At 42.7% G+C, this 241,291-nt stretch overlaps 2 protein-coding genes and 1 long non-coding RNA gene across 3 annotated transcripts; all 3 read right to left on the reverse strand.

Annotated features, from left to right (window-relative positions):
* Window positions 1-17,229: 17,229 nt before the first annotated feature.
* On the reverse strand, window positions 17,230-23,322 carry LOC123366020. Its single transcript, XR_006577894.1, has 3 exons — window positions 23,248-23,322; window positions 20,057-20,173; window positions 17,230-18,314 (listed from the first exon to the last, which is right to left on the reverse strand). It is a non-coding gene; the product is annotated as an uncharacterized LOC123366020 (long non-coding RNA).
* Window positions 23,323-28,450: 5,128 nt separating this feature from the next.
* On the reverse strand, window positions 28,451-87,934 carry RIC8B (RIC8 guanine nucleotide exchange factor B). The gene is made up of 10 exons (XM_044987318.1): window positions 87,723-87,934; window positions 82,509-82,556; window positions 59,963-60,571; window positions 54,406-54,500; window positions 49,354-49,507; window positions 47,895-47,990; window positions 45,071-45,215; window positions 41,221-41,365; window positions 38,710-38,829; window positions 28,451-28,812 (listed from the first exon to the last, which is right to left on the reverse strand). The coding sequence occupies exons 1-10, from the start codon at window positions 87,807-87,809 to the stop codon at window positions 28,701-28,703; spliced, it is 1,611 nt and encodes a 536-aa protein (XP_044843253.1). The 5' UTR covers window positions 87,810-87,934; the 3' UTR covers window positions 28,451-28,700.
* A 7,377-nt stretch (window positions 87,935-95,311) lies between these two features.
* Window positions 95,312-198,408, reverse strand: RFX4 (regulatory factor X4). The gene is made up of 18 exons (XM_044980652.1): window positions 198,358-198,408; window positions 197,780-197,866; window positions 181,015-181,075; window positions 175,113-175,236; window positions 162,132-162,193; window positions 156,190-156,403; window positions 155,209-155,286; window positions 152,815-152,978; window positions 150,011-150,111; window positions 148,520-148,578; window positions 147,472-147,616; window positions 142,954-143,048; window positions 141,116-141,233; window positions 132,189-132,308; window positions 130,849-131,010; window positions 121,426-121,588; window positions 110,819-110,957; window positions 95,312-96,540 (listed from the first exon to the last, which is right to left on the reverse strand). Exons 1-18 carry the CDS (start codon window positions 198,383-198,385, stop codon window positions 96,268-96,270), a joined length of 2,193 nt encoding a protein of 730 aa, XP_044836587.1. The 5' UTR covers window positions 198,386-198,408; the 3' UTR covers window positions 95,312-96,267.
* Between the last annotated feature and the right edge of the window lie 42,883 nt (window positions 198,409-241,291).

Raw genomic sequence — 241,291 nt, forward strand, 5'->3', positions numbered from 1 at the left:
TTCTTGCCTGACATTCAGGGTTAGATTTTCCAGAGAGTGCACGCTAGACATATATAAACATTTGGAGTTCTTTAGAGGACCTCTTGCTTAAGCTTCTACGTTTCTGCAGGGTGCAATATTGTGTTTCGAAGTTATTGCCAATGGGTGTACACTACACTAGATTGAAAGTGGGTTTTGTGCTTGCAACTCCATGCCGAAACCCAAACCCCGGCTCATTAACATACATGCCCCTTCTTATTTGTGCCCTTATTTGCACTCTGTAAACTGCTTCTAACAGCTCCTTTCCCCTCTTTGTTCAAACAATGGCCTTTGAAAATGTATTTTAATGCTGCTGAGACCAAATTGTTATTTAATTTAAAAAAATGAACAACTCTTCTCCAAATCCCCTTTAGCTGCTCACAGATATTACTTAATAGTTTATCTGTATGCCTGCCAAATTCTTGCTCCTCTCAAAGCATACAAGACTAAACCTTTGCTTGTATATCAGATTAGCGGTGGGCGGGGGGTGGTGCGGGCTAAGCCTTTTCTCTTTACTCTCATTTTTCCATATATACAATGAAAACATGTAACATAGGTTTTATATAGGTAAACTTGGCTGCTTTATCTGGACAGAGATATTATGATGTTTGGGACCATCTCTAGGAATAGGATTATCTGAACATTTGTGTTGTGGATCAGGCACTAGAAAGATATTTCTATTATAAACTGTTTGACATATAATTTCAATATTATTTCATATAATTTGACTTTTTAAATTATTCAGTTTCTTCTTTTGTTTTACGTCTTTAAGCAGTTAGTGTTGGTGAGATTCAGTGGTTAACTTTTTAAGGGCTGCAGGATTGGGGCCTTACACATATGAGTAGATTATGGAGTTCAAGTGAGTAAGGACCACAGCAGTGTCTCCCAAACTTGTGAAAGCTGAGCTCTCAACCTCAGGAAAATAAAACCAATTGTGCATCCCCTGCAGCCTGGCCATGTATTGTTAAAGGCCCTACCCAAAGTGAGCGGTGTGTAGATGTTTGTAATATGATCCTCCCTCTCGTTTCTCATGTTCGTTGAGCAGTGAAATAGTTAACAATGGCATTTATAGTATATTCATTGTCACCTGAGTTAGCGCCCATTGAAAAAAAATGAGGCAGTTCACACTCAGACCTATTGGTTCAGGCTGTCTGCAAACTCAGACAAACATCACTGCATACTTTACACAGGATCATATTTGCCAGATTTTCTTCACAGCCATAACAGCTAGAGACTTAGGGCACATCTTCACTGGCAATGTTCAAGTGCACAAGCTTTAACGTGGCTTGTGAATTCATGGCATAGCGCTGGGAGAGAGCTCTCCCAGCACTCTAAGAAAACCACCCCCATGAGGGGTGTAGCTCCCAGCGCTGGTGCACTGTCTACACTGGCACCTTACAGCGCTGGAACTTGCAGCACTCAGCAGGATGTTTTGTCACATCCCTAGGTGAGAAAGTTGCAGCGCTGTAAAGTGCCAGTGTAGACAAGCCCTTAGCTTTCATTTGAAAAAATAAATTACATTACATTTTTAAAAAAATAAAGTGAAGTGGTGATCTTCTGGGGTCTGATCTGATGCCAACTGAAGTCAGTGACTTCAGTGGGCTTTGGATTAGCCTCATACTGCATGGATTAAAGTAGGCAGTAGGGGATGGCAGCCCAAGATGGCTTCTGTGATGGTTCAGATGGACGACCTCTGCCTGCCTGGGGCAGAAAAGTGCTAAGGAAGTGGACTGGGTAGCAATACAGCTCAGGTTGGTGGCCCATGTTTTCAGATTTGGTAATATGCTCACACCAGGTGAGGCTTTAGTGAAGGGTTTAATTCTGACTAGGTCAGTAACACTGCAACTTGTCTTTGCTTTCCAAAGATCACCTCTGCGACTAAAGAGAGCAAATAACATCTGGGTCACTGTGTAAGTATTTCAGGCATCATTCAGGCTAATGTGAAAAGGAATATAAGAGGGGGATGGGTACAGTTAGAGCCATAAAACTGTCACTTCCTCTGGGTTCGCCAAGATGTGGAAAGCATTGCCCATGTTCAGATCCCTAATTACAGATTTCTTCTATAGTTTCTTTATGATTTGTCCTTTGTCTCAAGTCTTTCTTTAGGCTCAATGCCTTCTGAAGGCAACTGCCTCTTTTCCAAAATTCCTGGGCCTACTTAATTCTGCGAGCTAAAAATATTCGCTGTGGTTTCCAGTACTTTACTTGAGCTCAGTGGTTTTAAAAAGCTCCTTTAAAATAGATTTAGCTGTGCAAAAAAACCCAGATCTGAGTATGTACTATAGGACCTACCGTTTCAAAAATAAACTCAAAACAAGTAACTTAGAGAACATACACGTCCTCCTGTAAAAGGCAGAATTAAAGACATTCTGGTATTTAGGTAAAAATGTGAAGCCTAAGTAGTTAAAAGGCAATGTGTTCTAAAGGTTTCCTTAATCTATTTTCCCCCAATTCTTTCCACATCTAAGAAGCTTGTGGAGTTAGTTGCCGATTAACATTCAGGAAGATTGTACTCTGTCTCCAGTTCATTGCTCTTTTGTTGGCTTATTGTTATTCAGAGCCCATTTATTGTAGATGAGCCATTCATTTTCCTCTAATTGGATGGGATTGGATTTCACTTTCATTGTTGGCTGTATTGAAAACCCAGGGGGCGGGGATGGAGAGTAGGGGGGGAGGAATCAGACAAGGGTCGTGAAGGTTTAACTGAGCGCCAAGTTTAGATTTCTGCTCAAAGAAGCTGTCCCTTTTTTACATAAACCCCTTGCTTGGATTTGCAAGTCCTCTGTGAGGTCTTGAATATTTTATTGCGTTACTTGTATATATTTACTCATAATGCCTGGTCCTATCAGGGCTTCTAATAAAATGCCTAGGAACAGCAAAATCTAGCAGTGGCTTTATACCCATGTCCCTCTTTTTAATCTCCAACTGGCTTTCGGTCTCTGTTTTAGGGGTTCAAGTGAAATTATTTCACTGCTACCAGATACCACCTTGTACCATTATGCCCTGGGAAGTTGCTCCAATTTATTTGGGGGTTATGCAGGGCTCTGTGAATGGTGCATATTTCTGATGCTGACTTCTACTGAGCATTGATCGGACTGCTACCTATTCCATCTCTAACAAAGAACAAAAAGGTTCATAAAGATCCTGCCCTCTGTTCCACCTGTGCAGCTCCTTTGTAGGAACTTGAATAATGGTTTTATTATTGATGCATGAGCCTGAATAAAATTCCTCTCTATATTTTGTAACAGTAGTCTCACTACACACTCTGAATTGTTGTTAATGGTAAAAGAAATCTCAGAAAGTTGAACTGGAAATACAGATCTAATGGACAAAGATGTGTCATTTGTATATAGTCACATTTCAGAGCAAGACCCACACCATAACACCTAATACTAAACTGCAGAATAGTAAGAAACTTACAAAGTACAAAACAGAGAAAAAAAAAGTCAGAAGCCATTGTTCACGATGACAAGTTTATCCTTAGGTGCTTCTGCAGCTGAATCAACAATTTAATCTAAAGCAAGGGTTGGCAACCTTTGGCACGCGGCTTGCCAGGGTAAGCACCCTGGCATGCCGGGCAGTTTGTTTACCTACTGCGTCCACAGGTTCGGCCGATCACAGTTCCCACTGGCCACGGTGGGAAGCGGTGGCCAGCACATCCCTTGGCCTGCACCACTTCCCACCGCCCCCATTGGCCTGGAGCGGCAAACCGCGGCCCGTGGGAGCCGCGATTGGCTGAACCTGCAGATGCGGCAGGTAAACAAACCAGCCCGGCTCGCCTAGGGTGACCAGATGTCCCAATTTTATAGGGACAGTCCCAGTTTTTGGGGTCTTTTTCTTATATAGGCTCCTATTACCCCCACCCCGATTTTTCACATTTGCTATCTGGTCACCCTAGGCCTGCCAGGGTGCTTACCCTGGTGAGCTGCGTGCCAAAGGTTGCTGACCCTGATCTAAAGAGTTTGTGGACACCCAGTGATCCCTGGAGAGCTGGTTAGTCACATGGGGCCAGCACAAACCCAATGAATCACATAAGTCCCACGTAAGCCCTCAAAAATAGGGTTTAAGTGGGACTTATGCATTGGCCTTATATCCTGACCTTCTTCACTGAATTAAATTTTACCTGTAGATGCATACATTTTAAGTCCCGAAGGGACCATTATGATAATCTACTCTGACCTCCTGCATAACACAGGCCTTAGACCCTTCCCCAGTAATTCTTGCTATAGATGAAATGAAGTTACAAGCTTGATGCATGTCTTTTAGATGGTCTGTGATGCTGGGTCTGTTCATTTCCAGCTGAAAGAGAGAGAGAGAGAGAGAGAGAGAGAGAGAGAGAGAGAGAGATGGGAGAAGTAGATGAAAACAGCAAAAGTAGACCATGTGATTAACTTTTTCAAAAAAGGACAGAACACTTGTCAAATAAGGACAGCTGCGAAACAGATAATTCCTAATATTTTTTCATTTATGCAGTTGCTGTTGCTATAGAGATGTTGTATGATCATGAAAGAGAGGGGAGATGGTCCATGCACTCGTGAATGGGAGGTGGTCCAAAAAAAATCAGCCTCTACATTAAGATGTGATCCACGCTATGAAAAAGATTAAGAATCCCCGATAAAAAAAAATAGAGCAAATTAACAAGAAACTCTCTGTAATATTCCAGCTTCAAGCAGGAGTAAGCTTCACTGGTGCAAACTGTTTCTTTCCTGGGTCTCCTGTTGGAGTCTGCATGAGTCCAGCTACATCTGAGGTTGGCCACCAATGGCCGAAATCCCAATGCAGACAAGGCCAAGTCAGAGAAATTATTTGACAAATAGTTTTGAATAAATTTGAGAAATTGTGATTGTTCATGGGCAATTCTAATAAAAAGGTGCCAAATGTGTCAAGTTATTTGCTATGAATTATTTGCCCAGCTCTAGTTGAGACCCGGTATATTTTGAGCATTAAATGTTAAAAGCAGCACAACAGAAAACCAATGAACAGCGCAAAGCTGCAGCAAGTCTGACATAACAGAGGCCATAGAATTTCACGCAGTCAAACCAAAGAGCTTGTGGTTGAAGTACAGCAGATCTTTTAGAAAGACATCCCCTCTTGATATAAAGACTTCAAGTGACAGAAAATCCACAACATCTCTTGACAAGTTGCTCCAATGGTTAAATAGCCTCACTGTTAAAATGTGTTTTATTTCCAATTTGAACATTGCTGCTTCAAGCCACTCGATCTTGTGATACCTTTGCTGGCTAGATTAAAGATCCCTCTACTTTTGCATACATTCTCCCTGTGTAGATAGACCGTCGCCTTTTAACCTTCTCTTTTGTAAGCTAGATTCAGTGAAAGACATAAGGAACAGGGCCAGTTCCAGGCACCAGCACAGCAAGCAGGTTCTTGGGGCAACCAACACAAAGGGGTGGCACATCCGAGTCTTCGGCGGCAATTCGGCGGTGGGTCCCTCGCTCCCTCCTGGAGGGAAGGACCTGCCGCTGAATTGCCTCTGAAGAATGAAGCAGCGGCGGCAGAACTGCCGACAAAGTGCCGCCGATCGTGGGTTTGTGTTTTTTTCCGCCGCTTGGGGCGGCAAAAACGCTGGGGCCAGCTCGGATAAGGAACTCAGTCAAAGACATGTAAGGCAGCCCTCAAATCATTCTTATGGCACTTTGTGGAAGCTACTTCAATTTTTCAACCTTGTCTGAACTGGACACAGTATTCTAACAATGGCCTTACCAATACTATATGGAGATAAAACTACCTCCTTACTCCTATAAAATATTTCATTGTTCATACATCCAACCAATCCAAGGATTACATTATCCCTTTTAGCCACAGCATCGGACTGGGAGCTCATGTTTAGCTGTTTGCCCACCAAGACCCCTACATCATTTTCAGAGTCACAGATTTCAAAGACACAGCTCCCTATCTAGTAAGTTCGGCCTACACCCCTTTTTCCCTAGATGTATGATCCTGCATATTGATTGATTGCACCCAGCTTATTAAGAAATTCTGATTGTTCTGTAAAACTGACCTGTCCTTACCTTTATTTACACCTGACCAAATTATATGATCTGGAAACTTTATCAGCAATGACTTTATATTTTCTACCAGACCATTGATAAAGATATTGAATAGCATTGGGCCAAGAAAGAACTAATCCCTGCAGAACCCCCTGGAAACATACCCACTGGAGGATAATTCTTCATTAGCAATTACAATTTTGAAATCTATCAGTTAGCCAGTTTTTAGTTGATTTAATACATGCTGCATTGATTTTATATTGTATCAATTTTCTTTAGAACATTGTATTTTATAAATCAAATGTCTTACAGAAGTCTACATTTGTTACTTTTATCAACCCAAGCTTGTAGTCCCATCAAAAAATTGAGAAAGATTGTTTGACAACCTTTTTTCCATAAATCCATATTGATTGACATTATATTGTCGTTCTTAATTTTTTATGATGGTGATTAACAAGGGAAGAGCTGATTTTACATTTATAAAGAATAATGCTTGTAGTATAACTATTCACAAACTAATCCTCTTCTGATGTCCATGGCTGGGCCGAGGCAAAGGTGCTACTGCTGGAGGATTGGAGTAAGAGACTAGGAGGGAGTGTGTTGAGGCCAGTGCCTAGGAAAAGGTGGAGTTTCTAGGGGAGGCAAGAGGTGAAGAGACATGGAGCAGAGTGGGAAGCTCCAGTGGTGGGAGAGTGTAGAAGGAGGGAGGAAGGAAGGAAGGAAGATAGATGAGGCTTCAGGGGGCGGGGTCATGGAATGTGGGCAAGGGAGAAAAGACATTGTGGGTTTAAGGACTGCAGGATACCCAGGGAGATATAATGATTGGGGTGAGGAAGGGGAATGGGGTTGATCATTGTAATTCTGCTATGCTTCACATTCTCAACCTATATAGTGGACCTCATTTGTTTTTTCAACCATCAATTACAAAAGATTCATGTGATTTGCACACAGAGATGCATATAGACCCAGATCCTGAAAGGTATTTAAAGCCCCTTGTGACAGGGTTGGGACTCACCACCACAGCACCTCCTCCTGGTTGTTTCCAGAAATTAGCTCAGTCGAGGGGAGCGCCCTCTCCTGGTGGTGTCCTGCCTGCTGTCTCGCCTTTAGTTGGCGTCTGAATCCACATCACTCACCAGCTCGCGGTGTCCTCTTCTGGACCACTGCCCTACAGCACTGCCCCTTAGTCCATCCACACCCCTTCCGGTGTGTGTATGTGTGTGTGTGTGTGTGATCAGCAGTCTTTCTACACCCCAGCCACGCTCTCGAAGTCTAATCCCTCCCATCGGGGATCTAGCATAGTCTATGATGGCTACGCCCCACGGCCAATGGCTAGGTTTACTGCAAGGGGGGGGGAAGAGGGGGACCCAGGCCCACCCTTTACTCTGGGTCCCAGCCCAGGGACCCTCTGGCGGTAGCCTCGCTGTCCTCCTTCTCTCCCCTCATCTGTCCACTTCCCTGGGCCACTTCCCCTACAGCCCCTTGCACCTGCTAGGCCCTTCCCTTCAGGGCTTGCAGCCTGGCAAGCTACGGGCTAGAGCACCCTTCTGCTCCCTAAGCCTGGCCAGCACTGCGCTGTCCACAGTGCTAGTCTCCCAGCTCTAGGGACAGACCTTCCTCTGCCAAAGGTCTGGGACAGACGGCCTGCTTCCTTCCTGGGCAGCCTTTATATAGGGCCAAGCTGAGCCCTGATTGGCTGTCTCCAATCTTGGCTCTGATTGCCCCCCTGTAAGCCCTTTTCTTATTGGCTGTCGGTCTGCACAGACCCACTGGCCTGCCACAGCCCACACTCTCAGGAAGTGGGGCAGCCACCCCACTACACCCCTAATTCCCACAGATTTCAATGGAAGTCAGGAGCCTACATTCTTTTGGAGATCTGGACCATACTCACAAGCAAAGGAGTTATGTTCCATTAAAATCAAAATATAGCTACAGGATAGTGGCTGCTGTCACAGTGACTTACCTTTCTGTCAGGGCCGGCTCCAGCTTTTTTGCCACCCCAAGCGGCGCAAAAAAAAAAAAAGCTGCTATCGGCGGCTGCTCTACAGCGCCGCTTCATTCTTTGGCGCAATTCGGCGGCCACTCCTTCCCTCCAAGAGGGACTGAGGGACCCGCTGCCGAATTGCAGCTGAAGACCCGGACGTGCTGCCCCTTTCCAAAGGCCGCCCCAAGCACCAGCTTGCTGCACTGGTGGCTGAAGCTGGCCCTGCTTTCTGTCCTTGGGAGTAGCTGTTGTTTTACTTTCTCTCTTGCTGTGAGTAGTTCAGTTCACTGGCCAAACCAAACTCCGTCACTGCCGGTATAATAAAAGTCCAAAAAAGTAATTTCAACTCAAATCTGAAACCTTCACGTTGGGGCAAGGCTGAACCAAGGCTAACAAAATGAACAGTTTACTAGGGTTTGTTGAAATTCTTGTATTTTTATTTTTCACAACATCAAAAGCATATTTAAATGAAAATTTCCCCACCCCCCTTTATTTGAACATTAAAGAATTTCTTTGATTTTGATTAAAAAACTGCAGTTAAACTTGTTTGATTTCAGATATTTTCATTTTGGTTTTCCCCCATTCCCAGAAAAATGTGTGTGTGGAGAGGAAATAAAAACAAACAAACAAAACAAAACAAAAAAAACATTAGAGGATAACAAAGTTACATTTTGTTTAACTTTAAAAAAAACAAACAACTTTTTCACACATTTCCAGTGAGGGAAGTAGAAAAACAAAACAGGAAAAAAATATCTAAATGAAAATCTTCCTCCTAGCTAGAAGCCCTACCACAGGTTTCACTTAGTCACCCTCACTCTGAGAAAAGAGAGATTACTTGTAGTCCTGGCCCATCTCCCAGCATTCCTTGCTGTCAGGCCTACAATTCCAATGCTCACTGGGAACTACAGTCCCCAGAATGCCTCCATTCTGGGCTGAAATCAGCACAGAGGTGTGCTGGCCTCATAGCCTGCCTGAGAAGAGCCAGCATGTCGTATTGCCAGCTCTGGTGTCTTTTTTTAATGAGTGATAGGGTTGCTGAGGGCTCTGGAGCTCATCTTCTGAGGATGCTAGAAGCTTCAGCTCCCTTGTGCAATTCAGCCCTGCCAGAAGCCAGCGGACTCCCTTCCCCTTTGCTCACCATTCTCACAGGAGGGGTGGGGGAGGTGGGAACAGAACAAGCCCAGCTGCTTAGGTAGCTTTACCCCTCCTCTCCTGTGAGCAAGGGAGACAGGACAGCACCTCTGTTCCTTCCCCCCTGCAACATCTGGCCTGGAAAGGAGCAGGAGGGCAAAGAGCCCCTGGAGTAGCAGAGGTGAGGCTGGGGGGCTGAACTGGGGGAGAGGGGACTAATGATTTTTGATCTGCTGAGATTGGCAATACTGAGTGTGCCCTGTTACAGACACCATAAATGTAATGATACAATGGGTACTACTAAAGCACGCTTCCAAGAAACCTGAAAAGATGTTTACAAAAGTTTATTGGAACACAGTGGAAATAAATACTTTTGCTTCCATAGTACCACCAGAAATTACAATAAAAATGATATTAGTAATGACTACTGTCATTAGTCAGTTTTGATACTTAATAAATCTGTTAAAAATTAAGTTTACAATATTACGCTGATTATATTTAAATTCTGTCCTTTTAGTAACTGGCATTTCTCAAAAAACAAACACAAAAAATCCCTCCCCCCCCCGATAGGTGCGTGGTACCTGCTGGTGTTTGGTTACTGATAGTGTTATGTAAGTAGCGATTGTATATTGTGCATATGGATATATGCACATTAGCTCACTTTTATTTAAAGTCTAGATATGGATATAGGAGCCCAACTTTAAGCATCCCAAAATATGGGCCTACATTTCCAAAAACCTGGTCAGTTTTCTATACTGGGAAAACAAAACAAAAACAAAACAAAACACAGCATGGACTCCCGATTGGTTGGTGTAATCAGGAGTGGAGAGTAATTTATAATGGTAAGATTTCTGCCTGGGGAACGGTACCAAATGGGACACCACAGGGGTCAGTAGTGGACACAGTTCTACAACTGAATTAATGATATAGAGCAGTGACACTTGTTCCGCCTGTGTCTTAAAGCAGGACAAGCAAAAGATCAATTGTAGGAGCACTCCATGGCCTGTCTGACACAAGCATGCAGCATGAAGAGTATTGGGGTACCAAACAACTAAATATAAAGGCCCTAACATTGAGACACCTCTCAAAATGCATTCATAGGAACTTTTCTAATGCAGTTTTTATTAATGATTCCCAAAAAACAAAAACAGCCCCCCCAACTTTGAATGAAAAACCCATGCTTAAAAAAGATAAGAAAAATTAAAAAATCATCAAGTTTTCCAAAACTCCCCTACCCTTCCTAATAGATTAACGGTAGCCCAGAATAACGTATGACACTATATAACACTGAAATATAAACTGAAGACTTGTTAATGGTAAGATTAAGAGCTTTGATAGCCTATGTTATTAACAATATGTAATTATGTATAGTGAATGAAACACTAAGGCTATGGCTTTGCTGGCGTAAGTGTGGCTTTGCCAATTCTTCTTTTACACAGAATTGCTAATCTGCTTAAAATGTCATTGCTGACAGAACAAAGGTAACGTGTTGGAAGATGTAAGTAAGAGACACACAAACATGGAAGGTAAGTAAAAACTCCCCTTTTTCTGGGCAGGGTGACACAAAACAACATGACCCAAAATGAGTAGGAAAAATACAGAAGTGGGGTAAATGAAGCTTGCACATGCATAATGTATGGGTTACCTAAAATCCAAAGGGCTGATGTGCTAAAAGATGATTGGATAAAAATTACTTAATCTGAAATGCAGAAATGTATAAAAGACCTAAGTGAATGTGGGTCCAAACTTGAGAAACACTGGACCAGAAACTAAAGAATGGGACCAAAGGACTAGAGAAGGCAATGAGTATCATGGAAGATAAAAGAACTTCTTGGTAGCCCAGAATGTGACAACTTGGGCCCATTTACCAATTCTGTCTTGTCTGTTGTTGTTTGTCTGGCATAAATGTATGTCCTGACACCGTAAGTGATAATAATTCTGTCTGAAATTGTATAAATAAAGGGGAAAATTGATTAAGTCTAAATTGGGTGGACTTGTGACTTGTTTCCAACTTTTACCCCCCAACAAGGAGTGATGATGTATGTTTGCTCACTATCACCCCACTCAGGCAGAAAAGAAACAACAAAGAATTTCTGTTCCCACTCTCAGCAGTCAAGAGGGGAGTGAGGAGCTAATGTAGCAACTATAGTCAAGTGTGTGTGGCACAAAGTAAATATTGGGCAAATGTTCAGCGTTAGCACTCTCATCCATGCATTCTTGGGTGATGCAGATACGGTAGTACATTGTCAAGATGTTGCACTGTGAATATTTTGTGTCTCTCTAGGCTTCTACCCAAAGACCAACTTGATTTTAAGCTCCTGAGAACCATGTGCTGTGGATCGAGAAGATGACGTAAATGTAAGTATGAACAAATCTGTTGACAGCATCAAAACTGGAAAGATATAAAATACAGGGGGGCACAGAAGCAAACTGCAGCTGAGCCAGGAGAGATTGTAATGGAGGCTCACATCCAGTGAAGTGAGAATTGATAGAAATACATGTAAATACATACACCTGGGAAGAGGAAATAAAATACCGAATGAGGATAATTTATCTGGAAACGGGGCTAGATTCTCCAGTTTGCTAACGCCACTTTGTGGCACAAAACAGACTTAAAGCAGCCTGATATGCCCTCAGAAAATTCCCCTTTTGGGGGGAAACAGTCTGCTGGGGTAACCTCCTCCTGAGCCCAGTGCCACCTCAACCCACAGCATAAAGGGAAATTTAGGGGGCTCAGCAGTTCTAACCTGTGCAACTGTAACTCTCATTGGAACAGCTGCTTTCAGATCAGGCAACTCTAAGTAGCTCTTTGCCCATCCCCATTTCCACTCTGTCCAAGCAGAGCTCAGGTGCAATGGAAACACTGAGCCCGGTAAGTTTGAGAATGACCAAAAGGTGGTTCAGCACGTCTGCTAGATGGATTCATGGCTCATACACACTAGTCTCTGATTAACTGCATTTGCCATCTATTGGACCCCCCATCACCTAAACCTTTCAATTCCAGTTATGTTATTCCTCGTTAATTGTTCTGCATTTAATTTTAGTATTGCCCGTACATTTGTAAGCCTCATTACATAAGAATAGCTATACCGGGTGAGACCAACAGTCCATCTTGCCCAGTATCTTGTCTTCCAACAGTGGCCAATGGCAGGTGTTTCAGAGGGAAAATGAACAGAACAGGTAATCATCAAGTGCTCTCTCTCATTGTCCACTCCCAACTTCTGGCAAACAGAGGCTAGGTACACTTCAGAGCATGGTTTTGCATCCCTGCCCATCCTGGCTAATAGCCATTGATGGACCTATCCTCCATGAACTTATCTAGTTCTTTTTTGAACCCAGTTACATAGGGGTGAAAGTAAGGCGGTATGGGCCGGTACGGTGTACCAGTAAAAAGTGGCCGCTGGTACTGGCCCATACAGCTGACTTTAAAGCACTGCCACGGCAGCGCTTTAATGTCATTGCTCCTTTTGCGCCCCCTCCCCGGGCTGCTGACAGGGGCAAGGGGTGGTGGTGGGCAAAAGAGGCAGCTGCCCAGGGACCGGCAATTTAAAAGGGCCGGAGGACCAGGCAGCGCAGATAGGCTGGCTGGGGGACGCAGACCCCCCGGCCCCGACCCCACCCCTTCCCCCCCCCAAGCCAACCCCTGCACCAGTCAGAGATACATTTTACTTTCACCCCTGCTGCTGTTATAGTCTTGGCCTTCACAGCATCCTCTGGCAATAAGTTCCTCAGCTCGACTCTGCATTGTGTGAAGAAATACTTCCTTTTCTTTATTTTAAACCTGCTGTCTATTCATTTCATTTGGTGACCCCTAGTTCTTGCGTTATGAAGAGGAGTAAATAACACTTCCTTATTTACTTTCTCCACACCAGTCATGATTTTATAGTCCTCTGTCATATCCCCCCTTAGTTGGCTCTTTTCCAAGCTGAAACGTCCTAGTTTTATTAATCTCTCCTCATATGGGAGCTCATTTGAGCATCCTGTATCATGTGGCATGTGTGACTGCAGTGTCGCTCATGGATGCATTGCTGTTTTCCTCTTCCTTTCTGCTCTGGGAGCTCACTTGACTGTTGTGCACTGCAAGCCAGGCACAGGAAGAAGTGGTCTTCAACTTCAGGGAGTGAGCACAAGGTTGTTAGCAGCAAGTCAGGTCAATATGCCATATTGCAAAGCAACATTATGTCCTGACTTTGTTCACTTATGGTCAGGGCTGGATGAAGACCTTTAGAGGCCCTAAGCACGGAAAAGATTATGGTCCCTCCCCATATGTAATTCAAAATAAAAACAATATTATACCGTAAAATAAAATTTTATTTTTCGAAATGACACGTATGCTGAAATTAAAATAGAATCTTTCTAGATTCTCTGATTACAAAATTCTGGATAAGTTCATTGAAGCTGACTCGACGAAGCATGTCCGCTTCCATACACAATAGGGAAAGTGAATCAAGTCTGTCCTCACACATTGTTGTTCTGAGGGTTTTTTTATTCTTTTCAGCTGAGAAAAAGAGCGTTCTGCGGGGCAGTTAGCAATCAATGTTAGAAAAATACATAGTGCGAGCTCTACATTTGGAAATACACATTGTATTCCGTCTTTCAATATTGTGTCATGAAGATCAATGTGACTGAATTTCATTTTTCCTGTTCCATTAAACTTTGCGCGCATATAACAGTGGAACTGCCGTACTTCTCCACAGAGATTCATGTTCAAGTCAACAGGGTATGAGTCAACTAGCTTTTGGGAACCTTGTGAATATTGTTCGTCAGATAAGTCCATATAGTTTAGAAAAGAAAATCTACTCGATACTTTTGTACACTTCACCTCTCCTCTTCATATGAGCTTCAATTATAGTGTAGTAAGTAGAGACGCAAAATTTGTCTCTAGGATTCAATGCTGTTTCTGTCGCACTGTGTAGATGTGTGGACTCACCCCTGCGGTGCCTCCTGCTGGTCTCTCAGGGAATTAGCTCGTTCCAGCCTCCGGAGCGCCCTCTGCAGGCCAGTGATCCACTTGCCCTCTGGCCCCCGTGTCCCTCCCTGGACCAGGTGCCCTTTTACCTAGGGTGCTGCCCCACTATTCCCACCTCGCCTCAGTATATGGCTACTGCCAGTCATTGTCTAGCCCCACACTCTGGGGCAGACTGCAGTATCAGCCTACTCATCACTGGCAAGGTTGGGTTTGGACCTGCTGCCTTTGCCTACCCCTGGGCTACCCTCTGCAACCCCCAGTACCAAGTTGGCCCAATGCTAGGCCACAGCCTGGGGCTTTCCAGGCTGGAGCTCCCCAGCTCCTCTGCCTTTCCCCAGCCCTGCTTCACTCAGGTACCCTGTCTCTATCTCCCTGCAGCCAGGCCCTTCTCCCTCTACAGGCAGAGGGAGACTCATCCTTCTGGTTTCCCTGGCCTTTTATAGGGGCCAGCTGGGCCTGATTGGGGCATGGCCACAGCTGAGCCTACTTTCCCCAATCAGCCCAGGCTTCTTGCTCCAGTCACAGCCCTCTCTTGGGCTGTTTCAAGCCCTTCAGGGCAGGAGCAGGAGACTACCCTGCTACACACTGCTATCATTTGCTTGTTTTTTCCTGATTCGCTTGTGGGACTGGGCTTTTGTAGTTAGTATCAGGCAAGATATTTTTTGATACGTCTTCAGATCTTTTGAAATCATTCCTCAAAGTGTGTAAGTTGTCTGCTAATGATTGAGGTCTGCACATGTTTTCAAATCCAGTTCTTTTTCTTGGAGAGCTTGACTTGTGTGGTAAAAAAAAAAAAAAAAAAAAAAAAAAAGTTGTAAAACTTCATTCCACATGGTCAACATGAATACAAAACTCTAGTTCTTGCATCTTGTTTTCAATGTTTTCTGCCTCTCGTATAATTTCTCCCCTTTGTGACTGGTCTTCAGCGATACTTTCTAATGCAGCCACAGTCTTTGAGTAGGACTCCAGAATTGCACTTGTTACCACTGCATCTGCATGTGCCTTCCAGCAAGTATTAGAAAGATTTCAACACATGATCATGGCCCAAATATGTTTTAAGAACTGCCCATCGGTGTGTTGAGGCAGAGAAAAATGTATCAAGTAACTGGACTGTTGAGAAAAAACCTTACTGCCATCGGACAATAATCAACAGCACTGCGGCCAACAAGATTGAGAGAGAATGTGCAGCACATAGTATGAATATTGCATATTTGTTCTGTTATAAAAGCTTCTTCTGCATTCCTTGATAACCCCCTGACATGTTGGCTACATTGTCATAAGATTGACCTCTGCACTTTGAGAAATCTATTTTGCCAACTTGGCACAGATAATGCAGTACTTTATTTGCCATTTCTTCACCAGTCTGGCTTTTCAAATTGAGGAATGTTATAAATCGTTCAACTGGTTTTCCATCTGTGGGAGACACATATCTTAGTACAATACTCAATTGATCAATATGTGAAAGATCAGGGGTAGCGTCGACAGATAAACTGAAGTACCCAGTAGTAATTATTTCATCCACAATAGCTGAACGAACTTTGTCACTCAGACTAATGAGTTCATCACATATTGTCTTGGATAAGTATGATGGGTTACGTTTGCCAGCATTCCCATATTTTGAGATATGGCCTGCTAAAAATGGGTCAAACTGAGCCACAAGCTCCAACAATCCCAAGAAACTTCCATTCTGCAATGATCCAAATGTGTCATTTGATCCCCAGAAAGGCAGACAACGTTCAGCTAATGTTTGAATATCAGCTATAACACGCTGCAAGATGTGTTGCCAGTATTCATGCTCCCCTTTAATTTGTTCTTCCAATTTGTGTGTCAATCCAAAGCCCTGTCTTCAATTTAAATATGTCAACATTGAATCTCTGTGAGTAGTGCTATTTTCGTGTTGTTCAATTAAAACAGTATTCCGCCAGTCACTAAATCCATCTGCAGCAAACCGGGATGTTGAAGGTTTATATGCAAAAAGTTTGCAAAGAAAACAGTACACAGACCCTGTTGATGGTGAATACAGTAGCCATTCTCGAGTGTATTTCTCACCATTTGCTTTCATGCCGAAAAATATTTTTTGTGGACAATATCTTGTTTGTTTGCCATTGGTAAAAATCCGACGTGATTTCTCAAATGGCACAGTGTGGTGCTGACAGTCATTTGGTCCATGATCTATCCAGTAAGCTACATCATCGGTATTGAAGACAACACACATACCAGGATATTTTCTCCTATTATTTACAGCATGAGCAGGTTCAGTCTCTGACACATCCACATATTCTGGAATGGTGTTTGTTTCACCAATAGAAGAAGGGTCAGTCTCTGAAACACCTACATCTGTGCTAGAGAAGATGTTGCGTCTGATGGATTTTGGAAAATTTCACTAGTTTTTTGTTTCTTTTCTTCCGCCAGTTTACATTTCTGTGCTCCACTCAGTTGGTTACGTTTCATCCTGCCCCTTATCTCAGTTATCTGAACTTAAAAAAAAAAACAAAAAACACCAAATTACACAACACACTATTATATATATATATATGTATATATGAAAAAAACAAATCAAGTACGTATAACTCAGAAGAATATATCAATAATAAAACAAATTTATTTCAATACATGACAGGATCTGATTTCCTTGCATTATTTTGATCTACGTTAGTATGACGCCCCCCTGGTTTAGGTGGGGATAAGTAATAAAAAGAGAACAGAAAAATGGGGGGAAAGTATGTAGTGGAGTGTAAGGAATTCTAACAAATTTCTGATTTTTCCCATGATGACTACTTTGATGCTTTTTTTGAAATATCAAATATCAATTTTTTTTTAAAAAATCATGTTTTTGGTGCCCCCTGCTTTTCTGGTGCCCTAAGCACGTGTTTAGTCTGCCTATTGGGTAATCCAGCCGTGCATATGGTCACACCACCACTTGCAGTGAAATCACCCGCCTGTTTCCCAAGAGATGTTATAAAGTTTTACTGCATGTGGTTACATCACTTAAGGCCATTGGAGTCAGGGAAAAGATAGCGATTGACTTCAATGGATATTGGAATACACACAATATCTTAATTCACAGTCTTAATTCTATAGCTCATCTCCTTGAACCATATATTAAAAATGGTGCCGTATCTCCATTTTAATTGTTACACTATAATCACTCACATTTCTTAAACATAACAGCTGTTTCTTGCATTAACATTGTCAAACAAAGCCCCGGAGAGCAACGCACTCTCCCAAGCTCATTCACTGTGTCCCATTTAATTACAGGATGATGATGGTGGCTGAAAACAGGTGGCTTAGAAGATGAAGTTTTCTCCTGAAGCTGGTCATCAGGCTCACCAAAAAAGCCAATGTAAGGGGAGAAGTGCCTGCTTTTCAATGACAAGACAGATTCCCAGGAAAGAAAGAGGAGCAGATCCAAGCCTGAGGTGAATCAGCCAGCATAGCTACATTCTAATCAATGGAGCTGTGCTAATTTACATCAACCAGGGATCTGTTTCTTGCCTTTCAGATTGCTCTATTATAATGTTAATAGTATTAATACTAATTTTGACAAATTACAAACAGGTAAAAATGCCACCTTCATTAAGAACACATGTACCCAGGGGTCCTATTTAAAAGGAAGGGGAAAGGTTCTACATATGGACTCAACATTAAAAATAATTTTTTTTCTGAAGGTAGGTTTGAGCGAGAGGACAGGAGTGTGGCGGGGAAACAAGAGAGGCACAATAAGATTGCAAAGAGGATATCCCACGCCCTGTAGCCCACTGCAGCAAATACATGATCACCTGCTGACTTCAGACCCAAGGGTGAAAACCATAAGAGGTTGGTCGTGTGAGGGCAAAACACACAGCAAAACGGTGCTCAGAAAGTAAGCCTTGAATGCCGCCAGGCCCTGCTCACCATCAGTAGCTTTAATAGGCACCATGTGCATATTTTATTCCAAATGGCTAATTTTCATTTATTTGTTATAATTATAGTGCCTTCTGACACCCCCTATTCCCCATACACAAGCCTATCCCCAAACCGCAACAGTGTGTAAAAGTTTGCCATCGCATCTCCATTAAAAACTGTATTCTCTCCGCCTGCCGGTGATAATGCACTTCAGATCATTCATTGATGCAATATATTTTCCAGGATAGGCTTTTTGTTTTCTCTCTTGGCTGCTCACCCTCTTCTGTGGTCAGTTTTGCTCATTTCTCTTGTAGGCTGTCTAGAAGCAGAGAAAGGCTTTTAGTTTTAAGCAGTTCTCTTTTCAGCCTCCCCTTATTGAATTCCAACCTCCATTTTTTTTTTTTAAACATAGGAACATCATTTATCTTGGACTTTAAGTTGCAGAGGCCTTCAAGGGGCTCCTTTTTTTCTTTCCCAGCTGCATTTGTTGACACACAGTCAATCTGTTTTTTGCCTTCCTTCCCCTTTTCCCCCCCAGCAGGCCATAAAGTATCGACAGCTGTGCCCTTTATTAGCATAGCCATTCTAAACACAACAAGGGGGAAGAGACTAAATATATTACAGCCATTACCTCTGTCAAAAAGTGACAATTTTAAAACATTTCGGCTTTTCACTGAGAAAGCTAGCAACACAAAAGAAAGTGCTATAATTTTATTGTAAATGCTTTTTAAATATGGGTCACTTGGCCATAATCAGGAGAAAGGATGGAAAAGTTCAAAGCCTGAGAATAGTTCAGGCTGATATCAGAATTTTTTTTTTTTTTTTTTTTTTTAAAAAAGGCTTGTCTTTAAAATATGCAAATTGGAGAAAAATACAACAGTGAGAAGCATGCAAACTAAGATCTTTTTCCTGGAGGTTTTGTTTTCAGTACAACTCTGTTCATGTATTTCCATTTACTTATAAATGTGTTTTACAACATGGATGGGAATTTTTCCTCCCCAAACAGGGTGTTATGAATGTTTGGACTTTAAGAAATAAAGAGGGGAAAACAGCCAGTCTTCTGTTTTCAAAATAGTAAAGTATTCTTTTTCCCAAATGCCTGTGGAACGGAGATGTAATATGGCTCTGAGAATTTACCCGTCAAGATGAATTTTAAGAAATAAAATCAGTGTGAAGCGTTTCCTAGCATATTAGGTTCAAGGTAGGACTCTCAAATCTCTGCATATGCTATGAATTTTGTTTATATATTTTTAAGTTACTGCAATACAGTTTTTGTCAAAGAGTGCAGAATGGGGGAAGAGAGGGCAACCTTTTCAGTATTTCCAGTGACCCACTGTCTGTGGTTAGCATCTAATCTGCACTTTAAAGGTAAAAGGGGATTTATGGATGTGCTGAAGTATGTATAATCCAATCATTTTCATTTTAAACTGCAATCACTGTGCATCAAGCAGGAGGAAAAAAGCTTGTAATTAACAATGGATTCTGACATCAACTTGCTCATCATTTAGGAGAACATCAGAAGAAAGTTTGCACTTGTTTTTTCCCTCATGTTAGTTGTATCCTCCTATTCACAATTCTTTCCCTGAGGTTTGCTTTTGCTTTTTAAAATTTAAAAGTATGTGTCAACCTTAGCAATGTGATATGAACATTTGGTAGGCTCAGTTGTCCAAACAGCCTTCCAAAGGCAGAACTTCTTGAAAAGATCTAATTAAATAATGATAGATAAAATCCTGGAGAAAATAGTTAAACACAATTATTGTTGTTAGTATTGTGATAATACCTAGAGGCCATGACCCCATTGTGTTAGGCATTGTACAAACATATCATAGAGAGGGTGTCTTGCCCCAAATACCTTACAATCCTAGTGTAAATCTCATTAAGTTATAAATCCCTATTTGGTAACACCATATAGATTTATATACTACAGGAAGAATGGCTTTTTAACAGCAGCAGCAACTAAATGACCATTAGCACTGCTTTCCCAAGGCAAAGTGGGGTCATAACAGGATCATATTTTTTTGGCGCTTACTAGTGAAGTGCCATTGCATTTATTTCACTCACAGAAAATGTCTTGGGGCTGCTGCCAGTTACTCAGGTTAGAGCAGGGACAGCAAACCTTTCCATGATGAATTAAATCCGCAATTTCATCCTTTATCCTTTTCATCAGACCGTCTGGTGCTAAATATTGGTAGAAAATACCATATTCTGATATTAGCTTTCCTTTGTTTAAAAAAAAAAAGTTCTGCAGGTCAAAGGTAGCTCATACCGAGCCCGTCCACATTATATTAAAACACTACATTAAAGGATGGCAGGGTTGCAAAGTGTAGCACTCAGCTCAGGAAATGACATAGTGAAGGATGAAATCCCCACATCCCTGCCTCATTCACTGGGTAGTAAAGTGAATGGAATCCAGCCTCCTGCAATGTGATCTTCTGAAGTGTACACACACACACACACACACAACCTGCTCGGGTCTTGTAAAGGGCAAGGGAAAGGAGATGTGCCTGCATAGCTTCTGGGGGCTGTTGGCAATTGACAGGTACAACTGGCAGCCAGGTACAACTTAAAGCAGCCTTTAGGTTGCATTACATTATGCCAAGGTCCAGACTGGTCTCCAGCTGGCTTCAGGAAGCACAATGGGATTTAAAAGCATCTTCCTGTACCCCTCTGCCACCCCCATAAACTTTGCCTAACACAGAATGGCCTATCGATACATTACTTTTTAAATGGCACTCAGGTAGCTCAGTATCAGTGGACATTTAGCAGAAGTCAAAGGACCAAGCACTCAAGACAAATTGACAGGTCAGAGATTGCTGAGCTAAACATTGCATGGTCCCTGAAGCCAGAAGCTGCATTCTGTGGAGATATCTGACTTCAGGAGTAGCAAAGGCCGCACAAAACAACATAGGAAAGATTGATTTGTTTTGTCTTATTGTATATATGCTTTCAGTTAAACTAGCATAATGTTTGCTATCATTTTGTGATACCTTTCTAACAGCGCTGAACACACCAGGTAATTAAGATGTTAACACAGCCAATGATTTTTATTTGCGAGATTACACGGTGCTTATACTTGTTCCTCAGATCTGCTGTGCCTTTGTACTACTTTAATTAGCATTTTATACACATGGATCAGAAAAAAAAAAAACCTCTTTCCTGGCCAGCTAACTGTTTAACTTGTTGCTCATCAAAGATCTAAAAAGTCTGGTTTTCAATTATTTGAACAGTGGAACAGTCTTTTTACAGCCAACCTTATTAAAGTGCCGGATTTTATTAGCTGTTTTGTGTTAATAAGACTAAGGAGAATGTAGTGGAATGCTCCTTTGGAAGCTCTTGAATTCCTGTATACTTTGGAGTTTACTTTTCTCTTTCTGAATAGGATGCCTGGCAATGGACTAATATGTCAGCTTGCTGTATTGTAACATTCCCTACCTTGAAGCTCTCTCTGACAACTACTTCACCTAGATAAGCCAAAGCTTCTTTCAAAAGCATGATATCAAGGAAGAAAACCCAGATAATACTGCCCATTCACCACTTTTTTAGAATGTTCCGGGGAAAGGGACTCACATTTTAAGGAGATTTAATATTAAGTGCATTGACAGTCCAGAAGGAAGTCATTTCTTAATGCAAATAAGATCTGATTTTTTTAAAAAAAAAAGTCTATTCTTAAAAAAGTCAAGATATTCTAAACGAACCCTTTTCCATCTTTTTGAAGGTTTTTGTGAATTTTTTTTAGCAAGTCACCCCTCCTCCAAAAGCATCTTTTCAAAACTTTCCCTTGCCAAAAACCTGGTTTTCAGTTAATGTAAAAATGTTAACAGCCGTTTAAAAATATTTGTCAAAATGCTTTCAATTAAAATTTTTAAACCCTCCCAGCAGAATAAAGCATGAGATTTCCGTGCAAAAAACCAGAATATTTAGATAGTGTCAACAATTTCCCATGAAAATTTGTTTTAGAAATCTAAAGGTTATTTTTGAATGAAAAATAGCTTTTTGTTCATGCAACAGGTTACCGGCCCTTTAAGGCTAGAGGACTGTGTCCTGCACAACTGAGTGTGCTAGATGCATTTCCAAAAATGTATAATCAATAGACAAGAGGTAGACTTCAGAGCTCCCGAACAGCAAAGTTAGGTCGTAGGAGTCTCCCTAGCTGTCCTGCCCAGCTCTACTACTAGCAAGGAACGTCTCCTTCTTCCTACCTGCACGAAGGAGGTGCTTTCTGCAGGTCAGAGCCAGATGTTAGACAAATTGGGTAGAAAATATAAGGAAGAGGTAGCTGTCCATGTTCATTTGTCAAACTGAAAAGTGCTATATGGAGCCTCTGAGGGAAGCATGTCTGAAAGAATAGCTGACAAGCTAAGTAGTCAGGGAGCGAGTGTGTGTGTGTGTGTGTGTGTGTGTGTATATATATAAAATGTCAGTGAAACCCAAGACAGTGGCAGGGCCTGGGGAATCCATAGGACTTAATCCAAAATACCGTTCAGGTCTAATCAGCACCTGCTTTTGGGAGCTGTATCAAGAACTGATGCCACAATGCACAGGTACAGCAACAATTGGAGCAAAAGCTTTGTGCGTAAACTAACAGTATGATTCTCTGGTTTCATCAGCTTATCAGCCGAATAACCAGAAACCACACGATGTTCTTCATGTTAGCTGAGAAAAATCAGGGAAACAACTTCTCTTCTGTCCCAGAGGAATCATGGGGAAATTAGTAATACAGAGAGCAAGTTTTACATAGGGAATATGCAAAGTATCCTAGGTCACAGTGGAGAAGATACTTAGATCATGGCAAAATACCACTAAGAATCCAGTGTCACAGGATTGCCAATAGGGAAATCACCCCTTCTTGTCTATGTTCCATTCACTATAAATTGTGACAAATCTCTGTCCTTGTCTCTGTGGGTCCCCCGTTTCCTGGTGGATTTCACTAGCCTCAGAGGCTCACTGTGACCATCCATGTAGCCATTCTCTCTCTAGAGGCCAGGGTCACAGCCTACTGAGCCATTTTCATCATAAGCCAACGAGGGAGGTGAGGAGAAGCTATCCTCCCTTGCACAGTCTTCGTTGTCTTCCAGTCTCAGTGATTAATCAGGGGGGCAAAGAGCAGAGCCCGGGTCCACTCTCTACTCCGGGCTCCAGCCCAGGGACCCTAATAGTATCAGCTATGGTGGCTGACCTTGTAGGAACAGGACACGTACAATTCCCTGGGCTACTTCCCCACAGCAGCCCCTCAAGCTCCACTTCACCCTTACCTCAGGGGCTCATTCTTTGTGTCTGATATGGTGTGTACTGCTCAGTCTCTCGAACAGCACAACTTTCTCCCACAGCTCCTGACATGCGGGCCCACCTGACTAACTGGGAGGTTTTTTACTAGTTTCAGCCAGCCCCTGATTGGCTTCAGGTGTCCCAATCAACCTACCTGTCCCCCACTGCTTTCTGGAAGGATCTTAATTGCCCCCAGGTGTCTTGATTAAACTGGAGCAACTGCCATTTGGTTACCAGGGTAACAGGGATTTGTTTAGCCTGGGGCTAACATACCTGTTTCTCACTACTTTCCTATAGCCATCTGGTCTTGCCCTGTCACAAAGGACAATGGGTAACATTTTCAGAAGTGACTTAGGTTCCCAAGTCCCTTGATTTACAGTGAGATTTGAGCTCCTAAGTCACTTTTGAAAATGGTACTTAGGTGCTTTTGAAAGTTTTACCCAGTATCAGAAAGTGATAGATCCAGTAACTTCCATTGGATGCGAAGATTGACTGAGCCCATCATTATTATCCAATACAATTACATACAGTAGAACTAAAGCTTATTAAATGCAGAAGCAGGCTGATGGTTTGAATAATATCCAATGCCTGCCTCAAGACTTTTAGCAGAAGCAAAAATTAGGCCATGGGACAATAAAATATGCGAAAATAATCCTGTTCTACTAGCACATGCAATAGTCACCCTAACGTGTTTTACAGCTCTCCTCAGTCATGACTCTCCAGTAAAAGATATTACCTCACCCACCTTCTCTCTCTAGAAGGCTGGGACCAACACAACTACAATACTGCTTACATTCCCACGAGATTACCGATCGCTACTTGTGCATTCCTACACCCAGAGAGAGAGAACAACCAAGCAGCTGCACCAGTCCCCTGAATCAAGTGTATTTTCATCTTGATTCCTTAATATTGTCCTAATATTTTCTCATATATTCAACTGCTGTAGGCTGGGCTCAGCACAGGGGGCATGCAGGTGTTCATGAGAAGATCTGTCTTAAAAAGTGACTGAAGCTACTGCTAAATATCTGGTTTTCACTGAAACCAGATACATTTTTTCTTAAACTTAGAAAAGCCTCACTTCACTTGGACTATAAGCTCTTCCAGACAGGGATTGTGTTGTGGGTATGTGTGTACAGCACCTGGCACAATGGGGCCCTGATCCCCATTGGGGCCTGTAGGAGCTATTGTCATACAAATTAACTCAAAAAGGGAAGCACAGCCTCCAGGCTCATTTAGCAATATTCTGTGAATCACACCAGAATGCAGCATGCAGCAGCTGAGAGAGGTGCAGCACTGGGAAGCAACAGGAGGAATGTCAAACTTATTAGGGAGACATGGCTGAATTTAATTTTAATTAGAGCCCATGGGGCAGAGCTATGAAGTCATGAAGGGCCCTATATGCATTTGCAGCACACAGCAGACGTATCAATGGGAGTTTGGGATAACTGAAGTTAGACTATGACTGGCCACAATAACCAATATTATGCCCTGAAGTGCTGAGCAACTACAAATCCATAGGTCAAGGAGAACTGGGGGTGCTAGCTTCACTCAGGCCCTTAATAAATTAGCTATTGCCTCTTTAGGCAATAGCCACTGTAATGGCTATTTTATTCCTCACCTCCCCCATGTCTTTCCCCATCTCAGTGTTGGGTTCTACGTGGGCTAGTGCCTGTGGGCCTTTTTCCTTCTTTGTGAGCAGTTGGCTTGAGCAGTGCAGTTGCTTGAAATTTAAGGGGGCTTAAGCTTAGAACCCACCAGTTATTCACAACCATCCTTCTCTGACCTAGACTCCTATCTCCTTACCTCAGGTCTTCCTTAGGGAGAGTAAGGAGCAGATCTCTTCCTGCTGCAGTCTCTGTGGTGCTGTTCCTGCAGACTGAGGAAGACAGCACTGCATCCCAGCATGTGCATATTTTCTTTCAAACTTAAAAGGCTACATACCACCTTTCCCCCCACTCAAAGCTTAAATTCCACAGAACCTGAACCTGTCAGGGGAGCCAGATTAGGGTGACCAGATGTCCTGATTTTATAGGGACAGTCCCGATTTTGGGGTCTCTTTCTTATATAGGCTCCTATTACCCTCCACTGCTGGTCCCAATTTTTCCACATTTGCTGTCTGGTCACCCTAAGCCAGATTGATAGTGTGGGTTGCAGGTAGCCTGCAGACAGTGTTTTGTATCCATGCTGCTGCAGGATGAAATGGTGAGGAAGGACAAAGAGCCCTCTCAAAGAAAGGAGAGCATGTGGGGAGTGAGAAGAGCCTTGTTTTTGTTTTTTTTTCCCCAAGGAGGAGCTGCCAGGTCTGCAGTAACCTTCACCCCCACTCCCCATAATCTTGCTGTGTAAAGTTAACGGAATAATGGAGTGAGGTTTTGGGACATTGCCCTAGTAGAAAGTTACTCCATACACTTAACGAGACCATGTTGCAATCTACTAAGGAGGAGTGAATTTACATGAATTACCTCAGAGCTGGAACATCAGCCAGATTCAGGTACTGAGTCTTTCATTCCTGCCTGTCACTTTAAGCAGTGTCCAGTGGGTGTCTGAAGAATATATACTCTTATTTTGCAAAATAAAACTTTAAACAGGAAAACAAATGGTTGTGTTATTCAGACTGGCAGAAGCCCAGTGTTGTGCTGTCTGTACTGAGGTCCCTTGTCCCAATATAATTTATGTTCCTACCTCTGGCCTTCTGGGAAAGATCATTTTAGAGTTGGTAGAATACACTCAGGGAGCAAAGTGTGATCTTTCTGTTTAGTCAAAATTACCTTGTGTTGGTCCCTTCCACTTTGCAGGAGGTCTTGCAACAGCATTGATTGATGTCCAAAATCCTAATGTGTATGTTTTATGGGAATCCACTCCTGAGACAACAGCTCCTGCCCCTGTAGGAAAGAACACGCAGAGCGGATACCAAGAGACCGTCAAATCCTCATTAACAAAGCTCATTAGCTGTTGCTCCTGAGGGAGAGAATTTGTGAATTCTCCAGTTGTCATCTTCTACACCATTAACCTTATTGTCTACGGAGGGCTGATGACAATTTGTGTAGAGCAAGCACTGCCCACAGGTAGACTCTTCCACAGACTCCCATTATTGGAAAAAAAAACCACAAATCAGTCTAGAAGTAACTATCTGGAAGAAGGCAACTACCAAAAACCACCTCATTAGGGAAACTTGCGCAAGATGGAGGAGTGGGGTCCTGTAGTGGCAGAAATGGGGCCATTCTTTTGTACGTGGCACCTAGATATTATTGGTGCATTAGAAATGTGTTTGCTTTGGCCAGTTGCCTTCTTCCTCTAACTCAGGGCGGGAGCAGCGGCTGGCTTCACTTCTGCAAGGTGGCTTGAACTCCACTTGTTTTGATGCAGTATGAAGATGTAGTCATATTCATCAGGCAATCTAGAATTGCATGGATTAGCATAACACGTTTGTAGTGGTCTCAGCTTCAAAAATTCTTTAATATTAATTTTGATATCCCTGGTGCTCTTTAAAGTAAAAGGGCAGGCTCCTGACTAATCTCTCCCTGAAGTGAGTGAAACTCTCACCTTCTAAGATACCATCAGTGGGCTTTTCCTTTCCAGTCCTTTAGGAAGTATAAGGGATGCTAGGGAAACACCTCCGGGTAACACATCTCTATGAAATCAAGTTCCATTTCCCCTGCTACACAAAATCACTCAGCTTAGGGAGCCATGTGCACACTTCTGTCCACACTTTGCTTTTAGCAGAGCATATGGACATTATAGTCTGTCCCACAACTCCACCAAGTTCAATTAAAAAATCCGTCCCCCCCAATCCCTTCTCCTTTCTTGACTTCCCCTCAATTTACACGTGTTAATTTTCAACAAGTAGCACCTGATTCAGGAAAGCGCTTAAATATGCACTGAAGTCCATCCCTGGCAACAATTTAGAACACGCTTAAGCACTGTTGTGAATAGGGATATTTTCCTGCATCAAGGCCAGGGGCAGCAGCTTTGTATAATTTTTGATGGTGCCCAGAATAGGTCCAAGTCCCGTCCCCCCACCTGCCTAAGGCTCTGGGAGGGAGTTCGGGTGCGGGAGGGAGTTTGGATGTGGGCTCTGGGTTGGGGCAGGGGTGCGAGAGCAGCCTCCGGGAGGGAATTAGGGTGCAGGCTCCGAGCTGGTGCAGAGGGTTAGGGGAAAGGGGTGCATGGTGCAGGTTCTGGGAGTTGGGGAGTAGGCTGGGGCAGGGAGTTGGGGTATAGGGGACCAGATCAGAGGGCATTTGGGTGCAGGCTCTGGGCTGGGGTAGGGGTGCAGGAGAGGGTGAGGGGTGCAGCGCTTACCTCAGGTGGCTCCCAAAAGCGATCCACACCCCCCTCTGGCAGCAGCTCCTAGGTGGCAGGCAGGACACCATGCACCACTGCCCACAGGCACCATCCCCGCAGCTCCCATTGGCTGCAGTTGGCAGAGTTGGCATTCGGGGCTAGGGCAGCACGCAGAGACACCGCCCTCCCCACCAGGGGCTGTAGGGACGTGCCAGCAGCTTCCTGTTGCTTCCGGAAGTAGAGCGGGCGGGCAGGGTGCACCTTAACCCTGTTGCAATGCTGGTGGTGGCGGCAGGGGCCCCGGGCCCTTTTAAATTGCCCGGGGGCAGCAGGCAGGGGACAATCTGGGGGAGGCATATGGGGGCAGCAGGCAAGGCCAAGGGAGAGACCCGGCCCCAAACTTTGGTGGAGCCAGGCTCCTGTGCTCTCATACAACTCGACGCCCCTGATCAAAGCCATAAGTAGTATAGGCTTCCTGGGTTTACTTCCGTGGCCCTGATTCAGGGAACAATCAAATACAGCTTATTTAAAAAAGAAAATAAAAATAGATTTAGCAGTAATCAGCAGCTGACTGACACAGAGGTTAAATTTTGAAACAGACTGGTTAACCATGGTAATGAATGGTGAGATAAAATTTGATGGTTAACATGTTTTTTTTCCTAAAGCAGTTGTAGAATTATTGAGCAACTATGTAAGCAAACTTATGGCTTGATTAGGTCAGTCACATCACATTTAACATCCTTTATTCCTAGGGCAATTAAGTCATTCTGCTTCTTTAACTGAAATTGTACTTTAGGAAGGGGTTGGGGTAAGATACCATAAACAAAAGCAAAAAAGGGAAAAAACCTATTGAAATGGGAGAGAAGAATCTAGCAAGTTTTAATAAATATTTACTTTTTTTGCATTGCAATCTTTTATTTTCATCTCACTGAAATACAATTTGCTTTACAATTAATAAACTGATCATTTGTTCCTATATAAATGGATTAATAAAAATGCAGAGATTACACCACAAAATCCATCATTCAAATATCCCAATAAGAAGACTTAAAGTGATGCTGGCTAATGAGAGGGTACAATGTGTAGATAAAAGATGTTGCGGCTCTGAGGGAAGATGCTGATCAAAGGGGATATTGACAGCGAAGCAGGTGATGCTTTAGTCTGAATCTGAACTGTCTTGGTCATTGGTTTGGTACTGGCAGATTGTCTCTTCCAAAGGAGTCATCGTGCCATCCGGTCGAACTCCCATTGGTTTTATAACCTCATCCCTGTAAGATTTTTTAAAAGTCTTAGCATATGCACACATGCATCAATCCACAGTTTTATTATATAGAGAGATATACACACAAACTATGTTTTTATAGTCTTTACAATAATTTTTAATGAAGATCTCCATTTTGAACAAGAAAGGGGAACAAAACAAATCCAAACTGGGGGTGGGGAGGACAGATAAAGACTTCATTCATGTAGGCTAACCTATTAAGCCAATTAAAAGATACAGGAAAAGTCAATGCCCAACAGACTCAGGACAAGGAGCAGGTTCCCTGTTTTAAATACATACATTAGCTTTTCTTCTTTGAATTCTTTAAGAAGAAATGGTTGCCAAAGTTTCATCTGTCGTTCTCGGCAACACACACAATTAAAATAGATGATTTGATACATATTCATCTCATTCAATGAAATAAATCATTCAGAACATTCTGCCTACACAACCTCTAGTGGTGCTTAAGTACTTGTTGATCCATTTTGAAACAGTCAGCTTTTTTTTTTTTTTTTTTTAAAACACTATTGCTTTTGTTTGTAGCAGTTTAATTACAGGATTGACAGCCATTTTAATCTCTTCAAAGCTCCAAAAGCCTCTCCACAGCTAATCCAATTATATCTACTCCACAAGCCACAGCCTCATCTAAAGATGATTAATTATTGATTAAAGCCAATCAAAAAGTATTAGCAAAGATTTATTTAATCCTCACATTTTATCACCACATTTATTGTATATGGATTATGGCAAAGGCTGTAAGGTCAAATATAACATTTTGATTTTCTATTATAAAGCCCTTATTTTTAATTTTCATGATTTCATTTAAATGGTGTGGATGCCAGACCCTAATTTATCTCAGATTTGAAAGGGAATCCCTTGGAACTTGTTTGTTGTCTCCAAAGACAGCCATAATGTAAAGAGCAGAATTTAGTTACTCTCAGTGGGGAAATGCTTTATTTCCTCCCAACATTCTGCCTGTTCCTCACTCTCTCTTTAGGACAAAAGAGAAGGGCTTTGTACAGAGAGTCAACAATCCCAATAATGGCTGTTACAGAAGCAGCTAGAAAAGCAACACACAAGTTGCAGGGTATGAACAATAAGCCAGATATTATAAAGATGAGCAATGTTTAAACACGATACCAGAAACCCTAGTTTTGAAGAGTTTCGTTCCTCTCAATAGAGAAAGGGAAACTATTTGAATTGGTGAGGGACTCAAACCACAGTGATTATTTGCACCGGACACAAACTCAACAGATCATTTTTCTAAAATGCCAGAGGAGAAAGCACGTATTTGCTGCACTATGTGGCTTGAGACACCTTGAACTCAAGGAAACGAGTGTGGTTTTGCCACGCTGGGCTGGGCAGACTTCTAGGTATTTCTGCAAGAGGTCTGCAACCCTTGCATGCAGACAAGTAACAGTATGGCTTCTTTGCACACCTCAGTCTCCAGGGGGAGGGAATGTGCAATTTTGTACATCCACTGGCTATTCTCCTCATGGAGGGGAAATAACTAGCCATGGGTTCTAGGACTGATTCTTCCTTCTCTTCTCACGTTGGCAATATGGGTTCTAGGACTCTCCTGACCATCTGAGAATATCCTGAGAAAATTCTTCCAGCTTCTTAAGCTCTACCATGTATTCTGGGAGAGGGGAAGAGAGTATCAAAAATATTTTCAAAATCTGATTTCGTAGGCACAAACAATGGTGAGGAGCCACATATCTAGTACTGAAAGCACAGGGCCTGTGTTTTCCCTCCTGCCATTAGGCCCACCAACAAGTCAAGTAAAGTCCGGCTGGTGAAGTGCTTTGGAGTCTTTTCAAAAGGCATTTGGATGACTGGAAAGATGCAGCACAAGAGTCAGAAGCCTCTAGTAGGTAACAAGATCCTTTGAATCCCACAATTCAGCCTTATTACAGTTCAAGTCCCAGGTGAATTTAAGTCTTAGTAACTCATAGTCAAGCTTCAGTTAAGGACACATTTGCTTTTCTGTCATGCATACTAAAAGCTTCCCTCACCCATTGCTTGAAGTCTTTGTTGAGTAAGTTTTTAAATTCCTGATTCTTTATACTTGTTGGAAATTCCTAGGCTCTCTTCCAAAAAAACTTTTACATCACAACATCTGAAACAGATGTCAAAAGCCACAGAATCATGTCGCTTACTAACCATTTGGTCATAAGTCACCATGTATCTGGGCACATTAAAAATATTAAAGGGCCACACTGCCTAAAGGACCAAATAAATAAAAATGGTGGTAAAAGGGGAAAACAAAGCAGTCATGAGAGACCTGAATACACCAGACTAACAGTTACAGTAGGACTTCAGTGTGTCTGCTCAAGAAGTCCCATAGACACAGGGTAAAAATCTATGTTACCCTGAAGTGAATGGCAGTTTTGCCATTGACTTCAATGGATCCATGATTTCACCCCTCGTTGATGAAATAAGAAGGTCCTGATACCCCTGGTCTTACTCATATGAAACCACAGGAAAAAAAACAAGGGCAACCCGGCCAACCACAGGAGTTTTAAAGGGACCTAAGGCGAGTGATGGCTGCTCAAGTAGCTCATCTCTACTGTGGATTAAGGACTTTACATAGCCTAATAATAATTTGAACTGGATATGCTTTAGCAATAGCGGCCCTCCAGACAACTCATAATGGTGGCAGGAAAGGAAACTGAAGATATCTCAGAGTTCTTGGCAGCTAAGGTTGTATGAGCATGCGTCACCACCAATTTCCTCCTGGTTCAAGATCTCTTGGACAGATAGCATCATTAGATCCTGACAGGCTTCAAGAACTCTTGGATTTCTCTGGAGTTATCAATTTCTAACACAGATTGTAGGAAGGAAGGCTATTCTTCCTATCTACGAAGCCTAGGGAGCTTGTATCTTGGCAAATAGTCTAGCTTTTCCTCAAGAAGTAAGAACAGGGTCTGGAGAGTCCTCCAAATTTTCAGGCTCCTTAAGGTACAGTGGATCTGGGACATCTTTATTTGATCTGACTTGTCAATATCCATCTATAAAATAGAATTACAATTCTAATACTGTAGAATGAATCCAAAGGAAATGGATTAATGCATCAGTTACACATGAGGCTGTAACAGCTTTGATGCAGCTCCTCGGTGCCAGGGCTGAAAGGTAAGGGAAACTTAGACAGCAGGAATCTACCTTGATGCATGTAGTATATTGAAAACCCAGTATTTTTATTACAATTTCCTCAGAAGACTGTCAGTACCCATCTTCTACCATGCTTGCAGTGCAGGACATTTGCTTCCCAAGCTAATTTTCTGACTTTTAACCTTCCAAATAAAATGCAATTGGGGGTAAGTAATCTACATATTTTTCTAGCCCACTGAGGCAATATCTGGGTGTAAGTATAGAGTCACAAGAAAGTTTTATGCCATTTCAATTAAAGTATCAAAAATAAGATTTGTATTTCCTGTGTGATTTACCTTGTAGATCTGACTATTTCATTTCTACATACTGCACAGAAATATACATTCATAGTACCTGGGATGAACTTGCTCTCACTAAAAGGAATCATTTTCAAAACTTACTGTAAAATCTGTCAAGACACCATGCAAACAAGATGTGCATTCATATTAGCTTTTTTAAAAAAAAAAGTTTAAATATGCTCTCAGTGAACTATTTTGAGTGTAACTCAAACTAAGAGATTGACGCACCCCCTTAAACACTCCCCCCCATGCCCCTCCCAGGGCTTTGGAGCTGTGCTCCGGCTCCGCTCCAGCTCCAGGCAAAAATCTGCAGCTCCACTGCTCTGGAGCTGCCGTGCGCTCCAGCTCCGGGCTCTGCTCCAAAGCCTCCCGATTTTATTTTTTTTTAGTTTTATAATATATATGAATGAATGAGATTATGATGATCAAACTCATGTATTTTTCATATCATGGTATACCCCCTTCAAGCCACTATATTGGCTGTTTACCATACTGCACTGGTGGGTGTCATTCCAAGAATGCTCATCCCACAGGGCTTAATTGTGAATCCTGCTGAGTACCCTTTGTTCTCCTGCACAGGCTTCCTGTATTACCAGACATTACGAAGGAGGGGAAGAAACCACTATCAGGTTGCTACTCCCCTTCACATGGAGGTGGGTGGAGCTTTGGGGCCATACTCTCCCCTCAACATTACATGGGCCAGTCAGTGCAGCTAAGCTGGCATGGAGGAAGTAAGCTGTGCCAACAAGACAGCTGGCACAACTTATTACTTTTTGCTCCAAGGGGAAGATGGGACCAGTTTGCAACAGTCTCCAAGTCAATCTCGTTCTATCCCAGAATCAGGGCCAGCACAACTATGTGCTTCCTCTCAGCTGGGCTGGATTGCAAAGTTCCAAACCACCCCACGGTAACTTGTGTACTTCGAAAGGGTAAAATGAGAAGGGAAAGGAAAAAAAGAACTAAAAGTAAAGAGAATAATTAGCAAACAAAATATGTGATGTTTGGATGCCACAAAGCTAACTTTATGAGTCTGGAATAAGTGCATTACTCAAAACAACAAAACTCGTTGGGTAGGTTTGCAAGAGGAGTAACTCCACCAATTGAAATAAAACTGACTTTGACATTTGCATACAACAGTCCTCATGCAGATCCTCAGCTCATGTAAACTGTCCTAGGTCCATTAACAACAACGGGTCACCAATTTAGCACTGGTTGCTTAGAGACCTCAATGGAGCTATGACAATTTATGCCAGTTGAGGACCTGCACCCTTGTGTTTGAAGTAAGGTAAAAGTCATCTTGGGGTTCTCCTTACAAATGCACACACTTCAAAGAAAATAATTTCACATCTATGAAGTGTGATCACTTCACATTACAGGAAAGAGATGTTACTTCCCGCACGCAGTGGGTGGCAGTGTGAATTTTGCTGTATCCACTGAATATATATTATAAATGCAAATATATGAATGTACATATTAATAAAATTTGTTTAAATGGGTGTAAACATCCTTGTCACATCCCCTAACGAGATCAAAGACTCTTTGCTGTACTACACATGTTCCTAACACAAACAAAGCATTCTATTCAAGTATACAAATAGAAAACACACCCTAATTAAGCAGTTGGTAAAATGCATTCTTTTCTCCCACTTGCAGATCTCCCAAGTGTCCCTTCAAATTTACCTATACAAGTTTCAGCTTCCTGCTTGCCACTTAGCTTGATAACAATTCAAAAAAATCATTCCCTTATTTTCAAGGGTACTTCTTTCTTGTCTGTCTGTGTATGACTGGGCAGTATTGACACATGGAATTAATGACAGTGTCTGTATGAAACAACCGTCATGCAAACACCAGTCTGCTCCTTTGATAACATGGCATGTTTGGGACCTATTCACCTCCCTATAATTGAGTACTACATAATAGTTCCGATCCTTTCATGTAACATTATTTTGTTCTATGATTAGAAAAGGAGGGGGGGAATCTATATACCATTGCCTTCTTCATTCACCCCCTGATTAATGCTGTGTTTTTAATGAGTGTGGCTGCTATTTAGGCAGGTTCTGTTACATACTTGTTTTGTTGACTTCTGTTCAATGTACAACAAAACCCAAGCTGTGATAATTGGGGACCATTTCATCACCAAAAGAATTCCTGCTATTAATACAAGGTTGGCTTGGAAAAAGCACCCTGACATTTTAAATTAGTCAATTAATATATAATTCTCCCATCATTTATAATGGAGAAAGTGTCAGTATATTTATCAGACATTTTAATTAACATGGAATATTTCCAGTACTGTAGGATATAAACAGATGGAAAATTGCACAACAATGATTTAATCTGGCTAAATTTAGTCTTTTGCAACACCGAAAGGTTATGTTAAATCTTTTTGCACAGCTTGGAGGTGGTTTTGGAAGCTCAATCATATGACTTACTATGGAGAGTAAACTGATTTGCAACCAATAATTCTCATTGCTGTCATAAGATGACTTGTACTATTTACTTACAAATAGGTTTTATTTGAAACAAATTCTGGGCTAACTCCAGCCACCCAAAAGCCTATCCAACACCTTGCCCAAGTAGTGTTGAAAGTTCCCCAGTGCTGTAGAGATTTCAAGGCCTTCCCCTTGCATTTAAAAACATTAGAAATACATACATTACAATAACGACGCGTCCTTGTCAGGCCAAATTTGTACCAAAGTTTAGTTTTTGTGAACGGAACAGAGTTTTTATAAAACCAAGACCAACACGCTTTATTTAAAAATCAAAAGACGATTTATGTTTAGGATAGGTTGTTATGGTTATATATATTTTTTTAATACTTCATTCCTATATATTTTATGAGTGCTATCCTTGTATGTATTCCAACTTCTGATGAGTAATGAGCTCACATTCTGTATGCCACTTTCCCTTTTCATGGAAAACAAAACTCCAGATAACACTTCATTTGTAAAAACTGCAATTTAACCATAAAAACTCAAAAATACTTTAAAAAACCCTCAGTCTGTACAAAGCAGTTTTTCAGTTAGGTGCAAAAAACCATCTGAAACATTACAAATGTGTATATTCACTCTTCCCCTTCACACTACCTATATTTAGATGAAGTAAAACTGGATTAATTTTTTCCCCAAACTTGGCAATAATCATGCGTTCTCTCACAAAATCAACTTTGATCAGTGTTATCATGAAAAGATTCATTCAAGAACAACTGCCATAATGAAAAATTATAAGTAACTGAAAATAGAGGATATGCCATTGCAACCTTACCTCTAGTCTAATATCCATTGCATTTCTCTCCTCCACTAGAGAGTTAATAACTTTAAAGATGCCAATAAATCCTTATCACCTCCTTCCAGCTCCATCATGCTTGTCATCATTTAGCGTTACTAAATACCATAAAATGGGTTCAAATGTTTCCTTGTTGCATGCAATTATCTCCTACAACAGGCACTTTTCAATATTAATATGACACAAAATACTAAAGTAGTCAAAAAATGGACAGCTTCACAGCTCACTACATTTGTGTCCAAACACATGACTGCTTGTAAAAGTTTGCCCTTTTAAAAAAAAAATGGTGCCATGTTTTTATTTCCTACGAGTGCAATCAGATAACACATTTTAAAAACAATTTAAAAAAATCAGATCTAGAATGGTCTGTAATCAGATGGGATGATTTTGCCATTTTCATTCAGTCAGGGACTTATCAATCCTTTATTTATATATATTTATATATTTATATATTTTACTATGAGAATGCTAGTTCTTAAGGAGTTATATGCCCTTCCCCACATTTTCCTGTGGAATTTCTTTCCCTTTTTAAAACCTCTCGCCCTAAATGATGGAAAGCATGCTGGTGCTGGAAGGTGGTGATAATCATTTATTGGCATCTTTAAAGTGATTAACACTAGCAGAGAAGGGAAATACAATTGACATTATACTATAGTTAAGACTGCAATGGCATTTCTGCCACTTATGATTATTTATAACTTTTCAGTATGGCAATATTTCCACTGCCAGCTTCCTGATGTGTTACTTCCTATAATGACAATAGGATTTGCAGTCCATCTAGGAGGAAGTATACCTGCCATTAGTGATCTGCTTCAAGGCCATAAGCTTCAGAACCAAGAATCTAAGAGATTGGGGTCCTAGAAGTGTAATTCCAGCATAGAAGAAAATTAGACTTTATAAAACTTCTGGTTAATTTTCAAGAATTGTAGCAAAGCAGCTTTCAGTTTAATTTGCAAGTTACAAACAACCACAAAACATTACAGAGGGTCCCCGGTATACAAGAAGTTATGTTGTTGAAAAGGGCCACTGATACCAAAATGACACATACCGGGGACCCGCTGGTACAGTTGTGGCATAGGCAGGCGGGGACACTTGAGTGGGCAGTGACAGGGAGCAGACGGTTAAAAGTGATCTGACGGCCTCTCCCCCCTCCAGATGGCCTTGTGGTGGGGGGCGTGATAGACAATCTGGCCAAGGGCTCCCAGAAAAATGTGCACTCTCACTTCCTCCAGGTGCTCGGGGCTTGCCCTGCTCTGCCCATCTGGGGCTCAGTGGCTAGAGCACCAGGTGAGCTCCCAACCCCTGCTCCGTGGCTGGAGTGCCAGGTGGGGCAAGTGCTGGAATGGGAGCAGAGCTGGGACTGGGGTGGGCCAGGATATTAAGTGGGGCTACCCATATCTGTTGCATATCCGTCATTCATCAATAGGGGAATGTGTTCCGATTCACATCGGTGAGCATATCCGTCGTTTGCAACTTACAGTACAGTACTGCAAACAGTGGATATGCGGATCAGGACTGATGTGAATTGGAATACATTCCTCTATTGATGAGCGATGGATATATGAAACAACGGGTAAGGGAAAGACATATACCAGGGACCCCCTGTAGTATAACTGGTAGCATTAACTTTTTTCATAAAGTCTCTGTATTGAAAGGCTCAGACTGCAGGCACATGTGTGCAGTTCCAAAAAAAAGGAGAAAATCCAACTACTTTTAAAATTAGTTCCTCTCTTCTTGAATGCAAGACTGGCAGCTTCCTGTTTCCATTTAGTATCTCTACAAACTGACCAACTGCAGTAAGTTACATTTGGTTAAAAACACCACCACCACCACTCCAGTCTCCTGTAAACAAGCTTCATTTCCTTTAGTTCTCTCCCTGGTGGCATCTTTTTACATATTTTTTTTTCAATAAATAAAAAAAAGGGAAGAACAGCCTCAAGTGTGTGGTTTTTGTTTTTGTTTTAATTTGTAATTCAGTAGTGCCTAGGGGGTCAAATCATGACTCAGGGCCTCGTTGCAGTGGGCACCGTACACACATGTAACACTAAGACAGTTCCTGCCCTGAAGAGGTTACAACCTAAGGCCTTGTCTACACTACCGGGGTAAGTCGAGCTAAGTTACGCTACTCCAGCTATGTGAATAAAATAGCTGGCGTTGACATAGCTTAGGATGACTTACTGCGGTGTCTTCACTGTGCTGCGTCGACAGGAGATGCTTCACTAGATCAGCTAAATCGACACCTGCTGCATGAATTTTATCCAGCAACTTAGAAATAACAAATGTCATTGCCAGTCTGCCAAGCCATCTAGTGAAGTAGGGTGTCCTCCACTGCTGCGCCTCATCTTGATCCTTAGTTGCTGGTGAATTTTACTCCCCAAACACTGTATACGCCCCACCTTTTCTCCACGCCTATTCATTCCAGACTAACAGTCTCTTATGTTCTGTCCATACACTCCCTAACCCTCCCACTACTCCTTTCTCCACACAACCTTTGATTTCTTCTGTTCATCACACCCGTTTCCTCCTAATCTGTTCTGAACACAATCCCTGCCATTCTGTCCCTGACTCTTGCTCTCCCCTCCAGGGTCCGGAAGTGCAAACAGCACACTCACATTATATCAAGAAAGAGAGACTGTCTACAATCATCACTGTAGCTACTTAAAAGTAACAGCAGTGAGACAGACTGGAAAACAGTAAACCTGTCAAAAAGCAGGTAAGTTTTAGAGACTCTTGGTTTTTCAGGGTGTTTTATTATGTTGGTCAATATTTTAAACCAGATTTCTGAAGCAACTTGAAGTGCACCTGTCTCTCCATCCTGGCTCCTTTGCTTTATTGCAGGGAACCATCCGTTTCCAAAGGTCCTCTCCACATTAGAGTTTAAACAGAGTTAGATGGAACTGTGTTAAATACAAGTTCTTGCTATCTGTCAAAATGTAAGCATCATTTTGCTGTCCAGTGAAAGTGGCCAAAACAGGGGAAAAAAAAACCAAACAAAAAACCAAACACTCAAGTATGTGGATAACTAAAAAGCAAGCAAATTGTCCCACTGAAATTAATATGCACCTCTGACAGTGAAGAATCGGGGCCTAAACCTCTCTTAAGAAGAGCTATGATTAAAAACCATCTGCTTTTTTTGTTTGATTGTAGTATTTTGGATAGTGTTATATTACCTGGAAAGTTTATCAAACATGTTGACAAGTTTCATGGCTTCATATTCTTTTTGTTCTTCTGTCATTTCATCCATAGGGTTGGGCATTGGCTCCTCTACATGACCAGTGATAAGATTAATGCTGTGAGGGGGAGGGGGGAAAAAGATACTGTAGCATTTACATCTATAAATACATACAAACAAAATGTCTCTTTGGATTTTGACAGATAACGGTTTTAAGTTAATGCTCCCTGGTAGTATTGTAAAATTGTTTAACTCCTTCAGACAGAATTGCAAGTAGAATTCTGCAGTTCTTTTCATAGATGATCTTTCTCCATATAGTTTTAAATTTAGAAGCCAACAAAATGAATATATTATATTAGCTCCATGTTAAGTGCTCAAATACCCAAGTTTCACTAGTACTCATTATGCCTATGGGTCAAGATTCAAAAGAGGAATTCTATTCAAGGTAGGCATTTTGAGTTAATTTTCTGGAACTATTACTTTTGGCACATATGGCCCAGTTCTGATGGTGCACTTTATCCTCAAATTAAATATGTGGCGGGGGTACCTTAAAATGGCATCATCACTTCTTTTATTTCCTTCTCACACTCATCTTTACTGAACCAAGCTTTACTAAGATCAGAAGCTGAATTTACAGTACTGGCTGCTAGGAACCCCCTTCCCCCACTCATTTTTTACCTGAAAACAGAGTCAATTTAATATGGAAATCAAAGACACAAAATACAGGATACCACAAAGCATGTTTTTTTATATATTTTAAAGAGTGTGTCTTTTCAGAGCAGAATCACACTTCCAAAAATGAAATAATGAAAAATAATATTAAATAAAAGTAGTAGAGGAAGTTTCACATAAACAAAATGGCAAATCCCAGACTATATGCCCACAAATATATTTTAAATTCAAGATGCCCATAATTTATTATCTGGAGATGACAGGACTTCTTTTCAGGTCAGGTTCTTGAAAAAAGAGACCAAGAGGAAGTGGCTATAAAGATCTCCCCATATTTTGGGGACACTGAAGTCTTCCATCTCTTTTCTTCTCTTAATGGAATATGTTGATTTAGGGGGGAAAAAATGTGTTGCTGTAACCTACTGAACTCAAGGAGATTTTACAAGAGGAGGTCCAGAAGAGACCGGAATCTGCACATTTTTAAATGTGTGTTTGAGAGTCTGAAAATAAAATGAAATAACCCTACATATATTTATACATCTTTCTTCCATCAAGAAGATTTAGTGTCTTCAAGCAAGGCAGAGCAAAGCCATATAACGAGTAAATCCTACTCAAGCACTACAATGGGCATTTGAAATAACTCTAAGCCTACTGAAATGGTATCTTATCATTAGGGCCCTACTAATTTCACGGCTGTGAAAAAATGTCATGGACCGCGAAATAAGCCCTGCCCTGTGAAATCTCATCTCGCCAAAATCAGCTGGGCTCGGGAGGGACAGGACATCTCTCTCCCCATAACAGCTGTGTAGGGGAAGGACCAGACTCACTGCCACAGGCAGTGCAGAAGTGAGAGGAGTGCGCTGCAGCAACTTCAGAGCTGAGTTCTGGACTACCTCCCCCTGTGGCTTTTGCCAGGGCTCGGGGCTGCTGTCCCCGCAGTTCCTGCCTGGGCTCAGGGACCCTAATTCCAGGGCTTCTACCCTGCCCACGTATGGCTACTGATGGGGCTCAGGACGCCCAAGCTCCAGGGCTGTCACTCCCACCCCTCCCCATGGCTCCTGCAGGGCTGGGGCTCACCCTGGCTCCAACCGCGACTCAGGACTTCCACCTCCTGCAGCTCCTGCCCAGGCTCAGGGAAGCCACCCCCTTGGGGATCAGAGCTGTTGTCCCTGACTGCTCTTGCCAGGGCTCTGGGCCGCCTATGCTTAGGGCTCCCCTAAGCCTATGCTTAGGGCTCCTGCCAGGGCTGGGGCACCCATTTTTCAAATTGTGGGAGGCCTCTAGGGACAGGCCCCATGGGCCCAGGTGTTAATCCACCACTGGCCCTGACTAGCAGTTAGGAACCCCTTGCTGGGCCGCTCCTAGCAGCACTGGGGAGATGGGACCTACCTCCAGCTCCAGGAGCCTCCTCCAGCTGCAGGAAACTCTGCACCTGCTGCCTTCAGAGCCAAGTTCTGAAGGCAGCACAGAAGTGAGTATGGCAATCCTGCAACCCCCACCCCCCACACCACAGCTTTAGGATGCCCCTCCCCCTGCATGATCCACTTTTGGATCAGGACCCCCAGTTACACCCCCATGAAATTTCAGATGTAAATATCTGAAATTGACCAATTTTAAGACGCTGTGGCTGTGAAATTGACTAGAGGGAACCGTGAATTTGGTAGGGCCCTACCCATCATATATCTAAAACTGGTTAATACAGAAACATCCCAGCCTACAGCTAGTCAGTTCTCTATCACTTATCAAATTTGTTGCAATTGATGAAGTTATGGAGGCAGTATTCAAGGATGAACAACAGACAAAGTTACACTTGAACAGGAAGAAAAAAATAGTACTGTACTTTGGCTTTGCAGATTTATATTCTTCAGTGTCTGTATCTTCATCATCGGAGTACCAATGATCTCCCCTTCCTCCTGCTAACAGGCCCCTTGCTGCCAGCAGTCCTGCTGCATTACCATAGCCTGTATACTTCAACAAGTTGTCAACTGCAAAGAGAAAAAGATCAATTTATTCAACTAAAAGTTAATTTAATTACAGTACAAAGTGCAATATTAGTATCATCTTTAAAATGGGTTTTAAAATCTAATGTCTTTATATGGTGACCAGCGTGCTCTATGAAATAGCTGAAAAAGGCAGAAGTGAGGTACTACATTTTAAAATCGGTCCCGAGGTCAGTCGCTTTTGACTTTTTAATAAGCCATAAAGATGGCAAATTTAAGTTTTGTCTCACAAAATGATACAAAACAGGCAAATTTTCAGGAGGCTGAAAAGTGGTGATAAGTGAAAGTGTGTATTCTAACTCTTGACAGGAAGGTGGGGTCCAGTGGTATGAATCAGGATTGGGACCCAGGAACTCCCAAAATTCTAATCCTGGCGCTAAACTCTGCTCTTTTTGTGGTTCATGCAGTAATTACCATTTCATCTCAGTTGCCTCATCTGCACAACAAAGAGACTAATAAAACTACCTAACAGGAGGTCTGAAGAGAGTTAAACCAATGATTGTGAAGTGCTTTCACCTCCGACCCCCAAAAAAACCCAACACACCAAACCAACCAACAACAGTGCTTTAGTTGGTTTGAGAAATAATGTAGGCTGGGATTTTCAAAGGTGCTTAAGAGTGTTGGGTTCCCCAACTCCCACCGAAAATCATTGGGATTGGGTCACCTAACTTCTTTAGACTCCTCTGGAAATCTTGACTATAAGTGCTAAGTATTATTACTCCAGCCACTACTAGAACACCTTGTTTTATTTTCTATGAAAACCCAAATAGCTTTTTAACACCTACTGACCAAAGATAAAACTTACTGGCAACATTTTCCTAAATGGTCTAGAAAGTTCACTGAATCCTTTCATATTTGGTCAACTTTCTGTGGTTTTCCAACCCCCCACCTCCACAGACAGTGATCTTCATTTTTTGTATTTGTGCTACTGTTATTTATGGCAGCTAACTAGAAAATTCTTGGTTGGTACCATTGGCAAAAGTTTCATGTTTTTCAATTTTGTTTTCAATATTAGTACTTAAACTTTTACGTATTTCCATGTGATGTGGAAATAATTTCTTGAAAATGATTATCTTCCTTGAGAAATGTGATTTCTTTTTAATCTGAGGTTCACAGCTATGGGCAAAATTCTGCTCGATTGACATACGCTAATCCCAGTGACTTGAGTGTGAATAGTCAAGTGACTAATGACAGCAGGATTTGGCTCCAAAGCTTCTGTAACTTACCTATACTATCCACAGTGACAGTGAAAGCACAACATTTTATTGAAAAAAAAGTTCCTGGTACGCAGCACTATGCATATATTATTTATAGAGCGCATAGTCCAGCAATGGCAGAACGCATCACGCTTAATGTTCTGGAAACAAGGTCATCCTATTAGTTACAGCAGAAGAGTTTAGCCTCTCCTTCTGTAGTATTAAGGCTGGCAATTGTTAGAAGGGGGAAAAACCAGTATATGAGAAAAAACGACAGTCACTTTTCTCAGTACAGCCATCTGAAAGAAAGGGCACATGGCACAAAGCATTTTTCAAACATACAAGGATTTTTTATTTTATTTTTTTAGAAAAAAAGTGGTGTTTTAAACCTACAGCAGATTGTTACTTTTCTCCACAAATTCTGCGTGTGTGACATTAGTAGAATGAGAACTTGATGTGAGAGACAAAGTCCGTTTCTAAGCTTTATCAACACAGAATCATCACTTGAAATGTAGGGCACTTATAAGAAGCCAATTTCCAAATCCATTCTCCTGCATATCAGGCCAGTAGGGGCTTGGAGAACTGCAAATATAGTCTACTCATCCCTTACAGGGACTATGCTGCATTGCTATGTAGTGACCCCTTTGGCTAATATGCAATAGAACAGATCCTGATGTTCTCCTAATGGAGTCCATTCAGCCTTCTTTATTCAAAATAAGGTCACCAAAAAGTAGTGTTTTAAGGGAGAATGAGCATTAAAAAGAAAGAGCAAGAGAGATGCCACAGTATATTCCCAGGAGAAAAAGTAGGACACTTCTACAAGGGCAAAGGCCTAGACTTTGCATGGTTGTGCAAAAAAAATTCTTTTTTCAAACAGCAATTCTAAGAATCACCTTCTCTGAACGCAGAATTACAAAAGTGATTGTCCCTATACCTTACAAAGGTAATCCACAAGCATGCTTATGCACAAATCCGGTATTAAACAAGAATTTAAGCTATAAAAGCAATTGCTGGCATGCTCTAAGGAACAGAAATTCCAAGATGGTGGTTATATCTTGAAATAAGTATATCTCAATTTATACTCATCAAGGGTAAAATTTACACCAGTACAGGGGCCCTCTCCTCCCCTACTTAAGCCCTTTTCACAAAGTTTAAATTGCATGAAGGGCCTTGCACATGTCCTCTGCACTGGGGTGAAATCCAATCCAACTTGATAGTGATGAGAAGTAATTTACATATTAATATTTTGGGGCCTAGTGGCAAGAAAAAAGAATTAGTTTGCTCAGTCCAGTTCCTGGAACCTGGTTTTGCAGTTGCTCTGAACATGGAACTCCCATTGAAATGAAATAATATACTTTGCTTGAAGTCAATGAGAGTTTTGGGCACTGAACAGCTACAGCAAAAAGCTTACAGATAGAACTACTACAGCTGGTGCCATTGGCATTCTTAGATGAGGGGCCAAAGACAGAAAAAGGCACACAACCTAAACTTTTACACCTAGGTTCAAGCAGATTAGCAGGGCAGTGTAAAGAAGCTTGTTCTGCCACTATCAATTCCATGATAAACCAAAAATTCTAGTCACCGGTCTTGTAATTTTGGGGAAATGTATCAGATTAAGAGATTATAGATTTATAAATGATTTTTATATATGATGAGAAAAGCTCTTAAAGTAATTTTTTACTGTAGGTTGCTGTATTATAGACTAGCTGTGTAATTACAGTCATACTTTAACATTATTTACTGGATTGGTACTAGATTTTTCATTAGATGTCAAACTTTGAAAACACTTGTTTTACGGTTTGAAGAGTTCATAAAGCATATTGCCGAAAAGGAAAATAACCATTAAATATGTGTCAGGAAAGAGTTTGGATAATCAAGGTAGTTACTCTCAACTGAATTTATTTCCAGTAAATTATGTTACATCTTTGAGGCACTGACTGCTGTCTTCCTGTTTGTCTCAGAAGCACCCAGCACATTTTTGGTACTAAATAAATCTTGTCAACTAGGGCTCCCGTTCTTCTTAACTGAAGCCACAGATCTCTGGAAAGCAATTAAAATTTGATTTTCTGTCTTTTTTAAAAGATATTTGAAGGACACACTTCCACCAACACAGAATTAACTAGGCCATTAAAAGGTGTTAGTTTCATTTAAAAAGGAGAAATCCGGCAGATCAAAGCAAGTTCGCTATAACGCGGTTTCACCTATAATGCAGTAAGATTTTTTGGCTCCTGAGGAGAGTGTTATATCGGGGTAGAGATGTATTTGATTAACGATGAAAAACATTAGGCATGATTTTAGCAGTATCACAAGCAGTACTAAGGTGCCACAAGGACTCCTCTTTGTTTTTGCTGATACAGACTAACACGGCTACCACTCTGAAGTGCTTTTAAACTAAAGGACATATCTGGAATTGGGAGAGTTACAGAAATAAGAAGTTCTTCCTAAAGTCTTGCTGTAATTAGAATAAAATGAAAGAAACAAAATTGATTTATACCTCTCTCCTTACAAAGGACAAAAAGGAATTCTGCAGCAATTTGCTTTACTCCAAGGTCGACATGTGTCATAAGGCGCACAAGTTTGTTTCTCACTGTTGTGCCAACTTCAGGACGATTTGATACATCTCTTAATGGGGGCAATACCTAGTGTCATGAAAAGAAAAAAGTGAAAACAGCATACATTCCTGGCAGAAGTTAATACAGTACATGGAAAGGAAAAACATTGAAAATGTTGATTTATTGGGGGAAAAAAAAAATATATGGAACAAGCTTAAATCCAACCCAAGCAAAGCAGTGGCAAGTTTATAACTAGACTTTATATTGCAGATATCCTATCTTCCAAAAGGTGACTAGAGCCCAACTAGCTGCATGGGTTTCCTAGGACCTCCACAGACGACTGAACAAGACTCCTGCCTTAGAATACATTTGTTTCCCCCTCTTCTTCCATCTTTATTCTAAATAATGTCAGGGCTCTAGCCTATGTCTCCAGCAGTTCTCTTTCCAAAAAGAGCCAGAGAAGGGGAACAATGAGATTGAATGAGGAGATCAGGGAGGGAGACTAGAACTGGGAGCCAGTAAGGTGTGGGCGGGGGGAGGGAGGGAAGAAGAGAGAGAGACTGATTGGATGAGGAGCTGAAAAAGGAGACTGGGACAGGGGTGAGATGCCCGAGGACAGAAGACAGGGACTGGGAAGGCAAGGAAAATGGGACTAGGAGAAGATGTCAGGGAATGGGAAGACAGCACAGACAACAAAAGGTTGAAGGGGATGGGGCTGAGGGGGAAAATGGGCAGAAGAGCTTGTACCCACTAGAACAAGCAAACACTCTTCCAGACCTTGGAATGGAATCCAAGATTCCTGAGTCTCACCATCCTTCTGCTATCAGCAAATATCTGTGAAACTCAATGGCAAAGTGTGCGTCTCATCCCCCTCTAGTGCTAATCCACATGAAGGATGACAACTTACTATTCAGATCAGTTACTCTCTTAGCTCAAGTAGCAGAGATGTGCACAGTGGATCCAAAGGTTCCAACCCTGCCGATGAGTCACGTGGGTGTCAATGTGATTCCACATGATGGAATTTGTTTTTTTTTCCTGTTTGCTTCTTTTAAGAACCATGGGAATTACACACAAAAAACTGCATTAAAAGAGCATGACTAAGGATGCAAAGTCAAGCACTCAAAAGTTGAGAAATGCCATAATAAAGGTTGCCTGTGCACTCTTAATTTGGCCCTTTTGGGCTTATGCATTATCATCATGTAATTAGGCAATCTTAATCCTGACATTTCCTAACTTTTGAGTGCTTGACTTCACAACCTCAGTAGTGTACTTTTAATGTAATTTGTGTGTAATAATCAGAACATGTTCCTAGGGAAATGATTGTCAAACAAATGAACATGGGTTCAGGTGGGGAATATACAGCAAATGCCAATTTCTTGAAAGTAAAAGACCAGGCTTTCATTTAACGGCCCTTAAGAAAAAAAAAAGGAGGGAGGGGACGAGGGGAGAAGAAAAGATGCAGAGAAGATATGTGGTAGAATATAAAGACCTAGACTATGATTTCAGGCACAGCCCTGAGTAGGGTGTAATTTGGAAGCTGCATCATCCTAGGAGTAGCCACAGGAGATAGTGATGCAGCTAGGATTCAATTTCTATTCTGCTTCCTCCTTGCTTGGCAGGGGAGCATTTTGAAAGTTTTTCCATTGCACTTTAGCAGATAGTTAAAGTTAAAATTGCAGAAGTTACCAAAAAAATCTTGAATTTTTAAACATGGGATGAAATTCACCCCCATGCAGAGGACCAGCATGGGGCTCATGCTCCACTTAAGACCTATTTTAAGGGCTTAAATGGTGCACAAGCCTTGAGCGAGCCCTCTGCATAGGGATGAATTTCACCTTGGGAATACAATTTACATACAGCAGTTAAGTCTTAAAGCTCCAACACTATGGATTCATTTCTGCTGGATGTACTGTAATTTAGGACTAAAGCTCAGCTGAAGGGCACCAAAACACTGATGGATTGACTGGCTTCCATACAGTTGTAGTGCTATTTTATTAATTATGGGGCAATTTTTCAGAAGTGACTAATGGATTTAGGTGCACAAGTCCCATTAGGTTCTTTTGAAAAAAGTCCTCCTATCTCATACACTACAGCCTCAGACTCTGCCCTAATGTTGCTGAATTGAAGGCTCTGTGGCATAAAACCATGGAAGTTGGGCCCATGCAATCGAATTAAGCTACGGACCCAAGCATCATCTTGTAACTGAAACAATTTGTCCAGTCCCCCTCTGTATATTTTATCATTACAGAGGTGCCTTGAGGTTACATCCCAAGTCTTACATTTAGAATTTTTAATTTGAAGGAGAATTTAAAAAGTTCTTCAGTCTGGTCAAATATTTTATTGTTGGATTTTTATTTGCTGATACAATGATTTAAGTCGACAAAGAGCACCTTACAGACTAACAGACGTATTGGAGCTTAAGCTTTCATGGGTGAATATCCACTTAGTCAGATGAATGTAGCGATTTAATGATTTAAATCATTATCCTGCATTTATAAGGTGATATTAATGTTCATTCCCTTTATATTACTTTGAAATCAAATGATGACATTGCACAGAAAACACTTAAATGTAAAGTGTTTTTGTCATTGAGCTGACAGAAGGTAACAGACCTTGCAATTGCTTATGGATATAGACAACTTTAAGAGAAATGTTAAAATACAAGTTGCTTTATAAACAAGCATAAGTTTCTCTGTGCTCTAGAAGCCTGAAAGATCTTGCTGCATGTTTTATTTTCAGACTTCTAAATTTACATCTGAATCTTACCTGAGCTTTGATAAACTTCCTGATGTTCCGATGAGCACGGCAACATTCTGTTAGTAAACTGAGAACTGGAGTCAGACCTTCTCTGTAGCTGCTTCCCTAAAGTGGAATTATAAAAACAACCCAAACACTAGCTGAATTACAAGAGTCAGACAAGATTATATTTTATATATTATATGCATTCAGTATGAGTGTGCTTTGCTTGAAACTTTACAATAAATAATTAATGTGGCTAATTTAATATGCAGTCAAGTGGAAAAGAATAATTCTTATGTTTGCAATGACAAAAAGATTTTTCCTTCTCAGTATAATCAAAAATTCTTAAAAATGTCATCAACATATAAACTGTTGCTAGTCTCACCACTCACTGCAGAGACAGCATTTTCATTAAAATCTTTTCTTTCCAGGGTTTATAATAATCTTACATAAAGTTTCTCTCTAAATTAAATTTTTGCACAGAAAATCTCATCATGAAAATATACTACTACACACAATTTGAAAAAACAATTATGTAAACACACGACCGAAATTCTCCCCGAAATCCATAATTTCAGATGCTCCATTCAGTAATTCAAAAGGGACTGTTACATAAACTGCAAATGTTCAGACTAAAATTGGCTTTTAAGACAACCTAGTTCCTTTGGAGGTCATAAAAATATTTACAACTGCTTTGTATTTTGAACATTAGAGGTGCAATGCACAATTTAATGGTGGAGTTTCAGCCTTCAATTTTCTTTGTGTTTTGGATTCACTTTACTTCAACACATTTTGTTCAGCAAAGGATTTAGGCTTAATCCAAAACCCAGGGAGCATTGGATCAGAACTTTAAGCATACATTTAAATTATCTGCTGAACTCGGCCCAGGTCAAGTTTTGCTGACCTTGCTTTTCTATACATAGATGGTATTCTCTGCAGTGCTAACAGAAATAAAAAGTTGTGTCAACAAAATAAGACATCTCAACCTCAAGAGGCAAAATGTTCCCATCTATTGCCCACACACAGTCGTCACTTTTTATAACCACAACCATGTTTTAAACTTTACTGTGTTCAAGGGATCCAGAATCAACATCACATTAGAAACTGGGTTGGAAATCAGTATGGTTTTATCATCTGTAAATATATTCTATGATTGAGTCGGATATTCTCTGAGCTTTGATTTTCCTTGTTATTTTAATATTGGTGTAATGAGAGACGTGTTTTACTTTCATACATCACATGCCTCTTGACATTTTTCATAAATTTATGAAGAGTTCTACATTAATATAGTTATCACATGAACTTTCAAATTCCAGAATGAGTCTGATCTGCAAAATTACTGAACTTCACATCATTCCCACCCCTTGACGTTTTAAAGTTCTGGAGTAGGGGAGGAAGGTGTATGAATCTGGAGTTCTGATTCAAGCTCATTTCTACTCTTACTAATAGGCATTCCTTTTGTGAAGTCCTTCAGTGTCACACGTACCTTGTCTATTCTTTTCTCCATGAAATCCAGCAACACTTGAATGGCATCCATATTCATACCATTATATTTCAAAACTGTTTCTTCCTGGGTTGATGGACTAATGAGAACATCCAAACAAGAAACTGGAATATTGCTTAAAAGGTTGATTGCATTACTGAAAGAAATTTTTATTTAGTTAGTGCTTTAGTAACATATTAAATGCTGTACCCAAATCATATATAGATTATTTTAACACTGACTGAAAAGTATATGCCATTACCAACACTGTTTATGTGCTTAAAAAAATAGATAGTGTACAGAACTGAAAATGTAAAGCAGAATACTAACTATGCATAAACAGCTACAACTTAAGATACTTCTTAACATTAGTTCTTAATTCTCTATTCTTTGTAATTTCTTACAAGACTACCCATCTTGCATTTCTAAAGGAGGAGAGGCCAATATAGCTGCTTTTCATTACTTCTGGCTGCTTCAGAATCACTGATGTCAGCAGGTACTGTATATGCATAGCTAGAACAACTGTGTTTATTATATTAATTGATGCTTCACCCAGTAGGGGGAACCCACACATTGGTTTTCAGGAGGTCACATAAAATGTTTCTTGAAATTTACATGTTTTAGTTTTACAATACTTAAATGTTACAGTAACGACTGTATTAGAATATTTTAAAAACAGTTATTTAATCCTCCTTGAAAGGTGGGGGGAGTCTTAAATGCTGTTCATATATTAGCACCTTTACTTTACTTCTCACGGATGGGAGATATTTAAGGCTTTTTTAAAAAACAAACTGGAATTCATGTCATCAAGTGCTGGATTTTAAAAAGTGATAGTTTTAGAATCCCCAAAACAGTGAGGGTCAGACTACAATACCCTTACTCATGCTGAGTAGTAACTTACTTCACAAATAGCCCCATTGACTTCAAGCAGACTACTCATGGTGGAAGGTACTATTCAATACAAGTGAACTGGACCGTGTCTTGATCTTTAAACCATATTTAAGTCAGTTAATGGAGACTAATATTTATTTAATTCAAGATAAACTATATAGCAGGTTCCTTTTGTTATGGGAAACCATGTTAGAGTTTTACTTCATGAATTTCTGCTTTATGGTCTGGTTTATTTACCTTTTCAATCAGAGAGCCTTATTCTGCTCTCTCGATAGAACAAAAGTTAGATTGTATTTATAAACTTCCCTAATGCATTGCTATATAAGTAGGTGCTGAAAGAGAAGCACCCTCTCTATATTTACTGACTGATGACTAGCCAGCATTTAGCAAAGATAACAGATAAATCTGGAAAACAGTTAAGAAATACTGTAGAACACATTTCAGGTTGTACATATAGACTCTGAAGTGGCATCTTTGGGTAAGTCTACACTGCAAAAAACAACCATGGCAGTGAGCGTCAGAGTCTGGGTCTACAGACTTGAGCTCAAGGAGCTTGCTCTAAGGCGCTAAAGATAGTAGTGCAGATGTTCTTGCCGAGGCTCTGAAGCCTAGGGAAGAAGGAGAGTTTCAGAGCCCAAGCAGGAATGTCTACATGGTTATTTTTAGCGCTGTAGCACAAGCCCGAGTCTGTAGGACGCTGAGTCTCAGCCCAGGCAAGGATGTTTTTTTGCTGTGTAGTTGTACCCTTATAGCCTGGCTAATCACAAATATAGTGAATCACAAAAAGTAGTAAATAATCTTGGCCTCAAAGCTTTCAGAAGTCTCTCTGCTGAAGTTCAAAATAAACACAAAAATCTAGCTCGGTATTATTATTGCCCCCCATCCCTGTAGTATCTTACTACTTGATATCGTGGTTCTAGTGAAAAGTCTATTATGTAAGACTTTTCAAATAACACGATAATATTGTTGTGAATTTGTATTAGAAATTGTATTTTTGTTTCAAAAACAGTAGATGTGATGACCTTTCCTCCCCACAATATTAGCTCCCTCTCTAAAGAAAAGACAAATCAACAAATTTTGATAGTCTTTGTATTATTTTACTTTCCTTTAAAGCATCTCTCTCTTTTAAGCAATCTAAAAGTATCCAGTTTCTAGCCACTCATACCGCAGGAAATAAAACAGAACTCAATTCAACAAATATTTGGTGGCTTCAGCCTTTTCATAGAAAGTCCCCTTTTTACTGGTTTCTTATTAAACAACTGAGTTCCCAAACACCTACAAAATTAATTTTCTGGATCACTGTGCCTGAGCTATTCTTTTCAATAAATGAAGCCCAGCTTTCTGATCTTTGTCACTTCACTGACAGTTTTATTTGTGGTAGAGGAGTGTATGAAATTCTCCAGCTACCAGGAAGTCAGTGACTATGCACAGATCTGCACAATAGCGTTTGCATTCCTACTCCAGGGGGTAGAAATACTGCGTATATTACTCTCCCCTTTCTAGCTTCCTAGAGATCATTAATCACTGGGACATGACGTCCACCCACTCAGACTCCCAGCCCCCTCCTGATATGCAAATTCAAAAGCAAAGGACTATTTAGCATGGCTGAATGCCTTGATTAAAACCTTGTTAGTGAGCAAAAATGACACTCGCTCTAATATGTGGTGCTTTAAGCTTCTCATATTCAAGTGTTAAGCAACAATACTACAGAATTGCATTAATAGTAACAATATAGGTACCTTCTATAGGAAAACTTTCACTTATTGGTAAAAAATAAAAAAAAATCAAATTGTAGTTAGTGCTTATGATGCGGGAGCAAACCAAACCGTATTTCAGGGCATGCATCTAACATTTGATATTAGTATAAAATAAGTTTATTTTGAGCTCAAGGGCTCCTTAACAGACTGTCCAAGTCCTGCATTTGGACACTAAAAACCAGCATTTAGAGGTGTAAGATTCAAACTTACATGCTGACAGTAGGTACTGATCTAAGCATCCAAATGTGGGATTTACACAACCTTTTAAAAATAACCACTGTTGAAAAGGGGGACTCTCGGTTGAAAGTGTTGTTTATACTCTGAAGAGTGACTATAAAAATATGTTTGTGTCTCAAAGATGCCATAAAAATGTGCTCAGTTTTTAAGTAAAGAGATACTTTTTGTAACTGCTAGCCCTTCAGACTCCATCTGAAATCTGGATTCTAAAAGTCAAGCTCTATTCTGTCTTGTTTGTGCCTCATCTCCAGCAATAAAGATTCTACAATTAGAGTCTATTGTAGTTCAGAGTTCTGTTGCTGAAACATAAACCTGAAAATAATCCAGTTCATACTTTTTTTTTTATACATAAACTGGCTCAGCATTGCTATCAGAAGTTAAAGAGGAGTAAACAAACACACGGAAACTCTGATCTGGAAAGTAACATTTGTGTTTACTTCCAACTACGCCCATAGGGGACTAATGGAGTATTCAAACCCCCAGAGGTTTATAAGGGAAATCCCCCTGGGCTAAAGCCACCCCATTCAAAAATTGCCTTATTACACATGAAGACGTTATATTAGACAAACATTTGAAATGCCACATTCATGGTTGCTTATGAAGTTCTAACTTTGTCCCCTTGTGTGTCCAGTTTGTGCATTGAATGAGATGGGGGCCCTATTGGGTGTGGGGGTGGGTGGGGAGAAGCATGTAATCATATAATTAAAGACTGCATCATAATGCATAAGTACAAGAGGAAAGAACTGATATCCTGCAGGCAGTCTTAAGTGTGGTATTTCCAGACCTGCCCCTACCAATGCACTGGTCTAAATGCAAAGACCCATCTCTTTAATAATGCCTTCCTCCAGTAGTAGTAGCTCCCAACAACCCACTAATTCCCTCCTCTGCCACACACTTCAGGGGAGGATGAAAGCAAAACACAAAAACGAGGGAGAGGGAGAATACTGCTGTTTAGGGCACACACAGCACTATATTTCATTACATGGTACTTTGGCCATTTTGCAGATATGCCTTAAATAGTCTCAGACTAATCTGCACCAATTGAGCGCAGCTCTGATGCAAGGTGTAGATTCCCACCAAGTAACCCCACTAACCCTGTAGCTTTTGATAACTTTCAGTCAAATTTACTGACAGCATTAAGGGGGTGAAACCTATAGCATTCATCTGAGAACTGTTGGCTCAAAGCATCATCTCCAGAAGATTTTGTAGCTAAAACTATGGCCTTTCCAAGTTGAAATAGACAACACAAGTGGGGACAATTTAGGGGAAGTGTTTGTATCTACTAGGCTTATGTGTGTCTTTGGATGTCTGTTACATTGAGGAAGACAAAAATAAAAAATAAATATCCCAAATAAAAAAACTATAAATTCTAAATGCACAAGAGTGGGACTCTTATCAAAATAAATTTGATTTTTGTGTGTGCTTAACCTGCAGTCAAACAGTTCAAGAGAATTTGGTGAAAGAAAAGAAAAACAACACTTTATAGAACAAATTCCTTACGAGATCAAAAGCAACATTCAAGGAAGCTGCAGATTCCCCAAATAGCACAGGAAAATGACCTGATAACTAAGGCAGCTTAATGACATTTATACATAAATAATAGGTAGGACAGTGGGAAGGCAATTTAGAATTTTAACTATTCCAAACCCAGTCATATGCAGGAGCACAGATCCAACAGCATGAATTTATTGCAACTGATTCACCTTTTGGCAAATTAGAAATTATACATGTAAATTACACTTGCACCACTAGTATGCCAGTATAGAAATGCTGGGCTAATGGTGACTTAAAACACCAACTGAACAGTTCCAGACTAGTGCGTCGAAGTTGCAGAAATTATACACAATATTTTTAACTTATTTCTCTACTGATATTTATCCGAGACAATTACAGTTAAAGATAACTTCAAGGAGTGCTGCAGCTAGAATTCCTGTAAATAATTTTATTCCCAAAATTTGCAAAAGTACATTTTTACATTTCAATATATTCTCTCAACAGCCTTAATAAGGGTTATGCAGTTCAGGGATTACCTTTTATCTATTTTTTGGACAGTGGACATTATTTTTAGAGATTATTTTGATCTGCTAATATCTAAAGAGAAATATTATTTAGTGCTCTAACTAAAAAAGTTATCCTTCAAAAATATATTGTTTCTGTTAATTCTACCAACCTGTGCAATTCTTCAGTTTTGTCTTCAGTAGGGCCCATGGTTAATAAGCAGTGGCGAAGGATGGCAGCCATATAGCGAAATTGATGAGATTCATTCTATATAAATATAAATTATGAAGATATTTTTCATTTTGACGATTGCAAATGAGGGTTTCAGGTCACTAGAATAATAAAAATTAAAGACGGAAAACACCCATTAGATCATATAATCTATTTCCTACCAATACAGGACTGCTCTTTCAGAATTCATTTGAATGCTTGGTGCAGTCTAGTTTTAAGTTACTCTAGATCCATTATTTCCTCTGGGAGATTATTTGGGCTAGATTCACAAACTTTATGCACCTTTAAAAAAAAACAACAAAACACACACACACACACACACACACACACAGGGATTCACGAAGCCTGAGTTAGGCACCTAGCCTCCCTATACAATGAATGGGGACAGACAGATGCCTCACAATGGGATTCACAAAAGCCACTACACGGCTAACTTAAGTGGAAAGCCGCTCCAATGGGAAATACCAAGACAAGGGATTTCTCCTAAGCCCCTGCCGCTCTTAAAAGGTTTGGCTCTAAGTCCAGATTGCAGGGAGGTTCCTCCCTTTGCAGGGCTGGCAGTTACAAAAAAGTCTCTCTCCTCTTAGCATAGGAATGTAGAGTATGCCATTTTTGCAAGAAACTGTGGGGAGGAGGAGAATCTCCCTCAATGGTTAGAGTACTCACCTGGGATGTGGGAGACTGGTGACTGTACTCCCCCCTTCTCCTGAGGGGGAGATATTCTGAGGTGGGGTTCTCTCAGTCTCTGGTGTTGAAGCTGTTGTATTGTGGATAAATAACGAAAGCATCATTGGGCTGGAGAGAGAACAAGCACTAGAATGACTTTGTAGTATGGTGGTTCAAGAACTCACTTGGACAGTGGGAGATCCAGGATCCAATGACTAATTATTTATATACAGTGGAACAGTTTCAGCAGGAGAGAAAGAGAGAATGAGGGACCCCACATCAGACTATCCCATTGCCCAGTGGTTAGGGCACTCACCTGAAAAATGGCAGATCACCTGAGGAGGAAAAGGGATTTGAACAGGGGAGGGGGAACTTGAGCACAGGGTCTCCTACATTTAGGCCACTGGGCTAAAAGTAAGTTTGAAGGTCCTCCTCCTCCTCCACCTGTTTTGTCTAAACTCATCTAGAGGGGGCAATCTGAGAGGTGAGCTCTGAACACGCATAGTGGATCAGGCCCCACAGGCAAGTTAGACAGAGGAATGCTTGCAGGGTCCAAATTGCACTAGGGCTTAGATGTCTGGATGCCCGGCGTGGGGCTACACTCAGCATGCTACGATGTAAAAACATAGGCATAGGGACCATTTATAGCAAAAATTTAGGAGCAGAGGAAGTTTAGGTGCTTACATGTTTTGGCAGCAGTGGAGTGGGGGTTTTGTAAATCCCACTGGGGCTTGATTCTGTGATTTAGGTGCCTAAAGTGTTAGTTGGGCACGCAAGTCCTTTTGTGCATCTAGCCCTTCCAGTCCAATAGATTTCATAATTAGGAAATTTATCTTGATAGTCAGACTAAGTTATCCTTTGCTCAATTTCAACTCCAATTTATTCCTCAACTATCTGCTCCCTTTCCCTGCCATTTACAACCACCAAATTTTGGTATGTGTTATATTACCCTTAGCCAGCCTCATTCCGTGAAGTGTCACTTCTCTGTAGGCTATCCAGAATGTCACTGCCATTTTTTACACTCCTGTATCTCACTGCAGGTTGGGGGGGGGGGGAGGGGGGAAGAGAGGAAATCTCATTCTGGGGGCACTAGATCTATTCCACCTGAAAGCCTGCATAGCTGGAAGGGGAGGCAAAGCCAAAACTCCCAGAAGAGCCAGCCCTTGGTGCCAGAGACTTGTCCCTCGTAGTAACTGGGGACAGTGGCAGTAACATTCCTTCATGACTCCTGGGCATCAGAGATGTCATTGACTGCTTTTGAAAGTTTGGTCTACATACATTCCTCAGTCTAACTGGGACAAACAGCCAAACTCCTCCCACCCCTATTCCCCTTCCTTCGGTCTTTTTAAACATCTCAGTCTGCTGTCCTCCATATTCCTCCTTACTCTCTTCCTTTCCCCTTCAGCCCTTTTCCTCTCCCTTATTTAAATTTGTCTAATCTTTCCATTCCCACTCACCCTATCTTTATCCTATTTCTTTTAAATGACCTCCCCCTACTCATCCCTTCCCAAAAAGCCCTAAACAGCAGCAAGAAAATACATAATTAAAGTGTGCCAACAACCATCACAATCATTTAGTTGTGTGTGTTACCCCGTCCCCTTCTCTATGTCTATTTTCTTTTTGACTGTTAGTTCCTGTTGGCACTGAATGTCTCTTAAGTGTTTGTATAGCACCTAACACAATGGGATCCAATTCTGATTGGGCCCTAGGGTGCTACTGTAATATAAATGTTGGACCACCACCACCTCCAAGTTGATACTCAATATCAACTCTATTCTGGCATTGCTACTTTGAAATTATCTCCTGCCACTGAATACTGGTGTTTCAGATAGGGGTTCCAGGTTGAATCTCATTTTGTGCTCATAGGAATAAACTCTTTAGATCCCTTTATATTTTTCCATCCTACCTGATGTTTGCAACATCTCCTAATTCTGCAACTCCAGCACACTTAATTAACGTATTGTTTACCTCTTCTTCCAGATCATTAAAAAGGATGTTAAACAGCACTTTGCCTAACAAGGATCCTTTTGGGAATGTTAAAGTTTAGAACTAGAGAGAATAGTTTTTACTGAAGTGCTATTTGACTCTGGAAACCTTTAGCAAATAAGTTACTATAAAAGCTTTATCTCGAAAACACAAAATAAAATTTCTAAGCCTAGAAGAGACCCAACACTCATGTGATATAAAATAGAGTGATCCAATGCAACAGTACTTCCCTTTCCTCATTATGCTCCCTCAGCACAAGCTGTTTCTTCAGTTCAGACTGGCTTGTTGGGGGCAAAGTTCTGAGATGAAACCTCCACTTTTTAAAAAGATATTCCCCCAAATGAATCAGTAGGAAATGCCATTGAGACTGCCAGTTCCCACACGCACAAAACTACATCATTTTTGAGGTTTCAGTGCAAGAAAGCATTGGGAAAGATGCAGTCTCAACCTTCTTGACAAGTCCACAGTATCTGTACTCAGACTCTTCCTTTCAGGTGCCAGAAAATGAAGACAAAATAACCAAGAGTTAGCAAGACAGTTAACTGCTGATCCTTCCCTATAGTTCAGCCAGACCATGGTTTCACTTGATATTGCAACAGACTTCTGAAAGTCCTGTGGACTATTAATTGGGCTCATGTTGGAAAAATTCAAGCAAATGAACAGTTTCTAAGAGCTCAGTTCAGTGGACTAGATCAGAGCTAAAACTACTTTTCATGCGATAAGTCCCTAATTACAGACTGCCTAGCTAAAAAGATACAGGAGCAGATATTAGTGCACTGTGACTGCTAGGAGATACCATATTGAACTTCAATCTTTATGTTCTCAAGGAAGACGACAGTGAAGGGCTACTCTCCTTTCAAAAAACATGGGAAGCCCAACTTGCTGCCCAAGTCACTATTATTTTAGGCTACTTTGAAAACCAAGAAACATTGGACAGGGAAAAAGGCTTAAGGCTACAAATTAATCTTATCAGGGCAAGCAATAGTTCCAGTGAATTCTGCTCTACATTTTAACAGATGGGCAAGACCCAGGAGTATGTGGTCTATCCTGTCTTGAAAATATATTGAAAGATCTGGTGATCAAAATTATAATAGACACCCCCATTTTGTGATAGCTGCAGTTCCCTGCAAGTCAACCAATTCCAGTATGATCAGGTCTTAGATGACACCTCACATTAAGCCTGCATGTTTTAGATATTTTTAAGCAAGGAGCCCAGGGCCATGAGAGGTAGTTGCTTTACGTGCAGTAAGCAAAGGATGTTACATAGCCACATTTCCCTTTGCAGTCCCTTGGTCAGGAGACAGAACATTCATCTAATGCTACTGGAAATCCTTAGATGGAAAAGTAGAATTTAATCAGCATCAAGACTTAGGTTTCAGAAGAAGGAGTTGCTACCCATGAAGTAAAAACATAACATGGCTTGAGTCTACAGTTTAAAACCTTTGATTTTATGACCAGGTAATTCTGTGTGAGGGAAATAAAGTCATTTCTTTTCACCCAACTTTTTTCACACACTCAGGAGGTCATATTTTCCACCCCTGAGCACACACATTTAATGCTATTGTTTGTCTAAGCAAAGGTAAGGCATCTTCTCACGTCAAGATAGAGACCTTCTTTAAGGTATTGAGGTTGTAAGTCAAAAGCAAAAGCAAGACAGAAGTCCCTCGCTTTCTTTTGGACTATCCAGCCATATGAAGACTACACTATCTACTGTGACATTTAGACCTAAGCTTTTCTATTTTGGGACTTACACATTTCCCAAAATTATGAGGCCCTGAAGAAAAATGTAACTGAATTGTTAATTTCAAAACTCTTTTCAAGCCCCACATTCCCAGGTGAGTAATTCATATCCAAGCTCTCATGTTCTTAGGATCGTTAACCTCTCTGTAGGTTAGTCTAACACACTGACCTTACACAAAAGAATCTCTGCTTGATAAATAAGACATTTGTTTAGAGGTTTAACTATACTGGCAAAATTACTATAAAGAGAAGGTATTTACACTAGACTTAGCAGTTGTAATCATATTTACAGTGCTTGATTCCAAAGAACTTACAATATAATTTTAGGCTGTGACATGAGTGGGGTTAACAACAAAAAAAAAAAGAGGGGAGGACGAGGAAGGCTGATGTGTCATATTCCAGGTGCCGTAGGCTCTCTCTCGAGGCAACTGGTTTGATATTCATAAAAAGAAAAGGTAAATCCTATTTAAAAATTACACCAACAAGGTGCATGTATTGCTTCTCATCATTTAACATCCTTAGGGAAAAAAAACACCTCTTTCCCTCGAACAAACAGAATTACTTCTTCAAAAAAGGTGCTCTGTTTGTAATTGTGCCCAGAGAAAAACAAATCAAGTCATTGTTCCACAGCCCTAACAATTGCTGGCTGTAATCCAGAGAGATGGTCATCTGACAACACACATTTAAAGAAAAAGTTATCCTAACCAACAATATATATTTTAATGTGCTTAACTAGTGCTTATTTTCCTTTGGAAACCTCAAGCTCTCATCCAGCCTCATTCTCATTAGACATTCAACTGCATATTTGAATTTATATTTAAAAACTTTAAAAAAAAAAGTATTATACCAACCATCCAACCTCCACTGTATAGCTACTTTCCTCTGAGGACCTCAAAGCGTCTTCCTAACATTAAGGATTCATCACCTTTTTGAGGCCTTAGTTCAGACGGGCACTTAAGCATATGCTTAACTTTTAAGTACTGTCCTAAACAAGGGAATGACCTGCTCTGATGACTGGGCAACTGCTTCTCCAATGTACCTATGTGGTGGCTATGGTTCTTGCAGACAAAATAAGCCCGATTAAAGAATTTCAGCTCGGACCTTACCTCACTGTGGACATTCCAACTGTCGAGTGTCACATTAAAGAGAGCTTTGAGTGCCTCAATGGCACAATCTGTTTCTTGCAGTGATAAAGGAGATCCATCATGCTCTTCAGCAGCTTTGTACTTGTCTGTCCATCTTATGCTAAATGAACTTTCCAAGGCTTGAGTCAAAACCTGCAACCCTTGTAGCTCATGATGCAACTGTGATCTAATATCTGTGTGCAGAAGTGACAGGAGGAAGAGAAGGCGCAAATCAAAACATTTAATGTCATCAACAAACTGTTGGTCCTTGCATTTTTTCAGTAGATTGCAAAGCATAGCTGCAAGGTTCAGTTCCAAACTGAGCTTTTGTGCAATGGCACTATTAAAAACTATGTTACAGAGGCATTTTAAAGCTTCCACTATAACAGGGAAATTGGACACATCCTCCAAAGAGTCTTCTGTCATGTCTAGCTTTGCCAGCCTCATCAGGATCTGCATGTTTTCCTTTGTTGTCACAGGCACTAAAACCTTCTTATCTCTGGAGAGAATCCGAAGGGCTTCGAGACAGGCAACTTGACATGATGTTTTGGTGTCTTTTTCGAGGATGTTTAATATTCCTTCACACAGTTTCTGTGGACACATACAAAAACAACCCACAAAATTTTAATCATTGTAAATTTTGAATGCAAAAATCTTACTACTGCCATCAATCAAATCATAAAACTTCAGCCACTTTCTTCAAGGAACTTGCTTTTGGTCTTATTTTATTTAGGTTATTATTAGCTTTTCAAAATATGAACTACACCTCTACCCTGATATAACGCGGTCCTTGGGAGCCAAAAAAATCTTACCGCGTTATAGGTGAAACTGCGTTATATTGAACTTGCTTTGGCCTCAAGCATTTCCATTATTAATAGTCAGCAAATCATTTTTGTTAGAACTAACACAGTGTATGCAGTAAATAAATCTGTTCTACAATGGTTAAACTGTATCTCCTTCCTTTAATTACAACACTTATTTTATAAGTTTACTTAAAAGATACAGTATTAACAACACAGGTACTAAACTGCTAAATGCAACCACGTGGGCTAGGTTTGGTCTGCGTGTAATGATTAGGAAAATGCAAAATTCACATAAAATATCAGACAATGCTTTTAATTACACATCCTTACAAGTTGTTGTAAAAAAGGATTTTGGTATTTTAGCAAATAGGAGCATGGGCCACTTTATCACTTAGCCAACTACTGTATTTTATACCTAGATTGTTAAGTAATATGAACTGTTAACTATTAAATAGTTTGAAAACATTTTGGAGATGGGAGTTTTTACTTATAGAAAAGGTTAAAATGAAGCTAAAAAAGGTAAAGTAATCAAGTTTTAGAGACATTGATAACATGGTAAATACCTTTTTTGGGGGTACAAGATGCTCTCTTATTTAAGATGTACCCCGTAACATTTCTTTAATTTAAGAAAAAACTTGTTATACTTTGTTGCTTCATCCTACTGCAAGCCGCCTTCTTTGCCAGGTCAGTTATGGATTTTAACTGCAGTATTTGCAGTCTATCCACATCCTGGCTTTCTAGCCACTTAAAACCAATCTCTAACCCTACAACTGCATCAGCAGCTTTGGGCGGTAGCTCTGAGGGTTCTTCGTCACCATCCTCAGGGTTAGACACATTTTCTGAGGCACCAGGTGGTTGAGGGGCAACATTATGAATTATATCTACATCTGTAAGTCGTTCATAGGTTGGACACATAGCATCCACCTCCATCCACTCTTGATCAGCTATCCTACTTTGAGCCATAAGTTCCATGTAGACTCCTTCTGCCTCCTTCTTCCATAAAACCTTCAAAGTTGTTCTCATCTTCATCTTCTTCCTCATCTTGGCTGTCGTCGCTTTCAGTGACAAAAGCACTTTTGAGACCATGATGCCAACATTTCTCTATCATTGACGGAGTGATTCCTAGCCAGGCTATCTTGCCTAAGTTAAATATATCCAGCAAATTCAATTTCTTGATTACATCTATTATGCTACTGTTGTCCTCAACAATTTTCTTTACTAAGGCTTTATGATAGTTCATTTTAAATGTGGCTATAATGCCTTGATTGAGGGACTGTATTTTGGACGTCGTGTTCTTAGGAAGGTAGCTCACCTTTATCTTCCCATCTTTGCTGGTTAAGGTCTCAACTGGGGGGTGGGAGGGACAGTTGTCAAGTAGGAGAAATGCCTTTGGCTTCAGGTTTTGTCTGCGTAGGTGGCTCCGGACAGCTGATACAAAATGTTTCTTAAACCATTCCTCGAAAATATCCCATATCATCCAGGCATTTTTTGAAAGGCAATAAATGAATGAAAGCGAATCCATATTCTTATAGTGGAAAGCCCTAGGTGATCTGGATCTGCCTATGCACAGAGGTTTAAGTTTATGTGAACCAGTTTTATTCACGCAGAAAAGTATTGTCACTCTCTCTATCATCACCTTAAAACCTTAGGCCTTTTGGTCTTCAGTCCTAGAAGCAAGTGTTCTATCTGGCAGCATACGGTAACATAAGCCGGTTTCATCAGCGTTACAGATTTGCTCCAGAGCATAGCCACCCTCAATGATGATCTCTTGTAACTTTAGTGGGTATTTGTTGCAAGCTTTTATATCTGCGGAGCACATCTCTCCTGAAATTGCAACTTGGCAAATGCCATGACGTTTTTTAAAATGATTAGGCCATCCACTGCTAGCTTTAAATTTGTTACCTTGATGTCCAGAAACGTCCTCGCCCAAGAGTCTAAAATCGAAATCCTTCTTCAATTTCTCCACTTGTTTCCTTATAATGTCACCAGAAATTGGCGTGCTGTCAGCACATTCTTGGGTAAACCACGTAAATAGTGCTCTATCTAGTTGGTTACCCTGGTCAGTTTTTAGGCACTTCCTTTCCAGGCCTTCATTTTCATCCAGTTCAACTAGCATTGATCATAATTTTTCCTCATCTTTGATCCACCCTCTTAATGTTGATTCCCCCACTCCTAGTTCTTTTGAGACCTTCGCTTGGCTCATTCCTGATTTCTGTCTGTCCAAAGCTTCCAATTTTTCTTTGGCTGTCCATGCCTTTCATTTCCATGGCTGTGAACTATTTGCCATCACGTCAATGGTATTTTAACATTGTATTAATGCTAACATTTTTTTTTAATTGTTTAGAAAATGTCAGCGCAGAGTTACAATGTTTCCAAAATACAACTAGTGAGACAACTTAAGCTTAGTCTATACTGCACACAATTTAGAAACGAGATTAAAATAGGCGTGAGGGATGAGAACGTCTAATGCAGGGGTGGGCAAATTTTTTTTTTGCCTTTTTTTTGCCTTTTGGGAAGGCTGTGCCTCTCCAAGCAGCCTTGCCCCACCCCCATCTGACCTCCATCTACTTCCCACCCCGACTGACCCCTCAGAACCCCCAATCCATTCAACCCCCCCACTCCTTGTCCCGACTACCCCCTCCAGAGGCCCCCCCCATCCCTAATCACCCCCCAGGACTCCCACGCCCTATCCAATGCCCCTGTTCCCCAAACCATCCACCACCCCCATTCCCTGTCCCGACCATCCCCCGAGACCATCTGCCCCTTATCCCTGGCCTGGCACCCTTAACACGCTGCTCAGAGCACCATGTCAGAGCCAGACATGCTGACGCGCTGATCCACCGGAGCGTGCAGACCCACCCCCCAAAGTGCTGCTTTACTGCATTCTATCCGGTCCTGTTATATTGGGGTAGAGGTGTACTACAAAAACATTCAGAGAATATCATTAAAGGTTTTTCTTATACATACAACCAAAATAAATAGATACAGCTAGAGATGACAGCACATCTCCCAGTCACAAGCAAGGTGCAGTTTCACCAATACCTGGGTTCTACACATTAATCCTATTGTGTCACAGCAAGACTTTGGTTACTTTTACGGAAGCAGAGAGGTCCTTATAATAGACCATTATATTTTTAGTTTAAAAAAAGAAATCATACTGTTTTTGTAGTCTTAAACATTTGGAATATACTACATACCTCTCCCGCTAAGCTTGTAGCTAAATAGTTTTTTCATGTGCATACACCTCCCTTATTTGAGATTTAATGACCCAGACAGAGTCAAAGTTGAGGGAAACTCAAACTGGTATTTAATGGTCTGTATGCTAACAGACAAAAGAGGGCATATTAAAACTAGCAAGATGAGACAGTGAAATGTAGACTTTTAGTAACAAGGTAATGAATACGCAGTCATAGCTAGGAGAGTTTCAATAATACCTGCAAAACATAGTGATAGGCCATCCTGATCAAGACACTTAAAGATTGTCCAGTGATCAAAAGATAAGTATAGTATTCTATGTTACAGGCAGTTAATTTGCATTGTATTTTTCTAAACAGCAAGTGATTTAAGAATCAGAAGGTCAGAAAAACAACATTTCACTTACAGAAAGATTTAAACACACTATTCTGATTATTTTCTACAAACTCAGACAAATCAATCAAGAGAGAGGAAAGACAGAATAGAAGAGACTGCATGATGGAACAGGGCTCCATAAATTTTTTATTGCCACAAACTCAGGATGACAACCTTACTCACGGGTGGCAGAGTCACGAGTCTAGTTATGAAAGTCTTCCCACATAAGTGGCAATAAAAAACACTTTACTGGTACAGTATGAATCAGTTTATGACCAGAAATATATGCCATGTACACACACACTTCAGTTTCTTATGAATACTAATATATTGTAACAGTTTCCTACTTTAAGGAAATGTCACAGGAATTGGATTTTTCAGCACTAAAATTAATGCTCATCACCCAGACCGAGAGATAAAGATGATGCACTAGAGGGAGTTTCGTTACAGTAACGATTAAGGGAATGAAGAGTCATGCTGAAACAACGTATTATTCAACTAAATTAGGCAGGTCAAACTGTGGTACAATGCTGTGTGATACACCAAGTTGTTAAACAGGAAAGCATATGATATTATAATCAAAACGTGAGACAAATTAGTTATTGACTATCACACATAGCTACTTAGTACACTTGGAATGTTTTGGTTTAAAGACCTACCAGTTTGCGGCATTCTTTGCCTCTAAAAGAATATCTGGAAATCATTTTTGATCAGCACAGATGGGGTTATATTTACGTCATGTACACCAAAATAGACAGTCACTAAAACACAGAATTTTATTCTCTCTGAAATACTTAGTATTGTTAAACCATGCCTATGAAATATCGAGAAATCAGCAAGACATACAAAAAAGGAAGCTTAAGAGTGCGATTTTCAAAAGCACTCAACATCGGCCTAACTGCTTTCACTGAGGTTAGTGATAAAACTCTGACTTCAGTGGGAAAAGTTGGCCAATGCTGAAGACTTTGAAGATCTCACCCTTCAAGTTTTTAACAAAAACAAAAATGATCATAGTTCGGAAGTAATGGTCAAATCAACCTCTACAGCACAACTGACTTTTCACGAATATTTTAATGTAATTAAAAAGTTTTCTGTATAATTATCTTTGCTTATAAATCAGAAGGAGCAGTTACTGAATCTGCTATATTTTGATAAATAATCCAGACAAGCAAGAGTGGGCAGCACTGGGGACTACACAAACAGAAACTTGCTAGTAGCAGGAACAGAATAAATTGACCCTTTTTCTGCTAGAGTGATTCAATCAAGAAAGTTCTGTCTCTGCTGACACAGTACTGTAATCCACAGTGGCAGAAAGACTGCTTTATTGATCTAAACTGACACTGTGAAACATTGTTGTAGGAGAGGTGGTCTCTGAGATAACCAAGTGGGTAATTTTTTTTTCCTTTTTGTTCTTTAATAGTGGTAAATGGAATCCCGTGGATGAGAATAAATGGGTTGCAAAAAGAGGTGAACAGCAATTTCAGCAACTGTGGGACTGACAGAGCAAGTGTCTGGGTGTTAACAAGACATATTGGGGCATTGCTGAAAGATGGCAGAGTTACGGTTGCATGGGCAACCCAAACTGTGCATTTCCTGGCTTTCAGAAATTTGAGCTTTGCTCAACTCAATGTTCTGCAAGGAGAGACTACCAGCAACCTTACCTCTGCATTAACAGTTTGCCATTGAATTTCCTAGTTTTTCAAATAGGAAAAATATATGTAAGTAGTCATTTAGGCAGTTGTATATATTATGTCACACAATCTGAATACCCGCTAGCCCACTCCCCACACATCAGCTAGGCTCCACTAGCCCTGCTATAGCACATCTCCCAGCATGTTGCTGATCCATTCAATGCATTCCCTCTCCAACTTTCCCCTCACTACCGGCATTTTCTGATCTATGCAAACTCAGTTTGCTTTGTTGTAGCTAGTTTACAATCATGCTAAGAACAAAAAAAACGTAATGAGCCACATGGGGATCGGGCTTTTTTGTTGTTCCCCTTAGTGAATCACTCTTTCCATTTGGATAATATCAGGAACTTGAAAAATATACTTACCATTACTGCAATATAGAAACCAGTAGCTGAACATGACTAGCCTACCGAGTAGAACAGCGTGACTATGGATGGTTTACAGTTATAGGAACTAACTGAAATTTAAGGGTTAACAGTAAGAGTTTTGCTAAAAATAAGTATCTACTTCCAAAGTTTGCTAGGTTCTCTTATATTTGATCTACTTGCATTTTTGAGTTATGTCAAAGGGGCCTAAAGCATATAGAAGCACCCTTTTCAAATAAACACATCTATATATTATTCCTCTTTAATAAGAGATTAAAGAAAATAATTTGCCTCTACAACTATGTCGCTCTGAACTGCATGCGGATCCTATTTTCCTGTACCAGAGCAGAGACTGTCAAAAATGCAGGAAAATCCAGCAAAAAGTAGTAATTAAATATTACCCTAAAGTAGTGTGTTTTTAAACCATCTTCACTTATCTTGCCTCTGATAAGCAATGCAGTTGGGACTGACCCTGCATTCTTTTGCACATCCTAAATTCCACCAATTTCAATGGAAGTTCAGAGTGCCCAAGGAATGCAGTTCAGGGTCCTGGTAGGTTGTGTGAAAAACTCCCAAACTCATACTTAGCCATATGCCTTTGTTGAATTTTTAATCTAGATTATCAGTAACCTCAAGGGTCAGGTCTTCTGCTTTAAAGCTAAATCGATATTGGCTCAATTGTAAAGCTTCATGATTTTAATGCAGCATTGTGGAGGCAGAGGATTTGACTCGGGAGAGTGATGGAACATCCACCTCCTTTAAAAAAATATTCTTAACAATTCTACACAGTTATGGCTTTTTTTTTCTTTTTAAAAAAAAAAAAAAAAAGAAAATGTCCCATTTTAAAAAGGCCTCAAATAGTTAAATCATGGTCCACATTGGTTTTTGGAAAGGGGAGGGCGAGAGCAGTGATGGTGAGGAAATCAGTCACATCACAGGTTTGCTATGAAGTTTCATGTGCTTTATAGTATGAGAGCACTGGCAGCACCCGCATCTTTGGCCTCAGAGATTATGTGCCAGAGCACATGATGTTCCCAGTCACTTGAATAAATGGTAACTGGCATAAAGTCATTCTGCCTTCTCCTGGACTGGCTTAAGTCTCTGTAGTTCATTGTGTCTTCTAACCAAGGTTTTTCATAGTTTTAAATTCTCAGTTGATTTTAATTAAGCTCTCAGTAGGGGGTTCATGAGATGGGCAAGTTTTTAATTTATTTAATACAATCTACTTTAGCAGCTGCTCAGAGGGTAGAATGTTAATGAAGTCAATAGGAGCTCCCACACACAAAACAGATGCAAAACTAGGGCCCATAAAAAGTTATTTTAAAGGGGGTATGATGGGGGACAGGCTAGTGAATTAAAAATAAAGATGAACAGTGAAATAAGTACAGTAGCCCTCATTCTATATATGTCCCCCCGTTTTGCATTGACCATGCATAATGGATTATAGAATTTGTCAAAGAAAGAAGTTAGGAGTTTTTGGCAATCAACTAGGAGACAGCTAGGGATTTCAACACCAAACAAGGTTGTTTGGGATTGCTGTATAAGTGGAATAGCTGGCTATTTCTGCTAAAATGATCAGCATTTTATGGCATTAGGTTTTAGAGTGAAGCAACTATTGGGCTGAGTGAGAAAGTGAATGCTTTTTACACGTACTATTTCAAGCTCAGTGTATTCTCAAGATGTCAGTACTGCATTGGTTTCTTTTCAGTGCAAGTTATTTTCATAACACTGTCAAAAATGATACATGAAAGCTTAGATTCTGGAGCACAATTTTGTAACAGTGGCTAGCGTTCACAGCAAATTCTGTGGTTGCAGAGTCACAGAATACAGAGGCCCCAACTTCTTGTTGTTTTTAAAATGTTTAACAATAGTTTCAGTTTATTTCTGTAAATCCACTTACACGGAGCATTATGTCTTAAGTGTTGTGGCAGCAACTAATTCAGTCAGCATGAGTTCTTCATGTACACCTATTTTTTTTGTATTTTCTTGTATGTTTTCTCAATGGTGCCAGCTTCCATATAAGTAAGTCAATCATAGTGTATACCTAGAGCAGTGGCTCTCAATCTTTCCAGACATCTGTACCCCTTTGCAGGAGTCTGATTTATCTCGTGTATCCCAAGTTTCACCTCATTTAAAGACTACTCGCTTACAAAAATAAGACAAAAATACAAAAGTGTCATAGCCACTATTACTGAAAAATTGCTCACTCATTTTTACCATACAATTATAAAATAAATCAATTGGAATATAAATATTGTACTTACATTTCAGTGTTTAGTATATACAGCAGTATAAACGAGTCATTGTCTGTATGAAATTATAGTTTGTACTGACTTTGCTAGAGCTTTTTATGTAGCCTGTTGTAAAACTAGGCAAATTTATAGAGGAGTTGATGTACCCCCTGGAAGACCTCTGCATACCCCTGGGGTACACATACCCCTGGTTGAGAACTACTGCTATAGAGATACAGCATTGTAGATTTCTTGAGAGCTTCTGAGAATTAACTACACTCTGAATTAAAGTAAAACTCATGTTGGTTCTGAAATGGAAGATGCTGAACAGAATATAGAACTGCTGAGCTGTTGGCAAAGTTAGTAGATTCATGGGAGTGTGTGGTTAGAGTGGATTGTGTTAACAGGTAGTTGGCAGGTGCTAGTGGCACATTTATAGCCCCAAAGCACACTGAAATGACGGTTCTTCCCCACCCTGCTTGCAATGACCCACCCCTGCCCCCCAGACAGCAGAGAGGGCAAGACTCTGCAGTGACCTGGGGACCTGACAGGCCACGTGGGGCTGGCACACAAAGACGACAGAGGAAGGGGAGGTACTACTGTCTGGAGGCTGTGCAGGCAATAGTTCTAACAAAGTAGGGGGAGATAGGGAGCCTAGAGATGGAGAAGCAAGAAAAAAAAATTTAGAATTAAAATGCAGAGCGAGAGAGAGACAGGGTCATTTCTACCATGGAGTGAATGACAGCAAGGGTTAAGGACACACAGGGGTTATGGTTTAAAGAGGTGTGTGTGTGGGGGGGGGTTGTTTTGTTTTTACACAAATGTGATAATCATGTAGAAAAAATTAAATGCTACTAAACCATCACATACAAGAGTCAGCTGATAAGGCACAAAAAAAGTAAAGCAAAGGAAGAGAGAAATCCATGGTTAGAGAAACAATGCTACCAAAGTTTAAACAGCTGATCATAAAAGAATCAAGAGAAAAATAGAAATTACTCCCCTGCTGAAGTTTTGGGACCACAATAAACTAACTTATTGGAGCTCTTTTTGCATTTGGCTGCTGCTCCTTGATTATTTAAGCTCAATTTTTTCCCTTTTAATATAAACAGTTTTCCTTAGTATCTTGGACAAATTTACTTCCTTTGTTACAGCAAAAGTATTGTTAAGCTTATAAACTACTTCTGGCTGTGAAAAGTCACTGATAGAGAAATATCACAACATATTAGGAAACCACAGCTCTAGTAACAAAAATGCCGCCATTTCCCAAACTTTAAAAAATGTCACTGTCAACAACAACAACAAAAAAATTAGATTGCTACCTCATGAGAGGGTTCCAGGTCCACTACAAGTTAAGAACAACACTAGGTTATCAGGCTGGTTATTTGTTTTACTGAAATATTCAATAGAATGATTCTACAATTCCAGCCTGATTCAGTTCACTGCCCCACACAAGAAAAACATGGTTCAGGAAGAGACTGCAGGCCTAGGTTCTGCAGCCACTAGGAGACTGTAAAGTCATCCTCTGGCTGGAGGGTCCTATAATACTTAGGCACAACAGGTAAGACATGATCCCAGAAAAATAAAATTTTCATTTTAAGTTCGGTTATGCTAACATTGCTTTTTTTTTTTTTAAATTGAGGTGTGGCATTACCTCGGGGTCCGATCATCCTTTAAGCAGATATTGTAAGAGCCTTATAGATGTGCTTTATTTTTTTATTTCCATTCACAAGTATGTGTAATTCTGCAATATCAGTATGCACTGAGTACACTTCAAGAGATGAAGTCAAGTGCCTCTAACTCCCAAGTACTATAAGATAGCGATATACATCAGAGTGCAGTAATGATTAGATTTTAAAGAGTTAATAAAACCAAATTGACTCAGATGAGTCCCATGTTTCTATGCCATTCTTGTTTGATAGTCTATATATTTTATTGTTAAAAAAAATCGTGCGCGCTTGGGATGATTTCAAGAAAAAAGGCAAGAAAAACAGCTGAAAACTTTAAAAAAAGCAAGCTATCATGTTTCTATTATTTTTTTTAGACAGATGGACCCCACTGTGGAAAAATATGTACATATAGTATTTCCAAATCTCTCAACTGATTTTTATCCACTTGTCATGCAATGCACCTTCAACAGCTTAGCCAATGAAAATGCAGTGCCTATCCCCCCCAATCCGCCAGGTCACCTTTTAAACTCTGCATACAGAAGAAAGAAAATATATACAAATAAAGGGTCCAATCCTGCCGAGCCTTCCTCAAGGGTAATCACTTAGCATAAGGACTACTCACAAGACTTTGTAGGACAAAGTCCAAAGATCACAAAACATGAAGGCAAATTATGATTTTTTCAGTTTAAGTTAATGGCCACAACTGAAAGTAGTGAGTGCATGTTTTCCAGAAGCTTGATTTCCAAGGAAACTTTGCTCCTAGAAGCCCTAGTTCATAAGGTCTCCAATCATGTGCGCACACACACACACACACCCCGCCTAGACTGGAGGGAGAGGGAGAAAAGATTCATGGAGACAGCAAAAATACTTCAAATACATACTAAGGAATTTGCATATTAAATCAGTGAGCCCAATCATGCCTCACTGTGGTCATGTTTACAACATTAAGGGCTTGTCTATACTTCCTGATAAATCAGCACTGCTGTGATCAATGCAGCGGCGTTGATTTGATGGGTCTGGTGAGACAAGCTAAGTCGATGGCAGAACGTTCTCCCATAGAGGTGATCTCTACCTTCCCAAGAGGCAGAAGGTAAGTCAGTGGGAGAGCATCTCCTGTCGACATAGCACGGTGTAGACACCCTATAAGTTGACCTAAGTTAGGTCGACTTCAGTTATGTAATTTAGGTCGACTTACAGCATTAGTGTAGACCAGCCCTAAGTTTAAAGATTATGTTCCCTTCAAAAGCTTTCAAGACCTTGTCTGTTAAGAGGATTCAAAGATGGTTCTCTGACAGAAAATCTTAAATAATGGCCCTGAGTAAACACCATTTTGCTTAAAGCAGTGTAGTAGTAAGGAGAACGGACTGCAAAAAAAAAAGCTGTAAAGCAATCGGACAACCCTGCAGCATATAGCATGATGCCAACAAAGCACATTAAAAAACTTAAAGACATGATCCAGTTACACACACAAAGTTATATGAGCTGAACAGTTGGATAATCAATTCAAATAACTGCAAGTATGTTTGTATTTTGGTGCCAAGAACACTGATGCTTATATTTGAATATGCGATCACTTAATACACTTAACCCCTTCCACAGGACTACAGGTTACAGTGTCAAACCCATGCAGTGCTACCACAAGTAACAAAGAATATTGGAATCCTTACAATTTAGGAGTTTTTAGATGAACAGCTGGAAACAAGTTTTGCAGTTTATAGGAAGGGTGTTGAATAAGATGTCAAGAACGAAGGAAGGCGAGACACCACCAGAAAATTACTGTGAGCATGGAACAGAAGCCAAGTCAACAGGAAGGGAATTCGAGAACTAATATATAGAGGGACTTGTGCATTATTTAAAGTTCTTTATTTTTAGTTGGGTTTATATAGAGGCATAGAATGTCAGTGTACATAGTAGTAACATAATATATTTAAAACATTTTCAATAGAACTATTATTTATTCATAGCTATGTCAAGTCATCTTAGCCATTTTGTTTTTGTTAAGATTTTTATTTATATAATTTAGAACTATGATTAAGATGGCAATATATATTAACTACTTTGATAGTTAGAAACTAACATCTTCAGGTACCATATCTAGTTTTCACTGGAAGTATGTTGGATATTAAACCCACTGTACCCTCAAACATGCCCATATATTGATACTAAAAATACTTTTTTCTAGCTTTTGTGTATTGGGTAAATTCACATATTACCTTGGAATCCATTTCTGCGCTTGACTCATGAAGACAGATTGTTCCTGTATAAGTGGTCTAGCTCAGTGGTTCTCAAACTGTGGGTCGGGACCTTATTTTAATGGGTTTGCCAGGGCTGGCATTAGACTTGCTGGGTCCTAGGGCTGAAGCCCAAGCCCCACAGCCCGGTGGTGGGCCTCAAGTTATAGGCCCCCTGCCTGGGGCTGAAGCCCTTGGGCTTCTGCTTTGGCCCTCCATGCTGGGCAGTGAGGCTCAGGCTTCACCCCCCCGCCCTGGGGTCATGTAGTAATTTCTCTTGTCAGAAGGGGGTCACAATGCAATGAAGTTTGAGAACCCCTGGTCTAGATAATCCTAGGCCTTGTCTACACTACAAGACTATTTCGAATCAACTTAGTTCGAATTTGTGGATTCGACCTTATGAAGTCGAATTTGTGTATCCATACTAAATACACTAATTCGAATTTCTGAGTCCACATTCACGGGGCCAGCGTCGACTTTGGAAGCGGTGCACTGTGGGAAGCTATCCCACAGTTCCCGCACTCCCCGCTGCCCATTGGAATGCTGGGTAGAGCTCGCAATGCCTGCTGGGGGAAAAATGTGTCGAGGGTGGTTTTGGGTAACTGTCATCATTCAACCGTCACTCACAAACGCCCTCCCTCCCTGAAAGCGCCGGCGGGAAATCTGTTTGCGCACTTTTCTGGTCAGTGACAGCGCGGACGCCACAGCACTGCGAGCATGGAGCCCGCTGCGATCATCGCTGCACTTATGGCCGTTGTCAACTCCTCGCACCTTATCGTCCACCTCTGCAACAGTCAGCTGCTGAGAAATCGGGCGAGGAGGCTCCGGCAGCGCGGTGAGGAGAGTGGCGCAGACCTCTCAGAAAGCAGGGTACGCCGGGCAGTGGAGATCATGGTGGCAATGGGTCAAGTTCATGCTGTGGAACGGAGATTCTGGGCCCGGGAAACAAGCACGGACTGGTGGGACCGCATAGTGCTGCAGGTCTGGGATGACACAGAGTGGCTGCGAAACTTCAGGATGCGTAAGGGCACTTTCCTTGAACTGTGTGACTTGCTGTCCCCTGCCCTGAAGCGCCAGGACACCCGGATGCGAGCAGCCCTGAGTGTGCAGAAGCGAGTGGCCATAGCCCTCTGGAAACTTGCCACGCCAGACAGCTACCGGTCAGTAGCGAACCACTTTGGCGTGGGCAAATCTACCGTGGGGGTTGCTGTGATGCAAGTAGCCCACGCAATCGTTGAGCAACTGCTCTCAAAGGTGGTGACCCTGGGAAACATCCAGGACATCATAGATGGCTTCGTCGCGATGGGATTCCCAAACTGCGGTGGGGCTATAGATGGGACTCACATCCCTATCCTGGCACCGGCCCACCAGGCCAGCGATTACATTAACCGAAAGGGCTACTTTTCTATGGTGCTGCAAGGACTGGTGGACCATAGGGGACGTTTTACCAACATCAACGTCGGGTGGGCGGGCAAGGTTCATGACGCGCGTGTGTTCAGGAGCTCTGGTCTCTTTAGACTCCTCCAGGCAGGTACTTTCTTCCCGGACCACAAAATAACGGTTGGGGATGTGCAGATGCCTACAGTGATCCTCGGGGACCAGCCTACCCGCTAATGCCCTGGCTCATGAAGCCCTATACAGGCGCCCTGGACAGAGAGAAGGAACTCTTCAACTACCGGCTGAGCAAGTGCAGAATGGTGGTGGAGTGTGCTTTCGGACGTCTCAAGGGGAGATGGCGGAGCTTACTCACTCGCTCGGACATCAGCGAAAAGAATATCCCCGTAGTTATTGCTGCATGCTGTGTGCTGCACAATCTGTGTGAGAGCAAGGGCGAGGCCTTTTTGTCCGGATGGGAGGTTGAGGCAAATCGCCTGGCTGCAGTTTACGCTCAGCCAGACACCCGTGCCGAGAGAATATCCCAGCGGGAAGCGCTCTGTATCCGGGAGGCTTTGAAAGCAAGTTTCCTCGGAGAGCAGGGTAACCTATGACTCTCCACTTGCTTTCAAGAGAAACTGACCCTGGGCCTGTGTCAGTTTGTGTCGATTTGGATCTGCGGCTACATGCCGCGTTCTCCAAGTTTCCCCCACTTCCAAAGCACGTTTTTAAGCAAATTAATTGTTACACTCATTATTAATAAATCTTTCTTTTACTTTGCATTTCTGTTCTGGTGTTGAGACATGGACGCATACTGTGCTGGGCATGGTGTGCACTGACGTACAGACCGCTTCCTCCATAGAGGACTGACATCCTCCTGCTCCTACATAGGTCTCTGGGGTGGGGGACGGATGACAGTGGTTCTGCATGAAGGGGAGGGTTTGCAGGAAGGGGCGAGTGGTGCCTTCTTTGCATAGGGGTTTGGATGACGGCAGTGGGCTGCGGGTTTCTGCGTGGGAAGGGGTGATGGGTGTGGGAGAAGGGTGACTATCTGTCCGTGGATGAGGGCTCTTGTTGGGGCTCAGGGCAGCGGATAGGCTCGTGGATCCGTTGCAAGTGCATCGTAAGGGCAGCCTGCCTTCACAGTAATGGCGTGGCAGGCGCTAGGACCCTGGACAAGCATACACATTATGAAATGATCAGGGGCAGCATACACAACACAGAATGACCCTGGTGCCTACTGACTGCAGTGTGTGTGTGCCCCGCAGTTGATCCTTTCCCCAAGTCTGTACCCTGGTACTGTAGGCTATACCGTGCAAGTATGAAACCCCTGTCCACCCCATACACCGAAAAATCCTCTGACAGGAAAGACATGACGGAAACAGTGATTAACAGCAAACATCTTTTATTAATCTAATAAACAGTGGGGGGATGAACCTTGGATTTGGGACTGGCTGAGCCTATAAGGGAAGCACTTCTACAAATTTCTAACGTGAGAAGTGCGGGGTACACGGCCGCTCTGCTCTGGTTCAGTGACAGTTCTCACGGCCTCTACCACCCCTCCGTCTTGTACTTTTGGGTGAGGGGGGCCAGGACTTCTTGGCTGGGGAGGGCGATTGCAGAGACACTGCAGGGGGGCCCTGTCCTCCAGCCTGCGGTCCTGCAGGACATCAACAAGGCGACGAAGCGTGTCCGTTTGTTCCTTCATGAGACCAAGCAGCGTTTGGGTGGTCTGCTGGTCTTCCTGCCGCCACCTATCCTCACGTTCCATGAGTGTGCGATGCTGCTCACATAGGGTCTCCCTCCAGTGTTTCTGCTCTGCAGCCTCTGCTCGGGAGCAGGCCATCAGTTCAGCGAACATGTCGTCCCTAGTCTTCTTCTTTCGCCGTCTAATCATTGCCAGTCTCTGCGAGGGGGATGCCGGGGCAGTCCGGGAAGGAGCCGAAGCTGTGTGATGGGGAAAGTTAGTGATTTCCTTGTACAGATACATTTTGGCGAACAGTGAACACCATCTAGTCAATTTCTATGAAGAAGACCGTACCGGACAACAAGTGTCACGTGGTCTCCAGAGAAGCACAACATTTTGGCCTACGCTCTGATTGGCTGCGCCATTGCACAGGAGAGCGGAGAAGTCGGGAGAGATAGCAGAATCCCTCTAGCAGAGAGTCCTGGTAAGCCTTACAGTACATTATGCTTATCAGTTAACGGATAGCTGTGCCGTCGTGCTAAAGGCAATCTGGAAATCAGATACTATGACCCTTTTGCAGCCACTCCCGACACTGCAGGGGAAAGATCAATGTATGCTTTTCCTGTGTGGCCTACAGCACGTGGCTGCTAAGCGCGGGGCTTTGTTATGCAAAGTATAAGTAAACCATTAAGAACAGTAACTATTCGCTAATTGCCCTAATTAGATGCAGCACTTCAGTAACGAGATTACCCTGAGGCGTGTCTCTCGAGTGCAGAAAGAAAGGATGTTAAGGGAAGCACTTCACCGACCGGGACCCTACGCGGCCATGCTGGTAGAGGCGATGGTTCCCCTGTATCTGAGGATGTCGTGGCGTGGAAGAGTGAGCTTCACCGGAGGACCAAATAAGGCACCTCTTCCTCGAAACCTCCTGCGGAGGGTATTTGAGGAACTGTTTGAAGCATTTGTGGAATTGTCCATGGAGGACTATTGTTCCATCCCAATCTGTGTAGACCTACTGTTCGTTTAGTTTCCCTTTAAAAACTTTTAGATATAGTATTTATAGATAGAATTTATATTTTTGGTATACATGTTTTCGAGCAAATAAATATTTTCTTGTTTATACGACTTACCGCCTGATCCTTCCCCTGACTCTGAGTCCGGGTTCACGGCCGGTGAGGGTTGGTAGGGGATCTCTGTGAGGGTGATGAAGAGATCCTGGCTGTCAGGGAAAGGGGCATTGTGTTCGCTGTCGCCTGCGCCTTCCTCCACGGACCCTTCGTCGTCTTGCCCATCGGCGAACATCGAGTAGGAACTGTCCTGGCTCACTATGCCATCCACTGAGTCCACAGTCACTGGTGGGACAGTGGTGGCAGACCCACCGAGAATGGCATGCAGTGCCTCGTAGAAGCGGCATGTCTGGGGCTGTGCTCCGGAGCGTCCGTTTGCCGCTCTGACTTTTTGATAGCCTTGCCTCAGGTCCTTGACTTTCACGCGGCACTGCATCGCATCCCGGCTGTATCCTTTCTGTGTCATGGCTTGGGAGACCTTCTCGAAGGTCTTTGCATTACGCTTGTTGGAGCGCAGCTCCGACAGCACAGACTCCTCGCCCCACACAGCGATCAGATCCTGGACTTCCCGGTCTGTCCATGCTGGGGATCTCTTTCTATTCTTGCATTGGGCTGACTCCTCTGCTGGAGAGCTCTGCATCGTTGCAGGTGCCGCGGAGCTCGCCCCGATGTCAAAGCAAGAAATGAGATTCTAACTGTCCAGACAGGAAAAGGATTTCAAATTTTCCCGGGTCATTTCCTGTGTGGCTGCTCAGAACATCCAAGCTCGGACTGCTGTCCAGAGCGTCAACAGAGTGGTGCACTGTGGGATAGCTCCTGGAGCTACTAAGTTCGATTTGCATCCACACCTAGCCTAATTCGAGCTAGCAAGTGCGAATTTAGCGTTACTCCACCTGTCGGGGTGGAGTACCAAATTCGAACTAAGGAGCCCCCTAGTTCGAATTAAATGGCTTCCTGGTGTGGACGGTTGAGCGATTAGTTCGAATTAACGCTGCTAAATTCGATTTAAGATCCTAGTGTAGACCAGGCCCTAATTTTCTTGAATGTTCTTGTTCTTCAAATAACTTCACATGGCAACTGGTTCTTTGAATAACTGCACCCACTTATGGTGTCCACATCCCCCAGAATAGCAGTTCAGAATGTTTTCTCTAGCAATGCCCAATAGGGGTCATGCATGTGCTCCCTCCATCCCCCTCCCCCCCCCATCCCCAGGGAATAAAGGGTACAGCAACCTCGACCCCCATTCAGTTCCTTTGAACTGCTTTAGGTAATGAGTTGGAACAACAGTGTCCATCTGTATTATTCTTGTTACAGAGTATTTAGGCTGGAAGTTAACAGTTTGTTTATAGTTGGTTACTTATTACTGTTTCAGTTAGTGGCAGATCAGGGGGGAAAAAAAAGGAGAGTGCAGCAGGGGACACACCAAAGCCTGAGCCCTGCCACCCTGAGCCCAAAGCCAGAGTCTTGCTGCCCTGGGCAGAAGGGGCCGAAGCCCGAGGGCTTCAGCCCCGGGAGAGGGGGCTGTAACTTGAGTCCTGCTGCCCAGGGCATAAGCCGAAGCCTTGGCCCCACAGCCCAGGGGTGAAGCCCTCAGGCTTCGGCTTCAGCCTCGGACTCCAGCAAGTTTAACGCCAGCCCTGGCAACCTCACTGAGACAAGGCTGCAACCCACTTTGGGGTCCCGACCCACAGTTTGAGACCAGCTGAGCTTTTCAAAGAATGCATTATTACCTGTGCCGAGCATGAATGGGGTTTTCAAAAGGAACTGCTACTACCCATGGGAAAGGAGCGGGACTGGAATCCTCAGTACTACGCCACAGCAGAGAGTCAATGCAGATGTCTGCCTCCTCTACAAAAAGAGCTTAAGGGAAGAAGAGTTCTAAAGGTCATCTAAACTTACTCCTCTGTCACCAATTGCATCATCATCATCCTGCTTGGCATTGGAGTGCTCAAGACAATTCTCTGCAGTGCCTCCTCTGTTGGCACTGGCAACTTCAGTCAAGTCCTGCCTCTGCACCAAAGGTTTCAACTACTGAGGGATATTCAATGAGGGAAGAGACATCTGCAACATCCCCAGTGAAGATGTCTTTTACAAATAACTTTGCAGTTCCAAGTAATTCTGTGTGTCTTTTCACCAAACCTCAAGATCACTTCAGAATCTGAATCACCAGTCTTGGAGATTTCCCTGGTTCAAGTACCTTCCACATCTTCTCCACAAAAACAAACAAGGGTACCAGTTACGAAAACTTCTTTGAAACAACACTTCAATAAAATTAAGGATGCAAGTCCCACTTTTATTTTTCAGTCTACTGTCATGGTTCCTGCTTCAGAGTTTTCTTCAGCCAACGACACCAAATCCTCTGCAGCCTCTGATAGGAGTCTTCCATTAAAAAGAAATATCAACAGAGAAAATAATGAGAAGCAGCTTCCTATTACATCTAAGGATGCTCATTCTCACTATGCACCTTGGTTTCCTCTGAACTGGCCACATCTCTTTCACATATGGCCTCAATACTCATAATTTCAGGAGCAAGTTCTCCCACAATATACGGGATCTATTTGTGACTCACAGTTTACAGACTCTCAATTCTAATAATTTTCCTTGTCTAGTTCAAGACCCAAAGGAACAACAAATTTTAAAGTGATGATGAAATACCTGCTCATCGGAACAATCAATCTGATCCTATACCTGATTCTTCTTTCTTACCTGATGAAATCATTGCACAGGCTACTCCACTTTCAGCTGGAGATTTAAAAACTTTTCAGGAATTACTGAAGCATATAATTTCAGAGTAGCAGCCATGTTAGTCAGTATTGGCAAAAAGGACAGGTGCTCCGAGTACTTGAACCGCTCCATGTCAATGGGGAAGGTGGAGACTGTGGCGAAGGTGGAGAGGAAGCAGAGCATAGACCACAGGCCGATCCAAAAGGCGGTGAAGGCATGCTCATCTGGGCTGAAGTAGGGATTGTGGCAGGGCAGCGCACACTTGGCGATCTGCCCCGTCTTCACCTAGTTGTAGAGCGGGTGGCACTCGCTGGACAGACACACCATGGGCACCCGGCACTGGCAGCCTGGCTCACAAATTTGTTAGTCTCTAAGGTGCCACAAGTACTTCTGTTCTTGAAGCATATAGTGTACACACAGTTCATTTGGATATAGTTCAGGAAAAAGCATATAAATTATTTGATATTCTATAATCGGCAGCCCAAGTCAAAGTTGCAACACCTATAATGAAGAGATATTGGATTCACCAAAAGATATCTGGGCTACCCGTGCCTCCATTCAGCTACTTTCACCACTTCATGATGGTGAGAGATATCAGATGCCATTCAGAAAATTTGAGTATTTTTATACTTATTCTCTGCAGCAACAACCAGCGATGATGCTGCCAGATGAGAAAGCAACACACTGGAAAAATCTACTCCCAAGGAGAAAAAACCCCCTCAAACTACATTTTTTCAGAAAGAAAATGTATTCAACATCTTTACAAGCCAGGATAGCAAGTTATCAGGACATGATAACTGCAATGGGATAGACTCAGATTTTAAGGACAAATTATCCTCAGAGCGTAGAGATTAATTTAAAGCTATTTCTGAAGGACAGTTTATTGCTAAAATTTCTCTTCAAACGGCATTAGATGCTGCTGATTCTGGTGCTCGTTCAATGGTTACAGGTATTGTAATGCGACACTCGTCATGGTTATCTGCCTTAGTTTTACCAAAAGAAGTTCAACCAGCAATTGAAGACTTGCTATTGAAATGGTCAGAATCTGTTCAGTTCAGTTATAACATTGATGGAGCTGCAGGTTTTTGCCTGGAGCCGGAGCACAGCTCCAAAGCCTTGTTTTATAGAACTCCAAAACCAAGGAATTTTGTCCTCAGTCTTCCATCTCCAGATATAGGAAAGCTCAATATTCTTTTTTCATATTTTCAACAACAGAGGCCTTCTGAACAATTTAAAGAAAGATCTACATATTAAAAGAAGTCAGCTCAATTACCCTCTCCTGTACTACTCAGTTGGATCAGGCACAGAGACATCAGATTCGACGCAACTGTCAAGGATCTTGTACTAATCTACAAAGATCTATGCCCTTTTACGTCACACTAATTCCTGTCTATCTTTTTTCCTGCAGGCTTGGATGCCATTCACCACAGATCGATGGGTCCTTTAAGGAGGCAAGGATTGTTATGCCATTCAATCTCAAACCTTTTCTTCCTTCCTGCCCCACTTCCCAGTTCCTTTTCAGGGACTAGTCTCATGAGAATGCCACATGCCAGACGAAAGATGACCTCATCAAGTTAGGAGCATTAGAATTAGTACATTGGAAGGGCTTCTATTTTCTTTATTTCCTCATACCAAAAAAAAAAAAAAAAAGTGTCTGGCATTCAGTTTTAGATCTCAGGAACGTCAAATATATTCCACACACCAAGTTCTGCATGGTAACTCTCGCTTCAATTATCCCAGCACTAAATACCATGGATTAATTCATTACCCTCAACTTACAGGACATTTTTTTTGATGGTGCAAGTGTACTCACAAATGCCAAGCTTTATGGCTCTAGGGAGTTATCCATTCTGGCACTTCCTTTCAGAATGTCATTGACACTGTGGGTGTTTATGAAGCGCCTGCCAGGGCTAGCAGTTCATTTATGCATACAAGCATTGCACATTTACTTTTATCTGGACAACTGGCTTGTAAAGGGGAAGTCACAAATGCAAGTCATTGCAGTGGCAAGTAAAGTGATTAATTTATTTTCATCCCTGGGTTTGGGGATCAACATGAAGTAAAATCTGGATCTGTCCCGATCTACAGGAGAACTCTGATGAATTCTAGATTGAGTAGCAGTGAGAGCATTCTTTCTATTGAACATATTTCAAATAAAACAATTGTATCCTTCACATCTGTACTTACTCTCTGCCTAGAATAAGAAAGTTTCAAACTTTTGATTCATATACCTTTGTAAGCCTATTCGCCAGATTGTGTGTCGGACCATTTCAAGCATGGATCAAGCCAGCTTAGAAACCAACACTCCATGATTTGTCATTAAAAGTACTGATTCCAGATCAAATCCTGGAGCCTTGATAGAATGATAGATGATAAAGGGAAATATATGTGTGGGAATTCCATTTGCTTCTCCAGTCATGTCCGAAGCTCTGATAACTGATTTATCCAAAATAGGCTGGGTTGCACATATTACTTGTGTCCTCATGGCGTCTGGTCACATCTAGAATCTGTGATTCACATAAACATACTAGAATTGAGAGTAGTGAGATTAGCTTGCAAACCTTTCTGCTTGTCATCAAGGACTCTTCAATCCAAGTTCTCATGGACAATTTTACAGTCACATATTATACAGACAGAGGCTGAGATCAGACTATCTTATTCAAGAAGCCACAAAACTTTCAGAATGGTGTATTCAGAAGCACAGTCTGACAGCTCTTCACTTCCTGGGAGAGAAAAATGGTATTGTGTACTCACTAAGTAGGCAAATGTCTTGTTTGACGAATGGGAAATGGAAAATTGTCTACTAACCCAAATCTTCCAAGAATGGGGAATTCCATTTGCTTCTACCTGCTCAGTTGAGTTAGTGATCCCTTCGTTTTTTTTCCTAATCAGAACCGCCAACAAGATTACTTGGCTCTTTTGTTATTTTTCTTTATCAGGTCTTCTGGAACTCTAAGTTTCTTTTTCCGAAAGCACAGCAAGGCAAAACATGCATATCATAAGCGTGACAAACTACAGCCGGTTGTGTCACCTCAGTGGTAGCGGACTGTAAACACAGAGCAAAGGAAAGACTGCCTGAAAGGGGGCATGCACAAGTAGAAAGGTTTGTTTTGCTTACCTTTCTTTTCTCCTCATCTGCAGGATCAAATTTGAAAGTGGCCCTATTCTGGAGAAAGAAATAAGTTAAATGTAAAATAATTGCCATAATATGATTAGAACAAATTTCACAGTTTTAACATGAATCTCAATTGATAGGGTGCAAAGGGACTTTCTTGAATCATGTAATCTAACCCACTGCATCCAACTGTGAGACTACAGTAAGCTTGCAATAAGTGCCTCTAAATTGTTCCCCAATTACCTCTATAGTTGTTCTATAAGCCTGGATCCAGGCGCTAAGTAGTTCTAACCTTTACTCCCTTTGTGGTCATGGCCAAGTCACTTAGGGCCAAAGACTGACTCCATTGAAATCAGGAATATGTTTGTCACAATCTTCAATAGGCAGTGGAATCAGGCCAGTGAGATAACTGCAGTTTCCCTTGTGTGTAAGTAGGTATTATCTCCATCTTTTAACCTTATACAGGTGTTGAGGATTGTTACATGTGTAAAACAGCAAGGCTATCTAGTTACTCAGGGCTTTACAAACTAAGTGGTGTATCTCATTTGTAGGTTGGGAAATTTTGCTTTAGGTAGACTTTCCAAGTTTGGGGTATTTTTTAAATAATTCACCCAGAAAATGCTGATTCAAATAAAAGTGAGTACAGTACAAGATCTGTTGACATATTTCTTCAATTTCTAATTTTTACTGGTTGTCTAAATCCATTACCTAGTGTTCTTACGTTATAGGTACAACTAAGTGTGAGGAAGGTGTGATCTAACAGAATTTGAGCTAGTGATGGACATTAGTTCTATTTTAGGTTTCAGAGCAACAGCTGTGTTTGTCTGTATCCGCAAGAACAGAAGTACTTGTGGCAAGTACTCCAGTTCTATTTTAGAATATTATGAACTGTATTAATAATTAATCAGCACTCAAGTGGCAAAAAATATTGTTAGACATTTTTTTTTAACTTGAGAACACCGATTTGTTATTTTAACAATATTTGGTCTTTAAGAATGCTAAAGCAAGATGGAAAGCAATAGAGTGTAAGACTCTTGCTAAGCTATGTAATTTTATCTAATAACATGAATATTGAATCTTTACTATCTCTGTCCTTTAACACTATAAGAGGAAAAAATGACAAGCTGCTACCTTTCATACAAATGATCCAAAGGACAAGCATGATTGCTTTACATGGCTTGTCTACAGGCACTCTCCCTTGCATGGCACCAAGCATTCACCTATGTTGGCAAAAACTGGACATCTAACTCACTATCAAAAGTTATCAGCATCAGTCTCTTCAAGCAACAACATGCTCTCAAGGTCAAATTATGATTCTTTTTACTCCCCTCACATCAGACCTGCCCAACAATGCAAGAAGTGGTAGCTGTTTTTAACTACACTTAATGGTCATGAAGGTACCAGCAGAAGGTCTCTGGGTAGAAAGAAGCAGAGGACAGGCTTTGGATATGTGTCTTTAGGAAACAAAATCTGGCTCAGTATTAAGTGGGACTCCCCCAAGCACAACATCTATTAGAGCTAGATGGTAAGAGTTCAAACAAATACCACCGTCTCATCATAGATATCCGAGTGAAAGGAAGGGGCCCAGACCTTGGCAGCATCTTTTTATTGATATGACACCTTGAAAAGACTAGAGAAACCTTTAGTAGGGGTAAGGTATCTTTGAGCAAGAGAGAAAACACACATTTGGTGTACCCATTGCAGATGAGGCCAGGGAGTGGAAGGAGAAGGAATGAGCATCTAAATAAACACTCTTTTAAACAGCCATCTGCAACCACCAAGAAACAGCTCTTAAAAGTTAGAGAGACACAGAACTGGGTCCTTCTATTAAAGAAATAACTTATCTTCCTACAAAACAAAAGTTATCTGCTGCTTTTAGAATTTGCTGGGTTTTCTTTTCTTAAAAATTTGAAAAGTGTGCCTAGAGTAATAGCTAGATTTCTTAAGGCACATGAAAAAAAAACACGTATCAGTTTGTAATGGCACCCAGCAGATTTAGAGTTCAAAATAAGCCTTTAACTGCATCCAAAAGCATGCTAGAAGATACTTCAGACTTTGGAGAACAGCTGTAACAGTAGTCTGATGGAATAAGGATTTAGGCACCTACTTTCTATGTCAAATGATCTTCAAAGATAGACCACACCACCTAGGGTTGCCAACCCTCCCAGAGTGGCTAGGAGTTTCCTGGAATCGGCCTCAAGCTCCCGGTGGCTATTGAAAGCAATCTGGGAGATTTTAATAGGCCACTAAAAGTCCAGTCGGCGGCGCAGCGGGGCTAAGGAAGGCTCCCTATCTGCCCTGGCGCCATGCGGCTCCTGGAAGCGACCAGCACATCCTAGGCGCAGAGATGGCCAGGGGAGTTTCTGTGTGCTGCCTCCAAAACTCCCATTGGCCGAGCTTCCCAGCCAATGGGAGCTGCAGGGGCGGTACCTGCAGGCAGGGGCAGCGCACAGAGCTGCAGCCTGACCGAACGCTTCCGGGAGCCACCTGAGGTACGTGCTGCCCAGCTGGAGCCCGCACCCCAACCCCTTGCCCCAGCTCTGAGCCCCCTCCCACACCCAAACTCCCTCCCGAAGCCCACACCCCGCACACCCTCCTGCACCCTAACCCCCTGCTCCAGGCTCAGAGCAGAGCCCCCTCCCACACTGCAAACTCCTCAGCCCCACCCCCTGCACTCCCTCTTGAACCCCAATCCCCTGCCTCAGCCCAGTGAAAGATGGGATGGGAAGAGATGAAGTGAGCAGGGCCTCAGAGGAAGTGAGGGGCAAGGCTGTCTGGGTTTGTGCGATTAGACAGTTGGCATTCTTACACCACAACAACAATCTAGATGTCATGAAGTCCACATCAGACAAAAATAGAACCAATCATCTAACCCAGCAGTTCTCAAATTGTGGGTTGGGACCCCAAAGTGGGTCACTACTCCGTTTTAATGGGGTTGCCAGGGCTGGCATTAGACTTGCTGGGGCCTGGGGCCAAAGCTGAAGCCCCATCGCCCCAGGGCCAAATCCCAAGCCCCACCCCCTGGGGTCAAAGTTGAAGCCCGAGGGCTTCATCCCTGGATGGCAAGTCTCAGGTTACAGCCTCTCCCAAGGGCTGAAGCCTTTGGGCTTCAACTTTGCTCTCGGGCTTCAACGTTGTCCTCCTGCCCCCGCCGCCCCCCCCCCCCGAGGCAGAGGGACTTGGGCTTTGGCTTTGCCTGCCCCCCTCCGGCAGGGCTCAGGCTTCGGTCCCCACTCCTGGGGTTGTGGGGTAATTTTTGTTGCCAGAAGGGGGTCATGGTGCGATGAAGTTTGAGAACTCCTGATCTAGCCCAACAAGTGCAAAACTACACTTCTGGCTCTCATGCTACTAGGAAATCCAAAATTATCCCCAAACTCCTTGACTTCACATGGGCATACCCCTGTGGTAACGGAAGCAGAGATGCCCTTTGCCACCACTCGCTAGATGCTTCTTGCCAGCATCCTCTGCTCAGCCTTTTCTGAACTGAGCTTCAGCTGGCTTTCTTGCACACTTATACCCTTATCTTGGCCAGGTACACAAGCAAATTTAATAAACTATGCCTCCTGGATTTTATGAAAGAGACAGAGCTCCTTGTTATTCACATACTGACAGCAGTCACACAGACCACTTGGTCTCCACATCACCTAGTGGGGCCTCACATATACACCAAGCAGGATGAGTAACAAGATAACCCTATCCAAGAAGTTACCCAACATCATATTCCAGGAGAAAAGAATGGAATGACTCAAGCACAATCCCAACCACTCCCCCACCAACTCTGCAGTCATATTATCAAAACCTTGCAGTCACTGGTACTACTACAGGCTGATGGCAAAGCTAAAAAAAAATTAAGATTCTTATTTCTGAATGTGGCTGTTATTTAGTGAGGGGTAAATAATGAGGACATTACAGGGAAGGTTAATAGGCATACAGAATTCATACAGTGCATGGTGATTTATAGCCTAGGCAAGGTGATAAGACAGTCACGTCAGAGTATTTTACACTGTAATTATACATCAGGATAATGTCTAAAGGTCCCAATCAAGATCAGGGCCCTTCATGCTAGGCACTGAACAAACATGGCATACTCTAAACCTAAGGAATGACAAATGGGGGGGAGAGAAAGGAGAAGCTATAAATCACCACACATTTGTAAATATTAACCTGACCTGAAATAGCCTCATTACTGACCCCTCACAAAATAAAATCCCAATCACAAATAAGAATACCATGATTTTTTTCAACTCTGCCATCAGCCTGTGGTACCAGTAACTGCATGGTTTTGACTGGAGTGGAGAGAGAGGGTAATAAAGATCTTGTGGTTGATCTGATTTCTTGCATGGGTGTCATATAGATACACACATACATACACACACGTACTTGGAAAACGACAGAGTGTGTATGAGCATGTGTAAGTCATATAAGCATTGTGTAATTAAATATCTTCTCATGTGGAACTAAGTGATATTTGTGGTAGAGACAGTGGAAGGCACATGGACTGAGAAATGAGAGGAGTAGAGACCAGGTGAAGAAGCAAAGGGCAATATTTCAATGAGGTGTATTTGGGGATCACTTAAGAAAGATAACTGGTGTTTGTTAATTTGTGGAAATTTACAAGGTAAAAAAAGGGGGTGGTTAGAGGCAGTAACGAGGGGCTCCAGCAAAGAACAATGATTATGGGAGGAAACAGGAAAGAATGGGAATATACTAAAGGTATCTGAGGCAGGAACAGGGATGCACAAGGGAAGGGGCAATCAGGAAGCAGGGGTTAAAAGGGGAGCTGGAGTAAGGAGAGATAACAGGTGTCAGTGACCAATGGAGGGGCGTCACTTGGAGTCACGAAGCGGGCAGTTCAGGGAGTAACGGGGGGTTATGCGGTGCATGGAGAGCGGCGGTGTCACCCGGTGTCGGTGGGAGAGTTTAACGAGGGGGGGGGGGCTGGTGAGGGTTATGGCGGGGCTGGGGGGGGTAAGTGCGGTTATAACACGGGGCGGCGAGGGAGGGCAGCGAGCGGGCGGGCGGGTCAGGGCAGAGGAGGCTGCTGGCAGCGCTGTGCCCAGGGAGCGGGGGTGACAGCGACACTGGGGCGGGGGGGGGCGGCTCGAGGGTGTTACACGAGGGGGGGGTGAGTGACGGGGGGGGGTATACCGAGGGCCGCGGGCGGTGGGTTATTTCGAGGCCTGGGAGGGGGGCTCCCGGGGGAGGGGGGGCCGTTACCTTCTCGTTGTACCGGCCCAGGACCCGCTCGAGGCCCTCGGCCCCGCCGCGCCCCCTCACGGCCTCCAGCGCCGTCTCCAACTCCATGCCTGCGGGGCGCTCCCGAGCCGCGGGCACCGCAGCCGCAGCTCCTCCGCCAGCGGCAGCCAACACCCACCCAGCTGCGCCCCGACCTTCCACCCTTCACCGCCAGTGACGCCACGTTTGCCCTGGAAACCAACGGCCTGGCCCCGCCCCGCCCCAGCTGGGTAGGCGGGGCGAAGAGGCGAAGGGAGAGTTCGATCGCTATTGGCTAGAGCGGGCCAGGGGGAGGCGGGCTCTTGCCCATTTAGTCGTTCCTATTGGCGGCGCTCTATTTCCCTCCGCATTCGGGGCAGAAGCCCCGGACGCCCCCTCAGGCAAGGCCGAGGCTGAGAGAGACTACATTTCCCAGCGTACAGTGCGTCAGCAAAACGGCCATGCATGGCGGGACTCACCGCCTATTCGTGATGTGTTGCGTGCTGGGAATTGTAGTCCGTACGGGCTGTGCCTATGGAGGTGTTAGCGGCGGCGGGAAGGCGGAGAAGCTTTAATTATCACAGTCTCCACTGGAGCGTTGACGTGCTCTGTGTGTGCCTTGTCCCCCACTCGTTCATGCCTCAGTTTCCCCAGCCATCATGACATGTCCCTACTGTGGTGGCTAATACAACTACTAACAACATGCATTCGGCCCCGGCTGCAGGCTCTCGACCATTTATGTCATTTTGCAGGAGGCTGCAAATATGGGTCCCGCAAGAGGGTTTACCACTTGTGCAAGTATGCACACCACACCATTGGACAGAGTCTTTGGATTCTGTGGCACACTCTACACACTTCAACCTCGCCAGACTACTGTACCCCTTTCAGGTGTCTGATTTGTCTTGCACACCCTCAAGTTACACCTCACTTAAAAACTACCTGCTTCCAAAATCAGACATAAAAACACAAAAGTGTCACAGCACACACTACTACTGAAAAAATGCATACTTTCTCATTTTTTACCATAGAATTATAAAATAAATCAATTGGAATGTAAATATTGTACTTACATTTCAGTGTATAGTACACCTCTACCCCACTATAATGCGGTCGTGGGGAGTAAAAAAATCCCTACCGTCTTATAGCTGAAGCCCCATTATATTGGGGTAGGGGCGGCAGGGCCCTGGTGGTGATTTAAACAGCTCCAGGCTCCAGCTGCTGCGGGGAGCCCCGGGCCCTTTAAATTGCGGGTGGAGCCCCGCTGCCACAGCCCTGGGGTAGGGGCAGCAGGGCTCCAGCGGTGATTTAAAGGGCCCGGGGCTCCCCGCAGCAACCGGAGCCCTGGACCCTTTAAAGCACCGCCAGAGCCCCACTGCTACCGCGCTATACACGAACCCGTGTTATCAGGGGCGGCTCTAGGCACCAGCAAACCAAGCTGTTGCCTAGGGCGGCCAAATCTAGGGGGCGGCAGGCTGGGCCGGTGGACCTGCCGCAGTGATGCCTGCGGGAGGTCCACCGGAGCTAGAGCCGCCCCTGCGTGTTATATCGGGTTGCGTTATAGCGGGGTAGAGGTGTACATAAAGCAGTATACACAAGTCGTTGTCTGTATGAAATTTTAGTATGTACTGACTTCACAAGTGCTTTTTATGTAGCCTGTTGTAAAACTAGGCAAATATCTAGATGAGTTCATGTACCCTTTGGAAGGCCTCTGCGTACCCCCAGGGGTATACATACCCGTGGTTGAGAACCACAGCTCTACAGTAAGAAAGCAAAGCAGCGTCACTGTCAGTGAATGATAAGCCTGATACCTTTGTGGTGTTACCATCTCTTGTGACTATCAAGAGTTCAGTATAGTCAGTGCTTTTTCCTCAAGTCCCACCTCCTGGACTCATATTATTATGTGAGAATTTTAGCTTCCATTGAGAAACAAAAATTACGCTCTCCTTCTCAAGTGATAACACGGTTGGCTCTCCAAAATTGCCTATGCACAGTAAATCCTTTTGCAGATAGATTAATGATGTGATGAGCGTTTATAGTGGCCTGACTAGCATTAGTGTCCATGGAATGGTAGCATGTCACAACCAGCAGTTCCCTGCTCCACTCCCCTGCCCACTATGTCACGTGCTGCATTAAAAGAGCAAGAGGTCAGTCTGAGATCAACAGGAGTTATGGGTGGGCATAAAATGCAGGATGAGCTCTCAAAACACAAGGGTAGAGATCTTGTGTTTCTATATTTTTTTGTGAAGCATTCAGGGCCGGTGCAACCTATTAGGCGACCTAGGTGGTCACCTAGGGCACTAGGATTTGGGGGGGCGGCCTTTTCTTCGGCGGCGACCGCGGTGGCCAGATCTTCGGCTGCCCCGGTCGCCGCCAACATTTAGGCGGAGGGAGCTGGAGCAGGGGGGCGCGGAGAAAGCCGCCTGCAGCAAGTAAGGGGGGGGACGGCACACAGGGGAACTCCCCGCCCCAGCTCACCCCTGCTCCGCCTCCTCCCTGAGCACGCCGTCGCTGCTTCACTTCTCCCGCCTCCCAGGCTTGCGCAAGGTGGGAGAAGTGAAGCAGCGACGGCATGCTCGGGGAGGAGGTGGAGCAGGGGTGAGTTGGGATGGGGAGCTGCAGCACGGCTCCCTGGGCTGGGGGGAGCTGCCAGGGGGGGCACCTCAGGGCAGGGTGGGTGGGGAGCTGCCATGGGGGAGGTGCCTCAGGGCGGGGGGGGTGGGAAGCTGCTGCAGGGCTCGGAGAGGGGGTGGAGCAGAGGTGAGCTGGAGTGGGGAGCTGCCGCACGGCTCCCCGGGGTGGGGGGAGCTGCCACGGGGGGGGATGCCTCAGGGCAGAGAGCGGGGTGGGGAGCTGCTGTGGGGGGGGCGCTTCAGGGCAGGGGGGAGGGAAGGGAGCTGCCGCAGGGCTCCGGGACGGGGGAGGGTGCAAGGTGGAAGTTTCGCCTAGGGCGCGAAACATCCTTCCACCGGCCCTGGAAGCATTATACACATCTATAGATTTACAGCAATAAAAAACACTTAAAACTTGGTTTCAGAGTAGCAGCCGTGTTAGTCTGTATCCACAAAAAGAACAGGAGTACTTGTGGCACCTTAGAGACAGGGCTGGCTCCAGGCACCAGCCCAGCAAGCAGGTGCTTGGGGCGGCCAATGGAGAGGGGCGGCACGTCTGGCTCTTTGGCGGCGGGTCCCTCACTCCCTCTCGGAGCGAAGGACCAGCTGCCAAATTGACTGAAGACTGAAGCGCTGGCGGTAGTGCAGCAGATCGCGATCACAGCTTTTTTTCTTTTTTTTTTTCTTTTTGCTGCTTGGGGCAGCAAAAACCCTGGAGCCAGCCCTGCTTAGAGACTAACACATTTATTTGAGCATAAGCTTTCGTGGGCTACAGCCCACTTCATCGGATGCATGCACAAGTACTCCTGTTCTTTTTACTTAAAATTTGAACAGTATTTTATGTATTCAGAGCATTTCATAAAATGCACTGTCCAGATTGCAGAAAATTGCCTATTTTGAAATCAACAATAAAAAAATTGCTTCAGAGGCGTCTGCTACTTGTCTTCCTCAGGAGGAATTTACTTATTCAACACAGACCCCTTTCCTGACTCCCAGGAGTGCTCTCTCACTTAGAAAGCTTGAAGAATACTTATCTCTCGCTCTCAAATATTTGATTGCATAGCTAAATATATCCTGAGGCCAGGGCATTAGCAATTACTAATGGACCTCCAAATAGAAACACTCCTGAACATCTTGTGCATGTGTGTATGAATAATCCAGATCCAAATCTGGATCTGAATTTTCTGATTAGGGCCTCAATTCATAGTGGGCTGAACTGGAACCCAAAATCAGATCATCATCCAACCTTTGGGACATAGAGGAACAAAATCCAAGCCTAAACACTAATCTGATTTTTTTTTTTACTCAAACATATCAGTATAGTACCTTCTGAAAGAAATGAAGCAAAAATAATCCTATGGTATTTTTTTTTTAATCTACATACCATATAATAAAGTACAAGCCTGCCTAGACCTCTCTCTCTCTCTCTCTCTCTCCCCAAAATAATAAAACATTCAAATTATTGACATACCTTTTTATTAAAATCTAAAGGATAGACTCTAGATAACAATCACTGGCACTTTGAAGGCACATTGTCATTTATCATCTGTGCATTTGAGTTTACACCTTACGTAGCATATGAAAGATTAGGATTTCAATGAAAGGCAGACAGAATAAATTGCATCTTCCCCCAAAGAGCTGCCAGACCTTTTCAGAGGGCACATACCATGAGCTCTTCCCATGTTTGTCACTTTATCTAAACCTTCCAAAGCAGTGTCTGCCCCTGAATTTCATGGGTTTCAGGGTCAGTCACAACAGAATTGTGAGGCTGGGGAGGTCAGAGGCCATTTTTGTCAAAGGGTAGTGACCCTAGCAGCAAGAGATAGCCTGAACAAAAAATTGGATTCATTCTAGTGAAAGTAGTTCTCACTGCTCTTCCCCCGCTGAGTCTTTTTTCTACCTGGTAATGAAAATCCTGCAAAGTTGTAGTGGGGTTCCACTCCCGAATGACAAAAATCACCATTTTAAAAATGCATTTGTAGTGTTCTCAGGGGGAAAAAAAGGACAATGGACTTCCCCAGACATATTTGTATAGTTGCACTTTACTTAAAATTTGTGGCTACCAAATATCACAGTTTTAGTGCCATAGTCAAGGAGCTCAGGTGGGCAGGCAGGGGAGGTCACTGAGTCGTCTAAACATCTGCTCTGTAATAATTCCTAGAATTACAGGTTCAAATCCCTATAGAAACAATTCTGCATTTCATCCTTCTAAATTAGACGAAATGAGTGTGTGTGTTCTGGGGGAGACCTTCGAAACCAAGGTCCTATCTAATCTGTGTAGCCATTAAAGATCCTGGGGCTCTTTTCATAAGAGCAGATATTTGCTGTGGTGTCTTTCACCAAAGTCCCTCTCCCCAACACTTATGTGCTATATGCTGGCTGGCTGCAGTCCTCCATCCCAGAGATGGTTGCATTTCAGTGGTACTCTATATACTATATATGATTTCTGACTCTCCATCCACATAGGTTCTCATGTGGCTCCCATCATCATGGTATCTGAGCACATCCCCAAAATTCTAAAATGTGTGCGTACACATAAGGATATATTTCTGTTTCACTTCCTTCCAGTCAGCAGGGACTAGGCTTTGTTTGTTTATTTTAACCTGCTGTTTTTGTGGAAAGGCAAAGAAGTGGATTTGGTGCTTTGCTTAGAAGCTGAGGTTCAGGTCAAATCTCTTCTAAGAGTCCACTCCAGATTCTAGCACTAGCGGCAGAGAAAGCTCCATTCTGCCCACATGAGCCTCACTCTTGAGGCAGACTGTTTTGGTGGTATGCAGTTGTTGTTCCAGGTCAGAATCAGCAGTCCATTGGGTAACTTAGGCACTCCTCTGTAAGGGACATTGAAAAGACCAAAACCTTGAATTTAACAAAGTATTTCATTAAGGGTCAGTGAACAGAATGGATCACAGGTGGGCCCTGCTTGGCTAAGCAGATGGGCTGCTTGCTGTTCAATGATTTGAGAGCTTTTAGGAGAAAAGACACATTTTATTTCTCTGGCAGCATTTGCTTTCCCTATGAGTTGCAGTGCACTGATTGCAGTCTGGCTGTAGGTACATATTTGTATGCATTTTATATTTAACAATTTCAATGCCTTGATTAAACAAACACAGAAAGAACACTGAAACCAGGACCTTGATCCAAACCAAATACTTCAAAACTGTAGCTGCTAAAGCTTAGCTACTTATAAACTTCACCATACGTTTTAACTATGTGATATTTTTGTAGTTACCTTGAATTACAACAAAGGAAGATTTGATACATTAAGCCTGATTCTCAGTTCCCCTGAACCATTTGTAGTCATTTACACCAGTGCAAAATGACTGTAGATTGACTGTAAAACAGTACTATTTGATTTGGTAGAATTTTGCCTCCGCTTTTCTCTTGGTGTAACCACACAATGGAGAACCAGAGCCAGATTTTTAAAGATATTTCGGCACGCACCCAGCGGGATTTTCAAAAGTGCTGGTGTTTTTGAAAATTTCACTAGGTGCCTATCTGCAGCCTTAAGTGCCTAAATACCCTTAACAATCTAGCTGACAGGCTCATTATTTGTAATTAGCAAAAACTCATTTCATGCAAATTTTCAACTCAGTTCTACAGTCAATGTGTACCGCTGTCAAAAGGTTGGCCACCTCCCAAGTGCCCCCCTCGTGGCCTGAGATGGCTCTATGGAGGCCTGCCTCACTTTCCTCTTCATTCAGGGCCTTTTTAAAAGTCCACACTGTCCAGATATTCAAAACATTCCCCCTCTGGGGTCCCATTTATTAAGTCCTGCACAAAATCTTTCATAGCAGAACTCAAACCTACAAAGACTTCATCCCAGTTTCAGGTTGGCCCCGCCCTTGGTCCCTGAGGGTCTGACTTCTCTTTAAAGTTAATTTATTTTGCCCTTGTCCAAAGCTGGGCATAGCCCCTCCTGTCTGAGTGTCTATCTCCCTTTCAGAGTTCAAACACTCCATCGTTCCAGTTCCAAGCTGGGAACAGCCCCTCCTCCCTGAGGGTCTGTCTTCCTGCTTTCCCAGTATTGCTTGCCTGGAGTTTGGCCTTCTCCACAGGCCTTTCCCCTGCACACACAGAGCCCTACAGGAGCCATTTTATTCCCTGCAGTATTCATAGGCATATGCCAACAACCATCAACCACTGTCTCCCACTTTATAAGGCCCAGGTGCTTTCCCTTGTGCCCAGTTGATCCTGCTCCCTCAGAAAGGGGCCAGTCACCCTGTAATAATCTCATTGACCTAAACAGGACATTGGGTGTGCATGGATTGAACATTTGGCCCCTTTATTCACTGTTCTAAGAAAACAAAGGCTTTGTTTTTCCAGCACTATTTGGCATCGGCCTTGTTATAAAAGTAATATTTATATAGAGACAAATCTTGCTTCCCTCCAGTGCGATTACTTGCTTCCCTTCCATCAGTGTGATTACTTGAGTGAACAATGTCACCAATTTTGGCTTGTATATGGCTCCAATCCAGCAATGCATTAAGCACATTTGTAACTTTAAGCACCCAGCAATCTCATTTAAGACAATAAGACTATTTAGAAGCTTAAAGTTTCACAAATTCTTAAGTGCTTTGCTGGATAAGGGCATACTCCACCACATTTAAGATTTGTTTAAAGAGTTGTCAGCCGTGAAGGTCACTATGTACAAATAAATTAAAATAAAATATATTTAGTTTCAAAAACTTTTTTATCTGAGTGTGAAAATCCTTCATATATCTTGCACAACTATACAAATAATATTTATTTCCATTTTAGCCATAAACATGGTTATCATCACACTGGGTGTTATCAAAGATTTTATTTACATAATTACTAAAATGCCTGATGTCATATTTCCATTTATTTATTTCTTACCCATAGGGTAATAGGTCCACCATAATTGCTTGGTGCATTTTATAATACAGAAGAAAAACCTATGTTAATAAATTCTAACAAAAACTCACAAATACCTACAAATCTGACAGAAAATGTCTACTAAAAATTCTCCCAAAAATACAATACATTTTCCCACACATACACATTACAGAATAAGTTCAAAGGCACAGCTTTGAATTGTTATTTTTTTGTAGACGCATATTGAGTTATCTTGTGAAGGAATCAGAAGAGCGGTTTTCATACCCGTCGATAGGTAATGAAATGAATAATTTGTTTTGTATTGTCACTTTTACATAATTGCTTAGTATCATCGTATTTAACATATGTGGCTCTGAATCCAACACCTTACCAGTCTCAAAATCCCTTCTTAACCTTGATGTAACTGACCAGAGCTGTTGCATTTAACTAGATTGTGCAAACTTAATACAAATACATATATAATAAGAACCACAGTCAACGTAAGGCAGTGTATCATTCAATGCTACATGTCTTTCTTTTGTAAGGATAACACTTATTTGATCAACGGAAAGGTGCATCAATATACAAAATTATGTGTAAACTGAAGCCTATAACGACACATACCATTTAAGGAGCCTAAAAAAGGAATTTATGACAACAAGTAATGACTTGACAGAATGTCTCTAAAGAACCCAGTAGAGGTGCCAGAGCTTTGTTATGGTCAACTTTTTGTCTTTATCTCAAATTATAAATAGATTTATCTATAACATCTTTCCTTAAAGACTAATTAACATTTGTCAAGGGGTGGGGGGAATGGCTCAGTGAAACTGACATCATAACAGGGCCAGACCACAGGACAGAAGAAAAAAAAGGCACAGCTTGGCCAATATAATGCTCTATAGTAACAGTTTAAATCTTGTTACAGGAACACTCCGTCACACTGGTCTGCAGTATGTCCAGATTATGAACTAAAATTATCTGCCCAGGATCGATTCTATCTTCAAGTCCGTTGACGAATGTTCAGATAAAGTCCCATGTAATAGCCAGATATAAAGTTTTTCTGTCTTTATTAAATATAGGGGCTCATGCCATACCAGACATTTTCACTTAGCCCATCCTGTGGTGGCTTCTCCATTGATGTAGGCAAAGCCAGGAAAGTGTTGCATGTGCTCATATTCAGAATTCCTGCGTGTTGTCAAGGGCGTGTACATGTCACTAGAGTTTCCATATCTTGTGGAGTGCATGGATGGACTTGTGTAGCATGTGTTTGCTGATGGGACTTCAGGCCAGCGAGGAGTTACAGGGGCTGGATGCAGTCTTGGGGTACTGCTCATCAAACAGGGCTCCATCCTGGATGTCGGGCTGTTAAAAGGGTACTTAGAAATAAAAACACATTTTAAAAATGTTAAATACACACATTAAAAAAAAGTTAGAACAGGCAATAGCATACATGTTGCCTTTGTAGTAAGAACTATTCTTAAGGCACTATAAAGGTCATCAGTAAATTCATAATGGTAAATATTCTTAGCAATACATTTTCTTTTTTTTTTATATAACATTTATAGTGTGCCACATGAGATGTTCTACAGACAGTTAACTGAGAGCTAAAGAAAAACAAATGTTGAAACATCAGACTTTAAAGGGCCTAATTCTTCATTGCCCTACACTGTGTGTGGTCATTTACAGCAAGGCAAAGTGAGTGTTATACTCTACCCTTCTGATTTAACTACACTAGGTGCAGGGCATTGGAGATCAGGCTCGAAGACAGGAAGTGATTAGATGGAGGAGCTTAGATGGAAGAGAATGAGGAACAGATTGCCCAGCAATGCATGTTTTGATTATACCAAGGTTGAGGTGGAGCGGTTTGAAGAGTTCAGTAACTTTCATAATAGGAAATTATAAATAAAAGTCTGTCCCCAACCTGGTTCTGGTAGATGTATAACAACAGTTGACAGACTGGGCATGAAAGTGGAAGAGGAATACAAAATCGTGGTGAATCATGTGGTGGGGACTGAAAGGAACTCATGAGTGGAGGAGTGGAGCAAGTAGGTGGGCAGCAGGTGGATAGAAAGACAGAGAGGGATGATAGTACCACTTGTGGGAGGCCATTGTGAATTTTAAAGAGAATGAGGGAAATTGTAATTAATTAGTTTCAGAGATGAAGAGGAAGCCAGTTAAGGGGACAGAAAATGAGAGAAAATGGTACTACTTCCTGGAGGAAAGGGAGCATAAGTATTATTAATCCAAAATAGCCTATAGATTATGGAGAGTTGTGGGTTGTATGGTGATGAAAGATGGGGAAAACTATTTGGAAGATGAGTAGGTATTGCTGGAAAGAAGGAAAAATTTAAATGCAGGATTGGCACTGATAGCCAACTCCCCTCCATATTTAGAGGCAAGGAGTTTTTCTATTGTAAATGGGGAATAGACTCACTGAGTGGAGAGAAACTATAGTTTAATGATCAGGTCTAAGCCACTTGAAGGATCTCAAAGTCATCATCCAGGAGGTGGTAAAGATTGCATAGTAACAGATCTGATGTTCTGGAGAGAGTCACGTGGTGGTTTAGTGCCACATGCATTGTCTTGACAGAGATAGGGATAGTGCAGAGGAGGACTAGTAGAGGGGCAGACTCCTAAGGCAGCAGCATAGGTTGGTGAGGAAGATGAAGACCAAGCAGAAAGTGGATGAACTTGCTTTGTGATGGAGGTCAGCATTTGGGACTGGAGGCCTTGAAAGAAGGGAGATTTAGTTGTTTTAATGTAAAGCAATACTGGGGAAAATAAGGGAAGGAAGAGCAAGGGTATTATGGATAAGAACTGGTGCTAAATACAAAAGAATATGGGAATAGACATACCAGGGTAGGCAGCAGAAGAATGGACAGTGCTAATTGAAGTCTTGAGATAAAGAGAGAGGAAAAATAGTAGGAAGTTACACAGGGAGATGAGAGGTTTCTCAGCCTTAACCAGAGCATTTTCTTCTCATGAATGCTATGCCATTACTCAGAAGTGACAGACAAAACCATAACAACTCTCTATAAGAGACTCTTAGTGAACATTCAAAGTGTTCAAGTTTTATTCACGCATATGTTCAGGTAAAGTGCATTTTAAAGTTGCATGCACTAATATTCTCTGAAACTGAATTTAAAAGGTCTCGATCCTGCAAACTGATCCATATGAGTGGACCCTTATGCCCATATGGAGTCCCATTGAAGTCAATGGGGCTCTGCATATGGGCAGGGTCATCCCACAGGGATCAGATAGCAGGATTGGAGCGTAAATTTACACATGTGAATACTTGCACCAGAAATGCGTGTCTGTCTATTCAATCAGGGGAAAAACTAAACCATGTGACATTTAATCTATCACATCAACAGAGTTTATATTTCAAAGGTTGAGTATTAACTACTAATGTTTGCAATTAATCCACAGAATAAGAAATGGTTCGCAAATAGATCATTAAATTCAAACATCAAATACATTCAGGAAAACAATAACTGTTGTAAGATAGTCCACAAGCAGAAAAATAACCCAAATTTGTCACAATTCAAATCAAGAAACTTATTATCCAATAAACAGCAGGTCTTAAAATGTCATGCTTCCTGCTCGTTCTACTGCATTCCCAAGAGGAAAGATAAAAGGACCTTTAGAAAAAGGTGGTCTGTCCCCTTTGAATGTTTACAAGCCTGTCTCCCAGCCTCTGCAGAGAGGAGCCAAGGTCTGTCCACCTAGAAGGGAACTAACTGGTAAATCCAGAAATCCCTTTCTGTGAAAAATATCACATTTTTAAAAAAAAATCCCAATTTGAAAATTTTCCACAAATGGGAAATTCCATTTGGGGAGAACTGAAATGGAATTTTTCAACTTGCTGGCTGCCCACCTGGAAGACTCTTATCCATTTTACTTTCTGCAGGCAGGCAGCTGGAGAGTTCAATTTTCCCTGCCAGAAAAATAATTTTCTTTAGCAAAATGGAAGTTTTCCCACAAAACAATTTGATTTTGCAAAAAGGGCTTTTTCTGTGAGCAAATAATTCAAATGGAAAATTCCTGACTAGCTCTGCTAACTGGAGAGCTTCTACAAAGAGGTGGGATGGTGAGTTATGAAAAAGAATCTTTTTACACTCCGGCTATCTAAAGGGACAGCTGGAAACAGGAGAACAGAGGAGAATGATATCTGCCTCCTGCTAAGGGGAAGACAGGCTGAAGGCAGGACAGAAAGGAAGTTTGCCTTCTATAGCTGGGAGGCAGCAAACAAGTCATGGTCCATGTAGTGATATGTGTAATAATTTTGAGTAGTGGTACATTAGGAGGAAAAAAGGGAAGCTTTTCTGTTGTAGGATGCTTTTTATGGCAGAAGTTTGAAGCTAAATCCCGGGAAGATGGATTAGTTAGGAGAGGGCAGGTGAAGAGGTCAAAGATGCATGATGGATTCATTTAACACATGGCTTGTCACTTTATCACATGGCTCTCTCATCTCCATACATGTAGCATATTATATTTTCCTGTACAATGTTTGACAGGAAAACTCGGTGGTGCTTTGCCATTGACTTCAGTGGGGCCGTTATTTCACCCTAAAGGCCTTGATTTTCAGAAATGCTGAGTACCTAGAGCTTTCATTGAAGACAATGAGAACTGCAGGTGCTCAACACCAAGGAAAATCAAGTCTTGAAATTTTACATTAAGGGACGTAAGGCCACAGAGGGAGTCAGTCTCTGAATGAGGCTTAGAATTTAGGACTATGGCAGTCTACTTGAATTGGGTAGCTAATCTGGTTGGTGAAGGTTAGAGATTTTAGAGCAATCTGTCAAAGCAATTATAAATATTTAAGTAAAATCTAAGTAGTTCCAGGTAAAGTTTAACAACTTTTCATATCTTTAAAGTGTCAGGTGAATAGCTCAGTGGAAGAGCCTTCTCATTAATATGCTCAAGAACTAAGTCTTCTTGGACCACAAAGGCAATATTTGAAGTGGGAAGGTAAAATCCCTCTGAAATTCATTCAGTCAATCATATGGGGATGCTAGGAAATATAGACCACCTCTGCCATATATCCAGCTGTACAAATATGCTGCCATAGAGTACAGTCAGACAATACTTTGTAACTACGGCCCTTCATTTTCAGTTTCTATTTTGTTTAAAATTTCCCAGAAATGTCAGTGTTTATTACAAAAATTTAAAAAAATGGGGAAAAATCAGTGCAAAAGATTAACTTCACAGTTTTCTGGGTAAATATTGAGATTATTATTGGGGGATGGGAGGCTAGAAAAAAGCAACAAATAGAGAAAAGTCAGAGTATTGAAAGTAAAACAGCTTAATGCTGTTGTTTATTTGATGAACTGTACATTAACAGTATATACCCATATGCACGTGCATGCATATATGTGTGTGTCTTCCACTGCATTGCCTTACGTTAACAGACAGCCTCTCATTCACCCCAGACTAATCTATTATTAAAATAAACACATCTACCTAATGTAATATAACAATCAGTATTGTCGTGTACTTGTGTGGTCCAAAATTTGAGTGAAAATAGTAAAACCAAGAACAATAGCTTTTGTAAAGCCTGGGAATTTTTCAGTAAAAATCAGTAAAAATTTAAAACAAAGGGCCTTATCTGTAGCCTAGTGGCCAATTTAACCTGTTGGCTAGGGCTGTTCAGGGGAGGTCATTAAATCAATCGCAATGTCCCACTTTATAGCGGACAAAGCTCTGAGCTGTTCTCCTTCCTAGCCTCAGAAGCCCCTGAGGAGCAATGTTCACAAATTGTCCTATGTTACCAGGTGCAAGAGTAAGGATGAACCATTTGGAAAAAGGTAAAAGCTTCAGGGATAATTTAAATGAAAAATTTTTACTCTCCAGAGGCCCACAGAGTGAAGCTTGGTCTGAACTGGAGATAAACTGGGAAAATACTATATTGGCCTAATCAAGATCTTGTCTTATAAACATTAAGAACATAAGAACATAAGAAAGGCCATACCGGGTCAGACCAAAGGTCCATCTAGCCCAGTATCTGTCTACCGACAGTGGCCAATGCCAGGTGCCCCTGAGGGAGTGAACCTAACAGGCAATGATCAAGTGATCTCTCTCCTGCCATCCATCTCCATCCTCTGACGAACAGAGGCTAGGGACACCATTCTTACCCATTCTGGCTAATAGCCATTTACGGACTTAGCCACCATGAATTTATCCAGTCCCCTTTTAAACATTGTTATAGTCCTAGCCTTCACAACCTCCTCAGGTAAGGAGTTCCACAAGTTGACTGTGCGCTGCGTGAAGAAGAACTTCCTTTTATTTGTTTTAAACCTGCTGCCTATTAATTTCATTTGGTGACCCCTAGTTCTTGTATTATGGGAATAAGTAAATAACTTTTCCTTATCCACTTTCTCAACATCACTCATGATTTTATATACCTCTATCATGTCCCCCCTTAGTCTTCTCTTTTCCAAACTGAAGAGTCCTAGCCTCTTTAATCTTTCCTCATATGGGACACTCTCTAAACCCCTAATCATTTTAGTTGCTCTTTTCTGAACCTTTTCTAGTGCTAGAATATCTTTTTTGAGGTGAGGAGACCATTGTGATTGATTTATTTCTTAATTCACATTAGAATTTAATGTTAACTTGGAGTTTCATTACACTTGGAGCCAGTGTTCCAGCTTAAAAAAATCTTATCTTCCTGATGTTCTAAACAACTTTCCCTCTTGCTAATCAGACTAGAACATTCTGCTATCCTGACATGCTACAATTTCCTACTTGAAGCTGTGAGGCAAAGGCTGGGATTCAAAGCCAGGGCTTGACCTCCTTGCATGAACTGAGAATGAGGCCCTTATACACTCCAGGAGAAGCTCTCTCTGTGATGTACAGAAGGCTTCTAAAATTTCAACAAGGGAAACCGAATGGTCTCTAGGGAATCCTCACAGATTCTCCAGGTTATGCCATGTCATTATTATATGAGGGAGTCACACAATGCAGTTCACTTGGCAGGTAGAGTAGATGAACATATAAAAAAGATGCCATTTTTGCATTTAAGCTTTGGCCTATGGAGCAAACTCCATAATGCATTGAAAGGGAGAGCTAATCTGCCTTCCCACTTTCAGTTAATATGCCACAGTGAGGCTTTCCCGAGAGCAAGGGCTAATGACTGAGTATAAGGGGACAGGATACAGTGTGCTGCTTTTCTGTTTAGTCAAATACCTCAGATGCAGCTGTGTTTATGGATGTGTCACGAATATAAAAAGAATAATTGCCTGAAAATAATATGGACTCCAAATATCTACTATTTTACAATAAATTCTGTTATGACTGAATCCAACATGGAAAGTTTTGTAATGGTAGGTCAGCTAATTGCAAATGAGTCAGTGACTTCTTTTTCCCTACAGTGAAGAGACCATTGAAAGACAATATTTTTAAAGTACCCATTGGCCCCTGCCTGACTATTAACTCAACCAATGAAGCATCTATTCAGCCTTGTTGGAGTGTCCAAAGCATAGCCATCTGCGCGGATGCCTGCCCAGGCTGCCTGAATCACCTCTCACACTTTACATCCGGTTTAATGAAGAGTGCTTAAGCATGCTGAACTCAAAACACTGGGGCCTAGTGATCTTTGCCAGATATAAAGGCGACATTTGTTGGAGGGCTCTTGACAGGAAATTACTATTTTCTGGGTCAACTCACACTTGCTGCTACCACTGCTGTTTAAACTAGACAAGAAACACTAACCCCTTTAAGTTTGGATGACTTTAAGCTGATTATTGTTAAGGCCTTTCCCCAAAAATTTTAAATTAACTCAATTTCTTTTAGTATTATTTTAGAAAAATACCATGTTAAGTGTCTTCTCCCGCCAATGGAGTCTGAGTTCCTTCAGAGCAAGGCTAAAGAATAATCTCTTTATCCTTACCCTTTAGCAAGCCGGTTGATTATGCAAGGAGGTGAAAGGTGTCTCTGTCCAAATAACAAAATATTTTCCTTATGAATGCAGCTCTAACTTTATACTGCATTAGCTCACACTTTTGAACAGCACTGGAAGTCATTATTATATACATTATCTTTAGGATTCACAAGTACCTAGTCAAAAGTTATATCTGTATTAAAGAACTGGTTACAAATGAACGTTGTGGAAAGTTGTACAGTAAAAGCTCACAAATGTAATAATAAAAGCTATTTATGTATCGGTCGTTTCTTTCTAACCTTTAATTTGACTCTTTTCTGTACAAAGCTAGGTTTGGTGTGTCTTGGCCCATCACAGATGTAGGGTAAGTGATTTGGGCACTTTTGAAAATGGGACTTAGGGACTTTGAAAATGTTACCAATGCTTATTTTTTTAAATGTCATTTTCTGCTTTCCAATAGAAGTACGTGATTATTTCAATTGAGTACACAACAGTCTGATGGACAGTTATGAAATTTTATCTTCTAGAACAATAATTCAAGTTTCTTAAATGGGATTTGGACATATTGGTCCTTACTTATTCTTAATGTCATTACTAACTACAAGGAAACTGTCTGATTCTAATGAGTGTTACAGTTTCCAGGATTATAAAGTGGTTATTGGGGGATGAGGACACATGGAAAAGGGAAGGCTATTGTGTAAGGATATAGTACACATGGGGTGAGGTTCTCACCCCTTCTCCAGCCCCATTAAGGCAGGCAAAAAGGGCTAGGGTGGTGTAAAGGGGCTCTAAAAACACTAGTTCCCGGTGGAGGAGAACTCACCTGGTGCAAGCTCCGCAAATAGAGAGGAGTAAGACTGTCTTCAGTAGCCTCCCCCGCCCCCCAAACCTGGCCTAGGGACATGTCAGTGGTTGTGAGGGGAATGTCAGAGGCAGGGCTGCTCATGCATTGCTGCGGCCCATAGGGCAGCCCTGAAAAGCTACTGTAACTTAGACAAGACTTCAGGGCTAAGTTATGTTGGGGGCCTCTCGAATCCCCGGAACAGCCCAGTGTCAGCAAAGTGCAAACATGGCTTAAAGCAACCTTAGCCTCTGTCGTCAACCCCAGCGTTTGAGTTCTGTGCTGTCCTTAAAAGTGCAACCCCGAATTAAACACAGGGAGCATAGTAGTATTAGAGTTACCAGGGCTACGAGTATATCCCACACCACTGTGAGCATTAGCAGGAGCGAAGAGGTTACTTATGAGAAGGTACACAGGTAAACATGCACATGTGCTGTCTAGCAGAAGATGTGTCCAGTCACATATAACCACAGACATGTGGGTTATAATCCTGTTTCATTGGTAGACCTCCAGGCACTTTGCTGCCCACATTAAACTCATGCAATAAACTAAACTACTGCCATACTGGAGTTCCAAAGGAATTGTGGCCTTAAACAGATAACATCAATAAATACCACATTTGTAGAGCTCCAGTCATCACTGTGCACTGAACAAAACATGTACTGCCCCAAATTGCTGTCACTATAAACACAATGTGGAGATCAAAGCCTAGCATTACCACTTGTCCTGAAACTCATGGGACACATTTTTCATAGTCTGTCTCACATTCTGAGTGCTGGCATGGCAATGTTTGTGTAATACACTATTCAATGTGTGTTGTTTTCCCTCTCTGCCTAATCCATAAAGATCAATAGAACATATGACTTTGCTTCAGCTTCTAACTATGAGAAGTAGGCCCCAATTCTGGAACATATTGCTATTCAGTACAACACTTAAACACATGCTTAAGTGCTGTCCTAAATAGGAATGGTCTTAAGCAGTTGCATAAGTGCTTTTTATGCATCAGGGCCTCAGTCCTTTACCTCCATCTATAGAGGCTTATGCTCTTGGCTCTGGCGGTCCCAGGTTCAAGAGGATTGTCATTATATTTACATGACATTTTCTTTGGACAGTGAAACTAAAGAGGTGAGTTGTGCATTCTGTCTCCAGTCAGAGTCACTTCCTAGTTCTTGTACATTAATGCAATGCTATTGTGTTTGGGTTTCCACATCACATCGGAAAGTTTAAATCGATAAATAAATGTTTGACTTGGAGATGAACGTATTGTGTCTTATGTTCAGTTACTAGAAATTTTAAAATATTAAAAACAAATATGGTTTCATGTTCATGAAAACACAGCTCTTCATATTAAGGTAAGTATTGTGAAAGTACTTGGTGTTTTACAAAACAAAAAAATGTTGGGGCCTAAATTACTCAGTGTCCTGTGAAGTAGCAAACAGTTTCTGGAGTTTGAGAAGGGAGAAGATGAGTGTCTAGAAAGAAAGTGGAAGAATATTTTAACTGAATGATACACTCAGTCATAGTCTGCTCAGGGTAAAGTTATTCTATTTCTCATGCCAAAAGTTTTGATCAAAACTCAACTGACTTTGGTCAACACAGATTGGCTAGGCAGTGACATTATGAATAAAATATACATCTCATCACTGTGCCATGGATTGTTAGTGAAAATGCTCAGTTCTTTGACAAAATTGTTGCCAATGGCCTATTAAATATGAGGTAACACCAGCAGCATCTGGTTCAGCTAAAACTATGTAGGTGGGTAATTTACAAAGTATAACCTGCAATACACAGGTGTTTATGTATAAATATTACACACTTCACTAGTTGCAGGAGCCACATATGATCATATGCAGTTCTGCATTATTGCCTAGAAAATGAGATAGTAGTTAGAAAATTCACACAGTAGATCATTTCACATTGATGCACCATGCTCTTGCTGGTGAGCCAGACCTGGTGTGCTAAATCTGAGCAATTATAAATAGGAAGCAGCTGCTCTGAGAACTATCAGCAGATGCCACCAGAAGGCAAATGGAGTTAAAAAATATTCAGGCTAAGATTAAGATACATTTAGCGAGATTCTGCATAAAGGACCCAATCTAATTACAATTTAAGTCAATAAAAAGACCCCAATTGACTTAAGTGGGAATAGGAGCAAGTGAGAGACTGAAGCCAGCACAGCAGCTGCAGAAAGCAGTTCAACTAGGAGCCCACAGCTATTGATGATGTCATTAGTAGAACTGCGTGGGAAGTGGTTTTCCTATCCCATGAATATTTTCAAGATTTTGGAAATGTTTCCTATTCTGCATCGAGATGAAACCAAGACCTTCTAAAGTTATTTGATAAAAAAAAGAGAGAGGCGAGACACAGACATGACTTGCTCCAAATCAAGCAGATCAGGGACTTGAATTCATGTCTCCCAGGTGCAGGCCTGCTGACAGCAATTCCAGGCCATGGGTGGAAGTGATGAAGCTGTCACTTCTGGGACTGACCCATCACTTCCGGGACCGATAGCACTGGCCAATCGCGCCAGCCCCCCTAAAGCGCGGGGCCCGGAGTGGTTGAGTGCACCTAGGAGACCTGAGGCCTGCCCGGGTGATTTAAAAGTCCCATGGCTCCCGGCCGCCACTGCGGCAGTGGTGGCAGCCAGGGGTAGGGTGACCAGACAGGAAATGTGAAAAATCAGGACAGTCGGTGGGGAGTAATAGGAGCCTATAAAAGAAAAAGACCCCAAAATCGGGACTGTCCCTATAAAATCAGGACATCTGGTCACCCTAGCCAGGGGTCCCTGGGCCCTTTTAAATGACCCAGGCCCCTGTGCAATTGCCCCCTTTGCCCCTACCCCGTCGGCAGGCCTGCCCAGGTGAGTACCCAAACCACTTGGCTATTGGCTATCTTGGGTGGCTCTCCATCCCGTCCCCTCCCCGCCCGCCATCCTGGACCTGAGAAATCTTCCCGACAAGGTTTTGTCAAAACTGTCCCTTTCCTACAAACTATTTTGGTTTTGACAAATTGGCATTTTCCAACAAAAAAACATTTTGTCAAAAAAAGTCTCCACCAGCTCTAGTCATCAGATTGCTTTCTGCAGTTTTCCCTCTGAACATTCACTCCACTGTGTTGATTGGCTGTTTGCTTCAATCTCCACTCTTCCTTTGTCTTTCAGTCTAACCAATCCCCTCCTAACATACACCCATCAAAACGATTTACATAATAAAACAAAAGCAACAAAAATATCCTGGGACTAATGTGATGTTTGCAGCCATCACACTGTTCACTCTGCTTGCATGTTACCCTTTTCCCTGCTCCTTTGTTTGATTTGTTCACTTAGACCAGTGGTTCTCAACCTGCATCCGATGGGCCACTTGCGACCCAATCAGCACACAGCTGCGGCCCATGTGACATCCTCAGTGCCATACAGGTAGTATATATATATATATATATATTTTTGTGGCTGCGGCCCACATAACACATAGAGAGCTGCATATGCTGCCCACAATGGTAAATAGGTTGAGAACCACCGACTTAGACGGTAAGCTCTTTGGGGCAGGGGCTGTCTCTTGTGTTTGAACAGGGCCTAGTGCAATGAGACCCAGTTCTTGATGGGCTCCTAGGCACTACTGTAATAAACATGGTAAGCAGTACACTAAATAATGCTCAACTACGCTTTTCTACCTAAACCAAATGTGGACTATGGAAAAATATTTCCTTTGAAAAGAAAAACACTGGTTAATATATGCCACTTGACTGAGAAGCCCATGCAGACTGATGGAACCAACTTCACCCATGGCATAAATGGGTGCAGCTCCCCTGACTTCCGTGGAATTGTGTCTGCATAGTGCTCTGCAAATTTGGCCCATTTTGTTTTGATTTTGCAAAGTCATGAATTCTGCTTTATGATTCCTTGCAGCAGGTTCCCCTTACAAATGCTTCCGCTAGAAAAAAAATGTGGCTTCATAATATCTCTTTTAACTTTTCAGTGCAGAACACATAATTAAGTTGTTATGCATTAGAGTGATTAATAAAATGACAACACTTATCAGTGCAGAGATTTTACAGCATTCCATTAAACTTAGAAAAAACAAAAACAAAACCACCTTGATTTCAGCCAATGTCATATTAAAACTCTTGGAAGCATTCTTGCATCTTTGGGTGCAGTTTATAGCTCCTTTAAATGTAAAATTAACACATTAATAGGGTTTTGATGACTACATTCTGCATTAAAAAAATCTCAGTTTACAAGCAGCGTAAGAAAGAACATACTAAATTCAAGCTTAGGTAACTGCTCTGAAATATGACCAGTTAAGACACATCTGCTTGTTCTATTTTGTTCTAGAATGTTCAAGAGCTGAAGGAGGCAGAAAAACTATTTGAAACCTGGACTTGAAGAGACAGTCTACTACAGCAACAATGCTTGCAAAAGAAAACTCCCTCAAAATGGTTGCGTGATTTTAATTTTTTTATTTGTATATGTTGCCTTAACCATGAAATTAGTGTGACTCAATGTAGTTAGGGGGGAGGGATAGCTCAGTGGTTTGAGCATTGGCCTGTTAAACCTAGGGTGTGAGTTCAATCCTTGAGGGGGCCACTTAGGTAGGGATCTGGGGCAAAAATTGGTCCTGCTAGTGAAGGCAGGGGGCTGGACTCAATGACCTTTCAAGGTCCCTTCCAGTTCTAGGAGATTGGTATATCTCCAATTGTTACCTTTTTTTGTTATCTCTATTTATTGTTATTTGCATAACATGCTATCTATTTTTTACATTGCAGACTGTCACAAGAGGATAAGAAATTTGAGTAAGGGACAAAATTTCTAAACAAAAGCAACAGCCAAATACTCTATTATACACACAGACACATGTGCTTAGATAATTTCTAAGCCAGTGCCTTAGATCACATATTTAGATTGTTTTTCATGCAATTGTTATTATATATTTTTCTGCAATTAATAACAGTGAGATAGAAAACTGATTTCCAAAAGGTGAAAAGTCTTTGATTTCAAAGGTTTGTTACAGAATATAAGAATACATAGTGTAGTGAAAAACAGATACATACAAACTTGTCTTACACTACTAAACCTAAATATCCCTCATTCTTCTTACTGTAGATATAGCTGTTGCACTAAAGGTTAGAGTTTCTACCCAGCACCTGGCATAATTGTCTGGGCCAGGTGCTTGGAAAATGCATAGGAAATTGTGGGAGGAATGTCTTCACACAGGCCACTGAGTCATGGTCAAGCAGTTAGTAATACCTACCTCTTATGCAGCACTTTTCATTCATATATCTCAGAGTGCTTTACAGAGTATCATTATCCTCATTTTACAGAAGGGGAAACTGGGGCACTGAGAGGGGAAGTGATTTGCCCAAGTTGACCCAGCAGGCAAGTGGCAGAGCCAGGAATAGAATCCAGGTTTCCTGTGTCCCAGGCCAATGTTCTATTCACTAGAACATACTGCATCCTCCATGAGAGCTGCTCCAGCCTAATGACTGAGTAGGCTCTGTGGCCCCTGTGTGTCTCCCTAAATTCACTATAGATGAAAGATAGGAGGATCCATACAGATGGACACTCCCAATTTTGCCTCCTCCAGAATCCTGCCCCTACCTGCTTCCTGCATGCTTCCAGACACAGAGCCCCCGTGGAGCTGTGCTCCACACTGTGCATCTGTGTATCCCCCAGAACCTCACTGCTTTGTGGATCCATCCTAGTTTTGTTGCCAACGGCTGTGTCTGCACCTCTACATCCCATGCTGGTTCTGACAGCCAGTTTCATGAACTGAAATAACTAAATAGTGTAGTTAATGTACAGTATGAGACTTAGAATAGAAAGTGGACTAAGATTGTGCTTTTCATGCAATAGAATTCCAAAGTGCTTCACAATGCATGCAGAAACAAAATGCAAGTGGTACTCAATCAGTGAAACTAAACCTGAGTCAGAAGACACAGGGCTTGATTCACCACTGTACTACGTTAGTTTCATGCCAATGCAACTCCATTTAAATTAATTGAAAACTGGAGTAATGCAGTGGTGAGTGAGACCCATAGTTTTTATTTACAATTAAATGACTGACTCAGTCAGATACACACCCTACCTATGAAGTGCATAAAAGCCCAATACATATGTTTGAAACAGCCAACACAAAGGCTTTATATCATCTCAAGCCATTACTGGCCTCATACAGACAAACAGTTTTAATAAATGGACCTCATTTTAATACTACATGATTGATTAGATAGCTGGATAGATAGAATCCAAACTGTGCTGCAAGTTACAAAAGTTCTTAAAGCAACTTCATGATAAACATGGGATGAAATCCTGCCTCCATGAAGTCAATAGCAAAACTCCCATTCAGTGGGATCAGGATTTCACCCAGCATATTTAATTAGATGCCAATATAAGTTTCAGAACTGCAGTAAAATACTGTTTTAAGAGTTGAATTTCAAGCAGTATTTGTCACAAGTTCAGGCTCCCCCTACCCCCCCCCCCAATACTCAAAGGCAAAGGTTCCAAAAGAATGGACTACAATCCTAGCACCAGATGAATTATGTCCGCTATTTTAAAACACTTATTTCAAATAAGAAGTCTGTTTAACTTCAGAACAGCTAATGCAAATGTTCAGTCATTTAAACTGATTTTTTAGACTGGTGCTTGGCAAAGAAATGTTTTTTTTGTAATCCCATCAATTGCATTTAAGATCATAGTATTCAAAAACAACTTCACAGATTAAAGTGACTTTTGGCAAAAGAATCTGCAGCCAGGATGAAAATGTTTATGAGGAATTTTAGACCGCTATGGTCTGTAAAAGCTGAGAGTAAAAATCAGGGCATAGCATATAACATCACGTATTAAAGATTGTTTAAAATAGTTTGAATGCTGATTACAGATAGTTTAAAATCTTCATTTAATACATTAAATCATGCATTGGCAGTAAGACAACAGACTTACCTGTGAAGAGCTTCTGTGATAAGCTGAGTAATGAAGTGGTCCAGAAATAGTAGTGTCATGTGATAGAGATGGATATTGACTCTGCATTGGATAAGGGTGCTGGTTGCTATAGCTACCATAGTTGTAGCTTCCTGTGTACCTAAAATGCATGAAACCCCCCCACACACATTTAGTACTCATAATAACGGCATTCCTGCTACTAGTTCTGTTGTAGTTTTCTAATGCTATATGCCAGATATATTTGCATTTGTTTCCACAGGAGAGAGATGCTCTGAAGAACAATCTGTACGAAGATTTACCCCAACTCAGCTCAAAGATGCAGATGTCACTTAATGGAATTATGTGCTCTACATCGAGCAAATAGAGTGACTCTATGTGTCTGTGTGATTTGTAATCAGTCATTTGTAGTGCTTTCTAAGGGTCCAGTTTGGCCACCTTTACTAGTGTTCCATAGTCCCCTATTCTGAGTGGTGGTTCATGGGGCTACTCACACAATAAATATTATTCAGCATGAGCCAGAACGGTAGAACTGGGCCGTGAGAGCTAAACTGTTAAATGTAGCCACAGCCTTGCACTGGGGCAAGGGATGCTCCCCACTTATGATGGGGTTGGTGGAGTAATTTGCTACTTCCCCATACTCTTCCTGTGGAGCTGAGCAGAGGGGCAGAGTCATGTCTGTACCTACTCCCCTTCTCTCCATACCCCTTTTTTTGGGGACAGCTGTTCCAACACAGGTGGGGATGGGGGCAGGAGAAGCCCCTGCACTTTTCTGAATGTTTCAGGTTAATCCTTAGGTGGGTCACACAAGAGGAGAAGGGATGGAGACTCTTTACAGTCTCCCTGCCTTTGCATGGCCATGTAAATGCTAGATGCTAATCTAGCTCGAAAGCACCAGGCTTTAAAAATGCACATGAGCTAGAAGTGGTACTGATATAGGAATGGAGGGGGGAGGATGAGGCTCATTTACATTTTATTTTTATTGATTTTTAACATCTTTTAAACAGATTACTATAAGGTGCACAGGGTAGATCTAGAGTCTGGATACATTTAACCATCTCCCATTAGTCTTCAATATAGCACTCTAAAGATACTGTGCTATATTGTAAACCAGACAGACAAACAGGTATGTTTATAAATGACAGCAGGACAGTCTGAAAATGATTGCTTTCAAAACCCGGGGCCAGAGGCCCCTCTTCATTCAGAAGTGTGAGGTGGAGCAAAGCAAGCAGGGGAAGAGGATGGACCTCAGTGGGACTCAGGCATGAATAGGGAGGTTTTCCATAAGGGGGACTGGTTCATCTGGGCGGCTCGCTGGGTCCTCCACTCTCTCTTAATTGGAATGGAATAAATGGCCCAAAGAGTCAAAGATGTTAACATGACCCTGTCCCTATACAATATTAAACATGATTCCTGGTTTTGAGTACGGAGACCTTGCCCTGCTTAGCCCCATGGAATCAACCAGCATTAAAAAGCATTTTAAACTTTTATTAAAGCTACAGCAAAAGAAGGAAAAATAGTGAAAGCATTTGAAATGTAATGTATTAAAGGAAGCTTTTCTTCATTCCTTTTAGCTGTAGAGTTTTTAGCAAACCCCAGCCTGACAGTCTTTGAGATGGTATTAAAGGTGTAATAACTGTCTTTTTTGGGATGGGGGGGGGAAAGAAAAGTTGAAATGGGTTGAAGTTGCTGTTGTTGTTAAAGTCCAGTCCTGATCCCTTTCAAAACAAAACAAGAAAAACATGTACGAGGGGAGAGAAAAGCACAATGAAGATATAAAGTGCAGCTTCTGTCTCTGGTGCTAAGTCTTGCTTGTAATCTCACTCCTGAAGAAACCTGGAGCACACAGTCCTATCTACCACTCCCAGACCTGGCAAGCTGTCCCAGTGTTGGGCTGTTTAAGGCATTGCTTTTATCTGCCTCTCTGGTCGTGGGCTCACAGCAGTGTTGTGAAAGATACAATCTTAGTAGGCTAAGCCAGATTCGTTTTAGAAGGCTAAAAGAGAAGAAAAAAGAAATAGGGTGGGAAAAGGAAAATGATATTCAAGGGAGGGCATGACAGCTACAACCCAAGTCTCACATCCCAACAGGTGTTTGGGATTTAGCCTGGTAGAGGTGATGTCAACTGTGTCCCTCTCTTTGGCTCAGTGTGGTCAGGGCACCTGTCAGGGTCAGATCAATGAAGGCCCAGGGGTGTCAGGGTGGGTTCCAGGAGAAGATTGGGGTGGCAGCCATGATGGTAGAGCTCACTCCTTTCAGTCCACCTGTCCCCAGGCCTTGTGTTTTGATACCCTTCCCCCCTCCAAGTCTCTTTTTAATGACCCCAAAAGGGGATGAAAGCAAACACAATAATGAGGGGATGAGCTATTATTCCTATTTAGGCCTGCTTGCTGACACCCCAGATTTGGTCCATTGATTTTCAATTCCATTCTCTTGTTTAGTGGTCATGATTTCAACACCGTTCTTGGGTGGTTTCAGTAGATCTTTTGGTTTGGACTCATTTATTCTGTCTCCTTATTATACCTTTTTCCAAACAATTTTATAGAACAGTCTGAATTGGACTTTTACTACCCTGGACAACTTAGAGTGTAGGCCTCTGCACAACAACTCCTCCCGATGGCAGCATAACTCCTCCTGCCATGCCTGTGCTCTATCTCTGGGGCAGATAATGTCAGTCAGACCATCATTGCATTTCCGCTCAGCACTGCATTAAGCATGTTCCTAGGACAGCATGCTGTATATGGTAGCAGCTCTGTCCCTGCCTTCACTCCTCCAAACTCACATATTTTCAACCATGTGGTGTCCACATGACAAGGCTTTTTCAGCCTCCTTGTAAGGACAGGCAGGGGCATGCCATGGAGTTGTCACACATTTATTCTACTGCAACCCACCTTTGGGGGGTCTTTTTGCTTCTTGCTCCCCTTTGCAGGGCAGCATGAGGCTCAAAGTCAACAACAGATTTTCTGGTGGTCAGTGGTAAGCCTTGGCTTTCTTACATCATTCTATGGTGCAGTCTCTTTTTGTGGAAGGTTTACACCCACCACTGGTCAAGTCTGTCCACAGTTTAGGAATGCTCTTGGGATGTAGCATGGAAAAGAAATGTCACTCTCCCTGAGCAATCAGAGTCTCTTGTTCAGTGTGCAGCATTTAAAAAACCTAGAACACACCCAGAACCAACTCATTGTGAAAAAGTACTTGAGAAAATAGACTCTTGTCACCTTGTCACAGATGACCACTGTCCAAGATCTCTCCTTTTAAGACTACTGCCTTGTGATGTCTTACCAGTACCAAAATATGTTGATATTGTTCACACTTGGGTGATTCCATTTTGGACTGGTTCCTACCACAAGTGGGCAACAAAGAAAAGCACCTACCCAACAGTTGCCTATGCACCTATTGTGGATGCCAGATCAAGTGACATGGCCATAGTCTATACTACAATGCTAAAATGTACGGTTATATTTTAGTAGCTCTAGGGCAGCAGCATGCCATTCAGACCAAGGATCAGCAGCTGAATGCTGATGCTCAGCAAGTGAAATGAATTCTCCCAAATGAACTTGGTTCCAGTGTGATTCACCTGGGCGGTATTACACCCTGTGCTGTTTTATTGCATGTAGTGGGAAATTTTGGGGAGATGCAGGATTGCTAGACCTTCTCGTTGATTCAGATGTGCATCCAGCTTGTGCTGCAGATCAAATGCTTGCTGGTAAGCAATTCAGCTGTGCTGTACATGGCTTGATTCTCACATTTGAGGCCCTGAGTGCTCTGAAACTTTATTCATTTGTTAAATGGTACGAGCAGGGAGGAGGTACTCATGCAGTTCCAGCATCTGTCTGGCAAATGTTGGCTGACACTCAAAAGGTGTTTGAGTCTGAAGACACTGAGTCCTTACAACATGTCATTAAAGAGCTTGATGATGCTATAGCTTAGCATATGCTACTATTACTGGAGAATTTCTGACATGGGGATGGTACCCTGTCGCCTATGTTCAAGCTCTGGGATCATTTTCTTTAGGTTACACAGGTACTACTTCTAAACATCCATGCTGGAAGGGCATAACGAGTGGGGTCCCGCAGGGATCGGTTCTGGGTCCGGTTCTATTCAATATTTTCATCAATGATTTAGATAATGGCATTGAGAGTACACGTATAAAGTCTGCGGATGATACCAAGCTGGGAGAGGTTACAAGTGCTTTGGAAGATAGGATTAACATTCAAAATGATCTGGACAAACTGGAGAAATGGCCTGAAGTAAACAGGATGAAATTCAATAATGACAAATGCAAAGTACTCCACTTAGGAAGGAACAATCAGTTGCACACATACAAAATGGGAAATGACTGCCTAGGAAGGAGTACTGCGGAAAGGGATCTGAGGGTCAGAGTGGATCACAAACTAAATATGAGTCAACAGCGTAACACTGTTGCAAAAAAAGCAAACATCATTCTGGGATATATTAGCAGGAATATTGTAAGCAAGACACAAGAAATAATTCTTCCACTCTACTCCGTGCTGATTAGGCCTCAACTGGAGTATTGTGTCCAGTTCTGGGTGCCACATTTCAGGACAAATTGGAGAAAGTCCAGAGAAGAGCAACAAAAATTATTAAAGGTCTAGAACACATGACTATGAGGGAAGATTGAAAAAATTGGGTTTGTTTAGTCTGGAGAAGAGAAGACTGTACATTTTTCAAGTACATAAAAGGTTGTTACAAGGAGGAGGGAGAAAAATTGTTCTTCTTAACCTCTGAGGATAGGACAAGAAGCAATGGGCTTAAATTGCACCAAGGGCGGCTTAGGTTGGACATTAGGAAAAACTTCCTGGCAGAGTGGTTAAGCACTGGAATAAATTGCCTAGGGAGATGGTGGAATCACCATCACTGGGGATTTTTAAGAGCAGGTTGGACAAAACCAGTTAGGGATGCTCTAGATAATACTTAGTCCTGCCTTGAGTGCAGTGGACTGGACTAGATGACCTCTTGAGGTCCCTTCCAGTTCTATGATTCTATGAAGGCTGACAGGAGGATTGGAAGCTTCACCTACACACACAGCGTGCCAGGCTTCCATAGTTCTTTACTGCAAATAGGCCCAAACTATGCCAGTTAGATACCAATCTACATTCTTGTTATGGTAATTCTCCCTGAAGTAATACACAGTGCCTTTGAATCTGGGGAATTTGCTGTGTGTCAGACTCCTGGTTCTTCCAAAGGAATTTGGATTGACATGGGAACAGAGAAAACTGTCATCAAAGACTCAAAAGGCAGCAGTCGGATTGTAGGACTTAGAAGAAAGTAGCCAGCTCATCAGATGCCCCTCACAAAACATGTCCTGTTATAAGCAAAAGCTATAGGAGAAAGAAGTGAAGATAAAGTCCACAAAACAAGTCCTTGGCTCTGCACTGAAGAGGGATGAAGACTATGTTACAGCTTTACCAACTATGTCATCAACAATATGACAAACCCATTTGACCCTGAATCACATCCAGAGGTGCTTATCAACATATCTACTAGACTTCATGTAACATTAAATGTACAAGAGTCTCTACTGAAAATAGGAGATGCTAGTGAAAAACAAATGGAGAGATTTAGGAGAGGTACACTTGATTCTGATGGATACGTAGCTTCTTCAGCCCAGGCAAGAAAACTGGCATCAAAACATTTGCTAATATGGCCCAAAAGACCAAATTTAAATCTGGCAAAGGAGGGACACTTACAGCAGCTATAAGTGCAGAAATTGTTTTTCCCGGGGCCCTATCTTTAGCAAGATGCAGAGATGATGTTTCAATGGCAATTGTCTTAGTCATCCAATAGGACCTGTGCCTATGACCCTCTTCCATGCTGATGAAACAATGAGAACACACAACGCTGAATTAGTGCATCAGTTGGAAGCTCAAGCTGAAAGAATCCATGAGCTAAGAGCATGCAACAAAGAAATCACCATATACATCAGAGATGCCATGGCTGTCATACAATGATGGCTGGAGACAAATAAATTCCACACATTCAGTGAACTGGCTGCTGAGTTCTTGAGGCAGGTCCTAGGATTTCACAAAGCTAATTCTGTAATTGAAGTCTCTGAGAGATGTGACAACAGTAACACTATTAAAACTGCAGAAAGACAGCACTGGACAGGATCTAAGTTGGACGCAAGAAAAACCAGGTGATTGGTGAATGCCCTGTGCCTCCATGGAAAAAGTTTCTAAACGTGGCATCCAACAAGCAGTCACTTGTAAAATTCCTCTGTGAATACATGGTTCAAAATGCACCTGAGAATGTAGGAATATACCCAACACAAGAACAGCCATACTGGGTCATACCAAAGGTCCATCAAGCCCAGTATCCTGTCCTCTGACAGCGGCCAATGGCAGGTGCCCCAAAGGGAATGAACAGGCAGTATCATCACGTGATCCATGCCCCATCACCCAATCCCAGCTTCTGGCAAACAGAGGCTAGGGACACCATTTCTGCCCACAAACACTCCTTCTTGCTGGAGGCTTTTCCAATGGTCAGGTAGCAAAGTCCAACCCCAATAGAGATGTTGAAGAAGCCCAAGCCTTGTACAATACTCAAGAGGAAGTGGACACAAGAATGGTTCTGCATGCTATATGTGCCAATATGGCTTTTGAGTCTCTTAGGGAACATCTACACTATCTGCCGGATTGGCGGGTAGTGATCAATCTATCGGGGATCAATTTATCATGTCTAGTGTAGACGTGATAAAATCGATCCCTGAGCTCTCTCCTGTCGACTCCGGTACTCCACCACCATGAAAGGCACAAGCGGAGTCGACGGGGTAGCGTCAGCAGTCAACTCAGTGCTGTGCACACACTATAGTAAGTAGATGTAAATAAGTTGACTTCAGCTACACTATTCTCATAGGGAGAGGGATAGCTCAGTGGTTTGAGCATTGGCCTGCTAAACCCAGGGTTGTGAGTTCAATCCTTGAGGGGGCCACTTAGGGATCTGGGGCAAAAAATCAGTACTTGGTCCTGCTAGTGAAGGCAGGGGGCTGGACTCAATAACCTTCAAGGTCCCTTCCAGTTCTAGGAGATAGGTATATCTCCAATTATTATTATTTTTTATAACAAGATAATAATGATGTTGACTAGAAATGTAACCAGTGCTATTATAGTTCAATGATACCTGTACTAATTTATTATTAGATTTTGCTTTAGCCTTTAGATTGTTGTTGTGATGCTTTGAAATCCATTTTTATGTCTTGAAATAATAACAGAAACAAATGCAAATATTTCAAAGTGGCCATTTTAACATGTTGATGGTGTCATTGTTTACCCCCGTTTCTATGGTAATGGCACCACTTGACAGCTCCCCATCATATGTTATCTTAAGGTAGACATAATAAACTTTCAAATTATGTAAGATGTGCTTGTGTGTAGAGCGGGTACATTAAGTTGACCAAATTGGTGGTCACTGCTGCTCCCCCATAAAAGGGTATGTTTTTAAAGTGTTCAAACATATTGCACTCTAACTGCCCTCTATACACTCTATTGATGCATTCTAAAAGGTCCCTAGGTCACATTAACACAAACTAGGTACTTTTTGGAATGTGCCAGCAGGGTCTACACAGCACAGCTGGGCACTTTGCAGATCACACCCCTCTGGTGCGCTCTGCCACGCCATGTAGACAAGCCTCAGGAATCTTGGTTTCCATTTCAGATTCTGGAGGGGATGTGCTCTAGTAGCCACAGACTCTTCTGTCTGTTCCCCCAAAGTTGATCCTTTTTGTTCCATGTCCTCCAACCCAACCTTGTCCTAGTCCTGTGTCTTCCCCACCCCGGCTTCTCATTCCAATCCCATTCTTCTCAACTAGCCAGTCCCAGTCTCCACTCTTAAGGCATCTCATCTGAGTCCCAATCTTCTTGCCCAGCAAGTCCTAGGCCTGGTCTACTTTACAAAGTTATTTTGTCTTAACTATGTCAGTCAGGGGTGTGTAAAAAATCCACACCCCTAAGTAGTAGCAAAGCCAATGTAAGTCCCCATGAAGACAGCACTAGGGGAGGTGAATTCACTACATAAATGGGAGAATCCCGCCTCTCTGTTTAGGTAGTGTCTATACTGAAGCCCTGCAGAGGTGCAGTGGTGCCACTGCAACATTTTAAGAGTAGACGAAGCCTCAGTCTCACCCCTCTGGACTCCCTGGACCAGTTTCAGTCTTCGTGCTCATCTAATCCCAGTCTCTCCGCATTTCAGCTCCCAATTTCCCCTCCCACCCACACCATCAGCCTCCAGTCTCAGTCTCACCCATGTAGTCTCCTTGTCCTAATCTATTTCAGGTCCCCTCTGCATTTGAAACAGGCAGCTTCCTCCTTCATGCTGCCTGGGCCCAGCAAAGTGGGCACTGAGAGAACAGGAGAGACAGTCTTTGATGTCTGCACTTCATTACCAGGATTTCTCAGATCACCTAAAGCTATCTGGAGTTACTGGGTAATCGGGAGGTTGTGATTAATTACCTGTGCAGTAATAGGCCAACAGAGGGTAGTGTGAATGAGGGTGAATTTGCTGCTGCTCCTTTCCTCGTGCTCAGAAGGGATATAGGTCACCAGACAGGGAAGGTTCCAGGGCAGTTTGAAGGCATTAGGTCACACAGGCAAGCTTTCTCATGGCCCCTGGGCAGAACACAGTGATTGGAGGCAGCTAGCAGAGTCTAACTGGAACCTGCCAGTGCCTTCGGGCCTGGCACCTAAGGTGCCTATAGCACTTGTCTGGCAAGTGGCGCACAGACCACGCCACTACGGATGATTTCAGGACAAAGGTTGGTACTGCAGAGTTGCCAAGACCTCCCACGGGGCAGACAATTACAAGGATTTCCATGCTGCTGTTAGCGTGACTCTTGCAGCTCGTAGAAGAAAGAGAAGCAGTTTCTGTCTTGTTATCCTCCACACTCTCTCCTAGGAGGTGCCATTGATATACACAATATAATTTCTTCATTTGGTATTTTGCAACAATATTTTCTGACTGTGTTAAAGGATGTTTGCACACTGGTGCACATCGGTCTTATGTGCTCGAGGTTTCCAACTTTTCCACCTACTCTCCAGATTAAGTCTCACTAACCCCTTCCCATCTTGGACAGTGTAACTGGGCTTTAGGAGTAAAGAATTTTACATAGTGTCTCAAAAGAAAAGAAAAGACCACAACAAGAAGTTACACTCCTGCCACTTTCAATACTTCCATCAGTACAATTGGGCTAATTAAGAAATGTCTGATTAATCCCTTCATTTAAAACACAGCTGAATGTCACTATCTCAGCATCTTCCCAGGAAGATTTGGAGTCTTGTATTATCTATTATTGTCACCACTGCAAATTCAGAGGGAAGCAGTAATGATCCCACAATATTTATTTTCCAAGAAAGCCGCTTTTATCATGAAGCTTTCATTTTGTTTTGCATGACTGGCCCCAAGTACAAAAAGATACATTTACATTTTCTGAGCATGACTCAAAATGACTCTGAGCTTGACTCTTTGTCTTAAGCCCTGTTACGTGGTAAAATAAAAGTCAGTGTAAAAACTCTTGAGCCCTTTAAAGTGCCTTCCTCATCAATACTCTGCAAAGCTTTTGCATTCCAGAGGGTATCCATCTTCAGTGATGACTGGTAGCTCCAGCAGAAATTGTTCTAGAAAAGTCAGAAGAGGTTCTCTCCATTCAGATATATTGGCAGGCTAAGGATCTGCATTTTGTGTGAAATTCAGCCCGGGTCGAGGACCAGAGCCCTGTGCATCACTTAAGCCCTCAGTGGGGAATAGACATTGTGCTGGCTCTCCACAAAGCAATGAATCTCGAATCTTCCACCATGGGGTAGGCATGTCCACACATGGAAACTGTGGACAGAGCTTGAGGAATTCAGTAAGAAGTCTTCACCTTCTGTTGCATGCAAGCTATCAACAACATTTCCCACACTCCTAATCCTGGTACATGCACGGGCCTGCCCAATGGGTGATTTTGTTATGGTGTTTGGCTAGTTGTGGAAGGGACAGAGGAGCTCTCTGAGCTTGATACAGAGCCCTATAAGTTGGGAATATACAGAATGGCTATTGCTTTGGAACAGGAGTGTTGTGAGGCTGTGTTAAAGTTTGTAAAGTGCTCCAAGATCTTTAATAAATTGTGCTATGTCACTGTTTATTATTTTCATTGGTCAGCATTACTCTGAGGCTTTGACACATTTGTTATGTTCAATCCTCCTTCTAGTACAAAAATTGTCTGTCTTTCCAAACCCTGGAAATTGTTGTCCTGTGAGACTAGCAATTAGCTCGGTGAAGGAAGGTTAGCTTTCCTTGACATATCTAGGCCATTGACATAGAATAATAGGAATCAGAGATAGAAAGAAACCTAATTAGATCATCCATCCAGTCCTTCTCCCTTTAGAACTTATTTTCCAGGTTTCCTTGTATTTATGACTAGCATTATGATTTAAATGCATAAATGGAAATATGTGAGAGACCATATAACCATACAACACTATCACATCTGCAATGAAGATCTATTCCCTCAGGACACAGATTCTAGCAGTTGGATTCCAACTGCTTTTGAAAAAAAAATTATTGCAAATTTAGACTAGTCCTTAAAACTCAAATAAACAAACTGGAAAGTGACCTACCCGTGTTCCTCTCTGTGGGGGTAAACAGGTATCCTGTGTGTGACAGATGAAGAAGGCACATGAGGACTTCTCATGCAGGGCAGCTGTTGCGAGTTTTCAGCAGGTGACCCAGCAGCTGTTGTCACAGTGTATGTGAGTGACCATGTATAGGACTGCATAGCCCCTGCAGAACAAACAAAATTGACGTTCATAGTTAACATGAGCTGTACTCCTTTGAAAAGATCCATTTTGAAACAGCCAGTAAAGAGCAATCTAATAAGGTGATGCCAATGAAGAATATCAACCAAAGGAGGTGAATAATAATGGGTATAGTGCAGTGGTTCTCAAACTTTCATGTAGCAAGCCTCTGAATGTGACCACACTTATAAATTAAAAACACTTTTTTATATATCTAACACCATTATATATGCTGGAGGCAAAGCAGTATTTGGGGTGGAGGCCGACAGCTCACGACCACCCATGTAATAACCTCACAACCCCCTGAGGGGTCCTGACCCCCAGTTTGAGAACCCCTGGTATAGTGATAGCAGTAAAACACCCATTTTTGAAGAACACTTCAAAAGGTACAAATAGATGAGCTAGAATATTGGATACTGGGAGACAACCCAGACACAACTGGCATTTTTGAAACAGGATGTGAATAATCAATGCAATGCTGTAATTTGTGCTTATAAACTTTTGGGCAGGGACTGTCTTTTTGATCAGTTTGTACAGCACCTAGCACACTGGGGTCCTGGTCCATGACTAGGGCTCTTAGGCACTACAGTAATACAATATACAGGACAGGGCTTAGAGCTGGGAGAACAGGACTAGCACAAAACATTGCATAGACATTATGGGCCAAATCCTGAGCCCCTCTCTGCAACAGAGTGGAGCTCGTGCCGGCTGACTTGATCCTCAGGATGATCAGGGCTGGTGTAGTAGGAAGAACGGTCAGGGCCCTTTGAGGGCCTAGAAGAGGGTTGGACTAAGGCAAATGAATTCCCTGCAGCCTGACTTGGCTTTCATCTACCCACCAATCTAAGTTCTTATGTGGTCCCCATCACTGTGGTATCAGATTGGGTCCCAAAATAACAAGTGCACACTTGGAGACGTTCCTCTCTCTCTTCCCGCTAGTCAGCAGGGACTAGGCTTTGCTGACTTCATTAATGTGGTTCTATTCTAGGATGGTTAAGGAAAAGAAGTGGGTTTAGCATTTTGCTCTGAAAGTGCTGAAGTTTTTAGTCAGCCTGGTCTCTTCCAGGTGGGAACTCCAGATTTATGGGCCAGTTCCTGAGAAACCTTGTCCTCTCTATGTGACTCCCATCCTTGAGGTTGGTGGTCCCATATTTCTGGGGTAAAATAGCTGTTGTGGATGAGGGCCAAAATCTTGAATTTGACCCAGTATAGAACAGAGAAGCAATGAAGATAGCAGAATAGAGGTCACCAGGTGCTTTCAGCTCTCTTTTTCAAACTTAAAAAGGGAATGGACTAGAGTTTCAGGAGCTGATTTGGATTTTCCTTCAGCACCTCTAGGACTTCTGTTGTGTGATAGGACCTAATTCAGAGAGGCAAGTTATTGTGTTGTCAGCTCTGTGTTCATCGTATGGCTCTTGGTGAATGGAGAAGCAGTCTCAAATGTGGGTGATTTTCTTCAGAAAGTCAGGCAGATAGTTCTTTGTAGTGGGAAGTGCTCAATTCTGGGACTGAAGTGGGACACCCTGTGCTAAACAAGGTGATTCATAGACTGAAACACTCCAGCGGGTTGTGACTTTATGGCTGCTAAGGTGGAGAAGAGGTGGGAGTTCTTTGCATGTTTCATGCCTGAGGGTAGGTTCACAAGAATTGCTTGTGCTACCGCCTGTCTGCATTTGCTTCTGTTCTCCATCACTAACACTTGAATTTTCGTCCTTTCTACTTCTGTTACAGGTTTGCAGAGAACCACTGAGATCTATGGGAGCAATGATGAGGGTGCAGGCATCCCAGTGCTAGAACATCAATGGTTGTGTTTAATGAGTGGTCACAGTGACTCAACAGAGCTTCTATCCTATGGCATTTTGGTGGGGTGGAATTACCTGCAAGTATGTTTTGGACTTGACTGGGTCCCGGCCATTCCTTTTTGTCTGGAAACCAGCCTGAAGGAGGTGATGGTCAATCCAGCATAGGGGTCATTTCTTGTGTCCCCTATATCAGGTCAGGTTCCCCTTTTTAAGTGAGAAGAAATGATCTAATAGTCACGGCTGGGCTCAAAATCAATGAATCTATAGCGAAGTCCTGTTCAAAATTCAGGTCCAAAGCATGACCTGCTCTTTGTGTAGAGCCAGATGTTACCGATGAGAAACTAAAAATGGAAAATGTGGTGAAGAGGTTTTAGGCCATTGCATTGGAGGGGTTGTCAATATGGCTGCTGAAATCTCCCAGGACTATCGTCGGAATGTCTTCACCATGCCTGACAGTAGCACCTCAGGCTGCTGCTCTAGGAAAGGCTTGCTTTCTGGAAGGTCTGAAGACTAGCAGCTTGCATACAGTGGACTTGTCTCTGGATTTGCCGAGCAGCTGACTATTGAAAGATTTTGTGTCAAGGAGGCCTCTTTTGCATTTGAGGCTGGACTGGGAAAGGATGACTACTCACTCCTTCTCTCCCTTGTGGAGGGAATGCACTAGCTTTCACAGGGTGACCTGCACATGAAGAGAGAGGGGGAGGAGTGGCTCAGATTTGGAAGGCCTCAATTTCCTGTTGGAGGAAGAAGAATGCTGCAGGGTACATGTGTGTATGTATGTGTTAAGGGAGGGCATCAGTCAGACTCCTCCCATACATTGTGGTAGGGCAAAAGGTAGGAGGAGAGGCAATTGAAGAGATCGTAGTTGTTTCATTTTTTTAAAACACCAGCCACCAGAACCCCAATCCCAGAGCTCTTACACAATCAATCTCATTGACTTCAATGGGCCGCAAGCCTGGAATCCAGAAGACAGCCTTTTTTTAGCCGCTGTACCCACTGAACTGAACTGAACGTAAAACAATAGTGGTTGAGTGATTTGACAACACTTTGTTCTTCTTTGTGTTTTCAGCCTTCAGGATTTGAATAAACTTAGAAAGTTCTTTTATTTCATTTCACTTTATTTTTTACTTATTTGCTTTTTTAAGACTGACTACATTGTTGAGAACACGACAGCAAGAGGCCCTCTGTAGGAAGCACAATGTATAAATAGCTCTGCTAAAAGCCCAACAACAGCCCTGTTGTGCTATCACACAGCAAAGCCAAAAATGCAAAGGAATTTCATGCACGGAAGTGTGATTTGTACTACAAACCCTTACTGTATTTGTTGGTGTGTGTGTACTGCTGTGAATAGAACCATATAGCCAGGCTGATTAGCTACTGCCCTGCCTCTTGTGCAGTCATTTATACCAGTGCAAAGTCAATGCAAAGTGGCTGTAAAATGGTACCATTTCACAATGGGATCATTTTACAGCCACTTTGCACTGGATTGCAAAGGTGCATGGCAACACTGAAGCAAGCCCACAGATGTCAGTAGGAATCACAATAGTAAATATTATATTTGGTAGTAAACAATATTGTCAAGACCAAGTGTTCAGATTTCAGGAGTTAGGCTTGGTCTACACTACAGACTTATGTTGGTATAACTACGCCGCTCAGGGGTGTGGAAAATCCACACCCCTGAGCAATGCAATTTTGCCACCTAATCACCAGTGTAAATAGTGCTACATTGATGGGAGGGATTCATAGCTACTGCCTCTTGGGGAGGTGGATTAATTACCCCGAAAGGAGAAGCTCTCCTATCGGCGTAGGTAGTGTCTTCACTAAGTGCTATAGTGGTGCAGCTGAATTGGTGCAGCTGTGCCACTGCACCGCTGTATGTGTAGACAAGCCCTCGGTCTCTCCAAAATCAGGAGATTGGCTTACAAATCAGATTTTTAAAATCTGATCTGTGGTTCTTTTCATTTGCTTTCTGGTGATGGATCCTTTAGGGTTTGCATCGTCAAGCTTTTCTCTGCAACCATGAGGGCTAGAAACTTACCTTTATTTTTAAACAAAAAATAGCATTCTCATGAATCCAGGAGCTAGAGTTTAAGTAAAAGCACCAACTATCATGAGACTCTTGATAAAACATGAGAACTGGCAACACTCACAAAGAGTTTACAAGAGCAGCCCAAATGGAGAATTAATACCAAGTCAGCACCCTGTGGAATAGTGTACAGTACTATTGAAATGAACCTTTAATTCAAATATACATTCCCTTGTAACTGAGAGGAAGGCAGTAGAGGTGGAGAAATGATTAGTTATCTATTAGCAAACATTTACAATGCAGAATTTCTGTAAACCAGTTCAGGTTCTTCTAACAGCAACTGCATTAGCAAATGAGTAATCCCAGGCTTTAAGAGAGGACTGCAGAGTCAACCATATACCCATCACTTTTGTTACAATATTGTTGTAATTTGACCAATCATTAATCTGGCCTTTGTAATTTAGAAAGAATTAGGGCTAATTATCCTTTTAAACTTTCAGTAATTTAACAGAAAAATTTAAATAAAACGTTAACTGGGCATGCCAGATGTTTTACACCAGAGCAATCTATATAGGATTTACCTTATTTTAGTTAGGTGTCATCTAATCACAGTGATTTAATTTGCTGCTTTTGTGTTTAACCATTGAGTGCATGCAGAAAGTTTAAAAAGCAAGTTTAATAGTTAACTTTTATTGCCAGTGCCAGAAGCAGCAAAGACTTAATGACACCTTAAATTGGGGAACTGCAAGCTATTGGCAACCAACCAGATTAGTTTTCTAGTTGTACAACGCATTTCCACACTGCTACATTTACCTAAATTTAAAAAAAAATTAAAGAAAGGCAACACAGTAACTTTTAAATATATCTCAAGAGAATTGCTGGTTAGAGCCACATATCTGGAGCAAATATGCAGAATTAAAAAACCAACAAAAGAAAATACATTGAGAATTTTATACTTCATCCTGCAAATCCTCGCCTGGGATAAATATACATAACTCCACTGAGCTGGAGTACTCACATTTTCAAATATTTTGATTTTTACCTTACATGCTGTGTAAGCACTAAGGCCTGGTCTATACTTAAACATTTTATAAATACAACTATTTTGTGTAGGGGTGTGATTTTTTTTACTAACATAGTTGTACTAATACAAGCCCTAGTACAGATTCAGTTAGACTGGTATAAAGGTGAGACGGCACCTAAAACTTAGGTCAACATAGCTATGTCACTCAGGGCTGTGAAAAATGTTGTGCCCTGTACAATGTAGTTAGGTTGACCTAATCCCTACTGTAGATGCAGCCTCTTGAGGGGATGGATTTACTACAGCAGTGGAAAAATCCCTTCTGTTGCTGTAGCAAGTGTCTACACTTCAGTGGTGTAGCTGCTGTGCCATTGTAGTGCTTGTAGTGTAGACATGCCCACCAGTATATCTTATTCCCCTTCCTGAACTGAAATAAACTTTAGGCTTTATAGCTATAAATAAATATTTTTATACTGGAATAACTGCATCCACACTAGGGGCATTTTGCTACTTTATATTTATCTATGCTAGTGTAGTTAATGAGGAAAACCTTTCTAGTGTAGACCAGCCCTCAGAATCAAGAAAAACATGGATTTTTTTACATTGTTATTAAAAAAATCCCCTTTTTATTTTATCATCAACATACATGAACTTTCCACACAAATGCCTTTTACATTTTTCATATGTCTGAAATGTTATCTGCATCGACATCATCACCAGTTTGGGGTAATTTTTTTGATGTCCCCTCTAATGTTTTTTAAAACTTCCTATTATATTTTTCTACAAATTGCAGAATATACCCTATATTAATTGATACCCTAGAACTATGGCACATCGATGAGCCAAGATGGTTTATAATAGGTCCACAGCACACACAAAGTAAAATACAACCAATTCCTGCAGCTGCAATGTTTCTGGTTCTGTATTACTTTACTTATATGAACCCCTATTCATATAAGTTGCGTTCTAGACAAAAATTAAGATAATGGTGATTAAAATAAAGCTGAGCTCAATGGCCAGAGAGAAGCAGCCACTCTGCCAAACAAAAGACTATTGGGAGAAAATGGGGGAGGTGAGGAAATGAAGAGCTGGTGAAAAAGGAGGACTCTAATGATTAAAGATGAACTGTCTTGAGCAGAAAGGTCTTCCATGGGGGCTTAGCTAAGACAGGCTGTGGTAGAAATGCTCAGGTGGAGGGTTTCTTAACCATAGCCTGTGTCTATCCTGAGGCTTCACCCTAGCAGTCCTCAGCCTTGGAGGGCCATAGCAGGAGAGAGACAATCACTTAAACACCTTAATAAACATAATTAAAGTACAAATAAATTAACATAATGCCAGTGTGAGTCCCTTCCACGTTTCCCCTCTCTTACCGCCTCAGACCATTCTCATTTTGTGTGTCTTTCCTTTAAGGGGCAGCACACAGTTACCTGCTTTTCAATTTCTTGTTACTGGGGGAGGTTTTCTGGCCTGTGTTACATAGGCAGCCCGACTACATGATCACAATGGTCCCTTCTGGCCTTGAAATCTACGAATCAAATTATTCATAAAATCTACGTCTCAAGTCTCTACTGGGGAGAGCACATAGGTTGCGGGTTTATTCAAACAGTATTTTCTTTTGTGCTCACAGCATCGGGTGCCTGGAATGTCTTCTGACAATCATTCAAGTTCCTGACTCCTTTCCTACATCTGTAGACTCAAAATAGGAAAACAAAATATTTTTGACGCCAGACACTTGAAGGTCATGACTGGCCCTGGCCACCACCTCCAGAATGTATAATCTGTCTTTCATATCAGAGAGCCTATGAGAGAAATTTAACATGCAGAATGTAAAGGCCCACTTGTGTGCACCAAATTGCAAGCCAGTTGTGTGCCTGCTGGTTCATTTGCAGTTCTTGGAATCCCTAGCCACAAACTGAGTATCTTCATGCACAAATTACTAATTAGGACTTTTTCATGCCCATTTGATACACAATGTGTTCCTGAAACTGCTATAATTATATGTGCAATTATAGGTATGCAGTTGCATACAGGCCACATGCCTCCATTTCCTAAATTCTGTCCTTGTAAGATGTTGAAAGGTACGAACAAAACGTTAAAACGGAAAAACAAAACAAACCCTAGAGCAACTGAGCCAGATTTTTAAAGGATTTAGGCACCTGAAGATACAGACAGGCTCCATTACAATTGGGAATTGGGAGTTGAGGTGTTTTTTAAAATCCCACTAAAAGTCTATATAGCTTTATAAATTTGACCCATTCAAACTATGTCCATTTTTAGAGAAAATGTGTGTTAAGTCAGTGAGGGTTTTCCAAAGCACCGTTTCTCAAATGCGGCCACCAGGGGGTTTCCCTGCGGCCACAGCAGTTTCCTGGGCGGGTGAGGGAAGCATCAGCCCCTCCAAGTTCCCTGTAAGCTGCGCGGCTGCACAGCAGCCTATTTAGCACTGCACAGGTGCTCAGGGAACCCACCTGGGGACCAGCCCCATATCCCTGCCCTGCCCCAGAGCCCGCACCCAGAGGTGGAGCCCTCACACTCCTGCACCTCAACCCTCTGCCCCAGCCCGGGGCCCCCTGCCACTCTGAACCCCTCGGCCCCACCCCCATCACATGAATTTTGTTATGTGCACCAATATGAAGGTGGTGTGTGTAACAGGGCGGTACTCACCCCTGCGGCGCCTCCTACTGGTTACTCCGGGAATTAGCTCTTCTTCCAGTCCGGAGCGCCCTCTGCAGGCTGGTGATCCACCTGTTTTGCTCTCGGCCCCGTGTCCCTCCCTGGACCTGGTGCCCTTTTAACTATAACTGGGTCTCCTCCTCCCAGGGGAACCCCCACCCTACTATCCCCACTTTGCCTCAGTAGTGGCCACTGACAGTCATGGTCTAGCCCCACGCCCTGGGGGCAGACTGCAGCATCGGCCCACTCATCACAGGCAAAAGGGGTTTGGACCTGCTGCTTTACCTACTCCTGGGTTGTCCCATGCAACCCCCAGTACCTCTTGCCCTTTTCTAGGCCGCAGCCTGGGGCTTTCCAGGCTGGAGCTTCCCTAGCTCCTCAGCCCTTCCCCAGCCCTGCTTCACCATAGGTACCTTCTCAGCCTCTAAGCAGCCAGGCCCATCTCTCTCTGGAAACAGAGAGAGACTCCCTGCTCCTGGCTTCCCTGCCTTCTTATAAGCCCTGTTCAGTTTGGGGCGTGGCCTCCAGCTGCAGCCACTTCCCCAATCAGCCCAGCCAAAAAGCCCCTTCCCAGGGCTGTTTTAAAGCCCCCAAAGGGCAGGAGCGGGTAGCCACCCCGCTACAGTGTGTCACACATCACCTCCATATTGGTGCACATAACAAAATTCATTCCACACATGGGTGGGGAAAATTAGAGGGAACACTGCTCTTCCTCCCTTTTGCTGCATGCGCTGCCTCTCTGGAGACACAGGTGGGACACACAACACTTAAGGAGCAAGGTGAGAAGGGGAGGTGGGGTGAGCGGTGAGCCAACAGCAGAGTGAGGAGGCGGGCGGGTGAGGATGCCTTCCCCTCACCTCACCTCCTCAGACCCAAGCTGCCCAGACAGGTTTTTCATTATTATTTGGACTTCTATTACGTCAAAGTATTTTTAAATTTACTTCAGAATTGTTGTACAACCATTTTAACCAAAAAAGCAAAAGAAACAATAATAAAAAAAAAGACAAGAACATGCAAAGCACCTTATTTGTGTTTCTATTCTGTTAGGTCCAGTAAAGAATAAAGATAACTGTGCATTATTTTTATTATTGAATCCGCAATAAAAGCCCAAAACTGTACATAAATAAATTACAATGATTTTGATGTATATATGTGCATAATACTTTATTAATTTAGGAAAAATAAATAATTTTAGGAAAAAGTGTCCGTGCAGCCACCAGCAAGAGTTGGTGGCCGCACACTGAGGCCACCAAAAAATGTGTTGCGAGAAGCCCTGTAAAGTGCTATATTTAGAAAAGGCTCTTTAAAGGTATTTCTAGAAATATGCAATTTTAAACTGAGGTTTGAAAACATTTTGGAACAAAGTTGTGGCCCTGTTCTTCTAAGGGCCCCAGACATCTGCATAGAGTCCATAATGTATTGAGATATCCATCTGCTTTTACAAATTTATATCTTGATGCCCAGGAATCCATGCACACAGTGGATCCTTTTTCAATTGCACTGCACGTCATGTTTGGCAAGATATAAAGAAAATATCTATTTACAATGATAAATACTGAACATATGCTGAATCGTTTTGAGAGGGGTTCTTCAGAGATAAGGTCAGATCCTCAGTGGCTCTAAACTGACACATTGCTCACAATTTTTATTGCAGGCTTTTGGTTTTTTGACAACAGTTTTTTGGAAAAAAGAATGCAAGAACCAGCCATCCTTAGCCTACCTACCTGTTGTAGTTGCTACGCTAGCGTACTCTGGGGATTGACTGCTCACAGGTGAGGGTGCAGACGGCACTTCCACCAAGGTGGCAGATTTAGCTGGAGAGAATGGCACTGGGGAGGGAGTTGGAGGAGCAGGTTCTGTCAATATAATTTCTTCTCGTATTTCTGCTGAAGATTGGGAGACAGGTCATAAAAATGTTGTTAAATACGGCTCGTGGAACCCTATGAAATAGATCACTCAGAAAAGTAAACTTTAGATGTAAACTCTGGTGTGTGGAGGAATTACATAAAGCTGTCTTTATCTTAGGTATTTTCATGGCCTCATCTCTTGATCATTAACATGCTTATCCTCACAACATCAGTGTGAGATACTCTGTATGCCCATTTTACAGATGGGGAACTGAGGATAAATGATTTACCCAGGAAGTCTGTGGTGGAGCATAGATTTGAACCTGGATCTTCCAAATCACAGGCTAGCACCCTAACAACTGGATCATCCTTCCTCTCCTAAAGCTTAGGTGTCAAATTTAATCAATGCTAAAATGGATGGGTGAGCTTTTCAAAAACCAGCTAAGAGATTTAGCCATGCAACTCCCATTTAAATTAATTGTAGCTTCAGGGAGGGATGGAAGCTGGCTCCACTGACTCTATGCCTGCTGAGGACTCCTTCTCATCACATGCATCCTGAACTTGGAGGTTACAGATGGTCTCCACACTGCTGGGGCTGTACTGAAGTACCTGAGCACACAGCACTGAGTATCTGGTATCTGTATTTCTATTGATAATGTAGATTTTTTTTCTTTGGAAGTTGAACATCGGTATATCATAAATAATAGCTTTGGCTTTAATCTTAACCAATGAAAATCACTCACCCTGATTCTCTTCTGAGATACAGTGGTGTAAAATCAGGAGTAACTCGACCAAAGACAGTGGACATATTATTGTAAAGCCAGTGTAAGGGAGAGGGGAATCAAGACAAGTGTCACTTAAATGTGACTGTGGTTTTATAGGTTAGTTGATGTGAACATTCAGTACAAAATTCCCTTGCTGAAATCTCAAATACAGGTTTAGGAGTTGAAATTTTCAGACCTTCATAACTAAACTCAATAGTGACAACAATAAGCAGGCAGGCTAATTCAAAATCAATTTCAGGACACTCACTAACCAGAGAGGCTCATAATTGATTTGTCTGACATAATAACAGAGCTGAAAAATGACATATTTCTTTTGGAAAGGCTTCATTAGGATGAATGGGAATAGGGAAATGCCCTTGTACAGAAATGGGTGAATAACAGAGACTAAAATTATAGAAGGCATGTAAGATACTGCTAAGAAAACAAACTCACCTGTGCTTCCTTCTCCTTTCATTGCCCTCATTAACTCATTAGCTCTCTCCTGACAATGCAGTGATTCTAACAGGTATAATACGTAGTCATCAAACATCAAGTGAATAAGGTGAAAAGACCCTGGGAATGAAATAATGTGAACAAACATAAAAGCAATTAATGGTCTCAATATTACTTATCACATAAATGATTACAGTATTATCAAAAAACAAACAAACAAAAAAATCAAACCACTGAATACCACTGGCCCCTGTATAGTCCTGCTACTGAAGCATGTGCCTTACTGAAAAGTGAGTCATCTGTCAATGTTAAAGGCAAGTGAAGAGGGGAGGGTGTTTGTGTGTCTGGGTTCTGATTATCACAGTGTATTCATACCTGGATTTATACAGATGATGTGAATTCCGGGATCATTTCTCAGAAGTTAAATTTATGTCTCTGGGGTCCAGTTCCTGAGAAAAGTGTCCTGACAAATAATTATCATTTTGTAGTAATTATAAATCTTGAGCAAGAATTGCCTTTTGTACCAAGTTCTCTCTGCTATGTCCAAGCAAGTACTTATTAAGTCAGATGAGGTGGTCTGGGAAAGCAGGACATGAATCAAAATAATAAAAATCTATTCCCTGTCAAATGCACTAGCACTAAGTATTATGGAGCTAGCTGGACTGTGCATGGGGTCTTTAAACTAGAAAGATAAAGGGAGGGATATGGTGAAGGTCGGAAACTACAGGACCTGCACCCCAGCCTTCCTTCACCATCTTCCCAGCAAGAGTCTGATTATCTTTTTGTTAGCATTCTTCAGCTGACTGGGCATTCGTACCATTTATATAGGGCCTCTAAAGCCAGAACATTTTCTTCCCAAGTCTCTGGTAATGTCATTAGTGGTGCCAAGAATCAAAGCCCATTATTCATGTATGATAGGATGCCCAAACACCTTAAAATAAGTTGCTTTAACAGGAAACATTGTGTCAGTCAGGGTAGGCACAGTCTGGAGAATTTATAAATAAGGAACTTTCCCATTTTTCATAATTATATGACTGGAGGTAAGTTTTGTTTGTGGTTAGACTAACTAGGTTAAAAATTAAAAGTGTTAAGAATCATCACACTTTAGGATGTAAACTGATTACCTAGTTGAGAGCTGGGAATAAATATTTTGCTCTCACATCCTAGCATTGTACAGTTGGCCAAGAACAAGACAGCATACTTTTCTGCCTTTCTCTGAAGCATCAGATTACTGACAGATGTAGAATACTGAATGGGATAGACCAATGATATATTCTGGCATTACAATTCCAAGCTACCTAAGACATTAGAGAAGGTATATGTCAGAATGATATCAATGAGAGACTAAAAGACTTTAAGTAAAAAAGTCCATCCACCTTTTCACTCCCTATGGCACAGCTTGAGGGTTTTATCCAGTCTATTTTTGAATAACTTGACAGATGAGGTTTCCACTACTTCCCAAACATGCTAGCGGCAATTGTGGGATGTCCCACGTGGTAAGGCTGATGCCAGAGGTATCAACACTGCTTCAACCAATCAAAGTAGCATCAATATCTCTGGCATCAGTCCTTCCACATGAGGCATCTATCAAGTTATTAAGTACCACATTACTATAGCAGGAATAGGAAGTGTCCTGAATGTTTTGGCCTTGCCTGTGATCTCCCAACATGAGGGACAGGCATTACTATCTTTAACAGCTATCAGTCTTGGAAGTTGCAAGCACGTTTCTTGGTGGTTCCTGGCAAACCGCTTCCTAGGAGGCAATTTGAGACATGCTATGGCTACCGCTTCCTAGGAGGCAATTTGAGACATGTGGGTATGGCTACACTTACGGTTTGCAGCGCTGGTAGTTTGCAGCGCTGGTCATCCAGCTGTGTAGGAGCAGCGCTGGTGTGTGGCCACACTCACAGCTACCAGCGCTGGGGTGTGGCCACATTTGCAGCATTAGCAGCGCTGCTGGGAGTGATGCATTATGGGCAGCTATCCCAGCATTCAAGTGGCCGCAACGTGCTTTTCAAAAGAGGGGGGTGGAGTGGGGTCTAGTGTGACAGGGAGCGGGGGGAGAGAGAGAGGGGATTTTTGGAGCCAACACTGTGTGTTTAGCTTCCTGACTTGAAAAATCAGAACATGTTTCCAATCCCTTAGTCTTAACTCTTAATTGCAAACAGCCTGCAGCCAACACAACTCCCCGCTGTTTCATTCCCTCCCTGCCTGCAATCTCATTTGATTGTTTACAGCCAGGTACAGATGATCACAGCAAACAGGAGCTCTGTTTGTTTTTTAGATAAGCGGCAACGGCAACGGAGCTCCGATCGGAGCTCGTTCACAACAAAACAAAGAGAGGCTGCATAACAAAACAAAGAGAGTAATTTATAAAAGCATTCTGGGATACACCTTATACCCTGGAGGCCAATCACAGCGCTGGTGTGTGGCCACACTTGATGACCAGCGCTGCAGCACCAGCGCTGGAATCCTTATTCCCCATGCTGAGTGAGGTGTACGGCCAGCACTGCAGCCAGGGAGTTGCAGCGCTGGAAGTGCCCTGCAGGTGTGGCCACTTACTAATTGCAGCGCTGGTGGAGGCTTTCCAGCGCTGCAAATCGCCAGTGTAGCCATACCCACAGACATGGATCTGGACAGGGAAAAAAGAGTTTCCCATGTAGTTTCAGGTCTCAGTTCAGTTAGAGAAATGCCAAGAAGCAGAGAACAGACGTGAGGGAAGCAGTACTGGGGAAAAATTGACTTTTCCTTTAGCCTCCATAGACAGAGATTTAAAAATTTATACAAGGACTCAGTGTGAGAAGTAGACATGTCCATATGCTATCACTGGGCAGATTCAGCAGTGTATAGAAGATAGGAAGCATAGAAGAAAATCAAGACAGATGATATATATATCATGCATCTCTAGTAGATGCCAGTATGCTCTCCAGACAAAATCATCTGTCTTGATTTTCTTCTATGCTTCCTATATATATATAAACTAAATGCTTTTTCTTCCAAAACCAATCTTTTTGCAAAAATGAAAAAAACACAAAGACATGTTGACCTTCTTTTCTGTAATTTTAAAAATGTCCCAATACATTTTTTGTAAAAATTTAAATCACAATTTGTATTGATTTTTTAATCAAAATATCTTCAGAATTTTTCATTTACCAAAACCTGTTCTTTGATAAACAAAAAATGTGCATAAACATCTAGATAACACTTTAGACAAAAGTTGCAATAAACTGGTTTTGTACAAAACAGAAAAATGAGTCTGTATCAACCACTGCAAAACAGAAACTTTGATATTTGGGGTTAATATTTTTCAACCAGCTGTACTATCTATATTATACAACAGAGCTGGGTGAATACTTCACTTTTTTTTGTGCAAAGAGTCACTCAAGTGAGAAATTTAACTTGCTCTTTTTATATTGGCTGTCCACCAGTGATTAGTAAATTTTAGATATATTTATTTGGACTTGCATGGTACAGTTAAAATTATCTAGCAAAAGCTTTAGGTACCTTTGGCAGGAGTGAATAGTCAGACTGGAAAAAAGTAAACCCACCAGCCATCCCAACACCAGAGAAAATAGCCAGCTGCAAAGAAATCAGAAATCAACTCCACCCATAGACCCCAAATTCCCCAACCACAAATACAAGCCCTCAATATACTCATCACTCCTCAAAACCTGGGAAAGGAGATGGCTTTCTCATTGTGCTCTGAATATCAATTGATTTGTCTGTTTCAAACATGGGGATAATGGGATGGTGAATTCCAAAACTGAGGGCCCCTCACAAAAGAATGTCCTGCCAATGGGCCCCTTTCTTAAAAGCCAAGAGGTGTTAGCTCACTGCTTGCAAAGGTGGCAGCTGGGGACAGAGAGAAGCTCTCTCTCTCCCATAGTCAGGTCCTTGGTCACAGCCCAGGATCTGGCCCAAAACTTTCAAATTTCTTTACTGCTTTTTTACCAAACTTCTAAGACAAAATCCTTCCCTGGAATGAGATGCTACATACATAATTTAAGGATGATTGGTTTCTTTGAAGGAAGTTAGAGGAGGAGGTTGAAACTGAGCTTATATTGGGAAGCTTGTTTTTACCTTAACGAGTGTCTACAGCTGCTCCATAAATATGTGGTTCTTTGCTCATATATACTGTACAAGTGGAGTGTAGGAGAAGCATCCTGAAAGGCCCCATGTCATTATGCAATGCAATGCTATCTCATAATTAGGTTTTCAAACCAACTGTGCTCACACTCTTCTTCAGTTGCGACAGCTCTAGTCTTTGTGTCCCATTCTCTCAATGCACGCATGTGTAACTTCCATTGTCATTCATGGGAGTTATGCACACACATTGGGGGAGAACAGATGCTTTGTGTCCTTGGAGCAAGACCAAAATCAAAAACATCGGACATTTTTATAAATAGAACACATGCGTAGTGATGGGCAAACCTTCTTCCACTAGCGAATATGAAGGGCTTGATTCTCTACTTTTATGATCATTTACACCTGTGCAAATCAAAACGGTATACTTCACAGCCATCTTACAGAAATTAAAATGACTAATAAGGTGCAATGTAGTGGAGAGCCTTAGCCAAGCTATGTAGCTATTTAGTTTTATAAAGTTTTTGAACTGGAAGTCTTGTAAAAACTGCAAATGGAATAAGATAGCTATTTCAAAATGCCTCACATCAGTTACAATGTTAGTAGACTCCTACCCTGTTTAGAAGTGTATGAACACAATGGGCCTGACTGACCACTGTGTTAGTCCATTTTACACTGATGTAACTCCACTGGGGTTCACCAGCGTAAAGCTGGAGCATTATGCCCCAGAACAAGCCTGGTTCTCGTATCACGCAAGCTGTACATTGGTGTACCTCTGTTGACTTCAGTGGAGTCATTAGTGATCTGGACCAGAGGAAAATCAGGCCTAATATTCAGTGTTTCCAAGTCTCACAATTTTAATCACAAGTCTCAGGATATTTGATGTTCTTCCTTTAAGCCTCTGCTCCTCGAGACAGGTAATTATGTGACAATCTCATCTTTCATTAAAAAAATAAAAGAAAGTTTTGAGCCTTAAGATTGCAGAGAAAACCTTGAAAGCAGGCATGCTAAATGCTCACATGCTTGAAGACAAATACTAAGAACCCAAGATTTATTATTTTTTAAAATCTCATGATATTTTGAGGCCTAACTCTTGATTTGTGAACACTTGGGGTTGATAATACTGAGTATACCTTTTAAAAAACTATCTGGTTCCCTTGTGTCTCTCTGAATTTCTCTTTTCTTTTACCATTCGATATTTTTTAATTCGTAGAATGTTTGAGACAGAGTTTATAAGACACACTACAAAAAAGGGGTGTTGTAAAATTATTGCATTAATTTGATACATTTTAAATTAAGTTAAATGTAAGATCAAATGAACCCAGTTTCAGGATATGCATGTCAGTGACTTGCTGAGCAGCTATTCATGTACAACTGTTTATATTTTATGTTTTGCAAGCTACTGTATTTAGCAGGAACCTATGACTGGCTCTTCCAAATATAGCTCTAGGTACTGAAGAGGATTCATCTGTGTCTGATAAAATATATATTCATTTAGTTAGAGATAAAAAGTCCCCCTAGATAGTGTACCTACAATAATAAATTGCTTTTGACTCTCTTTTCAAAAAGACCAAATTGAATGCAACGAGGATATTATTACAGCTATTCTATCCAGCTAATACACAATAAACATCAGCAGCTATTCACAAAAGCCGGGAATTATGTACAAGTATCATAAAACAGAGATATATAGATCTGGGGAAGATTGGAAGGCTCCTTCTACTAATTAGTTGTTTTTATACACAGGATGCATTACCAAAACATTGCCACCAACTGTGCCTTTGATATACATAGACAGAAGAGGGGTAGAGGGAGAGAAAAAAGGAGAGAGCTGAGCTTTTGTCTGCCAGGAATCGTTTTGACTTGCCCATGCCATGCACCAGGCTTAAAAGCTTTGCCCAGACTCAGATCTGTATGTCACTTCAGGATAGATGCTACCAGCCCAGTGACACGTAGTGAAACATTCTGTAGTCAAATTTCTGGATCATGAAATGATGACAAAGCTAAAATATATTGTCCTGTATATAAGAATGAGCAGAGAATCAAACAAGTAATTTTTATCATGTTTTTGTTTCAAACACACTCTCAAATAATGTTTTTTTGTTTTTTTTTAAAACAAAAGTGTAAAGATCTGGCACTGTTTATTGCTTAGAATGATCAATAAAATCAGTGCCTGTTTATATAGTCACCAGTGTAGCCAAAATACACAAGTTTTCATCTAAGATAAGAACAAATGTATACAGAAGACACTATCTAAAATATATCTGTCATCTTTGCTTCTCTCTATTGTATAGTACTCATTAAAATGCATGATACTGTAAAAAGAGAGGAAGAACGGTGTTAAATTAAACCCACAAGTTCCTCAGGTATGATTCTGATACATTTACATTCAGAGGATAATTAGACTTTTGTATGGAATTATAGCTGAGCATGCTCCAAATGTGCCTTACAATGGCTTTGTAATTAGAATGTTACCGCATTCATTCTTGAGATTATCATTTGGTTGATGCTGGTAAATAATATGTCAGTCACTTTTCGAGAAGTGGGAGCAGCGATAGTCCAAGTTTTGTTATACTGGGGTCTGGATGTGGTTTCAATACTCATCCTCTTTGAGGATCTGAAGTCCTTGCTCACCCTAACTCCCACTGACTTCAATAGACCTGCACTTTTGAACCCAAAGTGGGAGAAATTCAAGGGTTCTGTTAAAAACAAATAAAAGCCCTTATTCACAGAGAGAGTGTGTTGGTAGAAAGAAAGAGCTTACATGGGCTTATTATAAGAAAACCTTAGGAAGTTTACAGTGCCATAATGAAGACATAAATGATAGTCCTGTTCAGTAGTGCTGCAAGCAGCATTATCAAACCCAAGTCATTAAAAAATTCTATACTATATTATTTATATCCTTTAAAAATGCATTATTTTCAGAAAACCAGTTTATACTTATTTGACATGTGCTATAATACTTTGAAAGCAGACACTTTTAACAGATGTAGCTGGTGACTACTAATGTAATTAAATTACCAATACCTTTAAGAGACAGCAATTTATTTTAAACATACTTTTAAGATGGTGTATGCACTTAAGACCTGTCTTACTAGAATTGTAAAGAGTAATTCTCCAAATGCCATGGAAAGCATATCACATGTGGCTGCTGATATCCTCTTTCCTAATACACCATTATATCTAAATAAATATATTTTGTGTAGGGAGGGGTATACGTGTGTGACTACACATCCTGTACATTTTATTTTATACATCTTACAAAAAACACTATTCTATTAGGCTACAAATTTAGCCTAAATAGGAATTTAAAGCTGCTTATGTACAACTTGATAGAGAGTGCGTAATTTTTGGAACCTTAACTTGCATTTTTGACATTTCATTATTTTAATGGTGTGACTTCAACATTCCATTTACACAGTGTAGCTGAGTGCTATAGAGAGCCAAAATGCTCAGAACTCGGTGTTTGCTCAATACCTGTTCCAAGAGGTTTCTGCATTGTGCAGAGAAGTATGCAATGCTCAGCAATGCGAGCAACCTCTATTTCCACAGTGAAAAGAGTTTTGGTGAATAAGGGGGAGAGCGAATATGAGAGGGGATAGATATCAAATGTGGTCAGGGCACTGGTACTTCAGCACAATCCAGTGAATACAAAAGCTGTGCATAGAGGCCTTTTAAGGATTTTCACTGTCCCACTGCCTGCTAGGAGTGGCGTTTCACTCTTGTGCTTGCTTAAAAGCTGTGCTTAGAAGAAACTGACAACGGGAAAGCCATGAAGACCAACCACAGAACAAAATGCTCCTGAAGGTTCTCAGAAGACAGTGAGGTCAGCTCTTGAGATTTTATCAAGAGTCGTGTGGTATTTGGTGTTTTTCTTAAAGCCCCAGCTCCTGGCGGCTTGTGAATATGTGAGACTCTCAGCTTGCATTAAAAACAAGTAAGTTTCTAGCCTTTATGATCATGGAGTAAAACTTAAAAATGTGACCCACATGCACCCTAGAGATTAAAAAACCAGAAGATAAATAAAAGCACCCAAAATGCATTTAAAAAAAAATACATTTTTTAAGCCAGTCCCATGATTTTGGGTGGCCTGACACACAATTTTTGATTGCTTGGGGTTAGTAATACTGAGTCCTCATGGCCAGCTTCCCAGTGCCCCATGTGGGATTTCATAGTGTTCTGCCAGCCTCCAATATCTGCTCCCCTCAGCTTACTGGTACATGAACAAAGCTCGGAAGCTTTCTATCTATAGGTCTACATTCTTCTGGGGGTGCCCAGCACCCCTGTATCTAAGCATCACCTAAGAGACTAAAACACAAGAAAGCACTGCTGGAAGAAAACATGCTAGTGGCTCAGTGCTGCTCTCTCACAATCCTCATTATTATTAGTCTGCTAATAACATACATTGACAAGTGTGCACTTATGAAAACACAAAAGCACAATAGCCCATTTTCAATCATTCCTATTGTTGACTAATTCAATTTGTACATACACATAGTCCTCAGTAGGGACTGTTTACACACCAGGTTTCAAAGCACAGTTGTTTTTGAATTCTGTGTGAAAAGAAACAGGACAATCTTTTTTTTTTTTTTAAATGGGATAAGTTTATATTCTTCTACTCTTACGGACGTCAAAAACAACTGAAGGGAATTTGTTCAAAAGCATCAGAAAAAATGACATGGTGGGAGAAAATGTGTTGAAAATTTCAACCCCCCAAAGAGATTTTTTTTAAAGGTTATGAACGTGTGAAAAAAAGAGGGGATCGTCACTCAGAAGAGAGTGACAGCTCTTGATCTAGCATTTTGTACTCTGCTAACCGATCAGTACAATTAAAATCAAAGTACCAAAGCTGGGTGCACTGTGCAAAGTCATGTCCCGAATCACTCGTGTGCCAAAGCAGGACCACATCAAGAGGAACTGTTGAGCCACTTTCTTCAAAGAGCCTTGTCTCTTGGCAGCTACCTACGAGAAAATATATTATATATTTCACACAGATAATAAACATTCATTTTCATTTCCATTGTCTGGCCCAACCCAACACTGAACGTGTCCATTCATTTTCTTCACTAAAATTACATCCTATTGTAAGAAAATTAGGATAAAAATTAAAACAGATACACATGAAGCCACCCAGTAGTGATAATTATATACACATGAGATTGCAGGAAGAAGCCTACAATAAAATTATAACCCCTAAAACATAAAATGCTCATGCTTGTGGAGGGTAACATTTGGATTATAAATAATGAAGAGATTTATCAGACTGCCTAGCAACATCCAGGTCTTCATCTTAATTTGATTCCCTTTGTTAGAGATTCTCTAGTTCAGGAAGAAAATTTATAATAAATGCTGCTGGGAATATATTGCAAAAACAATGTATTAATCTGAATTTTTAAACTAATTGGCTCTTGGTGTGTTCACATTCTCTTTGCATTTTCTTTCTGTGAACACTCAGATGATCATATTTTACTCACAATTATACTTCTCAGAAAGTATATTGTAAGTTTACACTCTCAAAAGCTCATTTTCTATAAGTGTTACTGTAGCCGTGTTGGTCCCAGGATATTAGAGAGACAAGGTAGGTGAGGTCATATCTTCTGTTGGTGAAACAGACAAATTTTTGATCTTACACAGAGCTCTTCTTCGGGTCTGGAAAACTTAGAATGTCACAGCTAAATACAAGTTGGAACAGACTGTTTAGCATAAGTAGTTAACACATATTTCAAGGGACCATTCAAGGTGAAATTGCCTGTTAATTTTCATCTAGTCAGCAAATAGAAAAAATACCAGGTCCAATATGATCCATCATAACCACTCATAGTGATTTCACATAGCAATCTATAGACTAGAGACATTTTTTAAAAAATTAAATAATTTCAAACAATTGATACATTTGGGAAATTTGGGGTGGGTGGGAGTTGTGGACATTCTGCAAACAGAAAAGGAGGTAATATTGTTTAATGAAGTGTTCTTAAGTTATTTACTCAGGTCTAATAGTGAACTCTGGAAATAGAGTTGCAATTTTCCAACAGAACATGCTAATACAAAATGTATTATCATTCACAGACAGAAGCTAAAAGTATATGGTAAATTGTATAGTTACACATACTGCATACAATTGTATTGATGTCTGACTGGCTGAGAGTGCTCATGTGTTCAATCAGTAAGTGTCCACTCAAATAATACTAAAATTTAGGTCAGAATTCAGTTACTGGCATTTCAGGGCAACTCCTAAAAATCAAACAGCTTAATCCCTAGCTGAACTATAACCAGTTGTTAACCTTTATTTACTAAAATGAATCAGCTGGACTAAATATTATCTTCATTAAATGCTCTAAAGGGCATATTAATTTATGATCTCCACCTGCAATGCTACATTGTTCACTATACACTAGAGAGGAGTCTGAACCAACACCTCAGATCCATACACCCTTGAACGTTGGGGGTGTTGAAAATCTGAACTCTGATCCCGCTCCGAATTTTGCAAATGGCTCCTATTTTTAGAATGGAATGAGTGAAAGCCTTGAATCTGAACACTCTTCGACTTTTGAGTCTGGAATTTGGTTCCAGATTTTGCACCTTGAGTCTGTGTCTACTAAATACCTACTGCTTTGCGAAAACAAATATTGCATTGGTTATACTGCACATAAAGTGACTCGGGTCCTAACTCCTATTTACCAACCTTCACAACGCATCTGTCCACCATGGAATCCAGCCACTCAATGTAGGACTCAATGGGTGACTGCTCCTCCAAAAGATGATCAAATTCCTGATACACTAACAAACAAAGAAAAATACTCCAAATCAGGACTTTAATTCCATTTTAAAACTATAGAGAAAACAACTGTCACAAAACAGTCAATAATACGTCGCCAATTTGCTCAGCTAATTACAACAGGTCACTTAACTATAAATGTATCTATGTACACCTTAAGACATCAAAGAGGTTGAAATCATTACTGTGCTTGGTCTCTATCCTGTGCCTATTGAAATCAGTGGGAGTTTTTAAAGGATTTCAGTGGGAGCAGGATCTTGGCCCATCACTTGAAATTCATCTTTTGATTTAAGCTTCAGATGTCTATGCCCGGAAGTAAAACACATTTATGGTGTTCACAGTGCAGAGCAGTAAGCTAGGCTTTGACCCTCATGAGGAAAAAAGGCCATGCATGAAATTGATTTAGAAATGCATAGAGAATCTTTTAAACACCCAATGGATGAGTATTGTTGATAGGCCTCTCACCAGCAAATCTCCAGTGCATAATGCTTTAGTTGTGAAAACGGGCTTCAATGGCAACTGTCATTTATTTGTAACATCAAACAAGCAAAAAAAAGTATTTCCTATAAAACTTGTACTTTTATAAAGTGAATTACTACCAACACACAAATGCCATGCTGACTATACCTAAAGGAGTCTCTACAGACAGGTGATCCTCTTCCAAATATATTTTTCAAAAACAGAGAGAGTAAACTCAGATGGCCCATTCAAATGTGTCAATTAAATAGGAGAATCTCCAATTTATTTAGGAGAAGAAGCTATTGGAAGACAAGGACTCATGTGTCTGAGCCTCTCAAGGAATTGCTCTGTAATTTAGCTACAAAAAATAGTCCCCTAAATCAAAAGAAAAGATGCTTTTATACCTGCTGTGTCACAGGGTGATTTAAATGCGCTGTGCACGTCCATTTATACTTCATTATAAACAGCAGGAGAGAGGAATTTCCCACCACTGGAGTGGATGCTAGGGGCAGGGAGAGGCAGCAAAGCGCAAAGTTGGCAGCTAGGGAAGAGTGCAGGAGACATGGAGAAAAAATGCAAAATACAAGGATGCTCTCCACTTGAGCAGCATGGCCATTCTTTGTAATGGCACCCTGGATTGGGCTCTGCAGATTGGGAAGTATTGTTGTGAGCTGAAGCCACAGATCCAGTAGGAACGCATTTAAGAGTTTCCTTGTCTTACAAACGACTGTGCATTGATTCCATTTAGACTTAATTACAAAGGGATAGATTGTCACAGATGCTATTCAGCCACCCAGACTCCCCTTCCTTTCCCACTCAAACCTGCTCATATTAGGACTCTGGATGCAGAGGGGACAACTCTATTTGTCCAATACTTCCCACTGCAAGCAAGCCAGTGGGGAGAGGGTGGAGGGAGCAGGCCATAGGATGAACCCTTGCTCTGCCTCCTTAATCCAGTACCTGGCTGGGCATAGAGTGGGGAGTAAGCTGCTTCAGCTACATCCTCTGCGGAGAGAGGAGGGGAGCACAAGTGGAACTGTGATCTTCCGAGTCCCAGTTTGTTGTCTGGTTAGCTGCTGGGAAAGTGCCGCTATGAACCATCCTTTACTCAGGGCTGATTACAAAGTTACCATCTGGCCCAAAGCAGCTGTTGCAGTCACATCTGCAGGGGCCTGAAGGAATGGCGCACCGGGGAAAAATCATGATAGAAGTAGCCCTATTGTTAAAAACGAGAAAAGCCACTTCCTAATAACAAACGACTGTCATGTTCGGTGGAAATCTGCCAATCTGGAAGATATTTTTCCAGTTATTATAGTTGGAAATTGTAACCTCTGGAGACTGAGTGTTGGGATTTCCCAGCACCAGCAGGATGTAAAGGAGCATTGGAAACCTACATTCGACATGTGTATTAAGAAATCCCAATGCCATAATCATAAAGTGAGGGCTCAATTTCATCATGTGAGGAGGAACCCAGAAAAAATGTGACACTTTCATGCATGTGTGTGTGGGAAATAAGTAAAGTGGACTGGGTGAAATAAGAACCAGCCTGAATCTTCATCCAATGCTTGAAGCCAACCTACGCCAGCCCCTTTTAGAGGTACAGAAAAGTTTGTCTTTGTCTCTTCCCCTTACCTATGTTTTCAACCAGGATTTGAAATGAGACTGAGCACTGACGGAGAGGCAAGCCTCAGGGGGCCGGGAACACCTTTTCAATCTGTGTGCGCATAGTGCTTAATACAATGGTCTCTGATTCAGACTATGGCTGCTATATACTACTGCAATACTCATAAGATGGCGGGACATGGGAGAGTTATCCTAGAGTTCTTGGTGATTCAGAGGAAAAATCTATCAACAGCAGTAAGAGTGCATGGAAGGAAGAGAGGAGGCGATACTACTGGAGGATTCAAAGGAATTAAGCTGAATTTCCAGCCTGCTGTAAACCTTCCAGTAGAAGGGGAAATACTGACTTGCAACAACAGTACTGAATTTGCTGTGAGTGAGCTGAAAATACCACCCCAGAAAGAAGGTTCACCTTTTGGAATTAGCTCCTTGTAGACATATCCTTGGTTGCACATCTTTAAATGATCTTCATCTAGGTAGAAACTATATCCAAAGTTGGAAAAAAGCTCTTGAGGTCAGTGTCACATATATACCCTTGTCCAAATGTAATCCTCAACATGTACACTGGGTTGGGTTACTGTTTCTGGTCTTTCTTCTCTGTCTCCTTCTTTCACACCTTTCTCCTCTCCCTTTCTGTTGCAAACTGCTACCTGCTAAGACTGGCCCCTTCTGGAAAGCACTTATGTGCTGAATTCCATCCACTCTTCAGGAAAGTTCTTAAGCACTTGCTTAACTTTCATGGGATTTAAATATGCACTGAAAGTTTAGCACTTGCATAAGGATCCTTCCTAAATGGGGATGCTCTCCTGAATCTGGGCCAGAAACATTACTGATATTAAGTATTAACCCTTTGGGAACTAGATAATTTCTAGGGGTGTTGGGTGTATGCTGAGGATGGTTAAAGAAGAAGAGAGATTTTTCTGGCTGCTGGGAGCCAGGATGAGTCTGGATTCTAGGCTTCAGTATGTCCTGAACTAATTATTTTTCACCTCCTTCCTGCCCTGAATTCTCACTACTCTCAACCTCTCATTGCTGCCTACTCCTGGCTCACTCCCCTCAATCCTCAGTGGGGAGGAGGGTCATATCAAGAGGTAAACTCAGGAGCTGGGAGGAACTGGCAAGAATCCCAGAACAATTTTCTACTGGGAAATGGAGCCAGCAGAAGGTGGTCAGGGGATGTGAGGCCTTCTTCCTGCTTGGGGATGAGTCTTTCAGAGGTCAGTGAGGGTTGTGAAGTAGATGGGAGCATTTTTGTCATCTTCAGGAAAGAAAGGAGGAGGACTCCAGCTGGAGGTAGAGGTTGAGACTGCTACTAAAGACAAGAATACTCATCTTTAATACCTCAGTGTAGCACACCCAGGGATGCACACACATTTGTTGTCAGAGTTCTAAGGGATAGAAATGGCTATCACATGCACATTCTGTGCGCAACTTGTGTCACTACTTTGCACATGGAATAGATGAGCTTTCCCCCTAAAATAGGGTGACCAGACAAAGTGTGAAAAATCAGGATGGGGTGTGGTGGGGTAATAGGAGCCTATATAAGAAAAAGACCCAAAAATCGGGACTGTCCCTATAAAATCGGGACATCTGGTCACCCTACCCTAAAACCAACTTGCCCCTTTAAGAAAGCACAACTTTTTCAGGGTTTCTACAAGTCATTCTTTGACCTATGCCTTTCAATAAACCAAGCAGTGTCTATGTCAGCCAATCAGATTTCTGGATGTGGGATACATATTTACTTCTAAAAGTTCATAAATAAAACTTCAGCCAATCAGAGACTAACTTGCTGATCAAAGTGCTTTGTGAAACCACGTCTTTAAAAAAAAAAAAAAAGCCCCTGGAAGTGACAAACAAAAATGGTCCTGCTGTCAAAGCCATTCAAAAGGCAGTTATCTCACAATAGTATAACTGGGTAAAGAACCATCATTCTACTCTATCAGATAAAATGATTAGAGGCTTGATCCATAGCCCTTTAGAGGGAATGGGCAGACGTCCATTGACTTCAATAAGCTTTGGATCGGGGCCTAGATCAGCATTAGTCACTAGGAAGACGAGAAATAATTTCTTAAACAGAATATTGTCCATATCCATGTCTCAAAGTGGGACATCTTGGTTTGGGCTCACCTTTCTTTTTGATACACGTTTCAGTATTTATCTGAGCAGCAAGCGAGCAGTAGCCAGTAATGATGTGCTCCCACATTGCTACAATATCTCAGTTATTAAACTGATTGACTATAAAGCAATTATTATAAAACTGAACCTTATTATTATTGTGGTGTTTTGTATTCAACAGGAAATACAGTTCGGGGTTCCCCGTTCCACATTTGAGGGTTTTAGTCTTACATTGTATGATGAGCTTTCTGTGCTCCTCACGTGAATCCTCCATGGTATAGAGAGTTTGTTTGGTAATGCTGTTCAAATCCACATTCCTCCAGTCCTCCAGCATTTGAAAGGTAATGTCTGCACTGTGGATCACCGTTCTTGATGCCTATAATCCAATCAGATCTACTCATTAGTTCATGGTTTATTAGGTTAAAAATAGACTTCATCCCCTTTTACGCTCCCTTAGCGAGCCCCACTAAGTTGATTCTCAAACCCTACACACCTCTTGATCCTTTCTGGAAGTTACCAGCCATGGTAGCTGGACAGAACTCTGAAGCCATTTTTACCAACTCTACTCAGCATGTATTTGGTTTCCACAAAGTACAAATCTCGCCAGGTGTTTCTAATCAAACTGCTCTCTCCCTAGACCATTAATTCTACAAGGTTTGGGCTGCAATGTTTGGTCCATGTCAGTCCAAGAACAAAAACACATTGGCTCAGATCCTCCCCATCGATCTATGTAGGGAGGAAGCACTCTGAGTATGCATCTTCCCCCCGACACATGAAAAGGAGGCTCACCTGCCCCCACACCACCACCTGCCCATCCTCTGGACCATGAAGAGGCCTCCCTGCACAAAGGGAAGGAGTAGGCTGAGGGAAACATGGGTGATGCTGGATCGGGGTCACACATCAGTCCTGTGTAAATTAATCAGTGACGACAACCCAGACTTGGGCTGTATTATCTGTATCATCTGACATGCCACTGCTTCTGGGAGCCGCACGGAGCAGGGCAAGCCCCCAACCCCACTCCCCGGCTGGAGTGCCGGTGTGAGGCAAGCCCCAGACCCTGCTCCCCGGTGGGAACTCAAGGGCTGGATTAAAACATCTGATGGGCTGGATGCAGCCCGTGAGCTGTAGTTTGCCCACCCCTGTACTAAAGCCTCATGTTCTATTGTTACCTCCAAGAAAGTTTCTCTTTATGCAATATCCAACCTGCAAATGTTACAACTGTCAGCAAAAGCAGCATAGAATAAACTTATCAAGAATGGATAACCACTGAAATACCTACCTGGCAGAGATGATTTAATGAGGTCTGCCGCCGGAGAATTTGTGAAAACCTTCTGGACACTGCAGGAAAGGAGAATTACACCTTTAGGTAATATGCCAAATAAAGAACCTTGATTTTAAAAGTACCTTGTTAAAACTAGCATCAATTTCCTTTCTGTTAAGACACACATTTGTGACTTATTTATTGTTCATATTAATTGCCCAGTTTTCAAAGATGGACTTTTGAATAGGACATCCAAATCTCACATTTGGATGCTCAAATCAGTAGTTACAAGTATGTATAAGGATTATTTATATCTGTAAATGATGGTTTGAGTGTCCCAAAAAGGGATTTGGGCATCTTATTAAGGTATCCATACTTGTAACGTAGGCTGTCAATATTTATTCTGCATACAGCATCTAAAATGTATGATCCCAATCCTGCAAACACTCACAGCCGTACAGCTTTCTGTCACCAATGCTTCCATTGGCTTCAATGGGACTGCACAAACAAGAGTAAATATTATGCCCAGCAGTAAGTAATCATTTGCAGCATAGCCAGGCATCAAGTACAAGTAAATGTTAGTGTGTTCTCAAGTTTATTCTCATGTTATAATCACTAAAGATCTGCAGATCAAAGCAAATAATCTATAGAGATATTTGAAGTCAGATTTGTTGGTCTTACATATTCCTTCTATGTTGCCCCTGGAGGTAGTTAAAATATATATATTCATTGTCCCAATATTTATATGAGCAGAACAGATTTCACTGTTGTGGATTCTCAATAGTTTTGAATTGACAAAGAACTGACAAAAATATTCTCAGGAAAACATTTTCCATAATTTTTGAATAACTAAGTAAATGACCAAAAATATCCAGTGGATTATTCTAATTTATGTCCTGAGTACTTTCTGCAAAACATACTCCTAATTTTCCATGCTGATCAGTAGTTAATCCTTCTCCTAAATTAGTTTTTTTTTTTTAAACTTCTGATGTGGAATGTACTGCTCCTGAAAAGCAAAGAATGGAGAGCTGTGAAATAAAGCAGGCTTTATCAATAGGTGATGCGCACTGCAGGCATCTACAAAGCATGTCTGAAAAGGCATAGTGCCCTTTCCTGTGGTGACAGGGTAATTTGATCCCCTTCATATTTAACTCTGGCACTTCTTTAGAGTGAGGGCCTCAAGCTGTATTCAAATTGTGCAAGTCTATAGGTTTGTTTAATAATTTGCTTTGCCTAATATCATGCTTAATGCTTGCTTACTGTCAACAAATTAATTTCTTATCAGAGTCCACAAAAAGGGAAAGACAACTGGTCTTAGAGCCGTGACTTATTACATTTAAAGGAAATTGGTTCTCATGAGTGAGTGGAGATTATTGGTTAATGAAAGATCTGTAATGCTGATCTTTTTTCATGACTAATGGAACATTTTTCTAGCTTCCAATTAATTTGTAACTGATAAATAACACATTCTTCTCACATTAAAAAAAAAAGAGATTGCTCAATACATACACTCAAATTTGATATTTCGGAGGTTTTCTGGCAGGTCATAGAGAGCTACTTTTAACCACTCATCCAGCTGTTTTGCAAACTTTCGGATCACCTGCGTCAAGCTGAAAAGAGAAATCACTACTTCAGAAAATGTACACTCTGTGGTCTATACGGCAGTGCCTGGAAGCATGTAAAGCCAGGGTTCTACCACCCAGCATACCATTTTTAGTTACAATTTATAAACAAAAGTACCTAGGACACAATTTTCAGATGTGGGCATCTTAATAGTACATTTAGATCCCCCATTTGGGATATGAAATTGACATTAAAGTTCATAATACAGGAATTCATGCACTTAATTGCCAATTTGAACAGCCACATCTGGATTCTGGAAGTCTCACTGGCTGTTTACGTTTAACAATTGTTCCATAACATAAAAGGGAAATTTTGACATAGCTTCAGGAGGGTAGAGTGGCTATTGGGCCAGATTCAATTCTCAGTTACACCAGTGTCTACATGGAGAAATTCCATTAGTCAGTGGTGTTAATCCACATTCACACTAGTATAATTCTTCTGAGCATAATTCACCCTACTACAGGCTATGGGGCCCACTGGCAGCCCAGTAACAGGGCTTTTTAGTGAATAGTTTAAACAGGACTAAACATAGGAAGCTGCATAAAAATATCAGACCTTTAGAAGTTTGGAAAGGGGAAGAAATAGCCCCATTACTGCATTTTGAGAACTGTATTCTCAAACCGGGTCAGATCTGAACCCTGATCATGCAAGTAACTGTCTGGGCAGCTCCTACACCTGTAGGCAGCCCCACTGTGAACATAGAGTCACCTGCAGGATCAAGGACTTGGATAGTATAGAAAACATCTGAAAATATCTGAAGCAAAAGGAAAAATACCCAAAATACGTTGAGCTCAGGAATAGTTTCAGATTCATCTTCCTCATTCAAATCAACTTTAAAGATGGCCTCCATACTTCACTAAGCTTGTGTTTGGTGGTTTCAGCTGGGGGCGGGGAGGGGAATCAGCCTCAACCTATTCAACTGTCATAAAAAAAAAACCATGGCCCTACTCTCAGTCATCACTTTAAGGAACAGTAGACTCAAGATTAGAGTTTTGAGCTCTATTGTGCCTAGCCCTGCCTGGGTACACAAAGGTGGAAGGGGAAGGACACACAGAAGTTTTCCCACTCCTTATGGAGCCCCTGTGTGGGGACTGGGCTCAACTCACTGGATGTAGTGCACAGCCAGTTTCCTCTGGATACTAGCTACTCACACTGGGGCAGGAAGAGGTTTGTTGCAGAGTTCATGGCCATGGTCCTGCCTTCCTCCACATGGGCAATCTTAGAGTGCTGGGCGTGGATGGGATTGCTTGATGCCCCCACTGAAAGGTTGGCTTTGTTGGCACTGCAACATTTGTTCCCAGGGAATTCCGGCTGAGTCAGCAAGATTTCCTCCAAGGGCTTCCATTGCTGTGTCTCCATTGCTGTGAGACCCTTCTGCACTCCCTCCAGTGTGGGCCATGGCTTAACAGCCACAATCTGGCCCTTTATATGCATTACAAAAGTCCATATTCACACTCAAGTCTCTCCTTATTTGCTCTGAAAGAACTAAGCAGCTTGAAAAAAGGGCTGCTATGCAATTTAATCCTTCCGATGAAATAGATTGGGGAGGTAGGGGGGAGGAGCTGAAGTCTGCAAAAACTTGCAAGATTTACCAAAGAAATCCACGCTTGTACCCTGTTCCTGGTTGCAGACAGATACTTTGCATCTACTTAAGAAACCATACAATCTGAACACTGCACTCTAGTTTAAGTAGAACAAAAGCCAGAAAACGTTTGCTGTAATTAGAGCTACAATAAAATGTAGGTGACCAAACGTGCGGTGCAAAGAGTGAACACTCAAAGCAATAGTCTCAACAAATTGTTAGCAAATCTTCTGCTGAATTTTGTCAAATAATTTTGACTATTGAACAAATTCATAAAAATCTAAGTCTGTTTTCAGATAATTCACAAAGAGAAAAAGAAGCTACATACACTGGTTGAATAAAACTGCAGTTAATTGATGACCCTAACCCTGCTTTCTCTATGTAAGCAAAACTCCATGGACACAAATGAATTACATGTAGGAAGAGAACAGACAAGATCTGACATGCAGATCAGAAAGGAGAATTTAGCTCTCAAACTACTGTGGAATTCTATGTATCTTTCCTGTAGAGACAGGCTGTGTGGGCCCTGGTTCTGGACCATGTGAAGAAAGTGACCCCCAAATGGACACAATTCTATCATGCCCACTATAGTATTTAAACGCATCCATGTTCTCTCAGAGCTCAGCCTTACACCCGGCCCCCACACGCATTCTATTCCTAGTAAGTGGAAGAACAATGTGGGTCAGAGCCTGTGACAGAGACCAATGCTTTGGATTTCTGCAGTTGTGTATGCATTTGTGCATATGCAGGTTGACCGTACTAACTACTCTTGGAGCCATAACTTGGAATATTGAGCTCTCAGTCCTGGAGAAGTGACTGAGCAGCCTCTCTGAAAGTTTTCAAAGGAAGCATAACGAAGCATTCCACTACCTATAGATTTCTGGTCGGCACTCGTTCACATGCCAGCTGCAGTCTCACCATTTATATGCTATGAGACATTTCTATCTATCTTTAAACTCATTTAAATTGATTCTGACCTGGATTCAAGAAATAAGAAATATGTAGGGAAATTATGCTTTTTAAGAACTGCACCAATAGTGAAAACAAATCCATACAATTAAGAAAAACAATTCAAACAAAAACTGTCAATACTGCAGAACATACTAACCTGTCAGGTAATGCTTGCAGTACTGTTGGCATCAAAACTCCAGAAATAGCTTTGTACAATATTGAATCACAAACCCCAACTATATTTACTACAGTGGAAGAACCCAATACAGGAAGCATGTGAGGCGGCATCCCTTGCCAAAAGTGCAGAAGAAAACTTTGAACCTAGAATTACACACACACAAATTATACATGGCAAATATGATTTTTTTCTTAAATGATCTAATTCCATATTACTGATATGTCACCATAGTTGTACATAGTGCTGCACAAAACTCACATGACAGAGTCCCTACCTGGACAGGCTTATGCTGTAACTTAGATAAACATGGTACATCATAAAATAAATGCACAGGAGGATAAATGGGCATTACCAGTGGGGAGATCAGTTTAAGGAAAGCTTTTGCTTTTGCAGACTGCAAGGGTTCCATGCATGCCACGCAATTTTTATTCTCCACCAGCAGGCACAATGAGTGCAGCACCTTGACTTCCACATATACAGCCTGATTTTCCACAGCTTGCACCTTGCATAGCCATTTATACATGTGCAAAGTGAATGCTGGAAGGAGGCTAGAGCTGGTCAAAATATGGGAAGTATTTTCCATGGACATTTTTGGAAGGAACAAAACATGTTTGGCTTTTTGAAAGACATTTTCTGGGTTTTTTGAAAAAATTGAAACTGAAAATGTTTCCACTAGAGAGGGAAAGGGGTGGGGAAGGAGAGAAATAGGGAAGGAGGGGAAATCTATTTTCAGATTAATAAATAAAAAGGTAGGTGGGAATTTCAGCCAAAACAGAAATTTTCTGTGAAAATTTTCATTTAGGAAAAAAAGCCATTTTCCATGGAAAAATATTTGATGAGTTTTAGAGCAATCAAAACATTAGTATTCCAATCTGATAGCATTTTAGACCCAATTTGAACTGATGTAAATGACTACACAAAGTGCAAAGCAGTTGAGAATCAGGCCTGTAAAATGTATAGCCATCAGAGGTGCTGAAAAACTATCCAATTTCCCAACAAGATATTTGACTAAGGAACTATTGTGGAGCTGAACCTGCAAATTCTCCTATATATATGCTTATTCAGTGCCACTGAAGTCAATGGGACTAGAACAGGGAGTATTTGCCTTATATAAGCTGTGTGTCGGTTTTACTCTCATTAAGAAACCGCCTTGATCCCTATTTGAAGATGGGCGATTGTTAACAGGGAAGCTACCAATGGAAAATATTAAAATGGGAGAGCATTCCTATTTTGCTTGACTAAATTAAAACATCTAGGCTGGATGTAATCATTTAAAGAGCCTCAGCTTGAAACTGGGAATGTGTGGGGAATAATGTAGCATGAAAGACAGGTTTAGGGAATTCTGCCCACACTCTGGCTGGGATGTTCAAAGGGGCCGACCCGAATAGTTGCCCAGCTCCCATTGACTTTCAACAGGAGTTGGGTGTCTTGACTCCCTTTAGGTTCCTTCGCAAATCCCAGTCTCTCTGTAGTCAGACTTATTTTCCTTAACTAAATACTTTCTCCATATGCAATTGCAAATTACTTTACACATCAGCAATTTTGGGAGTTTGAACTTCTTGAACTATAACAAAGGCTATGTAAGTGCATGACCAGAAAGTTCTCGGACTAAGAAAAATAGGTTGCAAATTTGTGGGGGTAGTTTATATACTGAAGCCAGGCAAACCTATGTGATGCCTCAAACTGGCTGCAATGAATCAGTCTGACTCTTGTATCCAGAATATGTGCCCATTCCTAACAGATATCCAAGCAATCGATGGTAAGTGTTACTAGCAGCACAAGGCTGGAACTGGGTAATGGTAAATTTATACTGACCATCGAGAAAAATTCCCGAAGATTGATATGTTACTGTATAAAGATCTCCCTAGGAAAGTGATGGAAGACTCATTTCTTGAATCACACAAAATTGGACTGGCCAGCACTTAAAGAGTATACTGTAGGGGCCAAACCTGCATTGGAGGAGGGGTAGACTAGATAATTTAGTAGATTTTTTTCTCTAATTTATGTGATGGTATAAATAAGAGTTATCATAGAATATCAGTGTTGGAAAGGACCTCAGAAGGTCATCTAGTCCAACCCCCCCTGCTCAAAGCAGGACCAACCTCCAGACAGATTTTTACCCTAGTTCCCTAAATGGTCCCCTCAAGGGATTGAACTCACAATCCTGGGTTTAGCAGGCCAATGCTCAAACCACTGAGCTATCCCTTCCCCCAGGCATAAATCACCATATATACACTAATGTAAATATCCTCCATTATTTACAAACATGTACCAGATAATCTATAATTTGAAATATCACATTCAAAATATGCTCCAGAAGTCCTGGATACATTAAATGTTATTAAACTACAGCTCTTTTCTTTCTCACCATACCTCATCAAAGTTGGCTCTTATTACAGTGTCTAGTATCCTCTGACAGTGAGTTCTGTACATCATAATAAAGGTAGAAACCTGAGAAAGAAAAGGAAAGACACATGAAAGATCATTTTACTTAAAAAAAATCAAATCAAATTTAAAAAAGTCTGCTTTAAAAATGACTATCAAAATACACAGTACAAAAGGAACATGGAGGTTTCCCTCCATATATAATTTCAAAAAATACTAAAATCAGCTGAAGTGATGAGTTCAATTAGATAACTATTAGGAACAATGCAAGTCTTAAAGCTAAATTCTCCTTGTTGAGACCTACAGAGGATTCCTTGATGGAGATTCTGCAAGTATAAAATGAGCAAAAAAACCTTGATGAGCTCAACAGGAAGAACATAGCCCTTAATTAGGATATATAGAACCCTATTAATTTTGTTCCGTTTACATATTTACTAAACACATTAATAGTGTCTGCAAAGTAGATCAATCAAGGGTCAAGACATTTTGCCATATGCACATATAAGATTTCTTTCACTTTCCAGCCTGCAGGAAGGAGAAATGTAGTAAATACACTATTTCCTCAGGAAAGTGTTATAATAGATTTCTTTCAGCTTGCAAACAAGGGAGTTCAGACTTTGTAGATAGTATAGTCAATTACAGAAACAGAGGCCTAGAATATTACAATTGGTGACATAAACGGATACCCGTTGCTAACCCTTTCTTACTGTATACACTGCGTCTACAGAATGAGTTTACATTGAACTCAGAAATGTTGAAGGGGAAAAAAAAGCTACAGTAGATTTTTTGTCAGACATTTAAGTGAGAGAAAAATACGTGCCCCTAGCACATGGAGCAATTAAGTCCCTCGTAAATAAAGCCAAGGCATTATTAAACTCACTGTTTTTTAAGATCCTTGTAGTTTAGATCAACCTTTCATCAACAGGAAAAAAGCAAGGCAAGCCAAAGAAATATTTCAAAAGCCATTACCTTCTCCTCTGGCAGACTGGCTGGCAGATTTAGATCTTTGACATTTGGAAACTCTGGCAGTAACGTTCCAAGTTTGGATCGTGGTGAATACGCCACTGTCTGTTTGGTTACTTCTTTTTTTCCTGTTTCATTGACCCAGGCTGCTCCTTTCTTAGAATACATCACGTCATAATACTGAGAGCTCTCTTTCACTGCAATGCCATAGTAATGGTACCTGATACATGAAGATACACATTTTATAATCAACCTATTCATACAGCATACAAAAAAAAGGGTGGGAGGAGAGGAAATATGCAATTGCTGGTGGTTTCTCTTGCAAAACAGATGTGTGCCTGGGTACATTTGGTGCACAAGCACCGATTTAATGGCAGAATGACATTGTAATGTATCAAATTTCCAAATATCAAGCCTGCTGGTAAAAATAGGTCTAATCAGGAAGCGTAAAGCTGGTTTTGTGGTAGGGCAGGGAACTAAGGGATTGCAACTTTTTGTTTGTGCTTTCTTAAAACCCTCAGCTGTAGCTTAAAGGTACTTGTTGTCTAAGCACTTGCGCTAGAGTTCTGCAGCTGATCACTTTACTTAGCTATGAGCAGAGACAGAGCGCCAGACCAACAGGACTAGTCCCTCTGCTATATTTCCAGCTCCCTGATTCTCAGGCCGCTGAGTGCTGGTTGGATCCTGGGGAGCAAAAGTCTTTATCACAAACAGAGCTGATTGGAAAACTTCAGAAGAAACAAAATTTCACAGAGAAACAAACAAAAACAAAAAAAAGCATGGCACAAATTGGCAAATCCCAGGAATGTAAATTCCTGGATAAAGTTGATGGCAACTTGGATGGCTATCCTCATTAGGCTGAGACCAATGAGGGCTGTTACATGACAGGATAACACCACCTGTGCTACAATACACAGGGAAAACAGAGCAGGCTTAACACTGTTCTTACATCACTGCCAAACTGAATCAGCCCTATCACTGTAAATTTGTGCTACAGCTTGGCATTATCATAGATGATAATGGGACCACTCATTATTCAGTCCAACCCCTGCATCAAAGCAGGATGGACAATATGATTCTTTCCATCAACTTGCCTAACCTTGACCACAGCAACCCAGCCATCAGTACCTCATTGTGATGATTATGAAAATAGACAATGTCACAAAAATATCCTTCTCTTGAAACATTCATTCACTTCTTTGTTTTTGCTAGAGAGAGTTGTCTGGCATCTTCATGTCCTCTCATAGGCCTACTGTCACAGACACCTTCTGGGGTGTGGCTCCTCTGGGAGCCCATCAGTGATGCTCCACTGGTCAACCAAAAGAGACTCACTTGAAAACATTAGACTCAGTGGGATTTTCAAAAGCCCCAAAGTGACTTCTGAGCACAAGTCCAATTGGCTTGCAATGGCATTTATGCTTCTACACCACTTCAGCACTTTTGAAAACCCCACTCTCCATTCCCTAGTTCCCTTTAAGGGCTTAGGACAAACCCCAGATTCCACTCAGGACAGCAGACTACCAGACTAGTCCTAACTACAGCTGGCTGAAATTCAGGATTTCTGGTTCAAGGGAAATTTGACAGTTAGAAATCTGACTTCATTCTGATGCAGACTGAAACCAAATTGTTCAAAGTTTCCTGTGTGAACTGAAAATTCTGGGGGGGGAGGGAAATGGTTTTGGAAACACCATGTGTGGCTTCTATAAGCAGCAGGTAAACTGACAAGAATCACGTCAACTTCATTCAGCAGCGCCCAGGCCTCCCAGGGTCTGTGCTCCTGGGGCGGCTCCACCCACAGGAAGTCCTGGGAGTCAGCTGGGATCCCCCAGAGCAATCCACACAGTGAGGCTGCCCCAGAGCCAAACCCTGGAAACACATGTTCGCCAGCAGCCTGCCAGGAAACCAGGCAAGGATCCACCAGAACTCTGCTTGGGACTTAACCAAAGGTCGTCGAACCGGAGACATTTCTGAACCATAGTTTGGGTCTGACAAATCAGCATTTTCTGATTAAACTTGCACGAGAAATTTCCCAACCAGCTCTAGTCCTAACCCTGTTCCCCATTTAAGATGTCAGTCTTGCATTCCTGCTCAGCTGCCATCTGCTGTACACACTGATGTGCTCCATTTGTTTGATCATAAGTCAGATCCTCTCAATGGCTCTTATGCTGCATAAAAGGGCTGTAGAGCAACCTAAAAGGGCTCTAAAAGCACCTTCATAAAGCTGCCTTCTGAGAGCCTCCTGGCAGTCCCTGATGAGGGGGGCATGCCAGAGGTGGGACTGAAGACAGGAGGGACAGGAGGGGCACTGCAGGCTGCCATAACCTAGGCAGGGCCCCAGGATCAGGAGAGCACAAAAATGGATTAAAGCCACCTTTGACTCCACACCCCCTGTGTTCTATCACTAAATTGTTCCTTTAGGGCTAGATTCTGATTCTTTTACTCACGCTGGGTAGCGCTTTACTCCAAAGCTAACCTCATTGACTCCATTAGGACTATTTGCGGGGTACATACAATTCACCATGAGTAAGGGATCACCATCTAGCACAGTCAGTTTAATTGGTGAGTTCCTGGGAAATTGTAGGTTGCATCATATGAGAGGCCTTTCCCTCTAAGAAATTCAGCAACTCACAGAAGCTCAATTTGATCTCAGCTATACCCGTTTCAAAATCAAAACCTGAACAAAAGTATGGAGAATTTGATAGTATTTTATTCTGTATTATTTCAGTCCTCGCATATTTCACTTAGCAGTACATTACAAAACAGGGTTTGTTTCCCCAATAGCCTCAAAATCAAAGAAATGGCAATATTCAAAATTAGCTTATTAGGATTATTGCTCCAAAGGACAAAAACTCCTAAGTGTCCTCTGCAAACATTCTTTTCTAACTTTTCCTATCAGTTACCATGGAAAAGAGTTAAGCCAATGGCCAGCATATGAAAGTTTGAGCTTTAAGAGAATAAAAGGCCAACCATACACAAACATTTTTAGAGCAGAGTGGAATGACTTTTCCTTTCATGGGCTGAGTACCTGCAGTACTCCTTCAGTGAAAGAAATAAAATTCCCTGCACACCATGTAGTTTCCATTGGGAAAAGTAACCCCATGTTCTTACAATTGAAGAGTTTCAAGCTATGGTACCATGCAGAAAGAAATCAGCTTTTATGTATAGCTGCCTTCTCATGGCTCACCTGTTGTGAAAATGTTTTTAAGCTCAGCGAGATAGAACACAGCTGCGTTCTTAGAGGCAATAAACCCTGTTGCAAAGAAGAAAGCTGTTCAGCTGATGACCAGAAGCATAGTGACATTGTAGCTCTGAACTTCCTAATGTTACTTTTTTCTATAAAAAGACTGAAGACAGAACAGTGTGAAGCTAGATAATCTTAACCACTGGTACATCTGGAGTTCCCTTTGGCAATAGGTGGGTAGTGGAGTGAAATGATATTGGCAGCAATTTGTCTGCCCAGTTGTTGAGAGGGAGACAGATGTTATCTTTTAGTTCTTAGTAATTTCTCTATATAACATTTAATTTGAATGTGATTGGATATTTTTGAAAATAAAAATAGAACTCAGAGCAGTACTGCATATGGCAAAGAGTGTGTTTATTGTGATGGACTGTATTGTGTGCATACATATCTTTACCTTTAATTGGATAAGATCAGAACTACTCATCTGGGTGCTGTGAGCCTTACACTGCTAACAGCTAAAAGAGATGTAGACCTGAAAGAGTTGAATTCCACCCCTCCTGTGCTGTGAAATTTTGAGGGGGCCAAGACATCCAGCACAGTGGCAATCATGAACTCCCTACGTGGCCCTGCATTTGTTTCTCTGCTGACTGCCTAAAACCTTGTAGATTGCTCGGATTATTTTGTTGTTTGTTTTGCCTGCCTTTCCTTGTTTAGAAAGATGGTTAAGGTCAGATGTTAGCAATAACCCAGGCCAAGTCTGAACAGCCTGGGAATCTTACTGGACAATCCAGTGAGGTGACACATGGCCACGGGATATCGTACTGACACTCCCACATCACCAAGAATGGATCCGGTAAATATTAAAATAACCACGTCTACCTGGAAATGCACCCACATAACTATGTAATGAGTTGGCCTGTTCAACTGGATGCTGTTCCTGAAGGTGTTCCCTCTGAAAGGCAGTATTGTGGCCAAATGCTGCCCACAAAGTTCTACAGCAGGACCGTGGCTACGACCAATTTTAAATGTGAAAATATGCCCATACCTGTGCATTAAACAGGAGTGTGATTGTGTAATTGCTATATATTTCTGTTTACGCAAATTAAGCATGGAACTGGGGCTCCTGGTAAACTGCCAGGAAGCCATATTCCTCAAATGGGTCAGGTTTGGGTGTCCCCATTATAGCACAAGTGAATTGCTAGTTCCAGCACTCAAATGACAGAAGTACCATCCTCTAGAGGCAATTAATATTATTGACGAACATGGTAGCACTCAACCTTTCCTTTCAGCTGAAAAGCAATTAACCAAATGACGATGCAGTTGACATCAGTGTGAGATAGCGTACAGTTGCATGGTATGCTACCCAAAACCAAACTGTCACATCTTCATACATACTGCCTTTGCTGAACCAGTGCCGAAATCATGTCCATTTCTAAACCTGGCTATCTCGAGCCCTCCTGGCCTACAATTTTTTGCTAATGTGCAGCTGGACTAGCCCATCAATTTCATGTCAATAATATTTTGGGTTATTAACCATTATGGTAGCTGGGCAGAAACACATTGGTCTTTGGGATGAGAGCTCAATTTTGAAACTGTCTGGGGGTTATCACTCTGGAAAAAGAGTTCGGTTACAAAACACAGGAAATTCTCATAAAAGTTGCCTCAGGGAGACAGTGGTGGGTTGTTGTACAGTTAGTTTTGATCTCAGCGAAGAGAACCTGCTAGAGACACATCACCATGGAACGATTTATTAGAAGGAAGTGAAATCAGATTTTAAAATGGTATTTGATTGAATATCTTTCATGTTGGTTTCTATCCTTAATATATGTGAATATATAGGTTTAATTATCATTTTATGTGTTTTTCTTATTGATTAGTAACATTGTGCTTGTAGGCTTTCTGTGGGAATGAAAAGTTTTACGAACAAATGTTTGCAGCCATACTAGTTAGGGCTCTCATTTTATATTTTACAAATTAAGGGTCAGATCTGGCCAATATGTGGACCTCCAAGGAAAACCTAGGTGTTGCAGGGAGTGATGTTGCATTCACTCTTCTTCCTGAATCAGTATAGACCCAATTCCTGTGATGTTAGGATGCACTTTACTCTGGAAATTTCATCTTTTGTATGAGACAGAAAACTCAAAACCTGACCACTTATGGTTATTAAAGATCTCATCTTCTCACAAGAGCAGAGGGTATTAACTCCAGGTTCCTGGCCAATTTCCAGTTTGGGCAATTGGATTCTTTCTACCTAAATTCCCTCTAGAATCTCTTTCTGATATAGTGTTCTGCCATTTATGCCCTAAACTGTATGCTATTGAATAACTGCCACATTGCACCCCAGAAATGGTTGCATTTCAGTGGTGGGTGTGAAGATCTCAAATAGTGTATGAAGTGCTCTGGAACCTTTTGGCAAGAAAGGTGCTGTATAAAATGTATATGAAACATAAATGATATTATAACTCTACAAAGTTTCAGAGAGTTAGCACAGAATGGTGAAATAAGTAAAAGATGCTCTTTAAGACTATTTATAAAGGACTGTAGTTACTACACCACTAAGAGAAAATATTACTTGGTAATGGCTTCCAAGGCAACAGAAATAGAAGTCAATGGGAATGCCACAGTAGAATCTTCAGGCAAAATTTGGTTCTAAAATGCTACAGGGAGAAATTCATCCCTGGTGTCATGCCCCTATCTTCACTGACAGGAAACCATGGCAAAATTTGGCCCTGGGTGAGAATGTGAGATAATACTATACGATGCTCACTTTGACTGGCCTCTGGTTCCGAGTCTTCTCGTTGTTAACTGTGGAAATTGTTGTCTTATTATCTGCAAATAAATACAGTGACATGTTAACAAATCCAAAAAAATCACATATGCCAATACTGTATTTTTAATATAGCCTGTTTTGGGTAGCATGAGGAAAAGGAAGAGAAATTGGATTGAACGTACACAGGGGAACCACGAGAAATTTGTCACCTAGTGTGCACAATCGCACTCACTCTGCAACGGCATGTAGGCCCAGTTCCCCATTCCAGTTTGTTGCAACTTGGTGCCCAGGATCACAGCACCACTCAGGTTTGGCCTGGTGCCAGGTCGCAACACCACTCACTGAAATGGGGCCCTGCGACCCTCCAGCATGATAAGTTTGGACCCACGGCCTCTCTGAGTGGCAGTGCAACCCTGCATGCTGGGTCACACTACCATGTGTGGGCGCCGGGCAAACTGCCTATTTTCCCTTCTCTCTGGGCAGCCGTACCCCACTCCCCACATTGGCACTCCTGCCAATGGTATGCACCATGTGTAGCAAACCGAGCTGTGGGCACCACTGCACGTACATGTAAAGTGTGACAGGAGAAATCTGACCAAATTAGCTTTTTCTAAAAAACGATGTATTAATTTAATCCCTTTACTGAATGAGGCAAAATAACAAATGAAATTCAGAACAACTCCATTCACTTAAATGAAATTGCTCTGAATTTATACCAGAGTGAAACGTGATTCATAAACTTTAAGGGCACAGTTCTTCCCTTAAGCTTAATGAGAGTTTCACCCAAAATTGGGTGTACTATTAAAGTTGCTCATATATGTGTTTGCAGGATCAGGAGCTTCGTGTTACCAGAATAAGACATTAATTATTAGAAAATTTGCTCCGTGTCTGGTCAAATAAGCCTGAGACTTTACAATTTAGGTAACTTGGTTATGAAATATTAATATGTGGGCAGTATCTCATCTTGATGGCTCTGGAAGCAGAATCTTTCTTAGAATGCAGTAATTCTTTCGGGGCCCTCACACTCCTGTTATTAAAATACTTGCACTGCTATCAGAGGATTCCTTGGAAAGATGTTGCTGTTTGACAGAGGCCACAATTCTGCTAGATGGGGTTCACAGTTGTGTTTACAGGGGTAGGGCAGAGTTAATGCAGGCTTAATCTACACTCTGGATGGAGAATAACAGTGCACTTCACAAACAGGATAAAGCAAAGAATTTGAACACTGATTTATGCTCAATCGACAATGAAGAAGACTGGTAAACCAACACCACATCTTCAGTGCTAGCAACATTTAGGACTCAGACCATTATTAATTCAAACAGTAGATCGTGCCTTCAATAACTACTGACTCCTTCATGCAGTCTAGTCCCTGCACCAGCGCAGAGCCCCTTTGTATGGGTCTGCCCAACTCCTACTGAGGTCCAAGCGAGTGGAACCCCCCACAGGAATGAGCCCAGTCTGCAGTAGCACATGAGGCATGATGAAAACTCTTTCAGCAGAACTGCCAAAACAAGAAAGAAAGCAGTAGGCCTTGCAGATTGGTATGGAGGAGGACTTTCTTCCTTTATTTTATTCCTAGGCGTTCTATTTTCCACCCTAGATTATTGCTGAATTTTTCTCATACTCGATGAAAGCCATGTAAAATTAACTGAAGACAAAGATAAAAGGAGCTGTTCATACAGAAGAAAATGTCAATTAAAGATGAATTAAATAATATGGACTTTTTCATAAAGTTGTATTTTACCACAATTGGTATCAGCAATCACTGTCTAACCCTGACTGATGATCAAAAGCTCTGGAAAGGGCATTTGGATCAAAGGTGTTTTATAAAGATTATTACAGTATCACATATTTAGCTTATTCTTCACACATTTCTTGCCAAATCTACAAATGGTTTTCCTTGTGCAATAGATAATCAATTTGTGTTTGTTTCTCAGAACCTTGCACACACTTTGGCTTATGTCAAAAATGCTACGTATGTTCACACTCACTAGGCTGTTCAGCTTTAATTTCTAGAGCAAAACTTCAGCAAACAGTAAAACACTTTTGTGGAGCTGTGAAAGTTCAGCCTAGCTGTTTGATAAATGAGCAGACGGGCAAGCAGCCCCTCTTTCTTTTTTTGTATGGATTCAATGAAGCCTGCCTAAAGAACACCACATGCTGTTCCAGCTACTGATCTAACATTCCGCAACATCTCAACCTTCCAAATTCCCTTTAATTACACATTAATCCCACCCCTCTCTCTTTCAGTTTCTGCAGACAAGGTTGGGGGCTCCACAGGGCTGTGGGAAAAAAGGCAATGTTGAAGAACCACTTTCTGGGGATTTTTTTCCTTTTTTTTCTTTTGGTGGTTGCTGTCACTCAGAACGTACCATTCCACTCCCAAAGTTGAATATTACAGCAGTAGATTCAAAAGCAAACTTATTCTATTTTACTTTTACTTTTAAACAATGGAGTAACTTTCAAAGTCTGTCAAGTGCTGATTAAATGTTATAGTGAACACTGTAAATGTGACCCTATGAACCATATGCTGTGGGAGTTCTTAAAATTTAGAAATTAGATATGTCTACATACCAGGGCAGAAATGATCAGGAAAAGAGAAGAACAAATAAAAGCAGAAAATCAGCTGATTTGCCTTCCCCCTTCCCCCCCAAATCCAGTATGTTAAGCAGTAAAATATACTTTCTGGAGCACTGCTGAAGTGTGTGTTGCTTATAACAATATTCTGTATAAATTATTTTATTAAAAGTCCAGCAAAACTTTAAAGGAAAATTCCAGGATTTTTCCAGAAAACACTATGGGTGGGTGGGGTGTAAGTTCAAGCACAACAGATGTTATTTAAAAAATAATTTATTTTCAATGTTCATATTTATATGGTTATAGATGACTTTCTTCTAACTCCATGGATGGAGCTAGTTCCCTGCCAAGAGGCAGGAAGTGAGGCTGAGTAGGTTGGGGAGAATTGTGCATTGAAATCAATGGGAAAAGCAGACATGTGTGACTGTTGGTTTTAAAGAGTGTTTCCACTCTGAAAAGTGACTAAAAACAGCAATATGTGGTTTCATGTTTATTGACTTTCAGTGACTGACAGAGAAAATTTGCTCTTTTTATAAGTAAAGAGATGCTTTTTTTCTAGCTGTCAGAACTGAAAATTCAACTTAGGATCTGAAAATTAAGCTAGGCTCTTTCCTTCCCATCACCAGTAAAGAAGATTCTGTGGGGTGGCTGCAAAGATACCAATGAGGGCAAGATCTGACTCTACAATTTGAACTTGCTTAATAATTCTGTTGGTGATGTGTGAACAAGAATGGAATCCAGCTGCCTTCCTCGTGGCGATGTTGGCTCTGCAGTAGCAACAGAGGTAAAAGATATCATGTGAAATCGTCCCTATACTGGAGTGAGTGGGAATTTGCCATTGATTTCAGCGAGGTCAGAATTTCACCCCATATGTCCCTAAAGTGAGCAAATATAAATCTGAAAAAACAGAGAGAGCTTTGCTGAATAAGGAGGTGTCATTTTTACATTGTCAATTATTAATACTAAAACCACATTTTTACACTAAACTTTGTTTTACATGAAGTTTCATTTGGGATTTTTTAGTAAGATGGGGCCCAGGAATTTCACGTGAAGATAATCTGTGCTCTCAATACCACCTCAGGAGCCAGTGCTCGACTGATTTCCTTCCCTGCTTAATAACTTCAGCTCTGTCCCTTTCATATGTGCCTTGGCTGAGTCCTGGTCTTTCCTTCTTATGAGAGGGAATCTTGTTTATTTTCCTGTGAGCTATTTAAAAATCTCCCTTATCATTTTGTAAAGCAATCACACAATTAAATAGTCATACCTGATGCTCCTATTAGCGAGTGCCTGGGATTTAGATAAGGTAGGATTCATTATTTCCTAAAATCAGAGCTGTATATTTTTCTTCTCTTTTGAACTATTACCAAACACATCTGCATTTGTTTAACCCTTTTGACGTTAATCCTGAAATGTGGTTTGATGAAAGTGGACAGAATGTCTGTGTTGTGTTTTAATGTTATTAGCGAGAAGTACATGAGGGACCCTTTTTTGTGTGTGTGTGGTGGGGACAGGTGACCTTTCCTCTCTGAGGCTATAGGGGACACCAGAGATAATGGGAGGAGGGCTCCCCTCAAATCATTCTTATACATTTGAGGTTAAACAGTTGCAATGTAACATGCAATATCTATTATATAGCCACAAAAACAACAAGGAGTCTGGTGGCACCTTAAAGACTAACAGATTTATTTGAGCATAAGCTTTCGAAAGCTTATGCTCAAATAAATCTGTTAGTTTTTAAGGATACAGATTAACACCGCTACCCCTCTGAGGCTATATAGCTATTACATTAAGAAGCATTTAATCCAGCTGTACTTTTGAAACCTAGAATAGTTGCCTGAGTAAATCTAATTTAAATATCAAGTTAAATGTACTTTTGGTAACTCTTAAGATGTTGAAATAAACAGTAAACAAGTCATATCAGTGAAAGTTACCAAATGTTTTATAAACAATTATATAGAAAAATATACAAAAAGTGCAGATATCTATATTGTACTCTGCATGTGCCATGTAAGCATCAGGCAGGGATAGCTGCAAAAGATATAACTATGCTGCCGAGGTGCACTCTGCCCTTCCGATTTATGCCATCTGTAATTTCTATTATTGCATCACACATGCCTCAGCAGTATGAGACTCAAACACAATCAGGGTCCTCTCTATCTTTAAAATGAGACGTGTATTGTCTATTCTACCTTTAACCCCTGCACCAGGGGCCATCATCCCTTATCCCATTCACCAGTGAGCTGTGAACTTTCTACTTCCCAATTATTCCACCTAAATTCTTCCCTGGTATGAGGCTCAAAAACAGCTTAGGCCTCAGTCTTCATACTGACAGCTAAGGATGGGAGAGACCAGCCATCTTTGTGTTCTTGTGAAGACTCTAGAACTTTTTGGTGTATCAGTTAAAATGTTGTATTTTGCAAAACCTTTTCAAAAAAAGATTCCACTTCATTTAAACTGTTATTTTTTGAAGGTAAATTTAATTTTTACAAGTGTATTTGAGCTAAATGGAAGCCTGTGCTATGCTTTGCAATTCTTTCTACTTCTTATTTGAAAATTATTCTTGCCATGCTCCTAACATTATCAAGGGCAATTAAAGAAATTTAGAATAAAACAAAAACTATATATTAACAGCCCAGAACTTGAAATCTGCCGGAACAAAACAGAATTCCCACCACTAAGATTCAGAGTTCCAGTCTAGAACTCATGATTACCAAGTAAGTTCTAAACAAGGCGAGAGAAATTCTCTTACCCCTGCTAATAATTTCTGCCATTCAGGTCTGTCTCCAGTTTCCCCAGCAGGGCCCGTCATTCACTGAACATTGACTGATGAGCTGTGCACTCCCTGGGGCTTCCAATACTGCACCCAGAGCACATTCTTTGCGTGTGTGAAATGAGATACAAAACGCAGTGTGTGCTATTCCCCAGTTTTAGGGTAATTATTTTTATTGCTCTGGTCTAAGACAACTCTGCCAGGGTGGTCATTCTCCTCTTGTTTGTTGCAGGGGTGAGCTCACTCTCTCAGAGCTGGGCTATCTGTATTTCCCATTAGTGTTAAAACACGAATCACAAATACTGCTGGTACCTTCAATCTTATACAGGAAAGGTGAGGTTCTCACAAGTGCGCCGCTTTGACCTAACTCTGCTCCCATTTAAGTTTTACCAACTACTCCAATGCCAAGTGCTTTTGAAACCCCACCTGAGCACTCCCCCGCATACATATTCTAGGATCAGTCCCCTAATTATAGGGCATCGTGTAGATGCGCTGCCCCAGGAAGAACAGAAGGAATGCATTGTGCTGCAGAGGCACACCACTGAGATGCAATTCCTCCAGAGCACCCCTTTTCCACTGGTAGGAAGAAGCATGACAAATCAGCCCATTGTAAAATAATACTCCCCTCCCCCTGCATCCTTCTAGCTCTGCTGGCCCGTGCATTGTGGGGGAGGAGGCATGACCTGTGCCTACTGCTCACTCCCACCATGCCCACTTATTTGCGAGGGATGTGGGAGGGTGGGAGCATTGGGAGGGTACTTTACCCCTGCTCCCAAAACTGTGTGATTCCAATGGAGGAATGAGGTCATAATCCAACCCTAAATCTAGATTGTGACATTGAGGATTCCTATGTCCCAGCTGATACTATCAAGCAAGATAAGGCAGGCTCTTTGCACCCACTTTAATCACTGGTCCCTGTTCTGACAACTACCTGTTGAGCAGGATCTTACCCTGCAAACAGTCCTACCGGCTCAGGCCCTTTAGGGAAGTTTGTGAAGCCCTTGCTTGAATCCAGCTATGTACAAAATCTTCCACTGCAAGAGTTCATCCAGCTCGATGGAATTCAGCCTAATTCACATGTGACACTGCACCCCATATTCTTCCCAGTGATATGATGATGATAGGATTATGGCATAATTATGATACATTTTGTACAAGATAAGTCATGTGAGGTGCCATTGAAAAGGTTATGATTTGCTGAATATGCTTATCCCATTTGTATATTGGCATCATTTTTGTATCTGAAGTTTTGAACATTGACTATGTATCTGTACTTCAAATGTAGTTACACCTGGGTAACGCCCACTAGACAAGGTGCTTTTGGTCTAAATAATAGGTGGGGAAGGGCCTGTTCAGGGCAACGGGCCATTAGAAAGAACAATAGGTCTTAGGAGAGGCTTATCTCCCACCTCGTGAGCCTTCCTGAGAATGCTACAGACAGCCTCTGAGTGATGGCTGCTATGACTCTACAAATGTGTGACCAGGCCACAAGATGCTGGACTCCATCTAGGGCTGTCAGTATTTTTCCACAAACTGCTCTGGGAACCAAGTTTTGAAAAAAAGAGTTCCTTCCCTATGCTAAAAGCAGGGAGTGACATCATTAGAGGCTCTTCATTCCACACACAATAAGACTCCTGGAAACACCTGAAGAACAGAGACTGAACTGGGGGAAAGTGCTGGACCCAGGCTAAAGGGATTTCTAGCCTGTGTATGAAACACCTGGGGAGTCCAAGCTGTAAAGCAAATGCAGCTTGTCCCTTAAGAATCTACAGCCTGCTTGTATCATTTCTCAGGGTGAGAATCGACTAATTCATATACAATCTATTGAGTATATTAAGCTTAGTTTGCATTTTTGTTTATTTACTAGATAATCTGCTTTGATCTATTTGCTATCCCTTATAATCTATCTTTTTTTAGTTGTTAAACTTGTTTTTGCTTTAATCTAAACCAGTGAGCTCTGACTGGAGTGCTTGGGGAAAATCTCTGCTTGGTTACCACAAGCGTGCATTGTTCTCTTCACATTCAGGGATAGGCGGTCGGGTATTAAACCCATATACTGGCAAGATTTGACCAGGGCAGGACGGAACTGCACTGGGGTCCCAGGCTGGGAAGCTGGTGGTTAGACAGCCTGCATGTAACTTCAGCTGGGTGTGAATGCTTGTGAAAGTGCAGGCTGGAGGGCTTTGCAGCTTGTCAGACAGTACAGTGTGAGAGGGAGCCCAGGCTGGTGGGTTGGGGGCTGAGTGGTACCCCAGTTCCAGATGGCACGCCCGAGGAACCTGTCACAGCACAATCAAATAGATTGTTGTTTTTTCAAGATTAAAGAACCATTGAACACTTTAGCCCAGACTCTCAGTTGAGTTGTAGCTGCCTGTAATGGCCAGGGTGTAGGCAACTGGACCAGTAATGTCTGTTGGGGCAGGATTGAATACAGGACTCAGAAGTAGTCACCAAGCAGAGTCAGGAGACGGGTATCAAGGTCAAGCCAGCCTAGGGTCAAAGGCAGGAGTCAGGATCAAGGCAGAGTGAAAAACAAGGTTTGAGCCATAGCAAGCCAGAATCTGCATTGTTGCTCAGACAGCTCCCTGGGCCAACTTCCTGGATTAAACAGTTGGTGTGGACCAATCAGGCGGCTGCAGGGTTCTGTTGCTCTGGCCTCTTCAGGAAGTACTTCCTGGCTGTCTTTGCCTTTGTACTTTAAAACTGCTGAAATGTGAACATCTGAAAACGGTCGCACATGAGGACAAGCTTGTCAGGAGGGGATTTACAATGCACACTCCTGATTAGTATGCAGGGCCTAGCCTGTACAGTAACCATTTAACAAGGGCAAACTCATCTTCAGTTCTCTCCTCTGATCGATTAAACTAATTCATTTGCTTTAACGAGGGAATCGCATTTCCCTCATCTTTGAGTCCTAAGCCAATTGGTTCTCAGGACCCTAAGGAAACATGACTGGTGAGAAGGCACAGATGTATTTTTACATTTTGCTAAACACGTATGTACTGTGTTTGACTGCCCTCGTTAGTATTGGGCCTGAAGTCTATGGCACGGACAATTGTCACATAAGATACATTTTTATTAGATATTGTTTCCAGCCAATACTGGAAAGAAAAAAAAAAGAATGGGGGGGAGGAATGTTAAATTTAAGGATCAGTGTGGTCCACTAGACAAGGGGCTAGCATAGGAGTCATGAAACTAGTGCTTAATTTGTGCCGGGACGTGCCAGGACTGAGCCCCAGCACCTCTAGGCTTGCTGTGTCACTTATGAAAGTAAAAAAAAAATTGCTTGAGCCCCAGCACCTAATTGCTTGAGCCCCAGCACCTCCTTCATTACCAATTAAGCACTGCAGTAGATGTTCTGTCCCTGGCTCTGCTGCTGAACAGTTGTGTGAGCTTAGGTACGTTTCTGTGCCTTAGTTTCCCCATCTGTAAAACTCAGATAATAGTTACTGGCAGCCTGTATTATAGAAGAGGTCACATTAGATGACCTAGTGGTTCCTTCTGGCTTTGAACTCTGACTACACTGTGGAATGATCATCTAGCAAAGTTTGATTTTGAAACTTTTCTAGTTATAAGAATGAAAAAAATCTTAACGATGGAAGGCCTGTTTCTTGTTTACACTAAAGCCTTGTCTACATTAGAAGGAGTTTGCTGGTAAAGCTATATTGGCAAACCCTCCTAGTGTAAATGCAGCTTACACCAATAAAAGTGCTTTGCTAGTATAGTTTATACAGTTCTCCAAATGAAATAAACTATATCAGCACAAGGACTGCATCTACTTAGAGGCTTGTGCCAGTATAGAATGGCATAAGAATCAGTGACATTACTCTACTCCCCCTTTACATTTAAAAACATGGGGCTTAATTCTCATTTGCGTCCAGGCCACATTACACCACTTTGGCAGCGTACCCTTTACACTGCCAAGGGTGGTGTACGGTGGCCTTAGTATGAATGAGAATCAGCCTGTAATTTTTTGCATTCTTCTGGATGCCTAGTTCTTTCTTTTTCCCTTTTAAAATATTTATTTGCTGCAGCTGGCCAAAGACGCAGCAGCATCACATCAAAATAAGGAAACAATGGAAGGAGGTATAGAACCTCCAGGCTGCACAATGGAGTTGCATGAAGAACACTGGGAGGGAGCATAAACCCATCACGAGACACTGCAGAGTTCCCCTTTGGAGACATTCAGGATCTCTGAGACAAGTGTTAAAACAGAAAGTTGGGAGGGTGGGGGGGAGAGATTACATCTTCAGGAGGAGGGATTAAGAGAGTGAGGAGCATATGGGGTCATGAAAGAAACAGAGGAAGGAAGAGGCTATGTGAGAGGACACTGGGGAAAAAAAGGGGAATGAAAGAGGACAAGGCTTTAGTGATTGGTAACTTTACAGCAATGGTTCTAAACCTCCAGTATGAATCAATGTTCACCTGAGATTACTGACAGATTTGGGAATGGATGGAACAGTTGGGAAGATTTTTTAAATTAAATGTTTGATTCACTGAGTCCTTTGACTTTTTTTTTTAAATGACCCAAATAATGGGGTTTCCTGTATTTCTGCCTGAGGAGTATTTCACAAGCTGAATATTCTCACAGTCAGAAAAAAACTTTTCCTCATATGCAGCCCAAATTCCTTTTTCTTACTTGTACCCCATTGGTCCTAGTTAAATGCTTCCCTGTCCCCTCCCACTGGCTGCAAGTACCAATCTAACTAATACTGCTCCCTCCTTAGGGTGAAAGCCTGGTTCCATTGATGTCATTGGGAATTTTGCCATTGACTTCCCTAATTTCAGCCTCAGTCAAGGTCTGGTCTTCTTTAATTATTACTTAGATAAGTTATACAGATAAAAATGCCAAGCGTGCCCAAGGCCTTGTCTGCGCTAGGAATAAAAAAGGGGGTTACTTGTTACTACTTGTTAGCAAACCCTTTCTCCTAGTGTGGATACCCCTTAAGTGCCAGTGAGGATTCTGTTAATCATCCCTTTTATGCTAATTCTGTTTCTCCATCTCTTTTCACTTCTCTTGCTCTTTTTTGAACTCCCTTTATTTTTGTTTCCATTGTACGTGTATGCCATTTAAAGGAGATTTTAAAGGCACTCCTGAGCTGAAACCTTGAACCCCAAGTCTTGGTCTAGACCAAACATTCATAGCCAAGTCAGAGATCTCCCAAAATGGCATTTATAAGTGAAACCTTATGTGTACCGGTGGTATCAGTGCTGGTATATTAATCGAGAAGAAACAGCTGACTCAGAGGTAGTGTGCTAGGGTTTTACTCATTGCATATGGGTAATTTTTAGCTCAGGACAGAGAGCTCTGTGCTGTAAAACAATCTATTGAAAAATAAAATCAATCAAAAAGCAGGAGCCCTTATGTTTAACATTACCCACAAAGTTCAAAGTTCAAAGATGAATCATAAATTCAGTGAGATCCACTCAAAGGCGAACTGTCCATAACTTCACTAACAGATTTCACAGAACAACTAGCCTCTTTCTCTGGAGTAGAGGACAGCTGCAGTGCACTGATGAGTTGCAATAAGGGCAAATGTTTCTGGGTTTCTGTTCAGCCAGCTAAATATGGAAACCCTCAATTGGCACCTACTCATTTGTGCCTGGAAGGACAGCCCCACTTCCAAGGCACACTCACTTTAAAAGTTACTGCGTTTCCAATTTGTTAGAGCTCCAGGGGTGTATCTACACTAAGGGAGAAATTGACGGCAGAGTCATTGATTGCGTGGAGTAACTGTTGGCTTCACTGGTCCTTGTAATGGTTTAGTATCTCCGCACAGCAACAGTGGGTTTGACAGAGCCATTTTGCTACATTCAGATTCCTACAGATAGCCTACTGCCTCACCACCACAGCTGTACCAGTGCACTCAGATTCCTGATGTACATATCCCTGCTGCTGGGAACATGGAGTTGGGGGTAATTTGCACATAGGATGCAGTGAGAAGGCTCATTTGTGTGGGCTCCTGTCTACAATGGAGAAAGACCGTTGTGTCAGCTAGAGCTGAGCTAAATCCCACTCTAGGTCAGGTGTTGCAACCAGCTGGTAAAAATCTGTATTTGTACAAGATGCTCCAACTAATGCTTTGGGGAAGGGAAAGGGTCTAAATGCCGCTTCACCTAATGTAGACATGACGGGAAAGACCAGTGCACTTTGAGAGGTCACGAGTGTGGCCTGACATTTCAGACAGGCAAAGCATGTTTGTTTCCTGGCGAAACAATTTAAAATTTTACAGCTGATGCATCATTTACGGACGTTTTTGTAAAGGTAACAAAGGTATAATAAACATTTTACCTGTCTAACAAATTTCCTACAGATTGACAAATTTGGCACTAATTTCCATTGTTTCTAAATTAGTCATTGGAACAATATTAACCACTTAGTAGCAGTGATAGAGCAAATAGGCTGAACAGAAGTTAGAATAAAAATATTGTTTCCATTTACTGCATCTAAACAGAACTTTAACACAAAGTCAACCTAACCAATTAGGGCTTGATAGCAATTAATTCACCGAAATGGTGCCACACAATGCATTTTACTTGCCTCACTAAACTACTGAAATAAACATGAAATACAAACATCCCATTAAATGTTTTCTCTTCTTTTGGCCTCTGTTTTAGGAAATAATACGAGCAACATTTTTGATTCTGTAAATACATAGCACTACTGTACAATTAAATGAGATTAGCTTCCATTGAAATTAGCTTCAGAGTGATGCTTGCAAACTTTTCAAAGATGCTTGGCAAATTTCAGCATGTTGTATCACAAAATACAAGATTAAAAGGTCCAGGGTGTTCTCTTGAATAACTTAGAGGTAGTGTAATATTTACTGGCAGACTGTGTTATAGAGGAGGTCACATTAGATGATCTAGTGGTTCACTTACTTTTAAGTAAAAATTGACATAATCCCATTTTGCACTTAAGACACCCACCTATCTGCAAATTCAAAAGTAAGAACATCTGGTAATGTTCCAGGCTACTGAGAGCTCCTAAAAAGACACTGAAACTCAGTACTGAAATACACAGCTAAGTTTTATTGATCACATCTGTACTGACTGAAATTCACCACTCACAGAAGGCCAACACAAGACATATAATGGGCCTGGTTCTCCTCTCACTCGTGTTAGTGTAAATCAGGAGTATCTTTACTGAAGTCAATGGGCATTCCAATATTTCTGCAGAATTAATGAGCAGTCCTGTCCATACTAAGTTTTTATGACCTGAATTGTTGCTGTTTAACACTTATAAATATTGTTATTACTGTTAAAGCAATATTAAGGAATAACAGAATTATTTACATTCTCTTGAATTTGGCTTCCATGTTGCCAATGCCATAAATGTCATTTTGAAGCAAAATGGCTGCCATGAACAGGCAGATCATAAAAATCATCAATTTTTTAAAATGCATTTTCACTTTAACCATGATGAAAAGCGATCCCGACCTTCTGAGTGTTTAAAATGCTTCACATTTTTCTTGGAGTTTTAATACGGACCGTATTCCTTTGATGCATCGCCATCTCTGACTTGAAGTGACAGTTTTCCTGAGGCTAGAGCCTTTATCATTTTAAATATCAAAATCTCACCAGAGCAAGGTTAGAGAGCAAGGCTTGTCATTGCAGTTTAGACTCACCTTCCCAAAGCTGGCAGCGTTAACAGGCTGCGTGTCGTTTTTCTCACAGAAGTCCAAATAGTGCATATAGAGAGCACTTCGAGGAATGCAAACGCCTTCTGCAATCTCATAGTTCTCCTCCAGCCTTAAAAAGCAAATACCAAACAAAGAAAACTGCAAATATGTTGGCTGCCCTGAATTATAAATAGTGTGCAAACCTGCACGTTTAAGTGACTTTCATGTCTCAGCTAACCTCTGTTTTATTGTTACCTCATCTTTCCAATTCACCTCCACCCCATTTGGCCGTATCATCTACCTGTTGCATTCTATCTGCTATGTAGATTGTGAGCTCTCAGGGGCTTCTTTGTTACTTGTCTGTACAGTACCTAGCACACTGGGGCCCTGATCCTTGATTGAAATTCCTAGGTGCTATTTTCATAACAAATACTATTATATCATAACTTTAAATCATATGGGTTAAACGAATGAATGCACAATGACAGAATAAAGAAATCACTAAGTGGCAACATTCTGATGCACCCTAGATGATGAGTCCAAGCGAGAGTCACCATCAACATCTTGAAATATTTTAAATACTTTCACTTCTAGCTGATTTACATAAAGTAAACAGGAGTAGCTAAAATAAAATATTTGCATCAATGGAAGGCTCTCCACAGATAATGTTTTGTACAATGGTTTCTTACAGATGCTGATGTACAACACAGGATAAGAAGAATCTACCAAGTGCTGAATGCAACATTAAGATATTGTCCTATTCTACCTCATAGAAAATAATAATTCCCCATAATAGATTTAATTTTACACACAAGCGCTTTGCCATTAAAACATGAGATTCTCCATATAATTCAATAATTATAAAGCTGTTGATGTGAGACCATGTTGCTTTGAAAGTTATTTTCTGGAGGCTGATCTTTCCCAAATAATAGAGGCCCCAGTTCAGGCAGGTACTTAAGCACATGCCTAATTTGAAACCCATGAGTACTCCCACTGACTTCAATGCTCCTACTCACATAGTATAGTATCTTGCTGAAGGAAGGTCAGAAAGAGTACGCTCCTTTTTTTGTTAATTATATTGCTGGAATCAATATTTGCTCAGGAAACCTGGATTTTAAAGCAAACATGGTCCTTGAAGTAGTTACCTGTAAAAGTTCAGATCTCCAAATAACCTGAGTTTCTCTGTTTCGCTGCCTTTGGCAGACCTTCCCTCCATGTCAGTTATTGTGACCATTTGTGACTGCAAACTATTTTAATAAGATATCTGGCTGGATGAATGGAATTGGTTTGTAAGGGCAACATCTATTCTTCCTTGGTTTCTACAGGAATATCATCACGGCATCGTTCCCCAAATTCATAGACCTTTAACAAGACCTCTTTTCAAAACCCAGTGAGTTCATTTCTATACTATAGCTGCTAATTGGCATGTCAGCTTCCCTGACCAAGACAGGACAGAAAGAAAAGCAGTTAATTATTTCTGTTCATATCTGATGAATTTTTCTCTTTTTCTCTTCTCTTTCACAGGGAGTCATTAGTCTGACACTGAAGAATGCTCCATTATACCTGAACTTTTTTTTTAAATGATCAAAAACCCCATTTTGCTCCACTTCTTTTATTTTCCTGCCTTTTATTTAACAACTTTATCATATTTTGAATTCAGCTTCATCCTACAGTATTGTGGAAAGATAATGAACTCAATCTTCTGCCTAACAAATCATTATCAGAAATATATGTGTGTCCTAATAAAGCAATCCAGTAGTTCAGTAAGAAAGCTTTTGTACCACTCATGGTATTGCAATAAAAACCCTAATGTTTCTATAGGAAAGACAATTTTATCTGCCCTTATTACTGTTCCCCTTTGTACTTATACACTGCTAGATTAAAAGGGATTATTCTGCATCTGAGTAATGTTTGTAAGTGCTGATCATACGGACTTTTATTCTGAAATGAGAAGCAACATAATATGCCAAGCTGTTGCAATGTAACTACAATTAATTCAACAAAGAATCCTGTGGCACCTTATAGACTAACAGACGTTTTGCAGCATGAGCTTTCGTGGATTTACTATGCCAAGGAAGGCCTATTTCTCACAATCCTCTCTTTCCCCCTTTCTTAGTCCTGTTTACATTATTTTGTCACTTATGCCAAATGAGTAATTTATATCACCATTTATATCACTGCTGAATTTGGCCCAGACTTTCATGGCAGTTGCACATGCTTATACACTAGGCTGTCTCCAACTGAATTTGGCCTTCTCTCTTTTACAATCATGCAAAGGCAGAGTCCAAGGCAATTGCAGGCAGAGCTGTCAAACAAATACATGAAACTAAACTACTAGGTATGTCTTGTCCTGTGTTTGTACAACACCTAGTACAATGGGGTCCTAGTTCATGACTAGGGCTCCTAGGTGCTACTGCAAAATGATGGTTAATCTGATGCTAACAAGTTAGGCTTTTTAGAACAGTGCAAAATGACATCTTCACCCCATGAAAGCTTAGCACTTTACAGCAGACTGGCCAAGATATTTGAGTGTCTGCTTGTATACAGTATAATCTATCCAGTAGCACAGCTTCTCCAGGTGAGACCAGCAACATTCAAAGAGATAATACTAAGATAAACAAACGGAAGAAACACCAAACTACTGTTGTGTGGCACAGCTGCTAAACTGTGAAGCTCTGAGGCATTAATCATTAAGATAATTGAATTGTTTAATTTGACACCAGAAAAAATTATATTTTAAAAACACAGAAGAAAGTTGCTGTGTCTATTTCAGTGTCCTCGCATATTTTTTTTGAGTGGAATATTCAATAGAGGGAATTAAATGCTCTGCAAAAAGTCAAAAGGGAAAATGCCTGCACTAGATAAACATGGGAGAACATAACGTAACGTGTAGGTAGCAGGAAGCAGATAGACTGCATGATGCAACAAGCCTTTTACATTTCTAAATTCTAGGATTCTCTGGCAAATGTTTCTGAATGGGCATTATTGTGCAGACTGCATTCCAGCAGAGTTCAATATCCCAGGGGTTTAGGGATTTACTAACCTTTATGAATGAGGAAGCTTGAAAGTGTTTGGCTGAATATTGTTTATAGTATTTGCATGTTTTCTTTTGAGAGCAGTATCACTGGCATGTGTTCCAATTCAGTCTCACTTCTTGGCTACTATGTTATTTGCTCCTTTGGGGGAGATGAGGAGGGGGAGAGTTCTAACTGGCACTACCACAAAATAAACAATGTCCTGATTTATGGCTGCTAAGCGCTGTTGGCTATTTTATTTTAGCTAGAGTGTCCTACATTGTTTTGTTTACCTTGTACTGAGGTAAAGTAGACTGGGTGAATAATGCATAGTAACAGTACGCATATGAATATTCACTCTTCACTTTTTAATGAATTCTGTTTGGCCATACTCACTCACCCTTTTCATTCACTGACCACAAACATCTGAGAGACTGAATTTCTTTGGCATAGATACTTGCAGAAAGTGATTTTCAGAGTCAAATTATACATCAATTTAAATGTGCAAGTCTGAGTATTTGCATCAGAATTGTTTATGGGTTCCTCCAGTCAGAACACTGAATACCCACAATAAGTTGCTCTAGATCGATCTATAGTCAAATAACATGAAAAATGTCATTGAATAAACTTTAAACAACAAATGTGAGGAAACAGCAATCTGCTCATGAATATTCCAAATGCAGGAAAAGAGGCAAATTCATTGGATAGATTATTCTTTGCAATGTATTCGTTCAGGTCTACAGTGAAGCATGTTGGAGGTAGACCACCAACCGCATTTTCATACTGTGATGGATAAATTAGAAACCTAAAATGGGTATTTGAGTGTTTGAGTGGACAGTCTAAGGGTCCAAGTGCAAAATTGGGTACTCATGTTTGAAAAATGGCTCCTTTGCTTGATGTCCCTTTAAAGACATGGGTCTCAAGAGGCTGGCACAGCAAGGTAAGTATTCCAACATTTTGCTAAGTGAGGTACCGTAGGGCAGTAATCCATTTGTCACCCGACATACTGAAAAGTACTGATAGCTGAAGTACAGTGGAGCTAACAATAGCCCCAAAGTCCAATGAGTGTTTCAACTGACTTCAGATCACAATTCTAGAGCCCAATCCTACCAGATGCAGAGCACTTCCTGCAAGGTACTTTGTGCCCTCAATTCTCTCTGAAATAAACAAACTAACAAAAATAAAAAGACAACTGAAGTAGAAGACACAAGCTACGGAAATAGAGCTCAAAAGATTGTGTCATCATAACACAAATGAAAATGCTGCAGTAAATAAGTGTGAAAAGGTGGAACATCCCTCACTTATTCATAGTACGAGACACAATAATGCTCTAAAGCATTCTCATCTACTTTCAACCTTGCCCCTCCTTACCTCCCCACCCCCGCTCCACCACCTAATTTCTCCTCTCATTCCTTCCTGTCTTCCTTCCCCCTGATGGGATTATGACATGTGAGGTGAATCACACAGTCAAACTCCTGCTGTTCTTTTTCCTCCTGTATCTTAAAGCATTTGGACCTCATCTAACTAGTGCTGCCAGCTTTCTAATTGCACAAAACCCAACACCGTTGCCCCACCCCCTGCCCTGAGGCACTGCCCCTTCTCCAAGGCTCCACCCCCATTCACTCCATCCTCCCATCCCTCTGTCACTCACTCTCCCTCACCCTCACTCACTTGCTCATTTTCACTGGGCTGGAGCAAGGGGTTGAGGTGTGGGAGGGGGTGAGGGTGTTGGCTGGGGATGCAGGCTCTGGCGTGAGGCTGGGGCTGAGGGGTTCAGGGTGCAGGAGGAGGCTCCAGGCTGGGGCCGAGGGGTTCGGGGTGTGGCAGGGGGTATGGACTCTGGGCTAGGGGTCCAGGCTCTGGGGTGGGGCCAGAAATAAGGGGTTCAGGGTGCAGGAGGGGGATCTGGGCTGGGGCACAGGGTGCAGGCTCTGAGGTGGGGCTGGGGATGAGAGGTTTGGGGTACAGGAGGGGTTTCCAGGCTGGGGCCATGGATTCAGAATGTGGGAGGGGGTTCCGAGCTGAGGCAGGGGGTTTGGGCACAGGAGGAAGTTTGAGTGTGGGAGGGAGCTCAGGACTGGCGCAGGGCATTGGGGTGTGGGAGGGGTCTCGGGGTGTGGGTTCCGAGCAGTGCTCACCTTGGGCGCTCCCTGCAAGTGGCGACATGTTCTTCGGCTCCTAGGCAGAGCATTGGCAGGCGGCTTTGCGCACTGCCTCCACCCACAGGTGCTGCCCCCAGCAGCTCCCATTAGCTGTGGTTCCCAGCCAATGGGAGCAGTGGAGCCAGTGCTCAGGGCGGGGCAGGGGCAGCACATGGAGTCCCCGTGGCCATCTCTCCGCCTAGGAGCTGAGGGACATGTCACTGCTTCTGGAGAGCTGTGCGGAGCCACATAGGGAGCCTGCCAGCCTTGCACCAACCAGACTTTTAATGGCCCGGTTAGTGGTGCTAACCGGAGCCACCAGGGTCTGTTTTCAACCGGGCGTTCCCTACCGGACACCTGGCAACCCTACATCTAACAGGGATGGACATAAGCACCTGGTTGAGTGCTTTGCTGAATCGGGGTCCTGAAGACTGAAAAACTCTTGGCATTTATTTTTCTTTATCGTTTTAAAAATTAAACAAACCAAACCAAAACCCTCATTGCTTAGGTGTCAAATACATCTGCCCAAAAGACCCATGCAAACTGGATCTTGCTCCATGTACAAAAAACATAATTAGGACAACCAGCAAGGCACATCATCATATAGAGTGTAACCGCATAGAATGCCCACATGCAGTGAAAACACTGTTGCTTTGTGAGGTTTCTCAGGCCTACAATCTTTTTAGTTGGGGACAGAGCATGAAAATGATAAGGAATTATCAAAGGGTTTTTTTTTTTAAAAAGGAGTCTTACCATTGCAGAGTAGCTGGAGTAGAGTGTGGTTTGGATGCTCTGTTATTTTCTTTTTCCTCATCTATTGAGAAATAAAAAATGGTATGTCATTTCAGTGGGAATTGCTCAGGCATTTGTGAGCTGATAAGGAACCGTCTATTCAAAGAAATCTGTCAGACTTCACAGCCTTCCAAAAATAGAGACTAAACTCTGGAAATATGTAAAATGGTCCCCCTAGACTAGTTCACTGCTAAAGCTATGTATATTTTGGCTTGCAGCAGGCCCTGACAATGAGAGAGGAGTTGCGTATAGGGGTTATTGTTATGTCATATGTAACAACCCCCCCACCCCAACATGGTCATTAGAAGAGTCAGAATCTGGGACCTTTAACACTACAACACACAACCACTCTACCACTTGAGCCTCGATTCCCAATTAATTCTTATAACAGTTAAAAAAATACATTTTAAATAATTCCTGGGCAAATGTGACTTGCAAGGGAGTACATACTCAGAGGTGTTAGATGGTATCAGAATCCCTCTCAAGAGGGATGTTTAAGTAATGTACAGTACATCTCTGCTGTCACCAGAACCCCCAGATGTATTGATATCCAGGTTCATCATTTCCTAGTTTGTAATAGCACATGGACCATCGATCAGACAGCACATCTCCTCCACATGCAGGATTAACTACAGAATATTCACAATTTAACCTAGCCCTTGAGTCATGTTTGAAAGCCATCACATGCAGTAATGGTCAATTTCTCCACGCTGTTTCTGTAATATATTTTGGTTTTTACAGGACAGGGTTATTAGCCCTGTGCCTAACCCCCAACCTGGAGGACCACGGTGTCTGTTTTGTCTGGCCCCTCCTTCACAGACCAATCCAGCATCGTTGAACCTGCCAGGAGCAAAAAGCTGCCCTCCCCTGGCACAGACTCTGAGGATTGTTAAATATAGTCTCTGGAAATCATCAAAATACAACACCAAAACCAAACTCAAGATTTATCAGAACTGCATACTTTCAACATTACTTTATAGTGCAGAATGAGGGGGAATGACAAAGTATGACATGTCCAAACGGTCTTCACTCCATACAACCTGCCTCAGAAAAATCCTCCGCATCTTTTGGCCCAGAACAATCTCAAACCAAGACCTGTTCATACAGTGCAGCCAAGCAAATCTGAACACCATCATTACCACGAGGTGTTGGAGATGGATTGGCCGTGTGCTTCGGATGAAAACTGATTCCTTCACCAGAGTAGCAATAAGATGGACATTTGAAGGCAGGCAAAAATGAGGCTGCCTGAAAACGACGTGGCAAAGAGCTGTGGAAGCCGAGCTGAAACACCTGGGGCACAGCTGAAAAGCTGGGGAACCATTGAAAGACTTGCCAGAAACAGACAGGAGTGGAGGAGCTTTGTCGCTGCCCTAAATGCCAGAGGCATAATGGGTACTAACTAACTATTGAGTCATGCCAGAATGCTCCGGAATGCCCTTCCAGCACTTTCTGGGGGAGCCAGAATGGCACCTAGTGGTACTTCCTGATCTTGTTGGGTACTTCTTGAAGGCTGCATTCACCCCCTGAGTTAGCCAGCCTATTTGAAAGAACTTTGGCCCCCACCACTTTGCCATGTGTTGCTATACAGCTTAATTGTATACATGTTCCACTCTTCTTCTGGCTAGTCCTCCCAGGTCCCCTACACTCATTTTGGGAAATGTTGGTGTAGATCTTCTTAATATAATACTTCCTCAGTACTGCCGACTCCTAATGTTCAAAACCCATGAGTCAGGGGCCAAAACCAAACAAAACCAACAACAAACCAATAAATATTTGTCTCCTGGTTTCTGAATCATGAAGTGCCACATTTTCCAGGTTCTCTCTGCACCACAAGGGCTAGAAATTTGGATTTTTTTTAAAAAGTGAAAGTGGAGAGCCTCCCATAATCACAGGACTCCAGAAGCTGGGAATTAAAGAAAAACACCAGATACCACGATACTTGAGATAAAATTCAGTCATCACAAAAACTGGCAATATTGCTTCCTCTCCTTTCTTACATGCTTTGATGAGCAGTGAAATACTTAACAATGATGCCATTTAAAGTATCATCATCCCAGTGAGCACCCACTTAAATGAGTGGCTCAGATCACATTTTAGAGCTATTGTTTTTGACTCCCTGCAAACTCCTACATTCCTTCAGTTACACTCACTTCACCTTTTGAAGGTTTTCTTTGCAATCATAATAGTTGGAGACCAACATTTTTTTAAACGAAAGCAGAAACTGTAGAATCTCTCCGTGCCCTTCCTCCTACTCAGCTAAGCCAGGCGGGTTCAGGACACACGTTGAGAAACAGTCCTCTGCTTAATGCTGCCCAGCACTTGAGTGCTGACTTCCTTAAAGGGGACTGATTTAGGTTATATTAAAGGAAGGGTCTCACTTGAAAGTTAGGAAATGTCAGATTTATGGTCATCTGTACAACCTTAATTCTGTCCCCTTGTGCATAGGCATATTATACAGTCTTTAATTACATTACCACATTCTGCTTTCTTCTACAGGACACATGCCTCATTCAGTGCACCGGATAGCTGCACAAATTTAAATACAGTTTTTAAAAAGGTAATTTCACAGGGCTTATTTAAAAAGGAAAAAGGTGAAAACAAAACCTGTTATGTGCAACTGTAACAACTTTCTCACTGGGGGAGCCTGTCCTGACTGACTCTCTCTGTCCTGGAAGTTGAGGAGGTCCAGTCCCTTGAGGTGTCCCTGGGGGATGGGGAGGAAACATGCTGCTGGGTCTCATGGGGCACCCGGCTGGTTTCTGCCACATATGGTACTCCCAGAGGGGCTACAGGCCATGTCCAGGGCGGGAAGGGGAGCCCAACCTGATTCCCCCCCACATACACACTACAACTGCTCTGGAATCTCCCAGACATTCCCAGAACACTGTCTGCTGCAGCTTTGATGCGGGCAGCATGAGGTCAACCTCAGGGCTGGTCTACACTACAAAGTTAAGTTAGCTTAACCTACATCAAAGGTTCTCAAACTGTGGTCCATGGACCACCAGTGGTCCGCAAGCTCCACTCAGGTGGTCTGCACAGTGTATACTCTGTTCATAAGAACATATGAATGGCTGTACCGGGTCAGACCAAAGGTCCATCCAGTCCAGTATCTGTCTACCGAGAGTGGCCAATGCCAGGTGCCCCAGAGGAAGTGAACCTAACTGGCAATGATCAAGTGATCTCTCTCCTGCCATCCATCTCCATCCTCTGACAAACAGAGGCAGGGACATCATTCCTTACCCATCCTGGCTAATAGCCATTTATGGACTTAACCACCATGAATTTATCCAGTTCTCTTTTAAACGCTGTTATAGTCCTAGCCTTCACAACCTCCTCAGGTAAGGAATTCCACAAGTTGACTGTGCGGATAGTTGTCTGCGGATAGTTCCCTCTAAGGTGCGCGCCTGGATGGCGGCACATGAAAGAATGAAGTGCCACCCACCTAATCATTGGAGCCGCGCAGGCATGGCTCCACTAATTAGGTGCCTGGACCCTGGAGAAGACGCACATGTAAGGTGAGGTGGGCCTTGGGGAGAATAAGGTGGGAGAGGGCAGTGGGATGAGAAGAGGGGATGGGGGAGAATTTGGGACGTGCAGGGCTGCGGCGGCCAGAGAAAGAGGTGACTTTCCCCAGCTCCAGGGCTGCGGCTGCCGGGGAGAGACCCCCCCCCTCCTTCCCAGCCCCAGCTTGGAGGCTGCCATGGCGGGGGAGAGGGCACATCCATTGCATTAGAAAGGTAAAACTACAGATATGAAAATATGAGTTGTGTGCTTTTATTTGTAGAACAAAAAAACATTAATTATTATTGAGGTTTTCTTATATAGTGCTTTTATCCAAAGCGCTTTACGATAGTTAGCTAACAGTACAAACAACATTTGGAATGATCCCATTAAGTGGTCCACCGAGACCTCAGCAATTTTCAAGTGGTCCACAAAAAGAAAAGTTTGAGAACCACTGACCTACATTATTCAGAGCTGCAAGAAATTTCACATTCCATTCGACGTCATTAAGTCAACCTAGACCCAGTGTAGACACCACTAGGTCAATGGAAGAATTCTTCTGTCAAGCTAGCTACTGCCCCTCAGGAAGATGGACTTACTATAGCGACTGAAGAACCCTTCCATCGCTGTAATAAATGTCTACACCACAGTGGCACATAGCAGCACTACAGCTGTAGCATTTCAATGTAGACATACCCTTAGAATTGTGTGTGTGCGCGTGTGTTATTATTTCAGCAGGCTGCCAAAACTTTCCTGAGGGAAAATGAATGAGAGAAGGGAAATGGTCATTTTTAGCAGTTTATATCTCAGCAAAACCTAAACAGAATTTTGTGAGACAAAGAAGAGGCACTTCTGTAGCCAGAGGAGGGCATCCCTCCTGTTGAACATTAAAAGTGCTCTGCAAAAAACAATGGAGGTGTGAGAGTTTGCAGAGAACAGATTACAAGCATCTTTCATAAAGGAAAGTGTTTGGCAACCCAAGTACAGATGTCACTACCAGTCCTCCTACAATATGGCACTATCTAGCTTTTTTGCACACCAATGTCATTTCCAATGTTGCTAATTTTTAAGACAAAATCTATAAACAGATGCATAAAGGTGGCCTCAATTATTATTTCAGGAGTCATGCACAAGAGGCCAGAATTTGTCCCTAAGCCTCCTCTTCCTGTTATGTTTAGGGTTATTCTCCCCAGACATAAGGTCATACATTAACTTAGTACTTTCTATTTTATTGTCTAATTTATTAACAAAAATGGTAAACAAAATGGGAACAAGTATCAGACCCTGTGAAACCCAGTGGACGCTGTTCCCTCTACAGACTACAATTTCTAAACTTATTCTGTCTGTTCTGTTCAATGAGCTAGCTTTGAGATGTTTATCATCTTTTCATCTATGCCAGCTTGATTTAATTTTCCCTTAGGATATTATGTGACACTATATGAAATATCTTACCAGTATCTAAATTATACAGCAGTATAGTCACTACCTCCATCCATTTAGTTGCTGGGTTTTCATGTAAAGAACTATGAGCAGGTGCTTTAACCAATCTGATAGCAAGCACAAGCTATACACTATGAATAGTCCAAACTCATTCCTCCATGGCACTTAATGTTATTAACACCAAAATTAATTATAAGATCACAAACCCCAGGCAAAACCATCTCCTAAGGTTTGTCTGCTCCTGGGTTCCTTCTTTCAGACTTTGCAGCCCACACACTAAATCCTCCTTTATATCTCAGTGAGGGAATGAGCTTAATGGTGCTCAAAATTTTTCCAACAATAGTTTTTTTTTTAATTGAAAATTGGATTCTCAATAAATCTAAAATATTCATGAAAATGCTTCCTCAAAAAAAATCCACATTTTTTGTCACAAAACTGAAATTTTTCAGTTTGTCTGGTTTTGTCTGGTTTTGGGCAAATATTTTTCATTGATTAAAAACAAAAACAAAAACAAAACAAACACACCACCACATTTTCCAAAGGATCATTTTTTTGTCATCAGCTCTAGAGCTACCCGTTTCACTGTTATTTTCATCTAATGGTACGTCTACACTACAAGACTATTTCGAATCTACTTAACTCGAATTTGTGGAATCGACCTTATGAAGTCGAATTTGTGTATCCACACTAAGTACACTAATTCGACTGTCTGAGTCCACAGTAACGGGGCCAGCGTCGACTTTGGAAGCGGTGCACTGTGGGAAGCTATCCCACAGTTCCCGCAGTCCCCGCTGCCCATTGGAATGCTGGGTAGAGCCCCCAATGCCTGCTGGGGGAAAAAATGTGTCGAGGGTGGTTTTGGGTAACTGTCATCATTGAACCGTCAATCACGCCCTCCCTCCCTGAAAGCGCCGGCGGGAAATCTGTTCGTGCCCTTCTCTGGTCGGTTACAGCGCGGATGCCACAGCACTGCGAGCATGGAGCCCGCTGCGATCATCGCTGCACTTATGGCCGTTGTCAACTCCTCGCACCTTATCGTCCACCTCTTCCACAGTCAGCTGCTGAGAAATCGGGCGAGGAGGCTCCGTCAGCGCAGTGAGGACAGGAAGTCACAGAGTGGCGCAGACCTCTCACAAAGCAGGGTACGCCACGCAGTGGAGATCATGGTGGCAATGGGTCAAGTTCATGGTGTGGAACGGCGATTCTGGGCCCGGGAAACAAGCACGGACTGGTGGGACCGCATAGTGCTGCAGGTCTGGGATGAATCACAGTGGCTGCGAAACTTCAGGATGCGTAAGGGCACTTTCCTTGAACTCTGTGACTTGCTGTCCCCTGCCCTGAAGCGCCAGGACACCCGGATGCGAGCAGCCCTGAGTGTGCAGAAGCGAGTGGCCATAGCCCTCTGGAAACTTGCAACGACAGACAGCTACCGGTCAGTAGCGAATCACTTTGGCGTGGGCAAATCTACCGTGGGGGTTGCTGTGATTCAAGTAGCCCACGCAATCGTTGAGCAACTGCTCTCAAAGGTAGTGACTCTAGGAAACGTCCAGGTCGTCATAGATGGCTTCGCCGCGATGGGATTCCCAAACTGCGGTGGGGCTATAGATGGCACTCACATCCCTATCCTGGGACCAGCCCACCAGGCCAGCCAGTACATTAACCGAAAGGGCTACTTTTCTATGGTGCTGCAAGCACTGGTGGACCATAGGGGACGTTTTACCAACATCTACGTCGGGTGGCCAGGCAAGGTTCATGACGCGCGTGTGTTCAGGAACTCTGGTCTGTTTAAACGCCTCCAGGCAGGTAGTTTCTTCCCGGACCACAAAATAACAGTTGGGGATGTGCAGATGCCTACAGTGATCCTCGGGGACCCAGCCTACCTGCTAATGCCCTGGCTCATGAAGCCCTATACAGGCGCCTTGGACAGTGAGAAGGAACTCTTCAACTATCGGATGAGCAAGTGCAGAATGGTGGTGGAGTGTGCTTTCGGACGTCTCAAGGGGAGATGGCAGAGCTTACTGACTCGCTCGGACCTCAGCGAAAAAAATATCCCCATTGTTATTGCTGCTTGCTGTGTGCTCCACAATCTCCGTGAGAGCAAGGGGGAGACCTTTATGGCGGGATGGGATGTTGAGGCAAATCGCCTGGCTGCTGATTACACTCAGCCAGACAGCCGTGCCGATAGAAGATCCCAGCGGGAAGCGCTGTGCATCCGGGAGGCTTTGAAAGCTAGGTTCCTTGGAGAGCAGGGTAACCTATGACTCTCCAGTTGATTTACAGAGAAGCTGAACCTGAGCCTGTTTCAGTGACTGTTGACTTCGATCTGCGGTTACATACCCCGTTCTCCAGGTTTCCCCTCTTCCAACACACGTTTTAAAATAAATTTAATGGAACACTGATTATTAACAAAGTTTTCTTTAATTATGAATTCCTGTTCAAGGGTTGAAACATGGACGCAGACTGTGGTGGGTACGGTGTGTACTGATGTACAGACCACTTCTACACTAGAGGAATGACAGGCTCCTGCTCCTACAGCGGTCTCGTGGGGGAGGACGGTTGCAGGTGGGTGTGCAGGAAGGGGTGGGTTTGCAGGAAGGGGTGAGGGGTGCCGTCTTTGGGACGGAGTTTGGATGCAGGCTCTGGGCTGGGTGTTGGGGCGTAGGAAGGGATGAGGGGTGTGTGGGAAGGGTGAGTATGTGTCCATGGATGAGGGCTCTTGCTGGGGCTCAGGGCATCGGAGAGGCTCGTGGCTAGGGTGGAAGGGCATGGTAAGGGCAGCCTGCCTTGCCATTTGTGGATGGCAGGCGCTAGGACCCTGGGGCAGCATACACCTCACAGACTGACCCGGGGCAGCATACACCTCCCAGACTGACCCTGGTGCCTAGTGACTGCAGTCTGTGTGTGTCCTGCTGTTGATCCTGCCCCCAAGTCTGTACCCTGGTAATGGAGGCTGTCCTATGCAATTAAAATACCCCCCCCCCTTCACACAAAGTCTTCTGACAAGGAAAACGTGACGGAAACAGTGAATAACAACAAACTACTCTTAATACTCAACTACACAGTGGGGGGATGAAACTTGGATTTGGGACTCGGTGATCCAGGAAGGGAAGCACTTCTCAAAATTTATGGCATGAGAGCTGTTTGGTACATGAGCGCTCTGCTGGGGTGGAGTGACAGTTTTCACGGCCCCTAGCGCCCCTCCTTCTTGTGATTTTGGGTGAGGGGGGGACAGGACTTTGTGGCGGGGGAGGGCGGTTGCAGATACAGTTCAGGGGGGCTCTCTGCTCCTGCCTGCGGTCCTGCAGAACATCTACAAGGCGCCGGAGCGTGTCCGTTTGCTCCCTCATTAGCCCAAGCAGCGTTTGCGTCGCCTGCTGGTCTTCCTGCCGCCACCTGTCCTCCCGTTCGCTGTGTGAGCGCTGGTGCTGACATAGGGTCTCCCTCCACTGTCTCTGCTCGGCCGCCTCGGCTCTGGAGCAGGCCATCAGTTCCGAGAACATGTCGTCCCTAGTCTTTTTCTTTCGCCGCCTAATCTGCACCAGCCTCTGTGAGGGGGATGCCGGGGCAGTTCGTGAAAGAGCCGCAGCTGTGTGATGGGAAAAAGGAAGTGATTTCCTTGAAAAGATACATGTTTGCGAACACTGAACACAGTCTACTCAGTTTCTGTGAACAAGACCATACAGGGCACCTAGTCTCACGAGCTCTCAGGACAAGTTCGAGATTTCGGAATACGCTTTCATTGGCTGCGGTCTTGCACAGGAGATCGGACAAGAGGGGTGGTACAGCTGAATCCGTGTAGCAGCCAGGCCTGGTAAGCACTACACTATAGGCTGCTTAACAGTTAATGGATAGCTGTGCCCTCCCGCTGAAAGCAATCTGGAAAGCATAAAGTCTGACCCTGTTCCAGCCCCTCGCGGCTGTGCCCGGGAAAGATCACTGTATGCTTTTCCTCTGCGGCCTCCAACACGTGGCTGTTAAACGAAGGTCATTGCTATGCAAAGTAAAAGTCAAGCATTCACAATAGTAACAGTACACTAATTGCCCTAATTAGATGCAGCAGTTGCCGAACGAGATTACCCTGAGGCGGGTCACTCGGAGAGAGAGAGAGAGGATGCTGTGAGAATCCCTGCACAGACCAGGACCGTACGCTGCAATGCTGGTGGAGGCAATGATTCCGCTGTACGTTAGGATGGCCTGGCGCGGAAGAGTGTGCTTCCACGGAGCACCAAATAAGGCACCTCTCCCCAGGAACCTCCTGCGGAGACTTTTCGAGCTCCTCTACGAGAGCTTCGTGGAAGTGTCCCAGGAGGATTTCTGTTCCATCCCTATATGTGTGGACCTTCTTTTTATATAGTTTTATAGGGAAAAGTTTTTATATAGTTTTTATATATTTTTTATTCCTGTTTTTAAAAAAATTAATGTTTCCATGTTTATAGCACTTACCGACTGATCCTTCCCCTGATTCTGAGTCCGGGTTAACGGCCGCGGAGGGTTGGTAGGGGATCTCTGTGAGGGTGATGAAGAGATCCTGGCTGTTGGGGAAAGCGGTATTGTAAGCGCTGTCGCCTGCGTCGTCCTCCACAAACCCTTCCTCATCTTCCCCATCGGCGAACATCGCCGAGGAACTGCCCATCGACACTATCCCATCCTCAGAGTCCACGGTCACTGGTGGGGCAGTGGTGGCAGACCCACCTAGAATGGCATGCAGTGCCTCGTAGAAGCGGCATGTCTGGGGCTGGGCTCCGGAGCGTCTGTTTGCCGCTCTGACTTTTTGGTAGCCTTGTCTCAGGTCCTTGATTTTCACGCGGCACTGCGTTGTATCCCGGCTGTATCCTCTGAGTGCCATGGCTTTGGAGACCTTCTCGTAGGTCTTTGCATTCCGTTTGCTGGAGCGCAGCTCCGAAAGCACAGACTCATAGCCCCACACAGCGATCAGATCCAGGACTTCCCGGTCTGTCCATGCTGGGGACCTCTTTCTATTCTGGGATTGCATGGACTCCTCTGCTGGAGAGCTCTGCATCGATGCAGGTGCTGCTGAGCTCGCCCCGATGTCCAACCAGGACATCAGATTCAAAGTGCCCAGACAGGAAAAGGAATTCAAATTTTCCCGGGTCGTTTCCTGTGTGGCTGGTCAGATAATCCAAGCTTGGACTGCTGTCCAGAGCGTCAACAGAGTGGTGCACTGTGGGATAGCTCCTGGAGCTACTAAGTTCGATTTGCATCCACACATAGCCTAATTCGAGATAGCCATGTCGAATTTAGCGCTACTCCCCTCGTCGGGGTGGAGTACCGAATTCGAACTAAAGAGCCCTCTAGGTCGAATTAAACGGCTTCCTGGTGTGGACGGTTGAGCGGTTAATTCGAATTAACGCTGCTAAATTCGATTTAAAGTCCTAGTGTAGACCAGGCCTAAGTGAAATTATCATGAATGTGGGAAGAGTACCATTAAGAACTCCAGTTGTGTCTAAAATGGTGAAAAATTAGATGATATTTTTGTAAAGCAAAAGGTGATCATTCATAATTGTAACATCACGGCCACAAATAAGTGCTTGTTTAAAACACTGCCAATTAATTATAATGATAATCCATGTGTTCTAGAGACGTAAAATAAACAAGTGGGATTTGCAAGGTTAAAAAGGTATTGTGTGGTTTTGGTTACATCATAGTAAAACCAAGAAACTGAGACCTGAAGGGGCTGTTGCTGGTTCCAGAACACTAATATATATGAATCCTGCAATCCTTTTTCATTCCTTTCTAACACTTGGAAGCAGTGCTTAATTTATAATGAAAGAGGTGCTGGGGCTCAAGCAATTTTTTTACTTTCCTAACTGATGCAGCAAGCCCCAGAGGTGCCAGGGCTATGAATTGCCAAGCCTAGAGGTTCCAGGGCTCAGCCCTGACACAAATTAAGCACTGCTTCAAAGTGGAGGTGAGGAGAAGGCAGTCTCATGGAAGGAGAGGTTGAGGGGTAGCTTGGTTTTCGTTTGTGTTTTCAAGGGGTGTTTTTTTGGTGAGGTGGGGAGGGATAATTGCACCTGAATGAGGAGTCATGGGGGAGATGAGTTTTAGGTATGAAATTAAACATATGCCCGTATGCCTTTTTGTGTACAGGCTTGCTTACTTCTCCTTTATACAATATACTCCTGTGATCTCATTAGCTAATTGAATAGCAGAGCCATGCATTATATTTAGCCTTCTTTTCATAAAAAAATACAGCCAATATTTTTTTTCCTGTTTTGCAAAATTGACATGAAATTGAAGACGGAACGTTCTGTTTCAATCTTGCCTCGGGTCAGGTTCTGCAACCATTCATACAGCAAGGGGATAATAATGGGTGTCATTTTCCTTTACTTTTGTGTTTATTCTTTTATTGCTTCCCTGCAGAACAGTGCCCTACATTAAAACAAACTACTGTTATTTAAATGAATGCTAAGTATTCTGTAAAAGAAATATAGAAATGGGAACAAATCCTGGCTCAAGGTACCTCCAACACCAGAGTTCTCAGTACCTCTATGGCTGCAATTGCAGAAAAGCACTTGAAGACTTGAGGGCTAGCCCATGTCTGCATGTACACACTTGCGCGCGCACACGGCAGCTGCACAGCACTTTAAATAGCACCTCATCCCCAGGAGCTGAGGTGAGGGCTCTGGCTGAGGGTGCAGGGAAGATGGCCGTGCTCCCCCGCTGAAACCAAGTGAAGGACTCAATGACTGGGGTTGCCAACTTTCTACTCACATAAAACCGAACACCCTGGCTTGCCCCACCCCTCCTCCAAGGCCCCACCCATGCCCCGCCTCTTATCTGAGGCCCCACCCCCACTCACTCCATTCCCCCTTTCCTCTGTGGCTTGCTCTCCCCACCCTCACTCACACATTTTCACCAGGCTGGGTGAGGGCTCTGGCTGAGGGTGCAGGCTCCGGGGTGGGGCCAGGGATAAGGGGTTTGGGGTGCAGGAGGAGGCTCCAGGCTTGGCAATGTAGCTGAGGGGTTCTGAGTATGGGAAGGGGCTCTGGGCTGAGGCAGGGGGTTGGGGTGTGGGAGAGGGTACAGGGTCTGGGAGGGGCCAGAAATGAGGGGTTCAGGGTGCAGGAGGGGGCTCTGGGCTGGGGTGCAGGGGGTGAAGGCTCCAGCTGGGGGTATGGGCTCTGGTGTGGGGGATGAGGTATTTGGGGTGCAGGAGGGTGCTCTGCGGCTGAGAGGTTTGTAGTACAGGAGGAGGCTCCAGGCTGGGGCAATGGGTTGGGGGGATGAGGGCTCTGGCTGGGGGTGCAGGCTCTGGGTTGGGTCTAGGAATGAGGAGTTTGGGGTGCAGGAAGGTGCTCCGGGCTGGGATTGAGGGGTTCAGAGGGTGGGAGGGGGATCAAGGCGGGGCAGGGGGTTGCGGTGCAGGGGGGATGAGGGCTCCAGCTGGGAGTGCAGGCTCTGGGGTGGGCACAGGGATGAGGGGTTTGGGATGCAGGACAGAGCTCAGCTCAGGTTTGAGGAGGGCTCAGGGTTGGGGCACTGGCGTGGTTCCCAGCCAATGGGAGTGCAGAGCCGGTGCTCGAGGCAGCGTGCAGAGCCTTGTGGCCCTCCTACCTATGAGCCAGACCTGCTGGCCCCTTCTGGGGCACAGCACGGTGCCAGGACATGTAGGGACTAGTCTGCCTTAGACCAGCAGCACCGCCGACCGGACGTTTAACGGCCCAGTCTGTGGTGCTGACCGGAGCCGCCAGGGTCCCTTTTTGACTGGGCATTCCAGTAAAAATCCAGACACCTGGCAACTCTACAATAGCCACAGCCAGAAAGGCCCAGTCAGCCAAGAGGAGACTGGGACAATTAGCTCCCAAAAACACCCTAGCCCCTACACTCACCAAATGGCAACAGGGATGAGGAGAGAAACATCTCACATCAATTATTTTTCTTCTGTACAGGAGGTATAAGACCCTGGCCCTCTCTTTCACCCTACAGCAAAGACAGTCTCCCCCCACCCCCAGTGCTGCAATTCCCAAGATGCCAGAGAAGGGGTAAGGAGAAGACAAAATGTAAAAAATGGGGTCCACTTACTATGTATAACCAAAAACCTTCAACCCTGGGAGTTTCTTTGGCCAGTGGCTCTGCCTTCCTCCTGACTGGAAGCTTTGCTTCAAGGCTATCGGTATGCAGCTCTGTTTGTGGTTTGCACACGCTACCAAGGCCAAGTTTTCATAAGAGTCTACGGTTTTGGCTGCCCCGCTTGAGAGATTCCTTAATTTTCAGAGTCAGACTTCCAACCAAAGTCAATGGAAGTGGGGGTGCTCAGCAGCTTTGAAACACAGACCCCTACACATGTTAAGTTGTATATGCACAAATTGAGGGATGTAAAATTAGTGGACACTTGAAAATTTTGATTTTAGTCTCTAGGTCTGTCAAGCAGCTGGGAAGAATCTCTCCTTATACCTGCTGGGACATCTGGGAGGTACTGACCCCTCACGTCATCCCCATGCAGTCCAACGGGTGCGATAGGACCCCTGAGACGCTATGGAAGCAGAGGTCAGATTTGGATGAACTCCCTGCATTAAGCCGAGCAGCTCCACAGTTTTCAGATGAACAGCCCCTCCCCTGTCAAATTTCCAAACTAGGTCTGACTCCTGGCTGAGAGCCACTGAGCTAGATGAAGGTAAGTAGTTACCATATCTCTCACTGTTATGTGTAGCCATGGGTGAGAATCCGGCCCCGAGGGCAGATCCTGTGTTCCTTGAACAGGCTGGGAGTTTCCAAAGCACCTACATGACTTAGGAGCACAAGTCTAATTGACTAGAGATGGTTGGAAAATGGACAGTTTTCCTCCCCCAGGAAATATTTGTATCTGATATGAGACACTGTTGAAGACATGATACTGAATTAGATGGGGACCTCAGCTCACATTAGCTATGGCAATTCCTTTCCACATATATTTCAGAAAAATATATCTGCTAATTTAGGTGCATTGAGTCAATGTCACTTTTATGACTGGGGGTCTTGCAGGCATGGCTTCTGTGGGGTCTGCAGGCATGGCATCACAGAAAGTCCTGAGATTCAGAAATCAGTCCCAAGGGTCTCAATAAGTACCCCTAAAATTGCTGAGGCAAAAAGCCTGTGATTAGGTATGGATGCTGAGCCAATGACTTCACATGCCTTGACATCAGCCCAACAAGCTACCAGAGATGAGAGACTGACACATGGTCATATAAACTCCTTTCACAGATGCATTGGGAAGCGGAATCAGCACAGAGACACTTGAAATATGGCACTTCTTTCCCTGATCCTGATTCTCAGAAGACCCATTACAATACACTGATAAACCACAGATAGAATTTCCTTGGCCCACCAATGAAGTGGCCATCTTAGATGCTCAGGGGACACTTGGGAGTTAGAGGAGGTTTAATACTTGCCATAAAGCAAAAGAACATTACCCAAAGTGACCTCGACACCAGTTAACTCCACCTGCAGCGGAATGACTAGCCAATCAAACAAGCCCAAACCTGCACAGAACCAACATACTCTTTGCAGATCCAGAACAGAAAGCTCTGGAGTAAGAGCTACCCATACTATAAGACATTAATCAGATAGAGCCTGATCCGAAGCTCAAAGTTAAAAGAAAGACTCCCACTGGCTTGGACTATGGGCCTGATCTAAAGCTCAGAGTCAACGGGAGTCTTTCCGTTGACTTTGATGGACTTTGGATTGGGTCTGCAGACATCGTGAGCATTCTGAAAAGTATGATTGCTCAGCGTTGAACTCTTCGGCTATTAGGAGTTAAGTCAGGTCAGGCATCACTTGAAAGATGGCTTTATTCAGGTTTAGCACACAGTTTGAAATTGATGTTATAAGATATTAATGATCTCAGTGTATACAAAACCTGGGCAAACAAATGATTGTTGTGAATCTGCCAGAATCATTTGCAGAGAAACTCCTTAATTTCTAAAATAAAACCTGGCAAATGAGTGGTTCTCAACTATACTCATCAGTTTGCTTCAGTGAATTACAGCATGTGTTCTCAATTTGAGGGTCACAAACAAGTGTCAGGAGGTTCCAATCATTCTTCTCTTCCCATACTTCTAAAGTAGAGGGTTGTCCCACCTAGATCCCTGAGCAGAGGGGAGCAGAGTCCCTGTATAAAAAGGGCCACTGAATTATTGTACTGTCATATCATCAACACCATAGCAACTGGACATCCTCGGAGTAATTCTCCCTTAATGCAAAAAAAAAAAAGAAAAAAAAAGGGAGGAGGGACAGTCGGGTAGATTGGATGCAAAATATGGGGTGGGAGGATTGTTTGTCTTTGTTTTGTAAAAGCATAGTAAACAAATGGCTTTTTAAAACATTTCAGTTAAAAGTGTTTATGTTTAGACCTAAGCAATCTCCTGCAGAGTAAGAAATGCAAACATATATTGTAGCATGGGCTAACACATAAAATGCAGAGATGGAAAATGACTTAGGTTGTTTATTTTCTCTATCCAAATTGAGTAAAATGAAAAGAAAAAACCCAAATGGGGGGAAGTAAATGGTGAATAAAAAAAAAAGGAAGAAGAATTTTAAAGGGAAACTCATCTTAAAAATCATTTCTGCCTGATTTTTAAACCTGTTACAAGCAACAACTAAAATTGCTATAACTGAAGATAATTAAAATATTTTTTCCTCTGACTAGATTTAAAATTGCCACTGTCCCTTTAATAACCTAAGGTAGTAGTAGCATAGGTAAGGGCATATTTAACATGTGATTGTAATCTGAGAGTCTAATTTTTAAACACGTGATATACATTAGGATGGATTTATTAAGCCACTGTTTATTGTTTTAGTCTGCGTTCCAAGTGTCTAGTGGTCACCTGTTAAAAACAAAACAGATGATTTTACTCTTGATCTAATCCTGACAGTTGCATTTTACAGGTCATAACTTTTTATACAGCGAGCCCTGAATTCTGCAACCTATTCTATTCAAGCAGACCCCTGTGCCCACACAGAGCCCTACCAAAGCCCTGGCTCCGAGTATCCTGATCTAACCAACAGACAACACTACTTCCTCTTCGATACATTTTTAATGGGAGGCTAGCAAATGTTCCAGTGAAAACATGTATAAAATTATCAGCTATCACAGTAACCTGGCTCTTTGGACTACGCAACTGAAAGGCTCTTTCATTCCAACAATGACTGGATTTGGAAACCTGAATACACGCTATTTTACATTACTTAGATTGCTTGTACAGCACCTAGCTCAGTGGGATCCTGGTCCATGACTGGTGTCCATAGTTGCTACCACAACACAAATAATAACTAACAGTTTTAAATCCCGTGTATAGCGTAACTGCCTTTTTGTGTTGTACAACACGGTTCACTTCATTTACCAAATCATTGCCTTGAAAAACAGCACAGTGCAACTAAGTCTACGCCTATGCTGCGATCCAATGTGCGCTTGCAGTACTGCTAAAAATAGCAGTACAGAGGCAGTAGCCCAGGCTTTAGCAAGGGCTGTACAAACATGCCAGAATCCAGGGTATGTACTTGCATTGCTAGCCCTGTTGAAGCCAGTCACCCCATATCTGCATTACTATTTTTAACTCTGTTAGTGGGGCATTCCGACCTGAGCTGAAATCACCCCTTGGATTGCAGTGTAGAACTACCCTCATTGTAAGGCATATACTTTTTTCTTTATATATTCAATATCATGATGAAAGAAAGATAGTTTTTGAATATAAGCATCAATGTTACGATGGCATGTTTTAACAAGTTAACTTCTGCACATGGGCATACCCATAACCTCACTTAAACTGAATGAAAAATTACTTACTTTCATCATTAGAAACATTCCCCAGAGAGGTGTGACTGGAATACCGTTTGTTTTCACTTTCATTGAGACATCTTTCAATCCAGCTCTCTGCAAAATAACAAAATTGCTTTTTTGTCTTTTGAGTAAATACAAATCTTTTGAACAATCTGAAATCTACAGTACAATTAGGGTTGCCAACTTGCTAACTGCAGAAAACTGAACACCCTTATCCCACCCGCTGCTCCTGCCCTGCCCCCCTCACTTCATCCCCCCTTCCTCTGTTGCCCGGAGGGGGTGCGGGCTCTGCAGGGGGTGGGGATGACGGATTTGGGGTACAGGAGAGGGCACCAGGCTAGAGTGTGGAGCCGAGGGGTTCGGAGTGTGGGAGGGGGTTCCGGGCTGGGGCAGGCGCTTGCGGGGAGTACGGACTCTGGCTAGGGCTGTAGGCTGTGGTGTGGGGCTGGGGATGTGAGGTTTGGGGTGCAGGAGGGGGCTCAGGACTGGGGCCAAGGGGTTCAAAGTGCAGGAGGGAGCTCAGGGCTGGGGCAGGGGTGGAGGAGGGAGTTGTGGGTGCTGGGCAGGCTCTGGGCAGCGCTTACCTGAGGTGGCTCCCAGAAGCAGCAACATGTCCTCTGGCTCCTAGGCACAGGGTCAGCCAGGGAGACTCCACGCAAGGCCCTCACCCACAGGTACTGCCACCGCAACTCCCATCGGCCGCAGTTCCCAGCCAATGGGAGCTGCGGAGCTGGTTTTCAGGGTGGGGGGCAGCACGTATGGCCTCCCTGGCCACCCCTGCACCTAGGGGTGCAGGGACCTGTCATTGCTTCCGCGAGCCATGCAGAGCCTGCCTTAGCCTCTCTGCGCCGCCAACCAGACTTTTAGCAGCCTGGTCAGCAATGCTGACCGGAGCCGCCAGGGTCCCTTTTCAACCCGGCATTCTGGTCGAAAACCGAACACCTGGCAACCCTAAATACAATCCTCTCTTCTTCTTCAACACTTAGCCAGACAGTCAGTTGGTCGTAGCGCTAGTTCGTCATTTGGTTTGTTCCTGCACAACTGTGAAAGCTTAATGGCCTGAGAGTCCAACATCGGAACAGACTTGATGAACTCTTGTAATAGGGGGTCTCCCTCACAAGTCTGACCTGAACCTCATTGTGGTGGAGGAGGTGTAACAACTGAAGTAGGGGATTGCTCATTGGAGCTATGCCATCAGCGATGAAGGCTTGTCCAAAATATCACCTTGGGCATTATGCCAAGTGGACAGATCCAATGTGAACCCTGAAAATGATGGCTAACACAGGCGGCGAAGATGCAGGGTAGAAGCTGCACCTAGCTACCCGAGATAAAGGAAATCACTTAGAAAGACTCAACAGCTCAGGTTGCACAGCATGAAGCCTGGTAGACCAGGAACAGGGTCGCGTTACTGTGCCTCCATCTCATCCCAGTGGGACGAGATATTTCCCAGGATAATCATTTGCTCTTCTAAATACAATACAGCACCACAATTTTTGCTAGAAGCCTTTCTGCTGGATTTCACTCAAAACTTGCCCAGACCCATGTACAAGAAGAATCCTCTTCCTGCCTTCAACTATCAGATTTCTGTTTTAAAAAACTACACAGGCTGAATGAGATGTGTCCATGCACATTAGAAGTCTTTTTCGCGGAGACCAATAATTTATCTGACACATAATTTAATGTGACAAGACAACTCGAGGGCCCCGTTCTCCTGAAATGTTTTCAAAATTATGCAGGGAATTGAAACAAGTGCACGATGCATATATTCCTAGGCCTCAATCTTGCAAAGCCTTATGCATGATTTCAACGAGACTCTTCACCTGTATAAAGTTAACCAAGTGTTCAAGTTTTGGCAGGGTTAGAATCCCTACACTGACACCCAATCCTGGAATCAGATCCACTCAGGTGGACACTTATCCCCTCATGAATTCCTCCTCCCAACAGATAAAAGGTCTGGCCACAGAGATCTGATTACAGGAGTGTGGCCTGAGATGCCAGGTCTTCAGGACAAGGATAGTATCTTCTCACGTGTTTGCTTGTACTGCTCCTAGAACAATGGAGCCTTGAGTCTGGCTGGGACCTTTGAACACTACTGCAATCAGGGTAATTCTTCCTCTCACAAAACTAGTATTAATGGTCATGTGTACAGGCAGGAAGAGGTAAAGATTGGTGGAACTGACCATGGCCATAGGTGGGGTAGGAAGAGGTGGAATCCAAGGCTGCAAAAGTGGCACCCTACTTGCAGCAGGTAGCAACCCAGCTGAGAAAAGACTAACAGGAAGTGAAGTTAGTCAGACCCTGGTATATAGCAGATAGCCAGGGCCAAGAGTATTGAAAGGGATCTGGTTGACCACACACTCACTTTACACCACACAGCCTACATGAGAGACCTAAAACATTAGTTTCAGGGTGCAGTGATGGGCTGGCTGAGGTCCAGGGGATGGTTGTCTGGGAGATTTATCATCCTGGTGGGTAAACATGAGCACACTGTTTACGGGCAGTGCGGGCAGTGCTGTGCGGGCAGCTCGCTGCATTGCTAAAGTGTATCTGGTGGTTTTAGTGTGTTAATTTGAGGGTATACTTAAAAGTTATAAAAATAGGACATGTACAGCTTTGGTTAAGAATTGAATTTGAATAAAGAAAGACCTAAGTAATCATGGCCAGTCAACACCCATGAGAGCAGCCTCATGCATCTAGGTGCACACGCACACACGCAACAGGGGTCCATATAGAAGTACTCAAGAAAGGCAACATGAAGCAGCAAATCACGTGTTTGCCAGAACCCTACCAGAAGTCCTCAGTTATAGTTGTGCACATACTGTTCGAGCTGGTTAGCCCCTGGACCACAGGTTGCAGCCGCTTCATGTTGCACCCTCCCTTCTCTCTCTATTCCGTATGCATTCCTGGAAGGAATAATGTTGTGGTGCAGCCTTCATTCCCTTACTTATGGCTACATTTGCATGCACCACCCAAGGCTGGCTCTAGGCACCAGCGCTCCAAGCATGTGCTTGGGGCAGCACTTTCCAAGGGGCGGCAGTCCTGCTCTTTTTTTTTTTTGCTTGGGGTGCAAAAAGCCGGGAGCCAGCCCTGAGCGGAGGTGAGCTGTGGCGGTGGGGGGCGCAAGAAGGGCCGCAGGAAGTAAGCCGGGGGGGGGGGGGCGCAGAGGAACCGCTTCCCCCCCCAAGCTCACCTCTGCTCCACTGCCGCCTGGTCCCCCGAGCGCACCGCCACTCCGCTTCTGCCCCCTCCCTCCCAGGCTTGCTGTGCAAATCAGCTGTTTTGCAGCAAGCCTGGGAGGGAGGAGGGAGAAGCGGAGCGGCGGCGGCGCACTCAGGGGAGCGGGCAGAGTGGAGGTGAGCTGCGGCGGTGGGGGGCACGGGGAGGGCCGCAGGAAGTAACCTGGTGGGGCAGAGGAACTGCTCCCCCCAGCTCACCTCCGCCTTCTCCCCCAAGCACACCAGTGCTCCGCTTCTCCCCCCTCCCTCCCAGGCAAGTCTGGGAGGGAGGGGTAGGAGGGGAAATGCGGCACGCCTGGGGCAGGAGGTGGGGACGGGGATTTGGAGAAGGGGGTGGAATGGGGCGGAGAAGGGGTGGAGTTGGGGCGGGGCCAGGGGGGCACGGGAAAATGTTTTTGCTTGGGGCAGCAAAAAACTTGAAGCCGCCCCTGGCACCACCTCCCCTTTCTCAACTGTTTGCAGGTTCCGTGCACAGAAGCAACACAGTCACCATTGTACTGCAAAGCACCCAAGAAGTATCAGACCAGTAACGCTCTCCTTCCTAGAATTTACTCCCTTTGCAGATGAGGATCAAGGATTTTTCATACTTTTTCAGGAAGGCCACTAAAGCAAACAAACACTGCAGCAACATATAGCTATTGTTTCTGGTATATTTATACCCTCTCAGGAAAGCTGTTCCTCTTTCTATCACATCCAGCACAGCCATACATAAAACGACCCTGAACCCAGTGGTTTAAAACCTTACAATAGAACCTTGATAACTAATCTGTACTTTACCCAATCACAAACCACTAGTCTGCGTAGATATCTGATTTCCTGGCTTTCACAGAAGAAAAGAGCCTTTTGAAGTTTTGCTGCAGGCCAATCCAGTACACTATCTAAGGGCCATATACCACATTATCTCTGGCCCATGTCTGGTGTTCCTGCCACATGCTGAAATTGAGCCAGTGGTGCTGCCAATCCCAGTGCCGTGGGGCAGAGGGATGGGCTCTCAGCAGCGAAGAGGAACCAGGCTCTCTGGATTACAGCAGAGTGAGGGCTGAGAGGCCTATGAGAAAGGCAACCCCACCTCTTTGATGCAAGCTCTTTGGAGAGCAGCCTTTGTTGCTTATATGCACCTGATGGCATTGAGCTCAGCTGCTGGGAGTAAAAGCAAACATAGCTGCCACCACCTCTGAGCAGAGAGCCTGATCCCCTGCTCTTCATCCTTCTAACAAGAACTGTGTGAGTCATCCTAGCAACGGGGAGCTGGGAGTAGCCATCTGTATTTATCTTCAGAGCCTGGGCCTGGGGCTGGACCGGGGGGCAAAGCTTTTTCAAGGTTTTATTTGGTGGTATTTTTCTTGTCAATATCGTTACACATACCAAACCCACTGTCTTCGATTAATAGCACAACTTATATAGAACCCTTCATTTAGAAGGCTGACAAAGTATGTTACAAACTATAGTATGCACAATCCCCCCACCTCTTAATGCAGTCACCTATGGGATGAGACACAGCTGCTGTTTAACAATATACTGCAACACTAAACAATTTAGCGGCGAATCCCACACAACACTGTCTGCAGCACCCTGGGTTTTCCCCTGTGGTCTCACATTCAAGTATCTATCAAACCTCTTCCAGGATGAAAAATTATTTGACCTGCCAAGCAGCAAAGAATAGAGGAAACTAACCCTGAGTCTCAATGTTCAGGGGATTACTGGCAAATTTACCGAATTACAGAGCACACTACAGAACCTGGCAGAAAAAGGTCTGCCTCTTTAAATGATGTGACTGGCATGATGAGCTGAGTGATGGAAATCTGGCTATCACAGCCAATGCTAATTGGTGCAGTCAGACATTCAGCCAGGCATTTGCTGTGCACCTGGATCAAGATTTCCAAAATTGGGTCCCTAAAATTAGGCTCCTAAAACCATATTTAGCACCTTTAATAAATGAGCTTTGCAAAAGTGCTGAGCACTCACCAGTTCTCACTGAAGTTGCAACAGTGATTTGCTGTATTTTTGCTTGAAATCAGCAGGACTCTGTCCATGTGGATCTAATTGTGGCATCAGGGCAGAGATTTGCAAATGAGGGCAGAATATGGATTACATTGTTTTGTAGAGCCCACCTGCCAGGTAGTTTTGGCCCCAAATTAACTGTAGAGGAAACTATTTTTAACTCTTATTTTTTAAAAAAGTTTTTACAAAACCTAACAGCCAACACTAATAAGAATATTTTCGTGCATTTCTTAAAAGCACAAACATGTCTTTGCAGAGATTTAAATATTGCCATCAGGGACTTGCAGATCCCAAATATGGCAGCAGTGCACTAATGAAAATTTAAAAAAAGAAGAGAGAGAAACTGACTAGAAACAAAAGTGAAGCTGACTGGTCTAGTTTAGTTTCTCACCTGAGCAAAAAAATACAATAAAAAAAAACAACTAAAAAGTAAGTTTGAGTTTTAAATTCTTTCAGATCTTAATAATAGAGGCCATGACCCTACAAAAACAACCATATGGGCAGGCCCCTGAACATGCACAGACCCCTGCAGACTGCAGCAGGGCTCTAGGCAGGCCCTGGGTCTCACTGTATGGTTATCTTTGCAGGACTGAGGCCCAGGTATTGTTCTGTGGCCTTGGGGTCTACTTAGTGGTTGGTTAGCATAGCCAGGCATAGTCCCCACAATAACAATGCAAGCCTGAGCTCAGTGAAACAACAGAAGCACATCTGTTTATTGCAGGAATGGAGTCCAAAGGCAGCTCCCCTCCTGCAGCTAGGGAGTTTCACTTTCACCCTCCCGCAGGCAGCACACACACCCATCCGCCCCTCAACTTCCTCTAAGAATTACTTCCCAATGCAGAAGTCCTTCCCGCATGGGAGAAGTCAGACCTTTTATGGGCTGTCTGTGGGTGTGCTAGTAATATTTAATGCAATCACCCCATGGGGACTCTGTATAGTAACGCAATACGGTAACTTTGTTACACTATTAGTATAGGACACAGGTAAGCATTTTTTTTAATATAGTTTTTGAGATGACAGTGCCTCTTTAAATAATACATAAATATATCAGGGACTAAAAGTGGACTGTCAATCAACCTGTCATTTTACATGCTGCATTTTGCAAGCTTTTGTATATTTTTTGATATGGAAGTGAAGACAAGCACATTATAAATATACCATTTCTCTATGACCAAAAGAAGCAGACTCTTGAAACCAAGGTAATTTTTCATTCTTGATTTTCTTGCTAAATAACTTGAGAACAGGACAATTAACTTCAAAGTACTTTCATAAAGAGGATTTGAAGGTGTTTCCTCAAAGTAATGAGCATTTCCTGGACTAAATGAAATTTGCCAAAGTATTTATCATAAAGAATGAGGCTGAAAACCAATGTGTTTATTAGCCCAAAATATTTTTATTATTGTGTCTAATGAAAGCACACACACATTATTTCTAAGTGGACATTTTTAATGCTCTAAGTTAAACTCAAATGGAAGGAAAGGACCTACAAAAAAATAAAATGGGTTCCCATGCTGTGAAAGGTCAGTTTTTAAAACAATTTTTAAAAGGTGTTATATATAAATTTACTTCCCACTTTTTGCCCAAGTCCTGCAAAGACTTGGAATCTGCTTAACTTGGGCATAGAATCATAGGGTTGGAAGGGACCTCAGGGATCATCTAGTCCAACATCCTGCTCAAAGCAGGACCAATCCCCAGGCAGTTTTTTACCCCAGTTCCCTAAATGGCCCCCCTCAAGAATTGAACTCACAACCCCAGGTTTAGCAGGCCAATACTTAAACCACTGAGCTATCCCTCCCCCCCTGCATGTAGTCTTATTAAATTCAGTGGGACTCCTCATATATTTAACAATGGGAGTAGCCATGTGTTTAAAGTTAAACGTGCCCAAGTCTTTTCAGGGCCGGGGCCTTTATCTGCCTTCTTAGCTCTTATTCCCACCCATTTCCTTACCTAAAAGTCAGTAAGGCTCTTTCTCTCTAAAACAACTAGTATGTCTTTGTTTACATTGCGTTTCAAAACTGAACTGGGAAAGAGGGGCTGGGATTCCCCAAAGGAAATACAAATATATGTAGGCTTGGAAAGATTAGATTTTTATTGGTAAATGTTGGTAACCGTCAATTTCACCGTACATACACAAACCAATTAAAAAGTATTTCCATCGATGATAATCAAAACTTACAAATAGGCAAGGTAAGAAAAATGCTGCTTGAGAACTTATTGTGGTCTCATTTACTTTGTATCTTTTGACGTGCTGCCGACGATCTGTGTTTTCATGGTTATAAAGATTCAACCTTTTGAATCTCAACATTTACTGTCATTAAATAAAAATTGACTGACACCTTCCACCCCCGTTGTCTGACAACCCCCATAATTTAAATTTTCACCATTGCAGGAAATCTATAACAATTTAAAAAATGCTTAAAACTCATAATTTTGTGTAACTGTGAAAATTTAAATAGTAAAAATTGGAGGGAAAGGGGCAAGGAAAGCCTAAAAACAAACACTGATATCCGCTGAAATTCTAAAAATATAAAAATCCAATTCTGCCAAGCCTAAATATATGACAGTTGTTCTGAGGACAAGAGCCTTGATGATCTGTAGGGAAAGAGGAAAGTTAGTCAAAAGCTTTTATTTTTTATAAATTCTCTCTCACAGAAGATTGACAGCATAATTTCTTTCCTTGTTTTTTCTCTTCTCTGTCATGTAAATGTTGGTGTTTTTCTGCTTCAGGTGAAGGAATTGAGATGCTGAAGTAACAGGGGATGTTGTGAAGGCCAAAACTATAATAGGGTTCAAAAAAGAACCAGATAAGCTCATGGAGGATAGGTCCATCAATGGCTATTAGCCAAAACGGTTAGGGATGCAACCCCATAGTCTGGGCATCCCTAAACCTTGGACTGCCAGATGCTGAGAGAGGACACCAGGGGATAGATCACTTGATGATTATCTGTTCTATTTATTCTGTCTGAAGCACCAGGCATTTAGCACTGTCGGAAAACAGCATACTGGGCTAGCTGGACCATTGGTCTGACCCAGTATGGCTGTTCTTATGTTCTTACATGTATTGCTGGCAAACAGCTTGAAGAAATTCTCATTACAGGAGCTAATTGGAGCTGAGAGATTATAGTAACCAATAAGACTTTGTAAACTTGCATATTCAAAGACTAGCTATTGAGATTGAGATATACTGTGTTTATGTAAATTCCTACATTTTGACTGTCTAATAACAACTGTTAGCCAGAGTAGATTGTAGTTGATGTTATATATGTGAATAATTGTACTGAAGGGGGAATTCATAGAGTCATAGATTTAAGGCCAAGAGAGACCATTATGAGCATCTAATCTGCCCTTTATTTTGTCTCATCACAGTGCAGGGATTTTCCACCAGTTATGCAATATTCTGCAATCTGGTTGTATGATTGTCATAATCATTGTATGGTTATTTCTCAGTATCCGTAACTCCAATGTGCAAATCTCTCCACTCTGTAAACCTTCTGGTGTGATTGCCTGCTGAACTCAGAATTTTCAAGTGATTTAACAACAATAAATAGGACCATTTACTTCAGCTTTGCACAGGGATCAGGATTCATCCTATATGGATTGCTTCGATTTGCCGATTGCTGAGTCACCTCTGAAGTGGGATATGGCTGCCATTAGAACTAGAAATGGGCCAAAGGAAAACATTTTGATTCAACCACCCATAACTGAACCTGAATGAGATCCACTCCTATCACTTTCATTATAGCCTTCCAACAATACTACAAAGCAGATTTAAAACTGGGTGCTAAGCAACTGAAGTAGAGGGGAAGTTATGTCTACAGATTGTGAATAGTGAAAGCAAAAACTGGCCTGCACACTACACTTGCAAAGAGTGCCAGGAGATATTTAATATCCAGATGTAGTCAAGGAGACTTCATTTTACCTGAGAGAGGGCAGTTCCTGCAACACACTTGAACCTTACTACCACGCTGTGGTATTGGTTCAACATTTTCAGAGGGAAGAGTTGCATCTACTACATCAGTCACTGCCACCTCGTTCTGCAGCCAATCCCAGTGCTGACCCAGCCAGCCACAATTAGCTATTCTTGTGACATCTCAAGACAAGGGGGTGTGGCTTGGGACAAAAATTATGGCAGGTATAAGGAGGGACTGGATAGCTCAGGGGACTGCCCCTAGGACATGGAATCTTCCATCTGTAGTTCTCCAGATCAAATGCAGCCCTCCATCTTACTACCCAAATATCATTACTAGAGAAAGACTGTCCAATGCCCTACATGAACTAACTTGTGATCTTACACCTATTCCTAGTGGATATGTGTTCACATCAGGAAAAACATGGCTCTAATAGGCACCCATGGTGGCAATCACTGGAGAAAGGCTGCTGACTGAGTGGTTTATGGAGACTGAACTCTTTTCTCGTCTCTAGAGGTGGTCTCTCTAGCCTGAAGCACATTGATATGAAAGACCCTTACATTCCTGCTGCCCATGTGGGTGGATAGAGAACTTCAGCCTCCACAACTATTAATCAGGCAATGTTCGTGAGCACTAAATTTGCATTGACCGTCACATATTCTGTGCTTGTACAGTGATCATCACAATGGGGTGACAATCCTGGTTTGGGGTCTTTGCATGCTATTGCAATGCAAATAAGCAATAATGATAGTAAAAGGAAAAACAATAGTACATCTTATTCTAATATTTCTTCTGGGGAAAACGAAGTCCACACATTACAACATTGTCATGACCTAAATCAATCAACCATATTAACACAGAGGACAAGTCAGGACTTTTAAACTCCCAAGCCGTATTCTCCTTAACAGAACAAAACACTTTTGGCCATTGGTCTCTGCAGGACAGCCACACCAGAGTATACCCAGCAAATCGTGAAGGGCCTAATCCAGCACTCACTGAAGTCAAAGGATAAACTCTCATTTATTTCAGTGGGCACAGGAGCAGGGCCTAACAGCTATCAACCGAAACAAAAAGTTCATATGATAGGATGTAATTGTTGAACATAACATTACTGCAATAGGGACCTGCGTATAGCCCACTGAAGCAAGTAGGGTCTTTCTATTCCTTTCAACAGGCTTTGGATCAGACACTAAATACATAAAGCACTACCTGTATATAAATAAAACTTTCCTGGTGGCTTCATTTTCTGCAGGAGCTGTGCCTTCAGTGTCTTTCTTATTTATTTATTTATTTGTGAATACTACTGGTGGTGAAGAAAACCCTCTAGCAGGGACCAGAATGTAACCAGTCTATAGTTATTTCCTGAAACAATGGGTACGTCCAGACTACCCGCCGGATCAGCGGGTAGCGATCGATCTATCGGGGATCGATATATCGCGTCCCGTCTAGACACGATATATTGATCCCCGAATGCGATCCCGTCGACTCCGGAACTCCACCAGGGCGAGCGGCGGAAGCGGAGTCGACGGGGGAGCCATGGCCATCAATCCCACGGCGTGAGGATGGGAGGTAAGTCGAAATAAGATACGTCTACTTTAGCTACGCTATCTCCGTAGCTGAAGTTGTGTATCTTACATCAACCTTCCCCCCCCAGTGTAGACCAGGCCAATGAAACAATGGAGCAAATTCATCCCTGGCGTCTCTCCCCTGACTTTAACAGAGTTACCTCTGGATTGAATTTGACCCAATAGCTATAAGACACTTGTCTAGTTTATCACAAGGGGTGTCAACTGGGTAGCCTAATGACAACAGTTTTAAACTGACAACATTTAACTATTTCAGTGCTAATCATTTAAGCATTAACATCTAACTGTGTTTATCCACTGTGGTTGAGTAGCATGGAAATTAGCCTGGAAAAGATCTGGCAGGTCACTTTAACGACGTTCTGGGGCCCTGCTAGGGTTGTTCCCTACTGTGTATTCTAGTCTAGGGCTTTGTCTAGTCTAGTTTTAAATGTTCCATCCCTTCCCTGGAGATGTTATTATTCACTCTAATAGACTCTTCCCTACTAGGAAGTGTATCTTCAGCCTAATGTTTCTTTTTCTTAAATTCATCCCGTTACTCCTAGTTATTATACCAAGGCTTGGAGTGCGCACTCCAGAAAGCAAGCTGCCCTGGGACGGGGGCGAGAGAAAAGGGAAGAGGGACAGCATCTATGAGAGGAAAGGTGAAGGAAGTAGCAGCCCACAGGAGAAGGTGGTGGGGGAGTGTTGAGGGGAGAGCAAACTAGGGTGAAAGCTTGGCAATGAGGCCATGAGTCAAGCACCACCAGAATATTCTCCCCCCAGTTCAACCCTTGCTGCCATTAAAACTAGTCTAGCAGAGTTGGGACTAGCTCCCTAATAGTGTGCACTGCAGGTGATTATAAAGCAGCCAGTCATGAACAGGCTTATAGTCATAGCTAGCTGTATGTCACTTGCTCTGACTAGAAACCCACTCATGTCTTGCTCCTTCCTTATCTCCTGTAACACACGCTGTTTAGTTGCTAGTTGCATACACCAAGTGCCTCCATCGCCTGAGAAGCACACTGTACTATGCACTGTTGGAAGTGTCCTAGGATAGACTACAGCAGAGCACTGGAAGCTTTTGAAAGAATCCCTCTCTTTTAAAGGGGGGAAAAATCACGATCACTCTGAAAACTTCACCAAAACACTGAGATTTATTTCCTAGCCCCAGCCACCTGAAGTGGGACTGGGTTACAAACAATTATACTCCTGGTACATGGCAGGGGTCAGTCGCCATCGATTCTAGTGGCTGATGTTACATCTTTTTTTAAAACAGTCAAACAAACAAATGCAACTAATATACTATCAACCCAAACCACCAACAAAAATTAATATGGACAATGAATAAAACACTGAGAGACATTTAGGCTGTAGGTTAGAGTAGATGATATCAACCCTCAGGGCAAATGAAAGGATTCTTCTGCCTTCTCTGGACCATTAGTCAATAACAATTACCTGTCAAGCTCAGTGGCTTTCTGATCACATGGCCACCTGTTCTCAGAACAGTCCTTGAGGTGGATCTGCTACCTTGTGCCTGGATGTGCTGTTTTTTTGTAATTTCATTGTCGTTGACTGGATGTGTATTGTGTGTCAGCCCGTCCAGGAGTACTACTGGTAGTATCTTGGTTGGCCTTAAGAAACTAAGTCAAAGTCCTTCTTGGTTTTGTGTAGTTGTTTTCTATTCCTCCTGTAGGACTGATCCTCAGGGATGCTTATGTCACATAACCTTGGTGCAGCTGGTATAGCCCATTACCTTGGCAAGTTCCCAGACACGGCCTCTTTGAAATCAAACATACTTTCCCACTCGCAACAGGGGTAAGTGTGTAGCATTTTGTTGTAGTAGTTTCTTTAGGTTCTAGTTTCTTGGCCTATCGTTCTGTTGGAACTACTTCAGGGTTAATTGTCTTTGGTCCAAGAAACATGTTAAAGGTCTTTGTCCTTCCACCCATAAATTTGAACTGGTGGTACTAAGGAAGCATTGTGAGGGGTGTTGTGATATTCCAACAATGCCAAGTATGGACCCTGTAAATCCAGTGGGGCCCTTTTGTTCTGTTTATCCAGTTTTTTGCTCTTTGTATTGACTTGTCTGCTAACCCATTGCCCTGGTGTGCTTGAACTGATACAGCTAAGAGAGTTGTGAATTATAGCCCATTATTTGTTATTAACGCATCTGGAGTCCCACGGTGAGCAAACTGTGTTTACACTGTGCTATTACCTTATGACTCCATGAGTTGTGCAACAGCTCCATTTTAAAAATTTGGAGTAGTATTCCACCCAAGAGGGCATATTTCAATTTTAAAAGACTGGCCCAAACCTTGGACCAAGGACATTCAGGAATCTTAGATGGTTGCAATGGTTCATTCGCATTTTGATTCCTGTATTTCACTACAAATGTTGTTTTCCATAGCACCATTCATAGCTGGCAAGACACGAAAATCTCAAACTCTGTCCTTACCCTCCTCAGGAACCACAGGGTGATTTATGTTTGGTATTTCTGACCTCATGCTGTGTGTGGAATTATGACGACACAGCCATTCTCCAGAATCTCGTCATCTGCAGCAATTCCATCCCTATATCCTCAGTAAGTTTTTGTGCTCTGGGTGCATTTTCAATCAAGTGTGTGCATTTTAATTAGGTGCATTTCGGTTTTTCCTTTGCTTGCTAGCACATATTTTGGGCAATAGTTTTCATCAGCACTATAAGCATGCACTGTTCTTTGCAATGTCAAGTCCATTTCTCACAGTAGCCTTGCTTTGACCTAGTGATCTTATATCAGAAATAAACTGGTATCTAACTGATCCATCTGTTAACTATTCAAATTCACCTGACTTAGAGTCATTACATAGCTCTGCAACATGATGGTCAATCATCTGCCCCAGCACCTGGTTTCTTTTAAAGAATATATGCCTTTTCCAAGGGGTAATTTCACATGCCTCAAAGTATTCTTGAATTTTTTGGATGACTTTATCTGTCAGTTTGCAGCCACTTTCATGCTTTCATTTTTAATGTATTATGTCGATCTCCAGTGATTCTGGGTCTGCCACACATAGCAGTATGGAAAATTTTACCTTCTCTGATTTCTATGCAACAACATTTCCTTGCAGGAAGATTTGAAAGTTCACAAACACCTCCTCCTTTTCTGTGCCAGGTTCATTCCCAGGCTGAAGGGCGGCTCCCTCTCGGCACTTTTGCCAAAAATTCCATTTACTTTGAACACCATGTAATTAATGTGTGACACACACAAATGTTCACAAGAAATTGGTCTTTGTTTCTCAGTCCCAGTCACATGGCAGGGGTTAGTATCCACTCACTAGTAGCTTTTTGGGGGAAATCATCATGATAGCCCTGGAGCCTCAACCCACTAGTGCATGTGAAGAGGCATGAAAGCCCCAAACCATTGATTCAGTCCCCCAGGGGTACAAAGCTAAAGTGAGTTGGCTGGATAGAATATCTGCGAGAAGCAGGTCTACACCAAGTGCCCATGTAATGCTTCCTTCTCTGCAACAGGTGCTGCTGAATCTAACAGCAAGCCAGGTTGACCCAGCACAGTGGTCAGTGCTTAAAGTGGCCTGAAAAAAATGTGTGGGGTCTATAATAATCTGGGAGACACAACTTTGGTAAAACTGTGCTTATTGTGTGCCCCTCAGCGACCTGCTTCGATTCTTAATTTTTTTTTTTGCCAGGTCTGTGACTCCTTGTGATCTCTCCCCCTACACACACTTTAAGCACTATGTGGTGCATCAGTAAGACAGGCAGGCAAAGAGGACAAAGCAACAAAACAAGGGGGAAGAGACAAGAAAACAATGGCAATGAGGATAAGGGATGAGGGAGACAATTGAGAAGGAAAAGGAAAGGGGGAGGAAGAGGAAATATGGTAAAAGGAGGTAGCCAAGGAGAAAGGAGGATGGAGAGAGAGAAGATTAAGATGGAGAAGATACCAAACAGAGAAAAGGGAGACCAGGAGAAAAGAGAAAAACTATACAAGAGCCAGAGAAATCTGTCCCATCAAAACGAACACCTCTTGCCAGACACATACAGAAATCTCGACTCTCCAAAAAGTCCAGATGGGCCATCTGAATTGGCAACAGCACTATGGAAGGGCCAAAATCATCTGATTTGAGGATATGAAAAAAAAACCCCAGCAAAACAAAGCAATAGAAATGAAGATATAAAGGGTAAAAAAGAGAACAGTATTTCTTTTAGCATTTAAAAATGCATCTAGAGAACATTTGTTTTCCAAAATTAGAAGGGGTAGCAATCAATAATAAATAAAATAATATTAATTAATTAATAATGTGCTCTAGGCCATCCTAGAGATCCCAGCAAAGATCAGTGTCCCACAGTACTATGGACTGTACATATACACACTAAGAGTTCTTGTCAGAAGCTGGGAATGGGTGACAGGGGATGGATCACTTGATGATTACCTGTTCTGTTCATTCCCTCTGGGGCACCTGGCATTGGCCACTGTCGGAAGACAAGATACTGGGCTAGATGGACCTTTGGTCTGATCCAGTATGGCCGTTATGGTCTTATGTTCTTATTCCACAACGCTTACCAGCAGAGCCGGCTCCAGACCCCAGCGCGCCAAGCATGCGCTTGGGGTGGCGTCCCGCGGGAGGGCGGCAGGCGGCTCTGGTGGACCTCCCGCAGACGTGCCTGCGGAGGGTCTGCTGGTCCCGCGGCTCTGATGGAGCATCCACAGGCATGCCTGCGGGAGGTCCACCAGAGCCGCGGGACCAGCGGACCCTCCGCAGGCACGTCTGCAGGAGGTCCACCGGAGCTGCAGGACCGGCGACCACCAGAGCGCCCCCCGCAGCGTGCCACCCCGCTTGGGGCGGCGCAAATCCTAGAGCCGCCCCTGCTTACCAGCTAAATATATTTCTGAGAGGTTTCTCAGCAACTCTCCACTCAGCCCCCAATACACACAAATTAGAGATTCAAAAACCTAGAGCAAATTCAATTCCTTCCGCTCCTTCTCCCCTCAGAAAATAGCACAGGTTTCTCAAACTGCGAGGCTGACCTCCCAGAGAAGGCTCCACTCCCCACCATGCACAAGCAAGCCCAGGGAACACAAAAAAGAAACGGGAGCCCCTTCCTGTTTCGCTTACGACACAACAAGACAAGAATCTACTCCTGAGTATTCAGCACTGACTGCTAGTTGCTCAATATACAGGCTGTTTGTGGGAGCTCCAAGTGGAAATGATCCAGCAAGCTGGAGAAGTAAACAGGCTGCTCCATCCATGGGATTAAAATGCTCTCTAACTGCAGCATCCCAGTCCATGAGCCCGCCTCCCCTCCCCCAGGAATGCCCTTTGCTGCCCCTACCCACACCAATTAAAATGTTTATATTAGGGCTGTCAATTAATCGCAGTTAACTAACGTGATTCACTCCAAAAAATTAATCGCGATTAAAATAATTAATCACAATTAATCATGGTTTTAATCATACTGTTAAACAATAGAATACCAATAGAAATTTATAAAATATTTTGGATGTTTTTCTACATTTTCATATTATTGTATTCTGTGTTGTAATTGAAATCAAAGTGCATATATTAGTTTTGATTATAAATATTTGCACTGTAAAAATGATAAGCAAAAGAAATAGTATTTTTCAATTCATCTCATACAAGTACTGTAGTGCAATCTCTTTACAGTGAAAGTGAAACTTACAAATGTAGATTTTTTTGTTACATAACTGCATACAAAAACAAAAACAATGTAAAACTTCAGAGCTTACAAGTCCACTCAGTCTTACTTCTTGTTCAGCCAATCGCTAAGACAAACAAGTTTGTTTACATTTACAGGAGGTAATGCTGCCCTCTTCTTGTTTACAATGTCACCTGAAAGTGAGAACAGTTCTCATGGCACTGTTGTAGACGGTGTTGCAAGATATTTACATGCCAGATGCGCTAAAGCAGGGGTTCTCAAACTGGGGGTCGGGACCCCTCAGAGGGTCACGAGGTTATTACCTGGGGGGTCGCGAGCTGTCAGCCTCCATCCCAAACCCCACTTGTTTTATTTTTGAATGTAGTTTTTTTGGTACATAATTCTACCTTTGTAAGTTCAACTTTCATGATAAAGAGATTGCACTACAGTACCTATATTAGGTGAATTGAAAAATACGATTTATTTTGGTTTTTTACAGTGCAAATACTTGTAATCAAACATAAGCACTGTACACTTTGTATTCTGTGTTGTAATTGAAATCAATAGTTGAAAATGTAGAAAACATCCCAAAATATTTAAATAAATGGTATTCTATTATTAACAGTGTGGTTAATCGATATTAATTTTTTTAATCGCGCAATTAATCACAATTAATTTTTTTTACTCACTTGACAGCCCTAGTTTATATTGAGGTGAGGGGGCAAGTATTGTCTCTGTCACCCTGTGTTTAGGAGAGGAATGTTGGCACCGAGTTTGGGAAACCCAGGGCTACAGAGCAGGGCCGACGAGGTGGCGGGGGAGGGAAGCCGGTACAAGTTACCAGGGCCCGGCGGTCCAGAAGGGGGCCCAGGGCCCGGCTTCGTTGGCCCTGTTTAGCTGGTCCACCCTTGCTGGGGGGCCCGAAAAAAATTTTCACCGGGGCCGGAACCCGCTCTCAGCGGCCCTGCTACAGAGTTGACCACAAGTTTGGGCTCCGTTATCATTGCCGTTGGTGAGAAAGGCAAAACAGAGGACCAGATCTTCAGAAGAGTTCAGCTCTCAGCAGCTCTCATTGTTTTCAGAGGAGGCAGCGGGGTGGGTGGAGTAAATCTTAGGTACAAGCATGAGCCTTACTTTGCAATATAGTTTGAAGGTCTGTTTTTAAACTCCACTATTCCCATGTGTGATGGAGTTCAGGGCCATGAACCTGCAAGGAGCTCTGCTGGGGCAATGAGGCTGTGTGCAGGTGAAGAGGCCCACTCAAGCAGAACCCCTTTCAGGCCCCAGGGCTTCCTTCGTGGCACAAAAATATGTCCAGTGGTAGATTTTAGAAGCCCAGGAGAACAGGCTTCACCAGAAGCTGGACGTATGTTGTGCTGATTTAGGCCTTCCCCCCACCCGACAACATTACCTCTGGCAACTGGTTTTCATCACCAATAGCACGTGCGCTCTGTCTCCGTGTAGCTTTAGCACTCAGCAGATATTGTGCAGAAATGAATACAATACAGGAAAAGTATGTTTTAACCCACTATATCATTCCATCCAGCGGATCGCTAGTCACCCTACATCTCTTTTATCTGCTGTAATCAAGATGATTTCTTATGGTAATTTTCTTTGCCATTTTATTGCAGTATAAATGTACCACAGGCTAAGGGTGGAATCCAGTGTCTCTTGGCTTCAATGGAGAGACTCCCAGCGAACGACTCCATTAGGCTCTGGTTCAGGCCCTGTAAATCTGTGTAACAACCTAAAGTTCACAGCATCTGTATTTCAGTGTTTTGCTTACTCAGGGCCTGATTCTATAAATGCCTACTCCAGTGAGTAGCTGTTACTCCTGCAGGTAGCCCCATCCAATGTAATGGGAATGCTCACATGAGTCCAGGTTTGCGGTGTCAGGCCCCGGCTAGCTGCATCACCTGAAATAACTGTGCTGGAGAAAGCTGGCTACAGGAGGCCCATTAGTATTACTCTGATCAGAGCAGGTTTTACAAAAACTTTAAAAGTGAGTACTGATTAGAGGGAAGAAAAAAAAAGCAGTGACTCAAATACTAATATGTCTGAGGACATTTCTCCTTAATCCACTACAATTTCTAATCATCTGCTCTTGAAGTCCTGACTTCAGGCAAAACTCCAATTTCTTTCAAGACTGGCTATCAACTTTGTAACTGAATTAACCCGCCCCCTTGAAGAACAGGGTTTACAATGGATGTGCTGACATAACATAAGAGCCTAACCCTGTAGTACTGATTTGCCCAAAGTTCCTATTGTCTTCAATGGCAGTTTTGTTCATGTAATGATTGCAGGATCAGGCCAGGAATAGCATAGAGAAATCATGAAATCAAAATGCATATCAAGAGCTGAATGCTTTAGAATAACTCTCTCTTTCTTAATGCTGTGGGTTTTAGTTGGGACTGTTTCTCTGAAAGACACCTGTCTATCCCGCTATCCTGGTTCTTCTGTTGTTGCTCATCATCATAATAGAAGAGCTCTTATTTAGAAAACCTGGTGAGAATTTGTTAATTGTGAACTCCGGTGCGCTAGCTGCTGAGAACTGGCTATTTCACTCACATAACAAAGACCATTTTAGAGAAATAATTTCACTTTCCAAACCCCCTCCCCCCACACACACACTTAACTGCAGTCACAGGGAAAGAAACAACACATTCCTGAGCCCAGCATTTTGTCCTGTCTTGGACAGGTGGGGGCATTTTAAACTGCATGGGAGCCTTTTCTCAGTTATTGAAGCCAGTGGGCCCCATCCTCCTGCTGACCCCCTCTTTCTTTCTCGATGACAGATTTATCATGAAGGAGAAAACTTGCCAAAAACATTTAACATGATCAATTACTTATGCTCAGAGGGTGAAATCTTGGCCCTGTTTGAAGTCAATGCAGCTGATGTCTTATACTTAATGAACAGATCTTCATGCAAATCTCTAAGAAGAGAATAAACAGGAAGGGGGCAAACCCACAACTGCCAGTTACACATGTGACATGGATGCAAAATAAAATTACATATTCACAAGCATTATAAAAACTCATTATAGGTCAAGCCCTCTGTATGAGGAACTCCCATTTCCTTCAACAGGAATTTTCCATGGAAGGGATGGGGGGTGGAAATGGCAGGATGGGGCCCTCTATCAAGTAGAAAATTATACTATATACACACACTTACATATGAATGCAAATGAAACATGCACACACAGACACACATGTGCATACACAAATTATACCACCCATCATCCTAACTAGAATGTCAGCAGTCCATTTACTCAGCTGCTATGAGTTTCAGGCTCCAGCAGGATCAAGTCTTAGAGCATATTTGTTTTCAGTTACAATGGCATAAATATAAAATTCAGCACAGATCCATGGAACTAGACATGAGGGGAGAAATCAGGAAATTCACCTACTTCAGTATTCATACAATAGCGAGTTGATTATTTTATTGTCCTATAATGTCAAATACCACTCAAAGTGCAGACTTTATACCTGCGTTAGGTACATGACAGCCCACCACTGCTCCAAAGGCTTTGTTACAGTTCTGACTGTACTCGAGCCCACCTCTTTGAGTCTTGACCTGAAGGGGGATGTGTGTTCAGACACCACCCACAGTTTAGCAATCCCAGCATTGCACCTTCATGTCAGGATTTTGCTGGGGGAGGCTCCAAAGCATGGAACCTATTCCCCTTGACGTTCACCCCAATTCCTCTATTCCTTCTTTATAAACAAACGAGAAAGCCTGGTGTTTTACAGTCAGATGCTACTGCCCCACCCAGCCTTTCCCCCTCTCCTCCATACTGCCCTTATTTTTATTGAAACCCTCCTCCCCGCGGACTGATTATTCTTTGCAGAGGAGGGTTAAAATAATAAGGGTGTCTTCAAATTATGCTTCATTATATTTTAATAATATGGGCATGTAGCACAGAACCCTAGTGTCTCAGCATGAAGGTGTTAAAAATAAAATAGTCCTCACTGTATGAACAGATTAAATATTCTATGTGAAACTTTAACTCAGTAGACAAGAACAACTGCAGTAAATCAGTTATTGGACTGTTCTGTATTTCAGATGAGAGTAGGGGGGGTCACCAGTGCACAATGTCCACTGGAAGCATCATTGCAGTCTCACACACATGTCCAGAGGGCCCAGTTCTGGAGCCCTTTCGTCAACGGGAGTTTTGCCCAAGTAAAATGTTGAGGACGGTAACTTAAAAAATATATATTTTCGCACTCTACTTTTGCAAAATGAGGCACTGTTGTGCCCCTCTCCAGGCTATTCATGTGCGTATTTTTGTTTTTGTTTTAAAACAACCATTTATAAACAGCAGGCAAATAATGCACCTTCACTCATTTTACACACACAGCTGAGAAAACTACCATGTTTTTCCCTCAATTTTTTTGGAATTAATTCAATAGCAATTGAAGAAAATATAGATGATTTTTCCCCCCCGACTAGAACTTTGAACGTCAATGTCTAACCTCAGTCCAAAAATCTCTGAAAAGCAGGATTTAATATAAATGCATTGATACAATGTAAGGGCTTGATCCTAGTGCCTATCCCGTTCTCACTAAGAGTTCCTCCAGCATAACACCCAAAATAATGCCAGCATCACCACGATAGTACACAGTGACAGGAGAAAACATTTCTACCTCTTTCACTGGTGCATTTCTATGAAGTCAGATAATGCGGTTAACAGGATTTAGACCATATAGGACTCAACGCAGTATTCTTTGTGTATTCACACCTCATCAACTTTAAGGTGTAAAAGGAATACAGGCTCAGCCCAATTAACATAATGCACTATGTATATGGGAGTATAAAATCTAATAAGCATATTTCTACCACAACATAAGCGATCAATAAAGAAATATAACATACTCTTCAGCCGTAATGAACAGTTTGTCTCCTAGATAACAATGCAAATTGTTTTGGAAACATCTTATGAAAAGATAGGTAGTTTTCCAGCAACAAAGTAAACCACTAATTTGCATTTCAAAAATCTTGAGATCTAAAGTTAAATACTGCATTATTATTCAAATGTTTTAAAGTTTTATAATCAATCTCTTTGCCAACTAGGACACTAATATTTGTTAAGATTTAAAGTGGTTACATCTTTATATCAATTTGCATTAACAAAATCAGTGTATGAAAGCCTTTATTGCTATTCTGAGTGAACGTTTACATTCTAGATTTTTTTGAAAAAACGCAAATGAATCAAACAGAATGTTTGTTACTAAAACATGAGTTTATTTTAAAGCTATGTAGCTATAATGTCAGTTTCATTCACAGGGAATCATAATAATCCTCATGCAGTGATGAGAATATATCCCAAAATTAGACTAATGCTAAAATGCTTTCATTATTTCACGTGATTTAAGCATTTCAGGGTTCACACCAAAAGTGCTTTAAGGGCTCTCTGAAATCAATGTAAGCCTTTTGATTGGGTTTAATGGGCTTTGGATCAGGCCCGAAGTGTCAGCTTTAGGTCCTACCACTCCAAAAGGACCTGATCCCTCTCCCACTGAAGTAAGTGGAAGTTTTGCCATTGATTTCATTTGGAGCAACACGGGGCCCAAAAATCTGTAGCAACAAGTGTCTCCATATTTTACACATACATCCAGCAGAAATGTTCTACTGCAAAACTATCTCCTTTCCATTATCCCCCAGCCCTGACATCCGGTGGTACAGAGCAGTCTCAGAGGGTTTTATAATGCCTGGCAAGCTGGCAACACTTGCATGGTCTCTAGTTCCCTTCCTAGGAAAGAGATGCTGTTCTTCTAGACCCAAAAGGATGGGAAGTGATGGAGGTTTTGACCTCTGGGACATGGCTGAAGGTATGTGGAGGTAAAGCTACCCACCAAGGAAAAAGGACAGCACACACACAACTGCCCTAAAAATAACTAAAACATCACCACCACCAAATCAAAGCTACTGTTTTGCTGAAAGGATTACATTCTGACACATCATCTGGGGGAGGGAGGAGAATCATTCATTGCAGAACCCTGTTTCTTGTGGTATCTCTGGATGTGAGGCCTGTTTGGTGTCTGTGTGACTCAGTGTATCATGCAATACTAAGATGACATGAGAGAATTCCTTTATTCTTTTGGGGAAACTAGCTCTTTGCCCTGTCCTGAAAATATAAGAGCTATACTGCTAGCCTGCTTATTCAACAGGTAGTAGACAGAGGCATTTCAAATCTTAGCTCAACATATCACTATTCTCCTTTGCCTCTACACCTCTGCTTCTCTCTCTCTCTCTCTCTCTGACCGTTTGCTAGGTAGCTCTGTGGAGCACCTAAGAAGATTATGTCAACCAAAGGTGCTATGCAAAATCCAGCTGCATTGTGTGAGCTGATGCAAGGAAGTGGGTAGTACTAATCATTAGGCTGCAAGGAAGATTGCTCTCCGAGGTGGCCAAAGAACTGATGGTTCTAGATGCCCGTCCCTCCCAAGTTTGTTTGGACAGGATTGTTAATGAGTGATTAAGAATGATTTGTTGGAGCTGTTCAGCAGGGTTTCGCCTCTTCTCTTCTGCGTGGTTTTATTTCACAGCAAGCTGCAGGGGCTCCTGCATTGTATGAGGGGGGCACGCATGCTCCATTGGATCCTTGCTCCTTCCACTCACTCACTCCCCCTTTGTTGTGGGCTCGCTGCTGCTTTCTCGGTGCCCCCTGCTCCCAATCTCCTTTTAAAGCACCAAAACAAACAAACAAACAAACAAAAACCCAGCAAGCTTATAATATTTTGCTACCCCCTTCCGGGAGCTGCACCCCACCAGCTCCCTGCAGTCACCATGGTGATGTCAGTAGGGGGGGCTGTGGCTATGGAAATCTGTTGTTAGTACTTACACTGCCTTGCAAACTTTTTCTTTCTGTGTGCGGGAAGGCGCAGAGCGGTCCTGTGCGTTCCAGCGGCTGGGCACCGCTCAGGGCGCGCAAGGTACCATCAGCGCGCACAAAGCACCGCTCTGCGCGCCCAAGGCTCCCTGAAGCCAACCCGAATTCTACGTGCGGTAACTCTCAGCCCTTTCCCTGCAGCAGCCCCTACTGGCCAGGACTCCCATTGATTTCAATGGGATTGGCCCACCCCGGGGAGCATTCCGCCCTGTGAAAGGCCCTAGAGGTGGCTGTTCAAAGCAGCAGGGGCAGATGGTGATGATTTAAGGGCCAAATTCTGTTCTTACTCACACCTTGCCTACTTCAGTGGGGTTGCATCGCCGGGGGGGCGGGGTGCTACACTTGGGCCCTTAAGTTGTGAGGAGGCACAAGTCTGGAGATAACTTCCCTACCACAGAAGTCACTCTGCCCAGCTCTATGGAGAGGCTTCTGTCTGCCTAGGTGCTTACCTGCGGAAGAGCGCTGAGCAGCTGGAAAGCTTGTCTCGCTCACCAATAGAGGTTGGACTAATAAAAGATAGTACCCCACCCACCTTGTCTCTCTGGGTGCTTACAGTGCAGCCATCAGCATGGTGCCCGAGCACCTAGCCCTGTCCCTGTGATTGCAGAATTGTGTGCAGAAACGAAGCCCTCCCCTCCAGTCCTTACCCTTGCAAGGCACGGTGGGCGATGGGGTGGGGCGGTTAAAGACGGCAGGATCCGACCCTTCTTGGCTTGGTTCATAATGTGTGTGTGTGTGTGGCAGGTGTAGGCGTGTAGCCCTCTTGCATGCAACGCGACTGGCCAGACGGCGGCTACTCTCTCCACAGAGTCACTTCCTCCCTGGCCAGCCGCCCTAGGGAACGGCTCCCCCTCCAGCCCCCAGAGAAAGATCCCAGCTGGATGGCAAAGGGGGCTGCATGGAGCGCAGGAAGGAAGGGGACCCAGGAGGAGCTGGGGAGGGGAGAGGAGGGGGGAACTGGCAGGGATCTGGGGGAAATCCAAGATAGTGCACTGGGTGTTGGACTCCCCCTTTGACAGGGGAGGTAAAGGGCATGTGGGGGTGGGGCCGAGGTAGGAGTAGGCAGGGGCTTGGTTGCGGGGTGGGATGGGCCTGGCCATGAATCTCTCTCCTTCACCCCAGGCAAACAGGTACTAGTACTAGGCTGGTTGTTTGGGGTCCGTTTTAATGAGCCTGGAGTAGCCCTTGGAGGAAAAGCTCTCTCCGATTATGGCCATAAAACCCAACCCCTCGGTGAAGATCCCCCACTACTCCTCCTTGCTCTTCCTTTGTACGTCTAAAACAAAGGGCAGGACGAGCTGCCAGCTAGCAGTGCGTCTGCAGGGCCTGGGTTTTTACACTTTTCTTCTGCAAGGCGCTGCAAGTTAAACAAAATCAATCTTTGCCCAACGCTGGACCCTAAGTGCCTTTAAACAGCATCGCCAGCAAGAGTAGGGGTCCCCTTGCAAAAAATAACAACGGCCTATCTTCATCGGCTATTAAGGGAGGGGAAGGGCAGACACACTAATAACCGTCTATCCCGCGCGAAGAAATCTGGGGGCTTTTCCCTTCCTGAACACGGGTTGGGTTCTCTCCGTACAGCAATCGCCTGTACTGCCTTGTTTGAACAATCGGGAAATGCCTCAGCTATCAGGGGCCAGGACCACCACTTCTGTTGCTGCTTCCTCTTGTCTATTTCAATTAGTTTCCAGACCGGAGCTCCTGGATCCCTGCTGCTAATAAGAAGTGATTCTCTTCTTCTTCTTCATCATCTCTCTGCCCTCCTGTCCCACACCTCAGCTAAAGGATATTTCTTTAGCAGGACAAAAAATGAGAAAGAAACTGAATCTCTCCCTGGGTGTGTGGATGCACCCTTCACTTTCACTCCAGCAAAATTTTGCCTTTGATTCTGAGCACTTGTTGCATATTAAGTGGGGGGGAGGTCTTTGAAGATTGCTGTTTAAAACAAAAATCCTACTAAAAATTCACAAGACGATGCTGAAGATCTCATTAAAAGGAGAGGGGATTTTGTAATACTTCCAGATTTGTAGCAATCGATTTCTTCTTTGAATTGGTTTAAAAATAACTAATTTCCATGCACGCTGTATGTTAATTGACTATTAACTAGGCTGGATTTAAGCAGATGACCTTTTATTTTACAAGGCAAAGATTATTAAGTGATTTCCGTGCCTTGCAATTAAAAGTTAGAGGGTGGTTGGGTTCTCCCCTAACAAAAAAAACCGATAAAAAGATAAATTAAAACATGGCTGGGTTTTTTTTTCCAATGAAGCTATATTTCTCTACAAACGCCATAGGATCTTTACATAACAACTGAAACTCAGAAGAAAAGCTAATTGGATTAAGTCCTCTGAAAGGGAGGCTAAGGTGTCTGAATGAGACAACTGCAAAGCTCCACTTTTCTTGCCATCTGTTTAGCAAGGCTAAAATGTTTTCTGATTAATATTATCTTCATCAATCGTTGCCATTTATCATAACCACACCGCACTTGAAGAACGGCAGCACGAAGAGGCGGCCGCAGGGGCACAGTTTTGACTGTTGGGATTGAAAGTATCTGTGATCCCAGTCGCCTGTTACACCGATAAGTAACAAGCAGTGCCCATAAATAAGTCTGGTTTGCGTCCCTGCTAAGAGGGGCAACTTTCTCCTACTGTTTAACGACTCTTCACTGAAAAGTAGGCGCAGTGTGGGCTGCCTTAGAGCGCGTCTTGCAAATCAGCCAGGACAACGCTTCATTCATTTCAAAACATTTTCATCCTGAGAAAACAAACTCTTTTTTTTTTTTGGTGAAAGGGTCACATCTTTTTGTAAATTCGCCCCAGTCAGACTTTTTTTTACCCCCTGAAAGGTTTTGAGTTCCAGCTGTTGCGTTTAGTTCTCAGTGCATGCACATAATTAGAGCTTCAGCAGCAAAAAGCCAGTACAATGATCTCACACTCTGCATTAAAAAAAATCTATTAAAGATGTAAATATCGGGCGTTTGCTTATGTGGGTGCATGCAGGAAAGAAGCTCACATTTAGGTGGGGAAGCGTCTTGCTCTTTAAACTTGCATGCGATCCGGTAGTAGACTTTAGGCTTTCTTTATATCTGTGGCCCCTTTCAAAAGCCAGCATCGACTCCTACCCGAACCGGTGATAATTGGTAGGGAGCGGACAGGCTTTCAGGGGGTCTGAAATGTTACAATATTTTCACACACACGTACCCACAACTTACTTCTGGAGAGTCCTTCTAATGCTAGCGGTAAGTCTCCCCTGGGTTCCTTCCCTCAGAACTGCCTAAAGACACTGACCTGGAGGAGAGAGATTCTTTGCATCCGAGTGAAAGACACACACAGGAGAATTCCCAGTGGAAAATACAGCTCGGCCAGGGAGAAGGAGCCAAATAACAGAGAAGTTTTAGTTCGAGTAGGGTGGATCCTGTCCGTCTTACTCGGATAAAACTCTCATGGAGTCGCTGGGAGTTCTGAGCGCGTAAGGACTCGAGAATCTGGCCCATAATTACTCTTTGATCAACATTACAGGCACGATCCTGCACCCATTGAAGTCAATGGCAAAACTCCTACTGACTTCGTTGGGAGAAGGGTCGGGTCCCCAGTATTTGTTCAGCCCGGCAATATATAATTAATTATAAATTACTAAAACTCGATAGAAACCCGCATAAGGGAAATATAAGCAGCAAATCAGGGCAAACGTCCACTTACGATTTCTCAAGTGAAAAATGGAAATGATTCCATGTTGGGCTTATTTTGAAACAGGACTTTGCCGAGAGAGAGAGAGAGAGAGAGACCTGTTTGGAAAGTTTTTTCTTCTTAGAAAAGCGCAAAGGTTACTGGTGAATTCAGGGATCTGCTTCTGAGTGGGAACTGGTTTCCTATGTCAGGACAGGCTGGTGTGGCCCAATGTAAAATCCGTCTGGACATAGAATAAATCTAGAAATGTCAATTCTGTGTGTGCACGATTTGTAAATCGATTTCATAATGGGAAAAGGGGGACGCCAGGTGACCGGTCCAAAAAGAGAGGTGGGTTCGTTTCGGGAGGTAGCTAACTGACAGCTGGCATTGGGAAGAAATGGAAGGCCTTACATGACTGGAGCTAATAAAGCATGTGTTTCAGTGAATACTCCGAACCTATCCACAACATTACAAGCCACCAAAGCTGCAATCCACTGCCACCTGATTTCCAAAGCACGAGCCTTGCCAACGCTGCAGTGCCAGGGGCTGGCAGGAACCGGACAAATACACTTTAGGATACTCCTCTGACTTAGCTCCGCATCCATCCCCTCTAGTCTAAGGAAGCCCGGGGCTCTCTTTGCTTGCCGCGGTTACGAAGAGGTTAGCCACGATACCCGTTTCATTCCAACCAAGGTCTTTACACCTAACCCTGGCTTGAATTACAAAAAATCCGAAAAACTTCCTACTCAGTCAGTCCGCCCCAGCGATGGACTCCTTTCCAAACCGTCTTCAATTCTAGCTATTCCCACAAGACGCCATTTGGATGAGGTCATTAAAAAAAACAACCCTTCCTTATTAATACCGTAATGTATTGCCCTGGAAAGGCTCCGCTCAGATCTAGTCACTGCCTAAAACTGAAGGCAGAGAGGAAATTAGTTTGCCGATATCCCGAGGAAAAATCCAGCCTGCACCGCAGCTACAAGTGTAAACTCAGGGCTCCAACCAACCCTGTACATTTTAACACAACTTCCCCCCCCCCACGCGCCCCTTGGGCTCTTTCTGGTGAACTGAACACACACACACACACACACACACACACAATGCACGTTTGATTGGAAACCGGGTAACTTATCACCCTATTAGAGTCTAGTATATTTCCTCCGTGCTCACTGTCAAGTTGAATAGCCTCCACTTGGCTGCAATGGGAGACTGCTGTCTCGAGTCTTGGACTAACCTGTGGAATCCATGTCAGGTTCCTCCAGTAACCCACAATGCATGCTCTTCCCATGGGCATGGGACAGAAGCCCCAAAGTCCCGGGGTCTGGAGATCCCCGAGCTCAGAGATGCACACCAAGAACAGAGGGGGGGGGGAGAGAGAAGGGTGGGGGGAGGTTAGAGAGAGGGAGAGAGAGGGACACTCAGTAATCCAGCAGGGCAAAGCCAGACCCGTCAAAATGTTTGCGGATGTTTCATGGGAAAAAGCATCATTTTATAGGAGCCCTGATGGGAGAAATGTCATTGATAGGCCAGCCAGCCTGATGAATGGCTGCTAGTCAGATGGGGATGTGGCAAGGCTCAATGTGAAGCCCATTGTGATGCTGTTTTGAATAAGAAAAGCTTTCCTCCAAAAAGGGGGGCCTTAGATCTGCGCAATCCCAACACTTCGACTTCCCTCCTCGGTTAGAGCATTAGAAACGTTTTTCTGATTTAAAGTTCCAGCGGCCTTTCCTCCTCCACTCCTCCCCACCCCCCACACGTATTTGGTTCATTACAGCCTGAGCTCAAATTTGGCTCAGCTCTTCAAACAAGCAGGAGATGTGGGTGCTGCTGTGTGTAAAGACTATCGATGGACCCCCCCCGCCCCGCAGTTTAAGTTGGGCTCTGCGCTGCCTTCCCCACAGGCCTTGCAAGCTCAGTTTGGCTGGGGAGGGGTAACGGAGAAAGTTGCCCCTGATCAGAGCTGACGGTCCAGTTTGTGTCCCTGGCACACACACACACACCCCACCCCCCCAGGCATTTTTGCTTGGCTCGCCGGGGACTGCACGTAAACTGCATGTGTTGTACAGGGCGGTGGCACGTTGTATAAGTTGTATGCACTTGACGTGCCAGTCTGTAAGAGAAGGGAAGGTTGTGTGTGCTCCCCGGGATACGAGGAAAGAACAAAATGTTACCTGCGATGTTTAGGACAACGTTGTAGGGGTGGAAGGGAGCAGGGCTGCAAAGAAAGTTGCCTATTCTGCAGGCGGTTCTAGGTGCTGGAAGTGGAAGTAAAAGTGCAAAGCTCGGGCTCTGCTAAAGTGGCTGGTTTAGGGAAGGAAAAGCTGTGATTAGAATATGAATAGAGCTCCAGGAGAGGAAGAGAAAGGGGGATTACAGCTGAATTACTTTGACCATGGACAGAGCCAACGTTTTCTACTCTCTCCCCTACACCCAGACTTCCCCCTCCTTCCCTTCCCCTGGAAAAAAAAACCCAGCAAAACAAGCAGCGCTTCTGCTAAACAGGAAGCCGAACATTTCATAGTACCTTCAAATCCATATTAAGAGATGAAAGGAGACAAAAGCGCTCCTGCTAGTCGGCTGCCGCTGGCCCCTATTCGGATTCTGAGCACTCATGCAAAAAGTCTCTGGGCCGAGAAGGGAGATGCTGACACACTTGTCAGATTTGCCGAAAAGACAGTAACACAAAGATTGTCGTTCTGGGCAAAGGAGTGAGGAGCAAAACCTGGAAAACTCGAGGGGGGGGGGTTGGGTGGGAAGCGAAGTATGGCTGAATAAGAGGTTGAAAAAGGAGTAAGACTGAGACAAAATAGCGCCTGAAGCAACGGGTGATAGATTGAAAAACCCTTCAGGGAAAGGTAAAGAAATTGGCCTGTTAAATTTCACAAATGCTTCCTGCTGCAAAAACATTCCCCCAAAAGACCTAGGAGCAGGGGCAGAGCAGGCTTCAGCAGCTGCTCCAGAGCAGCTCTGGAAAGGTTGGCTATTGCAGGCTGGGATCAGGCACACAACAAACTGACCCATTTGATCCTGGGTGTTTATTGAATCCCAGGGATGAGATGATAATGAGGTGATGGGACATAGTATCAACAGGAGCATATTGTATAGGGCCGTTTGGGGGAGAATTTGGAGAGTCCTAAAGAGAAATCACGATGTTGTTGGCTTAGCAATTCCTGGAACATTGGTATAGTGTAAAACCAGACTGTAGCCCCCATAGTGGTGTCAATAAGAACTATAAGCTTGGCTGTGTCCAGCTTGTTTGTGTCTATTGAAAGGAGGGAACAAGGGTGGAATTGCAATAGCAACATTTAGCAAAGAGAAAGCAAACCTTTCCTCTGCTGGGCGCTCTTTGGGGATTGTCTCTTTAGGTTGCTCCAGAGTGGCAAATCCCCTATTCCTCCCTGAAAGAAGAACTGAACTCACACGTGTTTGGGGAAGTCGAATCTGACAATTTAGAGACAGCTGCTTTTTGTTGCCCTTCTTTGAAAGAATGCCATTTTCCTTCCCTTCTGGTTGAATTATGATTTAGACACTGACCATTTCTTTTGATCGGGGCTAACGGGGGGGCCAGAGAGACCCAAAGGTTTGCAGCAGCTGTATTTGGAAGGCTGCCTTTTGTCCTTGCCGGAGTGTGCTAGGAAACACGTGATGGGTTAAAGTGGGATCATGCTGCAATAAGCAGCTGGGGGCATTCAGAGCATTCGCCCCGTCTCCTGTGGGAGTCTGTTTGGGAATGAGGGCACTGAGCTCCAAGGCCATCAGCACAGAAACTGTCCTACAGGCAGTGGAAAGGGGTGGAGGGATGAGGAAATCGGGGCCAAGATTTCTCCTTTTTAAGAGGGTCAAAATTTCACATCCATGGGCCAGCTCTGCTGCAGCCTGTGCGCGATGGTGGGGCATGTGAGGGGCAGCTGCCAGCATCTGGACAGCAGGGAGCTGCAGCTTGGGCAGGTGACGGGCTTGCTCTCCTTCCCCTTTCCTGCAGGGCTCGCTGCTCCTTAGGCCTCACAGGTGAACGCAGCAGAGAATGAGCCCCCAGCCACAGTCCCAGCTCCCAATCATAGTTCCCCAGGAGACTCCTCTCCAGTGCAAAGTGCACTGTGAAACTGGCTCTCCTCTACCGCCAGACCTGCCCTCTGGCCATCCAGAACCTGACTTACCTTAGTGGCAAAGGAACTCTGCCCTGGCTCTGGATTCTAGGGCCAGCACAACTGGGAGGGAGGGAGCTGGGGGTGGGGTCTATTCCTTCTTGTGCAGCCACAGCATCATTAACTCTGGCCTGGTCTACACCACATGGGTAGGTCAACGTACTCTGCCTTGCGTCAACCTAGCTGCAGAAGCGTCTTCACTTAAATCTGGCTCCCATCATCATAAGTGCATCTCTACACCGATTTAGTAATACCATCTCCCTGAGCAGTGCAGAGTTATGCTTGACATAGGTGGACGTAGCATCAGTGTAGACACTGTGTTACTTACCTCAACTGTTACTGGCTTTCAGGAGCCATCTCACAATGCCTCGCGCTGACAGTACAATCGACACAAGTGCACCTGGGAGGACGCGCACCGCCGACCCATGGAGCCTTGTGTACACACTCACAAGCGATGTAATAACCGCAGTGGCTGTTGGTCAACAAAAGTTAGGTCAACATAATGTTGTAGTGTAGACATGGTCTCAGTTCCAAGCATGGGGCCAATCACTTTTCCACCGCCACAAACCTGGGTGTACGAGAGCAGAGGTTAGCCCAGGGCTTTTACTTGGGGGGTTCCCTGCTCAGCTGCAAGGTGGAATCAGGGCTCCATAGTTGGCTGCTCCCTTTCTCTCAACTTGAGTTTATTTTTCCTCATGTTATGACTAGAACACTGTAAAATAGAAATAGTTTATTAGGTTTAAGGAAACAAGGTTCCCCCCACCCTGAATTCCTGGCCCTGCTGAAGCCCTGCATGCCCCAGTATGAGCACTCTTTGGAGCCTGCCCGTGTTTGCTGCTGTGCAAACCTTGTTTATGGTGTGGGGATGTGCACGCGGGTGTATGAATAAATATTTGGGGCAGGGGTAGCTGGAAGCCTGTGGTGCTTCTGGGGGAGTGGGGTGGAGGGGGTTAGTCAGCTTTGACCTAAAAATAGGAAAAGCTATATGTAATGGAGCTTCCGGAGTTGGGTGTGTACATGGAGGAGTTACCTGGTGACAGAAACTGCTCCCTCAGAAGTTACTCAGAGGCACAGGCAGCAAGAAGGCCAGGTGTGCTATCAAAGCATCAGGCAGTGGGGCTGAGTGAGGGCCAGTGAGCCTGTCTGGCCAGAGGCAGGCCTCCTAGTGTGGGGCCAGGCATCCACAGGGGAGAAACAACTCCCGCTTATATCAAACAACAGGCAGAGGAGCAATGTACAATGTTGGCCTGATTTTCAGAAGTGCTGAGCATCCAGAATGCCAGCTGAAGTCAGTGGGACCTACCTGTGCATAGCACAGGGTGACCAGATGTCCCAATTTTATAGGGACAGTCCCGATTTTGGGGTCTTTTTCTTATATAGGCTCCTATTACCCCCCACCCCCGTCCTGATTTTTCACACTTCCTGTCTGGTCACCCTAGCATAGCACCTCTGCAAATCAGGTCCAAGTGTTCTAACGCTTCACAAAACCATCCCTGATGTCCCAGAGTTAAATAATTTGTTAGCGAGCACTACAGCAATTACTATGAACACGTTTCTTCTGTGCTGGTGAGATGGGTGCAGTTCACAAGTGATTACGTGCAGGATGGGATGGCCAAGACACAGCCCTCAGAGAGCTGAATGCAGCCCAGGGCGGCCCTCTTCTTTAATTTAAACCAGAGGTTTGCCTCTGCAGAGATGACAAGTCCCAGCAAGTGATGCTCCATGTGAGCACTGTATACTTCCTCCTGCAGGCAGAACTTCCAGCTCAAAGATGAAGGTGGTTGCTAAAAGGGAGTTGAACAGGTATTTGTTTTGGTTCAGTTCAGAGTCGCGTTCAGTTGCATTCAGTGTCTTTGGGTTCAGTTCCAGATCAAGCCACCAATAAACCCCACAAAAACAGTTCAGTTACCAGTGTGAAGTGGTTCAAATCAAATTTCAGTCTTAGTGGAAGTAAATTTGAAAGAGAGAGTTGAAAAAATGAAACTATTTTGATTTTTGACCATTTATTTTTTAATTTTACATGAGTTTTCCTAATATTTTAGTGTTATCAAACAAATTTTTTATGAACAATTTGTTTGAGTGAACATCTAATATTTGGTCTGTCATATTGGACCTCTGTGATGAAAGGGCACATTTGAAGCCTGAAAGTGTTCTTTCAAAAATTAACTTGTCTTGCTGCAACTGCTAGGGGCGGCTCCAGGCCCCAGCATGCCAAGCGCGTGCTTGGGGCGGCAAGCCACGGGGGGTGCTCTGCTGGCACCGCGGGGGCAGCAGGCAGACTGCCTCCGGTGGTTTGCCTGCGGAGGGTCCGCTGGTCCCGTGGCTTCGGTGGACCTCCCGCACGTGCGGGAGGTCCACCGAAGCCACGGGACCAGCGGACCCTCCGCAGGCAAACCACCGGAGGCAGCCTGCCTGCCGTGCTTGGGGCGGCAAAATCCCTAGAGCCGCCCCTGGCAACTGCCAATACAATTTTTGCCAGTTGATACATCTCGGGCATGACATTTTTATGATGGATCCCTGTAGTTTAGTATGTTTTCTTTCTTACTGAGACCTGGCTCATCTTCAAATTATTCAAGAATTGGCCTAATCCTTTTTGGGCTTTCCTTCACCTAGATCTCACCTTCTTTTTGGAGATTTCATGAATTTTAACAAGTTCCAATTCATCATCTCATCTTTCAGTTTCAGACATTGATTCTATGACATCATTATTTTAGACTTTTGCCTGAAGCATTTCCATTTTCATTCACGTTCAAGGGCGGAAGGGAGGGGGGAAGTCTTGAAGACCGTCCATCAATCTCGGGGGCTCCTGGCTACCTCATATGGTGTACAGAGACAAGGTGGGTGAGGTAATCTCTTTTATGGGATCAACTTCTGTTGGTGAGAGAGACACGCTTTCGAGCCACACAGAGCTCTTCTTCAGGTCTGGGGAAGGTACTAAGAGTGTCACAGCTGAATACAGGATGGAACAGATAGTTTAGCGTAAGTAGTTAATATATATTCAAAGGGACCATTCAAGATGTCCAGTTAGCTGCTTAGCTTCCCCTCTCCCTCTCTTCTATTCTCTTCTCATTCTACTGGGGTGGGGCTTTCTGGCAGCAATCACATGCCCAGTTGTTAGTTTGTTGTCTTGGTTTAACATGAAAATAAGATCCCACGGTTTTTTGAAAATATTGAGCTTAAAAATGCAGAACCTTTATTTTAATCCTTTCTGTGGTAACTGTGAACGTTCTTGTTATCTATATCTATGGATGCTCCTCTTTTGAATCCTGCTGACCTCTTGCCTTCAGTAACAGCTGGTGGCAATGAGTTCCACAGAATAATTGTGTGTTATGCAAAAAATGTTTGTTTTTAAACTTTTAAAAACATGCTGCCTTTCCATTTCATTGAGCCGCACTATGCTTTTTCATCTTGAGACAGGGTATAAAGAATTGCCTAATCTGCCTTCCCTATATCATTCATTATTTTGGACACCTTTATCACATTCATCTTGTTCATCCGCTCTCTACCCGTCCCAGTCTTTTCAGTCTCTTCCTGTCACCACTCTTCCATCCCTCTACTCATTGATGTTCCTATCAAAGGACCTCCCTCAATTTTGCTATATCCTTTTTGAGATAAGATAAGCAGACTTGAACACGTGGTTTGGTATCATTAGAAAGACTGTAGTCCAGGCCACCTGGTGCAACAAGCGTTGAAGATAAATAAAAAGGAACCCAGGCTGTTTTATGTCTGAGCAACTACATTTCAGTAAAAACAATACAATTACCATTAGAATAAAAAGTTTACATTTAAAATAGTACCAAAGCAGCTATTTGTACCTGCAGCATCCATCACAACAGAGCTGGAGAATGTCAGATGAAGTTATTTATTAAGAGGTTTAGCAAGACCATATGTCAGTTACTGGAATGAATCAAGTTGTTCAGCAATGGGGTGGATAGCCTTCAGTCAGTGAGCTTTTCTCCTCCTCCTCCTAACAAGGGAAATGGAGACAAACCTAAAAGACCTTATAAAAAACAAAAACAGAAAATATACGTGGTCCCGGGTGTGACTCAGGTGCAGAACAACAACAACTGGTTGCGAAGATCTTTCTCCCTTTTACCTTCCAACGAGTCATCATTAGTTTCCCTCGTATTCTCCTGAGTGCTTGGAGTCCACAAATTATCTTCATTACTTGCCAGTGGCTGCCTGGGTCAGATCTGAGCAGGGAGTTAAATTCCCAGCTTATGGGAAATCAGATAAAGCCTTAACACTGTCACCAAGAGGTATTTGTACTGGAAATATAGAATCTGCCTTTACCGGGTAAAACAAGACTAGATTTTGAAATCTTGTTTAAAAAAAACCTTATTTTGTGTTTCACTGGGTTTCCTGGACAATAAATCGTACATTCCCTTTGGAATGCTGAAACACATGGAGTGTCAACTCCTTCCCAAGAACTCACCCCACTGAAAGAGCAGGGGAGCAGCATTGTAAACAGCAGAAAGATAATTCTCAACCACTTGGAACATACAATCCAGTCCTGGATCCTGATTTGGAAAAAAAAAAGTTATAGGCAGAAATGAAACTATTACCTAAAAATACATGGCAAACATCTTTGCTACCACCAGAAGGGAAGGTACCTGCTTGAATAAACGTATGCAAATAAAAAAGGGTAGCAGCATTTAGGAAAGAGCAGTAGCGTATTCTTTATAGGTAGAATGATAGCAGGAGTAACAGCTTGTCCAGATAGCTGAAAGCAACTTTGGGTAGCGTTTTTAAAAGCACTTAGAACTGGCCTAACGCTTTTCGAAATCCCAACAGTGATGATTTGTCAGGGGCAGCTCAGAGGGTTGGTAGAGATGCAAATTCAACATATTAACTAGGGAAAGTATTGGTAGTCCAGGTATGTTTGGCTTCTGGGGCAATGTAAGGCATCGTTTTAGAGCAAATACGAGTCTGGTGCCCAGGGATTGCCGAGTTCTGATCCCAGCTGTAGAACTGACTCCTTTTGTGGTCATTGTCAAGTAATATTCATGGGGGTCAGGAAGAAGTAAAGAAGCTGGAATGGAATGAAAACTTTATGGCCCAGTTTCCTCACCACAGTACCCTGTAGGAAAGCCCTAGGATCATCAAGTATTGTTAGAAAATTACATCTCCTTCAGCGATTAGACAACAAGTCATTACACAGCTGTTTTGAGGAAGCCCGGTCATAGCACTGGAGTCATCAGCTGACATTAGAATTGTGTGCACGGGGAGAAATTCATCCGTCTATGTCCTCTTTGCACTAGTTACAGGGCTGTAAAGCAGCCCTGAACGCCCGTTAGAGAATGACTGATGTAGGAGGCCTCTCTGGAAGGTGTAAAGCCAGCTCTGTCCCCCCCCCGATTTTATTCTGTGGTGGAGCCAGGGTGTGCCTACACTCTAGCTATTCTGTATTAGTACACTGGCTCCTATGGGGCATTGCATTAGGGATATAAGTCAGCACCAGCCTCAGGGATGCTCTATCTAACCTGTGAGGAAGGCCAAGCCAGCCCTCACCAGCCACAACCTAGGGGGAGCATTCTCCTCGGGGGGGTCTCTGCACCAGTACAACAGCGATTTGGGCCTTGCTGATTTAGTTTCCCAGATGTAAAATCGGGATCATACTTACAAAACTGACTTACCAGGTGTGGTAGGAGAGTGACTTGTGAAGCACTTTGAAGGTGCAAAGCACTACTTATTAGTTTTAATTTCTTCCCATCACTAACAAATGAAACAATGGTTACTAACCTTCCATAAGTGTTGTTCTTCTTGATGTGTTGCTCATGTCCATTCCATGCCAGGTGTGTGCATGCTGCATGCACAGTTGCTGGAGATTTTTCCCTCAGTGGTATCCATTGGGCCAGCTCTAGCACACTCTTTCTGGTCATATGCACCAGTGTAAAGGGCCCCACTAGCCCACACCCTCTCAGTTCCTTCTTGCCAGTAACTCCAACAGAGGGGTAGGCGGATGAGTCATGGAATGGACATGAGCAACACATCTCTAAGAACTGTTACGGAAGGTTAATAACTGTTGTTTTTTCTTCCTCGAGTGCTTGCTCACGTCCATTCCATGCTAAGGTAATGCTTGGAGATATACCAATCTCCTAGAACTGGAAGAGACCTTGAAAGGTCATCGAGTCCAGCCCCCTGCCTTCACTAGTAGGACCAATTTTTGCCCCAGATCCCTAAGTAGCCTCCTCAAGGATTGAACTCACAACCCTGGGTTTAGCAGGCCAATGCTCAAACCACTGAGCTATTCCTCCCCCTCCCACCTAATACATGCTAGGTGACTCATAAGCAGTACCTTTGGAGGTGGGCTCAGAGTTCATGGACATGCTGATTGTAATACTGCTCTTCTGAAACCAGCATTGTCTCAAGCCTGTTGGCTGATGGCATAGTGGGACGTGAAGATATGCACTGATGACCAGGTTGTGGCCCTGCAGATGTCCTGGATCTGTAGCTGCACAAGTAACACTGCTGACGAACCCTGGGCTCTTGTGGAATGAGCAGTCATGATGGCAGGAGGTGAAACCTTCGCTGGCTTGTAGCAAGTTTGGATACAGGCAGTTATCCAGGATGAGATTCTTTGGGATGACAAAAGGTAGCCCTCTCATCCTTTCCGCTACTGCTACAAAGAGCTGTGTGGACTTCTGGAAGGACTTAGTTCTCTCAATATAAAAGGGAAGGGCCTATCTAACATCCAATGTATGAAACAGATGTTTCTTAGCAGTCTTGCGAGGTTTTGGGAAGAAGGCAGGTAGAAAAATGTCCTGGTTGTTGTGGAATTGTGACACCACCTTTCGCAGGAAGGCCAGGTGGGGGCGCAACTGGACCTTATCCTTGAAGAACACCGTGTTAGGGGGTTCCAACATCAGGGCTTTGACCTCAGAGTCTTCTGGTCAAGGCGATTGCCACGAGCAAGGTGACCTTTCAAGAGGGAAGCAGCAGGGAGCATGATACCAACAGCTCAAAGGGGGGGTGTCCCATGAGCCTCACCAGGACCAGGTTTAAGTTCCATGGGGAGATTGGATCATGAACCTGAGGATAGAGTCTTTCCAGCCTCTTCAGTAACTTGACCATCATCTCACAGGAGAACACTGATCTGCCATGCAGTGGAGGGTGGAAGGGGAGATGCTGCCAAGCGAACCTTAATAGATGAGAGCGCCAGACCCTGACTCTTTAGGTGGAGCAGATAGTCCAAGATAGACTGAAGAGAAGATCATGTGGATTAGTCTGTCTGCTGACCCCTTAAGATCCTCAACCTCCAGGCTCAAGTTCACAGCAACCCTTTTCAGGAGCTCCTGGGAGCAGGTTACTAGGGCCTGCAACTGCTGTGTCCAGGGGTGAGGAGGAGGAGGCCTGTGACAGAGGTGGGGCTCCCTCCTCCTCCCTCCACCATGTCCATTGGGGCCCACTTCCTGAACATTGGCACTGGGGTCGGTACCAGAGTCAGGGAGCTCACCTTTCTGACACCACCGAGTATGAGAGGTGGGGTGGGAAGGAGCGACCAGTACTGGGGGAAAACCCCCAAGGATTCCAGTACTGCCACTGCATTGGCCAGTGGCCCGGTGGCCAGGCACTGGCAAGAGGGCTGGTACCGAAGTCTGGTGTGTAGGCTGGGTACTGGTAAGTTTCGGGTGGAGCAAAGAATTCCCCTTCAGACTCTGAAGTGGATTCTTCTCCTGGAGACCATGGTGGTGCAGTACCAGCTTCTGCCGCTGGGCAGTGCCAGGGAACTGCTGCCTCGGGACCATGGAGGGCTTGCCTCTGGACAGTGCTGCGGTGGTCAATGCCATGGTGACGCTCGCTGTGCCTTGCTCCTTTCTATCCCCAGTCACCTTAGCTGACAAGCGGCCTTTAGGGGTCGGCAGAATGAGGAGGGACAGCAGGTCCATTGCGCCTTGGAGAGCCTCCCAGATCGAAGGGGCCAGCAGATGCCTGACCCCGTGGCTGCTCCTGGGAGATGGTTGCAGGTCCCCTACTGGACTCAGCACCTAGGCAGAGTCAATGGTGTCATCAGAGGCTCTAGTGAGGATGAGCAGCCTGATGCAGGTCTCACTGTGCTACTCAGTCCCCTCTTGTTCCTCCTCTGCCTGGGAGAACGTCCTCTCTTGGTGTGTTGTTTCTTATGCCTCTTCCTCAGCACCAGGGATGGGGAGCAGTGCCGGGAAGAGCACGGTGCCAGAGGAGTGCTCTGCACGGATGTCAAGGTGCTCGGCACCAATTCAGAGGGGCTCAGCTCCGAGGCCGATCCGAGGGCCGCTGCCATAAGAATGGCCTTCAGCCAAATGTCACTATCCTTTCTCGTGCGGGGTTTGAAGTCCCTGCAAGTCTGGCACTTCTCTTTACTGTGAGACTCCCCCAGACACTTTAGACAGCTAGTGCGCAGGTCACTCACTGACATCAGCTTGCTGCACGAGGCACACAGCTTGAAGGCCAGGGAGTAGGGCATACCCAGCCCTTGGGCAAAGAGTCTTTCGACGACAGGGACAACTACTAACTACTATATACACTAACTGAGAACTATATACACTGACTGCAATAACTATCAGTGGTTTGAGCATTGGCCTGCTAAATCCAGGGTTGTGAGTTCAATCCTTGAGAGGGTCATTTAGGGATCTGGGGCAAAAAATTTGTCAGGGATGGTACTTGGTCCTGCTGTGAAGGCAGGGGACTGGACTCTATGACCTTTCGAGGTCCCTTCCAGTTCTATGAGATGGGCATATCTCCATATTAAATATGAACAGAGAAAGTCCAAACTACTGGGAAAGAAGCCTTGGTACAGCAAAAAGGGTCATTCTAGCAACCATCATGTGCGGTAAGAAGAAACAGAGGGCATGGGGCCAGCGGCACCCTTTCTACTGGTGCATTTCCCAAAGTAGTAAAAAAAAAAAAACAAACAAAAAAAAACCACCTCTAGCCTTTTCATTAGTCCTTAAAATAAGCATTACACTTTTCAACAGCTTTTTTTTCTGTGAAAAGTGTCAGATTTTATCATTTCATTTTAAAATCCAGAAATGCAAGTAATTATTGAGGGCAGTTTTCAGTTTCTCATCAGGACAAGAATGTGTGTGTGTTTGCATGGTTCTCCTGGGCTTATAAGCAGCAAAAAGTAACACCTATTCTGTGGGCATTGCTGCTATCCACTTATATATCCCAAATATATGTTTAAAGGGGACTCTGCCATTGCCAAGGGTCTGTAGTGAATTCTCCATCACTGGACATTTTAAAGTCAAGATTAGAGGTTTTTCTAATATATATTCTCTAGTTCAAAGAGGAATTAATTCAGGAAGTTCTATGGCCTATGTTATGCTGGAGGTCAGACTATATGATCACAATGGTTCCTTCTGGCCTTATAATCTCTGAAGACAAATACATTAAAACCAAACATATTTAACCTATTATTACATTTAGATTATTTCAAAAAAATGTTGAAAAAAATCTTTTCACTATGTATTTGCACTTTTTGCACAACATCCTTCATGAATAATGAAACAAGACTAGCCAATTTAACTTTTGTTTATAGTTAATTTCACTTTCTGGTTACAAGGCACAAGCACAATGCTGGAGCATTTGGGAACATTTACATAAAAACTTCATTAAAAGCACCTTTATAAAAAATGTCACTGATCTAAATGGCCCTATAATGAGGCTGTTTTTTTAAAGCCTAAACAAGTGATTAGCTAAACCCAGCTTCAATTACAGCTACAAGTTCCGGTTTTATGAATGAACTGCACCTAAACATCTTTTAGCACCCTTCTTATTTAATTGTATTCCTCATAATTACACAGCATGGCTAGACATTTATGGTATTTTAAGGGATGGTTTTCAATTCATTCATGTGGACCCAGACTTCATTTTGCAGTGGAATAATAGACTTGATTACAGAAGTCTGGGCTGGAAACTAAGTTTAACAATTCTACATTTTTAATACTGTCAAATTCTTGTATCAGAATAAATGGGATGATTTAAAATGATTTATAGGGTAGGTCTCCCAGCTAGTAGCAAAATACACATTTGCTTGTGCTGGAAAGTGGATTGTGTTCAGCATTTCAGCTGGGAGTAATACTAGTGACCTTCATGTTGAATAGTACTTCTGGTAAAAAGCTTCTCCTGGACACCAAGTAGGAAGAAATAAAGAAGCTGGAATAGAATGAAAACTTGATGGCGCAGTTTCCTAACCACAGTACCCTGTAGGAAAGCCCTAAGATCAAGTATGTTTAGAACGTTACATCTCCTTCAGTGATTAGACAAAAAGTCATTACACGGCTGTTTTGAGGAAGCCCAGTCATAGCACAGGAGTCATCAGCTGACATTAGAACTGTGTGTGATGGCATTTCACTTTACAAAGGAAAGATCAATTGCAGAATGCGGACAGATACATCATCTCAAATTCCTTTTTGAATACTGCATGCTAGTTCCACAGAGCTGCAAGAATGAGATTCTGAGCTGAAAGTAGAATAGCAACTTGAGGAGCTTATTTCAAAGCATAGTTTTTCTGAGGCCAGTAGACTGGGATCTTCTACTCCAGCACCTCTACCCTGAGAAACATATCCTAGGACCTAGTCTATAAACAGTTCTCACACTGTTTCTTAGATTTACTCTGCAGTGCTGATATCATATATAACACCATGTATTATTCAGAAGTGTCTTACTAGGTCAGTAAATGTAGGTGATCATTCTTAAAACACGCGGTGTAAACATAGGTAGTAAAATATTGAATTCAGCTGAATTCTACAGTCTTATTACTCTCCCACTGTATGAGAGGCAGATCTGGATGAAAGAAACCTGGATCTGACTTTACCTGGACAAGACAGTGGTAGGTGCTTATTGTTGGGGAACAGTTTTAGTGGAATTGCTGGAGGCAGCAATCTATTGAGATACACCTGCCTATTGCCACAACTGTTTGTAGTCTCTGCATTCTACTGGATGTATCAATGCTAGATATTTCTGATAGCTATTGGGGCCTATACTGCCTTTTCTCCCTCATCTTTGGCTACCCATCTTTCCTACCTCTCTAGCACAGGCCTCACAATCATTATCCCATGACTTTGCATCTCTAAGCTCAACTGCTGCACCATACTCTTAAGGCTACCCTTTAAGGTCACCAGAAGCCTGCTTTCTGAATGGGGTAGGTTGTTATGAACACATTCCTTTGCTCCTTCTGACCTCTGCTCTGGCTACCTGTTGATTTGCTGATACAATTTTAGATGTTGCTTACAATCTTCAGAGCCCTGAATGGCCTGTAATTCACCTCATACCATCACAGCAATTAAGACAGGACTAGGCAGCATGAACACCTGAGTCAGACTATATTTTCCAGGACCCAGGCCAGAGCTCTCTCAGGGGAAGGCCTTAGCATTTGAAGCTCACTCCCTCTGGTGGTCCACCAGAGCCTCAATTTGGCAGTCTCTGGGAACAATGTAGGTGCACTTATTTGGCTAGGGCTTTTTGTTAATTTCCCACCCCCTTCTCACAGCCTGGCAGCACAAAGGTAATTTGGGTAGAGCAGTAGCTCATAAGTTACCTTTTTTGGGGGGGGGGGGCACGTACAATTCTGTACATGCCTTAACTTTTTGTTAATAGCATCTTGTTGTTCAGGTCACAGTGTAGGTGACTAAAAAACCCACCCAAACCCTTCCAGGTCCAGTTATTACTCTGAATGCAAAGAAAAGGAGAGATCCACCCCCTCATTTGTGAGTCTCATTACTCAGACTTGGTTCATTAACCCAGACACAAAGCTACTGATCTAAATGTTTGGGAAGCAGCTAAAAATAGTGAGCCAGTCCAGTAGCACGTCATCAGAAAAGGTATGCAAGAAAATACGGAAGACAAGTTTATTGAAATTTCTTGGCCATTCAGGAGGGTGTGTCGTCTCTCAAGATCTCCACTATGCAGCTAATATTTTACTTTCTTGCTTGTGATCCAGACTGTTCAGCTATTTCTCTCTGATGCACCTTGAAACCCTGATCCAATAATGTGCATGCTTAATTTTGACTTCAGTGGGACTATTCATGTGCTTAAAATTAAGATGTACTTATATCCTTTGCTGAATCAGGGCCCAAGTGACTTCAGAGTGTTAATTCCACCCACTGCTTTAGCTCTAGCCGTGTATCCCATTAACAGAAGCACAGTTTTTTTTTCCTTCTCTAAATCTTCTTTGGTCACTCATGTCTGTCTCTCTGCCAGCACATGATTGTCCTTTACAGTATATTTAATAAAGCCTTGTCAAGTTTAATTTTAAAATCCCAATTTTTCTTTTAAACACATTCTGGGAGACTCTCCATTATTAGCTATAGCACTTATATCTTGCTTTTTCAGGCCTTCAACCCTTGGAAGGCAAGTTATTATGTACTAAAATATTGTACTCAATAAGAATCAAAATATCAATCTGTCTCTATAAACCAAATTCTGCCCTCCGATGCATGCATGCAATCCACTCTAGTTGAAGGCAGCATT

Source organism: Mauremys mutica, chromosome 1 (assembly GCF_020497125.1).
Source record: "Mauremys mutica isolate MM-2020 ecotype Southern chromosome 1, ASM2049712v1, whole genome shotgun sequence".
NCBI classification, from domain to species: Eukaryota; Metazoa; Chordata; order Testudines; family Geoemydidae; genus Mauremys; species Mauremys mutica.

Excerpts from the sequence above, each read along its gene's own strand:
- RFX4 (XM_044980652.1), bottom strand. The coding sequence starts at position 198,385 with ATGTTGCTGCTTCTGGGAGCCACCTCAG. Across the intron at positions 156,404-162,131 it reads GGAACCAGAGGCCAGTCAAA|GTACCATTACTATGGCATTG; the intron begins GTGAGCATCGTA and ends TTCATGTATCAG. Across the intron at positions 147,617-148,519 it reads CATTAAATCATCTCTGCCAG|GCATCAAGAACGGTGATCCA; the intron begins GTAGGTATTTCA and ends ATTGGATTATAG.
- RIC8B (XM_044987318.1), bottom strand. The coding sequence starts at position 87,809 with ATGGAGTTGGAGACGGCGCTGGAGGCCGTGAGGGGGCGCGGCGGGGCC. Across the intron at positions 47,991-49,353 it reads TGGAGAAAAGAATAGACAAG|GGAAGCAGCTACAGAGAAGG; the intron begins GTACGTGTGACA and ends ATTCCACTTTAG. Across the intron at positions 28,813-38,709 it reads ATGTTTGATAAACTTTCCAG|GGATGAGGTTATAAAACCAA; the intron begins GTAATATAACAC and ends AAAATCTTACAG.